At 36.7% G+C, this 243,793-nt stretch overlaps 1 protein-coding gene and 1 long non-coding RNA gene across 2 annotated transcripts; one reads left to right on the top strand and one right to left on the bottom strand.

Annotated features, from left to right (window-relative positions):
- Positions 1-2,683: 2,683 nt before the first annotated feature.
- Positions 2,684-150,207, bottom strand: LOC145687936 (F-box/LRR-repeat protein 5-like). Its single transcript, XM_081761506.1, has 7 exons — positions 150,051-150,207; positions 61,739-61,936; positions 34,682-34,828; positions 23,721-24,288; positions 20,447-20,609; positions 10,510-10,677; positions 2,684-4,610 (listed from the first exon to the last, which is right to left on the bottom strand). The coding sequence occupies exons 1-7, from the start codon at positions 150,147-150,149 to the stop codon at positions 4,094-4,096; spliced, it is 1,860 nt and encodes a 619-aa protein (XP_081617632.1). The 5' UTR covers positions 150,150-150,207; the 3' UTR covers positions 2,684-4,093.
- A 36,325-nt stretch (positions 150,208-186,532) lies between these two features.
- On the top strand, positions 186,533-240,556 carry LOC145687935 (uncharacterized). Its single transcript, XR_014131813.1, has 2 exons — positions 186,533-187,088; positions 233,341-240,556. It is a non-coding gene; the product is annotated as an uncharacterized LOC145687935 (long non-coding RNA).
- The last annotated feature ends 3,237 nt before the right edge of the window (positions 240,557-243,793 follow it).

Genomic DNA, 243,793 nt, shown 5'->3' with positions numbered 1-243,793 from the left:
TCATAGGTACACATACTTACGATTTCACCACAAGTATAGGAAGTCCATGACCCCAGCTCGAGTCATGAAAGAAAACTACTTCGCCTTCCAAAGTCGCGACGAAGTACTTACTATTATAGGAGAACATCATATTAGAGCAGGGACCACTCCTGATTGATCTACTTGTGTTGGAATCCATCAATCATCTATTCTCTACATCAATGGTCTGAGGTATGTACCTGTTTCATATTTGTCAATGTTTAGTCATGAGTCAGTGCTTGGGAAGTTTCGACAAACACGAATAAACGTAAAATTACATACATTAAAAACATTACCCCAAAATCCTATTCTTTCATTTCAACAGAAAAAGAATATACCTAAATATTGGCGTACGAATTATCGATGTCTAGATTTTTAAGAAAACTGGTTATTGCTATGATTACTATACTTATCGCGTACTTACCGTTCTATGTAAATCATAGATAACACATAGCATAACCGCAATAATAATAATAATAATAATAAATAGTTCTGAGTAGCATAATGAAGACCCTTCATATGTAGAGAGACGTATTGCACAAAAACAGAAGTTTCTAACTCTCTCAGTCACTGCAAAATACATTATTGCATAGATAGTTAATAGTTACTCAATGATTCAATTCTTGAATTGTATTTTTAGATTGATTAATATTTTTAACTGCATGTGGTTACGTAAAATACTACTTTAAAATCAAAACGAAAGTACACAGTTAATTCTGTTTCTCTACAGCTTTATTGAATTTACGTTTATCACATCAGCAGAAACCATTTTTAAAGATTCACTCTAACAAATGCAGTACAGACAATAACTGAATATCGGAAATTCAAACAATATGAAACGAAACGTAATTAATATCACTGTTAATTACATTAACACATAAATTTGTCTAAGATGTGGACCGAATTGGTGTTTTGTATCATCTGTTTGGAACTACATTTAATTACATTACTTTGATTGTAAAGTCTGTTAAATTATCTTGATGTTATTTGATTAGGATGATCACAAGAACTGGTCCTGATTATTGTTTTTTATAGTGAAATCAAGCTGCAGACGCTCTTGAGTTTTTGTAGATTTTGATTTTCACATAAACCAGATATAAACTAGCTGAAGTAACCAAAACGATATATTCCATTATTCTGAATTATTTAGACACCCTGTATCTTTACCATTCAGAGCAAAAAAATAATAATACACAGCAATTACATTAACATTAATGTATGGAAAACATTTCACAGTATTTGTCTGTAAAGTTAATCTTATTCCTAGCTAGGTTCAAATTTAAGTAAATTAGTACAGTATAAAAGACGAAATCATCTGTAAGTTGATTTAGATGCTGAAACTTTGTACAATCGCCCATTATTTACTACATGTATTTCCAGATATTTTTTTGTTTGTTTGATAAACAAGTGACACTAAAATATAGAAAATATACACTGCAGACTTTGTATATCGCCCGATTTTTTAAAATACATATAACGTTTACAAGACTGAAATTACTCCTTCGGAAACAAAACATAAATGTGACCATATTGTAAACCATGAAGTATACAAAGAACACAACCCAATACGTGTATTATTGTCTGCAAGATAATTTTAAATTTCTTCGAGTTTTTGATGGCTTGTAGGGCACGCGAGAATGTCTAAAGGTTGGAACAGAAGTAACAACGTTACATCGGCAATGTACTTGATTGATAGTTTGATTGGTGTCGTTGCGAACGCTGTAATACGCAATCTTTGCTGAAAGGCCAAAAACATACAGGAATTTAAATCACTGTATAAATGAACTTTGGTTGGGGAAAAATTAAATACAATGCATAATGAAATACCTACAGCAATTTACGCGAAACAGATGGTAGTAAAAAATATAACATTATTTCGGGTAAAACAAACACACAAACAAACAAATAAGGAAGGATTTTCATAGTATCAGCTACTTTTTTTTACAGTCCCAATCCATCAAAATTTAGTTGCCTATTCATTTTACAATCATATAGCTATTAAATTAAATTCTGAGTATTGATCATTCAAAATGGTAGCATAACCTTTCCAGAAATGATTAATGTTTTTTATTATTTTCTACTTTGTTAAAACTAAAATGTTATATTGAACTTCTTGTTTTACGGGAAAAAAAAGTGTAAATAATCTCACACAGAAATAAGGGTAAGATATCTGTGTGAACAGTAACTGTGAGTGTTAGATCTTAACAAAGACAGAATTCTATTGTAACACCTATTCGGCATTAAAGATTTAAAATCTGTAACAAATATTTTGACTTACGTTCTTTTTGCTTATTACTCTCTTATTGCACTTTAAGTAATTATCATCAGCTTCTTTCCCAACGTCTTAGTTACTGTTTTTTTTCTTTCTTTTTTAAAATATTTTTTAAAACTATATTTTAAAATCTTAATTATTAATCGTTAATCATTACAAAGGAAACAACCATTATTGACTAGCAAGTCTTTTCTTGCCTTCTTACATGAAATGGCATTCCATTATATACATACTTTTCTTTTTGATAAATTCCTTATCGCTGAGACTTCAAACTAAATTTCTTAAGTATACCACCGAATTTGCTATTTGGCATTATTTTTGCTTAATGCCTCAAAACTCTTTCTCTTCTAGTTTTCGTGCAAAATGAGAAAAGTTTATTTTATTTTGCGAAGAACAACACATATACTGTACTCACATGGCAAGTACATTTTATAAACAAAACACACGTGTATATTTACATATTTCACTTCTCTGCACATGAAATCTCAAAATTGTAACAAGAGTGATTTTACAAAAAACTTTTCTTTTACACGAAACGCTCGTTATGAAAAATATTAAATTGTTAGTTTACGAAACCACTTAAACATATACAGTCTTTAACAATACTGAGTAAGTATTCATACACTTTTTTTTTTCTTTATACAAAAGCACAAAAAAGAAAGGGAAGTAGTATATTGAAATTATACAAGTAACTACAACAATCCCATTTTCTAATTAAAGCTATTTGAATACTTAAAGCTTGTTTTCACAGAATCTCCAGTTTGACTATCGGTGAATTCTCTTCCCATATTGGTTGTTCATATTACCTAATAAGAACAACCGGAAACAAAACCAAAAGACAAATCATTCTTACTAACACAAAAACCTAATAAAAAATCATTTGATAAATGGAATTCTAATGGCAAATTCTAAAGTACTACAAAACACACAACTAAAGTAGCAATGTAATACTAACCAGATACTACATGAATTCTAACAATATTCAAACTTAGAGATCCCTTAACACATAAAAAGGTACCCACCACACTACGACAACGTCCAATAATCTGTAACAACATAATGAACACCGTTCGACGGTGAATTTTGAGTTTACTCCAGTCCCTCTTCTTAACAATACTTTCATCGATCTGGCACCTCAATCTCAACTACATTTTCCTATAATTGTCCAATTCAACACATTTTCTTGTAAAAAAAATCAACCCTATAAAGCACAGCCATGAAGATCAGCATGGAATGACTTATCGCCTCCTTTTCCACCGTAATCAGCGATGTAAGTATGAATCATTCATTTCGTCAACCAATTGAGTGCACATTCTATTCCCACACGACTTACTTAAATGTTTCACTTTATGATTTTTCTGCAACTTTTTGCAACACACATTTGTTCACACGGAAACACAATTCACTAAGAGTAATGGATAATACCAAAACTGTACACTGGGAACAAATAATTCCTTCGTGTGAACAAATTAGATTAAGGTAATAACAAAACTACTTATAGAATGAAGTGACATTAAATGTTCTATTCATAGATAATAATGAGGCCAATTGTCAAAATAACGGGTAACATGTATACGTACTCCAGTGTGTACGCACATTATGATGAACTGTCCACTTGAAGTACACAATACTGCTTACCCTTAATATACACATTTTTCCAAGCTCTAAGTCCAAACTCGTGCACTCTTGTTACGTATAATCACCGTTATTTTCACCCAAACAGAGGTTTGAACTCTGGCACTCATGTGACCATAAGATGAATGATTCAAAAATCTCTGATCACTACTCGTTACTCACGCAATGTTATATTTGCTCTGAAACACAGCAGGCTGCATGAGCAGAATGCATATTTGCACAGCCATTTGCCTCCTTTTCTAATGGACCATCTTCAATGTGGTTACAGTACCACAATTTTTCTGGATTGATTTTGGGACATTTTTTCACAAAAGCCTTCAAAGCCTCACCTGTCAGGAAAAAGCAACCACTCAGATTGAGCTCTTCCAGGTTGTCGGTTACATTTTTCTTCTCACTTAGTATCTCCAAGCACTTATCAGTGATTAGATAGCAGCCAGAAAAGAGTAATGATTTCACCTTTCCAGCTGCAGTATCATATTTAAACTCATCATGGTTATCTTCATCTACGGCCACCTTCTCATTTGATGCTTGTTCGCCAATGGACGGAACGACGTTTGTATTTACATTCTCCTCATTTTCAGGTGGCCAGCAGTCAGCAAGATAGCGTATAGCATCATCATCCATAAATACACATCCGGTTAAGTCAACATGTTGCAGGTATTTGCACATCCCAGCCTCGGCTAACCTAAAAGCAAATTACAAGATAAAGCCATACAATCATCTGTCCTGTGTACAGTTAGAAGTGTGATTGATGATAAAAACAAATGAACTAACTATATTTGAAGAACAATTTAGAACCATTAGTAATTTTCGGATGTTATACACTAAAAGCTAGAGAGTATGGTGGCAGGAAAGAGAGGGAAAGGGCGAAAAAGACTACAATTAATGGACGAAATCAAAATAGAGAAATCGTACATGAAGAGGTTAGCGGAAGACCTTGGAGCATGGAAACTTCTCAGTTGCAGCAAGGACCTGCTAATAATAATAATAATAATAATAATAATAATAATAATAATAATAATAATAATAATAATAATAATAATAATAATAATAATAATAATAAAAAAAGTTTCAAACAGGTACTTGAAAATCCAAATTATTATAATTATTCAGCCTTCCTTATTTATTTATATTAATATGCAAAGAAAACTTTGATCGGTTCATATCCAACCGATTTGGACACGCTGCTATCATCTGTGTAGTTGCACCAAACCCATGAAACTAGCACCGTTATTAACGTAGTGTCTCGGCTCGCAGATGCCGGAATGTGTTGGTTAGTTACCGGGACGTAAAAATAATTCAAAATGACCAATATTTTTTTCTTTTTTCTTTCGTTGTTCAGTTTGTTTACATAGATAGTTTATCTGACCCATGCGAAGAATGGGTATTTCAGCTAGTCTTCCATAAATGTTTGTATTCTTCAGTGCCAGCAAGAAACTTCCTGTAAGCAGAATCAAGTCTTAATTCGTTACAACTTTGGAAGATTTCTTGAAATTCTGCTGAATTTAGACTCGAGAAAGAGTTGCATTCTTTCCGAGTTTCCAGCAAGCACATCATCTCTAATGTCAGACAGATGAAGTTCGTCTAGAAGAGAGAACCTTTTTCAAGGGATGAATGTTGAATTACTTTAGGATCTAATAAAGACAGATCCTTATCTGGTTTTTACTCTAAAGGACTTCTCTGTTGAAATTTGGTAACCATAGAAGTAAAAGTTAGGATCCAACGACTGTTATTCCCTGGTCTCTATTCCTATTTGTGACAGAAAACGTCAAGCAGCAAATTCAACGTCGACATTTTTGCTCACAATAAGATTTTCTGCTTCTGCACTTAATAGCCCTGTATCTGTATATTTCATCAGTTCTGGTTTCACACATCCAATCATAAGATCTTGTAAAAGTTTCCCTACAGCATCAAAGACGAATGGTGGTCATTGATCTTGAAGTCTGAAACCTACATAGGAAGGTCCGATATTCAATAGCTACCATCTTGCACTCTATAAATGGATCGCTTACTACCTTTTTCAGGGTTTCTATAGGTCTTGTGTTTGGCAGCTTTGATTGTTGTAGAAACTATATTACGTAGTACCAAATTTCCAATCCCCTCCAAAACCAAACGACATTTTCGGACCAGAGAATGCCGCACAACTTCACAGGGAGTTTTGTGGATGATGTGATCCTACTAAACTTTCTTCGACGAGCTGGAGAGTCACCGACTAAGTAGTGCAAGTGACGCATATTCCAGTCCACCGATTCTTCGCAGGATCAAAGATTCAAAATAGCTTTTATGTTAAATATATTTGTCATTTTTAAGTGTTTTCCATTTATTAAAAAAAAAAAAAAAAAAAAAAAAAAAAAAAAAAAAAAAATCTCAAGAAACTTAAAACTTTTCCGCCTTTCAATCGATTTCCCTGACTTTCCAGTTTGTAGGAAGACTGATAAATATATACCAGGTGTATACAAAGTCCGGGGCCAAAAGTCAACTCCGTTGTGAGTGAAGATACGAAAAAATGGAAAGTTATTGGAAATAGTGTGTTTTCAATCTAAAATGGTGGATCTTTTCCAATCTCAACAGCCGTTTGAGCTCTACATTGGTAAGGCATCCTATGTTGAATGATTAAAAAAAACTGCATAGCGCAGGCTGTTTGTTCCTTTGTGCCCTCATCACACCAATAATACAACGTGTGATCAACAAATATGGTGAATAATTTTACTAGAAACAAAGTAATAAGATATTGAATTTGTTCATCTCCTTCAAAGTACTGTCCTTGGTTAGCAATGCACTTATCCCAACGTTAAATCCATTACTGGAAGCATTTCTGGAAGGCTTCTTTTGGAAGGGCGTTCAACTGCTCTGTCGTAGCCCTCTTAATGTCAGGAATGGTGTCAAAACGTTTTCCTATAACCATGGTTTTAATTTTTCGGAAGAGCTGGAAGTCGTATGTTCTATATCTGGAGAGCATAGTGAATACAGGTAGATAAGAATATTCTTTCGGCCAAAAACTCGCGAATCAAAAGCAAAGTGTGGCACGACGCGTTTTCGTGGTGAAGAAGTCATTTACCCCATTTAATCGATGGTTAAAATGTTTCTCACGGTCTCATACGAGATGCGGAAAGCTCTCAAATAGTCATTTGCCTGTTTGAACAAATCATTTGTCCCATTTTTTGCGCGCTTTCATCTGTTTTTGACGTCAAAAGATGTCTCGATCGCTGCTCGTTTTCTACAGACTCCTTGCCGTCTTTGAATCGCTCATACCCCCTGCAAACAGTCTTTAATGCCACTGTTTCATCATCATACACTGATTTTGACATTTTGTGAGCTTCTATGGCATTTTTTGCAGCTTAGAACAAAGCTTAATGTTGGCGCGCGACACTCTTAACACATCCTCACTCTTCTGCCTCTGGAAGCCAACTAACATGTCACAATTCTCATGTTCAAACTCGACACTGACTATACAAAAGGTTCAGGCTACCGGGCTTACTAGTTGAAATGGATACAACACCGATAGATGGCACTGTGCAATTACATTTACCGTACTTTTTGATGACACCTTGTATATAGCAAATGCTTATTTCAGAAAATTTTCACTGGGATACGAGGACAAATACAAATTTTTCAAAAGGCAATATGGTAATGGATACTTAAATTGTATGTATTTCACTATTTGTTGAAATATATTTCTACCCCAAGGACAGGGGGCTTAGGGCACCTCTTGAATAGGTTTTGCATATGACAATGAAGAAATGGGAAAATCCCGAGGAAACTCACATATACGACATTAGTCCACTTGGTAGGAGCTGGGATCGAAGCAGGAACCCAAGCACCAGAGGTGAACACTCTGCCACTGAGCCTACTAGGACTTTCAACATTTGTGCTTGCCGCTTCTTCTCAGATTCGTTAATCCTTTCTGCATTGGCTTATATTAATTGCCCCGACTTTCTACGACAGGTGAATAAACTACAAACTGACTTTGGGAAAAACAATAAATACATGATGATGCCATAAAGGTATAATTCATTCTTCAAGAGAAAAAAAAATCGATACTATATCACTTTACTTTTCATATTGTAGAACAGTTGTTCTCAACCGATGTGTCGCGACATTGGTGTGCCACGCAGTCCCCTAAGGTGTGTCGCGAAATTTTTGAATTTAAAAATCATGAAGAATTTCATAATAATTAGTTAAAATCGAGACAGACCGTACCAGTCAACACCTCCAGCGGCAGCGATAATGCTAAGTGCTATATAGAGTTATTATAAAAACTAATAGGTTCACTATTGTAATAGATATTATTATTAGTATTTATAATAAAAATATCAAAGAAGTATATCGTGATGTCCTGGACGTGCAGTAAAGTGTATCGTCAGTCAAAAAAAGTGAGAACCACTGTTCTAGAACGCTATATTCTCCAAATTTTAAGATTATTTATATATATATATATTCTCCAAATTTTAAGATTGTTTATACATATATATATATATTTGGTCTAGGAATTAATTCGTGCGGTTTTACAAAAGATGGCGTAACTAGCTTATTCTCCCATAGTTTCGTTGATCCAAACATGCGTTGAAAACTACTGTCATTGAGCATCTTGTTTAGTATATGTCAGTTGCTTGAAGCGGAAACAACAACATTTTTTCTTCAACTGAAAATGGCGCATTTTGTGCCTGATAAAGTGTTTTTGCGGGGAGTTATTCTTCATTGCTTTAACATGAAGAAAAGTGCTACCGCAAGTCATCATATTTTAGTGGAAGTGTTTGGTGACCATGCTCTAGCTGAGCGAACGTGTCAGAAGTGGTTTGCACGGTTTAAAGGTGGTGATTTCAGCTTGGAAGACCAAAAGCAATTTGGACAGCCAAAAGAATTTGAAGATGAAGAATTGAGAGCATTGCTTGATCAGGATTCGTGTCAAACGCAGGACGAACTTGCAGAAGCATTTGGAGTTGAGCAAACAACAGTTTCCAAACGTCTCAAAGCCATAGGAATGATTCAAAAGATGTCTTATTGGGTTTCACATGAATTGAAAAGAAAGACGTTGAAAGAAGAAAAACCGTTTGCGAATTGCTGCTTCAAAGACAGAAAAGGAAGGGATTTTTGCATCGAATTGTAACTGGTGATGAGAAGTGGATTCATTACGAGAATCCTAAACGAAAAAAGGCCTGGGTGAAGCAAGGTGAACCAGGTCCTTCACAACCGAAACGAGATATTCATTGTGCAAAGGTTATGCTGTATATATGGTGGGATTTGAAACGTGTGGTGTACTATGAACTTCTGAAACTTGGTGAAACTATTAATGGACACCGCTATCGACAACAATTAATGCGTTTGAAGCAAGCTCTGGCCTGAAAACGACCAGAATTGAATAACAGGCACAATAAACTTATTTATCAAGATGATAACGCTCGACCACATGTCGCAAAACCGGTCAAAACCTATTTGGAAAATGTCGGATGGAAAGTGTTACTCCACCCGCGATATTCACCAGGCACTGCTCCGTCTGACTACTACTTGATCGATTGCATGAATAACGATTTGATTGGACAGCGGTTCACTTCTTCAGAAAATATCGAAAAATGGATCTTTGATTAGATTGCGTCAAAAGATGAGGAATTCTTTCGACACGGAATCCGTGAATTGCCTGAAAGATGGGAGAAAGTAGTGGCTAGCGATGGACAATATTTTTGTTAACGTATTCATTTACTTTGTTTTTGAAATAAAGCTTCAATTTTTATTAAAAACCGCACGAATTAATTCCTAGACCAAATATATTCTCCAAATTTTAGGATTGTTTATATATATATTCTCCAAATTTTAAGATTGTTTATAAATATATATATTCTCCAAATTTTAAGATTGTTTATATATATATTCTCCAAATTTTAAGACTGTTTATATATGTATATATTCTCCAAATTTTAGGATTGTTTATATATATATTCTCCAAATTTTAAGATTGTTTATATATATATTCTCCAAATTTTAAGATTGTTTATAAATATATATATTCTCCAAATTTTAAGATTGTTTATAAATATATATATTCTCCAAATTTTAAGATTGTTTATACATATATATATATATTCTCCAAATTTTAGGATTGTTTATATATATATTCTCCAAATTTTAAGATTGTTTATAAATATATATATTCTCCAAATTTTAAGATTGTTTATATATATATTCTCCAAATTTTAAGACTGTTTATATATGTATATATTCTCCAAATTTTGGGATTGTTTATATATATATTCTCCAAATTTTAAGATTGTTTATATATATATATATATATTCTCGAAATTTTAAGACTGTTTATATATATATTCTCCAAATTTTAAGATTGTTTATATATATATATTCTCCAAATTTTAAGAGGCTAAGATATATATATGTCGTTCAAGGACCTAAAATGGGACGAAATTTTTACTGTGAATAGCTGTTTGAACATTTTTCTTTAACTGAAGCCAGAACTTGTTTCTCATTACTTAACAGAAGACTGAAATGAAATGTATCGAATTGAGTTAACATATACTTTTAATATATCTTAAAAAATAAAAAAATAAATTTTGAATTTACAAGTACTCACTTACCCTTTAAATGCATTCTTATTAATCCTTGTATAACTAACATTCAAGTGCTCGAGATTTGGACACTGCATCAAGATATTCAGTAGAAGATCATTGCTTAAGCATTCACTGCCTCCAGCAACGAATTTACGAACTGAGAAACCGACTTTGGGAAGCAGCCCAGTAGCAATACTTAAAAGAGAGAAAACGAAGTTACTAGTATCAACACATCTTTACCATTTTATTACCTTATATTTACACACAAATTGCATTAAACACTACCAAACAGCTCTGAGCTATACATCAAAGTGCAACATATTACAAACATAATATGTTTATTCAACACCTATATCAAAAATAATGATTCTTGAACACCCCTCATACATCGTATTAGAACCATCACCGGGTTCAGTTGTGTTTACAGAAAAGTGAAAAGCAGTTCCAGCAATCAAATGATTCTCCCACATTTAACACGTTCGCTGCGGCAGTGTAAAACTGAGTTTGGATCTCAGTGCTATACGAGTCACTGTGTCTCGTTGAAGGTTTGTCCGTCGGTGCGTTAATGTTAAAAATCTGTACAAACGAAAATACCCCAAACGAACAGAGGTAATATAATGCATAAAACGGCACAGCACAGAAATGAAATATCGCACGAGCCATCGGTGACTCGTAATGCAGCGAACGTGCTAAGGTTTTAGAAGTATATGTGCCAAACTACAGGGGAATATCAATTATACTGGTCATGTTTTGTGTGCTTATAGGAGAGCCAGTAAGAGATGGTCTCTGACAGCTCGCAGTAACACTGCCACTACTTACATGTCAAGACTTTTTTCGGTGCATCTATAGCGGCAATTTAGTTAACGGTGTAAGACAGAGTGACCGTGGTTGGTAACACTAGTGCCAAAGTAGGGGCTGCATTGTCCCTCCGATTGTGGTAAGAAACTTCAGAGCCCATCTTTTGTTGGCCCTGCTATAGCAGGTAAGAAGTGCATCCGAATTGTGAAAATGGAGAAACATTGGCAGAAACGGCATTATTGGCGGAATCTTGGGAACATTACTGGCAGAAACGTAACCGTTAATGAAGCATGGGTACACCATTTTGAACCTGAAGGAAAATAACAAAGCGTGCAGTGGTGGCACCAAGGATCTCCCCGCAAATTCAAAACCCAACCCTCTGCTGGTAGTTATGGCCACTGTGTTTTGAGATGTCAAAGGGGTTCTCCGCATTGATTATCCTGAACACGGACACCCTATCACGGGACAATATTACGCATAACAAAATCTTACCTTGTACCGCAAACGCTGCTCCTATTTAGGATTTTATTTACACAATATTTCAGTCATCGCTGTGACTATGATCACATGTATATGCAATGTACGTAGAAATTATAACTTTGATTCCCTCCCAAATTACGGGCAGACATCAAGGAAATAAGGAGAGGCATGTTACGCAGACAAGTTCTCTTGCATCAAAATAATGACTCCGCCCACAGAAGTCAGCACACAATGGCAGCAATTGAGGCTGCACGGTTTCAACTACTTGTGTTTATTACTTGGCATATTATATTTTGTGTTTATGGATGGCTAAGTATATCATAATTTAGTTGTGAATTTATAGTAATTTGGACATTTGTGGCTTAATACAAGATAAGTGATTAACTTCTAAACTAAAGAACAGCCAAATATTACTTAAATTATTTGGATTATGTTCTTTTTCTAGTAATAACAAGTAATTCCTTTCTTTTGAATTTTGTTTAACATATTATAATTCTACATATATATGGTCTAATTTGATTTAAGACAATATATGTCTAATTGCACACGCTGCCTAAATTCGCAGCTGCCTTGCATTTTCCCCATTCTAGTGGGTAAGCAGGTATGCAACTCCCTGTATTTACCGTCAATTCACAGTTTTTAAGAAAACACTATTCACATTAATAATTTATACAAAATTCCACAATATATCTAATTTATTTCTCTATGTGGGTGTTCCTCAATTCACTTTTGGCTGTTGTAAACACTAATTCCATTGCCAGATTGAACACTTCTCAAACTCTGTGAATTTTAGGATTAAGGTGCTTGAACGCTTATGTTGGCTTGTGTAGTTTATCAATAAGCTTTCTTCTGAAATGTAGTTCTACACTTTTTGTTGGCATCAGGTATGAAGTTAAGAAATAATTTTCAACTGATAATTCAGTACAAGCAGAGGCAATGTATCCAGATCCAATTTATGAAGTGATATAAATATCCTCAGGAAACATCTGTTGAGACCTTATTTAGGTTCCGTAATAACACTACTAATAATCTTAAACGATAAAGTTGTGTCAACTGGAAACGATGCGCCTAGAATTTCCATTTTACAAGATAGAAGCCTAATTTTAAGATGCAGCATTCAGCACTCGTCTGATCACAGTCTTTTCCGGGTCTTACTTCTTGGAGAAATGCGTCATTCTTTTATTAAATACAACGCAATGTTTTGTACCCCGTAATATCTTCAGAGAAATACTACTAATTATTTGTTCCTAACCTTTGAACGAAGGAAATATCCAAGTTGTTATAAGCACTATATTACGCTGTACCGTATTATGAAAATACATTATGTGTAATTTTTATAACACTTCACGCTATTCACGTGAGCAGAGGACTGTTTGGCTCTTTTATTAGGATTAGGATTTAGATTTCTGGCCTGTCGGCATCTATGGCCATGTTAGCCCGTCGCGTATGAGGGATGACTTCCCTCGGGGAGTACACTATCTGCGGAAAGGGAAGGAAGGAAGCGTTCTGGGACCTATATGTTAGACACCATCCCGGCATTTGCCTGGTGTGAATGAGGAAAACCCAGGAAAACCTCACTGAGGACGGCTGGCCTGAAAAACCTTTGACATTTTTATCGACCAAGTGTCCCCACGGGAATCGAACCCGAGACCGTTGGCTCTTTTATATTCAATTAACATGTAGTTTATGACTTTTTGCTTTGCAATAATCATTTACCATGAGTACACAAAACCCTTGAATTGTGTATTCGTTATGGATGGTTATTGCAAAATAAATGATGCTGCAGCTAAAAATTTAGTTGGTATCTTGTAAAATGGAAATTCAGGCGTATCGTTTTCGTTTCCACAATTTCACTTTTAAGAAGATTAGCAGTCTTACTAAAGAACGAATATACGACCTCAATAGATGTTTTCTGAGAATATTTACACTACTTCATAAGTTGGATATGGACACATTGCCTTCAGTTGGAGTTGAACTATCAGTTGAAAATGATTTCGCAACTTTATATCTGATGCCACAGAAGTCAATGGAGAGTTTTTGTGAACGCGGCATTCAACATGCGGGTTCCATAGGCCATGGAGTTAGTTATACATGATGCCAACAGAAAGTGTGGATTAGCTTTCAAACAAAATCTTACAGACAAACTACACAAGCCAAGATAAGTGTTCAACCACCTTAATCCTAAAATTCACAAAAGTTGCAGTTGCGAAGCGTTAAATCTGCCAGTTGAACTAGTGCTTATAACAGCCAAAAATGAATAACGGAACAACCACATAGAGCAATAAATTAGACATATTGTGGAATTATTAATGTAAATAGGGCCTTCTCAAAAACGCTGAATTGGACGTGAATACAGGGGCAATTATTAAGGGTAATCAAAAATCGAACTTAAGTCATGGAATACTGTGCATTAATTGTTCTTTAAAAACAAAACAAGACCCAATAGGAGGATCTGGTGGCATAGCAGTAGTGGTGATGTTCCCAGAGAAGAAGGAAACACAGTAGAGTCCTTAAAACTCGCCACTCGATAACCCAGAACTCGGTAACTCGGACACACACTGGCAGGGCGAAAAAAACGTGCGCAGATCCGTTCAAGGTCACTGCCAGATATTTTTCTGAGGTCTGTCTTACCAGGTAAATTACTGTACAATGTGTATTCATTAATTTTCGTTTTCATGTATAGTATAGGCTCTATGTTTTCATAAAGTACGTACTTTTCCGTCGTTTAGGGGTATTTGGACAGTTTATTCTATGTTGTATTCTCAAGCAATCAACACATACAAGTACAGTACTGTATTTTCTGTGGAAACACTCGTACTTATTCTTTTAAGCTCCATTCCCGAAAACCCGGCATTTTCACAAACTCGGCCACCTTTTGGTCAACACTGGGCCCAGTTAACGGGATTTTACTATACTCAAAATAGAGGAGGCACAAAGTAAGCCACTTTTCTTATGAATATGTCCTCTATAGCTTATGTAAGTAGATACAGCAGTAGATAGGTGAAGTGATCTGGAATACCCAATGTTATTACTAAAACTAACACATGCTGCATTCTGAAATGGATGCTTCCTGGTGTGAAGTATCTGTTTCAAGAACTGTTGCCCTCTTCCCACTTCGTTTCCCTTCTTTTGTTTGACAAGACAACCAACACTGAAGTTTACAAGTTGGGGACGGATGCATGATCCAGCTTTCTTAGAGGCAAGATACTGTGGTGAGCAACAGCCTATACTGTAGAGGTTGATCTTTGCTTGGTTGGTTGGATGGGAATTCAGTGTTCCTTTCAACACCAAAGTTAAGAAATGGATTTACAATTTAAGGCGGAATCCGAACCACCGTAAGTCTTCAAATTTCAAGGCTCTCCTACTGGGAATCGAATTCGGGATACCGTGTACCAAAGGCACATGCGCTAGCCTCTAGACCAGCGTGGAGTGAAAATATGAAAGAGAAAATTTTAATTTGGCAGACCCATAAAAAGTTTATTACTTGTCAATGAAACACCTCTGTAAAATTTGATAAAATTTCGTGAATAATTTTAGGGTGCTACCAGTCACTGAACTTCTGTCATTTAACCCTTTTAAATTATATCATTCCAAATGGAACGATGGCGTAGTATGTTCATTGCTGGCTTAAAAATGAACCAACAAAGCTTTTTACTTAGGTTTATTTTTGTTTTGGAGCCATTGTAGAACATGTTTCTTACAGTTTTTCGTTTTTCTGCGTCGGGACATGGGGTGATGACGTCATAAGTTAAAAACAAATTGTTGTGCCTATTTTCATTATTTTTCTTGCAGGCTTACTATTGCACTTAGAAGGTCGAAATGTTGCACTCACATTCTCTATACCCATTAGTATTTCTTCGATTTTTCCAGATCTCTGCGTTAACGCAGAGGGGTCCAGAGGGGCAAAAAGGTGAAAAAAGGATTTTTTATTTTAAAAAATAAATAAAGTGCTTGCAAAGGAGCACACATTTCTTAATGATCAGAGATCTTCCAGGAAGATGGTCATTGGTTCCGTAGATAAAACTGAGGCAATGAAGTTAGGAAGAGCAAAAGAAAGGAAAAGAAAAGAGGCTTCAAGGATTGAAAAGTATAAAATATCTACTGATGTTCCAACAGTCAGCACTGATTATGTTGCCGATACTAGTGAACTGTTGTCATCTGAGGATGAGGTTGAGGATGACAGAGAGACATTTGAAACTGACATTTCAACATCAAAAGAAAAAGCTTCAAAAAACCAAATGAGATTACAACTTCCAACACTGGCAAGAGTTTCAGATCAGTATGGGGTATCTGATAGATGTGTTGCCACAATTGCATCTGCAACTTTACAAGATTTTGAAATAGTTTCCAGGGAAGACACATCTCAAGTAATTGACAGAAGTACGGAGAGCACGACAAAAAACACAAGCTACACTTCGAGAAAAGAGAGAGGAACAAGGCACGCTGATAGGACTCTTCCTTCCTATCCCCTTCGCCACTTATTTCAGTACCTTGATGGAGTCACACTGGGACCTCGTGAATTCTCTGGACCGATTGGAAATATGCTGAAAGATTGTGAACATTTGCCTGTTAAAAGTTTCCAGAAAATCACTTGTAATTTACCAGAAATTTCTGCAGATGATCTAAGCACAGATCAAAAATACTTATACGAAATGTGCCATGCCATTTTCTCAGGAAATTGCTCTGCTGATCTCGCCAATCGAAACCCTGGCAAGTTGTCACATTCAAGGTGGCTAACGATGGCTAACAGGGTACTGAGAGTGCATGTGGGAACTGAGAATTTATCATTTAATCTGATTGTTGTGACTGAATACATTGTCAAAGTGTATGCTCCTCTTTGGTTCAAAGTTAAAAACAAGTGGTCCCGTACGGACGGAGCTCAACATGTATTTGAAACCATAGTGCTATCAAGGTTCTTACTTTCACATCTCAGACGTGTTGTGGATCCCGTGATACAACGAAACGCATATTTCGGCCACCCTGAAAACCTCTTGTTAGGGATGTTAAAGGATCAAAGAAAGCACATTAGAGAACTTAGAAGTTCAAGCACTGCTGTCAAAGTACGGCAGTTCACAATTCTAAAGTTGAACTTTAATGTGCAAGACTACACTGAAATTATTGACTGCCACAAGTTGAAGTCACAGAGCCCCCAATTTTGACAAATTTTACAAATGAAGAATTGCAGTCGCTTATCATCAGTCGGGAAATGCCAGTATTCAATTTCCCCAAATTTCCATGCCACACACAGGCCGTAGAAAGATGCGTAAAGTTAGTGAATGAAGCATCTTAGGCTGTAATTGGTTCAGAAGCAAAGGATGACTTCATACGTACGAAGATAAAGTCAAGGCCCATTATGCCAGTCTTTAAAACCAAGAAGGACTACAACGTTGCATAAAGTGTTGACGGGTCTGCGAGTGTAATGGGTTAAAGTCAAACTTGTAATGCAGTGTCTAAGGATTTATCACATCGTTGGGGGGGTCTTGTCTTATGTTTCAGAAAGTTTTAATATATCATTACTTGCGTTTAACTATGTCTTAACTGTATCAATTAACATGCTAGAAGTAATCAAACAGAAGGAAACCACCATTTTATATGAGCCTGCTGTATGCCCGATTATTCGTGTAATATGACAGTAAGAAAACAGCTGGTAGCAACCTAAAGATATGTTCAGAATTTCAAAAAAATTGGAATATATGTTGTACAACATTAAAGGAAAACTTTAGTACCTATGCCATTAAAAATTTCTATTGAAATATTTTTTTCACTACTTTTCACTCCACCCTACTGTGCACCCGTTAACTGCATGCATTCCAGCCCACATTAATAGTAGGTCCCTTATTCCATATGGATGAAAGACATTGGATGAAGACATGAAACCCAAAAAACTAAAACCAACTCAAAATTAAGATTAACTTTTGCATATCGTAATATGCTCTACACATGCCAACGATCCTCGTGCTCAACATAAACAAGTACCACCAGCATACGATAAGTGTCATCATCCGACATGTGACGACATCACCATCCACAAGGTATATCGACGATTCACGAAGACATGGTATAAAAGAAGCCACATCACCTTCGACGGTATCAGTCTCGCCACATAGATCCCTCCTTTCCTTTTCTTGACTGTATCTGCGGCTTGAGACCAACCTTACCCTCGCTTGGCTGTGTCTGGACTCTGAGATCAACGCTACCCTCTCTTAGCTGTGTCTGGGCCCTGAGATAAATCTTACGATCTCTTGCCTGTGTCTGGGTCTTGAAATCAACCTTACTCTCTATTGGCTCTGTCTGGGCCGTGAGATCAACCTTACCTTCTCTTAACTGTGTCTGAGCCCTGAGATCAACCCTACCCTCTCTTGGCTGCATCCGGGCCCTAAAATCAACCCTACCCTCTCTTGGCTGTGTCTGGGCCCTAATATCAACCTTACCTTCTCTTAACTGTGTCTGGGCCCTGAGATCAACCCTACCCTCTCTTGGCTGTATCCGGGCCCTAAAATCAACCCTACCCTCTCTTGGCTGTATCTGGGACCTAAAATCAACCTTACCCTCTCTTGGCTGTGTCTGGGCCCTAAGATCAACCTTACCCTCTTTTAGCTGTGTCTGGGCCCTGAGATTAACCTTACCCTCTCTTGGCTGTGTCTGGGCCGAGATCAACCTTACCCTCTCTTGGCTGTGTCTGGGCCCTGAGATCAACCTTACTCTCTCTTGGATGCGTTCTGGGCCCTCAGAGTAACCTTATCTCTTGGTTGGTCTAGGCCCTGAGGACTCCTACCCCTTTCTTGACTGCGTCTCAGCTCTTGAGATCTCCATACACCGACCTCTTGGCTGCGTTTGGGGCCCCTGAGGTTCTCCCCAAACAGTTCCCTGGTTGCGCTGGGGCAATCCTATTTACTCACCAATAGCTTTTTATCGGAACAAGGGACATTATCAGATCTTCGGACCGCTATTGTAAACATACTGTATCATAGCAAGATTTTGTCATAAAACGGTTTTGGGAAAAAGTCCAAATCTCGCGTATCATTTTGTCTCTACCCAAAAGGATTTTTACAATATTCAATGAATTCATGACAAAACTCGAGATCATCAAGTTGACGCCTTTCGCCAAGATGGCGCTAGAAGTCACACACCCAACGTCTCTATACAACTCATAACCAGCATAATTTAATAGAAGCTATGGCCTCCCAAATCACCTGACACTACGTCTCTTGACTTTTACTGAGAACGCTACTTGAAGGAGAGGTACCAGGAATTGTAAAAAAACTGAATGAACTGTGCAAAACCATCAGGAATGAAGCTAATAATTACTGTTCTTACACTATTGCAAACATCACAGAATACCGTGGGGCAGGTTCAGTTTGTTTAGAGAAGGATGTAATTGTAACAAATACAATGCTGTTGAAATAATTCTTCGGTTGGCAGTATCATTGGTCATTAATAAAATAATCAAAAATTAATTTTAATGATAATGTAGTTTAATACAGTCACATTCAATAATGGATTCCCTCACAGGATTTTTCGAATGGTAACGTTTGTGTATAGTTTCTTGTAAATTAAAGACAAAACTATATAATTTAAGACATACAGTAGTTCGTTAATAAATTATTGACAGGACAACTATTACATGACGTGGGTTTGTTTGGAATTTAACGTGAACATTTATTAGAACCCGGGATAAAACTCGACTCTGTTGAAGCCGACAAAGCTAACCATTTGGCCGTGAGAGAAATACTCGTCAGAAATAACAGGAATTCAATTTTCAAAGCGGCTATACAACAAAAGGCCTATCCGGTTGCAATGATGTGAATAGACTTTGGGGGGGACGGCTAAAATTCCGCTCAAATGTAGAAGATAGTGTGCAGATTCTATATTCTAAAAGCAAATTGTCCTAAAAAAAATGGAACATTGTTTAAAAAAATAAAAATAAAAATAAATAAATAAATAAAGTCAATGGAAGATCAATGAAAAACATGAAGTCGTCCACATATCCCAAAAACTGTAATAAGGAGATGGCTAATTGAAATTAAATCTTTAAGTTTTACGTCCCACGGTTATGCCGGTTAGGCTAAAGCAGACGGTGATGATGAGAGAAATGGTGGAATGAAGAAAGTGTAGGAAACGGGAGAACCCCGAGAAAACCCACGAGCACGGTGTTTGTCCACTTTAAAGTCCACATGGCGCGAGCTGGGATCGAAACAGGGACCCCAAGCACCGATGGTGAACGCTCTACCACTGCGCCCCCTAGAGATGGCTAATTGAAAGCTTATTGCAAAGATACAACGAAGAGCTTAAAAACGATGTATAGCACTTAGGATAAATATGGATAGAACATTGTCAAAAGTCAAGTTGTTTGAGTAAAATCAATAATAATGATCAAGTATATGCATCTTCTACGAATCACCCAGGGCGCCCCATGCGGAGGCTACGTGTTTGAAATATCTCACATCTGGATTTGGAATCCCCAGACTCGATTTAGCACGCAATGTGGCTTTTGACCTGAATACGTGACACTGTCTGGTCCTTATGGCAAACCGGGTAGGCCCTTAATATATAATAAGAGAACTCGATACGAATTAACAAGAGTCGAATAAATGTAGTCTTGGTAACCAAGATAGACGGGCAGACATTTTCAATATACGCGCGTAATTAATTACAAACATTTCAAGAATCTCACACAATCACTCACCCTTCCATCATTCTCATCTCTGCCATTTCAGCCGTATCATCCTCATCTTCATACATGTCATCTCTGAGCCTCCTTGCCAAAAGTTTATTGTTATCACAAGGTTTAGCAGGGGCTGGTCCTTCCAGTAACTCTTCAACTGGAATAATGCTATTGGACAAATATCCTAAAATATAAGGTGAAACATTAAGAACAGTCAGATATGGAGATATTGTCATGACAAACGAAAATATTATAAGAGACAAGTAGACATTAAATGTGTTACTAATCAAGTTCTGCTCTTCTTATTTGTAAAGTTAACACCAAAAGTACCATCTGATCGACATACATTATGACAAAAAGTACGTCCGGAAGAGTTATCACGAAGACAAATGTATTTAGAATTCAGTTGGAGGTGAAGAATCTTTACCCAACATTCCTCCGAACTATTATTTGGCTTTGTTAACGGTCTTACGGTTATTTGTAGGATAAGATCAAGGTGTCAAATAAGTTTTGAAGCAAACAAAATAAACTGTAATTGCAATATCTACGTGTAATTCTTTCCTTTTCTTTCTCCTTTTTATCTTTCCATGGATGATGGAAGTAAAGATAGACTGAATATAAAATACGTGCTAAGTGTCAAAATGAAAATGTTGAGTAAAAAGCCCAGATTTTACTTCAAAACTGGTGAAACATATACCCACGCTCATTCTTCTGGCGATTATTTGAACTACTTCCCCAGTGAATACTAGAGAGCCTGTTGTTCACTGAGCAGTGTTAGGCACATAGGCCACATTTTTACATTAAACCGAACTTTCTTTTTTATTTTGGACGCTTAGCACGGATTTTATTTTCAGTCCACAGATTAACATTTCAACGGGTTTGCACAGTTCATGATCTCTGCATGAAAAGAAAAAGTGTTTTCTGGATATCCGCTGTATGTATAGAAGCCTAGAGGACACGTATCTATAGACGCCAGAACACAGGGTCTCAAAACATATGAGCTCTCGCTTCAATATTTTTTGTATGGGGCCTCACTCCCTCAAATATGGTTTGCATTACTATTGTGCAACAATCGATTTATGAAATGAAATCTTTAAGTTTTTACGTCCTACGTTTATCCCGCTTAGGCTAATAGAGATGGCGTTGATGATAAATGAAGGACATGGTCGAATGAAGAAAGTGGAAGGAAACGGGAGAAACCCGAGAAAACCCACGCACACGGTGTTTTTCCACCACAAAGTTCACTTGGCGCACGCTCTACCACTGAGCCACCGCGTTCCTAACAATGTATTCATATTTTTTTGTTTATTTGTTGAATATTAGCACCGATTTCTAGCACTGAGGCTATACGAGACGCGAACTTAACGTGGAATCCGAACTACTGTAATGCATTTGGATTTTTTTTATGCTCTTTCGCCGTGAATCGAACTCGCAATCACACGCATCAAAAGTGCATGCACTAGCCATTAAATGAACGGGGATGGCTAACAATGTCTTTATATTTATCACTATTACAGAAATCTTGAAATGACGATTCGAACGAAAGAAATGAAAGCCTCCAAAAAAGTGACACAGAAAACGGAACTTCAAAAATTAAAAAAAAAAAAGTTTCAATTAAATATTTGCAAACCCTTTATTGTTTTTTTTTTTTGCAATCTTAGGCAGTGGCCTTAAATTCTGTTTCAAATAGCTCAAAAGCATTACTATCTTAGATTGGGACAAAGACTGACTTTTATAATTTATCACTTAAGTTCTTTAAATACCTAATTTTTCTAAACGCACAATTTTGTATATAGAAATATATTACACTGGGCTTAATCAATGTAACTCTTCCAAATCACTCCATCTTCCAAACTAATATTGTAAATGTGCATAAAATCATGTTATGGAATTCAATGTCGAAAAGCTAAAAGTCGTGAGAACATTCCGTGGAAATACGCCGTTACGAGTCGGAATAGAATAAAAAGAACTTGAAATGGTAGATCATTTCAAATATCTGGGAAGTATTTTGACGAGAGCCTCTTACTCCCCCAAAGAACTAAGGTGAAGAATTTCCATAGCCAAAGAGCCATTGAAAAAGAAAAGATCACTCTTAACTATCAGGCTTAGTATTGGACTAAAGAAGTTGGTCAAGTGCTATATATATGGAGTATTTGATTTTATGGTTCAGAGACTTGTACGCTACGAAAGTTAGAGTTGAGTTGATTTTAGTTTAGCGTCCCTCTCAGCAGCGAGGCTATATGAGACGTGGACCTACTGATTAACGTGGAATCCGAACCACATGAGCTCCCGCCGGGAATCGAACCCGGGACTCCCGCGCCAAAGGCGCGTACGCTAACCGCTTAGCCACGGAGAAGCTCGCTACGAAAGTTAGAGAAGAAATATTTAGAGTGTGTTGGAGGAAGAAACGTTTTCGTTATGGATTGTTTCTAATGTCCATAGAAAATAAAATGTGGTGTTGGAGGAAGATGGAGAAGATAAAATGGACAGAGAAAGTAAAAAACAAAGATGTTTTAAAACGGATAGGAGAGAAGAGGACGCTTTTAGCCAGCATGCTTCGTAGGAAGGCTAACTGAATTGGACATATTTTGCGAAGAAATTGTCTTCTTCATGCTGTCATAGAAGGAAAGATGGAAGGAAAGTGAGGAGTAGGAAGAAGAAGAACACAAGTGATCGATGATTTGAAAAATAGAAGAAAATATTGGGGGTTCAAAGAGGAAGCGAAGATCGAGAAACGTGGAAGAAACATTTTTAGATCCGAATCTAAGAATAAAAATTACAATAAAAAATAAAATAAAATAAAAAAGTACTACTCATTAATCCCAAGATTTGCCAACAAGCAGAATACTTAGTAATAGTAAAACAAATATTATGACTTGTTAAAACAAAACTTTTGTCGTCTGAAGCCATATTTTGATTTCAGTGACACAATTGATCTGGACAAAACCAAAGAAGAACACACGAAAATATCTATAATAAAATACATTATACAGTATACAATGTGCATGAACAGTACAATTGATTTCATGTGCAACTCATGCTAACGCTGTCGTATTTCGTTTCAAAATGTCACTTGCAGCCAAATCCACTTTCGTTATTCCGTTTACAGCGCCATCAATTGATACACTTTGGTACTTTTTTTCTTATGCCATACCGCTTTCCCTTCTTCAAGTATATATATATAATTTTGAATGTGGAACTTTAATTATAATCACCCTGTATATCGATTGCCAATGGTCCTACTGATAAATTAAATAAAACATAAAGTTGTAAAGAAAAAAAAATGATCACCTACCTAAGCCCCACTGAGTCGGCAGAAGAACTCTCCACAGCTGTCCGTCAAAAACAAGGGAGTTCCATCTTTTGCAAACCCTGGAACATGCTATTTTGTCCGTGATGCTTAGGTACGAGAAGATTTCTTGCACTACAGGATCTGGTAAATCGTGAACTCCAACAGCTCCTTCAACATCATTTGTAGCAGCTTCTGTCTCTTGCACATCTTTCGGAACAAGTTCTACAGATTCTGTCTTCTTCTGCTCCAAAATCGACTTGTTACTTTCTGAAATTGTGTCACTAGGACTGTCGCTGGACTCCAAAGGCGGTGGAGTTACCAAACGAAGCTCATACCTTGTGACTCCACCACTCTGATTCTCGAAGATTGCATAATTTGTTACTATATCGCAAAATCTGCGCTTCCTACGCGTGAACATGTCGTCCTGCAGTATGTCGAATTCAAAGTTATCTGTAAATTTGTTTAGGAGAAGTTCTTCCAGAACCAAATCCTTTCCTTCGAAATGCTGAGAGAACACTATCTCTTTGATAAGCTTCAATTCCTCGTAATCGAAATACTTCAGTAATAAAGGCTAGAATGAAAAAAATAAATAAAATAAATAAATAAATAAATAAATAAATAAATAATAATAATAATAATAAAAATAGAGCAGTGCTGAATAAATAAACTTTGAATATGAACATAACAAAAATATGAAATACCTGACATGGGATCAGAACACATCTAGACAAGCTGCTATGCAACACGTTCTTCATAACCACAACCTACTCTGAAGACATCTGAATAATGACTAGACATCGGATTTTTATACAAATACATATTTTGTTTGTTTGTATGCATCTCTGTTAAACTTGATAGGTGTTTCCAACAACAATAATACAGCTCGAATTTGAAGTTTTATAGTGCATATAAATGCATTTTTCAAAGGTTACTGCATATATTAGTGCGTAAGAGCATAGTCAACATATTCTGTAAGATTTTCTTTCAGATCTATGCCTATAGCATGGAATAAATCCAATGTTAAAGTCTGTAATTTCAACACATTTACATGTCCATGCAGCAGAACGGCTTTTTGCATGGGAGGATGGAAGAATGCTTAGTTTATGGAAGACCAGTAATGTTAGCAACCAATCAGCAGAGCACACACACTTACAATTACCAAGGTGTTAAGAGAAATCTGATAATGATAAAGACATTTTAATATTGTGACAACATCAATTCAGAAACAAGAGACAGCGAGGAATGCTGTTCAATGATTCCTAAGTTCTAGTTGAAGAAGTTCAGCTTGAGCTACCCCGTCAGCTTGTGGTAAGTTCGGGTGCCCTGTGGAAAAAAAAATTGATGAATATTATTGCCAGAAGCTTCGACTGCAAAACAATTGATGTCCTGGGGAAAGCTTCAAGGGTTAAATTTCAACTTGCCAGAAAATTTGTACACTACACTTGTTCCTCTCTTTAATATTGTCCAGTAACTTCTATTGATGTTAACAGGACATTTTCTGCCTACAAATGTCACAAACTGACACCAAAAGATGAAGAGAAGCATCTTGTGATATACTGTAAGGCTAATTACGGGAAGGAGTAAATCCTTACAAACAAAAATTTTTCTCTACAATGGAAACGTGTATAAAAATGAGGCTCGTATTATGTCGTGTAAAGTATATGGACTCAAAAAAGACGTGTCTTCATCTCATAATTTGTATATGTGTTAAAAAGTTAGAAGTCTATAAATTGTAACTGTCGGAAATAAATTATGAAGAGAAGTCTTTGAAAGGTAAATTAACTTTCGATGTTATATTTCACCTACAGAACTTTGTCACAACTTCGTTGCATGTTTGAAAATGCTCTCTTTTATTAAATTGCTAGTGCATATTAAGTGTATATTTTAAACTTATTTAACAGCATTGTTCCATTTTATGCATGAATTTGAACTGCATAAAAATCCGATGTCTAATAATGACGTAAAGAGAATGAAGAAGATCCAAGCAACAGAGATGAGATTTCTAAGAAGCATTCTCGGATAGACACGCATAGATCGAAGAAGAAATGAAATCAGTAAGAATATACTCAACCAAGAAAGTGTTCGAGGAAAAGAAATTAAATCTAAGCTCCGTTATTAAGGCCATGTGAAACAAATAACGAAATAGACTAGGTGAACTCATCTAAGTTCTTAGGAATTTGGATTGATAAAAATCTCTCCTGGAATGTGCAAATAACTAAGCTTAGTAATAAATAAATAAATAAATCAAATTTATTTCGCAATTAAAGTACATAAAAATGTTTTAAGAGAGTCTACTTTGAAAACAATCTACTTTGGATTATTCCAATCGCATTTCACATATGGTATTTATATTTTGGGAAATATACACACAAAGCCAAAGTAATTTTTACAACACAGAAACGAATAATAAGAATGATGGCAACTGCTAAACCAAAAGATCACTGCAAACCAATAGAGTGATAGATTGAGATGGAGAGAGAGAGAGAGAGAGAAAAGATGACATTAAATGACAATGTCTGCCAACCTCCTGCTCTCTCTTATTACCTTTGGATCAAAAGATCCAATATATTTCAATAAAAAAAAATCTTGTAGGCCTTATATCTGGAGAACTACATATAGCGTAGCCAAACCCAAACTATCACTTAACTCAGTATGATGTGTTTATTCCGTAAAAAATACGAAAACTCGATTTAGAGGCCGTTCAAAAATTTTGTGGCCACTGATCCTAAAACTAATTATTAGCCAAGATCGCAATCTTTTGATCTATTTTTAGATTTCCTAAAATTCTTGTTTCCAAAACCATAGTTGATAAGACAATAAGATAATGAGACTAACATATATGTGCTGAGATGATGTATTTGGTCAGTAAGTGTCAGATAAGTTGCAACATGGCTAGAGAAGTTGTTGGTTGCCATGTTTAGTCTGTGGTGTTGACAATTGCATCTTTGTTATAGTTGACAGAGGTATACACTTTTTGTAATATCAGAGATTAAGAACAAAACTTGACACTTAAAATTTGTGTGTGTAAGAATAGAGAAGATTACAGATCATTATGAGTAATAATATAGTTGTGTAATAAGGGGACTAAATAATATATCAGATATGTGAAAGTATATTGATTAGCTTTATAGCTTATAGGTAACCTTATTGCACATTAAAGGTAACTGAACTGAGCAAACAAAACTCCTTATAGTATACTTTTTTTTTTTTTAATTTTTCCTACATTTTTTTTACACAATCTTGATCAAATTTGATACGTGTTACAGGTTACAGAAGGGAAATTTCTTATGTCCGATTTAGTCGATCAACCGCGTCTCTGAGTAATGCAAGAAAAAAAAAAGTACACTTATCACTGAAATCCGATTAAAACTACTCGCTGAGCAAAACAATACGTTTTTTTTTTTTTTTTTTTTTTTGTAAAAACTAATCACATTTATCACAAAAAGGGCTAATATATAAGATCCAGTGTAGTGAGTGTGATACGTGCTATATTGGGGAAACGGGAAAGCGATTACAGGAACGAATAAAACAACATAAGGATGACGTTAGGTTGGAGAGAGACAGAAAGGCAGTGTATAAGCACATAAGAGACACGGACATTCAATTAATTGGTGTAAAGTAAGTGCTGGGACAACAGGAGAGAAGGTTAGTGAGAAAATGGAAGGAAGCAAGATTCATTGAACTAAAAGGTGATAGGATCATGTACTGGAATTCAGGACTTAAAATTGATAAACAGTTGAATAAATTGTTAAGGAGCCTTAAAGATTGAATATGTTTAACTGTACAGGTTATTTTTGTAAATTTCAGTATTATTTATTTATTTATTTATTCTATCTAATATAAATAAAATAAAGAGTTTGATTGTGTTTGTCTGTCTGTCTGTTTGTGTGCGGCCTGGGGAAAAGACGAGTTGACCGAGAGTTACGAAATTTTGGTCACGGATACCTTGGTTCAGGCCCCAGACAGCGTGAAACGATTTTGTCAAAATTCGAACCAGAGGATCTCAGGGGGGCATTTACCGGGACATGTAAAAGTAGAAAATGACCGAAATTAGTGTCGAATTCATAGTTTTTGAGGTCGCTGAGATCAATGGTGAAACTCCCATCGCCTTAACTTCCAAATTTACCCTATTCGGCTGCGGGCCGGGGGTCACCAGGGGGAAGGAATACCGAGACATGTAAAAGTAATCCAAAATGACCGAGCCCAAAATGACCGAGCCCAAAATGGCCGATATTAGTATCAAATCCATAGTTTTCGCGGTCGCTGAAATGAATGGTGATACTTCCACAGGCGTTGACTTCCAAATACATCCCTCATGCGAAGAATGAGCATTTTACTATTTATTTAGTATTCATATTTAAGAGTTATTCGTAAGGTTATTTTGTAAATTAGATATGTATGTATATGTTGTCAACAGGGAGGGAAAGAGAATTAGATAATTTTGTTTCTATTTTATATTCTGGTTTTGTGATTGAAGGAGATTGGCTGAAGTAGCTTGTTGTAGCCAATCAGCATTTAGGCATTGTTTCGCTGTCTCTTATATATATATAATCTGTCATTACCTGGGTGTTCATAGTGTCTGATGAATCCAAGTGGATAGTTGGTGAAACTGTTACACCTTAGTTTTTACAATAGCTTTGTTCAAGCGAGTAGTTTTACTCGGATTTAAGTCTACTAAAAACAAAGCTTCTACAATGGAAAAGATTACTTATCATTGAAATGTACTTATTCTTATCTCTTAATGATGCACCTATTAGTTCAACACCTTATTTTCGGCATTCTGTTCGCGTCACCTTGTGACTGAATTATGAAATTCTTGCTTTACCTACTACTGTAAAAGTAAGTTCAAAACTAATTTCGAAACGTACGTACCGCTTTTCCCTAATATTTGGTTTCTAATAAACTGGATGGTATTACCATAGTTAATGCTTAATGCAAAATTTAAGAACATTAAAATTCGTCGTTCTTTCGAACGTACAGCCAATTAGCTCACAAGGTGGAAAATTCACAGAATTTGGCCACCTACGTCGAGGCATAAAGTCATGGCGTATTAGTTCTACTCGTGAACAATTATTTTTGTACACTTAAAATCAGGGTTATCTATGTGCTTAAAGCATGGAGGAGACTAATCCCAGCAATGGACTTATCAGATTTTTTTTTTTTTTTAATTTACATATTGCATTCTCGTTGCGGACAAACTCATTGCAATTTCGCATTTCTAATGACGTTATTATCTAGTTAAACTGACAAAGAACAGGAGATTTACATAACAGGATTACTATACCTTAAACACCTCCCAATTTGTATATATTTCGATCGCCTCCTGTTATCTTTACGAAAGACATTTAGGTAAAAATAAAAGCACAATAGATTATATAAGATAACTAGCAGCGTTCAACCCGCTTCGCTGCGGTCACCCCGGAACGCAATAAACTTTGTTACTTAGATAATTTTTACTTTTTCGCTTTCAAGTGATATGATAAAAACCATAGAAGATTGCAGTAAATGTTAACATTATATCGCCTGTCATTTATGTTAACCCGCCCCGCTTCGCTGCGGTCACCCCGGAAGTTTTCGCTTTCAAGTGATATGATAAAAACCATAGTATACTGCAGTAAATGTTAACATTATATCGCCTGTCATTTATGTTAACCCGCCGAGTTACACGGTCATGCGGGTTGCATATAAATACGTTTATTTTTACCTATGATGAACTAACAAAGGATTTGTACGTTATGGACACTTGAATGGTCAATTATCTCAAGACACTGGTAATTAAAAATTAAAGTGATATGATAAAAACCATCTAGGGTCCAAATCCTAATAACCCCCCAAAAATAAAAGAAATTGGTTCAGCCGTATTAGCGTGATGAGGTAACAAAGGATTTGTGCGTTCTCTTTTATATATATAGATGAAACAGGTAATACAGCATATTTTTATGCTTATTAGTTTTCCAATATGTTGATGCTTCGATATTAGGAGCTGAAATGGAAGGTGCTGTTTCCCAGGATCATCGACGGGTCTGTGGTAAAACGCTCACCTTTAGGTCGAAAGATCTCAAGTCTGATTCCAGGCTATAGGAATTTGTTTGGTCAACATTGTGCCCACATATTTTCTCCTAGGTTTTCCAGTTTCCTTCCACTAGCTCCATTTCATCAACTTTTCCTTTATTGTTTACGCCTAATTATCATTCGCCTCCATTAGGTTACAGAACCCAATCGAAGAAAACGGAACTGAAGATTTTATTAAATTACGTCTGTTCGTTGTCCAGTGTTGCAAGTTACGTACTCAAATATTTCTTTTCTTTCTTGTGACTGATAAACGTATCGAATTAACCCTTCATGAAATACAAAAACTATGATATCGGTGAAACAGCTTTAGGACTCGACGAAATTGTTTGTAAACGAATTGAAAGCTTCATAATCGTAACACTTAAGTTTAGAGCGATAAAGCATATTAGGAACTCAGAAAAGTCACGAAAGGGCATTCTACCTGTCTTACATCACAGCAATTTAGGTGAAACCTACGGATTACACAATGCACAGATGATGAGCGAGGATGATTTTCAACGAACTTAAAAAAGTTCGTTACTGAATTTTCTTTCTGCTTGTCTGTCTGTTACTTGCAAATTTTTCAATTTTGAGCCCTCCATAGAGCATCAAAAACTACTTGAGAAAGTGATGGAATTTTTCGTGTCACTCTTACCATTCGCGAGGTATTGGCCAAAAATTTTCGAATTTTGGAAGATTTAAGGAGCCATATCTCGGGAACCGTAAGTCATAAAGGGAGATCATATTTTGCGAATTTTTCCGAGAAAGAGGAGAAGGTGTGGATAAAAAAGATTCACATTTAGGAAAGATCAGTTATCCTTCCCGCTCCATCTCTCCATTCTTTTTAAATTCGTTCTGGCAATGTTCCTGGAGCATTCTCAACCGGTATTTTAATGTGTTATTTTTCTGGGTAGATTATTTAAGATTCTCTACTTCCTTTGACTGCTTTTGAAGTGTCTTAAATTGAATACTACTGGTTAAGTCCGACTTTCAACATATTTTCTTTTCAAATTATTAACGTTTGTGCTATGAGGCCTCAAAGTTGATTTTCCACATATTACTCAAACCCTATTTACTCACAAACAAAGCCTATTTTAACTTTTCTTCATGTAGTCTTTTAGCTAATTTTCGTAATTAGTATCACCTTCGAAATGCTGTAATCAAATTCTCCAATGTTCTGTATACATTTGTAGTTCCACCAAAATGCAATCGATTTACGCAGTGGTAAACATAGATAGATTTCACTGTAAATTATGTCAGAACTTGGCCGAGTAATTTTATGCACGTGCATTGTGCAATAGATTACCCCAACATCACTTAGGAAATTATTTTAAAAAGAAGTCCGAACAAAAATCTTCTTACTTTGACAGGAGTTTTCTTATGGTTCCTGTCACATTACTAAAAAAAGGTAGTAAATTTCCCAGAAAAAAGACCATAATGTTCAGTGCTCCTATTTCTATTTTTCTCTAATCCTAAATAGCTCGATAGTAACATTTGCGATGCAAAACTAAATCAAGAGCAAGGTCAGCTTGATAATAACGTGGCTTTACCGAAGTACTGATACCAGATGTATGCGTTTCATTAATCGAAATGGCGAGTGTAATCTGTCAGCAATGTCTAAACTTAATCTTCAAGTAGACCATAGGATGCAGTACTGTTATTTGGTTTACTCCCAATCTATTAATGGAATCCAACAGTGCATTCATGTAATGCATGGTTACTTACATCTAACTAACTAACTAACTCTATGGCCTATGGAACGCGGAGGTTCAATGCTGCGTTCACAAAAGCTTTCCATTGACTTCTACCGTTAGCCAACTGGATCCAATTTCTACTTTGTACTCCTACTTCTGCGAGATCTATCTTAATATTGTCTTCCCATCTGCGCCTAGGTCTTCCTAATGGTCGTTTTCCGATTGGTCTTCCAGTTAAAATTTTGAAAGCATTCCTACTTTTTCCATTCTGGATACATGACCTGCTCACCTAAGCCTCCTAGATTTGATGACCCTAACAATGTTTGATAAACGATAAAATTACGCAGTTCTTCGTTATGAAGTTTCCGCCATTCGCCATTCCCGTTCCTCTTGGGTCCGAATATTGGTCTCAGGATTTTGTTCTCAAATACTTTCAGTCTATATTCTTCCCTCAAAGTAAGCGACCATGTTTCACAACCATACAGAACAACAGGCATAATTATCGTTTTATATATTTTAAGTTTCAAATTCCTCGACAGAATTCGGGACGACAAGAGATTTTGAACTGAATAATAACACGAATTCCCTGCTTTTAGTCGACATTTAATTTCTTCGTGAATATGCTTTTCGTCTGTTGATATTGATCCTAGATATTTGAAAGCATCCACTTTATTAAAAGTATTATTCGATATTTTAACGCATCCATAATTTGTCTTATTACGATCCCTAATTTCCATGTATTTAGTTTTCTCTGCATTTACTTCTAAACCCATGTCCCTGCAAGCGTTTAAGAAGACCTCTGCATTTCTTTCTATAGTTCTCCTATCATAAACTAAATACATGGAAGTGCGTCGGGACCGTAATACGGCAAATTGTGGAGGCGTTAAAATATTAAATAATGCTTTTGATAAAGTAGATACTTTCAAATATTTAGGATCAATATTAACAGACGAAAATCATATTCACGAAGAAATTAAATGTGGACTAAAAGCAGGGAATTCGTGTTACTATTCGGTTCAAAATCTCTTGTCGTCGCGAATTCTGTCGAGGAATTTGAAGCTTAAAATATATAAAACGATAATCATGCCTGTTGTTCTGTATGGTTGTGAAACATGGTCGCTTACTCTGAGGGAAGAACATAGACTGAAAGTATTTGAGAACAGGATCCTGAGAAGAATATTCGGACCCAAGAGGAACGAGAATGGGGAATGGCGGAAGCTTCATAACGAGGAACTACATAGTTTATACGGTTTACCCAACATTGTTAGGGTCGTCAAGTCTAGGAGGCTTAGGTGGGCAGGTCATGTAGCTAGAATGGAAGAAAGTAGAAACGCTTTCAAAGTCTTGACTGGTAGACCCATAGGAAAACGACCATTAGGAAGACCTAGGCGCAGATGGGAGGACAATATTAAGATGGATCTCGCAGAGATAGGAATACAAAGTAGAAACTGGATGCAATTAGCTAAGGATAGAAGTCAGTGGAGAGCTTTTGTGAACGCGGCACTGAACCTCCGGGTTCCATAGGCCATAGAGTTAGTTAGTTAGTTTAGTTCTCCTATCATTAACTATTAAATTTACATCATCAGCATACGCCATAATCAGGTGAGCACCATTCAACTCTAGGCCCTGGTTGCTATCTTTGATTTTCCTTATAGCATATTCCAAACTAAAGTTGAATAATAATGGCGACAGCGCATCTCCTTGTTTCAGGCCATTCTCGACGTGGAAGCTCGTGAAAAAGAATTTTCCTAACCAGACTTTACTTTGAGATTTATTTAAACATATCTTAATTAATCTAACCACCTTTTCGGTATTCCAAATTCTGTAAGGATGTTGTACAATGTCTCTCTCCTGAGTCGTTCATTTAACACCAATCCAAATCTCAATGATAATCAAACGGAGAAGTTATTGGGGCCTCTACTCTTACACGACATCATTACATATAATTTCATAAATATCGCCAGCAATGCCATCTGAAACTGTGAAAATTCCTACGTCATGAGCTATCCTGTTTCAAGTTATAAGTTGCTAACGAAACTTAATGTGAATGAATAACAGCTTTGCTTGCCCAGCTCAATTGACTGATAATATACATAATACAGCCTGCGGAAAAATAATGTCATATATCGTCGGCGCTCAGACAGAAGTCACTAAATCCAAAAACATACGAATGGAGTTAGGTACTTCTTCCAGTACGATAACGATATACAAGGTGAAATACACGAAATTCTTACATTGTCAGGCTAGATGTAGCAGGTGAAATTGTGATGCTAAGCGTGGTTATCCTTAGCATAACAATGCCATCTGCTACATCCAGCCTCATAATACGTATCAGAAAGTCGTATATTTCACCTTGTATATCGTCCTTGTACTGGAAGAAGTACCTAACTCCATCCGCATGTTTTTGGAGTTAGTGACTTCTGCTTGAACGCTGACGATATTTTCAAGAAATATATAGAATGAATGAAAAAATCGGTTAAAATATATAGACAAAAAAAATGCGCCTTTCAGAGGTAAAATGCTCCGAAAAGCATACTAACAAAAATAATAAATCTGTTTGAAATTTATGGGACCTAGCTCAAGTCGAGAAATTCCAAACAATTGGTAGAAACTTTAATACTCCTTTAAGCAATCAGAACAATTTATTATTTATAATTTTGAATAAATGAATATATTTTTGGTTTTCAACGCACAAATTTATTGACTTGTACGAAATAGAAGTTCTACCTGAATAATGAGGTTTCAAAGGTAAAGGAGGGCCTACAAAATGAAGTTTTAGAATATAAGATTAGATATTGACAAAGATTTCAAGCAGTTACTAAACTTACTCTTATCAAATTCGTTGTGCAGATCTACACACCAACATTTAGATACAGTTTATGTACTGTACTATTTTGTTTAAAATTTTTGGCACGATTTGAGTTAGCTCCCATAGTTTTCAAACTATAGCGTTTTAAACATTAACTTATTTACAGTTTCGACAGCTTTGGAAAAACGCATGTTTTAAAAAACTCATGATCATTATAAATTTTCTTCTCGTATACGGAATAACAACTTCTGATTTTTTAAATTTTATATTCCATTCTTTATATAGGCACCAAGTACCAGAAATAGTACGATAAAACAGACCGTTAAAAGTCGTAAGATCCAGACTAAATTTTATAAGGCTGGCGAAAACTACAACTGTTACTTAGGCCTACCTGGAACACTGCAACCTACCTGGAATACTTCTTCTTCTTCTCTCATATGAGGTAAGAATGTGTTTGTAAAGTCGCTGATTAGTTGCTGAAGTCTGTTACCGTAATCCACACACTCAGTTACAGACCTGTTAGCTACTGAATACCCGTCTTTCACGAACTCCAAAACCTAGGTTTGATAAAGGATGAAAATAAATAAATTAATAAACATATGCTGATTCAACTACTGTTAATTAGTGATGTGGAACCGTTATACTTAATGTAATTAATTTCGGGGAAATCCAAATGAAATCGTCCAATGATGGTTGCTGACAAAATTTAGTTATTTATTAATTTTTTTTTTATCTGTTTGTACCACATTCGGGGAATCGAAAACGGGTATTCATTTATTTTTTAGCCGCGCAGGTTTTGTTGTAGCGGCCATTTTGTATAGGCGCCTGAGCGTATTTTGAACTTTTCAGAGGATTCCATTAAACGCTATAACTTTTTAGGTTTTAAAGATAATGAGTTCAAACCAAAACCATATAAAAGATAATAGAATGGACAATATTCTATGTTCTGTGCACATTGACGTGCTTTAGAACGTTCACAAAGAAAGCTCTGAACATTGAGGTTGGAAAACTAGAAATGGTCATTTTGGAATGCAATTTTACTCACTTGTTACTGCACGTCTATCGTCTATTTTGTGCAAATTTGGGAGTTTTCACTTGTGTCCTTCCTGAGATATTTGATGGTGAAAATACGATTTTCGAAAATTCACAATGTTTAAAAATTTCCAAAAAAAAAAAAAAAAAAAAAAATCAAGCATATGGTTCTCCAGATCTGAAACTTGTTTGGGACGCTGTCTACTATCTAGTCTCTATATAGACATTTATTTCGTTTCAAACTGAACATTCCAAAATGGCCATTTCTAAGTTTCCAACCTCAATGTTCTGACCTTTCTTTGTCGACGTTCTAAAGTACGTCTCAATGTGCACAGAACATAGAATGTTGTCCATTCAATTATCTTTCATATGGTTTTAATTTGAACTCATTATCTTTAAAACCTAAAAAGTTACAGCGTTTAACGGATCCTGTGAAAAGTTCAAAACACGCACAATCACCTATACAAAATGGCCGCTACACACAAACCTGCGCGGCTAAAGAATAAATGAATACCCGTTTCCAGCTCCTCAAATGTGGTACAAACTTAGGTAAAAAAATTTAAAAAGTAAATAAATTTTGTCAGCAACCTTTGACCTGGAAATTGATTGATTTCATTTGGACTGCCCCTTCCCCAAGTTTCAAAACACTCAAAAAACTCAAGCAATTAGATTAAAAAAAAAAAAAAAAGAAAACTCTGACGGAGAAGAACATGGCAATGAACATATTTGTAAATCAATTTTTTAGAAAAGAAAATATTCAGCACTGCTTCAAAAAAGAAAGAAAAAAAGGAAATTCGGTTAGAATCTCGTGTTCTTAAGATACATGTACATCTCGCTGCACTACTTCAATATCAATATATCTTTAAAAACATAAATGCGAGAACACGTTTATTTATTTGGGAAACTGAGCTTTAGATATGTTGTTCATATTCAAGTATTCTCATTCTATGCAATTAGTATTTAAGTACAAAGTCACATCTTTTAAATTGTATGGGTGTTGAATTAGATCTACCCATTCGCTATAAGTAATTTAGAAATATATTACCAGGTCTTTCCAAAAGCATTCAGAACTTCAGATCTTCCATTTTGATATTTAACATGTCCCATCTTTCCTTCGAGTCCTTCATTGATTAAGTTACAAAATAATGCAAATGGACGATTCCACTAAGCTTTTAGTCTAAATACTGAAAATGTTGAACATAGAAATGAAGATCCTGAGAGATTCGATTAATTTCACTATATTTCTAGGATTTAAGAAAACTGCAAATTTCTGCATAAAAATGACACAATCACTAAATGAATTATGACCTGTTAGAACTAAACCATAATTCAATTATTCAAAGTTTTATTTATTTATTTATTTACTATTTTAAGTATTATAAATAAAATTTCAATGATCATATCCTGCCTTTTGATATATTGATATTTCAGAATTAAGCTCATCATTCACAAGAAACTGGAAAACATTAATACATACAACTTTCAAAAGAGTTCACGTGAAAAAGGGCGGAGCTAACTACCAACCTATGAAGGACTCTAGCGGACCAGGTGGCACATGTTCAACTAACTGATTATGCTTAGTCAGCACATAAACTCCCAACACAATAACATAGTATTTATGGCTTCGAGAACCGGAATTTTACCCACTGGAGCACTTCAATTGCCCCCACAACACTGAGTCAGCAAATGCTGAAGATTTTAACGTTAGCCAATGTCAGCAGCTATATTTCTGTGTTACCACCGACAACCGACAAACAGGACCACACAAACCAAAGATGATTGGGGTTAACAGTTTGGTTTACACAGAAATATAGCTGCTGACATTAGCTAACGTTAAAATCTTCAGCATTACCGTAAATACCTGCTATCATTGGAAGTAACTTAGTACAAACTGAGCAGCTTTCATGTGCTATGGATTTAGCTGAACTCTTTGACTTGATCTTCTAGTTAACAGTTTTTATACCGAAAAAGAGAAGAAAAAAAAAAGATAATAGGGTTATTACTGCAACTTCTAAAACTATGTTATAAAACACAACTTGTAACTCAGGGCACCTATCTGAAAATCCAGAGGAAGCCAAAAGTTATTTTTCAACAAGCAATGAGAAAATCAAATGGTAATCTTAGTCAAACTTGCAACACGTACAAGTCAGAAGGCGTCACTCCAGTGCCTCAGTGCCTGTTTGTATAAGTAGCCATTTTGAAAATGGACATAAGTTAACACTTTCCTGGCGATGGTATTCAATAATTCATCAACATTACACAAAGTGTTCGATTAGACAGACACAACTTACGGGACATTCGAAAAAAAAAAAAAAAAATCTTCCAAGGCTAGTTTCTCTCTCTCTCTCTTTTTGTATGTGTGTGCGTGTTAAATAACTGTCACAACCAAAACTAATATTAATGTATGTTCTACAGCACCAGAACACATGAGGCACTATAAAATAGAGTGCTGAGGTTTCTGTATTATTATTTTCAGCTCAGAAATGTCCTAACCATGTTATGACGTCATCAAATCACCACGAGGCATTTCCAGTTGACAATAATATGTCCAAACCTTATATCACTCTCTCTTATAATATTCTAGTGTTCTAAGACGCTGCACTATCTAAATTTTTGTATTACCTTTTGTTTTTACTGTTATTTTGGGAAATGTAGAATAGTGTGAACATTCGTCACCACATGGCCGTGCAGCGACGCCACTTTCTAACACTAATACTTAAAAACTTAGAATTTAGAACATGTTTTAAGTTTTCTAATGTTCCTGCTGAAACTCCACTACTTTATCTATAATATTTGTTCAAACAAACAATTCTAATTTTGAAAAAATAGTATAATTTACATAAAATTTTACAGACCTAACGCCAAAACGATGCACACAAGACACAAGTTAGAACCTCAATAAACTAAAACGCTCATGCGCAGAAGACTTCCCGAGCCACTCATTGGCTGCCCCTATCTAACGTGATTCAGACAATGGCAATGATGTCATAACGTACGAGAGGAAGAGTCCGCCATCTTGAATTCTTCCGTATAAGAAATACTGTGAGATAAACAAACATATAATATTACAAGAATTCTAGTAAACATATTTACGGATATTGCACGTGATTTCCTTTGTATGTAGCATTGTGATTCATACAGCGAAGAATGCGTTTAACGGCATTGAAGTTAGTAACGTGTAATAAGATCCCTGTTGCTTGATTGTCTTCGAAATGTATGTTTCTTTTCCTTTTTTTTCCTTCTTTTTATCCTTCGAGAAATTACCAAACTTTCTATGGCAAAACCAAACAATCATTCTTTTGTCTGGAATTCTAATCGTTTGATTTTGTAATTTCTGAAGAAAACCTTTAATGACATTTCAACTAAATCTCCAACAAACAGTAAATCAAAAGTCCAGTTACTTTTCTATCAAAAAAAAAGTAGCCTTTCTATTCTTAGGTTTTCTTTCTTTTTGTCCTATTATTATTATTACTGTTATAGAGACTACTACTCACGTAGATATGAATACTGGAGTCTATTTTGGGGAATACAGACATTATTTATTTATTTGTTTATTTACCCCCAACAGAGTACAAGCTCCAGATACAGAAGGCTTGCATAAGATACGTTTGTGAAAGGAGAAAAAGTATTCTTCTTTTCGGGGTTATATCTGAGGAAAGGTTAACTTTTAGCAAATGCATTGTTATTAATTCTTCTGCTAACGTATTCTTGGACTCAAAAGAGACAATATTCTAAATTATCTTACTTGTTTGTTTCATGCACTAGTCAGAACAAAGTTTTGCACACCATGGTACACTTTGAAGAGTGCTCGCTTCAAAATACATGATAAACTACTAGAAAATGTTTAAATGTCTTTATTAAAGTTGGTGTATATTTTATTTTTATTTTTATTATTATTATTATTATTATTATTATTATTATTATTATTATTATTAGTCTAATATATAAAATTGAAACTCATTGTGTGACTTTGTACCTCTTGAACCCCCCGACCAATCTCGATCAAATTTTCAACATAGACAAGGTTCGCACCTGGGGTGGTTTTTATCATTTCACTTTGACGAAGCAACGTAGGGGAGAGGTGCAACTTATCATTTCACTTTCATTCATATATATAAATGAAAGTGACTATCTTTGTGACTTAATAACTCTTCAACAACCCTACCGACGTCGATCAAATTTTCAAGATGAGGTTCGGGTCTGGGATGGTTTTTATTATTTTATTTTGACGGTGAAACTTAGGGGAAAGGGAGGAGGGAAGATATTTAAAAATGATCGAAAATGACCGATATTAGTGTTAAATTTATAGTTTTCGGTGTCGCTAAGACGAACAGTGACACTTTCGATTCTGGTTAAATCCAAATTCAGCCCCACAACTTGGAGGAGGAGGAGATGTATAAAAATGATCGAAAATGACCGATATTAGTACCAAATCCAGAGTTTTCGGGGCCGCTGAGATGAACATTAACACTTCCGATGCCGTTTAAATCCAAACTTAGCCTTCATTGTCCTTTATGTCCAAAATGAAACGTATTCTCCCCGTGCGAAAAACGGGTATTCATCTAGTTCCCTATAATTCTATCTACTATAATGCATAATGCACACTTTGTGAGGTAAAATCACCACATAATACAAGAGATTATTTGGGAAAGTCGTTGGTATTACGTATTTAAGAAGGTGCTTGATAGGACTATAAAATTCCAAAACTATTGCTCTAAGTGCATTTAAGTGAACCTGTCAGAACTCTAACTAATTACAATCCCTTTGGATTAAAACTAATTGTCACAGTGTTAAGTGCCCATTTACTCATCAATGAAGACAATAAAGTAATATATATATATATATATATATATTAATTTTTAGAAATTTAGTTGATATATACAATGACAGTGTCCTATGATAGTTTAAAGAAATATTTCGTAGTAACTACATTTTCTCCATTTCATTTGTTTATGAATTATACATATTTTATTATTACTTGTTTGTTTCCGTTCTTTTGTCATTTCTGAATTTTGTGCTATATAAAATAGTATTTGGTACCCAACAGTTCTGTCGGTCTTTAATAACAAAAAGTGCTTTACCAACAGTAGCAATAACCTGTCTTCAACGCTCGGGCAGATGGATCTCACGATGGTACAACTCAACGGAACGTTAAAATGAAATCTTCGAGTTTTACGTCCCACACTTATGCCGGCTAGACTAAAGGAGACGATGATGTTGAAAAATGAATGAAATAGTGGAATAAAGAAACTGGGAGGAAACGAAAGAACCCCGAGAAAACTCACACACATGGTGTTTGGTGCTTGTCCACCACAAAGCTCACTTGGCGCAAGCTGGGATCGAATTAAGGACCCCATGCACCAGAAGTGAACGCTCTATTACTGAGCCACCGCGGCCTCTCAGTGGAACGTGAATCAAAGAAATGGTTAATGCAAAAACGCTCGTTATTAAGATAATCCTTATACTATCCTACGATCCTTATACTATAATCCAATGTGGTTAAGAAGTGCTAATGCAGCCCTCATATTTCCCGGACAATGCACCGACGTATTCGTTAGGCAGCTATGTGCAAGTACGACGATTCCGAACCTTCGACAATGTGACTCGCATGCTTAACCCTTTATTGGCTTTTTGGAATTGAGTGGAGAGAAAATTGAAAACATGTCTATGGGGTATCTCAAGCAAAATAACACTTCTGCGATTCACGGTTTTCAATTTTTCATGTATACAATATCCCGAGAAGTCCAACAAGCACAAAGCATACTCTTTTGTTGATACAGCAATGGTTTTGGTTGTTTGGGAAGAGACATGTAGCTTGGAAATTTTCCTTGGACGACAAACATTGATATTTGGGTCCCCGTGGAAAATATGAAGTTGGGCCCTCCTTTTAAAAGATGAAATTTGGGCCCCTTAGAATACAAAACCTTAGTAAACATTTTTACTACTACTAGGAGGTCCAGTTGCCGTTTTACTAAAGTAGGGCTCAGAATGAATTTTTGATTTATCTTAGGGAAATATATCTTTTTCATATGATGGGGTATCAGCAGCATTTTAAACTATTTTCAGTTCTTTTGGAAATGGTATAGTGGAGACTATTCCATGTTTTACAAGTAAAATTAAAAGGATAATATTTGACACAACTTAACGCCTTGTGAATGTATAAATTATTTTTGGAGGTCTTACATAATAGACACTTTACTGAAATGGGCTCAGATCACACCTTTGCTTCATTTGTTGTTTTTTCGACCGCGGAAAGAGAAGAAAGTATGGTGATTGTGGAAGAGGAAAGAAAGAAAGAAAAAACGAATTTCAACGGATTTACAAGTTTTATAGCCCATACATACCGAAAAAGTGTTACATAATAATCCTATACTATGGTATGAATTGTTTCTTTGAGAAAAATCGAGAAGGGGTAGTTAACTCTTGGAGGGTGAGTCTTTTTTTTTTTTTTTCGGACGATTATCTCAAAAACGATTCAGGTGATTTTGTTCATATTTCATAAATAAACAATTTCATTAATATTCCTATAATGTTGCGTAAATAGCTTCTATGGGAATATCAACAAGCAGTAGTTTACTCTCTCTTTTTTTTTTGGGGGGGGGACACTTTTTTTACCATTTTGTGAAATACTTCTGCGATTTTGTTACTTTATTTACAAATATTCCATTAATAACACTAACAAATAGCATAAGTCATTTTCTTATGGAAAAATCCACAAGGGGTAGTGAAGTTTTGGGGATGAGTTTTCTTTGGGCGAAATTTTCCGAAAATGCCTTATAATTTTGTTCGTATTGGAGCGAAAGACTTTAATGTCATGGTACGTACCTTTTATTTTTTATTTTTATTTATTTTATCTTTATTTTATTTATTTATTTTTGAAGTAGTAAACCTATTTTATGCTTCATTTATACATTTATGTTCGTATAGTACCATATAGAGTACGAAAGGGCCTATCCGACTGCCACAAGGACCAAACTGTGTCACGTGATCAAGCCAAAAGTCACGTTGCATGCTAAATCGAGTCTGGATATCCCAAATCTAGATGTGAGATATTTCAAGGATGTAAACTCCGCGTGGGGCGCCCTGGCTAATTCGAAGAAGGTGCATATACTTTATCATTATTATTTATTTTACTCAGACAACTTGTTTTTCAGACAATGTTTCATCCATAGTTACCTTACCGTTATTCGTCATTTTTAAGCTCTTCATTATATCTTTGCAATAAGCTTTCAATTAGCCATCTCCTTATTATAGTTTCTGAGATATGTGTACTACTTCATTTTTTTCATTGATTTTCTATTGGCATTAATGTTAATGTTTCGTGATTTTTGACTATGTTTAGGACAATTTGCTTTTGGAATATAGAATCTACATAGTCTCTTCTACATTTGAGCTGAATTTTAGCCATCTCCCCCAAAAGTTTGATTACATCATTGCAACCGGATAGGACCTTTTACCTTGAAGCTCCCCCCTCCTCCTCGAACGGCAAAGAGCTTAAATAGAGAGGCAGGTGTTGCACATTATTCAACTTGGTGCTGCACATATTCCATTCTTAATGTGAAAAATAACACAAATTTTCTTTTCCATTTTTCTGCTAGTCGAAAGTCACTGAGCCCACAACAATACGTGTAACCCTATCGACAGCCAACGATAAAGTAGGCATCCAACACGGTTATCAATGTCAAGAAATGTCAGGGATAAGAGTTCCAAGACAAGAAAAAGAATTTTCACAATTGGACCTATACAACTCAGGAAAGTCTAAAATTCCACGTTTTTTTTTTTTTTTTTTTTTTTTTTTTTAAATCAAGACTCGTATATATCGATATATTATTATTACTTATTTTGCCTGTTGGCAGGTCCTGGGACTACTGAGTTTTTTTTTTTTCCCTAGATTTTGGTTTGGAAATCAATCTTCCACACTCTTTTAACTCCCATATTTCCTTCTACTTTTCAACGCTTCCATTACTTGTGTTCTTCTTCTTACTCCGCGTTTCCCTCCCAGCCCCCGCCAAGTGAGCTTTGTGGTGGACAAACACCGTGTGCGTGGGTTTCCTCGGGGTTTTCCCGTTTCCTCCCACTTTCTTCATTCCACCATTTCATTCATTCTTCATCATCACCGTCTCCTTTAGCCTAACCGGTATAACCGTGGGACGTAAAATTCAAAGATTTCATTTCATTTTTCCACGTTTCGCTTTCATCTTTCCCTCCCTGGCGATATGAAGAATACAATTTCTTCGCAAAATGTGTCCAATGCAATTGGCTATACTACGAAGCATGCTGGCTAATAGCGTCATCTTCTCTTCTACCTGTTTTACGTCATCCTTGTTTGTTACTCTCTCCGTCCATTTTATCTTTTCCCCCTTCCTCCAACATTATATTTCGAAGCTCTTTTCGTTTTTATTCTCTAACTTCCGTAATGTCCAAGTCTCTCAATTATATATTCCCATGGTCCATATATGAAGGGTAAGGGGACAAAACAAGGAATGTCACAAAACTGCATTTTCGAGAAAACGGTGTTTTAATATTGAAAAGAGCGTAAAATGAATAGGGTTAGTTAAATCTCTTGTCCTTTTTTACATGGACATTTCTAGATGTGCGCATGCATGGCATATGCAGTCAAATAGTACCAAGAGTCACCAACAGATAGGACAAAGCACCCGAAAAAGCACATACATGGACATTCCTTGTTTTTTCCCCTTACCCTTCATATAGCACCTGACCAGCCTCTTCCTTAGTCCAATGATATGCCTGCTAGTTAGGAGCGATCTTTTATTGTTAAATGCCTTTTTAGTTTTGGTCACCCTTGATCTGAACTCTTTGGTGCGATAAGCATCTTTCGTCAAAAGACTTCGCAGGTATTGGAAATGATCAAGTTCTTTGTTCTATTCTGATTCGTAAGGGCGTATTTCCACGGGATTGCTATAACACAACAAAAAGAAAAATAATGAAACTGACTCAAGTTAGTATTAAATGAAGGTGGTTACAAAAGTCTGAACTCAATAGTACTAATGTTTCCTCTTGCAGATATTATACACAACCGGTTGGATGACGTGTTTCCTACATTTAGATTGGAGGAAGGAAGTATATGGAATGATGAGATCTCAATCCACACTACCTCGATCACCAGATCTCAATTTTACATAAGGAATTTTGGAATCTGAAGCCTCTACTCTGAAAATTTCCGATATAGACCATCTCCCATCTTAGCAAGGCCTACTCTGAATCTTCACATGTTAAAGTTTTATTTATTTATTTATTTATTTTTTAATTATTGATTGATTTCTGCTTTACGTTACTATGCAACACCGAGGTTTTAACACTCGCCCATCGAAGATACTAGACATAACGCTTCCGACGAAGATAGGATCATTTCTGACTCCTAAATATTTTATTTGTTTTTTAAGGAGAATATAGTATTATTACTTGATTTCAAATTAATTTAAAGCTTGATATTGGTGATGAGCATATTGGTCTTCAGTGGCGGATATAGAAGGTAATAGGTGGGGAGCAGCCAGAACCCAGAATATGATAACTTACTATAAACTTTCAAAAATATAAATAATATTTTCACTTATTTTTTGTTACTCAAACAACTGAGGGACCTAGGCTCCCCGGCTCATCTAGACCCGCCACTGTTGGTCTTGGTCTACTTATCAAAATATGTCAGTTCCTTAGTTTGATGTTTACTCTGACAGGCAGTGTTACCAGTTCGTGAAGGGAAATTTCCCGTCCGTAGACATGAAATTTTGCAATATGATTCAATATTTGCCGCAAATAATTAATGTGCATAAACATACCCAGATATGCATATATATAAGTTGTACCATGCGTTTCCATTGGTGTCTATTTTTGAAGAAAATTATCTCGTATCCTACATATTTGGAAGGAGATATCCCGCATTCCCGCCACTGATATGAATTTCCCGGTTTGTCTTTTTTTTTTTTTTTTTTTTTTTGCCACCTGGCAAGACTGCTGACATGTTGGAGCGTCAGTGATAAATATGGCAACAAATCGGACAGTGTGAGATAGACAAGACAAATAAAATATTCTTCACGTAAACAGCGCAGACTGGGTCATTCAAGACCCATACAAAGAATTGTCTATTTGTGGCTGACAAATAAAGAATGTTAAGGTAATAAAAATGCTACTGCCTGGTACGTATGTTAAAAGAAGTATACCTAGGCAGATGACCGGAAAAAGGAAGAAGAAATAGAAAAAAAGTTAAAATAAAACATTTATGGGTCAAAAATGACTCGATCTCCATTGGGCGAGTGTTAAAGAACGGAACCTACTATTTACGTGGGCTGCGAACCACGCGGAGATTAGAACCTAGTGCAGTTGGCACGTGCGCAGACCATTACGCAATTAGTTTCGCAGATAACGCCATTTCTCACCACATTATGTCGCCTACAGAATGATACATTACAGGACTATAACATAAGTTCCGGACCATGTTACAAAATGAAAAGTACGGTGGAATATTTACGGAAGTATTTTCAGAATGGCGACAGACAAGTGAAGCACGTACAGCATAAAGGCAATGTTCTGCCCGTTATCCTCTTCACTGGTTCCTGACTTTAAATTCTGTATAATTACTACAGAGAGCGAGAGCGAGAGAGAGAGAGAGAGAGCAATATCAGCCAATAAAAGAAGATGAACTTTGAGCTCTGTGCTTAAAAGAAAGTTCGCTGATTACTTCATAAAGAGTTGACGAAAGCAAAACATTAATAATTCTAATTTCAAGAAGCAGGTACTTGAGAAAAAAAAAACAAAAAAAAAAAAAACATCCATGTTTGAATCTGAATGTAAGACGTCTGCTTACGTCTACTACCCACGCAAAGGAGTGGGTGACCTCAACTTCCGCATCACACAGTAGCGCATTAACTTCCCAGCTGTGACTGAATCCATACAAAATAAATATTATGGAATTGATGTCGGAACATCAAATACTACATTTTGAACCGTGCGATACCACAGAGCAAGCTGTTTATACCTAATCTCTTGTCTCGTCTTAGTCTAACCTTCCGCGTTTACATTACGCTAAATATTTTTCAATCATGGCGAAGTTTCAAATCCAGGACGCCGTGTTCATGGGCGCAAACATGGGCAGCCTCAAGCTCCTTTTCGAACTGTTACTTAGGCCGAGCGCTTTACTCTATACTACCTAAGGTACTATTATCGTGACCTGAGTTCAACATGATCCTAAAGAACATACAATACAAACAATAAAATAAACAAGAGTATAGCAACTCAAATTCTGCACGTTTGGTATACAGGGAGTCTACTGGAGTTCACTAGGATATTTCCAGTGTTTTGCTAGGAAAAATTTCAGTATATTATGGTAAACTAAAAAAAAAAAAAAAAAAAAAAAGTGAGTGCCACAACATAACAACTCTATGCTGATATTTAACAGCCTGTAAAATATATTGAAAATAAAAAGAAAGTTTTCTTCAACATTATAACAGGAAGAAATCGCAGAAGCTAGTGGGTTAAAATAAAATAAAATAAAAATAATAAAAAAGTAACTGTTTTCTGAACGTAATTTTTTCCAGAATGCCTGTCGTAATGCGCGCACACTTTTTTTGTTTGTTTGTTTGTTTTTTGTTTCCACTCATTCCTAGCAGCCAACCTTTTGGTCAATTGGTTCACTGTATTACATATGTACTGACTTTTTATTTCATTGGTATTACATTTAGTACAGAAAGCAATGTTAAGTACAGGACCAATTAGTTACAAATATCAAAGAATAAAATGTTTAATATTTATACTTAAAACATTTATATGTGCTGTATTGACACTTCAAAAATATTAAATGAATACAAAGTTAAAACATCCTAATTACACCTTCCAGTTTAACGTCCCACGTTATGTCCTTTAGGCTAAGGGAGACGAATGATTAAGGCAAGTGAACGGTGATGGAAGAATTGGTGAAATGAGAATGTGAAAGGAAAGCCACAGACACAATGTTGTCCACCATAAGCTTACTTGGCGGGGGATCGAACCAGGGACCCCATGCACTTTTCTGGTTACAACTTAACCCTTTTCTTGGCAAGGATACTTGTGTTGCTCAGAAAAAATACTGGATGCGACTTCCGTGCCATTATAAAATAATAGATAATTGCACATTTTAGTTACATGTTTTATTTAGACAAGGCTGTGATGTAATGTATCCCATAGGATACATTGCCAAAATAGGTAGTCAAAGAACGAAAAATGTTCAAAAAAATTATGTATCCCAAAGGATACATTGTCAAGAAAAGGGTTAACTATTTTTCTCAAGCTTCCATTTCTGCTTATGACGCTTCTGTTTTTTTTTTTTTTTTTTTTTTTTTTTTTTTTTTAACCTCAGAACAGCTTTTCGCTTCAGTTCCAGTTGTTTGGTCTCATCAGTTGCAAGTTTTTCAGTGGTTGGCCTGTTAACTCTATCGCCACTTACATCCCGAATGGGGGGTTACGATCTTGAAGGGTCTCAAAGAGAATTTTCACATTTCTCGAGTATTACTGAATAAATTCCAGTACTTCCAGTATCGATACAAATTCCCAGAATTTCCAATATCAATAGACATCCTGGTTTAAGAATACAACTAGAAATACTTTGTAGAATACGTGTGTCTTGTGAATGTTTTCACATGGTTTAGGACCCTTGTTCCGTATCATGCCTTTGACGGTTTTTCTTCATCTCAGACTTTCTAGATTTAGGATTTTAACTATCTACAGTATTACTTTTATTTTCAACAAGTTTCGCTAACATTCCTTCATTACATTTCCGTACCACCCAGCTAGTTTGCATGCTTCTCTACATCCACATTTCTAACGCTTCCAGTCGCTCCCTTCCAATGTTCACGTTTCTGCTCAGCACAGTATATTCGACACGAAATATTTTATGTGTCTTTTCTTTCTTCAATAACCTACAAAATACGCTTTTCTTGTTTGAAAGGTCTTTCTTTCGCCGCTGCTATTCTTGCATTTATTTCCAGTTCATAATTTACATCTTCAGTAACGATGCTACTAGACTCCTCAAACTATTCATGTGTTTCACCTGTTCCTCTCAAACTTCTATATTTGGTACAGTTCCCTTCATTCCAATCGCCATTGTTACCAGTCTTCGTAACATTTATTTTTATCCCATATTCATCAGAGCTTTCCTTAAATTTTTTAAACTTCTATAATTTTCGTTTCAGATTCCGCTCGTAAGTTTCTCAAAGAGATGGTTGGTTACCATCTCCTCATACTGGAATATATAAACATATTAAGGTGATTGTAAAGACTCAACTATCGTCAACAGATGGCAGTATGTTTCTCCTATTTTCCCAATGTACGAGGGTATTCCAAAACCTAAGGTCTTTTCAACGAACTTAAAAAGTTCGTTAGTGAATTATCTATGTCTGTGTGTGTCTGTCTGTCTGTTATTTGCGATTTTTTTTTCAATTTTGAGCCCTCCATTTGATAGAGCATCAAAAATTATCTGAGAAAGTGATGGGATCTTTCGCAGTTCTCTCACCGTCCCCGAGATATTGGACAAAAAAATGGCCGATTTCCGGAGATTTAAAGAGCCATATCTCGGGAACCATACATTATAGAGATATGATATAGATGTTGATCAATACCTAAGAGGATGGTGAACATTTTGGTACCAGATAATAACCGGTTACCACTGTCCAACTGGACACTGGTTTGGCCAGTGGCCACCAGTTAATATCGTACCACTGATACCATCCATCAACTGTAGCCTTCTTCGCCCACTCTCTTTCCTGCCAGGATACCCACTGGTACGTCCCCCATGATACAGTTCCTTCTTAGCCAATGTTCTCTTTCTCTTTTTAGCTACATCTAAAATTGTTCTTTAGCCCCCACAATTACTAACACCCTCTCATTTGTTTTCCACTCGTTCCAGATAATTCTCATCATTCTTCTCCACATACACATTTCGAAAGCTTCCAGTAGTTTTTCATCACTTTAAGTAATGTCCAAGTTTCTGACCAATACAGTACAATAATCTACATGAATAATTTTATATCTTTTAGTAAACTTTTTATTCAAGATCCCACAAAATAGTCTTTTCTTCCTCCTAAAGGCTTCTTTTACCATTCCTGTCCTTGCTTTTATTTCACGTTCACACTTCATATCATCACTAATAATACAACCCAGGTATCGAAAACTAGTCACCTGTTCTAATTTCTCCCTTCCTACATCTACACTTGTCACCGATCCCTTCGTTTCAATCAGAATGGCTTTTGTCTTTCTCATGTTTATATTCATCTCATATTCTTTACAGCCCTACCTCAAGTTTTCTAACGTTTTATTGGTTTTCTTTTAGATTCCACAACAAGTGCCATATCATCTGCAAACCGTACACAACTACTTATTCAACCTCCTACCGAAATGTCGCATTCATTATGTAGGCTCTTTTTCAAAATTTCTTCTAGATAGATGTTAAATAATGTTGGCAAGAGACATCCCTGTCCAACTCTCCTTCCAATTGCACTTTCCACTGTCATTTCCTCCCCTATTCTAACTCTTACTTGTTCGCTCATAAGTACGTTTCTGACGAGTCTTCGATTGTTCCATTGCAGACCAACCTTCCTTAGAACTCCCAGCAATTCCCAGTTTACACTGTCAAGACCCTTTTCTAAGATCAATTAATATAACATACATCTCTTTCCCTTTTTCTATAAACCATTCACTGACTACCCTTAAAAATCCAATTGCATCTCTTGTGCCCTTACCTCTATTAAACCAGAACTGTTCCTCCTCAACTTTTTTTATTTGCTCTTCCATATAACTTTCTGTTTAGTATTCGAAGCAAAATTTTTGCTGCATGCGATATGAGACTAATAGTTCTATAGTTCTCATATCTTTTTCGGTTCGATTTCTTAGCCATCGGTATCATGATCGACTTTAGAAAATATTTTGTCCACACTCCGTTTCATATACAGGGTGGCCCAAAAGGAGGTATACAGTCCCGTACTGATCAATTCATTGCTTTTTTATATGCTTTTTTATTGTTATCCATCAGGTAGACTTAGTTTGTTTATTATTTGTTCTTAATGTGTTTTTACTTACATCTTAAGCTCGGAAGTGCCGAAGCAAATAAACCCATAAGCTAGAATGTTATACTTGATCAATGCAGTGGTGTATACCTACTTTCGGGCCATCCTGTATTTCATTGCAGAGTCGGAACAATTAATTTTTCCCTTGTCTCGCATATTCTTAATGAGTTCAATTGGTATATTTATCTATCCCGGTTGCCTTTCTATTCTTAATCTCGGATATAACTTCTCCAAACTCATTCCGAAGAATACTAAACCCATCATCAGCCTCGCGTACTTCATTTTTTACTTCAACATTTAGGCCACACGGTCTATACCTATTCTCATGTAAGTCCTCAATATATTCTTTCCTAATAAAACTCCAACTGACCGAAGTAATATATATATATATATATATATATATATATATATATATATATATATATATATATATATATATATATATATATATATATGTGTGTGTGTGTGTGTTAATAGTAATATACTCTTAAAATATATATACTGCTTTGGTCAGTTGGAGTTTTATTAGCAATTTGGAATTTTCCGAAGCTACAATGAATAATTTACAAATATTCTTTCCATTTTCCTAAGACTTCACTTCTTTCGCTAACCATCTACTCATTCTTATTCTTTCCTGCCACCCCTCATTCTTTCCTATTCTTTCCTGCTTGTTTCCTCTGCAAATACATGGACTTCGCCTTCTTGTACATTTTATGTTTCCCAACTCTTTCTAATTCTTCTATTTTCTCACGATTCATTTCCTTTGTAAAACTCTTTTTTTGCTCTGTTTCCCTTCGTAACTTCTTGCTTAACTTCCTGTACATCTTTCTGCCCTCTTCTGTATCAACCTGTTTCAACGCCCTTCTTTCCCTCATTTTCTGCAACATCTGTTCTGTAACCCATGGTTTCTTAGACGTTTTGTGTTTGCGATAACCTACTGCTTATTCTGTAGTCTGTTGTATGTAAAGTTTAATATGCTATCACCGTTTGCTATTACCTGCACCTCTCTTTTCCTCGTTTGTCTACTTTTCATCGAATTTTTCCAAGAAAAGATTTCTTACTGCCTTGTTTTTCAACTTTTCATTATTCAACATCTTGTTGCCTACTTTTCTTCTGCCTACATTTTTCAGCTGAATATCCATTTCGGTCAGCACACGGTTATCATCAGAGAAAAAATGGACCCCGAGAATGATCCTCGTGTTATACAAGCTATTCCGATACTTGTCCTGAATCATAACATAGTCTATTTGATATCTTCGGCCATCTACTGAGGATTTCCATGTATACCTTCTTCTCTTGTGTTGAACCAAGTGTTTCCAATTACTGGTGAATTCTATCTACAGAAATTGACCAGTCCTTCTACCCTTTCATTTCTTTCGCTTAAACACCACCACCTTTGTGCCATTCGCCCGCAACTACATTAAAATCTCCTATTAACACTCTCGCTGTCAAACTCGCTTTGCGTGACTGTCACCGTGGGGCCAGGTGATCTTTCTTTTTTTTCTTCTTTTTTTTTTACCTTACCATAATCAGAGTGGTGCAATTTTTAATATATGTTGTTGTTTTGTCTTATTGGCCCTCTATTGGCGTCCCTGTGAAAGTGTCCACCCATGGTCCCAGATTGTAAATTTACATCCTGAGGCCACGTGTACCACCGGTGGACACTACATTTTTTGACATTGTTGTCTTCTCTGTTTAGTATAAAATAAAATTGCTAATCTTTGATCATTATAATTGTATACGTTCTTTACCGCTCAGTCAGACGTTCCCTGTCTAATGCACACCCAAGCAGGTTATAAGGACATGGAGGGATGTTTTCTTGTCATCGCAGGGACATCATCAAATACTGCCTGGCAACACTTATTTACTTTCAGTGATCTCAATCATTCAGTTCAAAATGTCCATAATAGAAGGTGATAAAATAACCGATGTTCTGATGGAATCAGAAAGTAAAAGTTGTAGTGATATTAGTTTTTTTTTTTTTTTTTTTTAATGATTAAGATGCTGATTCAGACCTTGTACTGGAAACTTAGACCATCGCGTGTGTTGGAGTGTAGAAGTCTGTTCAAGGTGCAAGGAAGATCTGCAACGTGACCCCTCGCAATGTTGGTGGTGTTGATTTCCTATAGTTGGTGATCAATTGAGGGGAAAATCTTTTTATGAGTGTTTTAGGTACTTTCTTGGTGATGATGACATATCCCTGAAATTTGGAAACCAAAATGTTTAAAATGTTGGATATTTTGTAGATTCGGCCATTGGGATCCCGATTTTCATTATCACTTACGTCAAACATAGCTACAAGCCGTTCAAATCGGTTCCTGCTCATCTCTTTGGACACTTTGTTCGCATATATGGATTTTCGTGACCAATAATCAGCTACTTTCGGATACTGAACTAAGCCCATCCACATTATAATGGCAAGAAAAGTTTTCATTTCTTGATCATTTGTATCTACCGAGCTCTGTCGTCTTGATTTTGTTTGTTGTGTCCTATTTGCCATAGAGAGCTTTTGATGAGCGTAACAGCTTGTTTTTGTTACTAATAGGAATATTTCACCATCACACTCATAAGGAGATCTTCCCCTCAGCTGATCACTAACTAGGGGATCAACAACAACATTGCGAGGGGTCATATTGCGGATTTTCCTTGCACTTTGAACAGACTTCCACACTCCAACACGCGCGATGGTTTCATTCACATCGTCCGACTCAGAACTAATAGTGTGGTCTGCAGCTGCTTCAGTATCATTTTCGGAAGATGTTTCCGAGGTTTCTGGTACAAAGTCTGGTTCAGCATGTATATCAATAGAACTTCCACTTTCTGATTTTATCAGAATATCGGTTATTTTAACACCTTCTATTGTTGGAATGTTCAACTGATTAGGATCACTGAAAGTAAGTAAAAGTGTTGCCAGGTAGTTTTTGATGATGTCCTTGCGATGACAACGAAAATATCCCTCCATGTCCTTACAACCTGCTTGAGCGTGCATTAGGCAAAGAATGTATGACTAAGCAGTAAAGAACGTATACAATTATAATGAATAAACATTAGCAACCACTTTTGTGCGTAAATCAATTAAACGTGTACCATTACAGCTTTTCAAAAATAAATAAATAAATAAATAATAATAAAATAAATCTAACTTTGTAAAATAAGTCAGTAGTTAAGAGCTTTTTTTAAACATGCAAAATAACATTAAATACTCCAGGAAGCCGTGAACCATTTTTATATGTTACATGTGGAGGTCATTTCTTCTAAAATACATACTCCATTTTACGCTATATGTGCCCGTTGGTAGAGCCCAAGGCCTCAAAGAGTAAAGGTTGCCTGTCCACCGGTGGTTCACGTGGTCCTCTGAAGTGAGTATGGTGTGACTACCGGTGATACACGTGGTCCTTTAAAGTGAGTATGGTGTGACCACCGGTGGTACTCGTGGCAGCGAGTGTGTTAAAATTATGCATGCACCTCTATGCGTCCTGCCTAAACTTTCCTCTATATTCTCATAATTTTCCTTTACTTCTTCAGCTGTGTGAGAAGTGATCAGGGTGTATGTCTATATCACCACTAGATCCCTCTTTTTTACTTTTAAGTCTTATTATAACTCTGTCATCAAGAAATTTTACTTCCAGTATCTTCTCTTTTAAGCGCTTACCAAGTACTATTCTTACACTATTATGACCACCCTTTTCATTACCCTACCCACTTCCATTTTCTATACTCTAAGCTTCTTCACTCCCTATTACCTTCCCATCTAACTTCACAAACTCCCACCAAGTCTAGATTATTTTGTTTCATTTCTTGTTTAAGATTTTTGAATTTTCCTCCCTGTAACATAGTACGTATGTTCCATGTCTCTATCCTAAAGCTTTTGCTCTTGCTTATCTTCCTTCTTTTAGCTATCTTCCCCACATTGTTACTCTCTCGTACAATAGTCCTTTCCAAAACATCCCCCTCCCAGAGATCAGAATGGGGGATACTTCGCCTCCAGAACTATATTTGGACCTGCCAAAGACTATTGTACATATGTTCTCTTTCTGCTGTCAGCAAACTAGGGAAAAACAGAGTGGTGGTTTCCCGTTGCCTTCCACCTTGCAATATTCCAGCCGTTGAAGTCACTCTGACCATGCCTGGGACTAATATCCAACTTACCGTACTAACCGCTATGATTTCCACGACTTAGCTACTGCAGAACTGCTGCCTTCTCCCAGAACACTCTTCGTCTGGCTACTCCATTTAGACCAATTCGGCATGGGTGGCCCTTCTGGTAGTGAACTACCGCCGACATAGCTCTAAATTTCACTGTAGCACGCAATCCTCCCCACCCGACACGTTCGTGCCTTCGTAAAGGTGGTGTTCGTCGGGGAGGTCGTAAAATAAATAAACTTGTATTGCTAACGTAGTAATTATATTCTCACGCCACGTTAGCAATACAGGTTTATATACATTAAATATATATATAGGGTGTAATCAAAGTCCATTACCATAGGTCAACTTTGTTATGAGTGCAGATACGACAAAATGTAAAGATAGTGAAATTGCTGTAAATGATAGCTCTCAAATCTAAAGTGTTGGAATCTTTCTAATCGGACTAGTAGTTTTGACTACATTAGTAGTCGGTCCATCAATAGTTGAAAAAGCAACGTTTCCAGTTATAATGTGAGTTGAGTTGAGTTATTTTTTGTTTAACGTCTCTTTCAGTAGCGAAGCTATATGAGACGGGACCTACTGATTAACGTGGAATCCGAACCACATGAGCTCCCGCCGGGAATCGAACCTGGGTCTCCCACGTCAAAGGCGCGTACACCGACCGCTTAGCCACGAAGGAGCTCTCATAATGTTAGAATAGAAGCGTTAGTTTACACAAACAATTAAACGGTAAGTAAGAATTGCCGTAGGGAAGAAACAAGAATACTAAAAAATCCCGGTTGCAATCTCGGTGGGGTGCAGGGCTAGCGAGGGTAGAAGCAATGGAATTCACAACGAATTGAAAGTTGGTTATGAAAATTGTTTTAAGGTGCGAAATAAGTAACCCAGTTAAACAGTCTGATACTGTTGTTTACAAAGTTTACTGGACAGACTGTACTGTATTCACGTATCTCATGCATGCACGATACACGCTGCAGAACGCAACACTCATGAGCGCTACTGCAATAGGTGTAAACTTGATTTCCTTCTTGTTGGTAGCACACGTGGATACGGTGCCATACATTACCATAAGTGCCCATTGTTTCAGGTATTATTCTCTACACACGTGCCTAATATTCTACTTTTTGTGATCCACGGTTCTGGGTCTGGTTCGATAAACAGCTGACTTTAGATACTCCCACAAGTAAAAGTCAAGTGACCTTAGGTCATGACCTGGGTGGCCATTCCACAGGACCTCTGCGACCAATTTATTAGCCAGGAATCACCTCGTTTTGCCACTCCCTATACTATACGGTCGTAATATGGCGATGCTCCATCGTGCTGGAAATAAAATAAACGCCTCGATACCAAGAGCATGCTACCAGATACGGCTTCAATGTAGTCTCCATATGATGTAGCTATTGATCTGGTGTTAACTTTTCAGGCACGAAAATGGGGCCTAACAAAACATTCCCACATCACGCATTCACTCGAGGATCTAGCTCTATCGTGAGCTTCCACAACTATGTGGGAGTTATTAATAGACCAGTACGGAGCGCTGTGTCTGTTGACTGTATCGTTAAGATGGAAAGGAGCCTCATCGCTGAATAGAATGACAGCCTATAGATTTGAGTACTCTATCTGTATCTTCTAGAACTATAAGAGCTCTGTTCTTCTGTTTGTGTCACCTCCATGCAATTCTTGTATAAAATGTATTTTGTAAGGATTATATTATTCGCGTGACAAAAATTCTGAAGACAGGCAGACATGGCTCACGCCAGCATCTTTTGCAACCTTCAATGTTGATAGTTCCGGAATGCTACCTTTGCAATCACATCAATATTCATGACGTAGGAAGTTGCACTTCATGGTCGTCCACTACGAAACCTGTTCGCCACTCTATCTGTGGCTTTGAATCGTGTCATGAGTATCGAAATGAGTTGGTGGGACAGCATTACCTGGTTTGAATGACACCTGTGATACTCGGCTGCTTCTTCCCGTTGACTCATTCCGGCTTTTACCTGCACTGAATACATTTCACTTCCTGAAAATGTGAAACCGATAGAACAGAACTGCTCTAAATTGTTCGAAAGAGGTAGCATTAGACACGGCACAGACAGACAGCTGCGTTGCACAGGCACACAACTTTGATTAATACGTAATTTCTCACTATTGCACTCTGGTCATAACGATCGAACTCATTAAGGCACGTAATCTTTGTACAGGTTGCGACCTTTCTAACTTTGTTTAGTTGTCTCACTGGTTACCATTTAATCGGATTTACCTAGCCGCTGTTTTCTCTTGAGTTTGAAAGTAAAACACCTACGGTTCACTACTCTGACGGTACATTTCATTACCTATAAGAATGTTAAACGTTTTGAAACAAAATAATCACCAATAGTGAACGTGAAAGTGTCCCTTTGCAAAATTCCATGTCATGAAGGGATGTAGTGCTCTACATGTTCTTCATTTTGGCCATATTGGAGGTGGGTGGTCAATAAGAAGACGCCAAGACCTTCTTTCCTCCCCCAAGGTTTCCCACACGTACACACATTACAGGCTGAAAAGACCCCAGAGCCTTTAGGCGCGGAGACGACGGAAAATTTATCCGGTTATGATAACCCCGCAAATCGAACCAGGGTCCTCGGCGTTGTACCCAGATGCTTTACTGCCCTGATCACCAATGCCAGTGTTGACATTTTTAGTCTTGAACGTGTTGCAATAGTAAAGATATGACAAATTAACATTGTATCGGGTACAAACACAGTTGGTCCCTACAGAAATTGTTAGCAAATGACATTTTTTACTCGACCGGAAGTGACCCCTTGGGATCAGCGGAATAAAGTTTGGCTGATAGGCATACTTTTCGCTGCGGAGGGGAGTGTCGAAAACCGCATGTTTCTATCATCGCTCTCAAGATAGCAGAGGTGTGACAGATAGACAGGGAGATAACAACACATTTTCTAGGGACCGCTAGAGAGGTATTTACGTTTCGAAGATGACAGTTGTGGAAATAAGTACTTTGGATGTCAGTACATTATTTCGTGCATGGTGGCATTCCAATGTAAGATAGTAACACCTGTAGTAAAGAGTACAAGACTTCTAGTGTCAGTATTGGTTCAAATAGTGGTAATAGTACGTAACAAGACGAGGTAATAGTTGCAGTGATACAAAGCAATAACTGCATTCTTTTTAACATCATAGATACTTTTTTTCTGAACCAATTTTCTACATGTAATGAATTTCACTCCCCTCCCCTGCCCCCCATGGTGCTAAAGATTGCAACCGATATTTGTAGCATTCTTATTTCTTCCCTACTGTATAATGCTTGCTTGTTTTCCGTTCAATTATTGGGTGAACTAAGGCTCCTGCTGTAACACCAAGACTGACAACGCTTGGTCCGATTTGAAAAATTCCCATACTTTAGATTGAAAACCTATCATTTGCTCGCTTTACATTTTTTTTCGTATCTGCACTCAATTGGCCTAGGGCAAAGGACTTTTGTTACACCCTGTATATACTGTAAAACGGACACCTTTATTATTAAAGCAGCAGGTAGTGGTGGGAAGAACAGCTATAGGAAAAGAGACACAAGCTGCGCACGTATTCTATTTCAAAATGTTCCTTCCTTCCTAGGACATGTCCAAGGCCCTCAGTCTCGTTGCTGATAAAAGTAAGTTGATCTGAACACAGGTACAAACACAATTCACAATAAGGAGTGTGGCTTGCATCTTTCGTATTTATTTTAGGGATGTACCAATACCACTTTTTCACCGATACCGATAATGAAGAGGCCGATACTGCCGATACCGATACTTTTGAACACGTTTCTTATATATTATCAGGAATTTTCAGAATAATGCAGTGATCAACGTTGTAATAGGGATATTAGATATAAGGCCAAAATTTGACTACAAAGACAAAAATCAGAATTTCATATTAGGTTCCACACAGAAAATATATTTCCTCTAAATTTAATCCAGCTTACAATAAAATGAACTAAAAAGCAGCAAATACTTATTCAGGGTGTTAACGAACTATATTAACAAACTGTAAGAGGTGATTCTTCACATCAAAATAAGAGAAAAAGTTCATATGGACCTATTACGAAAAGTGCATAATTTCAGAGCAAAGGCTGTCCAAAATCGCGAAAAAGCTAAATTTCAACAGGCCCTATTTCGATATCCAGAAACTGTGGATGGTGGTCATTATCAGCGTAAAGGAAGTCACGCATACGAACTCCAAAAATGCATATTACATCAATTTTCGATGGGTGTGTAGGGCATAATTCTCAAATATGCTCTCAATAGTTTTCAGAAATACCCTGATTTCAAGGAGGGTCCAAAGTAGGCAGGAGGTAAGCCTTGACAACAATCGACATCCAATGCTTCAGAGTGAAGTCGAGGGTGTTAGGAACCGGCAGCTGCATTTTTCTTTCTTTCTTTCCTTTTTTTTTTTTTTCTTTCTTCGAATAACGTGTGATGCGATGTATTTCGTCACGGTATATTTCACGTTTTTTTCACTTATAAGCGTGAAAGAAAACATCGCACCATGCGTTTTCCCGAGAACGAGAGATCGTGCTGCTGACGATCCTTGACACTTCCTACATCACGCCAAAGGATTCCGTGTTCACTGCTATCAAGGCTTATCGTTTGTCTTTTTTGGAGCAATCATAAAGTCAGAGCATATCTCAAAATTCGGTTGATGGCATGTCTGGAAATTTCACCCTGCGGGGAATAATCTGTATACCCATTGAACATTAATGAAATATACATTTTTGGATACTATATGCGTGACTTCCTTTACGCTGATAAGGACCACCACTCCACGATTTCTCGGATTCGAAATAGGGCCTCTTGACATTTGGCTTTCTCGCGATTTTGAACAGCTCTAACTCTTAAACTATGCACTTTTCCCCACAGGCCACAGGAACTTTCTGACTTATTTTGATGTGAGGAATCACCTCTTACAGTTTGTCAGTATTGTTCATTAACACTCTGTAAAGTGTAAACTTAATTTTAAGTTAGTGATTGACATTAAGATTGATAATGTACTTTGATAGTTACATTGTATTTATTACTCCCTATTACATACAATGCAAATGGATACTACCGTTACAAATTTTCATTATCTACAAAATTATGCGTACTGAACGAGGTGTTGCTGTGTATACCATAAGAAAAAGGGTTATTTAAGCGAAGTCGAAAAAACGATAAAACTATGTATTAACTTTAGAACTAATTGTTTTTAAGCAGTAAGTAGGAGAAAATGATGAAAAAGTGAGCATCTTGTGGGTTTCTTCCACAGCATTTTTTTCTGAATAGAAACCTTTGTCTCGTTTGGGATTCAAATTACGGGCCAGCTATCCTGTCCATGGGAGCCCGAAGGGGGAGGACAGTATGATGTGCTTATTACGTAAAAAAAATCGAAAACTTGATGTAAGCGCCGTTCAGAAATTTTGTGGCTCCTAATCTAAAAAATCCAATATATTTCATTCAATTAAACATTTTCTTGTACGTCCCATATCTGAAGAACTACATATAGTGCAGCCAAACCCAAACTATCACTTAACTCAGTATGAAGTGCTTATTCCGTACACAATACGAAAACTCGATTTAGGGGCCGTTCAAAAATGTTGTAGCCCCTGATCCAAAAAATAATTATTGGCCAAGATTGCAATCTTTTGATGCATTTTTTTGGACCATTCCTAAAATTGTTGTTAAAATCTACGGTTGCACAAAAGCGCGATCCAAGAAACTTAGACTATGTCTTTTACGTCTATGTTTTTATACTAGTGACTGTTTTGTCTGGTAAAATAAAGATCATTACCCTACAATAAAAACCTCCGTACTAACGAGTTGTCACTTACAAACCTACATACAATTGCAAGTCAGGTATATTAGAATCCTAAATATTATTCTATTCTGTATGTGTTTGAACACTTTATTTGGAAATTCAATTAACTTACCTCCGAGATTTTAATAAGTTTTCTCGGGCTATCAGCCAGGTGAAGGTATTCACATCCAACGTTTAGAATGTAGACATCGCATTCACACTCAGAAATTGTAAGGAAGAGATCGGAAGCGCGAGCATATATATATATAAAGTAACTATTTAGGTGCAGAGCTATCAGTGGGGGCTTGTGACCAGGATAGTGGGGGCTTGTGACAAGAGGAATTCAACCATCTTCGTTCGACGTTACAAGAGAATGGCTACAGTGTTACAGACATCAACATGGCATTAAAAGGGCAGTTACTTCGCAACACAAAGCAAAGATAATCTCTCAACACAAAGTGAAGATCAAAACGTTAAGAGCGAAGATTATCTCTCTATTATAGTATTGCCTTTCATCGGCCGCACCTCCGGGAAAATCAGCAGAATACTTACCACGTATGGTATAAGAGTTATTCATAAGACTCCAGCCAACATCAGATCATTACTCAAACCAATGAAAGATGGCCTTCACCTGCACACTCCTAGTGTATACTGTATACCATATGTGTGTGTGTCTGTGCGTAGATCTCCTACGTGGTTAAGCTGTTAGCGTACGCGCCTTTAGCGTGAGAGACCCGGGTTCGATTCCCGGTGGGAGTTCATGTAGTTCGGATTCCACGTTAATCAGTAGGGCCACGTCTCATATAGCCTCGCTGCTGAACAGGGACGTTAAATTCAAAATCAGCTCACCGTATACCATGTGAATGCGACAGGGCATACATAGAACAGACTGGACGTACAATGGAACAACGATGCAAAGAACACAACAGCTACATAAGACTTCAGCAACACAAAATGTCAGGACTAGCAGAGCATATTCTAGAGCTTGGACACAGAATTGATTTTACAAATATCACCATAGTAGACAAGTCCAGCAATTATTGGGACAGAACAAGAAAGGAAGCCATAATTATCTCACGGGAAAGGAACAGTCTCAATAGAGATAATGGGTTTTAATTCAGCCCTATCTGGTCGGTCCTTTCCAGGAACAACAACAGACATTCAACAAAGCCATTTCTCGTAGCTACAACAACAGCCAATCAGGAGCCAGCATCCCTCAGCCAATCACAAGCCCCCATTCATATCTCTGCACCTAAATAGTCACTATATATACATGCTCACGTCTCCGGTCTCTTCATTACAATCCCTAAAGATGAATACGATGTCTGCATTCGAAACTTCAGATGTCAATATCTTTACCTGGCTGATAGTCCGAGAAGAGTTATAAAAATCACGTCGCCAGGGAAAAATTCAAGTCTTTCTTACCTCCGAGAGTTTACTGTTGGCATGGCAATTACACACTGTGTCATCATTTATATCCAAAGAGTGCATCCTGTTCTGCAACTTCTCCATAATGAAATTATTCTCTATATCTTCGTGGCACTTAAATTCACAAAATGTGTCCGTCAGCAGGCATAATAGTGATTCCATGGCACTATTATTAGAGAAGTCAGTTTTTTGTAGCTGAAAGAAAGATAAACAAATATTAGATTCATAAGAATAACCTATCATAGACAGTAATTATTGAATTCCTTAATTTAAAAAAAAAATACATATATCCTTACTATTTATGACTATACTGGACGCACCTAACTCCTGCTTCTCCCTGCTGTCGATTTTAACCAATGTCTGAAGCAATCACGTTCAGCTATTTTAAACAAACATTTCGTTTGTTGGTCTAAGAAAGTGAATAATCTGAACCCATAAGGGTGGAAGGAATTAAGTGTTCACCTGAAACTGATAATAACTTTTTCAATTATCGTGCATTTCCCCGAAACAAAAGTTTTAATCCTTCAGGTGGAAGAAATGATTTGCTGAGGAAACTAAGCACGACAGTCTCCCTTATACGTAAACTTAGTAAGATTTTAACTACGGAAACATTGAAAACATCTTATTTTGGCTTGATCCAGTCAATTTTATAGTACGGAATCATTTTCTGTGGTAATACCTGCCATGCGACAAAAGTATTTACAATGCAGAAGAAATTGCTACGAATAATGCTATGAGTTCCGTTTCATACACCAAGTAGACCACTGTTTCAGAAACTAAAAATATTATCATTGCCGTGTATATACTTTCTCAAAACATCATCATTCATACATACAAATAAAAGACACTTTCAACTTAATTCGGACCTACAGCAATACAACACTAGAACAATCAATCATATTCATATACAAAATTTCCGTTCAACAAAAACTCAAAATTCGTTACACCACATAGAAATAAAATTATATAATAAATTGCCAAATTGTGTGAAACAAATGCCAAACTTGCAGTTTAAAAGACGTGGTTACATAAATATCTTTTCTATAGTTTAGAGGAATACCTTCAGTCTGATCTCTCTGTATAATATCAATATTAATATTTACTTGAATGTTGAAATATATAAAACAAGATACAATTATTTTTTAATACACTGTTAGTTTAGTATTATTGTTACGTATATATTTTGAATATGTAATATTCATACTATTAATTCTTGTACTGCAATAATGTATGTCTTGACGAAGCTATAAACCCAGAGTTTTTAAGGCGAAAAATGAAATAAATAAATAAATAAATCCAAAGTGATAGCAGATAACTTAAAATAGCTCAACGTTCAACATTATGTGGTTGACTTTAGCTGGCTTCACGGTAAAAATTTTTAGTGTTCACTACTGTCGCTGAATTTACGTTTGAGCTTGAACGTTGCTCCTCCGTTGACAAATCAGCTACGAACGACGTTGCTGATGCTATGATGTAGGAGTCCGATTCGATGGACATTTTGTATGGTCTTAGTGAGACGAAAACCTTAACAAGATACCGCAAAATTCGGCCATTAAAATCACCTTCCGCATCGGAGGTTTGGCAACAGCATATCCCGAGCTTATTGGTTCATGACAAACGCCAACTACCGTAGTACAATAATACATACAGAAGAACAACTTCCTATATGCGCTCTTGAATTCAGTTTGGATCGTTTCCATGGTGTAAAAACCAATCAACGTTTTGGTGGGCTAAATATGATATGGTGGTGCTGTCAACGGTTTTCGTCTCCTTCGCATCTTAGCGTTCGATGCAGTGCAAAAAGATCAGATTACCAATTAACTATACTAAAATAACTATTATAAATTATTTTTAGATATTGCAATCGTTCGGAACCTTTATAAAAGAAACAACGTGTTCATTTTTCTCTTGGAGTACTGTTCCTAGAGCTGAACATTCCTTTTGCGTTTTTTTAAAAAGTATTTATTTTCATAGATTTTTTTTTTTTTTAATAGAGTTCACCTTAAACATTTCTACATTCTGCAAAAGGTACTGATCAAGAATAGTCCGTTACAAAACTGGTAAAGCGTTATTCAAAAAGCGCGTCGGGTTTGGATCGTCTAGCAAATTTTTGTTTCTCGGTTGCCGACATTGTTTTGTATTGTTGCTCTACCCACAAACATTTCGATTGTCGCCTTAGTCTGAATTTCTCACGTTTCTTCAGTCTGTGTCTAGCCATGGAGCAGTTTACTATAGCGCAACGTGTGCTAGTTGTGGAAACTTTTTATCAGAACGGATCGCCTTATTTCGCGTAATGCTTATCAGCAATGGCCCCCGAGGTTATGCGACTTAGCTTCTTGTAACTTTTTTTTCTTTGGGATACTCTTAAATCATTGGTGTATGTCAACAAACTCCGTTCCATCCGTGAATTAAAGGAGGAAATTCGAAGAGTCGTCGTAGAAATCGAAGTGAAAACTTGTCAGGCAGCCATAGCGAATTTCACGAGCAGAGTTACTACATGCCAGTGCAGTAGAGGAGGTCACACGTCCGACGTCATTCACCATACTTGAAATCGGAATATGTGATGAACATATTTATGAATTTTGTTAGTGTGTGTTTTGAAAAAATAAACTTCATAATTTGATGTAACAAAACCGGCCCACTTTTTTAATAACCCTATAATTTTAGAGTTAAAATAAGTGAGTCCAATTCAAAAATGAGTATGTAGGATAAAATTCCACTGTCGAAGAAATTTTTCACAATATAGGAAACCAGTATTTCATATTTGCAAGGTAGTGATACTAGGGTGAAACTAATACAAGGGCTATACTAGTGTTTAAATGAATGAATGCCTATGAAAGGCGACTGTGTAACATACTAATTTCCACCGGTGGAGTATTTCTGCACGCTGTAAGAAACCTCTAGCACAAGTTCATTTGTGTTATTTGCAGTCACCTTTTATGGCTTTGTAGTCACTTTACAAGTATCTCCGTAAGAAGAATTCCTCGTAAATTGAATCTGCACTCATGATTGCAATTCCTACCCTAAGAAACAATTTCTAAAGCACTATGAGTGAATTTCGTGATAAAATAATTTATATATAGTAAGATAGCATGTAGTAATCATTTCCATGGCACATTACTTTGCAAGCATATTATCAGTCTGTAAGCAATTATTTGGACATGCGTCAGAGTGACAACAGTCGAGAACGTCTTAGGGAATCATTTAAAGCAAAAGAATGTAGAAGGGAGATGATTTTTTAACTTGACGGACTATTTTTAATCTGCACCTCGTGAAGTACGCCAACCGAAAAAGCTGTCCCCCAATGCAACTAAAGAACTAAAGAATAATACTTTATAATATAAATAATAATACAGAATTTCACTCTGGAGATGTATTTTGACATTTTCCAAACTCTTATCATATACACATAATTCCTTGTACACTCATCGACAAATCTAAAAAGCATATTTCATATTTGATTTTTATATTAGTATTTTAATAGTAGAAAGAATTTATATTAAACATGTTAATATTTCTTGATCTTTGTTGCAAGCTGCGTATGCAACATGCAACATTATTATTTATGGTATTGTTTAGAAAGCCTTTGTGATGTGGGCAGCTGTAGTGACCGGGAACCGAACTCATCATCGTGTATACAAAAGTATATGTAATAAGACAGGGAAACAGCTATATATTGGATATAACTCAGTAATAAGTCTTCAAGTTAGATAATGAAAACCATTTTCTTGAAATATTGAGGTCATTGACAAATGCATTTTACTATATTTGGCTAATATTAGACACTGTGAGATAAAACTGAGACTTACCTTGGATTGCGAAATACTAAGAAAACTAAAGATAAACTAGCATCCTACCATCAATCAGGTTTTCACCTGAGAACACGTAAAACGAAGGGGCCACGGCGGCTCCCTCGTTCGATTCTAGCTACCGCCAAGTGAGTTTTGTAGTGGACAAATAAGTGGGCTTTCGCCATTGCAATATTATAATTACCCTCAATATCGCCATTTCCCGCAGCTACGGAGCATAATCGTGGATGTTAAACCAGAAAATAAGAAAACGTGCGCTGAAAGCAAGTGCTTCCGTTACGTGGCGGTGAGGATGCATATAAGACAAACTTGTCCTGAGAATTAATTTTTAATGTTTCATAGTAGTCACGTTTCATTTGACTCCATTGCAAAACATCAATAACACCATAACCGCGGACACCAGTTAACTTACAAAGTGAAAAACTAGGACACTCGTAAGCTGAAAAGTGACTTCCCTCTGGTTAACATATATCAATTTCAATGATCAATTGGATTTGAAATAAGTTTAATTTTAAAAGAAATAACAAGTGAACTAAGTTATTACAGCTTTTCATGTGACAAAGCTAACTAGAGGTAGTGTAAGTGCGACTTTGAAACAGTCCACAATATTTAGTTAACAAGTGTTTCCGCAGTAGTATTTCCCAGTGGGAGCTCATGTGGTTCGAATTCCGCGTTAAGAGGCGTAATCACTGAGAAACTAAAATCCTGCTAATTTTACAATAATTATGTGATGTCTTCAAATAGATAAAATATAATCGAAATGTGGAACAAGAGCGCCCTAGACAATTTTATTTAACATGAGATACCGTTATCACGAGTCACCTAGTAGCTTTCAGTTTGCAGCCATTTATAAACGCGAAAATAAGTACCGATTTTCTAAATGGTTGGAAATCAAAAGCAGATACGCGAATCGTGATAACGGTATCTCATGTAAAATAATATTGTCTAGCGAGCTCTTGTTCAACTTTTCTGTATCTTTTATCTATTTGAAGATATCACTTACTTACTGTAAAATTAGCGGTATTTTAATTTAGCCGTGATGGGGCCTCTTAAGTTATAATCTCACGTCTAATATAGCCTCGCTGCTAAAAGGGACGCTAAATTCTAATTCATCCATCTATCACAGTACTTTGTAACCTTCTACGCGATTTACTAAACAATGTTAAAATTTAGCAGGATTAAATAATGCCTTCAGAAACTACATTACACATTAATTAAACAGTTCTGAAATTTAAATAATTAGTTAACCAAGTGTATATTGTTTTCAAAGACGACTAAAATCGTAAAGTGAAAGCCTATTCAAATAATCGATTTTCGTTTCTTTTTCTTTTATTATTAAACACCAAGATAGTACAAAACATTAACCTACAACTTGATTTGAAATCAAAATAACGTTACTCCCACCAGCATTGAAGACGAGAACGCCAACTATTTATATCCATAAAAGAGGATATTACTCTCACTTTAATTCAAAGCATATCCAACATACAACATGAATGGAGACTAACGTTAAGGTGCTTACATATAATGCTACATCCGAAATTTCATGTTCACTTGTTAATGTTACTGCTACTTGCAGTAACAAAATTACTTGCAAACAAGAGTACAGGTTGATAAAACACTGTGACTCACCTTCCCAGCGGCGGATCTTAAGGAAAAGCACAACGGTAAAAATTTACATTTCCTCGCTAGGAGCTGACGAAAGAAAACAAAATAGGTACTAATTCTTGTATACAAAGATTAGTACATATTTTAAGCTTTCTCCTCTTAGCTTGCAGCGAGAAAGTGTTAATTTTTACCGATGTGATTTCCCTAAGGGTCACTTGTGGCTCAATAGGTTGAGAATCGCTGTTCTAGCAAAACAACAACGAATAAATAATATAGCCTCATTTCATGTTTAATTTAAATTTACTGAGAGCTAAAAACAATGGAAGAAGATAAACTAAGATTGGTCTTTATATTCATTACCCACAATTCCCTACTGCATGGATTCCAAAAAAGCTAAAAATGGACAATTTGCATTGCAAAACGAGAAACATTCTTCGAACTGTTGAGTCTTGACTTAATTTCAGCATATCATCACTGCGCCTAGAAAAACTGCTATGAGCTATATATATTGTATATAACTAGGTAATTTGACTTAGCGGAGTTGGCTTTTTTTTTTTAATGGTAATCTAACCGATATCAAGAAATAGGTTTAATAACCCTCCTACTACTCTGTTGTGTTAGTGTAGAAGTAGTGTGGACAATACGAGTGATTTTTGATATTTGCTTGATCCATTCGATACTTATGAAGAAATTAATGAGATGCTGATTACCTTTTACTGGTATATCGTACTACCCTTTCGTATAAGAGTTGTACCGACCTTTTTTTAAAATGAATTTTGAATCATATTTTCCTATAGGATATGTCAGGCTCGCACACAAAAATAATATAATTTTGGGAGGAATAAGTAAGAACTGTGAGTATCTTGAACTATGGACTAATAGTAGATGTTTGAGATGTCTTAAAGTTCGCTGTTTCGAGAATGTTCAAAAAATTCATGTTATAAAATGTTCCGAGACAGCTTCTTCTTCAAGGTTTTTATTTATTTTTTATGATAATTATTTATTCTCTCACTACTCTGTATCATTGTTGTGCCTCGATAAATCACTATGTGACATTTTCGTCGAAAATGAGTTATATAATACAATATGAGCCGAAAATTGTGTTGCATCTTTCCTTATATTCCTATATATGAATTCCTTATAGAAAATGTTTTCGTAATGAGGAAACAAAAATGGCAGTTGTCAATATATATTGGACTGGACTAAGATTTGAGCCCAGGTCTCCAGTTTCCTGTACTAATGCATTAACCACCAGGCTACCCACTCTGTTCACGAAGTCATGTATTTTATCACTTTTAACACTCTTGAAATCCGTGCTCAATCAATCAAACCCCATGGATTGTAATGAAACTTATGTAGTGTTTGGACAACCAGCGTCTATATCACAGAATAAATGACGGTTATATTTGTACATAATGAATGAAGAAAATTACGGATTTTGTATAATGTATATCTAAGTAGTCAAAATAAACCGTATACCGTCAAAATTATCTAAATTTCAATATCCCACATTACTTACGATTGCACAACAAACTGAAAGGAAAATAACAGAATAAAGTTACAAAGACAATATATTGTAAATTTCTGCTTGTGCAGGTGTAGGTAGAGCAAATCACAATCCGGAAACGTTTTCCCCCTACCGATTTTTATTACAAAATCCACTATAGACAGTATATAACAAAATATTACTATAACGCAAATTATCTAATACCGGGCAAACAGAGGTGACCCAAGGTCCGAGCAGCCTAGGGCAAGATCTCCACAGAGCTCTGAAGCAAGCTAGTTGGAGTGGATTTTAGGATCTCCAATGCTTTTATTACAGAATATTACTATAATGTAAATTCTCTAATACTGGGTAAAGAGAGGTGACCCAAGGCCTGATCAGCTTACGGCAAGATCTCCACAGAGCACCGAAGCAAGCTAGGTGGAGTAGATTTTAGGATCTCCAATGCTTTTATTACAGATTATTACTATAATGTAAATTCTCTAATACTGGGTAAAGAGAGATGACCCAAGGCCCGATCAGCTTAGAGCAAGATCTCCACAGAGCTCCGAAGCAAGCTAGGTGGAGTAGATTTTAGGATCTCCAATGCTTTTATTACAGATTATTACTATAATGTAAATTCTCTAATACTGGGTAAAGAAAGGTGACCCAAGGCCGGAGCAGCCTAGGGCAAGATCTCAACAGAGTTCCGAAGCAAGCTAGTTGGAGTCGATTTTAGGGTCTCCAATGCTTTTATTACAGAATATTACTATAATGTAAATTCTCTAATTCTGGGTAAAGAGAGGTGACCCAAGGCCCGAGCAGCTTAGGGCAAGATCTCCACAGACCTCCGAAGCAAGCTAGTTGGAGTCGATTTTAGGATCTGTAATGCTTTTATTACAGATTATTACTATAATGTAAATTCTCTAATACTTGGTAAAGAGAGGTGACCCAAGTCCCGAGCAGCCTAGGGTAAGATCTCCACAGAGCTTCGAAGCAAGCTAGGTGGAGTAGATTTTAGGATCTCCAATGCTTTTATTACAGATTATTACTATAATGTAAATTCTCTAATACTGGGTAAAGAGAGGTGACCCAAGGCCGGAGCAGCCTAGAGCAAGATCTCCACAGAGCTCTGAAGCAAGCTAGTTGGAATGGATTTTAGGATCTCCAAAGTTTTTATTACAGATTATTACTATAATGTAAATTATCTAATACTGGGTAAAGAGAGGTGACCGAAGTCCCGAGCAGCCTAGGGCAAGATCTCCACAGAGCTCTGAAGCAAGCTAGTGGGAATGGATTTTAGGATCTCCAAAGTTTTTATTACAGATTATTACTATAATGTAAATTCTCTAATACTGGGTAAAGAGAGGTGACCCAAGTCCCGAGCAGCCTAGGGTAAGATCTCCACAGACCTCCGAAGCAAGCCAGGTGTGGAGGATTTTAGGATCCCCAATGGTTTTATTACAGATTATTACTATAATGTAAATTCTCTAATACTTGGTAAAGAGAGGTGACCCAAGGTCCGAGCAGCTTAGAGCAAGATCTCCACAGAGCTCTGAAGCAAGCCAGGTGTGGAGGATTTTAGGATCCCCAATGGTTTTATTACAGATTATTACTATAATGTAAATTCTCTAATACTTGGTAAAGGGAGGTGACCCAAGGTCCGAGCAGCTTAGGGCAAGATCTCCACAGAGCTCTGAAGCAAGCCAGGGGTGGAGGATTTTAGGATCCCCAATGGTTTTATTACAGATTATTACTATAATGTAAATTCTCTAATACTAGGTAAAGAGATGTGACCCAAGGCACGATCAGCTTAGGGCAAGATCTACACAGAGCTTCGAAGCAAGCTAGGTGGAGTGGATTTTAGGATCTCCAATGCTTTTATTACAGATTATTACTATAATGTAAATTCTCTAATACTGGGTAAAGAGAGGTGGCCCAAGGCCCGAGCAGCCTAGGGCAAGATCTCCACAGAGCTCTGAAGCAAGCTAGTTGGAATGGATTTTAGGATCTCCAAAGTTTTTATTACAGATTATTACTATAATGTAAATTATCTAATACTGGGTAAAGAGAGGTGACCGAAGTCCCGAGCAGCCTAGGGCAAGATCTCCACAGAGCTCTGAAGCAAGCTAGTTGGAACGCTTTTAGGATCTTCAAAGCTTTTATTACAAAATATTTCTATAATGTAAATTCTCTAATACTGGGTAAAGAGAAATTACCCAAGGCCCGGGAAGCCTAGAGCAGGATCTCCACAGACCTCCGAAGCAAGCTAGTTGGAGTCGATTTTAGGATCTGTAATGCTTTTATTACAGATTATTACTATAATGTAAATTCTCTAATTCTGGGTAAAGAGAGGTGACCCAAGGCTCGAGCAGATTAGGGCAAGATCTCCACAGAGCTCCGAAGCAAGCCAGGTGTGGAGGATTTTAGGATCCCCAATGGTTTTATTACAGATTATTACTATAATGTAAATTCTCTAATACTGGGTAAAGAGAGGTGACCCAAGTCCCGAGCAGCCTAGGGTAAGATCTCCACAGAGCTTCGAAGCAAGCTAGGTGGAGTAGATTTTAGGATCTCCAATGCTTTTATTACAGATTATTACTATAATGTAAATTCTCTAATACTGGGTAAAGAGAGGTGACCCAAGGCCGGAGCAGCCTAGGGCAAGATCTCCACAGAGCTCTGAAGCAAGCTAGTTGGAATGGATTTTAGGATCTCCAAAGTTTTTATTACAGATTATTACTATAATGTAAATTATCTAATACTGGGTAAAGAGAGGTGACCGAAGTCCCGAGCAGCCTAGGGCAAGATCTCCACAGAGCTCTGAAGCAAGCTAGTTGGAATGGATTTTAGGATCTCCAAAGTTTTTATTACAGATTATTACTATAATGTAAATTCTCTAATACTGGGTAAAGAGAGGTGACCCAAGTCCCGAGCAGCCTAGGGTAAGATCTCCACAGACCTCCGAAGCAAGCCAGGTGTGGAGGATTTTAGGATCCCCAATGGTTTTATTACAGATTATTACTATAATGTAAATTCTCTAATACTTGGTAAAGAGAGGTGACCCAAGGTCCGAGCAGCTTAGAGCAAGATCTCCACAGAGCTCTGAAGCAAGCCAGGTGTGGAGGATTTTAGGATCCCCAATGGTTTTATTACAGATTATTACTATAATGTAAATTCTCTAATACTTGGTAAAGAGAGGTGACCCAAGGTCCGAGCAGCTTAGAGCAAGATCTCCACAGAGCTCTGAAGCAAGCCAGGTGTGGAGGATTTTTGAATCCCCAATGGTTTTATTACAGATTATTACTATAATGTAAATTCTCTAATACTTGGTAAAGAGAGGTGACCCAAGGTCCGAGCAGCTTAGAGCAAGATCTCCACAGAGCTCTGAAGCAAGCCAGGTGTGGAGGATTTTAGGATCCCCAATGGTTTTATTACAGATTATTACTATAATGTAAATTATCTAATACTGGGTAAAGAGAGGTGACCGAAGTCCCGAGCAGCCTAGGGCAAGATCTCCACAGAGCTCTGAAGCAAGCTAGTTGGAATGGATTTTAGGATCTCCAAAGTTTTTATTACAGATTATTACTATAATGTAAATTCTCTAATACTGGGTAAAGAGAGGTGACCCAAGTCCCGAGCAGCCTAGGGTAAGATCTCCACAGACCTCCGAAGCAAGCCAGGTGTGGAGGATTTTAGGATCCCCAATGGTTTTATTACAGATTATTACTATAATGTAAATTCTCTAATACTTGGTAAAGAGAGGTGACCCAAGGTCCGAGCAGCTTAGAGCAAGATCTCCACAGAGCTCTGAAGCAAGCCAGGTGTGGAGGATTTTAGGATCCCCAATGGTTTTATTACAGATTATTACTATAATGTAAATTCTCTAATACTAGGTAAAGAGATGTGACCCAAGGCCCGATCAGCTTAGGGCAAGATCTCCACAGAGCTTCGAAGCAAGCTAGGTGGAGTAGATTTTAGGATCTCCAATGCTTTTATTACAGATTATTACTATAATGTAAATTCTCTAATACTGGGTAAAGAGAGGTGACCCAAGGCCGGAGCAGCCTAGGGCAAGATCTCCACAGAGCTCTGAAGCAAGCTAGTTGGAATGGATTTTAGGATCTCCAAAGTTTTTATTACAGATTATTACTATAATGTAAATTCTCTAATACTGGGTAAAGAGAGGTGACCGAAGTCCCGAGCAGCCTAGGGCAAGATCTCCACAGAGCTCTGAAGCAAGCTAGTTGGAATGGATTTTAGGATCTCCAAAGTTTTTATTACAGATTATTACTATAATGTAAATTATCTAATACTGGGTAAAGAGAGGTGACCGAAGTCCCGAGCAGCCTAGGGCAAGATCTCCACAAAGCTCTGTAGCAAACTAGTAGGAATGGATTTTAGGATCTCCAAAGTTTTTATTACAGATTATTACTATAATGTAAATTCTCTAATACTAGGTAAAGAGATGTGACCCAAGGCCCGATCAGCTTAGGGCAAGATCTCTACAGAGCTTCGAAGCAAGCTAGGTGGAGTAGATTTTAGGATCTCCAATGCTTTTATTACAGATTATTACTATAATGTAAATTCTCTAATACTGGGTAAAGAGAGGTGACCCAAGTCCCGAGCAGCCTAGGGTAAGATCTCCACAGAGCTTCGAAGCAAGCTAGGTGGAGTAGATTTTAGGATCTCCAATGCTTTTATTACAGATTATTACTATAATGTAAATTCTCTAATACTTGGTAAAGAGAGGTGACCCAAGGCCGGAGCAGCCTAGGGCAAGATCTCCACAGAGCTCTGAAGCAAGCTAGTTGGAATGGATTTTAGGATCTCCAAAGTTTTTATTACAGATTATTACTATAATGTAAATTCTCTAATACTGGGTAAAGAGAGGTGACCCAAGTCCCGAGCAGCCTAGGGTAAGATCTCCACAGACCTCCGAAGCAAGCCAGGTGTGGAGGATTTTAGGATCCCCAATGGTTTTATTACAGATTATTACTATAATGTAAATTCTCTAATACTTGGTAAAGAGAGGTGACCCAAGGTCCGAGCAGCTTAGAGCAAGATCTCCACAGAGCTCTGAAGCAAGCCAGGTGTGGAGGATTTTAGGATCCCCAATGGTTTTATTACAGATTATTACTATAATGTAAATTCTCTAATACTTGGTAAAGAGAGGTGACCCAAGGTCCGAGCAGCTTAGAGCAAGATCTCCACAGAGATCTGAAGCAAGCCAGGTGTGGAGGATTTTAGGATCCCCAATGGTTTTATTACAGATTATTACTATAATGTAAATTCTCTAATACTTGGTAAAGAGAGGTGACCCAAGGTCCGAGCAGCTTAGAACAAGATCTCCACAGAGCTCTGAAGCAAGCCAGGTGTGGAGGATTTTAGGATCCCCAATGGTTTTATTACAGATTATTACTATAATGTAAATTCTCTAATACTGGGTAAAGAGAGGTGACCCAAGGTCCGAGCAGCTTAGAGCAAGATCTCCACAGAGCTCTGAAGCAAGCCAGGTGTGGAGGATTTTAGGATCCCCAATGGTTTTATTACAGATTATTACTATAATGTAAATTCTCTAATACTAGGTAAAGAGATGTGACCCAAGGACCGATCAGCTTACGGCAAGATCTCCACAGAGCTTCGAAGCAAGCTAGGTGGAGTGGATTTTAGGATCTCCAATGCTTTTATTACAGATTATTACTATAATGTAAATTCTCTAATACTGGGTAAAGAGAGGTGGCCCAAGGCCCGAGCAGCCTAGGACAAGATCTCCACAGAGCTCTGAAGCAAGCTAGTTGGAATGGATTTTAGGATCTCCAAAGTTTTTATTACAGATTATTACTATAATGTAAATTATCTAATACTGGGTAAAGAGAGGTGACCGAAGTCCCGAGCAGCCTAGGGCAAGATCTCCACAGAGCTCTGAAGCAAGCTAGTTGGAACGCTTTTAGGATCTTCAAAGCTTTTATTACAAAATATTTCTATAATGTAAATTCTCTAATACTGGGTAAAGAGAAATTACCCAAGGCCCGGGAAGCCTAGAGCAGGATCTCCACAGACCTCCGAAGCAAGCTAGTTGGAGTCGATTTTAGGATCTGTAATGCTTTTATTACAGATTATTACTATAATGTAAATTCTCTAATTCTGGGTAAAGAGAGGTGACCCAAGGCTCGAGCAGCTTAGGGCAAGATCTCCACAGAGCTCCGAAGCAAGCTAGGTGGAGTGGATTTTAGGATCTCCAATGCTTTTATTACAGATTATTACTATAATGTAAATTCTCTAATACTGGGTAAAGAGAGGTGACCCAAGTCCCGAGCAGCCTAGGGTAAGATCTCCACAGAGCTTCGAAGCAAGCTAGGTGGAGTAGATTTTAGGATCTCCAATGCTTTTATTACAGATTATTACTATAATGTAAATTCTCTAATACTGGGTAAAGAGAGGTGACCCAAGGCCAGAGCAGCCAAGGGCAAGATCTCCACAGAGCTCTGAAGCAAGCTAGTTGGAATGGATTTTAGGATCTCCAAAGTTTTTATTACAGATTATTACTATAATGTAAATTATCTAATACTGGGTAAAGAGAGGTGACCGAAGTCCCGAGCAGCCTAGGGCAAGATCTCCACAGAGCTCTGAAGCAAGCTAGTTGGAATGGATTTTAGGATCTCCAAAGTTTTTATTACAGATTATTACTATAATGTAAATTATCTAATACTGGGTAAAGAGAGGTGACCCAAGTCCCGAGCAGCCTAGGGTAAGATCTCCACAGACCTCCGAAGCAAGCCAGGTGTGGAGGATTTTAGGATCCCCAATGGTTTTATTACAGATTATTACTATAATGTAAATTCTCTAATACTTGGTAAAGAGAGGTGACCCAAGGTCCGAGCAGCTTAGAGCAAGATCTCCACAGAGCTCTCAAGCAAGCCAGGTGTGGAGGGTTTTAGGATCCCCAATGGTTTTATTACAGATTATTACTATAATGTAAATTCTCTAATACTTGGTAAAGAGAGGTGACCCAAGGTCCGAGCAGCTTAGAGCAAGATCTCCACAGAGCTCTGAAGCAAGCCAGGTGTGGAGGATTTTTGAATCCCCAATGGTTTTATTACAGATTATTACTATAATGTAAATTCTCTAATACTTGGTAAAGAGAGGTGACCCAAGGTCCGAGCAGCTTAGAACAAGATCTCCACAGAGCTCTGAAGCAAGCCAGGTGTGGAGGATTTTAGGATCCCCAATGGTTTTATTACAGATTATTACTATAATGTAAATTCTCTAATACTGGGTAAAGAGAGGTGACCCAAGGTCCGAGCAGCTTAGAGCAAGATCTCCACAGAGCTCTGAAGCAAGCCAGGTGTGGAGGATTTTAGGATCCCCAATGGTTTTATTACAGATTATTACTATAATGTAAATTCTCTAATACTAGGTAAAGAGATGTGACCCAAGGCCCGATCAGCTTAGGGCAAGATCTCACAGAGCTTCGAAGCAAGCTAGGTGGAGTGGATTTTAGGATCTCCAATGCTTTTATTACAGATTATTACTATAATGTAAATTCTCTAATACTGGGTAAAGAGAGGTGGCCCAAGGCCCGAGCAGCCTAGGACAAGATCTCCACAGAGCTCTGAAGCAAGCTAGTTGGAATGGATTTTAGGATCTCCAAAGTTTTTATTACAGATTATTACTATAATGTAAATTATCTAATACTGGGTAAAGAGAGGTGACCGAAGTCCCGAGCAGCCTAGGGCAAGATCTCCACTGAGCTCTGAAGCAAGCTAGTTGGAACGCTTTTAGGATCTTCAAAGCTTTTATTACAAAATATTTCTATAATGTAAATTCTCTAATACTGGGTAAAGAGAAATTACCCAAGGCCCGGGAAGCCTAGGGTAAGATCTCCACAGACCTCCGAAGCAAGCTAGTTGGAGTCGATTTTAGGATCTGTAATGCTTTTATTACAGATTATTACTATAATGTAAATTCTCTAATTCTGGGTAAAGAGAGGTGACCCAAGGCTCGAGCAGCTTAGGGCAAGATCTCCACAGAGCTCCGAAGCAAGCTAGGTGGAGTGGATTTTAGGATCTCCAATGCTTTTATTACAGATTATTACTATAATGTAAATTCTCTAATACTGGGTAAAGAGAGGTGACCCAAGTCCCGAGCAGCCTAGGGTAAGATCTCCACAGAGCTTCGAAGCAAGCTAGGTGGAGTAGATTTTAGGATCTCCAATGCTTTTATTACAGATTATTACTATAATGTAAATTCTCTAATACTGGGTAAAGAGAGGTGACCCAAGGCCAGAGCAGCCAAGGGCAAGATCTCCACAGAGCTCTGAAGCAAGCTAGTTGGAATGGATTTTAGGATCTCCAAAGTTTTTATTACAGATTATTACTATAATGTAAATTATCTAATACTGGGTAAAGAGAGGTGACCGAAGTCCCGAGCAGCCTAGGGCAAGATCTCCACAGAGCTCTGAAGCAAGCTAGTTGGAATGGATTTTAGGATCTCCAAAGTTTTTATTACAGATTATTACTATAATGTAAATTATCTAATACTGGGTAAAGAGAGGTGACCCAAGTCCCGAGCAGCCTAGGGTAAGATCTCCACAGACCTCCGAAGCAAGCCAGGTGTGGAGGATTTTAGGATCCCCAATGGTTTTATTACAGATTATTACTATAATGTAAATTCTCTAATACTTGGTAAAGAGAGGTGACCCAAGGTCCGAGCAGCTTAGAGCAAGATCTCCACAGAGCTCTCAAGCAAGCCAGGTGTGGAGGGATTTAGGATCCCCAATGGTTTTATTACAGATTATTACTATAATGTAAATTCTCTAATACTTGGTAAAGAGAGGTGACCCAAGGTCCGAGCAGCTTAGAGCAAGATCTCCACAGAGCTCTGAAGCAAGCCAGGTGTGGAGGATTTTTGAATCCCCAATGGTTTTATTACAGATTATTACTATAATGTAAATTCTCTAATACTTGGTAAAGAGAGGTGACCCAAGGTCCGAGCAGCTTAGAGCAAGATCTCCACAGAGCTCTGAAGCAAGCCAGGTGTGGAGGATTTTAGGATCCCCAATGGTTTTATTACAGATTATTACTATAATGTAAATTATCTAATACTGGGTAAAGAGAGGTGACCGAAGTCCCGAGCAGCCTAGGGCAAGATCTCCACAGAGCTCTGAAGCAAGCTAGTTGGAATGGATTTTAGGATCTCCAAAGTTTTTATTACAGATTATTACTATAATGTAAATTCTCTAATACTGGGTAAAGAGAGGTGACCCAAGTCCCGAGCAGCCTAGGGTAAGATCTCCACAGACCTCCGAAGCAAGCCAGGTGTGGAGGATTTTAGGATCCCCAATGGTTTTATTACAGATTATTACTATAATGTAAATTCTCTAATACTTGGTAAAGAGAGGTGACCCAAGGTCCGAGCAGCTTAGAGCAAGATCTCCACAGAGCTCTGAAGCAAGCCAGGTGTGGAGGATTTTAGGATCCCCAATGGTTTTATTACAGATTATTACTAAAATGTAAATTCTCTAATACTGGGTAAAGAGAGGTGACCCACGGTCCGAGCAGCTTAGAGCAAGATCTCCACAGAGCTCTGAAGCAAGCCAGGTGTGGAGGATTTTAGGATCCCCAATGGTTTTATTACAGATTATTACTATAATGTAAATTCTCTAATACTAGGTAAAGAGATGTGACCCAAGGCCCGATCAGCTTAGGGCAAGATCTCCACAGAGCTTCGAAGCAAGCTAGGTGGAGTAGATTTTAGGATCTCCAATGCTTTTATTACAGATTATTACTATAATGTAAATTCTCTAATACTGGGTAAAGAGAGGTGACCCAAGGCCGGAGCAGCCTAGGGCAAGATCTCCACAGAGCTCTGAAGCAAGCCAGTTGGAATGGATTTTAGGATCTCCAAAGTTTTTATTACAGATTATTACTATAATGTAAATTCTCTAATACTGGGTAAAGAGAGGTGACCGAAGTCCCGAGCAGCCTAGGGCAAGATCTCCACAGAGCTCTGAAGCAAGCTAGTTGGAATGGATTTTAGGATCTCCAAAGTTTTTATTACAGATTATTACTATAATGTAAATTATCTAATACTGGGTAAAGAGAGGTGACCGAAGTCCCGAGCAGCCTAGGGCAAGATCTCCACAAAGCTCTGTAGCAAACTAGTAGGAATGGATTTTAGGATCTCCAAAGTTTTTATTACAGATTATTACTATAATGTAAATTCTCTAATACTAGGTAAAGAGATGTGACCCAAGGCCCGATCAGCTTAGGGCAAGATCTCCACAGAGCTTCGAAGCAAGCTAGGTGGAGTAGATTTTAGGATCTCCAATGCTTTTATTACAGATTATTACTATAATGTAAATTCTCTAATACTGGGTAAAGAGAGGTGACCCAAGTCCCGAGCAGCCTAGGGTAAGATCTCCACAGAGCTTCGAAGCAAGCTAGGTGGAGTAGATTTTAGGATCTCCAATGCTTTTATTACAGATTATTACTATAATGTAAATTCTCTAATACTGGGTAAAGAGAGGTGACCCAAGGCCGGAGCAGCCTAGGGCAAGATCTCCACAGAGCTCTGAAGCAAGCCAGGTGTGGAGGATTTTTGAATCCCCAATGGTTTTATTACAGATTATTACTATAATGTAAATTCTCTAATACTTGGTAAAGAGAGGTGACCCAAGGTCCGAGCAGCTTAGAGCAAGATCTCCACAGAGCTCTGAAGCAAGCCAGCTGTGGAGGATTTTAGGATCCCCAATGGTTTTATTACAGATTATTACTATAATGTAAATTATCTAATACTGGGTAAAGAGAGGTGACCGAAGTCCCGAGCAGCCTAGGGCAAGATCTCCACAGAGCTCTGAAGCAAGCTAGTTGGAATGGATTTTAGGATCTCCAAAGTTTTTATTACAGATTATTACTATAATGTAAATTCTCTAATACTGGGTAAAGAGAGGTGACCCAAGTCTCGAGCAGCCTAGGGTAAGATCTCCACAGACCTCCGAAGCAAGCCAGGTGTGGAGGATTTTAGGATACCCAATGGTTTTATTACAGATTATTACTATAATGTAAATTCTCTAATACTTGGTAAAGAGAGGTGACCCAAGGTCCGAGCAGCTTAGAGCAAGATCTCCACAGAGCTCTGAAGCAAGCCAGGTGTGGAGGATTTTAGGATCCCCAATGTTTTTACTACAGATTATTACTAAAATGTAAATTCTCTAATACTGGGTAAAGAAAGGTGACCCAAGGTCCGAGCAGCTTAGAGCAAGATCTCCACAGAGCTCTGAAGCAAGCCAGGTGTGGAGGATTTTAGGATCCCCAATGGTTTTATTACAGATTATTACTATAATGTAAATTCTCTAATACTGGGTAAGAGATGTGACCCAAGGCCCGATCAGCTTAGGGCAAGATCTCCACAGAGCTTCGAAGCAAGCTAGGTGGAGTAGATTTTAGGATCTCCAATGCTTTTATTACAGATTATTACTATAATGTAAATTCTCTAATACTGGGTAAAGAGAGGTGACCCAAGGCCGGAGCAGCCTAGGGCAAGATCTCCACAGAGCTCTGAAGCAAGCTAGTTGGAATGGATTTTAGGATCTCCAAAGTTTTTATTACAGATTATTACTATAATGTAAATTCTCTAATACTGGGTAAAGAGAGGTGACCGAAGTCCCGAGCAGCCTAGGGCAAGATCTCCACAGAGCTCTGAAGCAAGCTAGTTGGAATGGATTTTAGGATCTCCAAAGTTTTTATTACAGATTATTACTATAATGTAAATTATCTAATACTGGGTAAAGAGAGGTGACCGAAGTCCCGAGCAGCCTAGGGCAAGATCTCCACAAAGCTCTGTAGCAAGCTAGTAGGAATGGATTTTAGGATCTCCAAAGTTTTTATTACAGATTATTACTATAATGTAAATTCTCTAATACTTGGTAAAGAGAGGTGACCCAAGGTCCGAGCAGCTTAGAGCAAGATCTCCACAGAGATCTGAAGCAAGCCAGGTGTGGAGGATTTTAGGATCCCCAATGGTTTTATTACAGATTATTACTATAATGTAAATTCTCTAATACTTGGTAAAGAGAGGTGACCCAAGGTCCGAGCAGCTTAGAGCAAGATCTCCACAGAGATCTGAAGCAAGCCAGGTGTGGAGGATTTTAGGATCCCCAATGGTTTTATTACAGATTATTACTATAATGTAAATTCTCTAATACTTGGTAAAGAGAGGTGACCCAAGGTCCGAGCAGCTTAGAACAAGATCTCCACAGAGCTCTGAAGCAAGCCAGGTGTGGAGGATTTTAGGATCCCCAATGGTTTTATTACAGATTATTACTATAATGTAAATTCTCTAATACTGGGTAAAGAGAGGTGACCCAAGGTCCGAGCAGCTTAGAGCAAGATCTCCACAGAGCTCTGAAGCAAGCCAGGTGTGGAGGATTTTAGGATCCCCAATGGTTTTATTACAGATTATTACTATAATGTAAATTCTCTAATACTAGGTAAAGAGATGTGACCCAAGGCCCGATCAGCTTAGGGCAAGATCTCCACAGAGCTTCGAAGCAAGCTAGGTGGAGTGGATTTTAGGATCTCCAATGCTTTTATTACAGATTATTACTATAATGTAAATTCTCTAATACTGGGTAAAGAGAGGTGGCCCAAGGCCCGAGCAGCCTAGGACAAGATCTCCACAGAGCTCTGAAGCAAGCTAGTTGGAATGGATTTTAGGATCTCCAAAGTTTTTATTACAGATTATTACTATAATGTAAATTATCTAATACTGGGTAAAGAGAGGTGACCGAAGTCCCGAGCAGCCTAGGGCAAGATCTCCACAGAGCTCTGAAGCAAGCTAGTTGGAACGCTTTTAGAATCTTCAAAGCTTTTATTACAAAATATTTCTATAATGTAAATTCTCTAATACTGGGTAAAGAGAAATTACCCAAGGCCCGGGAAGCCTAGAGCAGGATCTCCACAGACCTCCGAAGCAAGCTAGTTGGAGTCGATTTTAGGATCTGTAATGCTTTTATTACAGATTATTACTATAATGTAAATTCTCTAATTCTGGGTAAAGAGAGGTGACCCAAGGCTCGAGCAGCTTAGGGCAAGATCTCCACAGAGCTCCGAAGCAAGCTAGGTGGAGTGGATTTTAGGATCTCCAATGCTTTTATTACAGATTATTACTATAATGTAAATTCTCTAATACTGGGTAAAGAGAGGTGACCCAAGTCCCGAGCAGCCTAGGGTAAGATCTCCACAGAGCTTCGAAGCAAGCTAGGTGGAGTAGATTTTAGGATCTCCAATGCTTTTATTACAGATTATTACTATAATGTAAATTCTCTAATACTGGGTAAAGAGAGGTGACCCAAGGCCGGAGCAGCCTAGGGCAAGATCTCCACAGAGCTCTGAAGCAAGCTAGTTGGAATGGATTTTAGGATCTCCAAAGTTTTTATTACAGATTATTACTATAATGTAAATTATCTAATACTGGGTAAAGAGAGGTGACCGAAGTCCCGAGCAGCCTAGGGCAAGATCTCCACAAAGCTCTGAAGCAAGCTAGTTGGAATGGATTTTAGGATCTCCAAAGTTTTTATTACAGATTATTACTATAATGTAAATTCTCTAATACTGGGTAAAGAGAGGTGACCCAAGTCCCGAGCAGCCTAGGGTAAGATCTCCACAGAGCTTCGAAGCAAGCTAGGTGGAGTAGATTTTAGGATCTCCAATGCTTTTATTACAGATTATTACTATAATGTAAATTCTCTAATACTGGGTAAAGAGAGGTGACCCAAGGCCAGAGCAGCCTAGGGCAAGATCTCCACAGAGCTCTGAAGCAAGCTAGTTGGAATGGATTTTAGGATCTCCAAAGTTTTTATTACAGATTATTACTATAATGTAAATTCTCTAATACTGGGTAAAGAGAGGTGACCCAAGTCCCGAGCAGCCTAGGGTAAGATCTCCACAGACCTCCGAAGCAAGCCAGGTGTGGAGGATTTTAGGATCCCCAATGGTTTTATTACAGATTATTACTATAATGTAAATTCTCTAATACTTGGTAAAGAGAGGTGACCCAAGGTCCGAGCAGCTTAGAGCAAGATCTCCACAGAGCTCTCAAGCAAGCCAGGTGTGGAGGATTTTAGGATCCCCAATGGTTTTATTACAGATTATTACTATAATGTAAATTCTCTAATACTTGGTAAAGAGAGGTGACCCAAGGTCCGAGCAGCTTAGAGCAAGATCTCCACAGAGCTCTGAAGCAAGCCAGGTGTGGAGGATTTTTGAATCCCCAATGGTTTTATTACAGATTATTACTATAATGTAAATTCTCTAATACTTGGTAAAGAGAGGTGACCCAAGGTCCGAGCAGCTTAGAGCAAGATCTCCACAGAGCTCTGAAGCAAGCCAGCTGTGGAGGATTTTAGGATCCCCAATGGTTTTATTACAGATTATTACTATAATGTAAATTATCTAATACTGGGTAAAGAGAGGTGACCGAAGTCCCGAGCAGCCTAGGGCAAGATCTCCACAGAGCTCTGAAGCAAGCTAGTTGGAATGGATTTTAGGATCTCCAAAGTTTTTATTACAGATTATTACTATAATGTAAATTCTCTAATACTGGGTAAAGAGAGGTGACCCAAGTCTCGAGCAGCCTAGGGTAAGATCTCCACAGACCTCCGAAGCAAGCCAGGTGTGGAGGATTTTAGGATACCCAATGGTTTTATTACAGATTATTACTATAATGTAAATTCTCTAATACTTGGTAAAGAGAGGTGACCCAAGGTCCGAGCAGCTTAGAGCAAGATCTCCACAGAGCTCTGAAGCAAGCCAGGTGTGGAGGATTTTAGGATCCCCAATGTTTTTACTACAGATTATTACTAAAATGTAAATTCTCTAATACTGGGTAAAGAAAGGTGACCCAAGGTCCGAGCAGCTTAGAGCAAGATCTCCACAGAGCTCTGAAGCAAGCCAGGTGTGGAGGATTTTAGGATCCCCAATGGTTTTATTACAGATTATTACTATAATGTAAATTCTCTAATACTGGGTAAGAGATGTGACCCAAGGCCCGATCAGCTTAGGGCAAGATCTCCACAGAGCTTCGAAGCAAGCTAGGTGGAGTAGATTTTAGGATCTCCAATGCTTTTATTACAGATTATTACTATAATGTAAATTCTCTAATACTGGGTAAAGAGAGGTGACCCAAGGCCGGAGCAGCCTAGGGCAAGATCTCCACAGAGCTCTGAAGCAAGCTAGTTGGAATGGATTTTAGGATCTCCAAAGTTTTTATTACAGATTATTACTATAATGTAAATTCTCTAATACTGGGTAAAGAGAGGTGACCGAAGTCCCGAGCAGCCTAGGGCAAGATCTCCACAGAGCTCTGAAGCAAGCTAGTTGGAATGGATTTTAGGATCTCCAAAGTTTTTATTACAGATTATTACTATAATGTAAATTATCTAATACTGGGTAAAGAGAGGTGACCGAAGTCCCGAGCAGCCTAGGGCAAGATCTCCACAAAGCTCTGTAGCAAGCTAGTAGGAATGGATTTTAGGATCTCCAAAGTTTTTATTACAGATTATTACTATAATGTAAATTCTCTAATACTAGGTAAAGAGATGTGACCCAAGGCCCGATCAGCTTAGGGCAAGATCTCCACAGAGCTTCGAAGCAAGCTAGGTGGAGTAGATTTTAGGATCTCCAATGCTTTTATTACAGATTATTACTATAATGTAAATTCTCTAATACTGGGTAAAGAGAGGTGACCCAAGTCCCGAGCAGCCTAGGGTAAGATCTCCACAGAGCTTCGAAGCAAGCTAGGTGGAGTAGATTTTAGGATCTCCAATGCTTTTATTACAGATTATTACTATAATGTAAATTCTCTAATACTGGGTAAAGAGAGGTGACCCAAGGCCGGAGCAGCCTAGGGCAAGATCTACACAGAGCTCTGAAGCAAGCTAGTTGGAATGGATTTTAGGATCTCCAAAGTTTTTATTACAGATTATTACTATAATGTAAATTATCTAATACTGGGTAAAGAGAGGTGACCCAAGTCCCGAGCAGCCTAGGGCAAGATCTCCACAAAGCTCTGAAGCAAGCTAGTTGGAATGGATTTTAGGATCTCCAAAGTTTTTATTACAGATTATTACTATAATGTAAATTATCTAATACTGGGTAAAGAGAGGTGACCGAAGTCCCGAGCAGCCTAGGGCAAGATCTCCACAAGGCTCTGAAGCAAGCTAGTTGGAATGGATTTTAGGATCTCCAAAGTTTTTATTACAGATTATTACTATAATGTAAATTCTCTAATACTAGGTAAAGAGATGTGACCCAAGGCCCGATCAGCTTAGGGCAAGATCTCCACAGAGCTTCGAAGCAAGCTAGGTGGAGTAGATTTTAGGATCTCCAATGCTTTTATTACAGATTATTACTATAATGTAAATTCTCTAATACTGGGTAAAGAGAGGTGACCCAAGTCCCGAGCAGCCTAGGGTAAGATCTCCACAGAGCTTCGAAGCAAGCTAGGTGGAGTAGATTTTAGGATCTCCAATGCTTTTATTACAGATTATTACTATAATGTAAATTCTCTAATACTGGGTAAAGAGAGGTGACCCAAGGCCGGAGCAGCCTAGGGCAAGATCTCCACAGAGCTCTGAAGCAAGCTAGTTGGAATGGATTTTAGGATCTCCAAAGTTTTTATTACAGATTATTACTATAATGTAAATTATCTAATACTGGGTAAAGAGAGGTGATCGAAGTCCCGAGCAGCCTAGGGCAAGATCTCCACAGAGCTCTGAAGCAAGCTAGTTGGAATGGATTTTAGGATCTCCAAAGTTTTTATTACAGATTATTACTATAATATAAATTCTCTAATACTGGGTAAAGAGAGGTGACCCAAGTCCCGAGCAGCCTAGGGTAAGATCTCCACAGACCTCCGAAGCAAGCCAGGTGTGGAGGATTTTAGGATCCCCAATGGTTTTATTACAGATTATTACTATAATGTAAATTCTCTAATACTTGGTAAAGAGAGGTGACCCAAGGTCCGAGCAGCTTAGAGCAAGATCTCCACAGAGCTCTGAAGCAAGCCAGGTGTGGAGGATTTTAGGATCCCCAATGGTTTTATTACAGATTATTACTATAATGTAAATTCTCTAATACTTGGTAAAGAGAGGTGACACAAGGTCCGAGCAGCTTAGAGCAAGATCTCCACAGAGCTCTGAAGCAAGCCAGGTGTGGAGGATTTTAGGATCCCCAATGGTTTTATTACAGATTATTACTATAGTGTAAATTCTCTAATACTTGGTAAAGAGAGGTGACCCAAGGTCCGAGCAGCTTAGAGCAAGATCTCCACAGAGCTCTGAAGCAAGCCAGGTGTGGAGGATTTTAGGATCCCCAATGGTTTTATTACAGATTATTACTATAATGTAAATTATCTAATACTGGGTAAAGAGAGGTGACCGAAGTCCCGAGCAGCCTAGGGCAAGATCTCCACAGAGCTCTGAAGCAAGCTAGTTGGAATGGATTTTAGGATCTCCAAAGTTTTTATTACAGATTATTACTATAATGTAAATTCTCTAATACTGGGTAAAGAGAGGTGACCCAAGTCCCGAGCAGCCTAGGGTAAGATCTCCACAGACCTCCGAAGCAAGCCAGGTGTGGAGGATTTTAGGATCCCCAATGGTTTTATTACAGATTATTACTATAATGTAAATTCTCTAATACTTGGTAAAGAGAGGTGACCCAAGGTCCGAGCAGCTTAGAGCAAGATCTCCACAGAGCTCTGAAGCAAGCCAGGTGTGGAGGATTTTAGGATCCCCAATGGTTTTATTACAGATTATTACTATAATGTAAATTCTCTAATACTGGGTAAAGAGAGGTGACCCAAGGTCCGAGCAGCTTAGAGCAAGATCTCCACAGAGCTCTGAAGCAAGCCAGGTGTGGAGGATTTTAGGATCCCCAATGGTTTTATTACAGATTATTACTATAATGTAAATTCTCTAATACTAGGTAAAGAGATGTGACCCAAGGCCCGATCAGCTTAGGGCAAGATCTCCACAGAGCTTCGAAGCAAGCTAGGTGGAGTAGATTTTAGGATCTCCAATGCTTTTATTACAGATTATTACTATAATGTAAATTCTCTAATACTTGGTAAAGAGAGGTGACCCAAGGCCGGAGCAGCCTAGGGCAAGATCTCCACAGAGCTCTGAAGCAAGCTAGTTGGAATGGATTTTAGGATCTCCAAAGTTTTTATTACAGATTATTACTATAATGTAAATTATCTAATACTGGGTAAAGAGAGGTGACCGAAGTCCCGAGCAGCCTAGGGCAAGATCTCCACAGAGCCCTGAAGCAAGCTAGTTGGAGTCGATTTTAGGATCTCCAATGCTTTTATTACAGATTATTACTATAATGTAAATTCTCTAATACTGGGTAAAGAGAGGTGACCCAAGGCCGGAGCAGCCTAGGGCAAGATCTCCACAGAGCTCTGAAGCAAGCTAGTTGGAGTGGATTTTAGGATCTCCAAAGTTTTTATTACAGATTATTACTATAATGTAAATTATCTAATACTGGGTAAAGAGAGGTGACCGAAGTCCCGAGCAGCCTAGGGCAAGATCTCCACAGAGCTCTGAAGCAAGCTAGTTGGAGTCGATTTTAGGATCCCAATGCTCCGTACAAGTAGTGAGGGGGTAAAGAGTCACAAAGCTTAAAGTAAGTTAGGTGACTGAGGTTAGGATGCCCAACAGAGCTCTGAGCAAGCTAAGAGGGAAAATGGGACGCCTAGAGTTCTGAATCAAACTCCTTGGGATAGGGGATATGTATCTCCTAGACCTCCAGAGCAAGCTAAAGGAGGGATAACCAGACTGATGTCTTTCCTTGGAATCCTCTGCGTTATACATGTGCACCAGGTATGGTGGTGGAGTTGTTGTCCCAACGTCATCACATGACCAGTTGTCTCGCTGCTGCCCCTGTCGTCTGCAGGCATAGTAATCCATAGTAAAACGCACATGGTTGATGTTTGCAAATAAATCGATTATAGTGCTATGCATATAATACATTACAATATTTTAAACTATCTTTTACTATATTTTGATGTAGATAATATATATTTCATTTTAAAAATGCGATTGTAGCAACAGGGACGCTTAACCTCAGTGAGCTTGTAAAAAGATATTAAAGTTTGAATAGAGGTGCAGGTACACATACATATTTTACAGCTAGTCCAATCTAATTTCTAATATATTCAAATGAATTTTCCCCCATTTCTAGTATCGTAGTTGAGAAGGTTACAATACGAATCACCGAAAGTCAAACAGCTGCATCATGTAACTCAGAACTTGTGCACTTGAAATAGTCATTTATACAGATTATAAATAATATATGCGTTTACTTAGCTTCCGTTTAGAGAAAGAAACAAAAGAAACTCAAGGAGTTGTTTCTTGGAAAGTTCTCCGCCACCATACTTTTACAGGTTACAGCTAACAATACATTTAATGATAACAAACACTTTTCCTTACTTTAACATTTGAGGTGTGATTTACCTACCACAGATTAAAAGTGAGCATAATATGCATGCAAAATTACCTTAAATTTACGTATCGATAGGTAGAATACATATCACATGAAGCGAACTATGCCCATAAAAGAAATACAATCAGGAAATCAGAACAGACTTTAATAATCAGAATACTAAAACAGTTACTAATAACAAGTTATGGAGCTCTTCATCTAGATATTTAAATTAGCTGCTGAAGCTACGAATTTTCAGCTTTCTCCACTCTGTGTCTCCCTATTTCAATCTGACTATAACTTTCGAGTTCGAAGCTACAACCACGTGAAATTGAGCAAAACGCTTTTCATGTGGATGGTGATTTGAGTTGTTGTTTCCCCTTCCCTGCCGTCGTGTACCTCTCTTTACTTTGTACCAATATCAATGATACAGAAAACATCATCAAACCCAAATGGGGTACCGTTGTTGGCATGAATTCTTGAATAATGATAAGAAACATCATTCCGGGAAGTTGTTTCAGTAAATCTGATACTGCCTATGTAGTAACTTCGTAAGTTATGCTTTCAGGTCTTTTGGTGCTTCCACCCAGAGCGCACTCCTAAAATAAAATAGTTAAAAATAAAACATGGCAAAATTAATAAAATAACAAATTAGTATTAAAATTTAATGAAACATTTTATATGTATTTTTGTTTATTTTACCTTAGGATAACCAAATACTAAAATACCATATTCTATATTCATATGAACTAAGCTTGGTATAGGGTCGCGGTGACTCAGTGATAGAGCGTTCACCTGTGGTGCATGAGGGTCCAGGGTTCGATACCACCTCGCGCCAAGTGAACTTTGTGGTGGACAAACATTGTGTTGGGGTTTTCTCGGGGTTCTCCCACTTTATTCATTCTAACATCACCATCTCCTTTAGCCTAGCCGGCATAATCGTGGGACGTTAAACTTAAAGATTTCATTTCATAATCTTGGTATAAGTCTGTCATATGGTCATTGCCGAAATTTTAATGGCAACTCTTCAGCAGTTCCTTCTTAAAACATCAAAATCAAATTTAACACATCACATTGCATCTATCGTTGAGGTACAGATGGATCTCATTATTACTGACACTGTAAAACCGACATCTTTACATGGAGTTAGTGCTAACATTGGAACTTCTGATCATAATGTAACGTATGTGATATTTAATGCCAATGAAACTTCCATATCTCCACCTGAAACTGTTAGTTACCGGGACTACCGTTCTTTCAATGAGGACAAGTTTTACTGTCATGCCAAACTCATTAACTGGGATCACACTGTATTATTTAAAACAATAGATGACAAAGTTGATTTCATTAATAATTCACTACGAACTATATTTGATAACTACGTTCCTACTAAGGTTAGGATTTACAAGATCTAAAGTGTCTTTCATTTCAAGCAACACGAAGTTATTAATGAAAATCGAACCCGTTCTCATCAATGGAAATTTGCACAGGAACAGAAAAAAACATCTCTAATACTTCCTGATGAACTGAATGACTCAAATTATATAAACAATCATTTTTGTCAATGTATTGAAACTACTCTCGGCAACTTCAGAAAAAGTTGGTTACCAAGTTACTCGATTTACATCTGAAAAACATCCAAATGCAAATGAACTTTCCCCAATTACATCCAGTAACCAAAGTAGACATAACGAAGGCATTATACAATATGAAGTCATGTGGAGCAGGATTTGGTGAAATAGCTATAAAAATGCTCAAGCTCAAGATTATGGCATTATACAATCACATTGTTGTACAGGATCCACTTCTCATCACCAGTTATCAATCCCTTAAAAAAAGGGTCGTTTTCCTCACGTTTAGTGAGAATGTCGCATATGCTTATCCGTGCTGTCAAATGAACTTCTTTGAGTTCATGAGGGATCCAGACATTGAGCTTGCTTATGTATCCCAGTTTCTTCAGATGATCGTGAACAGTTGGGTGATGGATGTTCAATGTTTCTGCAATTTCTCATGTTGTATAAGGATAGTTTGACTCAACTAATGCCTTTATTTGGTCGTCCTCAACATGGTTGGCCATCCTGACCGAGGGGCGTCGTTGAAATCAAAACCATCAGCACAGAATTTCGTGAACCAGCGTTGGGACTGACGTTCGTGTAAAGCATAGTTGCTGCAAAACTTTTCACAAGCTTGTTGCGCATTCCTCCCTTCCCTGAAGTAAAGCAATAAAAAATGCCGGAAATTCAATTTTTGGTCTCCCATTTTTCATGTAATGCCAAATCTGCGAAAACAAACCAAACAAAGAGCATACTAGTGTACATGACGCTCAACCTCTCAGCTAACAATTGCACGCTCAGCTAGCTCTAGTACTTCCACAAATCAGCTCTTGTCATCTTTTACCAAAATACGTCATGGCTTTCCCGACAACCGGATAATCCTATTGTTCAGTCTGGATTTTGTAAACATCATACTACTTTTTGATAGCCCTTAGGTAATAATTTTGATCTTGTTAGACCTAATGAAAACTTTTGACGTAAATCGTAAGCTGTTGTCTAAACTCAGATATAAATCCTATCTGATACTACTGTTAAATGGTTTCAATTTTGCTTATCGTGTAAAGAGTGTGAGCGACCCAAGCTGAGGTGCTATAAGATTGATGACAAATCTCATGCATTGGGTGTCACAAAGTGTGTGTAGGCTTCTTGCTTGTATGTAAAGATAACAACATAATGTTATGAGGAGCTGAATGTAAATAATCTAATAGTATAACAAGGAAGCATAAGAAAGTAATCCTGAAGAAAAAAAGTTATGTTGAAAGACCAGTAGTAGATTCTAGAAGCCGGTATACGTAACGCGATTCATTGGGAAAGACAACAGTTTCAAATTCGTGCTACCGAAAGTTATTTTAGCCTTTAAAGTTCATACTAATAAACATATCTCTGTATAGCTTGAACAGCAGGCGGAATAAGACCTAACAGTTTGTATGGAGAACTAGTTTTTTTAAGCTGCCCTGCACGAGTTGGTCTTTCTCCTTCCACGACATGAGCCGCAACTCTCTCTAGGTTCTTCAACAATCTCTTTTCATTTTTATTTTTTTACATATATCTTCCTCCTTCTCCTCCCCTACGTTGCACAGTCAAAGTTAAATGACAAAAATTATCCCAGGCTCGAGTGTATCTATGTTGAAAATTTGATCGAGATCGGGTGGTTCAAGAGTTATTGGGCCTTATGCAGTGTCGTTTTGACGCGTGATTAGTGCCATACTAAGGAGTTCGACTAACATATGTTTCCTGCAGGTGTCAGACCTTTAGTATGACGCTAATCATGCGTCAAAATGACTCTGCATAAGGCGGGTAAAGTTGGTTTATTTTTAAAGTTCTTTCTTCTCCCCTCTCCTAAGTTTTATCGTAAAAGTGAAATGATAAGAAAAGACTTCCCAGGTTCGAACATCATCTATGTTGAAAATTTGATTGAGATCGATTGGGTGGTTCAAGAGTTATTAACTCACGAACATAGTCACTTTTATTTTTATATTTATTGATTTTAGTGTATCTCCCCCTCCTTCCCCTCCCCTACGTTGCTCCACAAAAGTGAAATGATAAAAAAAAAAAACACCTCAGGCATGAACCTCATCTATGTTGAAAATTTGATCGAGAATGGTCGTTTGGTTCAAGAGTTATTAAGTTTTATTTATTTATTTTTTGTAATTCCCCCTCCTCCTCCGCCCCTAAGTTTTACCGTCAAAGTAAATAGCTAAAATCACTCCCAGGCCAGAACCGTATCTACGTCAAAAAATTGATGGAGATCGGTCGGGCGGTTCAAGAGATTAAGAGTCACAAACATAATCATTTTCAACATTATAATATAGATTGCTCACCTCTTTGTTACTATACAAAATCGTCTACTTCGTTCTTTCTAGAAATCGAAATATAAACAAATGACAATGGTGCAAAGTGTATTCTACAAAACGCGTATGGAGCTTTACGGGTTTCCTTGTGCGATTTTTTTTCCTTTTTTGTTATTTTTAAGTTTAGTTCAATGTCTCATGGTTATGCACCGAGGCTCTTAAGAAAGATTACGATTAGACGGATGGTAATGGTGGCATGACAAAACAGGAGAACCCCGAGAAAACTCATGCATGCGATGTTTTCTACCACAAAGCTCAATTGGTGGGACCTAGTATCGAACCAGGAACTCGTGGCAGAGGTGAACCACGATCGTTACTGAGTTACTAGGCCTACCAGAATGGTTTTAGTTGAGTGATGTGTTATTCATATGTTGTTACTAGATATCTGATCCTAGCAGACGTTTATAGTTCAGCGATATGTGGTCAGCACATGGACCCAAACGCGATTCTTACTGAGGTTTCTAGGTATAACAGACGGCTTTTAGTTGAGTGATGTATGCTCACCACATCGGCCTACACTGAGAAAAAATGTATGTGGCGTACGTAAAATCGTACGTTACATTTGTAAATCTTTTAATTTTTGGACTTAACGTACAGCAAACGTATAACTGAAAACGCATGTTTTATAATACTTTCTGTATAAGTATTCCATCTATACGTACTTTCCGTATGAAATAATATAGGCAGTCAGGATCTCACATACAAATGGACGTATATAACATATAGCTGACGAAGGCAAAATACATATATGTATGTAATATAAGGAATCTTGTTAGATATCAGATATTTTGCAACGGCATGATATAACCTCTAAGGGCAGTGCCTATGTAGCATAAGGATAACGTATACTCCGTACTGATTTCTGTAGTAAGCAAGAGGATTCCGTATATTTGTACAATATGCCGCTGTCCGGAGAACGGATTTTTCTCAGAGTACAACGCGGTTTTTACTGGATTTCTACACTTACGACAATGGTTTTAGCTAAGTGATATGTGTTCACCATATTAATCCCTACGTATTTAAAGTGGGCTTTCAGGGCCTACCAGATTGCTTTCAGTTGAATGATGTATGCTCAGCACATGGATCCCAACTCAAATATAAATAGATTTCTAGATCTATCACATGACCTTCGAAATTTGAGAGGTCACCCATTTTATATTATCACTGTCTCCTCCCTACACACTGAAGTGCTACTCCTCTTTACGTAGTACGGGCTTTGCCCTAACCTACTACCACCAACAACCCAGACTTATGACGTGTTTCCTATATATATATATATATATATATATATATATATATATATATATATATATATATATATATATATATATATATATATATATACGTGTGTGTGTGTCACTAAGAGAAAGAAAGGCAAATAAACTCTTTCACTTTAATGTCCTTTAGCCTAAGCGAGACAGATGATTTAGGTAAGTGAATGATGGTAGAATAATTGGTGGAATGAAAATGTGACTGAAAATGGACACGATGTTGTCCACCACAAACTTATTTACCGGCGATCGAAACAGGGACTCCACGCACCAGTCCCTATGGTCAGTTTACATTGCGATTTCATATTAATCAACCAGTTCAACGCTGTCTAACAGATGACTTCTCTGCCTACGTATCCTATACACTCCTCTTCTTTTTCGAATGAAAGATTTTACCTGTAAATTTTAATAGAAACATTCCCGTATTCTTAATCTGCACCATTGTGTTACTTTCGACGAATCCATAGACTTGTAAAATTTACTGTAGAAATATCTAATCTCATTTCAAAAGAGGAAACTATAGTATATCAAAAATGTTTATGAGGATCTCTGACATTCCTACTAATGTAAAAACACGTAATGCAAAGTGTATGTTTCTAACTAGACATTATGTCATAAGGAAACTATAATGAAATGAAGTGTTGTGAAATCCATGGTATACGCCGTCAAGATCCGGGATTTCCATCATCTCGTGAAGCGGATTGAGGATGCATGTGCTTCTGTGCGTCCAGACATATTACTGGCTGTGTATGAGGAGTGGAAGAGGCGTGTGGCACACACTATTGTTGCACAGGGTAGTAATTTCGAGCATGTGTTGTGACGGTATAAAAAAAGAGATAAAAACAGACCATACTTTATCAACGGTTAGTGATATGACAAAATGGACAGCAGCATTGAATTCCTGATCAAAAAACAATCTTAAAATATGTGCTGCATGCCTATCTTCCAATTGAAGAGGTAATTTGGATAAGTGTATCGACCTATTTCTGGTAAAATGAGATATACATATTTTCTGCAAGTTTGAGCATGCCCGCATGTGTCTAGGTGGTGTTAAGGTAATATCTCTGCTCCGTAGCGAACGCCTATCTCCAAAAATATTGTGTGAATACGTTGATTAATTGGATAATGGCGTTTGGTTTTCTTCACTCCTAAAAAATTGAAGAATTGCTAGTTACGCCCTTATCCAAATAAACAACTCAATTTAAAACAATAAAGTGATATTCAAAATGGCGGACTTCAAGACGGCGGTCGTGGTGGCCATGTGTAGTTTTTTGATTTCCCCACTCATCTATAGCCAATGTAGACCTCTAGCCTAACAGAACGGGACTGTCGTCTGACTCACGGCCTACCATGTATTTTGAACTTCCTACTACGCTGTCATCAGATCGACTGGTTAGTTCCGTGTTCATCCGTTTGAGGCGCTGCTATTCGCTGAGTGCCAGTTTTTCGCAGTTTGCGGTTGGTAGAGAAAACATCACCGACGAGGAGTGCAGTCGTCGACCCAGCACGGCAACAACAAGCAGTTTCACTGACAGCCCAGATCTTGCTCCAAGCGATTTTCACCTGTTCCCGCACTTGAACGAGCCCCCAGGAGGCCGTCGCGTCGTTTTAGACAGGGAGGTGAAATACTCCGTGACAATGTGGCTGAACACGCAAGGACATGATTTTTTTTTCACCAGGAGGGAATCTTGAAACTCTTCCCACGATGTGACAAGTGCCTCAACACACATGGATACTATGTCGAAAAATAATCTAATGTATGTACTATCAGTTGGCTGTATTGGTTGCATAAAATAATATGTACACTCATGTCCAAAATGATTGTCGCATATCTATAACTGTCTTCTTGTAAGAATATAATTTGATAAGGATTTTGCAGGGCACTTTTAATACTGATACTATGTGTATAATCGGGAAATGTTTATTTGTGGTAAATTTTATAGGAAAATAATTATAAATACGAAAATTAGAGTGAGTAAAACAAAATGTTGCTAAATGGACAAGAAAGTTTTATTTTCGTTTTATTGTTCTTATTTACTGCTCTTTTGACATGAAATTTACTACATACATGTGTTTGAGAATTATACACATACTAACATTATAAGAAATACCGGGTGAATTCGTTATCAAATCATATTCCTACACCGACATATTTATAGACATGCGACAATAATTTTGGACATGAGTGTACATGTCTCCCTGCAGGTTCTGTGGCCTTACTTTTTGGTGAATCCTCGTATTATAGAAATGTACCTGGTTTCTATTAAGTAGTTTTCAATTCGGTAAATGAGTAGTTGCCAATATAGTTGAGTGTATTAGCCTCCGTTTTTGCCCCCTTTTCACCTCACTTTTAGCACCTTTCTCTTTCCTTTTTCCACTATAAAAACCACTCCTAGAAATCCTAACCCTGCTTATCACATGATATATATTTATTAAAAACAAAAATGTGGGAATGGTGTTCTTGGAGAACCACGTCTTCTTTGTAGTACGCTTGTGTGTCAAAGTTCTAATTACGTTTTCGAAAAGAAAGAAAGAAAGGAGTAAGTACAGACTGTTTGGAAAGTCCCTATACACTTGGTTCGTAACGTAGTCAAAGCCAGTTGAGTTCGAAAGTGACAACAACTACTTCAAGATGTTCGGAAAGTCACAACAATATTGAACGTCACCTGACCAGCTGGACTGTAGAAAGAAACACCGCGCAAGGCGGTAACAAAGCAGTGTTGCATACCTTCGCATTGAATATTAATCTTTGTGGCTTTGAATGTCACGAATCAGATGTACCGAGACTTTCGGAATACCCTGTATAAGAAAGAAAAAAAACATATTTAACTATAAAGCAACAGAGAGTGATGAAGTGCTTGTCCATTTTTTTCTTTCTTATGTTATCATGTTTAGAAGGGCTTAGAACAAGAAATACGTGCACACATAAAGTTACGTACACTAAATTTTACAATACAAAATACCAATGAAATTAGCTCTGTATTCTTGACCGACTTGAACCCTTTGCAATAGGGATCATTGATACGTCTGAAAAAAGAAACACACACACACACGGAAAATTTTCACGAAATTATTGTTGAATTGAATTGATTTTGAGTTTAACGTCCCGTTCAGCAGCGAGGCTATGTGAGACGTGGACCTACTGATTAACGTGGAATCCGAACCACATGAGCTCCCGCCGGGAATCGAACCCGGGTCTCCCACGCCAAAGGCGCGTACGCTAACCGCTTAGCCACGGAGGAGCTCACACGAAATTATTGTGATACAGATGGAGCGAGAAATATATGCCGTGTCGGTTGGACTAATGATAATAATGTAATGGAACAATGAGGTATGAGATATGAACTACACTAATAGGATTTCTTATAGCATTTTTATCCTGTAAGAAGATTCCGTTGTTACTGAAAAACAAAAGAAAAAAAATAGTCTCTCTCCGCTAATCTGATCTTCTGATCTCCCCCCAATTTATTTGCAAAGTTGGAAAGTTGTTCTTGAAAAGAACATAATAGGATGTAATACAAAGCCTTGCTGACAACGAGAAGCCACGTATGCCACTGAAAAATGAGGAGGCAACGGCAGAAACTCTTGTGACCAGGGAATTAGTATCCATTAGCCTGGATTATTTTGTTCAAAATAACATTGATGAACTCAAAGAACAAAAAGCAAAGTATCCCTCAATCTTCTCTCGTGGACAACGAGGGAGTCATTTGATCATTCTCAATTCCTTGTTATAGAGGTCTTCGGTTTTCCTCCCGTCTCCAATGGATTTTTCTATTGTATTACCTTACAAAAAAATAAAAAATAAAAAAAAATAAATAAAAAAATGAAGTAGTGAATCTACGATCCATGCATTTAAACTATCACAAAAGGAAAAACACAAGAATTTGTGCAATTTTCTATTGTGTTTGAATGTGTAGGAGTGGCGTAACTACGGGAGGGGGGGGGGCAAATATTTATTTTCACTATAAGGCAAGAAAAGGAGCTTTACCAAACTAAAGATTATACAAAATTATCTCAGAAACTTAACAGGACAACAACGACGGCATAAGTTAGCTTCAAAGCAATCTTTTGAGGACACTGTAGAAACTTTTGCATTTAAAAGAGCCCGCAAAGTTAAATTTTAGTTCCAGCTTTTTGTGCTTTCATGTAACTTACATCGATTTAAGAGATTTGCAAAATGTCCAAGTATAATACTCGAGACAACAGCTTGACTGTCATAATTAAATACGGTATTCTATTCTAAAGCAACAGACTGCTGATTCATTCTATACATATGCACATCCCGATATAATTCCATAAATATTGCGATTTGCGGTTATTATGATATTTTGTATAAGACTGTATAAGACTGTAAGAATATGTCAAGCAGGTTACTCTCAGGTTATTTGGCAACTGATTAGTTTGGTGTTGTACTAAAAATTAAATTATGTACTGCAATTTTGAAATCAAGCTTTACCATTTGAAGAAAAAACGAAAGAGGAGAATTACTGTGTGATGTCAATATCTGGTGTAGTCGGCTAGCGTTTTGGTTTCGTTGGTCAGAAAAGGGGGGCGGGGGCGCTAAAGCGAGTTCTTGCCCCGGGCGACTACTATAGTCCAGGATCCACAGTACATGCCCGTAAAAATTTGTAGGTGCACGGAGTTTTATTGTTGCGTCGTGTTCTTCGACCTATCGTTTTCTATTTTTTCTTGGGTAGACATCTCAATTATGGTCGCTTACCTCCACAGACGCCATTTTCCAATATGGCCGCCAAATAAGCAATCACCATACATAAGTAAGGAACTAAGTCATCTAGGAAAGTGATCTTGGTGTCGAATCATAGGTTTTCGGGGTCAGAGAATTCAAATATTACCTTACATTTGCGATATATTGAAGCCTTATATATAATATAGCCAGGGGCGTACGCAGGAATTTATTTCGGAGAAGGTCCAAAGCTCAAGTCATTTCAACTTAAGAGACTTTACAATAGGAGCTCTTGACAAGTTCGACTTTGAGGATATTCACTGCTCTCAGGTACATTTGAGAGCCATCGTACTGCCCTGGTTCTTTTTCAACATAAAACACCAGAAGAGATCCACAGAAAAAAAAAAAAAAGATTTCACAAACTGGACTGATGAATAGAACTTGTAAACTTTTGTGTGAGCTACCGTGTCGAAAAAAAAATCGAAGGAAGAGTACAACCAACCCTGCTCTTCCGAATAACTTTAAAGTAGCTGAGGATGTTGTCATTAATTCATCTGATGAGGCATTCACACGTGCTCTAAAAACTGAGTTTGTTATTTCTCTTACTCGATGTGGTGCGTTTTCAGGCGACGCTCAGCTCATATCACCAACGTGGAGAAATATACACTTTTTAATTTCATCCAAAGTTGTACCAATTGAACAAGTTGGGTTTCTGCCAGTTATTCCTTCCCCAGTTACCGATTACGCTACTGTGTGTACTGCCCTTAAAATCTTTGAATCTGTGAGACAACTATTGAGACATTCCAACCTTCCGGTCTTCTGCGACGAAGGAGTGTTCTGTACAGTTGTGGACATAGTTCTAAATAACCCAGAGGAATTTTATGACATAATGCCAATGCTTAGAATGTTTTATTCCACAAAAATGGCTCTACGGTGTGGTGGGAAGTACCTCCTTGGTAGCGGTTTCGATGATGCTCTGGTTGAAACAGAGATCTTCAGAGTGAATTCAGTTAAGAGTGTACTAAATGGAAAATATTATGTTTGGGCGTTTCAAGGAATGTTAATTGTCTCTGAAGTACTCGAGAAAATGATTTGTCATGCTCTCTGGAGTGGTAACGAAAAGAAAGCATACAACAATTTGCCTAAAGAAGTAAATCAGTTTCAACTGGCCTCTCAAAATAGAGAAGAAAAATGTAAATTCCTCCATACTCAATTTTAGTTTCAAGTCAACAACTAAGAGACTGCTATTTAGGATTTGTGAATGAATGTAACGATAAATCAGAACTTTGCAGTTACCTCAACAATTTCCTTAACATTGAAGGACTCATCAAAATCTTTGTCATTAATCCCTATATTTCAGCAATTCAATTACCTGAATTATTTACGTTATGAATCATGATACTTGGAATTAATGAAGCGCCTTGGAATAGATTGTCCTTACTTGCATGAAAAGTTCTTGAATGGTCAGTTTGCAGTTTCTGGAAAGCCGGCACCATTACACGCAGTGGGCCCAGATATGAAACAATTCAACGAGCTCTAAAAAGTACGAGAGGAATCATAGGACAAACGCGTAAAACTCAGTACGTCACTGAATGGCAACTGACTTATCACGAAGTTCTCGCCATACAGAAACAGTTCATCATGAATTAACAGGGAAGCAAAACCAATCGTTTGCTTCAGTTCATAATTGCAGAAGGTAATCCATTCAAATTTGATGGTTCTTTTATTTTACACAACATTGTGATAAAGCAAATTGTTTCTGAGGATGTGAGGGCAAAAATTTTAGGTGTATTAAGAGATACAGGGAGTAACAATGAGAAATTTAGGAAAGAGCGCTTCTTTACCAAAGAAAGGAAACTGACGGACAGAATTGAAAAAAGTCTATGTCCCCACCTTCGAAACTCTTACCACAAACAACGTAACTGTGACACCTGGCATAATCAACTCAAGGGATTTTGCACAGATTTAGAAGAAAATCACATTGTAAATGAAAGAGGTTTGACAATGCAAGAAATACTCTCTCATGATCTCGTAAATTCAAGTTAGTTATTTGAAGGTGATGCATCTTCGAGACCAACATAGTATGAGCAAGTATTGCATTTGGAGAAAAAATCTGACAAGACATTTCATCCAAAATTTCAAACACGGACTACTGTAGTTGCTGATTCCATGTCGCAGATAAGAATGTTGAAAATGTCAGTATTTAATAACTTTGGAGAAGCAATAAACGCTGTTATTGAATGAACCACTAAAGTATGCCCAGCCAAAAAAAATACACTTTATTTTTGACAGTTATTGTGACAATTCACTCAAAGAAAGTAAGAGAGTACGTCAATCAGGCACTACCGGATCTATTCATCTCGCTTGCCTTCAGTATCAGACTCATATACCAATCCAAACTCAAATTCTGGAAAGCCGTTCAAAATAAAATAATGCTGCAAGCATTAAAAAAAAAAAATTGAAAAACCTTCAACAGACTTAATTCTTGTTACAAGCGGAATGGTAATAAATGACAGTGTCATTCCTGCTACCGTACGCATAAAAGGAAACGTAACTAATATAGAAATGCTCACATCAAAGATTGAAGAAGCCGACCAAAGAATTGTACCTCACGCATACTGGGCACTTGAACGCGGCGCGCAGTGAGTTGTCCAATGATACTGATGTGGCTATTTTGTTACTAAGATATTTTGCAACTTGAGTGGTAAAGGGCTGAAGCAATTGTAGGTAACGTTTGGGGAGAGAGAAAAGAATCGTTTCATTCCTATTGACCACTTATATGATACACTTAGAGACAAAATGAGTAGCTTCGTCCTCAAGGCTCACATACTCACTGGCAAGGCATTGTAAGTAAAGTGGGTACAAACAATGCAACACTGAATGCACAACAAACAAATTATCTTCTTCATTTTGCTGAAACAAGCCGTCTCTCAGCTGGAGACATGAGGGGAATGCAGAAACATATTTTACGAAAGTGTGGGCGAAATCGACTAAAGTAGAAACTTTTTGATGGTTTATGCTATGAACTTTATCGACTGAGCCCTAAACTCATCAGAGCTGCAGTTCACTTCATCTACTATTCAAGGTCCCATTAAACGCACGTACTTGGTCATCAGAGAATCTCTGTTGTCATTACAAAAGGAACATATTACTGAAAGACCTGTGAAATTTGGATGGGAGGAAGTAGAGGGTTTCCTGAGACCGAAAAAGTGTTTCCGATCTTTACCAGATGCTGTATTGCGAGTGTGTTCTTGCAAAACAAACAATTGTAAACAATATATATGTAAGAAATTTCAACTGTTGTGTACAATGTACTGTCTTTGTTACAAGCGCTGTGAAAATTCTCAGCTGTAAGTCACATGCATTTTGTTTCAGACTTATAAATTTGGACGCATATTAGGTAATCTTTAATCTTTATTTGCAAAAATAAACTACTTTTGGTGGTTTAAATAATAAGGTTGCTCAAATGTGAGATATAAGATATGTGCGGAAAAGACTTAAATTGTAAAAGGGTAACGAAGTGCTCTTTATGAAACCACTTTATGTGTTGATTGATATTTTATATTTTGACACAAAAAATAGCATATATTAAACATGACAAAATAATATGAGAGACTGTAAATATTGTGGTTGCTAAAATGTTGTGTATAATGTTGTTTATATGTGGGAAATATTGTAAGAATACTCAGTTGTTTAGTCACATCAGCATCTTTTATAATGGCTCAATTTGTTTATGTTAATGATATTTTGGACCATTAACAAATATTAATTCATAATGGTACTAATAGCACAATATTTGATTTACTGCTTTTATATATATTGTAAACGTAAAGCCATTTTGTATATTAACTTTGTTTCCGAAATAAAGCCTTTTCAAAGAGAGAAATTTTTAATTTCTTATAATTTTGTTCAAATCTATTCGAAATAGTCAAATCATGATGATAGTATTAGACACTAAGGTGCATTCGATGTCTCTTATCCCGTACGTCTCATTTGCGTAATTATTATTTCAGAAGCCTTCAATGTTTGGTTGTTTTTAATGTTTGTGATATTGTAGCGTTGCTAGTTTACAACACTGAACAATAAGTGTGGTATTGTTTGTTTTCTTTGTAAATGTATATTTGAAATTTGTAATAACCTGACGTAGTGACTTTTAAAAACATACAACTTTGTGATGGATTGCCAACACTGTTAATATGTTGGTATTGAAGAGTACACCAAACTGTGTGTCTCTTTGTGGTGAACAAATATAATTGGAAACTTCTTTTGATTCGGTTTGTGGTTTTCGAGATATTCCCGTGGATGAATTAAAATGGTCCACCCTGTATATACGTAGTGTATGCCTTGTCTGTAATATATAAAATTCTTCAATATATAGCAATTTTATGGTAATATTTCACTTCCTTGACCTCGAAAACCTATGATTCGACACCAAAATCACTTTCCTAGGTGACTTAGTTCCTTAGTTATGCATGTTGGTTGCTTATTTGGCGGCCATATTGGAAAATGGCGTCTGTGGAGATAAGCGACCACAATTGAGATGTCTACCCACGAAAAAGTAGACAACGATAGGTCGAAGAACACGATGCAACAATAAAACTCCGTGCACCCACAAATTTTTACGGGCATGTACTGTGGATCGAGGACTACTAGCCTAGTTCCGTCGATGTGCGTACGTCAACAGGGACGGTTATCACTTCTGAATATTTATTATGTAAGAGCCCCTACAGACCCAAGGTACACAGCTTAGAAAAAAAATCAAGAGGCTTTGGTAAACCATGCAATCTCTCTCTCTTTTCTTGGCTCTCTCCGCTGACTAGTTGCTAAGGCGCGCGCTTTTGGTGCATCGGGCCCAGGATTTGATTCCTTGTGGAAGAGCATAGAAGGAATTACCGTGATTGATGAAACCAGGGGTAAAAGTGAGGGGGAACGCGGGAGGATGCCGTTACCCCACTTCCAAAAACTATCTAAGGCATTCCCCCGCTTACTAAAAAATTACAATGGGCAAAGATAGGCATGCCATCCGTCCCCCTACTTTTTCAGATTCACATTTATCACTGGATGAAACCTTAAACGATAAGTCCACATTCCATATAGCCTCTACGGTTAAAAGGACGTTAAATTTCAACAAACAACAACAATCGATCTCTTTCTCTTTCCTGAAAGTTTGAGGCATTGAGGCTAGCGAGCACAAAACCTGTCTTTCGAGGGTTCGAATCTCACTCAGACCACCAGTGTTATGTATTGTCTATTCACCATCCATTTCATATAGATTTGTATGGAATAATTTCATAGCTTAGTTTTCTTTAAATTCCCTTGCTAGTTCTTTACGCTCCATCAGCTTACAAACAGTTAAACAGCAGTACACGAAGCTCTATATAGTTTCAAGATATTACTTTCCAATTGAAAGCTACAAATCTAGATATATAAAAATGAAAATGACTAGGTTTGTGACTCTTAATCTCTTGAACTACGAGTCTAATCTTGATCAAATTTTCAACATAGATGAGGTTCGGGTCTGGGATGTTCTTTTTTAATCATTTCACTCTGACGATGCAACTTAGGGGAAGGAGAAATATATAAAATGATTGAAATGACCTATATTAATGCCGAATCCATAGCTTTTGGAGTCGCTGAGATGAACAGTGATACTTCTGGTGCTGTTTGAATCCAAATTCTGCCTCGCAACTTGGAGGAGGCGTATATATATATAAAATCGAAAATGACCGACCGAACATATTACTATTACAAAACTCTATATAGTTTTGAGTATGTAACGTTTTGAGTATGCCTTGTTAACGAATTGTTGCAGCCGTCAAGATGGCTTTTAGCTGGGTCACAGCTTACAAAAAAGAAATTATTATTATTTAGTTTTAATCGTCCCACGTTATGCTCCGAGGCTAAGGCAGACGGTGATAACGAGATGAATGTTAATGATGATGGAATGCACAAAATGGGAGAAAAAACCAAACACGCACATGGTGTTTGTCTACCATAAAGCCCACTTGGCGGAAGCTGGGATCGAACTAAAGACCCCACGAACCACCGTTTATCGCTCTATCACTAAACCGCTATAACTTCAGTTCTATACTAGTTTTATTGGTTCGTCACCGAAAGGCGCAAGTTTCGTTTTCAGATGTCTTGAAAGGAACTTTACTTGTTTATCAACGATCTTTATTGAGTTCTCTATGTCTGTGTGTTATTTGCGATTTTTTGTCAATTTTGAGCCCTCCATTTGATAGAGCATCAAAAATTATCTGAGAAAGTGATGGAATTTTTCACGTCATTCTTACCGTTCCCGAGATATTGGCCAAAAATGACCGATTTGCAGAGATTTAAGGAGCCATATCTGGGGAAACGTACGTCATAGAGAGATGATATTGGTGTTAATCAATATCTAAGAGCATGGTAAACACTTTGGTACCAAATAGTAACCGATGGCCTCTGGTTTGGCCAGTAGTCACCAATTAATATCGGGATCAAGATGTTTACCATCCTCTTAGGTATTGATTAACACCAATATCATCTCTCTATGACTTACCGTTCTTGTGATATTGGTCAAAAAATGGCCGATTTCCAGATATTTAAGGAGCCATATCTCGGGAACCATAAGTTATAGAGAGATGATATTGGTGTTGATCAATATCTAAGCGGATGATGGACATTTTAGTACCAAATAGTAAACGGTGGCCACTGATCAACTTGCTACTGGCCACCGTTCTCCAGATATGGGCCAAAAAAGTTCGAATTTCGGGAGATTTCAGGAGCCATATCTCGGGAATTGTAAGTCATAGAGAGATGATATTTTGCTATTTTTGTGAGAAAGAGAAGAAGAGGCGGATAAAAAGATTAACTTTTACATGTAGGAACAATCACAGTTTCCTTCCCGGTCCATCTCTCCATTCGTTTTAAGTTTGTCCTGACAATGCTCTTGGAGCATTCTCAACTGGTTTTACTTTTGAGTTTTATATCTCGCGATTATGTTCTTTAGGCTAAAGAACGACATACGATAAAGTTAGTGCTTTTAAATATATACAGTACCGTATTATATAAGAGAGTGGAAGTGGGTGACTAATCATCGCCCAGACCAAACTACTATAGGTAGAAACGTGAAATTTGAAAATAATACTGTTGTCAGGAATGACTTTTGGAAATATTGTATCTCACGAATCCCTGGTGTTAGAAAGGTGAAACTTTGCAAATGAAATATTCAGTAGAAATAAGGTAAAACATGTTTCAGCGTCTTAGAAAATTCCGGTCTAAAAAGGGGAGAGGAGTCACATTTACAAAATACTTAAATTTCCCTTTGTTTAATCTGAATGTGAAGATTCGCTAAGTTGGAGATCTGAAACAGTGACGGATCCAGAAGGGGTCGTACGTTCCCCCTGAAGCAAAGATATCTCTTTTTTGGGGGTCAAAAGAACCAATATACTTCAGACAAAAATTTTCTTGTACGCCTTATATCTAGAGAACTACATATGGTGTAGCCAAACCCAAACTATCACTTAACTCAACATGGTGTGCTTATTCCATATATATATATATATATATATATATATATATATATATATATATATATATATATATATATATAAACACGAAAACTTGGTGGCCGTTCAAAAATTTGGTGGCCTCTGACCCAAAAAACTCTAATATATTTCAATCAAATTTTTTCTTGTACGGCTTATATCTGGAGAAGTACATACAGTGTAGCCAAACCCAAATTATTACTTAACTCAGTATGATGTGCTTATTCTGCAAAAAAAAAAAAAAAAAAAGGAAAACTCGATTTAGAGGCTGTTCAAAAATTTTGTGAACACTGATCCAGAAACTAATTGTTGGCCAAGATCGCAATCTTTTGATGCATTTTTTTTAGATCATCCCTAAAATTATGTTACTTCAACGACACGACACAACAGCTTTTTTCAGTCTATTGTTAGTACAAACTAGCTAATATCTCAAGTGTTACAACGCGCAGTTTTTTTTTTTTTTTTTTTTTTTGCCGCTTTCAAATTTACCATCCTTTTGTGCAAGAATGAAGAAATACCGATAAACCTTCCGATGCCGAAGGTCTAACCCAATGGTTCTTAACCGATGTGTCGTGACATACTGGTGTGCCACGCAGTCCCCTAAGGTGTGTCGCGAAATTTTAGAATTTAAAAATCACAAACAATTTAATAATAATTAGTTAAAATCGAGACAGACTGTAGCAGTCAATACCTCCAGCGGTAGCAATAATTCTCAATGCTATATAGAGTCATTATAAAAGCTAATGGGTTTCAATAATATAATAATAATAATAATAATAATAATAATAATAATAATAATAATAATAATAATTATTATTATTATTATTATTATTATTATTATTATTATTATTATTATTATTATTATTATTATTTATAATAAAAATATCAACCAAGTGTGTAGCGATGTTCTCGATGTTCAGTAAAGTGTGCCGTCAGTCATAAAAGGTTGACAACCACTGGTCTAACGTACTGGAAAAAAATATAAGATCTATCAGAGACAGTTTTTGCGATGATAGGCCCCTTTATTCCTTGCACTAAAATGAACATAAACCTTTCGCTCCAATTGTATTATACTAATCGTCAAATTAATCATTGTAGCCCAACAGGAAGTGCCCAATAACTTCGGGCTGTAGAAGGCGTGCCATATAAATAACATGGGAAAGATTTTTCAATTGCCCATAAAACCTCACAAAAGTTGGATTTCTTTTTATTTACTTAACTAACGCTAACAAAAACGTACAAGCATACCGAATTTCAAGTTTTTGTTCCATTTTCAAGTGCCTAAAATATAAGATTATATGTCCAAAAAAAAGGTCCATTTAAACAACATAGAGAATTTGTTCATTCTCCTTTAGAGACACTAAAAATTTAAAATGTTCACTTTTGGCAATTTTCCTGTGAGTTAAAGTACCGAAGGTATAACGTCGTTGGCTTCCCGCGAAAAGTTGTGGTGACGTTCATGGGGAGTGGCCAGCTGGGTTACTCGTGGCTCGCTGAGCGCAGTAGTCAGTCAGTGGTGATTGGCTACCCTCTTACCACACCCCCAGTGACGAGCGGGAAGTCAACGACGTTATACCTTTTGGACTATAGTCCCAGACAGCTACAATCATGTCAAATTTCAACTTTCCACGTCAACTGGAAGTACCCCTTTATTTTATGTCAGTCAGTTCATATAATTTTATATACAGTAGGATGAGATTAGGACAGAATAACGTTCACAGATGCATCAAAGTCATATATAACTTATCTCAAACTCTTATTATAATATAGGTTTGATCTAGTGGTCAAATACATAACCGTTTCCGATCTTCGATGCCTGATATTGATCTCAGTTACAAGAACACGATACTATTTTTAGGTCTCTTTCGAGTCGCTATAACCAAGTTCAACTGTACATTTACAATATTTTAAACGAATCTTGTAAGCGCAATATTTACACCTATGGAATAAATTATATGAAGCAACGTATAACAGAAGATTGCTATTTTGAACTTAAATATTGTCAACAAGATGTTAATTAACTCTTTAACGTCTCGAGAAGCACAATTACATTTTGTCTTTCTCTTCTCTTCCCGTCTCTCTGATTAATCACACACTCTACGAGGGATGTGTTGTTTGAACAAGTTACGAGCCTGGCTTATGTTACACATTCTCTGTGTTAGGTTTTGCACCACGCCCGGGCCTCACGCTTGCCTAAATCAACATCAGCAAACAGCGAACTCTTTCGACGGGACTTTTTTTTTAAACCATGAATACCTCTAATAAAGAAAAACCGCAAACAGAGAAGATACAGTGATACAGAAGCGTGATCCATTAATATTGACAGTTCGTGGTACTTATTCATATAAATGATGAGCACACAAGGAAGACACATCTAAATTATCTTCAAATGCTCTCAGCTTGCATAGGTCAGTGTTTCAATTTCATTGAATACATTATTCTTTTATTGCATCAAATTTCAAACCTCCATCATGTCCGATTACAAACCTCTACTTAGATAAATGAGTAATATTGTAAACAAAATTGCGCAATATATTTTTTTCTTTATGAAACTATTGCGGAATAAAGCCACTTAACAAGAAAGGTACTACCGTCGAAATCTTTCATTAGAGCCAAACCATAACTTCAAACATGCTCCGTCTATAGAGCACATGGAAATTGCATAGGTAATGAAACCGGTCATTCCGTGATCGAGAATCGAATGGCTACTGAGACACGCTGACACAGACGATTAACCAATCAAGATGTCCGAAACAATTCCTAGGTACCACGAAATGATTCTATGTCATTACTCGTTTAAATCAACTTACTTTGTCACTGTGCACTGTAAACACTAACTTACTTGCAAAGTTTGCTGCCTTTCAATGTACTAGTTCAAACATGTGTTACGGCTTAAATCAGCATATTTTAAATATACAGTTCTCAATACTATCAAAGCGAGCCAAGATTTTGTCGCATGGAAAAATATTATTATTATTATTATTATTTTAAGCTGACAAGTAGAAAATGCATGATAACTAAGATAACATAACATTCCTAATATATTTCACACGACTAAGAAAATGTTCAAAACTATTGCAACTGTATTTTGTAATACTTTCATTTATAGGGCTGTATGTTTTTCAACCTTTTCATATATATAAAAAAAAACAGTTGTTTTGAAGATTATTTCGAATGATTAACGAACAGTCCACATATATTTACTTGTCACGAAAGAAAAACGTTTAACCCCTTGATGTTATGTGACCAACATTGTAACAGGTAAAGTTGGGTAGTATATACTCCAGGGGAAATACGTTAGCAGGGAACGCACCAGGAAGGAGTAAGGAGAAATATAAATAGAACAATGAAACGTTCCACATAACATCCATCAGAGTTATTTATGGCCTACTCAGTACGACTATCGACTTCTCCACGTTCGATTTTATTCCAAAGTCATATGGAATCTTCTGTGAGTTGTTTTATATAACATACGAAGAAAAGAAAATCCCATAACGTAACATACAGGACGTTTTTAGTTTGGTCACCCAGCTTCTAGAAATTTTTACTAAGGCATAGAAAGCAAACATTGTCTTTGTCTCCTTTTCTTTATCTTTACGCGATATGTAGTTTCAGTACAAACTGAATATTTGTTGTGAAATTACGGATTTGTGTTCTGGAAATGCCTAATACTACATAGCTACTACTTCATAGAAAATTACAACCTTGCACAATTATGACTTATATTAATATTAATTTCTTTAAAAAGACAAAGCAAGTGTGTCACGATGACATTGCGTTCACTAAAACGTGTCGTTGGTCAAAAAAGGTTGGGAATCACTGCTATAATCTATACTTCAAAATTATTTTCCTGGTTGTAGAATTTCCAAGAGGAACTTCATTTCTGACAAAATAAATAATAAAACAGTTAAATTAGTATTACTCCACTGTTAAACAGACTTTTCCACACCCAAGAAATAAGCAAACGTATTCTCATGTTTACTCTGTAGTATCCTTAATAGTCAATCTTTAATGCAATATTTGAAGTTCACAATGGAAACACGAAAGTGGAAGATACAGGTACACTCCTCCATTTGAATCACGCCAAAGGGCAATACGGCTTTATTTATTTATTTATTTATTTTGCCTGTTTTGACTTACATAAGTTCTACAATTGGCATATGTATATAAATGCAAATTGTAACTACAACTTATTACACCATTTGTAGTACAAAATTATAAACAAACACATCATTACATCATATTCATACCTCGTTATCATTTGCAAATTCCTGCACTGAATAATATGCTTTAGAAAGTAACAGAGTACGAATTTTTTTTTGGGTATTAAAATTTGCCTTTTTATAATGTGATGGTAACATATTATAAAGTCTCGTATAATTTAAATAAACATTTTCTTTTATTTTTCTTTCTTTCTTTCTTTTTTTCTTTTCTTTCTTTCTTTTTTTTTGTATTTGGAGTAATTTTGTTGTACTATACTTCCTTGACTCGGTATTGACAGGAGCTGATGTAAAATAATGATGTGCATGATTTTCTGTGGTGAACACATCAGAGAGGGATGTAACATAATAAACGAGATATAGCAAAATTTGAATTTTGGTCCGATTAAATACACTCTTGTTGAAATCAATTGTGTTATCTGGTAAGTGGAATTACACTTAATTCAACAGGAAGAGTACAAAAAATCGTATTGGAATTTACAGTTGATTAATTAATTGTACTGCCAATACTGAGAGGAAATGAGACAAGATTTATTGCTTAAAATGGAGTGTTGATCATTAGTCAGGTTTCATCCAATACTTGATACACCCATTGAGAACTGAATCAGTGAACACACATATACGAAGCATGAGCATTAACAACTTAGGTATGAAAGGGTAAGCGACCTACAGTAATTCTCTAGTCAACAATGAAATAGAAAAAAATAAATAAGAAATACAAACAACATGGTATAAGATGATACTGCTTACACATTTTTAATTTCCACAATTTATTTCGAGACTATCAAGATGAAACGGAAACTTGGCTCTCAAAATCGAGATCAAGAGAAACATCATCGTTCGAAACGAGACTGAGAACGAGGTGGCGATTTTCAACTCGAGACGAGACCGAGATCGAGACAGCTAATTTGTCAATCGAAACGAGACCGATACTATATGAAGTCTCGTCTCGATACCATTCCTACTCAACTGTTATTTGTTTCTAATTTTTTGGTAGCGCTAAAATCTGAATGTGTTTTTGCGTGACGTATCTTGAAGTGTACTGACTCCCAAAATAGGGGTAACTCAGTATATTGATCTCCATACTTTTTTCTCACTGATTTTTTCTCCGTCTTAACTGACTGCACATTTCAGCCTTACATGTGTCTGTATTAGGAATGATTACTCATCAACTATCTCATTTTATTTGCCTACCTTTTCAAGAGCTCCCACGTGGCTATGTGGATATCGTATGCATCTTTGGCGTGGGAGACCTGGGTTCGATTCCTAGCGGGAACTAATGTTCGGATTCCACGTTCAGTTGTAGATCCATGTCTTATATAGACTCGCTGCTGAAATGAAAGCCAAAATCAAACCCAAAACATGAGTGACATTTTCCTGGGGTTTCCTCATTCACACCAGGCAAATGACGGGATGTTTCCCAACATATAGGTCCCAGACCGCTTCCTTTTTTCCCAATCCTTTCTATCTTTCCTTTCCTTGGGTAGTGTGGTCGCTGAATGACGTCATCCTTCATACGTGACGGGATAACAGGGCCAGATGCCAAAAGCCCAGAACTCTAATTCCTAATCCTAATTATTCAGTAAAATTGCGAAGGTTTTTTTTTTTAAAAAAGAGAGAAACTTTGCAGCAAACAAATTGAATCAATAATGAAAGAATAATATGTGCATTTTTGTCCATCACTTGATGTGTGTATTCTAAACAATCAATCGTGAGGCGCGGTGGTTCAGTGGTAAAGCGCTGGCCTCTTGCGCGTGATCCATAGTTCGATTTCCGGCCAAGTAAGCTTGTAATAGACAATATCGTGTCCGTGGTGTTTTCTCTAAGCACTCCGTATCCTCCCACATTCTCATTCCACCGATTACTCCATCATTCGCTTGTTTTAATCATCCATTCCCCTTAGCTTAAAAGGTATAACGTGGGATGTTAAACTTAAAGATTTCATTTCATAAAAAAAAAATCAATCATAAGGATAATATATATTGTATTTATGTAAATATACTATCGACCAAACTCATCACTTCTTGACCAAGGTCGGGATAGTCGTAAACGTTCACGAGTTTAGTATGCATATTATATATAATGGTGTGCAGATCTTTGATTCCCGAGCTGTTGGCCATCAAATTTTAGTTTGGACTAGTGAAAGGACATTTTGTGTGTATGCTACCAACTATTCTAACCCGATCTTGACCAACCTTAGCATGGGGATAGATCTTAACAAGCTTAATATCTATTTAAAAAAAAGACGGTATGTACACTCATGTCCAAAATGACTGTCGCATATCTATAACTGTCTTCTTGTAAGAATATAATTTGATAATGATTTTCAGGGTACTTTTAATACTGATACTATTTGTATAATCGAGAAATGTATATTTGTGGTAAATTTCATAAAAAAAAAGAATTATAAATACGAAAATTAGAATGAGTAAAACAAAATGTTGATAAATGTACAAGAAAGTTTTATTTTCGTTTTATTGTTCTAATTTACTGCTCTTTTGACATGAAATTTGGCACATACATGTATTTGCCGATTATATACATACTAACATTATAAGAAATACCGGACGAATTCGTTATCAAATTATATTCCTACAACAACATATTTATAGACATGAAACAATAATTTTGGACATGAGTGTACATAAATGATTGTTGAGTTACTGACCATCAAATTTGGATTTGAACTTCGTGAAATAAAGAAATTTCACTAAACCACTACCGATTAAACCCACTCGATCTTGGCCAAACTTGGCATGGTAGTACGAGTTGACAATCTTTGTACAGGGGGCCACGGCGGCTCACCGGTAGAGCACTTACCTCTGGTACGTGAGGTCCCTAGTTCGATCGTCATCTAAGTTAGTTTGTGGTGGACAACATCATGCCCGTGCGTATTCTTCGGGTACTGCAGTTTCCTTCGACTTTCTCATTCCACAAAGTTTTCCAACATCATTCGTTTGCTTTAATCATTATCTCCCTTATCCTAAAGAGCGTACACGTGGGACGTTAAACTGAAATTTTTCATTTCATTTCAAGCTTTGTACACATTGCAGGACATTATGAAATATAGTGTGCAACATTTGTATCCTCAAGTTACTTGCTATTACAGTTGGATTCGGACTCCATGAAATCAAGGAATTTTACTACAGCGCGATACGATGAAACTCATCCAATCTTGACCAAATTGGTATGATACTGGATCATGTCGAGGCTAGTACCTGTGTGAGAGTAGTATGAAATATTATGGTGTGTAGTTCCCGAGTTATTGTCCATCAAATTGGGCATTTAGCCTCATAAACCTGTTGAACAAAGTAAATACAAAGCGCACTTATCTTCTATCTAATCTAATATAAATAAAATAAAGAGTTTGTTAGTGTGTTTGTCTGTCTCTGTGCGGCCTGGGGACCAGACGAGTGGACCGAGAGTTACCAAATTTTGGTCAAGGGTTCCTTGGTCTAGGACCCAGATCAAGAGAAAGCCCTTTTTCAAATTTCAAACCAGGGGTCTCAGGGGGCGTTTACTGGAACCGGCTTGGGAACCAGACAAATTGACCGAAAGTTACCAAATTTTAGTTACGAATACCTTCGTCCAGGCTCCAGACCAAAGTTAAAAGTTTTTGTCAAAATTCGAACCAGGAGGTCTCAGGAGACGTTTACCGGGACATGTAAAAGTAGTAGAAAATGACCGATATTAGTGTCGAATTCATTGTTTTCGCGGTCTCTGAAATCAATGGTGAAACTCCGATCGCATTAACTTCCAAATTCACGCTATTCGGCTTCGGGCCGGGGGTCACCGGGGGGGGGGGGAGATACCGAGACATATAAAAGTAATTGAAAATGACCGATATTAGTGTCAAATCCATAGTTTTCGCGGTCGCTGAAATCAATGGTAACAGTTCCATTAGCGATGACTTGCAAATTTAGTTACAATTGTATTCAGGCCGGGAGTCAGCGGGGGGAATACCGAGACATGGAAAAAATAGCCCAAAATGACCGATATTAGTATCAAATCCATAGTTTTCGCGGTCGTTGAGATCAATGGTGATACTTCCGCAGGCGTTGACTTCCAAATACAGCTCCCGTGCGAAGCATGGGTATATTCAACTAGTAATTAATAAAATGTTGCTTAAAATTAATGCAGCACGAGATTCTGTTCCACTACGGAGACACTTACTAATTTGAATTTGGTTTACTCATTATTTAAACAACTTAATTTTACTCTTCAGAAACTCGCTGCCAATTATGAAACTCTCAACAACGAAAGAAACACAATATATTTAAAAAAAATGCACAGATTATTCCCTGACTATTGATTCAATTTATTTTGGGGCAAAAGCTGATTATGTAACTCTTGAATTTGGTTGAAATGTTGCAAAATTTGCTGCTCCCTACACACACACACACAAAAAAAAAGAAAAAGAAAAAGAAAGAAAGAAAAACACTGGAAAGAATTAGAAACGTCTACAATCTATTGCTGATTAGCGTTTGTTTAAACTCAAAAGACACACAATATGACGAAATGTCGTAAAGGCTACTTTTTTTTTTTTTTTTTTTTTTTTTGTAAGGCTACGGATTTAAGCCGCAACTTAACTGTTCACAGTTGAAATTTGGATTTTAGAAAAGAAAAAAAATACGGCTTATTTTCGAGCATTTACGGTAAAGGTTTTCAGTTACAAAAAAGGACAATCCAATATAGAGGAGTATCTAAGCTAAGGGTATTACTATTCTGATATTAACGAAGTTACCAAAATGTAGATAATAGTGCAAAGAATCCTGAACAGGTACCAAAATTCTACCAACAGAAGTAAAACTGCATAAGAAAATTCTTTAAAGAAAGAAAACTAGCAATCCTAACTTGCTCTAGTTCCCCAGCGCAGCCCTAGCGAACAAAATGAAACGCAACATGCGAAAATTCAACAAGCAAGCGCAGCTCTGAGCAATGTAGGGATTATATTCAACACGCGTGCGCCTTTCTAGTAGGCGTGTCCTAAAGAGACGCCGCCTAGATTTGGGACGTCGCAACGAAAATTGAATCCAACTCAGAAGACTCCACACGACAATCAATATGCATGTCCTTTCTCAACTTATCCTTTCAGTTGAGGGATTCCTTTCTTACAAGAACACAATTCTTCTGCATCGGTGATCAAAAGTAATTGCAACAGGAGAAAAAAAATAGGCCACACTAACTTAGAACAGAAAAAAAACCTTTGTATATTGAATATGCAACAAACACTTCCTTAAAATGTCGACATCAGACGCCTATCGATGAATGAAAGAGGAAATTATAGATCTGAATGAATGACATTTTAGTAATAGCTTAAATATTGTCAGTGATTGATATGTTTACTTCACTCTAAGTTGTGCTAAGTGACTGTAACATCTCAGTAACGATGATGATATTGTGAATATCGATTGTTAGTGCTCGAGTGTGTCATGAGAAATCACTAAGTACGCTCTTACCAAATCGGAGAATACAAAATTTAAATTATATAAGGTAAAGAGTAAAAGTTCCTACACCCTCCGGGTAGGTAAAGAAGGCCCAAGGGCTGTATGTGTAGGTAAAGGCGCCTTCGGTGCTAGCGGTCTCGGGTTCAATTCCCGGTGGGGGCACTCGGTCGAAAAAGTGTAAAACGCTTTTTCAGGCCAGCCACCCTGAATGAGGTTTTCCTCATTCATACCAGGCAAATGCCAGGGTGGTACCTAACTTATAGGTCCCAGGCCTCTTCTTTTCTTCCCCAATCCTTGGTTCCTTCCCTTTTCCCGGATAGTGTGCTCGCCGAGGGACGTCATCCCTCAAACGTGACGGGCTAAATGGCCTTAGATGCCGAAAGCGCAGAAATCTGAATCCTAAATCCTAGGTAAAGGCTCCACACTCATGTCTCCTTTACTTCCCCAGATACATTAAACAGGCTGGGCACTTTCGCCAAAATATTAAGGCAAAACTTCGCTAAATGAGGTGAAATCACTCCAATTTGTGGTTAAAAGTAGGGATGGGCAAAACCGGCTTTTATAAAAACCGGAAACCGATTTCTACAAAAACAGAAACCCGAAAAACCGACATTTCGGTTTTCTCCAAAAACGGTTCGGTTTTTACACCGAAACCGGTTTCGGTTTTCTTCCAAACCGGTTTTAGTTTTCTTTAAAACCGGTTTTAGTTTTCTTTAAAACCGGTTCGGTTTTCATCGAAACTGGTTTACAAAATGCATATAAATTAACTCCACAAAGATTAAAAAGGATATAACACTCACTTTAACTCACACTTCTAAAGCTACTTCTTACTATCTGTAATGCTGTTTTACTTGTGCTTTATAATGGAAGTTCTGCAAACTAGAGACTGAAGGTTGAAATGGAGGTGTTCCGAGTAGAAAGGGCGAACTCAACAAAAACTTGTCATGAGAAAAACGCATTTTAAACTTTCTTCGTAAGGGCAAAATGAACAAAACTTTCCCCTATTAGGTGTATGATAAACCTTATGTGCATAATAAAATAAGACCTGATGCTAAGTTTATCTTTACTATCCAGAATGCATCGATTGTTATTCGATAGAAAGAAAAAGACTACCAGAGAACAAAGCGGGATTTGTGGGGCCGGGTATAGTTAAATAATTCGTTGTTGCTTGCGCTGATTAAAAGAATGAAGAAAGAAAGAAAAATATATCAAAACTACTTCGATGCAACAATGCTTCATTACAGAAGGACAAATTGTTCACAATAGAAAAGTCGCTAAATTCGTAAGCCACTCGCTAAATCGTCATTTAAAAATACCCCCCAAAAAGTCGCCGTTTGGAAAAAATATTTTTGTCGCTATTTTCGAAGTTGAATCCCTTAGATTTAGCGACCTTAACCCAAATTGGCAACACTGAGGTTGGGTGAAATTCAGAGTAGAGCTGTGCAATATCCAGATATGGATATGAAAAATCGAAATCGACAAAACATCGAAAATGAAAAACCAAGTTCATCTTTTAAGAAGTCTAGATATGAAATAACAATAGAGGAAGAATAAGAAAGAGACGTTAACATGTTTCCGTTTTCTTCTGTGCATAGAAAGAAAAATACAGATGAAAATTAAATGAAATCTTTAAGTTTACGTCCCACGATTATGCCGGGTAGGCTAAAGGAAACGATGATGATGAGAGATGAGTGAAATGGTGGAATGAAGGAAGTGGGAGGAAACGAAAGAGCTCCGAGAAAACCCTCGACCACGGTGTTTGTCCATCACAAAGTCCACACGGCGCGAGCAGGGATCGAACCAGGGACCGGATGTGAACGCTCTACCACTGAGTCACCGCGTCCCCCTAACTTAAACTTTAGTCCAGACAACTTGAATGGCATTGCCTCGAAGTAAGTCCGACTTATCGGGAAGAATGGTTGCACAGACAGAGTAAGAAATATTGACGAATCATTTTCCTGTCATACAGAGGTCATAAAACTTGTAAATGCGTTTATACACCGAACTAGATTCTTTTCATGACCACAATGCATTCTTCTCTCCTATCGTCGCTCAAAAGTAAAAACGATCCAGGCAGCTAGCAAATGTGCTGTCAAATTTTAGCATCATTCAGAAACTGAACTGTCTGATCAAGCATAAGGGGGACACGGTGTCTCGGTGGTAGCACGCTTACCTCTAGTGCGTGGGTCCCTGGTTGGATTCCCTGCCAAGTAAGATTCTGGTGGACACCATCGTGTCCGTGGGCTTTCTCGAGATACTCCCGTTTCCTCCCACCTTCTCATTCAATCAATTCTTCCACCATCATTCACGTACTTTATCATCGTCTCCCTTAGCCTAAAGAGTATAATGTGGGACGTTAAACTCAAAGATTTCATTTTTTAATCTTGTATACGTCAACATCGAAGTATCTGGAATGTCCCTTTTTTTGCACAGAGATAATAGTTTTATGGAAAATATGTGAACCCTCTTTCTCCCTTAGGAAACGCACTTCAATGAAACCATAATGATAAAACCCCATAAAATACTATTTTTGGCATAAAGTTTAAACTCCTTAACCACCTTATGATAGGCCCTTTAATCGAAGTACAGGGTAACAACCCAACTTGAGTAAGGTACGCCTACTATGTTCCAAAACTCATTTCAACTAATCAAGCTTTTTTCCCCCGTAATATGATTAAAAAAAAAAACACTTTCATTGTGGCGAAAAGGTATTGAAAATGCTCTCCTTTCTCCGCCCTAAAAATGGGAATTTTGAAAAAGGTTGGAAGACGTCTCCGGATATTTTTAATGAGTTTATATACCGAATGTCATCATGCTAATTTGAGAGGCTCGCGAGATACTTCAGCTTAATATAAACTTTAAACCTCGCTATAACCCCCTTAGGATACACATTTTAATCAAAACACATGATTAAAAAAAAACAGTTCGAGGAAGGTGATAAGTTATGTTCCAAAGTTCATTACATCGGTTCAGCCGGTTTCGCGTAATGCGATCCTACACAAGATCACGCCAAGATCTAGAGCGAAGCTCCTCTTTACTCGACTTAGGCGTTCGTTTATCCGGATACTCGTCCGAGATGCCTCAAATTTGACATGTCGATTCGAGAGCGTGCACTGTGTGTCGCATGTCCTGATCGGACATATCATTGAGGAATAATCGCCGAAAAAACGGATGTCCATAGACAAAAAAACATTTGGCGCGCGAATTTTCAGTCAACAATGGGAGAACATGAAATCATAACATAGGCCGTTTCCCACCACATTATCTGGTCTCCGAGAGAGCTGGTCTACAACACTACATTATCAACATTGAACAGGAAACCCAAACGGTTGCATCAATCTTCTCAAATCAACCTGCAGAGCTCAGAATTGTAATTGTGCGTCACCACAGGGGCGGAACCAGGACCGACTTCTGGGGGGGCGGTGGCTCCAAACTTTGGGATGGGTTTTATTTATATATATAAAATAAGAAAGTTTCTTCTTCTGGGGGGAGGCGATCGTCCCGATCGACCCCCTGGATCCGCTCCTGCGTCACCAAGGAGTGGCGCACTCCTTTCACTTCTCGTTTAGATGTATGGAAGTACTAAACGTCTTAACTTGGCTAAAGAGAAATAATCTGTTCTACAATGATACAGCTACTGATACGACATTGCTGAGCCATTTACCTGAAGACGAAAACATCTCCTATATAACGTCATACATCATAGAAGGGAGTATCATGAGATCGCGTCAGAGATTGAAGAAACTGCAGTTCCGATAGCCCCCAAACGAAGCCAAGATTATGAGATACGAAATGCCCTTGAATGACCGATGGCGAATGCAGAACCTGTGAACGATATAGATATCGAAATACAGAAAAAAGAAAGAAATAAAAACTATTGCCAACAGAAATTTCTCTAGTATTTCGGCAACATATTGTTTAGCTAAAAGCGTATAACTTATGCACACTCTAATATAAATAAAATAAAGAGTTTGTGTGTTTGTTTGTCTGTTTGTATGCGGCCTGGGGACCAGACAAGTTGGGCGAGAGTTCCCAAATTTTGGTTACGTATACCTAGGTTCAGGTCCCAGACCAAGGCGAAGCGTATTTTCTAAATTCGAACCAAGGGGGTTTCAGGGGGGTGTTTACCGGAACATGTAAAAGTAGTAGAAAATGACCGATATTAGTATCGAATTCATAGTTTTCGCGGTCGCTGAAATCGATGGTGAAACTCCGATCGCGATTACTTCCAAATTTACCCTCTTCGGCTGCGGGTCGGGGGTCACAGGGAGGAAATCCGGAGACATGCAAAAGTTAACCAAAAATAATCGATATTAGTGTCAAATCTATAGTTTTCGCTGTCGCTGAGATCAATGGTGATACTTTCATTAGCGATGACTTGCAAATTCAGCTACCATTGTATGCGGGCCGGAGGATACCGAGACATGTAAAAATAGCCCAAAAATGAACGATATTAGTGTCAAATTCATAGTTTTCACTGTCGCTAAAATGAATGGTGATTATTCCCACAGGCATTGACTTCCAAATATAGCCCTCATGCGAAGAATGGGTATATGCATCTAGTCTATAAAATAAAAAAGTGACTACGTTTGTGATTTAATAACTCTTGAAACACCCTCCCGACTTCGATCAAATTTTCAACATAGATGAGGTTCGGGCCTAGGATGTTTTTTATCGTTTCACTTTGACGCTGCAACTTAGGGAAGAGGGAGATGGATATATATATATATATATATATATATATATATATATATATATATATATATATATATATATATATGTATAAACGATCAGAAACGACAGATATCAGAGAGTGATTCAGGAATAGTAAAAAGTGACTGATTAACGAAACATATTACTAATTTTTATTATTTTAACCCAGCGAATCGGGTATTTGACGCTGGTATCAAATAAATCGAAATACATATTTAAAAAATGGAAATCAAAATTATTGAATACCAAATATCTAAATATCACACTATTGAATAGAAATTTTTCTAGCATCTCGGCAACATATTGTTTAACCAAGGGCGCGTATAACTTTTGTACAACCAGATAAAAAAAATGGAATGAAATTCCTACTTATATATTGTTCCACGGTTATGCTTTGTAAGTTAAAGTAGGCGGATAGCTAATCAAAGTGAATGGATATGAAATTAACTTATGGAATGAGAATACGGGAGGAGATGGGAGAATCCCCCCCCAAAAAACTATTGACACGTTTCCACCACTAACTCACATGGTCAGGGATCGAAACAGGCACCCATCCCATCAGAGGTGAATGCTCTACTACCTAGTCATCGTGACCTCATAATCAGGTAAGTGACAACATAACTATGTATTTCTATTAATAGAGAAAAAAGATTAAACAACTACCGCAAGAATAAAAATGAAAGATCTGAATTTTACGTTTTAAAAATAATAATAATAAAAAATTACGAGCATTATACTCATTGTGTTTGATGTACGCAAAATTGTTTGCTAAAAAGCATAACAAGTATGTAATATCCAACCTATTCTCAACATGATTCGTTACAATCTTGCCCAGGAACAACCTCTACAACCAGAACTAAACCAAAAAATTAGATTACATGAATAACTTTTTCATCAAAATGAAGTCATCCTGGTATTCAGATGTAATTGGCAATATGGCGAAAACTCACAAAAGGGGTTGCAGGTAGGACACACAAGTTAATACCATTCGCTTAGAAACGGGCATTGGCCCGAAGACCTCCAGCGATAATTACTTGTACACAAAGATATCACTTCCAGTTGAATGATTCTATTAATCACGATGACGGTACCGACCAGGGGGCGGGTGAAGCTTAAAGCTTAACAACAAAGACTCTTTCAAAGCTTATTCGCCATCCGAACATCATTTAGAGAAGAAAAAAAAGTAATGGCAACACCGTTGTTGTTACCTGGTCTGTCAAACAGCACCCATGACGAAGGGAGATCAATTCCCTTATCTTCTTCCCCCAAAACAAAACTGATGGCTGGCCCCCTTCTACGCCAAAGAGTGTGCTTTAATAGCTTCCCTCTTTTCATCTCATGCAAGGTCAATAATTCTGACTCATAATAGTCGTTCGTTCGAGAGTCAGGTACGAACAGCAGGTGGGAGAACTCCTACCAAAGAGTGCGGAAATAACATGTCGCTCTTTCAACCACCCTAGTTTACACGTGTTCCCAATGTCATTTCTTCTACCATTAATTAAGAAAACTTTCTACTGTGAAACCTTAAAAAAAAAAGAAAGAAAACTATTGTCATTCTTTTCTTAAAACATCATCAAACATCGTATTAAACTAATGATTTTGTAAATTTTCAAATTTTGTAAAATTACTGACAAGTTTTCCTATTTCGTCGTTTACTGATTTTTTTTTTTTCAGCAAATCTTTGCTAGAAGCACAAAACAAACTGCATTTACAACCCAGCTAATCAAACGAGGTTCCTCGTAGCTATAGGGAAGCGTATGCGTCTTCGGTGTGGGAGACCCCGCTTCGATTCCCGGCGGGAGCTCCTGTGGTTCGGATCCCAACGTTAAGCTGTGGGTCCATGTTTCATATAGCCTCAGTGTTGAAAGGGGCGCTACATTCCAATCCAACCAACAGTTAATCAGTCATCTCACCCTTCCTTTCGTATAGGTCTACCACATACGAACGTTTAATACTAGGGTTGAACCATGTAACTTTGCTGGCCCACAACTCGGAAACCAATGACTTGTGTAAGACCATAATCTCTCATATGGTTACTAAGTTTGTCAACGTCTCCTACAATGCTAATTTTGGTTGCGACCGGATAAAATTCATCGATTGTGTACGATAAGCAAGCACTGTCTTTGCGATTTCTTTATATATCTACTAGGGTCAATTATCCGCTTCGGTGGGTTAAAATAAGAAGAAACAAGTAATATGTTCCGTTAGTCAGTCACTTTTTAGTATTACTAAAGCGCTCTCTGATATCGGTCATTTTCGATCATTTATATATATATATATATATATATATATATATATATATATATATATATATATATATATATATATATATATATATATATATATCCCTGTTTTCCCCAAGTTGCGGGAATGAATTTGAATTTAAACGGCATCGGACGTGTCACTGTTCATCGCAGTGACACCGAAAACTATGGATTCGGCACTAATATCGGTCATTTTCGACAATTTTTAAATATCTCCCTTTCTCCTAAGTTGCACTGTCAAAGTGAAATGATAAAAAAAAGAAAAAAGAAAAAACATCCCAGGCCTGAACCTCATCTACGTTGAAATTTTGATTGAGATCGGTCGCGTAGTTCAAGAGTTATTAAGTTATATATATATATATCCTCCTCCCCTATGTTGTACCGTCAAAGTGAAATGGTAAAAACCATTCCAAAGTCCTGACTAACTGATTGATCAACGCCCTGGCCAAACCGCTTAAGGTAGAAACTTAAAACTTGGAGAAGGGATACGATTTGTGATGTAAGATCCCACTAAGGAAGAATTTTTGGAAATTCTACAGGGAAGGGGAAGAAAGAGTGGTGGCGATTATTATCTTAAAATGTCCATATCTCGGAATCTATGAATGATAAAGACATGAAATTTGGTATATGGTCTTCTCATTTAAAATAACAAGACAGGTATTTCAGTTATTTGACCTGGAATGAGCACGTGGTGAAAGTTGTACATATGTGAAATTTTAGCACAAGGTGAAGAAATACCTATACAGTATTTTGTGTGAACCAAATTTGGTTTTGGGTATTTGAACGTAAGGGCCAAAATAAAACTTATTATATGTAGTAAAATTTTCAGTAGTAATGAATCTGCAAGGGATTAATACATTCTTCAAATGGCTATTTCAGGTTAATGAACCACGGAAATCACCCAGAAGAGCCTTGGAAGGTGATCGCGTAATCAGTGACCATTTAAAATATGACAGTATGGTTGCACATGAATTCTTAGCAGTGTTCTTGGCAAAAAAAAAAAAAAAAAAAAAAAAAACGGAGCTACAATTCCTTAAACATGTCATATATTTCAGAGATGGCTCTGGGGCTCAATATAAAAATAGTAAAACTTTCAAGAACATTTGTATGCACAAATCAGATTTTGGTCTTATATGTGAGTGGCATTTCTTTGCCACTTCACATGGTAAAAATATTTGCGATGGCATAGGTGGAACGACAAAGCGATTAGTTACTCGTGCGAGTTTACAGAGTGCAACTGCGAACTAAATATTAAATGCATAGCAATTTCATAAAGGGACTGTGGACAATATCACATCCATTAGATATTGTTTTTCTATCAAATGAAGATTTCGGCAGCATCACACGACTCAAGAAAATAGGTTTATCCCTATGAAAACAATACCTGGAACAAAAAATAATCATGCTTTCATTCCTATAGTGAAATAAGTTTAAAATTAGGACTAATTTCCTCTACATCAATGGAAAAGCTACATAGAGTTTGGGTAGATACAAAAGCATAAACAGAAGACATCAGAAGTAAAAGTCTTGGATCGAGGAAAATTTGTAGCCTACGTCTATCATTGCAAATTGTGGATTGGGGTGGTGCTGAAATATTCTGAAGGATATCACGACTACAACACAAAGTTCTTACATCCTGCAGGGCCCGATTCTACTTTTCACTGATCTCGAACCGACGATATCGTATGGATACCAGCTGGTCATATTCTTACTGATGCAATAGATCACATTTCTATCACGGCTAGTGGAAGATCACATAGTGTGTCACATGAGACTGTTAATAAAATTAACGAGTTATTCAAAAATGTCAGTAAACATTGATACATTGCACAATACTTATTTTAGTAGATAAGGTAACTGTTATTTTTTGCTATAATTGCAGGCAGGGACACCCAAAGAAAATTTTCTAGGGTGGACCATTCCATAGTTGATATATTGCGTTTGGTATTTAATATATGTGGTTTGAAAATGAAATTGTTGAGTTTTACGCCCCACGGTTATGCCGGTGAGGATAAAGAAGACGGTGATGATGAGAGATGAATGAAAATGGTGGAATGAAGAAAGTGGGAGGAAACGGGAGAACCCCGAGAAAACTTACGCACACGGTGTTTGTCCACCACAAAGTTCATATGTGGTTTGCTATATTACATATACATTTTCGTGAGCTAGGGGGGCCCTGACCCCTTCGGGTGCCCATGATTGTAGGCTACTGTGTGGAATAATTGTAATAAAAGTTATACAGTATCAAATAGCCTATATCATTATTTCAGAAGTTCGTTAAGAGGCAAAAGACACATTCAGATTTTTGGTGCCTTACGGTCAAATACCCAAAACCATATTTGGTTCACACAAAATATAGGTATTTTTTTATCTTGTGCTAAAATTTCACACATGTTCAACTTTCACCACATGCTCATTCCTATGCCTGAACTTGGGACCTAAATGCTGCTATAACTCTACACCTATACAATGTTCATAAGTTTTGATTATAGATTTAAAATCTACAGACAAAATTACATGCGGATGAAAATTTTTAGCTCCATAGGACTTATGGTTATTGAAATAAACAACAATATGCAAAAACAGCTGTGTTTCAGTCGTGACCTTGAAGCTACTTGCGTAATTATTAGTTACCTACGAGGGCTGGAAAAGTTTTATTTTGGGAAATAACTATTCTCAAATATGTATTTCAATGTACAAAAAATATCAAAATCTGAGACCGTGAAATTTTAAAATGCTTATACTTTGGTCGATTTGAGATAGAATGACCGAGAAGGAATTACAATTATTATAATATGTTCATATCTCGAAATCTCTTAAGGCTCGAGACATGAAATCCAGTAATTGTACTTCTCATTTACAATAGTTAGAAAAAGGTAGGATTACAACCAAGGGCGCCGAGCCTGCCCCCCCCCCAAAGTTCACGTGGCCCCCTATTGTATTTATGAATATACAATATTTGACATAATTTGAATGCAATTTGTCTTAAAATCCTCATATATATACGTTCTACATCTAAATGCCCCCCCCCCCAAATTTACAGAGAAATCGGCGCCCTTGGTTACAACTGTCATAATTGGATGGTTTTATCTGGAAATTCGTTAAGGTCAGAGAATGCAGTATGGTATTTAGATTTTTCGTTTAAAATAATTAAATATGTGTTTCAGCGTTTTCTAATATTTTCCCTACAAGGAAAGAGAAAGCGGCCAGAAGAAAGAGTTGGGTTTTCATTTGTTAGCTGCAATCCAGAGTTACCTGCAATCCTCCCCTCATCAATCCAGAGTTTAGTGTACGTTTAGATATGGCTAGTGCATAACTGCAAATTGTTTATCGTAAACTGCAATAAGTGTCCCTATAATTAAAACATTGTTTAGCAGCTTGCACAAGAATAACAACTACAGTAAGTAGTCCTAAAGTGTCACAAGCAATAATTAATCCAATGTATTATCTTTTAGAAAAGGTAAAAATTAGATTTATAGCAATGCATAATGTAGAAGATCAATTAAAACACAAAGCATCTGGTTATAAAGGAACCCTCAAGGGAGGAAGGCGAGAGTCCTTGCGTGACTTCAGTATTACTTTCCAACGGCGCCACTCAAGCTTTCAAGTGGTTATTAGTTTAAAAGAGAAATATTACCGCACGGTGATTATAATTCAGCACGACACTCTGGTATCAGCAACAACTGCTACTGAGAGAGTATATAAGTAGATCGAGTTCGCGATTTGTAATGTTAGGGAGGTCTAGGGTTTGAATCTTGAGCTCGGAATCCTGACTGGGTTTCTCCAGATTCTCCCTTAATACTACTAATTACCCTAATGCTACCCTTAATCCATTAATGCTTCCCTTAATGCAGGTGAATGCCAGGAGGTATCCTAACTACGAGGGGCATACTGAAAGTCGTGAGCAATATTTTTTCACAACCATAATCTTTATTTGTAAGTGAAACCAAATATTTAATCTCAATCTACAGATCTTTCTTTCACTTTTCCACATAGTCTCCGGTTTTATGCACACATTTTCCCCATTGTTCTGCAAGTTTGAAAATACCCTTCCGATAGAATTTCGTTCCAAATGCCTTAGACACAGACGCACCGCTTGCCTAATATCCTTCATTGTCTCGTAGCGATGGCTTCGCATCAGTTCCTTCACAAAATCGAAATGATGGTAGTCGGAGGGTGCCATGTCGGGGATGTAGAGAGAATGTGGAAGTATTTCCTACCCATATCTCCTGATCTGCTCTACAGTGGCACGTGCAGTATGCGAACACGCATTATCCTGTTGAAGGATGACATTTCCAGGACGTTTATCACGCAAAACACGACGGAGCTTCAAAAATGTCTGGATGTAGCGGGCAGAATTTATGGTTTGTCCAGGCTCAAGAAAGTCAACTAGAATACAATCCTGTGCATCCCAGAAGACGCTCACCATACCGATTGTATTGTCTTCGCTTTCTTCTTCGGTAGCGAATTTAAGTGGTGCCATTCCATACTCTGTCGTTTGGTTTCAGGTTCATAATGATGGAACCATATTTCATCTCCAATCATAATACCCGTCAAGAAGTCATCACCTTCATCTCGAAATTTCTGAAGAAGGGTTTGGGCAATGATTAGTCTCCGACGTTTATGGTTCTCGGTCAATAAACGTGGGAACCAACAGACACAAACCTTCCGATAACCTAAGCTGCGAATCATTTCTTGCACCGCACTATGTCCAACACCAAGTTTTGCAGCAATTTCATTCACAATGATACGCCTATCTCCCCTAATCAGCTCATCAACCCTAAGTTTGTTGCGTTCCGTAGAGGCAGTTCAAAGACGCCCACTACGAGGTTCATCTTTGATACTCGCGTTTCCATCCTAAAAGTGTTTTACCTATCTTCTCTGGCACCCATGCACACATCTACATAGGCACGCTGCAGTCTGCGGTGAATTTCAGAAGCAGATTGGTCCTTTTAACAAGGAATTCAATCACAGCACGCTGTCGAAACGAAACATCACTGCTCGTCATTTTGGAAATCCCGCCTGTGGTCACGTGCTAGCAACAAATAGCGTTACTGTCTGGAAGGAAAGAAAAAGAAGGGTCTGTAGATTGAGATTATATACTTGGTTTCATTTACAACTAAAGATTACGGTTGTGACAACATTTTGCTCGCGACTTTCAGTATGCTTCTCGTATATATAAAGCTACATGAACTCATTCACTGACATAAAATAAAGGGATAGGACCCCCAGCTGCCTTTAATATTGGCCCTGGTCGGCTTTCTTCGTTTCCCTTTCTGTTATGTTCCATATATATATATATATATATATATATATATATATATATATATATATATATATATATATATATATATAAAACCTGAAATATGAACTAAATCGCCTGAACCGTTTTAGAGAACTCCTAAAAAATTCTTCACTAGCGAACTAGTTCTTCAGTTCTTTTTTCACTACAAATGATATGCCATGTTGTAGAGTTATTATAAAACATAGATTTCGGAAACATGAAGTCGTTAGAACAGATTCGAGAAAATGACACGTTCTTTTTTTTCAAACTCCTAGAAAATTATATTTATTTTCGGGGTGTGGATAACAGGATAATAGGATAAAAGATAACAGGATAATATCATACAAACTCAGTGCTGGTTTCTAAGAGAACTCACGTCGGTAAAAATTCAGTTTTCTCGCTACAAGAAGAGGAAAGAACGCTTATCGACTGCACTAATATTTGTATATAGGACTTTTTTCCTTAGCTCGCAGCAATTAAATGTAATGTTTACCAATAAGACTTCCCCCTAAAGCCGTCACTGAACAAACTTTAACATTTGGTATATCGACATATTGAACGGTGTGGCCTCTAGGTCAATGTACATGTGTTTGTACAAACACACGAGTGGGGAACAAAAATAACATTTTCGGCATGTACGCTATGAGCCACATTATTTACTCACTTCCGGTGTCGGCGAATGTGGTGTGCTCCTAAGGTTACATTTTCGATTCCAAATAATGCAACTGTTAGGTCGAGAAAGCATAGGCTGATGCAAGTTTCATGTTCATTTTTAAATAGTTTAGTCTGGAGTCCCACTGTCAAATAGTATCACGGGTAATACGCCGTCCAGAAGCACCGAGAAGATCTATACCAGTCCAGAGCACGAATATTTGCCTCATGGACGCCTATTTTGGGGAAAACCGGTTCCCCCTGAAGTTTACTTGAGCCGACATATTTGTGTAAATATCTCATTGATGTCCTGTTAGATATGCAACAAACTTGAATGCCTCCTAAACCCCCGAAGTTGAACAAAAATCTGAGCCACTGACTGCCAATTACATCTTGCAGTGAGATAGAAAGCGGGTGGTCATCACCCTAGAAACCAGTGGCACTATTCAGCCAGTTCGCTAGAACCGGTTGTTAAAACATTTTGAGTTCGCAGAACCACTTGCTATACCCAGAAATAACAGTAAATTTTACCCAGTGATAGCCAGGAACAGTAAATTTTAGTTTAACTATCTAGAAATTCTTACAGCTACAGGATTAAACATATGATCTCTCAAAATAAGATATAAGCGTTTATTTCTTAATTTCAAATGCTTGGACATCAAATATGAGAACTGAGATCACATGAGTGTAGTGAAGAGGGTTATTTATAACTGAAACGCATACATACCATTATCAACAATTATCGATCCATCGCTGGATTAAGGTCTTTCTAATACGTTTTGATAAACATCTTTTGCATAATTCGTTTCCAAGGTATTCACAGTGCTACCTAAATTTCCTCACACCTTGTATTAGGATGCTATGTAGGTTTCTACTTATCACTTGTGGTATTCAGTAAAAAATTTTCCTTTTTGTCTACTTTGTATGATTTGTTTCCTAAGAGTTAGATTTATCCATCTACTATCTATCTCTTCCTCTCTCACACTCGATATATATAGGATGTCTCAAAAGTCCTCTAACATAGGGTAACTCTGTTATTATCAGAGTTACAACAAAATGTAAGAGGCAAAACCATCTCCAAATATGATGTTTTCAATCTAAAGTGATTTTTTTTTTAATTGGACGAGCTGTTTGGGCTGTACACTCTTTATGTTCCTAATGTTAAATGAAAATGCAACGTTGCCATTTACCTGGACTTACAACATAAGTGAATGAAGTTACTCTTCAAAATGGGGGCTGGCCATCAACGTGTTAGCGTAAAACAAACAAACAAACACACACACACTCACAGTACATACATATATCCAAAACCTGTTGTTTAAAAAACTAGAATAACACCACTGCCTAGAACGGCCTCTTGCGTCATGTCCGTTAACAGAAGGGCCATGTTGAAAATGCTATAACCTTGAAACGATATTTTTTACACACCTTGAATTCCCTAGGCCCCTCCGCATGAGACATGAAATTTCAATCTTCCAATGTTTCGACAGCGGTCAGCGTCACCAAAGTTATATCTACGATTTATTTTCGTATGGAAGGTGTATCACAGTCTATCAGCACTACATTTCTTTACGGATCAGATCAGATACGGAGCCGTGCATTGAGTGGCAACGGTGAGCGACACTTCTAGCGCTCTGTAGGGCACTCGGAAGTAACAGTAGTAATTGCTGTGTTCGTACCCGTCTGACATGCGTATGCTACTCTAATTTAATGGGTTTCATAGCACGGTCACACAAAATTAGTTCAATTTTCTGTAACAGTATATACATCAAATTCAGACTCATTGTAGAGGTTTAGAGTATTCGTATAAAGCAATGACCTTAGTACTCCAAAGTGATTTAAATTGTGAAGAGGTAGTGACATATTGTTTTAGCGTAGGAAGTATAAAATTGAAAAGAAACAAGCTTTTCAGTTAATCTACCACTTGTAATATTCTTGATAAACACAACACAATGGGTGATTGTGTAATATATAATCCTTGTAATGAGACATGTCTGGCATTTTGATTTTTCACATCAAGCTTTCATTTCTTCGTCTCTTCTTGTAGCATTAGTACTCTCGTTAGCCAGAGGTCCATTTTTTTTTGTTCTGGTCACAGGATTTTTGGTTACGACCCAGCATTGTGAAACAACTGGAGAGCTACTTGAATTAAGATGTAGCGAGCTCTGGTATACAAGCAACAGCCCAATAATAAATAATGCTTCCATATTTATAATTCCTGATCAATTAGAATACCTCAATGCTTTTGTGCTAGGGCGTGGCCAAAAGTCTGGACCGGGCTGAATGTTTGAGAAACTGTAAATGCAGTTGATCCGAAGTCAATTGATCAATGTTGGTGGGAGGGGGAAACATAATTACGAGGGGGGTTAAGGTTGTCGTCTGCCATCTTGGTGGCGTCCATATTTGAATGAACTTGTTTATTTTAAATGTTCGTTCGAATGAAGATGTTGTTTAATATGCCACACGACCATGTTGCTATTTAAAATAAACAATTGATTCCAATATGGCGGCCACCAAGATGGCGGACGACAACCTTAACCACGTCATAATGTTTTCCCCTCCCACCAACATTGATCCCAATTGACTTCGGATAGGCTGCATTTACAGTTTCTCAAATATTTGGCCCGGTCCAGACTTTTGGCCACACACTGTATTACAGAAGTGTACTTAGCCTATTAACGAACGGTTTTCTTCTTTCTTTTCAGATTGAGTGATAGCAACTGTGGACGTGGGACTAAAACTCATTGAATTCCTGACGAAAGAGAATTTCCCGTATAAGGAAATCCACATTCGACTAAGGAAGGTGTAAAGTTATTTCCAGGAGGAAATTGAAGATAAGCCAAGGAGTGATCACCGACCAATGTCAGTCACTAGTGAAGGCCATCAACTTGCTTTTGAGTCGACTTAAGTAAGCAGAAGGAACTCTTGTCATAGGCATATGCGCCGTTGGTACGGAAGATCTGGCTTCGATTTCCGGCTAGAACTTATATAATTCGAATCCTATGTTACACTGTAGGTCAACGCCCCATATAGGCTGAGTCCTGAAAAAGAGACGCTAAACTTCCAAACTAACCAATACACTGTGTCATTTGACTTGCGAAAACAATAATTTCTAAGTTGAGGTACATCAAAATTTGTGGAAAGTATGTTACAAATTTGTTAACAGTTGAATATTAGGAGTACTTCCCGCTGGTCTAGTGGCTAGCGCGTGTGTCTTTGGTGCACATGTCTCGGACTGAATGCCCCATGGAAGAGCACAAATATTCCATTTTAGAATCATTCACTTTCATTAATTACCCATCTCCTATAACTTAAAGGGCATAACCATGGGATATTAAACTAAAAATTTCATTTTATTCGAATATAGGGGGCGAGTAGACGAATGACAAGAGCTTCTACATCCATCTGAAGCTGAATGATAAACATTCTTCAAATATGTGGTCATTTGAGAAGATATATGTACGAAGGTTGTTATATAAATTCTAAGCCTAACTAAGAAATATCAGAACTAGACACGTAATACTTTTAGGCCGTATTTATTGAATTTTCCTATGATGCCATACCAAACTTGGTATTAATATCAACTTTTATTCTGTTGTTACAGGTCCAGGAAAAACAGAAAAAGAGTGAGCAAGTATGACCAAATAGAGAAATTGAAGGCGAGAGCTGTTATTGAATATCTCCACAAGAAAAGTTTAAAGCCACTAGAGATCCATGCCGACTTGGTTGCTACTTTAGGTGATTGTGCCACTTTACATACTACAGTGAAGAAATTGGCAGTCGAATTTAAGAGGGCGAGAACCTCCATTGAAGATGACACTCGATTAGGAAGGCCCGTAGAAATACTAACTCAGGAGAACATTGACAAAATGCATGAAATCATCATGAATGACCATCAGGCAGTTTGCTGAGGGAGTGACCCTATCTACTGCAAGCGTTGACCGAATTATCATCCAGTATCTGGGAATGAGCAAAGTTTCCGCGAGATGGATGCCAAAACTTTTGACACTTTATCAAAATCTCACCAGACTCAACATTTCAAGGACGATCTTCATCTCTTCCAGATAACTCCAGATGCCCTTCGCACTCGATTGATAACAGTGAGTCCACCATTATCAACCAAAGTCCAAACAAAGTTTCAAGCAGTGGAAACACTCTCATACCCCCCTCCGAAGAAGGCCAAGTCAGTGTCTTCAGCTGGAAAAGTGATGGCTACAGATTTCTGGGATTCGGAAGGAATGATGATGATGGATTGTCTTCCAAAGGGGCGAACAGTGACTGGGAAGTACTACGCAGGTCTTCTACGAAGCTACGTTACAATATTCGGCAGAATCGTCGTGGGAAACTGACAGCCAGTGGCGTCTCCTAACGTGGATATTCGGGCGTTGGCAAGAAAGGAAAAATATATTTGCCCTCCCAACCATAGGCGAGGGGGACCCCTCTCCCCAGGAGCAAAGATGGGCCGATCCACATTTATTTTACTGATCGAAAATAATGTGATAAATTTACATCAATTTACGCATAACTATTTTAGTGGCATTTGCATTCGACATGCGAGTATTTAATAGGGACTATACTTTGCCCACCCATCGATTTCTTGAATATAATCTGTGCCTGGAATATCTCGCAATTTTCGGAAGTAAGGAACCATGACCGTCTCTCCATAATACGCCAACCTATAGATAACGATTTTCTTCTAACAATTTAGTCTGCAAATTATAAAGATGAATCAAAGAGGATGTTATTACGTAAGGAATAATTTAATTATAATAATTATATAAGTAAATTTTCAAGTTTTTATTTCAATTCCAAGTACCTAAAACATGAGGTTATAGGTAAAAAAAAACAAACAAAAAAAAAAAACGGTTCATTTAAATAACATGGGGAATTTCTTCATCCTTCCTTTAGAGCCCTAAAAATTAAAAATATTCACTCTTGGCAATTCTCCTGTGAGTTAGTCCTGGAAACCTATAATCATGCCGAATTTCAACTTTCCACGTCAACCGAAAGTACCCCTTTAATTTATGTCAGTTCATGTAGTGTTATATATATTTAGGATATAACCTCAAAATATGAAACTGATAATCAAAAACAAGCAATTATTTACTTACAATTACTTGAATTCCAGCTCGGCTCGTCTTTCTTTGCATAGAAACCTCTGGATTACTGTTTTAGAAACAGTAATAGGGGACCCGAAACCGTAAGTCTTGAGGATTAAAACTAGGGAAAATTAGGAAAGAAAAAGGCAGAATGGAAAACCGTTTTGTAGCTTAACGTCCAGGCTTTTTTTTTTAATTATTGACCCTGAGAACGCAACTTTATTGGATCGAGAGAAAAATTATTATATTTCTCTTCACCGTATTCCTTACATGTATTTTAGCAAGAAGTTGATTGCACCCTTAACTTATAAATTGAACATGTTTAACAATAGAAAAGTGCATAGATCATCCCCTCCCCCCCAAAAAAGAATTCCGTATTGCTATAAAATATCTGTACATCCACTGATAAATCTACAGACTTGGCAACGCTTGAGAGAAGCAGAAAACTCAAGACGTTGATTTCCGAAACAACGCCTTGGATCACAGAAGCAGGAGGTGAGAAACACGAAGCGCATGCACAATATGAGCCTTCTAAAGCAGTGAAAACTCAGTCAAAGCGTTGACAACGACTTACTCGCCGAGGTGCCTCCTCAAAATATGACGGGGATCGCATAGTAATTCTCAGTTCTTCTACACTTCAACAGTTGGTTCTGCCTCGTTTAAAATAAATAAATTAAAAAAAAAATCCATGGTTCTGACGATCAGTTTAATTAAATTAAAATACTTTTTTCTTCACTTTTCGTTGGGCGTTAACACACGACTTGCACACCCAGAGAAGACGCTACTGCTGACAGCAGGTGTGCTTCTCCATCAAGTCAATGCCTCTAGCCACAAGTCACTTACAGCAATTCACAACTGAGGTTACGGACTGCTCCCTAATCCACCTTATTCGCTTGATTTTGCATCTTTTGACTTTTATCTATTTCCATAGTTCAAACAGAAGATGGAAGCTGCTCATTTTAACAATGAGGTTCAATGCAAAGAATGGCTTCATAGTGGTAAAAATACCATATTAACACAGACGTTGACTACAATAAATGCTTTAGGACGCATAGGCCGTCATTCTTTTCGTATAGCCATTTTTGAAAAAGCCAGCAAAACCTACGTTACTGTACTGTTATTACTAATGCAGTATTAGTTGCTAGTTTCTTGCATTCTCTGAAATGTGCCCCTTCCTTTCCTTTTCCTCAAAATCCTGCAGAAATCAACATTTTCAGATAGTCTTCATACATTCTCAGTTTGTCGTCTAAATCTCCGACATTATAATTTGAAGACCCATTTTACAACAAGGGGAAACATATCGACAAAACATACAATAGTACTTTTTAACTATTAAAAAAAATAGCTGAAATTTTAGTATTATTATTTGAAGATATAGTTTTCAGATATGAAAAATGGCTGCGAGATTGATGAGCATTCCTAAAGACTAGAGACTAATAAAATACTACAGAAAGACATTCGTTCTGTACAGATTCATCACGACAATGCAAGAACACACATCACTCTTTACAACTCAAACGTATGTTCAAAGGGGAAGGTCTCTAGTGTATTATCTGGTTTAGATTTCTCACTTGTCTGTGTTGGAGGCATAAAAGTCAGCCTATGTGGTTTCATATTCCACAACTTCGAAAAGTTAAGTTAGTTGAAGTCATTGGTACAAGACCAACTTTCACAATTTTTCCGACTTAAATTTCCGCTTTGAAACTTGGGTGAACATGCTAAATATTAATGATGTCTTTGTTGAGCAGTAATCAGATTTCAGGTTTACAATTCACATAAGTTTTCCTTTGATATGTTTACTTGTATTATTAAAGTTGTGGTAATAAAGTAAGGCTCATACTCTTTATTGTTTCATTTCTCAGTGTAGGACGCTAGAAATAATGATAAGTACTAAACATACATCAACCAACTAACAGCAATCCCCCTTGCCATAGTCTGCCGCGAACTGCAACGCTAGGAGAATATTACTCCTGAGCAAATTTGATAAATAATGAACAGTATTTCAGAAGTCTGTTTACCAAAGGTAACTCGCTTTACTGTTTTATCAATACAAGGTGGCGAATAATTATGTATGTAATGTTTGACTGACTGTAGTATTTGTAGTTCTGGACAAGTTTCGATATTGCAATACTGTGTAGCTTGAAAATAGGGATAACGGTTTCTGGATGGAGCACAGCCACTCTATGCCATACAAAGGCGAGAGTGGCTGAACGAAACATTCCCGAGCCGCTGGATCGGTCGATGTGAGTCTGTGGAATGGCCAGGTCGATCTCCCGATTTAAACCTCCTGACTTTTCCTTATGTGGTGTCTTAAAGGAAGTGTATCAACATCACATACGCAATTTGGCTGTGTGATACGGGAAGCTATCACACAGAGTTCTACAGGATAACAGTACGGTTCTGTCAACCTGCTTGTAACAACGTTTCTCTTCATCTTCACGCATATATCAAGTTGGATGGTGCATTGGTGGAACATGTCATCGAGAACAGAGATTAAAATTCTTGTAAGAAAGGTATGAGAGTTGTGTATTTATGTTCAAGTTATGTTGCTAGCTTCTTTAGCGCAGTTTTGAAACATCCTATACATAATTACGGTCCAGCCTATACATTGAGCGTTCACACGCTGAGATGTAAGTTCGTTAATTTAGTACTTGCGAAGACAAAGTGTTTCCAACCTGCTATTGGTATACCGTTGTATCTGTCATTTGGTATATCAAAGTATTTTCATATAGTCTTTTTGGCGCACGGCACGAGTGACTCTACAGAACCTAAGACGCGCGTAACATACATGAACTTACAATTAGTATTGTGGATCAGATACAACGGTTTTCTTCCTGTGAAGCACGTTGAACGTTGGTGTAAGAAAATACAGTGTTCGCCACGAAATTGGAGTACTCACGGCTGCCGAATACTTTTGCTAACACGCAACGTCGAGTTCAAATAGGTCTACAGGACATTGGCGGCTATTTTCCAACTTATATAGCCACAAATCAACTCGTAAATCAATGTGGGTCAATGCATATTTTTATATCTATTTTTCTAAGTTATGATGAAAATCAATAGAGTTGATAGCGAGCTGTAAAGTCGGAGCGGTCTATCATCCTCAAGCGGCTTCAAAGGAAGTGGCACACCATTGAAATAACCCATATACTTCTTTGTTACAAGAGAAAACTATTTCAACAAGTCATTCTACTGTAGTCTGCTGGAAATGAAAGCGATATTGCATTTTTTGACACTCTTGTACAGAAAGCGATGTACAAACACAGTCAACACGTTGTTTGATCCTCATAGCTCAATTTTAATATGTTAGATTACTTTAAGAGGACTGCTTTAGTGTTTTCATGTCAGTCATGACATTATTATTATTATTGATGATACATATGAGCAAAATGTACCCATTTTTAATACAAATTTAGCAATGGGAACAATGAGTCCCGTCGACATCACATTCGTGTTATTTATGGCTTGTTTGGAGTGTTAGTTATGAGTATGCTTAGGGTAAATTTTGTGCATGAGTATAAATTAAGCAAGTTGGGGACTATTTGAACGTCGCAAGCGCAGTATATCGTAATATCCTGTATGGTTGTGTTTGCGGACACCCAACATGTGCTTCTATTTACACACACCAGCCCTATATATCTTACAATGGATTACCACAGTTACAGACGACGGGGAGAACAGCAACACCATTAATCACATGATGACGAGGAAACAGCAGCGCAAGCGCCTATATAACGGAGAGGATTACAAGGAAAGTCACCAGTCTGCGATTGGTCACCCCTCCTTTAGCTTGTTCTGGAGCTTTCTAGGAGACACCTATCCGAAAGCCTCTAGATTGCTTCGGAACTCTAGGCCTTCCTTCTTCCCGCTTAGCTTCCTTCGGTGCCCTGTGATTCTTAACCACCTCACTGCTTGCTTCAAAGCATTGAGGATTCCTAATCCACTCCACCCAGCTTGCTTCGGACCTCTAGACTTCCCCTCATCCCTCTTAACTTGCACGAAGCTCTGTTGGACATCCTACCTTCAGTCACCTAGCTTGCTTCGGAGCTCTGTGACTCTTAACCTTCTCACTGCTTGCACGGAGCATTGGGGATCCTAAAATCCTTCACACCTGGCTTGCTTCGGAGCTCTAGGCTTCCCCTCATCCCTCTTAGCTTGCACGAAGCTCTGTTGGACATCCTACCTTCAGTCACCTAGCTTCCTTCGGTGCCCTGTGATTCTTAACCTTCTCACTGCTTGTATGGAGCATTGGAGATCGTAAAATCGACTTCAACTAGCTTGCTTCGGAGCTCTGAGGAGATCCTGCCCTAGGCTGCTCGGGTCTTGGATCACCTTTTTGTACCTTTATTAGAGAATTTATATTATTTACCGAGCGAAGTAGCTCAAGTGGTAGAGCGTTGGCTTCGCATTCGGGAGGTCGCGGGTTCGAATCCCGTTGCCGACCATCCTGACTGAGGTTTTCCAGGGTTTCCCTCAGTCCTACCAGGCAAATGCCGGGATAGTACCTACTAAACAGGCCCTGGCCGATACCTTCCTAAATCCTTTCCATTGTTATTGTTGTATATCCAGTGTAAAATGGCCTCTGAGCTGTATCTGGTGATTGTTAAATAAATAAATAAATAAAATACTGTTCATAGAGAATTTTATAATAAAGAAACGGTAGTGGGGAACGATTCCGGACTGTAATTAGCTCTACAAACACTTGCACAAGCAGAACTCTACAATATAATTGAACATTTTAGCTAATATGAGCCTTTAACATTTTTCTGAAGAAAGAAAAAATAGTGATTTTCTAATATTGGAAGTGGATAATTACTTTCATAATTGCAGTTTAATGTTCCTCTTCAGAACAGAGGCTACATAGCATGCAGTAATACATCCGAGTCACATGTATAGTACACCCCACCAAGGATTAAACCTAGGTATTCAGCACCGAAGGTGAAACCGCCTACAAACTAAAAAAGTTTTTTTAAAAAAAAGTTGTGAGGGATATCAGAAAAAAAAGATGAAATACTGAAGCGCATACGCCTAACTAATCGATAAGTCATTATTCATTAAACACCACGTTCCAAAATACCTAATTTGTATTCCAACACACCTGAATATTCTCTCACAAGAACTGAATTATTTGTTGCAAAGGGATGAGTCATCTGTATGAAAACTGCAATATTAAACTGAGAAAGGATGTTCGTGACGAACAAACTTTCTTGACGTGAAAGAAAGCACATCTATAATAAATGTGTATCATTTATACAAAAGACTGTAAAACGGTACCACGAGTTCTAGTCACGTAAGGATATCCTTTTAGGCAACAGTAAAACTAGAGAAGTACTTGGAAACACCATAAATGTGTATTTGTTCCTTCTTAAATAAATACATACATAAATTGTACAGGGTATATCTATTGCAGGAATTTATGAACAGCACATTATCTTAATGCAAATGTTGATCCACATGTTCAACATCATTGTTACGAGGCGTGTCCGTAAAATAAGGTCTCTATTTGTTTATCACATAGAAAACAAGTCTATTGGCAACGAATGTTACGTCGATGGAAATGCTGGACTTTCAGCTATTTTTCGACGTAATCACCATTGCGATCGATGCATTTTTGCATGCGCTATGGTATTTTTCGTATACTCTTGTCATAGAACTCTCCCGCCATGTTGGGCAGGTAGCCACTCGACCTCGTTTTTCAACTCGTTGTCGGTCTGGAAATGCGTTCCACCCAGGTGTGCCTTCAACTCAGGAAACAGATGAAAATTAGCAGGTGCTAAGTCTCTAGGGCAGCGTTTCCCAACCGGTGTGCCGCGGCACACTGGTGTGCCGTGAATTGACCGCTGGTGTGCCGCGAGGAAATCAAAACAAAATTATTAATTTTATAGAAGTGAAATTGCAAGACATAGGGAAAAATGTATATTTGTATTTCACATTACTAGGAATCTCTACTATGAATCTACAATTTTAAGTTTCATACCGTTTTACTTTTTGTACATTTCTAATGTTGAAAAATATTTGTTATCATTGTTATGACCATTATTGCTTCTTTATTGTTGCAGACTATTTCGTAACTTGAAAATTTAAAATATCATTCAATCCTTTCGACAAATTACCTACATTTGTGTTTTAAAAGTAAAAGAGATTAGTTCCTTCGTTATTTAGTGATCTTCATTCTTAGTAAAAGGTAGGATACAGTTTTCCAAAAAGAAATCGTACTTTTAATCACCTGAGTCCAACGTTTCATTGCAGTTGTTTTAGGTTTTTAAATTAGAATGAAAAATAAGCATAGGGATTTAGCACAGGGAAAACCCAGTGATCAAGCTTTCTTCTCTGTGCAAAGGAAAAGAAAAAGTACCACTGTGTTTTATATTTACAAGTAATAATATAATAATAATACAAATAATAATAAGTGTGCCGCGAGAATCCATGTTAGACCCGTAGTGTGCCGCAAGTTGAAAAAGGTTGGGAAACGCTGCTCTAGGGGGATGGGGAGGACGTCTAATCTGAATTGGGCAACGAGATTGGCTGTTGCACGGGCAGTATGGGACGGACATTGTCGTGATGAAAACATTCCTTCGTCAGCATTCCCCTCCTTCGATTTTGAATGGCATGACGCAGTTTCTTTCTTTCTTTTTTTTTTTAAGTCTCGCAGTAGCGATCATCGTTTATTTTTGTGCTGGTAGGCATAAATTCGCATAACAATACACCTTTTCTATCCCAGAACATACTGGCCATCACTTTGCCGGCAGACGCTGTTTGTTTAAATTTTCGCGGCTTCGGTGAATTCGAGTGCCACCACTAACGCGACTTCTCCTTAATTTATGGTGTCGTGTAGTGCACCCAGGTTTCGTCACCCGTGAGAGTTGGCTCGAAAAATTCCTCGTCGTGTTCTGCATAACGCTCCAGAAATCTGCGGGCTGTTTCAACACGGTACCGTTTACGGTTTGCGGTGAATATTTTTGGGACATACCTCGCACACACTTTATGATAATGCAAATATTCGATCAAAATCATGTGAATCGTACTATTACTGACTTCAGGGATTCGTTCGCATAGCTTGCTCCACTTTTGCAATTGTTTCGGCCGTAACCGAAGGCCGCCAGAACGCTGTTCATCAGGGGTGTCTGTACGGTCCTCCTGAAATCTCTCACCCACTTTCGCACGTTTTTGACGTCCATACACTTCGCATAACTGACGATGAATCTCAATCGGGGAATCTCAAATAAGGAATCACTGCATGCAACTTGCAGCTGGCGGGAGAAGCGAGAGGGAGCTCCATCGCGAATGGCTGCCCACTCCAAACTGAGCGTCGCAGCGGGCTCTGGTTGGTGGTGGTGTTAAAAGGGAGCGCCAAGCTACACACCAGTGTTACCAGATTTTGCGTCAAAGCTTTCCTCAGGGCTTCAGCGCTTTAGACACCTTATTTTACAGACACGTCTCGTAATACACTTCTTCAAATGTTCCACAATATGTGTTTAAAGTTTCTTCAACACATGACGGTCCACAGAAGCAATTACACTTTTTCGGAACTTTATTTAATTATTATTATTAATTTATCTATACATTTTCTGGGCATTACTGCCATCTATGGTCTTAAGTCTGTCAAGTATGAGGAATGACGTCCACACTATCCTGGAGAGGAAGGAAGAAAGGAATGGCGAATGAAGGAAGTGGTCTGAGATCTGTATCCCGGCATTTGCCTGGTCGAATCAAGAAAACAAAGGAAAACCTCACTTAGGACTGCTGGCCTGAAAAAGCTGTTACACCTTTTCGACCAAGCGTCCCCACAAGTTACTTAATTCTAAGAATAAGGCCAGAAATAAGGTGCACCACTCTTTCTAAGTGAGTCATCGTACTCAAGTATTTTTAACATCTAACTGATAGATGGATAATCATTGGTTTGAGAATAACAATAATAATACGGAGTTCTTGAAGCCACAAAATATAGAAAACGTTTTTTTGAAAGCATAATTCAATTTTCAAGGAACTGGAAACAAGCCACTTTAAATTGTCGACCTATTTGGAGGTTTCCAAGGTACTAAAACGAACAAAGTAAAGATCCATGCAAGTTTAAACTGAAGATCGATCTTATTCATTACTAGCCGAAATGGCCGTCCTTCGCACGGGGAGAATAGGTTTATGGGGAATATTTGAATCCCCTTTCGCCTTAAAATATTTTATTTCGATAAAAATGTAATAATAAAAGTACAGAAAATACTCTACTTTTGGTGTAAATATTAAAACACCCTATCTCCACAGAATACGTCTCTAATTAAATTGATATGATTAAAATACACAGCTTGAAGTGGGTACTATCTATCTTCCAGTATTTATTTCACACGAGACAGATGTTTTTCCGACCTAGAAAACTATGGATTCAAGACAAATCTCAGTCATTTTCGACAGTTTGTGTTTCACCTCCCCCACTCCACCCTCCGTAGATGGGGCTGGACTTGAATTTAAATAGCATCTGGAGTGTCATTCTTTTCCTAAGCGACCTCGAAAACTATGGATTCGACACTAATATCGGTCGTTTCTTATCATTTTTATGTATGTCTCTCCTACTTTCTCTAGGAGTGCTAACTCTACACATTAACTTAGCGATGCTAAAAACAAATGATGCAGCACTAATATCAGTAGTTTTCTATATTTTTACATGTCATTATCCCCCTCCCCCCGCGGCATCAATGAGAGCTTAAACCGGACTTAAATGGCACCGGAGTGTCAGTGTTTCTCTGAGCGATCCCGAAAACTATGGATTCGATCAATATATATTATATACACCCTAACCCTAAGAGTACTAGGAGGTTTTACTCAAACTAGGAGCTGACCTTGGAACTAAAGGGCACAAAAACTGTCAGTAATCAATTTAGGGATCCCGAAAACTATGAAATCGACACTAATATCGTTTTTTAAAATTATTTTTACTTGTCACTGTTCCGCCTCAGGAGTACTAAGGGAGGCTGAATTTGGACTTAAGCGGCATCACAAGTGTCACTGTTAATCTTAGTGATCCCGAAAACCATGGGTTTGACACTAATATTGGATGTTTTCGATCATTTTTATATGCCACCTCTTTTACTACCCCTAGGGTGTGCTAGGTGGGTCTTATCCCAACAGTACTCTTTTGCAGACTGTAAATAATATATGTACCAAGCTTGGATAAAAACGCTCGAGACGTTTCAGAGTTATGCTGGAGCATACACACACATTCACATACATTAATATATATATATATATATATATATATATATATATATATATATGCAAATTAATGTAGGTGAATGTATGTGTGCGCTCCAACATAAATCTTAAACGTAAATGCTACGTTTAAATGTTTGTGGTGAAGAAAAGTTTATATGTTTATCTCCAATCTTTCGATAATGAGATCTCGAAAACCACAAGTACTAGAAACGTGCTGTTTTCGCCGGTCGATTCCAAATTTTCTGTACACTGTCCAGTTCTACTTGAATATTAAAAAAAAAATGTGGCCGTTATTCCTTTATTATATTTTTAGGGGTACGCTGGAAGTCTTGAAAATTTAAAAACACAACATCGTATCCTGTGAGTTATACATTCCAACACAACACACTCTCATATAGGTGTTGTATATCTCTCAGGCGTTTGTTCCATGGCCGAATGATGATGAAAAACTAAGAACAACCATTTCCCCACGCTAAGATGAATCTTTACTGTTTCGAGTGCTTTGCTCAATGAACCCGTATATCACTGACGTTATACTTAATTGTGTATGTAATGTACTACATGCAAGAAGAAAGAAAACACTGATGATATATGAATTAGAAACTCCAACCGAAAGTAGCTCAAATCTTGAAACGATGTGAGATATTGAAAAAATAGCTGAAAAAAATCTCCCCTTTTTGTGGCACCCCTTGCCGATTTTTATCAAGACGTCTTTCCTTGTGTCTGTAAAGGGATATGTACAGATGTCGTGAGGAATGACAAGGAGATTCATGCTCATATGTGAATGATGCGCTGTGTAGAGAGCACAGGCTCATCTAGTTATTGATAATAGTTTAAACAAGTGTGTCGCGATGTACTGGAGATACACTGAAGTGTGTTGTCAGTAAGAAATGGTTGGAAACCAGTGATATAAGTTAGTAGAGTCTGTATAATCTTCACCTTTAAAATTGTATAGGCTATTATTTCAATAATTTATGCTTGTTTGAGATTCTCAAGTATATGATACACAATTTAATTGATTTTTTCTCTTTTTTTTTCGATCAAAAGATCCAATAGATATATTTCAGGCAAAAATTTCCTTGTAGGCTTTATATCTGGAGAACTACACATAGTGCAGCCAAACCAAACTATCATTTATCTCAGTATGATGTGCCTATTTCGTCTCGATTAACGAGGAGCCGTTCAAAAATTTTGTGGACCCTGATCGAAAAACTAATTACTGGTCAAGATCGCAATCTTTTGATGCATATTTTTGGATCTTTCCTATTTTTTTTTAATTATGTTTAATATAAGAAGACCACAATGGCACACCTCGAAGACTAGTGTCAGAAACGCTGCTATAGGCAGTAGCGTAACTAAGGATGCACACCCCTCGCTCTTCTCACGTTCATGAAGGCACGAAAAATTTATACAGCAACAGAAAACTTTTTACTCAGGGTTCTCCCGTTTCCTAACACTTTCTTCATTCCACCATTTCATTCATTTGTCATCATCAGCTTATTCTTAAGAATAGCCGTCATAACGGAGGGACGTAAAACTGAAAGATTTCATTTCATTTATTATCCTCCATGAAACATTAGCCAGAGGTTTTAAGTTCATGAGACTAATCGACTACCAAATTATGCTATGCGTATGTGTTAGATGTCTTAAATGTGTAGAACGCCTATGTCCGTCTGTTGACAGGTGGCAAAAACGGTAAGGGATACCTGTATCAGAAAGTGATTTTTGAAATCGATGCGGCATCCCAAGAGTAGATTCCATCTGCTCCACCATCCCTATATACAAACCGGAAGTGGTGGAAATTAATCGTTTTCGGTTTCAAGGTTGATCGCCATAGAACAAAAACGGTAATAGATGGCGACAAGCGATTTTCTGCAACCCATTGAGCGTCTCAAGAGAACATACCATCACCACCCACAACACTCTATCAAAACCGGAAGTGGTTGAATTGATACTAGTTCTTCCAATTTTAATACTTATTTTCATGGAGGAGAAACGGTAAGAGTTATCTGGAAGTTGTTTTCTGGCACAGATTCAGTGTCTCATGATTGAGTTTGGCCTCGGCTTTTATCTACCTGTTCAAACCAGAATGGTGAAAAACTACGACCTCCGGTTACAACAATGACCGTATAAATGATAAAATGAAAATGGATACCAACAAGCATTTTTCGGATATTGATTCAGTACCGCGAAAATCCGTTTCACCTCTAATTTTATTCTTCTATTACAACCGGAAGTGATAGACATCAATAGCACTTCCGGTTTCGATATTAATATTCACAGAGCCAAAACATTGCATTGGATACGAGTTTACGTCCCGATCAGCAGCGAGGCTACATGAGACGTGAACCTACAGCTTAAATAAAATCTTTCAGTTTAACGTCCCACGATTATGCCCGTTATACTAAGGGAGACGGATGATTAAGGCAAGTGAATGATGCTATAAAAATCTGTGGAATGAGAAAGTGGGAGTATGCGGAACCACCTCGAGAAAACCCACGGACGCGATGTTGTCCACCCCAAACTACTCAGCCGGGGATCGAACCACCTAGCCCACGCACCAGAGGTAATCGCTTACGATTGATCCACCCCGCCCCCCTAATAATAAAAAGAAGTGGAACTATTGGTGGAATGAGAACATCATGCGGAAACGGTAGAATCTACATTCACGAAAGAGTAAAAACGTGAAAAATTGATGTTCACCATAAGACTACATTATCTAAGGCAGAGTTTCCCATACCTTCTTGTCTAACTTAGTCACTTTCAGTGCGCGCATTTTCAAACTCGAAAGTTGCTGAGAGTAAAACACCTACGATAAAAAATCCCAACAGCCACTCTCATCTCACTTAATTATCAGGGCCTGTTCTTAATAACCTCGGTGCTGAATAAAGTCACAAAGCAAAGATCTGAATCATATGACCTGGAATTAAACCCTCGACCCTTCGTACCAGAAGTGAGGGCAACACCATTCAGCCGTCGGGGACCCCGTTTACATACAATAGGATGAACCTAAAGTCGATGAAATGGACGGTGGATTATATTTAGTGGTGTTCATATTTTCATTTATATTTCCATTAGCATTATGTTTTCATAACAGTATTGGTGTCGAAACCAAAAAACATCGCTTGAGAGTCCCACGAAAAGGATCAGACTGTAGTAGATGCTGCGCAAGCTCACATAAGGACTATGTGAAATATATGTAAACACGTACAAATTATGTCACCTTTGGGTACTGTTCTTTCTTTTTCCTTGCCAAATTGAGCCTCCTTACCGCTCAATTATAAGCATGTAATTACATTTTACTTTTATAACTGTACAGTTTTGGAGGTGGGGTGAAATTTGATACACTAGCCGAATGGCAGTGTCAATAAGTGGGAAATTGAACCTTAATGAAACAAATAGTACCGGAAGTATACATTATAAATTGACGGAATAATCGATTTTATATCACACCCATTCTTCTATAGGTGTGAATTCAATGGTATACAGGGTGAAAATGTACGACCGAACCGAGAATTGAACGCAGGTCTCCCACTTACCGTGGCAATGCGTTAACCACTACGGTATCCAGCCCGCTCCCAGAACAGCAATAAAGTCTCTCAATCTTGAAGTTGGTGTTCTTTTACTCAGACCACATGGTTTGTACAACTACCTCCTGTTGAGCTTGAACAATTCAGTGTTCAGATTCAGAACAACTCTGACGGTTGTACTACCATTATATTAACGAATGGAGAAAACAACCGATTTCTCTTTAGGTGGGAATTCAGTGCCACAAAAAGAGTGAAAATAACGCACAACTGCACCGAAACTCGAACGCGAGACCTTGCGTGTACCGTGCCAATGCGTTAGGTCCTACGCTACCCAGTCCGTTTCCTGAACAGCCATACATTCTATCACTCTTGAAGTCGGAGACCATGCTCGAATCTCGGTCCACTCGTGCGTATTTTCACTTTTTATATTGCGTATAACAGAACTTGTACCGTACCCAAATGTTGAGTAAAATTGTTTTGGTACTAATGGTAAGTAAAACAAATAACCAGAGAAGCTAACAAAACCAAACAGATAAATCTGCAGAAAAGTGAATTTTTGTTGACATTTTGCTGATGGTCCCATGAATCGGAACGCTATCAAGAGCCGAAACAAACTACTTTCGTATTGTAGTCTTCTCCAAATTAATTTGAGGAGGATAGATGATTCCAGACCTTATTTCAAATTTTACCTACCTTTTCTTTTTCTTCTGTACGAAGTAATCCAGATTATATGGTTTGGTATATCTTCTTTCGTAAAGTTAAATTTCGTTCAAACAAATTTTCAAAAAGCACGATATTCTCGATAATATGCTTATCATTTGCTGTTCTCTTGTGTTGAAGAATATCAGGTTGCATTAGACATGAAGATCTGAAGACGGAACATCCAATGAATCTAATTAAAAGTATCGAACTAAAATATATACATACCTTGCCTGAACAACCTGAGAATTGTCTGCGAGTGTAACGGCACAATTATCAACATATGCATTATTTTGCAAGGATGCATCTTTTCGAAAGGATCATTGCATGAAATGTAATTTTCTGTCACATGGACGACAATCTACGGAAATTGTGCTTAAACAAGTTCAGTACTTGTCTTCTGAATATGATACTTATTCTATTCACGCATGTTTACGTTTGGAACTTCAAACCAGCTAAAGTTCACAGTATTTCTTCTCTTTACTTCTTACTCGTGTAATTAAACTTTGCAGAATTGATGGGGCCGCGGTGGCTCAGTGGTAGAGTGTTCACCTCTGGTGCTTGGGGTCCCGGGTTCGATCCCAGCCCCTGCCAAGTGAACTTTGTGGTGGACAAACGCCGCGTGCGTGGATTTCCTCGGGGTTCTCCCGTTTCCTCCCACTTTCTTCATTCCACCATTTCATCCATTTCTCATCATCACCGTCTCCTTTAGCCTAGCCGGCATACTCGTGAAACGTAATTTTTTTTTTTTTTAAGAATTAATTTCAAATCTCTAATTACGAATAATAAGCGCAATGATAGTAATAATCAGTCACAGGATCAAGTCACTTATAATGAGAAACTGAACCGAAAAAATAAATCGTGTCATCCTCAAATACTATAACCTTTGATTATACTAAATAATTTTAGTGAGCTGACACAACGAAAAGTCGCCTACAGGTTAAGTATAAAGACACCAATAGAAATAATTATTTTACTACAAATTACCAGTTAAGTACATATCTTACAATTGCTTGCCCCTATTAGGTACTGCTGAAGGGCAGCAACCACATGTATAGTTCCACTATGAATATAGTGTTTCTTACAAAAATTGTCATCTAATACTTTAGTAACTCGTATACCACTAGCGACTTTCTATTTGTACTAGGCATAGATTAAGCTTGAGTAAATCCCCACAAACATGTCACGGTAAATCGTCTCAGATTCACGCATACCAATAAAAGATTACTTCCTACTAGAACGAGTTTGGTAGTATTAGGGTACGACCTTTGGAAATTAACAACAAAAATACATATTTACAGGCATGTATCCTGACATGCTTCCCTGAAATTCTTACGTATCAAATGGGTGTAATCTTATATTTAAACTTTGAAATATTTATATTTAAATATTTACCAGTACTTTAAAAAAATGCAGGGATAACTAATGAAACAACGTTCATTTTTAAATACCCACTTCAACGAAGGCTGTCTATTGTCACGTGAGATATCACGTCAAAAAATAGTTCAGCTCAGTTGGGTTGCACATCTAATCCTTCTAAAGAGAGTAATTCAACTATGCATCTCCAAGGAACTTGTTCAGAAGTGACCTTCGTGCTATCCTAAGTAAGGTAAACATAGATGATTTCATTATTTATGTAGCTCCTTCATCAGGAAATGCACTTCCTACCACCTTACAAAGTACGTTTTATGGGAGGAATTACATTCCTGCGTGCGCTCAGTGCATATTCACTTAACCGTTACGAGTATAAAATACAGCATCCGAACATATCCTATTAAAAACTAGGATGCAAAAAGCACAAAGTAACCAGTAATAGGTTTCCACTAAAAAGTTCAAATGTCATTTCAAGTAGTCAGTAACAGTGATAGTGCACGTAAAAGAGAATAAACTTACAGAAAAGTAAAGCTCAATTGACTATTTTCTATGGAATCCATACTAACAAAAAAGTGTTGGAAGCTGTCTGTTGTTGGTACTATTTTAAGTGGAAGCATTCTGACGTCAGACAAGGATGTAATCAGGAAATTAATTACAAGTATTCAAAGACGGTAGTTGGATGTGACATTTCGATTTATATATATATATATATATATATATATATATATATATATATATATATATATATATATATATATATATATTTTTTAAAGAAAGGTCATTACGTTTTCTGTAGCGGCACGGACTATTGAAACTCAGCAAGAAGTGTGGCAAATGGAGAAGGACATTAAAAATAAAGAAATGGAGAAACATTAGGTTTAAAATGTGAACATCGTGTTGATGGAGTAAAATATCATTGGCAGAGGTCGGCAAGGAAAGGCACTTCTTTCGAGGCTACGAAGTTCTCGATAGAGAAGATGTTATTTATAGTGTATTGGTGTAAAATTAAGAAAAAAAATAAACCTAGTGCTTTTAGCAATATTCTTGTTTACGCGCATACCCACCATCGTTGACGCGCCTACGGACGCACTTCGCTGCAGACTTCGTTAGATAGCACTCATGCTGTTTAGAGGCCAAAATAGCACAGGTTGTTTTGTGCTTCTTACACTGTAGTTTTTATGGCATATTTCCGGACGTCAGTATTTAAACGCAAAGCGGTAAAGTCCCCTTCAAATATTCATCGAGGAATTCTAAAGAAACACCTTTTAATGGAATAGCAATGAATTTCCTCATCAATGACAAGAACTTAACGTTTTTCAGCCTAGACTTACTTTGCCACAAAGGCAAAAAAATCCTACATAGATCTATACGTTTTAAAAACCTATTGTCATATATTAGAAATTAAAAATTTACCCAACACTGGAATATGAGTGACACTTGAGTTCATTAAGGCTTCCTTATGAAGTAATGAGAGGTTAAAATAGCACACGTTTTGCTTTACTTATTCCTACATTATTAGGGACTTTACAGGTACGATCCCCATATATTTTGATTACCTATCCATCATTGCTTTTATATTAAAAAAAAAATATCCGAAAATTTAAGAATTTGCGTTTAACCGAACTAGCACCGTAATCTCCCCTTCTTTATCTGTACATTATTTATGAGATAATCTAATTTTGTTTTTTAATGAACTTTTTACATTATGCTATAATATATTTTAATTGTCACTGCAAAGGTAATTAAATCTGCAAAGGTACATGTAATACAAGGAAAACAATGTCTTACGTAACAGCGTTCTCTGTAATAACATACGCCTCCATACAATTATATAAGCAAGCTGCATTAATAATTGTTAAAGAAAGTACATAATTCAAGTTACAGAATAGCAGCACTGTACTTTGTTGCAATTCCGTAAATTGTCCTTGTAACTGACGAAATTCGGTCATCTGATTTGATATAAAAATACTGGTATACCGAATTGGCACCTCACAATATTGGTGTTTTTTGTTTATATTTAACATAAAAAGCACAGAAACAATTTACCTGATCCAAATAAGACATAACTAACTGCTTCATCCGTAAATGTGGAATTGTGAAGACATCCACTTCTGCTGGTATAGCACACGCCGCCATGATGCTCATTTGTTCATCTGTTTGTTTTCTTTACTTTGTATATCCTTTGTACCGGAACTAGTCCCACCTTCATGAAACCAAACATTAAGAACTCGAACGCAAGCAGGTACCTTCTGTAACAGTTGGCGTCAACGAAAAGCAAAATTTGCTATTTAGTTTGCGATAAAAGACATGGCGAGGTAGTCATAGTTGTTTTTTTTCTTTGCACGTTTCGTGTTGCGCTACCTTACTATCCGCAGAGTATAATAAACTAACCCGGAATGACGCCCGAGACCTCCGATTTGAGAATCGCCAAAAGGGACAATGCAAATGCGTTCAATCTGCATATTTCAAGAGTAGTTTTTTTTATTATTGTTTATTTTTGAATTAATAATCTGCCGCACTTTTTTTTTTTTTTTTTTTTTAGATAAACCAGTTAGAGTTCTTGGGCCTCATTCTATAACGCTGATGCATATAATAAAAATAAGAACAGCAATATCGACCATCGCAAACTAAAACAAATTTTGCTTGCATGAGACCCTTTTACGTCCTATTTTGCAAGTATTTAGGTGGTAATTATCAAGTGGTTTCCGTCGATCCAACGAAAATTTTTGCTTAGATAAGCAGTTACATTTTCATTTTTTTTTTTTTTTTTTTTTTACGTTTCCTTGCGCATCTCAAATTTTGGGAAGTCTTAAACGGAATTGCCCTATCTGGTACATTCAATAATGGTTTGCGTTAATCACCAACATTATAGGTATTTTGCCATTAGTGTCAGATCATTCGCCGCGACTGAGGAGCTTCCGTATTTCACGGTCTCCAGCTAACCTCTGCGTCTTCACGTATGTTTTACTATATCCAGCAGTGGCAGCTTTCTTAACCCATTCTCTCTCTTTCCTGTCACCATACCCTCTAGCACTTCTCTCATATATAGTTTCTTCTTAGTCAATGTTCCAACCAGTTTCTCTTTCTTTTTTCAACAATATCCAAAATTGTTCTTTTCTTCCTCCGCCATTCCTAACACCCTCTCATTCGTTTTTCGCTGGACCCAGCTAATTCTTTTCATTCTTCTCCACACCCACATTTTGGGAGCTTCCAGTCGTTTTTCAATATTTTTTCGTAATGTCCATGTTTCTACCCCATAGCACAACAGTCCACACGACACATTTTATCAACTCTTTATTCAAAATAGATGTCTCTATTTCCTAAATGCTCCATTCCTATTCTTGCTTTTGTTTCGCGTTCGAGTTTCAGATCATCACTGATAATACTACCCAAGTATCAAAAATTTGGCGCGGGAGACCCGGGTTCGATTCCCGGCGGGAGCTCACGTGGTTCGGATTTCACGTTAATTAGTAGGTCCACGTCTCATATAGCCTCGCTGCTGAACGGGACGTTAAACTCAAAATCAATCAATCAATCAACCAAGTATCAAAAACTAGCAGCCTGTAATATTTTCTCCTCTTCTACTTCTATATTTGACACTGACCGCTTCGTTTCAATCACTGTGAGTTTTGACTATCTAACATCTATTTTCGTCCCGTATTTTTCACAGATGTTCCTCAAATTTTCTAACATGTTATTGATTTTGTTTTTAGATTCCACAACAAGCGCCATATAATTTGTAAACCGTAACACCTAATCATTTTACCTTCTACCAAAATGCCGTCTTCATTGTGTAAGCTCTTTTTCAATCTGTCCTCTAGATAGATATTAAATAACCTTTGCGGGAGACAACATCCCTGTCGGACTCTCCTTCCAGTTGTACTCTTCTCTACCATTTTCTCCCCTATTCTAGCACTTACTGATTGCTTCAAATATAAGTTTCTTATGAATCTTTACTCTTTTCATTCTAACTCAACCTTTCTTACAACTCCCAACAACAATTCCGAATTCACGCGGTCAAAAGCCTTTTTCTAGATCAATAAATACCACATATGCCTCTCTTCGTTTTTCTACAAACTTTTCACCTAACGTCTTTAATAATCGAATTGTGCCGAATTGCATCCCTTGTGTCCTCACCTCTTCTGAACTCGAACTCTTTCTCCTCCACTTTTTCATATATTCTTCTATATAACCTTCTATTTAGTATTCGAAGGAAAAATTTTGTTACATACGATATGAGACTAATAGTTCTATAACCCTAATATCTCCCTGGGTTCGATTTCTTAACCATTTGTATCATTATCATCTTCAGGAAGTCTTTTGGCCACTCTCCTGGTTCATACAGTTCATTGCAGGGTCGGAACAATTCTCTATTTCCCTTGTCTCCCATATTCTTAATGAATTCAATTGGTATATTTTCTATCCGGGTTGCCTTTTCATTCCTAATCTCGAATATGACTTTTTCAAACTAATCCCGAAGAATACTACACCCATCATCAGCCTTGCGTACTTCACTTTCTACTTCAACATCTAGGTCACACGGTCTGTCCCTACTCGCATATAAGTCCTCAACATATTCTTCCAATTCCATTTTTATGACTTCACCTTCTCATTCTTATTTTCTACTTCCATCATGATTCCCCCTTATTTTCTCCGAAGTTCATATATATATCTCATTCCAACTTTGCGTTAACATAATGCAAACTTTGCTATTTAGTTTGCGATAATCGTCAAAGCAGTTATAATAGAGCCTTCCTATTTCAAATGTGCCCCCTCTGGCGGTGCTGTCGATGTGTTTTCCCGTACTTCCATCCAAAGAGGAGGGACAAGTTGCTGTGCCCGAGATCTTTCAATTGTTGGATGCAGAATTATTTCACGGGTTTTGCTGTGCACTATCTTGTTACCCATTCTAAGTAGCCTACAACCTTCACTCGTCAAGACCAAATGAATGTGTGACAAATTGACAATACAGGTGGGGTTATTGACTTCTTTTCCCTAAGCAAAGGGAGAATTTCCTCCGTCAGAAGTTGGCTGGCGGGGGTGATGCCTAAGTATGTTTCGCATATTTTAGGGAATCAGTCCCCTGCTGGGATTGAACGCTGAATATCGTACTAAAAGAGTATCGCCTGCACTTGGATTAAGGGCCATTCCACGCGAAAGTGAGCCTGAACCCAAATTTTCGAAAACTGTCAAAAACAATGAATTTTTACATATATATGAAGTAAATAGAACGAAATTTACTTTTTTACAAAGAAAAACTTATTTATACTTAGAATTCACGTAAAATTTTAAGTCTAAGTTGTGAATTTGTAACATGTCAGCTGCGAGGAAATTTTTTATTCTTGTAATCGGCAACATTTTACGATATATTGTGCCTGTTTGGCTGAAGTAACTTCGAGCTATTCAAGATGCTTCTTTTTGCTACAAGCTGCAGTTGAAAAAGTGTTTATAAGATAAAAATTGTTTATAATATCATTAAAGATATAAACGTCAACTTGAGTGTCCTGCCCGTGACAGAAAACTACCAAAAGTTATTGTACTGAATTACTAAATTTGAGAATGTGGTTCGTACTTAGTAGAAGTAACAATTTGCACGTGTACTTCACACTTACCAAATTTTAGACCAATGCTAATAATGTATTTCGATTTATTTAAATTTGAAAACTTGTCCTGCCCGTGACAGTGGGCATGCCACTGGTGGGATAGTTTGTGTACATTGGTTATTCATGATAGAAAATGATTCCATGTGCACTAAAATAAACTGTTCTAAGCATGAACACTATTTACTTAAATAGAGGAATATCTATTACTGTCATTATGATGTTTTAACTTAAAATAAGTGTCATATAAATATTATCATTAGCGTCACCTTTTTGTTCGTTTCAAGGGAGCAGTGGATGGGATTGGAGTACGTACAAAAAGGCCAGTATGGAACTTTGTGAAACAAAAGAAAATAATTTTAGAATGTGCTGCTGATTTCGTAGTAGCTTTAAGCTCTTCGTTTCAAAATATATTTGTTTTACTACTAAAAAATAAATTTATCAACAGAAATTGAAAAAAAAAAAGAAAAAGACGCTTTGAATAAAAGACGGGAAAATGCTCTTGTCAATTGAATATCTCCAATCAAAACAGTTTTTTCCCTGTAATTTGAAAGCGAAAATTTGGTGGTTCGTCTAACTTTTAAATCAGAGCTTCATCCGTGTAAAATCTTTAAATTTCTAACAGACTTTTATTCAGATTCTGAAAATGATGATTCCGAAAGATATGAAGCTATCCTGAGGGACGACTTAGGTGTGCATGTTAACAAGGCTTGTGTTAGACCAGCTGTTGAACATATAACACAAGGAATATGTTTGTTGATGGAATTTTTCTCTAGTTTACAGAGAAAGGAAACATAGACATGCAACTATCGCACAAAGCCCAGTGGAAGAAGACGAAGAAGTCAAGGAAATTCGTATGAAGACCGTAAGCGATTGCAGTAAAAATTTTCAAGACTGTTGAAGATGTGTCTTACGTGCATTTCGATCAAATAATACATGTGATACCAGCAGTGCCGTGTCGTGGGGGAAGAGGCGAGCGGGGTGACGGCCCCGGGCGTCAAAGTAAGGGGGCGCAAATTTCAGGAGGAAAAAATAAAAGATATATATAAAATGGAAGGAAAAAAGTATTAAAAAGTGCTCAAAATCAAGGAAAAGCAGGGTTTATTTTTGAAAATTTTCTTACGCGTCGCGCCAACCATGGTGACGCGTTGCGACTGGTCTGTCGACCTCACTCATATTTACGGGGCGCCGTCGCGACGCGTCGTATACTCTCGCCCCGGGCGCTGATTTCCCACGGTACGGGCACTGGATACCAGCACCTATTTTATATACTGTTAGACAGTGTTTTGTACGAATTTCCGTACAAGGTGGGTGTGAATGGGCAAATAAAGCCATTTCCTAAAGTGTAGGTGGTGAGAAATAAGTGTACGACATATTATTATTTTTATGTGATAAAAGCGAGCCTCAAGTAAAGTAAATAGAATTATTTGTGTACAACGCTATAACAGAACAGCAGAAATTGACTTATTTTCGATTTTATTTCATTTTTGAAATCATTCTTATTGAGATTTTATGTATTGATTCACACGGTGTCCTGCCCGTGACAACGATGTGTCCTGCCCGTGACACAGTAAAGTTTAGTTTATTTATCAATATAAATATTTGGCAAATTTCTCTTATGTGAAGTTTGTTTAAAAATTTCATTATTTATACATTTCCGTTTAAATAAAAACATTTTGAGCTAAGAATTCACAGAGTTTTGTAACATTCACTTGGTGTGTCGAAAGTCACTTCTCTTTTTTGTCCCCGCCCGTGACAGACGTTTAGGGATTAATATTTTCTACTCTAAGCAGAAAAAAATACTGAAAACATCAGCTACATATACTCCAAAGTCTGTACTGCTCATATATCATACAATTAGTAGAATTTATGTTGTACTTTTAGAAATATACAATTTTGAAGCATCAAAAATGTAGTGTAAATGTCCTGCCCGTGACGATGGAATGGCCCTTAAGTAGTGTCCATTATGGAAGTAGATGTAAATATCTTTACGATGTTATATCAATATATGACTGAGAGGAGCTGTGAAATGATGTAACAAATAATAAGCTTAGGATATGACTGGTGTGATATTTATCGAATGCATTGAGGCTCATTATTTGTTTTATTTTTAAATAGCGCTTACTATTTGTTTAAAGTGCTCGGTAAAGAAAAAAATCTGTTTAGACCTAACTTACATCTAGCACAGGTTAGAGTTATTTTAAGTTTGAAATACAGAGCTATTGTAAATTATCTTCCCTATCTCAAAGTTTAACAACTTACATTTATTTATTCAAAATTACATCCATCTTACGTTAAATCAAAGAAAAGCTTTAAAAGTTTATTTTATATATATATATATTTATCAAAAGATCCAACGTATTTCAGGGAAAAATTTTCTTCTAGGGTTTATATCTCGAGAACTACATATAGTGTACCCAAACCAAAACTAAAAATTTACTCAGTATGATGCGCTTATTCGTAGAAAATACGGAAACTCGATTTAGGGGCCGTTCAAAAATTTTGTGGTCCCTAATCCAAAAACTAATTATTGGCCAAGTTCGCAATCTTTTGATCCATTTTTTGGATCATTCCTAAAATTCTTGTTAACACATACATGTTATGTCCCACGTCAAATATATTTAATATGAGTGTCCCTTATAATTCGATACACATCAATCCGATAGTCCAATTCTTGCCACGCCCCTTCCAACATCTCAGAGTCAATAGATGCAACAGGAGCATGGTGACTTAGTGGTAGAGTGTTTACATATGGTATGTGGGGTCTCTAGTTCGATCCCAGGCCAGATATCTTTGTGGTGGACAACATCATGCCCGTGGGTTTCCTTGGAGTTACCCGCGCTTCCTTTCATATTCTCATTCCATCATCATTCACGTGTCTTAATAATCCATCTTCCTTAGTCTAAAGGATATAGCCTAATCGTGGGACGTTAAACTAAAAAAATACTACTTTAATAGATGCAACTGCTTGAATGTGCACTCGAAGTCCAGGTAGATTGTAAAGTACGGATGGCTGATATACTTGGTTTATAACGTAACCCTCCAAAAAGTCGCATGGGTTGATATTTGGCAACCTGGGGGTGCAGGAATCAGAACCTGATCTTCATGATTAGCTCATCCTATTCACTGAATGATAACCTTCTGTTGAGTACCCTCCTGGCAACATGGTACCAATGTGGGATGCCCCGTTCTTGTGGAAAATAAAACTTTCCATGTAATCCTTCAACTGCAGAAAAAGCTATGTCTGCAGCATGTGAAGGTAGAAAAGCCCGTTTACAGTGTCCTCCTAGAAAAACACAGGGACATATACTTTGTTTTTTACGGGTGACTGCACAAAACATGTACGCCTTGGGAGAATCATGGATAAGTTCTTCATAGCCATGGGAAGTTTTCAAACCTGAGATCCTCACATTTTTTTGTTCACTTGCTTCGAAAGGTGTAAGGTAGCGTCGTAACTGACTCAATGAAATCATTTCTTTCCATAAGGTTTTGCATCGCAGCGTAAAATTCCAGTCTCTTATCTTTGTAAGTTTAGACGCCTGCAACACTTTCATGGGAGATTTTTTAAACTTTTCAGAATATTCCATACTATTGTCTGCTTCAAGCTCAATTCTTTGCTTGTACGAACCGTTGATTTTTGTGTGCTTCTGTTGGCGAAAGTTACACGCACATGTTCAAATGTTTTCTCATGAACTCCTAGCCGGCGTGTTGATTTCCTCTTGCAGATACATCTACCTTTTTTTTAAAAAAAAATGCCTAATACCACTACCGAATTGAGTGTCTGCTTGGTGAATCTAACCAGAACTTTGTCCTGAAATTTCGTTGAACACTATAGAGTGTTTTACATGAAATTTGAGAACATAAAATGCTCTCCCGTCTTTATTTCCTGCCATCTTGATTTTCTGACGCGTAGCGGCGAAATGAGTAACTAAACATAAGCTTTGCCAGACAAACCTTTTCAGTTCTTTTTACATTGAACATAAGGTACATGATTTGTGAGCAAACGTGGGTTACTAAACTTTGAAATCGCGAAGATCATTTACAATAGCCCTATACACGTATGTGCATTATACAGGGTGTTTAAAAACAACACCTACAACGTTTGGGAGGTGATTCCTGACACCAAGATAAGGCAAAAAGTATAGACCATCCTAAGTGCACAAATGCTTCGTTTTGGAGTTGTAGACTTCCGAAAACACGAAGAAATGAACTTTTAAGGTCTATAGCTCCAAAACTATGAGACCTACCGTAGTTGGGTCAAGACTTTGCTCAGGAACTAATATATGCGCTATCCAAAAAAAAAAAAAAAATACATGATTCAAAATCCTAAGGAGTTCACATAATAATTTTTGTAGAGCGAGTTTGGCTATGGGCATATAATTTGAAGTACTCAAAGACTATAAAAATTGTTGCGTAATCATCGCAGGATTCTGAAACTTGGATATTTGAATAGGGACATACTAGTTCCTAGGGATGCGCACGAGTCGAGACATGTCTCGAATCTCGACTCAAATTCCAATCGAGATTGAGTCGAGACACACTTTCTAAAATTCGAGACGAGTCTAGACAAACATATTTCTCGACTCGAATTTTCGAGTCGGGACACGAATCCAGTCGAGACTGTTCGTAAAAATCTCTACTCAACACTAATGTCTCGAAAATCTTTCTATAATTTTTAATATTAGTTTGAAAAAAAAAAACTATCCACTCAGAAACAGCCTGGAAACCAATTCCAGCATTTATTACTTTAGAAATGTACAGAACGCATAAACTTTCTCAGTGAACACTCACTCGCCGTTAACACAAACTGGGGAATGTAAATCAGGTGAAAGAACAACAGTCTCCTGCATGAGCTGACAGTTAAGACAAGAATAAATATTATTGAATATCATTGCTATAGCAAGCAGCAAGAGCAATGAGTACTTACGGACTTTTTGTCAAGTTTACAGTTTGACTTTCCTCGCCTTCTGCTGATAGCGGCATTCTTCATTAGTGCTGCTGTGGGTGTGATAAGACAGTATTACAACTAGAGGAGAGAAACGAGCTTTGAGAATCTTGACTGGACCAGCCATTCATCCTACTTAATTTTACGTCACAACAACGAATTTCCAGTTGAATTTGTGAACAAAACACCTCCTAATATATAAACACCACTATCTTTCCTTAATACTTTGACCCTCTTCTGCTCGAAACCAAAACGCGCTTTGTTGTATGCTATGGTATACTAAAGGATAGTGTTGCCATATTTTTTTGATCCAAAATACGGACAAGCCTTAAAATAACGACCCAACATAGAAAAGGTGTGGAACGAAAGTTAACAAATTTGTAACAAGAAAGTACATCAGACTCGATTCGCAAAGATTAATGACCTCTGATACGTGTCAGTCGAGAGTAAAGGAAACGTTAGTATGTGAGACAACAATGAAGATAAAACACACTGCATTCAGGTTACCAGTAATATACAGGCGCAAAATATTTTAACATAATACACCAACACATACAACAGAAAAACCATAGATGGCAAATTACCTACTTTTCTCGCCCTAACCCCACACTCGATATGAAGTTTCAAGCCTGTTAGTCACTGGATGCTGTGCACGCTGTGGTTTACTCCCTACTGTACATTTGTTCCTTTTGCATTCTTCTTGTTGTTGTACATTTGTTCGTTTCTCTGTACGGATACATAATTTCTCACTTTTACAGCCTCATATCTCCCTTATTTGGCAACACTGATAACCCACCTTTTGCGTATTTTCTTTCACGTTTTATGCTATTTGTTTTAATGCCATAAAATGATATATGTTCTATTTGAAAAACTATAAGTTTGTGTTGGGATGGCAACACTGCTTGTGTGATAGTACTGCCGTGTTCTGGGTCGCGTGTCTCCCTCCTGTCGGCATCTGGTTACCTGGTTACATTTTTTATTTTCGGCATTTTTCGGCCGTTTTTGCGGTATGGTATAACTTGCCACAGGCTCATCCTTTCACTGCTTGGTATATGCATTATACGTAGCTGGTAAACAACGTATTTCCGCACCAAGTGACTATCACCACGACGATTACCGACCAACAATTATTCAGGGTACCAGTTTTTATAAATATCTAGCTGTCACGGTTTGAGTACACGAAATCTATAATACAATCATACCAAATTTCGTCAAGATGGCGTAAGTATGTCATCGATAGTAGTTACATACAATAACCTTTTACTGATTGAAACCTCAAATTAGATGCCCAATAATTCATAAACCAAAAGTTTGCACACCAAAATATTTCATATATGTACTAAGCTTGTAAAATTAGATAGTCATTCCAATTTTGGTCAAGGGGGTATGCTGGCTTAGTGGTAGAGCACTTACCTCTGGTGCGTGGGGTCCCTGGTTCGATTCTCGGCCACGTAAGTTTGTAGTGGAAAACTTTGTGTCTGTGAGTTTTCTCCCTTGCTCTGCTCCCTTGTTAGTGGGCTGGGAGCATAACTGAAATTATCGATGTGGTTCGCATTGTTTGAAAGGTTTGAAGATCCCTATGTTATATATCAAGCCGATATACTGTTATTTACACAGGTTACAAATCAAATTATTGTTTGTTTATATATCTTTGCTCTGAAAGAATTAGAAAAGATGGATGATCAAATCGTTTCTGCTTTGTTTAAAGGATAAGAGTGGTATCTGAGATAGGAACGAAAACTACTTGCGTAATTTTTCATAGCAAACCGGCACAAGTGTAGCCTAACTTAATAAATTTCATGGAAGGAGCATTTGAAGACTTTTTTAAAACGCATAATCAGAGTACATGGAAGTTGTACGAGTATTGTCAACAGGGCCGGCCGTAGACAATTTTCCGCCCCGTGCAATGGCATCATTGACCATCCCCCCTTCTCCGGAAAGAACAAATCTTAAAAGCCACGATTTTAAATATGCTATCCCATTATGAAGACCTGCAGAGGAAGGACGGTAATCCTTTTTATAGAATTCAATATCGAGATTCAATCTCAATATATCAGCTTGCAATTCCAGTGCAACTAGCTCTTTTATCTTTATTTCTTGATTTTCCTTCTACATTTGTTAAATTTTTTTTTTAAAAAAAACTTGTTTCCAACTTCAATGATAAGGAACTTGTTTGTGACAAAGACAAAACTAGCTTTCATATCAGAACTGTGATAACTTAACAAAATGGAACAGGTGTTTGCTACTGGTCAAGAATCGAGTTCTTGTATTTGACAACAATCAAGCAATTCATGGTGGGATTTGTTTGACCACTTGCTTGACCACTGTCCATGTGACCTTAAACTAATGCGACCTAAACATGATTTATGAATGGAGTATTCAAATACAAGGTCAGCTTAGTAAATTTAACTTAACATCATCATGAAATATGTTTCCTACAAGAAATATTTGTTTTAAATAATATAATTATGACAGATTTTTGCCTCCCTTCAAAACTTACCGCCCCGTGTATGATCTGTCAGGAAAGTAAATGTACACCTATTTTTCGAGTCTGGCATTCCTGCGCTCCATCCGTGGAGAGTATGAGAATTAAATCAATCAAATGTTTACTGAGGGGCAAAAAGAAAAGCTTAATCTGAATAAGACATTGCAGAGGGGCACAAGCTGTGAATACGAATAGTGCATTGTGTAAATAAAGGACGACACCGAAAGAGAAAGCCAGAAACAGCTGTTAAACTTACAAAAAAAGAGTAAAAATTGTCGAAGTGGGAACATAAAACACAAATACAACAAATACGCCGACAACTAAACGATCTCCATGACATGATCTTGGTGTAGTGGTTAAGGTGCTGGCTTACAGATGCAAAGGACGCAAGTTCGAATCCTCGGCAAGGACATTTTTAAAAATTTTTGTTAATAATACATACAACTCATGAGAGATGGTAAAAGAGGTCGTATTTAGTTTTTCGTAGCAATTATTATTGGTAATGTTTAGTACTGATAATACTTTTTGTCTTTGCGTATTGCTTTTGTTCTTGTCTTCATTTCGAAAGAGAAGAATATCCGAACAAATGCCACCAAAATTCCTCATATTTTGAATGTAAACGCCATTTGCAATTAGTAAAGAATAAAAATTGAACGTTCCGAAGTAGCTCCAAAAAGTAAAAGGAAAAACATGGAAGTGGACCATACTCATGGTTATTAAAAATACAATTTCTACATGCCTTACACCTCCCGACCACGTTTCTACGTTAGCAAGTAAGAGGTTTGTGTTTAGGTTAGGCTGGTCAATACGTTTTGCAAAGGGGCCCGGTTTAGCTCTGACGCACCACAGGTGCGAGAAGGGAGAAAAACACTTTTTCTCTCTCCCTCTGTGTGTCTATTTATCTATCTATTTGTATATATATAACGCTATTTGTGAATGCCATAACCACCCTAATTTTCAGCGGATTGAGACGAAACTTGGCACAAACATTAATTGTTGAAATATCTTGATGAGTTCGTTAACCAGAATAATCAGATGAAAATGTTCAAAATGGTGGCCCTTCAAACTCTTAAAAAGTTCCAAGGGAACCAAATTTCGCCCATAAATAGGTATTCAGAAAGTTTGAATAAATTTTCCTCTTTTACTGAAATATTTGTGTGCAGAAACTTATTGAAATATTGGACCCGATTAATCGCCTAAAGAAGGTTCACGCCCTTTCGCTACGGTTAGTTTTTTTTTTTTTTTTTGCAGGAGGGGGTTATTTTCCTATTGGAACAAGATGATTGTTACTGATGATATGAAATTACACATTGAAAGTGAAGTAACTTGTGTAACGTGTTATTTGAAAGAATAATATAATAAATGTGCATTCCTCTAACACAGAGAACTCATGTATTTCGAGTTCGGGAGCCTGAATGGCGAGGAGTGTTATTTGATTTGCTTTTTAGTAACACATTGCATTGCAAATAAAGGTAGGCAACATTAGTGGTAAGAAAAACCACAATAATAATAATAATAATAATAATAATAATAATAATAATAATAATAATAATAATAATAATAATAATAATAATAATAATAGGTGTTGTTTGTGGCAAGGCAATATCTTCCTCAGTTCTTCTTCAAACGTAATGATTGTAACGCCATATCTCCCTTACAAACAAAAAATTAGCAATTTATATCGAGAGAACGGGAAACTGTAGAGCGATGGGACCAACGTTGGACAGTATGCACTCATAGTACTCAGAAAAGTAAGCGATTTCAATGCAAAATGAACGAAGAGTCATTGTCATGGGTACTCATGGGGCCACGGCAGAGCCCTCTTTAGGCAAAATGTCGATAGCTTATATCGAGAAAACAGGAGGTGATACTGGGATGGGACCAACGTTGGACACCGTGGACCCATAAGGCGCATCGAAAAAATTAGGGAGGCGGGCGCCAGCCAGCCTTACTTATTTCCACATAATAATATAAAATTATATTGTCGAAATACACACACGAGTTAGCTACTAATATTTCATATTATTATTATTATTATTATTATTATTATTATTATTATTATTATTATTATTATTATTATTATTATTATTATTATTATTATCTACAGCGTCTTTTCATTACGTGAGCATGTTTGACATGAAACCAAAGAGAAAATCCATCCTGTAGCGTAAAGAAGCAATATTTTCTCTCAAATGGATAAAAAATCAAGCCGAGATTGAGTCGAACTCGCATGGACGGCGCGAAAAGCCAGTGCTTTGTCCACTATTTTTTTAACTGACTCACCGAACGCGTTTCAGTAACTTACTTATTGCTAATTTTACTTGCTTCACTCGTTTAACTTGCTTTTTCTAATAACTTATAACGACAGGGACAGGAACACAGAAACATCGAGAACAGTTAAAAATGATAGATGCTCTCCCGCCGAGAATCGAACCCGAGACTCCATACACCCAATGCTCACGTGCTAGCCTCTAGACCAGCGGCGATGGCAACGCTCACTTCCTGTGTCGTTAGGGATTACGACCACTGTATTGCCAGCTATCACTTCTGTGGGTTGTATACTATGATCACATGTTTCTTCTTTGCTGGAAGAGTAAAACCTACATTATATGTAATACATGAGGTATTTAGACCTACATGCTCTTCATATAATGTAATAAAAGGGTCATGGTGTCGGATTTTAATACATGACGTATTGCAGTATACAACATGCTTTGCATTACTTGTTTGTTTGTAGACAGCTACTAGCTTAGTGTTCTGAAAGGTTGTGTATGAACTAGGGATAGCCCGTTCCGGAATTATTAGTTTTCGGACTCCCGAAAGTAAAGCCGGACAAATTCCGGAATTCGGAAAATTCCAATTTTGTAATAATTTCGGAATTCGGAAAAATCCGGAATTTAGAAATTTCTGATTTCGTTAACATTCCGGAATTCGGAAAATCCGGATTTTTCGAAAGTCGGAGTTTTTCTCAATTCCGGAATTTTCTAAATTCCGGATTCTTTCCGAGTTCCGAAATTCTTCTGAATTCCGGAGTATAACTGAATTCCATAATTTTGCGAAATCCGATAAGTGAAAGTTCCGCTTCCGAAAAATGAATTTATTTTGGTTAATATGAATCGTGGCGGAAATAAGTCTTTGACCAGGTAATGGCGACTGCTTTGAAAGAAATGGGGAGTATGAGAATTCAATCTGTCATATTTGTAGTTTCGTGTGGAGAAAGAACGAACTTGTGAACCAGTGGTTTAAGAAAAACTCAAGTTATTAATATAAACTTTGCCGACTTCATAAAAGAAATACGAAAGACATTTTGAATCGAAAAATATAACATACAAGTTTGCAAGCAGAGACAAAGAAACCTAACGTAACCAGACTAAAGACGGATCGTTTACCGCGTAGCGATCGCGGTTCAGTGGTCAAGGTGCTTCTGCGAATGCACGTTGCAATTTTTTTTTCTTACTTTAGAATTTTTGATGGCGATTGATCAGCGATAACATACGTTTTATTATATTCAGATATTTGAATACTCGGATGTTTCAATACTTGAACTATCAAATCTTCAGGAATAATAATAGTAATAATAATTATTATTATTATCTCGTAGAAGATTAAAAGCTAGAAGCTAAATTATCGCTCAGGTCATACCATTACAAGGAGAAACGTGACATTTGGAAAGAATATTTCGGTTTGGTTTAATGTTGCTCACGAGAAGAGGAGTTTCTCATCTCGTTTCTAAAACAAATAAAATAACATGAGAATTAACATTTTACATTCGAGACGGGTCAGGGCTAAATCAAAATTTTCGTCTCTCTTTGGAGATGAGAATCGAGACGAGACGAAAAGTATCGTAAACATTTCCCGTCTTGTCTCGATTCTCGAAATAGTGTATGTCCATTCTTTAAGTAACAATTGCTCTATAGACTGAATGTCATAGGCTATTTCGTTACATTGTATTTCAGAGCTCATTGAATTATGCTCTGTGTAGGTATTTTTGTAGCAAAGCTTTTATATTTACCTCTGCATATTCTAAAAATTAGTTTATTATATGCCTTACTGTCGCGTGATATTCAGTTATATTTATTACAGTTATTTTCCTCAAAACATACTTTCTACATGAAACTTCAATAAAAGGTTCTAGTTTAAAATGTTGGTAGTTGCAGAGGTGTGTCTTGAAGGTACGGAACCCTTTCCCCGAAATCTCTACTTTAAAGTAAGTTTTGCCAAATTTCAGGGCAAGTTTAAAACTATTATTATTATTATTATTATTATTATTATTATTATTATTATTATTATTATTATTATTATTATTATTATTATTATTATTATTATTATTATATCAACTCCATGTATAATCTTTAAAATATATACGGTTTGTATCTGAATAGTAAAAGCTAATTGACTGCCGATCTCGGTCGTCTGGAAGTCTTCAGGAGGCAAGGACATCGGTCACGTTCTGGGTTTGAGTTCCGAAGGGGCAAGTATTCGGGCTCGAGCAAAAAATTGTTAAAAGTTATAGGCTTCATCCAAACATATTCAAAACAGTTGGGACCGGGTTTGAGCTTCTCAACGGCTCGAGCGGCTCGGCTTACAGCTCATTCAATATCGAACCGAATCGAGAAGTGAGCCGAGCCAACAGCTCACCACACCGAGCCGATTTGAGCCATCGGCTTAGTTAAGTTGAGTCGAAACGTGCTGATGAACTAGTTTCAACTTAGCTGGCTCGAACCAGTTCACATGAGCCGAGTAGGTGACCCATCCCAACCGAGAAAGCTCGAGCCATCGGCTCAATTGAGCTGAGTCGATGGCTTGTTCCAACTAAGCCGGCTCGGGTCATCGGCTCATCCCAACCGAGCCGACTCGAGCTGTTCGCTCAGTTGATACGAGCCGAGCCGGTTGATATCACTACCCGAGTTGGTCTTCTGCTTGGGCTCAAGAATTCGACCGTGCAGATCTCAGCCTTGATTTTAAGAACTACAGTATATACTTATATTGGTGATTACGACATTTGAGGCTGTCTCGTAATAATAATAATAATAATAATAATAATAATAATAATAATAATAATAATAATAATAATAATAATAATAATAATAATAATAATAATAAACTCTTGTCTTCTCGTTATCTAGACGAGACGAGATACACTAAAATTGCCCCACGAGATGCACTAAAATTACGAGATGAGACGCACCTCTGTCGTGAGCAACACTAAAAGTATTCCACATTACTGCTTACATTTCTCATTGCTTTTGCTTTCCAGTCTGATCAGGCCAGTATTTCAAAACGAGTTAAAACGAGCTGAACGAGCGAGAGAGCCATTATCAAACTCAACTCAACTCGAAACTAGACCTCGAATGCAGCGACTTGGCTCGGAACTCAATTCAAGAAAATTACCTTTGACTCGACTCAAATTGTACTCGAGTTGAATTGAATTTTGGCTCGACTTGTGCTCATCCCTATTCGTGTTTGTATTTTATGTTTCCACTTCAACAATGTCTACTCTTTTTTCTCCTTTTACCTGCTGTTTCTGGATTTCTCTTTCGGTGTCGTCCTTTATTTACACCGTGCACTATTCTTATTCCCAGTTTGTGACCCGCTTCAATGTCTTATTCAGTTTAGGCTTTTCTTCTTACATTGACTTCACATGTGATTGATTTAATTCTCACTTTCCGCGCACGACCGATGAAAATGTTTTATTATTATTATTATTATTATTATTATTATTATTATTATTATTATTATTATTATTATTATTATTATTATTATTATTATTATTATTATTATTATTATTATACTATTGAACTTGCACGGCGAAATTACTGTATAATACTATATCATTTCTGTAATTTTACTCCATTGTATGTTATTTAGTTTATTAATGGGCACTAAATTGTCTCTAGATCAACGAATAAATTAACTACGGCATGCACTTTGGTGGAAATATCATTGCAATAAGATTATTGGTTCGTTCCAAACATGTTCATGTAATGATATTTCCACCAAAGTGCATGCCGTAGTTAATTTATTCGTTGATCTGGAGACAATTTAGTGCCCATTAATAAATTAAATAACATACAATGGAATAAAATTACTGAAATGATATCGTATTATACAGTAATTTCGCCGTGCAAGTTCAATAGTATAATAATAATAATAATAATAATAATAATAATAATAATAATAATAATAATAATAATAATAATAATAATAATAATAATAATAATAATAATAATAATAATAAAACATTTTCATCGGTCGTGCGCGGAAAGTGAGAATTAAATCAATCACATGTCAAGTCAATGTAAGGAGAAAAGCCTAAACTGAATAAGACATTGAAGCGGGTCAGAAGCTGGGAATAAGAATAGTGCATGGTGTTAATAAAGGACGACACCGACAGAGAAATCCAGAAACAATAGGTAAACGAAGAAAAAAAGAGTAGAAATTGTTGAAGTGGAAACAAAATACAAATACGAATAGGGATGAGCAGGAGTCGAGCCAAAATTCGACTCGACTCGAGTTCAATCCGAGTCGAGTCAAAGGTATTTTTCTTGTAGTACTTAAAATTATACTGTAGTTCTTAAAATTAAGGCTGAGACCTGCACGGTCGAATTCTTGAGCCCAAGCAGAAGACCAACTCGGGTAGTGATATCAACCGGCTCGGCTCGTATCAACTGAGCGAAGTTGTTGTATTACTATACATCTGCTTCCGCCCCTGTCAAATCTGGTCGATCTCGTTGACGCGACATATTTGCTTTTTTATACCCCTTTCTTCGTTTACTGAACAAAACAGTAACTATTCTGAAATATACTACTGCGCATGCCTCGTAGATAAATATTTCTGATGCCAATAGTTTCCGTTTTGTCCAAGGAATGTTCTTTTTCTTATTCCCAGCATGACCCTTTTATTACATTATATGAAGAGCATGTAGGTCTAAATACCTCATGTATTACATATAATGTAGGTTTTACTCTTCCAGCAGAGAAGAAACATGTGATCATAGTATACAACCCACAGAAGTGATAGCTGGCAAGACAGTGGTCGTAATCCCTAACGACACAGGGAGAGAGTGGTGCCCTTCCCGCTGGTCTAGTCGCTAGCACGTGCGCCTTTGGTGTATGGAGTTCCGGGTTCGATTCCCGGCGGGAGAGCATCTATCATTTTTAACTGTTCTCGATATTTCTGTGTTCGTGTCTCTGTCGTTATAAGTTATTAGAAAAAGCAAGTTAAACAAGTGAAGCAAGTAAAATTAGCAATAAGTAAGTTACTGAAACACGTTCAGTGAGTCAGTGAAAAAAAAAGTGGACAAAGCACTGGCTTTTCGCGCCGTCCATGCGAGTTCGAATTAATCTCGGCTTGATTTTTTATCCATTTGAGAGAAAATATTGCTTCTTTACGCTACAGGTAGTCCACTCTTTTCGTATTTTTCGCTGTCGTTCACAGTTAAAGTAACTGACTATTATTCTTTCTACGAATGATGGATCTTCTCTTTGGCTTCATGTCAAACACGCACACGTAATGAAAAGACGCTGTCGATAATAATAATAATAATAATATGAAATATTAGTAGCTAACTCGTGTGTGTATTTCGACAACATAATTTTATATTATTATGTGGAAATTAGTAAGGCTGGCTGGCGCCCCCGCCCCTATTTTTTTCGATGCGCTTTATGGGTCCACGGTGTCCAAAGTTGGTCCCATCCCAGTATCACCTCTCGATATAAGTTATTGACACTTTGCCCAAAGAGGGCTCTGCCGTGGCCCCATGAGTACCCATGACAATGACTCTTCGTTCCTTTTGCATTGAAATCGCTTACTTTTCTGAGTACTATGAGTGCATACTGTCCAACGTTGCTCCCATCGCTCTACACTTTCTCGTTCTCTCGATATAAATTGCTAATATTTTGTTTGTAAGGGAGATATGGCGTTACAATCATTACGTTTGAAGAAGAATTGATTAAGATATTACCTTGCCACAAACAACACCTATTATTATTATTATTATTATTATTATTATTATTATTATTATTATTAGACTATTATTATTATTATTATTATTATTATTATTATTATTATTATTATTATTATTATTATTATTATTATTATTTTACTTACCACTAATGTTGCTTACCTTTATTTGCAATGCAATGTGTTACTAAAAAGCAAATCAAATAACACTCCTCGCCATTCAGGCTCCCGAACTTGAAATACATGATTTACAGTTCTCTGTGTTAGAGGAATGCACATTTATCATATTATTCTTTCAAATAACACGTTACACAAGTTACTTCACTTTCAATGTGTAATTTCATATCATCAGTAACAATCATCTTGTTCCGATAGGAAAATAACCCCCTCCTGCAAAAAAAAAAAAAAAAAAAAACCCTGACCGTAGCGAAAGGGCGTGAACCTTCTTTAGGCGATTAATCGGGTCCAATATTTCAATAAGTTTCTGCACACAAATATTTCAGTAAAAGAGGAAAATTTATTCAAACTTTCTGAATACCTATTTATGGGCGAAATTTGGTTCCCTTGGAACTTTTTAAGAGTTTGAAGGGCCACCATTTTGAACATTTTCATCTGATTATTCTGGTTAACGAACTCATCAAGATATTTCAACAATTAATGTTTGTGCCAAGTTTCGTCTCAATCCGCTGAAAATTAGGGTGGTTATGGCATTCACAAATAGCGTTATATATATACAAATAGATAGATAAATAGACACACAGAGGGAGAGAGAAAAAGTGTTTTTCTCCCTTCTCGCACCTGTGGTGCGTCAGAGCTAAACCGGGCCCCTTTGCAAAACGTATTGACAAACCTAACCTAAACACAAACCTCTTACTTGCTAACGTAGAAACGTGGTCGGGAGGTGTAAGGCATGTAGAAATTGTATTTTTAATAACCATGAGTATGGTCCACTTCCATGTTTTTCCTTTTACTTTTTGCAGCTACATCGGAACGTTCAATTTTTATTCTTCACTAATTGCAAATGGCGTTTACATTCAAAATATGAGGAATTTTGGTGGCATTTGTTCGGATATTCTTCTCTTTGGAAATGAAGAAAAGAATAAAAGCAATACGCAAAGACAAAAAGTATTATCAGTACTAAACATTACCAATAATAATTGCTACGAAAAACTAAATACGACCTCTTTTACCATCTCTCATGAGTTGTATGTATTATTAACAAAAATTTTTAAAAATGTCCTTGCCGAGTATTCGAACTTGCGTCCTTTGCATTTGTAAGCCAGCACCTTAACCACTACACCATGATCATGGCATGGTGATCGTTTAGTTGTCGGCGTATTTGTTGTATTTGTGTTTTATGTTCCCACTTCGACAATTTTTACTCTTTTTTTGTAAGTTTAACAGCTGTTTCTGGCTTTCTCTTTCGGTGTCGTCCTTTATTTACACAATGCACTATTCGTATTCACAGCTTGTGCCCCTCTGCAATGTCTTATTCAGATTAAGCTTTTCTTTTTGCCCCTCAGTAAACTTTTGATTGATTTAATTCTCATACTCTCCACGGATGGAGCGCAGGAATGCCAGACTCGAAAAATAGGTGTACATTTACTTTCCTGACAGATCATACATTCACGTGTTGCACATATGGTAGGCTAGAGTAGGCCCTGATTGTCAATCTATTCTTTAATCGAGAATAGAATGTCTAGTGAAAAACGCTGAAACAGACGATTAGCCAATGAAGGTGTAAAATAAAATTTTCAGCTACCCCTAAAATTGTTGCTATGCCATTACACATATAACTTTCATTTACTCTACACATAATTGTTCACAACTGCTCCCTAGCGGACTTTTAGAGAGTTATTACTTTGGGCAGATCCAAATATACAAGTTAGCCTCATTTGGAGTTTACGAAAGAAAGAGAGAAACAAATCAACATTTGTGGGCTTGTGACTATTTTCTTTCAAGCAATCAAATTTATGTTTCGTAAAGTTAAACGTTGTTTTATATCATTAATAGAGAATCAGTGTCTCTGAATATTCGGAACTATTAATAATTCAAGATAAGGGCTACTCCAGATGATCGATCACTTCATACTGCTCACAACAACATTATTTATTATACTTCATGTAATTAATTGTTAACTTTAATCTTGCTTCAGAGATTTCAATTAATTATTATTATCATCAATATTCTGCCTTCATTGGAATTTCACTTTTGTCGAAATTGAGAAGCTTTCATTCACCCCAGTTTTCACCTACTTTTTGGTTTGTTGTAGCAACCATATATATTTTTTTCGGACATCAATTGTATTACTTTCTGCGCTTCCTCTTTTTCCTTCCACATCCTCTCTACTGCATTCTCAGGATGCAATTCTCACACGGCGTTTTGATTAGTTTCTTTTTTCGTACTTCATTTGTTTTTTTTTTCTTTTTAAAAAATAAATATCAAAAGGACAGTATATATCGTATAAGATCGATAATTTATCCGATCTTGATCAAAATTGAAAATGATATGTTCTAGTTGAGTTGATTTTGAGTTTAACGTCCTGAAAGGCTATATGAGCAGCAAGGCTATATGAGACGGGACCTACTGATTAACGTGGAATCCGAACAACATGAGCTCCCACCGGGAATCGAACCCGGGACTCCCACGCCAAAGGCGCGCACGTTAACCGCTTAGCCACGAAGGAGCTCATGATATGTTCCAGTTTAACGTCCTACGATTATGATTTCTAGGCTAAAGGAGACCGATGATTAAATGAAGTGAATGATGATGGAATAATTGGTGGAATTATAATGTGGAAGGAGATGGAAATACCCGAGAAAACTCACAGACACGATGTTGTCCACCACAAACTCATGTGGTCGATTATCGAACCAGAGACCTCACGCACCAGAGGTAAGCGTTCTACAACTAAGCCAGTATATCCCCTTGACCAAGATTGGGATGGCTATGTAATTTTACAAGCTTAGTACCTATACGATATATTTTGATTTGCAGACATTTGGTTTATGAATTATTGGACATCTAATTTGGGATTCCATTTAGTGAAAGGTTATTATATGTGACATACGAGGGCTATCCAGAAAGTAGATTACGTTTTGGAATAAAAAATCAACAAAGTATAGGAAACAAATTTTATTATATACAGATGAAAGCCACACACAAATACTACTTTTCGACATAGTCACCATTCAAATTAAGGCATTTATCGTAGCGATGTACGAGCTTGGAAATTCCTTCGTCGAAAAATTCGGCCGCCTGCGACTTCAACCACTTCGTTACCTCTTCTTGCAGCTGTTCGTCGTCATCAAAACGCTGCATAGCCAGCCACTTCTTCATTGCTGGGAATAGGTGGAAGTCGCTCGGTGCCAGGTCGGGACTGTACGGCGGATGAGGAAACAACTCCCACTGAAAAGATTCAAGAACTTCACGCGTGACATTTGCCGTGTGGGGCCGGGCGTTGTCGTGAATCAACAATATCTTAGAGCTCAACATTCCTCTGCGCTTGTTTTGAATTGCTCTTCTGAGGTTTTGCAGAGTTTGGCAATACCTTTGAGCGTTTATTGTAGTGCCTCTTTCCAGGAAGTCCACCAAAATCACACCTTTTCTGTCCCAAAAAACAGTCGCCATCATCTTCCTTGCCGACATTGTTTGCATGCATTTCTTGGGTTTTTGGGGAGAACCTGTGTGCCCCCACTGCATTGATTGCAATTTCGTTTCACAGTTCACGTGTTTCACCCATGTTTCGTCACCAGTAACGATGCGATCGAGTAAAGAGTCACCATCCTTATTGTAGGCGTCCAAAAAGTGCAACGCTGCAGCCATTCGCTGATTTTTGTGGTCCTCTGTCAAGATTTTTGGAATCCATCTTGCACAAAACTTGTGGTAACCAAGCTTTTCGCTGATGATTTCGTGCAACAAACTTCGCGAAATTTGTGGAAAACTCAAAGAAAGTTCCGTTATTGTGAACTTTCGATTTTCACGGACTTTAACATCGACTTTTTCGACAAGTTCGGCAGTCACTTTGCTGGGTCTCCCACTTCGATCTTCGTCGTGAAAATTGGTTCGGCCATTTTTAAATCTTATGACCCACTGTCGCACTCCACCTTCAGTGATAATGCTGTCCCCATACACTTCACACAGCTGCCGATAGATTTCTATCGGTTTACAGTTTTTTGCTGTCAGAAACCTTATTACTGCACGCACCTCGCAGCTCGCGGGATTTTCAATTAACGCAGACATTTCAAACCGTCACAGTATCTTAACGGAGCACAGCACGAACCTCTCACTAGCACGGCTAGATGCCGACTGAGCTGCGCAACGCTCTGACCCCAAGATGGCCGCGCTAGCCCCGCCCCTAGCGGACACAGACGAAAACGTAATCTACTTTCTGGATAGCCCTCGTACTATCGGTGACATACTTACGCCATCTTGACGAAATTTGGTATGATTGTAGACCTCGAGAAGCTTAGTGCACGTACTTAAAATATTACGATATAGAAATTGTTGATTCTGGAGTTATTGATCATCAAATTTGAACTTTGTGAAGTGATCGGTAAAACCCCTCTGATCTTGACCAAATTTGGTATGGTAGTAAAATTTGACAAGCTTTTAAACATTCGAGCACAGTGTAAAAATACTATGGTGTACAGATCTTTAGTTTCCTACTTATTGGCCATCGAATTAGAGTTTAAATTAATAAATGAACTCAAGAAAATTTTCTGAAACGTGATTGATAAAACTCATTCGATTTTAACCAAAATTGGAATGATGATAGAACATGACAAGCTTAGTACACGTGAAGTATTATTTTGTACAGGCCTTTGGTTCCGGAGTAACTGGTCATAAAATTTTGGATTCGACTTAGTAAAACGTAATTTTATGTTGTATCCTATCGACGATTCCAATTCTTATCTTGACCAAACTTGGCATGATAGTGGACCTTGTACGACTTAGTACGTTTTTTAAAATATTATGGTGGTAACGTTGTTTTGCCACTGTACCTGTTATGAATATCCACAGTGCATCACATGAGGTGAGGTTTGGTGTTCAAGGTAGCATGGCAAGTGCCACTGGCAGCACAGGTGACCACGAACAATCCAGCGTCCAGAATTGAGGTCATTACGATATTCACGTGCTGTAAGGGCATAATTGGCAGGTGCACTCTCTTGTTGAAACCAACATGTGTCCTTAATTCATGTTCCATCAAGAGGAGAATGAACCAGTTCTGCAACATATCCAGGTTTCGATGCTGGTCCACAACACTATCAAAGAAGAATGACCTAAACAAGTGTCTGCTGTCCATGGCTACCATTATTATCACATGCTGGGGATTATTTTAAAACTCTTCGTAAAAGTACCAATTATCTTTTAAAAAATACACACTCTGTGATTAAGAATTCCAGTAGATCACACACTAATCTGAAAAAATCATTATGTTGCGCTTTAGTATTGTGTGGAACACTTCAAGGAAAGTTGCACATGCCTCCTTCCTCTAAAACCGTATCATTATGAGGTAATTCTTGAATGAGATATGCATGCATCTGTGCTTCATATGTTCCTGCATTATCGTCCGGGGTATACCCAATCCCGTAGCTCGTTTCTGCTTGGACTTTATTGGCGATTAGTCCACGGATTCCTGGACGAGACTACAAGTTTCTCCTCTGGTGTAAAGTCTGCCACTTGTAATCTTACTCTTTACACCACTTGTGGAGAAGGATTTGTTTCGAAAAAAGATCCCACTGAAACAGCGTGGCAAAGTCACTACAAACTTCTGCCAGTCTTTCCGATTTGACTTCTCTCAGGTGTCCAATAACTCACAATAATGCTTTGTTCAATTGTGTAGGTGGATCTGACAGCTTCTTTTTACCTCATGGGACTTGAAGTGTAAACAAAGGATATGCTATTGTATATACAAAACAGGCGTTGTTTGGTAGTGTAGGAGGACATATCAGTCATTGTTTACTTCATAGGATCTGAAATGCAAACAAAAAATAGACGTTATTATCATGTGCTTAGGAGCAATGAGACTTTCTGGCTCTACCTGTATTATGCATGGAAAATAGCCTGGTGCTACTATTCAAATGCGGCTTGTTTAATTAGTGGCATGTTTGACAGTTGGCGCCTTTGATCAGTGACCTGTCTGACCAACCTTGCACTTTCTGCATGATATGCTGTGTTTATCATGTGACGGCTATAACGGAAAGCGTATCTAGCTTGTATGTTCGACTTTTCCTATAAATGTGCCTACATTGGCCAGTGAAGTATGACCAGTTTCGTGTGTGACGAGCGGCTTTTATGACAGTTTGTGGTATCTGGTGTGTTTGCCACGTGTAGTCCATGACCTGCTCCCGAAATTTCAAAAATGCTCTGGAATTCCGGACCTCCATTTCAACAGTAAAAGTTACCCTTGCATGACATTTCCTAAAGTCAAAATCTAGTTGAATCTGAGAATTTAGGATTTAGATTTCTGGACTTTCGGCATCTATGGCCATGTTAGCCTGTCACATATGAGGGATGACGTCCCTCGGAAATCACACTATCTCGGGAAAGGAAAGAAGGAAAGGATTGGGGAAGGAAGGAAGCGGTATGGGACCTATAAGTTAGGGACCACTCCGGCATTTGCCTGGTGGGAATGAGGAAAACCTCATTCAGGGTGACTGGCCTGAAAAAGCTTTTTAAAACTTTTTCGACCGAGTGGCCCCACCGAGAACCTAGCTAAATCACTTTCTCGATCCTCAAAACAGTAGAGTCATTCTAGTTACTGACATTCATTAAGACATAAATAAATAAATGATAGTAAAAACTTTGACTTCCTCATACCTTGGTTAACTTTCTTTACCTTACTGACTAGCTCTCCCAATTTAATCGTGATGGTTCATAATTTGTAATTAATTTAAATTGCTATCAAGACAGTGGTATAAATGTCATTAAAGTTGATTCAGTAATTTTGAATCAAATGGATTTTTTAAAGTACAAATTTATATACGTACAGCACTCTTTACGGCTTTAGATGTTAGTATAAATTGAATTACTGAATGCTGGATGTGTTGGATGTTGATACAAAGTCACTGATTACCAAATATTCATTCTTATCAAATGTTTGGCTTATTTAACCAAATATTTTGATAGGTCTAATTACATATCTTAACATTTTTTTTAAGGTATAATATTTGATAGTTTAAAAGAAGAAAGATAACGAATAAGGCAAGAATTTAGAAGGTGATAAACTTCTAGGTGATGAGAATATACGAATGTACACTTCAATGTCTAGTAAACGTAGGAGTCTTTTCATTAGCTGTCATGTTTCCTTCCCCCTTATATTTCCGCTTGAATTATGAATGTCAGTTTTTGTAGTGTTTTCGAAATGCAATCGATTTGGACATGCAGTTAGGCCAGGTGGCAGGATACCCACTTTCACGCTTCGATAATGACAACGTCTATCCGCAATCAATGGAAACGTTGCTGTAGCAACAGATAACAACAAAAAGCATAACAGTCGATTTCCAGACACAAAAAAAGAATAACCTAAGAACAGAAACTTTGAGGGTGGGAAAATAAAGAGATTTCGAATTGAGGTCTATTATTTATTTACAAACCACACACACAGCTGTGCAACCATTTCACACTGGAAACAATTAACGATGAGACACAGGAAGGAGTAGGTAATGCTAATACTAAAAGATGCGGTACCATTTCAACTTTGGTTTAGTGGTAGTCAGTGGCGTATTTAGGGAGGCTATCAGGCTCAGTGCCCCCTCTATCGAAACAAATTTGTTAATTTTTTGAATTCCATGTAAAACAATAATCGTTCTTACCATTTCTAAGATTTTCATTGACTTTCCGTTTTCTTATGCTAATTGTTCAGAAATAATACTGTATTTGTCAAATTTCATTACATGTAAGAACTATGTTCTTTTTTTCTTTCTTTCGTCCACTCTACTCTTCTGTTTTTTTTTCTTAGTTGTTACTTTCTTTCGTTTCTTCTATCGTATTTTCGACCGTTATTACTTGTAATTCAAGTAGGCCGCCGTCAGCAACACCAAAACTAAGAGGAGCTAATAAGCGAAACGGGTATTGTGCATGAATTTGCACGGATATCAGCATAATAGGACCTTAGTTATTGTAGCAAAGGAATATTTCTTTTTATGTTTAGTTATAAAGAAAGGTAAATGTTTGAATTAAAAAAAAAATCAAGAGGGAGGAATAAGTAGCCCAGGAAATTATTTAGGCAAAGGGGATGCTTCCATTTTCTTCTATGAATAGAATAAAAGGTTACATTCACTGCTAAATTTTTGTTTGTATCATATCACATAAGATTCACCAGTCTGCAATTCTTGCCAATAAAACTGCAATTAGTATATTTCAGCTTCAACATGTCTCAACCTTCTCTTCAGGTAAAAACGTACACAGATAAAACTGAATATTTTTTTTATTTTTTTTTTCTAAATGAAATCAGTTAAGTTGAATGAAATTACAAATTTTCAACGTGTGTTTGCAGGAGCGTCATTTCAGATTTGCCTGAGGGGGAGAGGGGGTCAGATCCTCCAGCGACATAGAAGTATCACGTTTTTTCCTAGTATATTAGTAGACAATCGATTAAAATACGTATATTTAATTCTTAAACTCAGGCGGGCAATTGCCCCCCTCTGCTTCCCCGTGTTGCGCATAGCCGCCCAAAACAAAATCCTAAATACGCCACTGGTAGTAGTGAAAGTAGAGACTGGGAAAACCTATAGCTGTATGGCCGATTTCGTGACTTAAAAATAGGAACTTAAAGAGAAAATAAAATGAGATTTGTAGTTTTACGTCCCACGATTATGCAAAGAGGCTAAGGAAGATAGTGCTAATGATAAGGAATGAAATGGAGGAATGAAGAATTGAAAAAAAAAAAAAAAAAACGGGAGACCCCCAGAAAATCTACACCTACTTTATTTGTCCACCACGAAGTCCATTTTGCGAGTACGGAGTTTTCGAACCACGAATCCCACGCACCAGAGGTGAGCGCTCTATTACTAAGCCACGCTGCTCAGTAGAAACAGAGAGCGTAGTACAATTATTTAACACATCTTTAAAATTTAACATTTCTTTTCAAAATTGAGGTTATTTGAGACGCTGGCGAATAGTTTGACCAGAGAATGTTCACTGGGAATCGAACCCAAACCACCCGCACCACAGGCGAGAACTCTAGCCACGAGAAAAAAGAAGAGAAAAACTCAGAGAAAGTCATACTTGAACAAATATACAGGATGTTTCAAAACAACACCGACAACGTTTGAGAGGTGATTCCTGACATCAAGATAAGACAAAAAGTATAGACCAACCTGGGTGCACAAATGCTTCCTTTCGGAGTTATAGGCTGACGAAAACATAAAAGAAAACGAATTTTAAAGATCTATGGCTCCAAAACTATAAGATCTACCGTTGTCAGGTCAAGACTTTACTTCGGAACTAACACGTGCGCTTTCCAGAAATTTATGTTTCAAAATCCAAAAGTACTCACGCGACAATTTTTATAAAGGAAGTTTGGCTACGGGCATATAATTTGAAGTACTCACCAGCTACCTCTATAAAAATTATTGCGGAAATACTGCAGGATTCTGAAAACTGGGTATTTATATAGGGAACATACTAGTTCCTATGTGAAGTCTTGACCCGACCACGGTAGGTTCCATAGTTTTGGAGCTATGGATCCTTGAACTTCATTTTTTCATCTTTTCTGCAGCCTATAACTCCGAAAGGAAGCATTTGTGCACCCAGGTTGGTCTATACTTTTTGTCTCATCTTGGTGTCAGGAATCACCTCCCAAACGTTGTCGATGTTGTTTTGGAACACCCTGTATAGGATATAATTTTTCTTTATTTTTTCTGAGACTACAGAAAGAGTTTCTCAAAGTTTTTCAATGTATTTAGCAAAAAAAAAAAAAAAAAAAAAAAAACCGTAAAAATCCTGAATTGCATGCCTTTCTCTCTAATTAGGCTCCTCGGAAAAATATAATGGTAACCTCCACATCCGATGAAACAGTTATTATGTGCAATGGGCTGTGTCGAACCACAGAAGAGTATGTAGGTAGTTATTTTTCGGAAATATACCAGCAGATGGTAGAAGAAGCGTGTTTGGTATACAATGACTCAGCAAACTATCCGGACACATGGAAATTTCATACATTTGTGTTGATGCTATGAAAGATATAAATGAAATTGGTGATTTGAAGAGTAGGATATAAAGAATTACACGTTAGAAATCTAAAAAGCGCAAAATCTTTCCTTTTAGCACAATAATGAAATATTGTTTTAACATTAAACATGAAGAAAAAACATGACACCACAAAACTATTCGGACAGCGGTCGGTGTCAACAGAGTGATAAGCCTACTACTTCGCAATACAGAAAGAGTGCGAACACAGTTACTGATAGGTCTACTGTCGAAAACAACGTTCAGAACTTAATTGATGTGTGTGTGTGTGTCGAGGACAGCAACTCCAGCATGCTCAATAAGACATTTGGTCAGCGCCAGCTGATTGTCTACCGCGATGCAAAGGACAAAACCCGCCGTCAAATTGTGGAAATATTACGATGAAAGATAAATACGGTGTACAAATATAGTCAAACGTTTCAGCAAGGAGGACAGGCACAAACTGCGTTCTTGAGGAGGACGCCGAAAGAAGTTTTCCCCTAGAGAAGAACAGTTCATACTGAGGAAAGTGAAGAGGAATCCTCATTTAAGTGCTCCGAAAATTACTGCAGAGCTGGGGAAGCAAGCCAGCGTAAAAACTGTTTGCACAGTACTGACAAGGGCGGCTTTTTATGACTGCGTCACGAATAGAAATCAGTATATACTGTATGTAAGGTGAACAAAAGGAAGAGAGAAGTATTCGCTAGAAAAGATCGAAAAATGCTGGGATCCGCTCATTTTTACCGATGATTTGAAGTTCAGTGACTGTGGATCCCATGGATGAATTATGGTGTGGGGAAACCCTAATGAAGAGCTTCTGGAGAGAAGTATGCAAGCCACTGTGAAGCAGAAAGGTCGGCATCTTATGGTGTGGGGCTGTATGTCCGCCAGTGGTGTAGGTGAGTTGCTATTTATTGATCAACCAATGAACAAAAACGCTTCTCTTAGCATCCTGAAACACAATTAAAAAACAAAATAGTTCAGAAAAACTTCGCGTAGAGAACACGTTTATCTTCTACCAAGATAATGATCCAAACCACACATCTCATGTCATGAACTTTGGCTGTTATACCACTACCCAGAAGTGCTTCATCCACCTCCCCAATCAGTAGACATGAACGTCATAAAAAAATTTGTGGGATAAATTAGAGAAAAGGGTACAAAAGACGTCCATAAGGTATCAGGAACATCTCAGAGAAAGATTACAGAAAAAGTGGAAGACTATCTCTCCTGATTACATTAGCAAAGTCGTTCAAAGTATGCCTATTAAGCTACAAAAAGATCTTCAAAAGAAAAGGAGAACCACAAGATAGTGACTTTTTGATTTTCTTGTTTCATTATTATTAACATTATTTTCTTCCCAAAGTGCCCGAATAGTTTTGTTGTGTTGTAGTTTCCTTTCTTTACGTTTCGGGTTCATAAAATATTTTCTTTGTTTAGTTACAATAAAAAGTTTTGTGATTGCATAATCTCCGACATGTATTTGTTTATACTACGAGTTTTATACTGCTCGTACTTACTTAGTAGCAGTAATTAAACTTATTTCCTAAATACACTCAGGGTAATTTCACTTAATTTCCATGTGTCCGATTAATTTTGCGAGTCACTGTGTGTCATTGCATTGAATTGTCTGGGACCGGTCAATCTTCTTTTCCAGGTTACTCGAAAGTTAAAAAATGTGCCATACCATTATATTCGACCAAGCCGCTCAATTTTGTACACCATTTCTTCCTGTAAAGCAATTAGTGCTTGTGCTATTATATTAAAATTCGTCAAGAATAAGGGGTTAAGTCCACCCTGTGTTGCATATCTGTTCATAGATAAACAAGAATTTTAGGAATGATCCAAAAAAATGCATAAAAATTGTGAACTTGGGCAATAATTAGTTTTAGGATCAGGGGCTACAAAATTTTTGAACGGCCCCTAAATCGAGTTTTCGTATTTTGCACGGAATAAGCACCTCATACCAAGGATGTTATAAAATGGAGGATCTGTCCATACGTATCTTCATCATATGAACTCAATGAAGCCAAAAAACAAGAGTGCATCGTCTGAGCCGGCACGTCTGATTGGCTACTCTCGTTTCCGCCATGATTGTTGGCTCGGAACATTGCGATCTTAGTGGCTCGGAGTAGGCAGAGTAGGTGTGGCGAAACTGTGACGTATGGCTTCACGATTTTGTTGTATGGGCAGATCCTCTATTTTATAACATCCTTGCCTCATACTGACAAGTAAACCTTACGTTTGGGTGAATCGAGTTGCTGACTGAGACACATATGAGAAAGTAGTACTAAATGTGGTCAGTATTTCAGTGAAGCTGTAGGTGCGAAGCTCCAGGGGTTTAGGAGATACAGCTACAAGAACATCACATGGAAGTACAGAATAGTCTTCATACAGTTGGAGGTAAAAGCTCTGTAAGACCTCTTGTAACGACAAAAGGTGAATAACAAATATATGGGTATATATTAGGACTAGGGAGAAGTCATATAGTAAGGGTATACTTCACAGCGGCTATCTTGAAATCCGCCATTTTGAATTAAGGTTAAGTTTTTAAAATAGGAATAGGGTCATGTGATACATGATTTAAGGCACAAATTTAATCAGAAGAACAATGGTGACATTAATTTTGATTTACGCGCAATTGCTAAAAAGTTACAGGGAAATTAAATATTGTTGCAGCATATGTATCAGTCCTTATTTGCTATTAATAAGGTGTCAATGTTATGCGTTTTGTTTAAAACTTTTGTCTGATTCAAATGGTGGATTTGAACATGGCCGCCATCAATGCAACTTTTACCATAGACCTAATATTTATCCACCTGCTTTTTATTTAATTATTATCATTAACACAAAATTTACAAGGTGGGGTAAAGGACTAATACATATGCTGCAACAATATTTAATTTCCCTGTAACTTTTTACCAATTGCGCGTAAATCAAAATTAATGTCACCGTTGTTCTTCTGATTAAATTTGTGCCTTAAATCATGTATCACATGACTCTATTCCTATTTTAAAAACTTAACCTTAATTCAAAATGGCGGATTTCAAGATGGCCGCCGTCAAGTGTACCCTTACTATATGACTTCTCCCTAGTCTTAATATGTATCAATATATTTGCTATTCACCTTTTGTCGCTACAAGAGGTCTTATAGAGCTTTTACCTCCAACCGTATGAAGACTATTCTGTACTTCCATGTGATGTTCTTGTAGCTGTATCTCCTAAACCCCTGGAGCTTCGCACCTACAACTTCACTGAAATACTAACCACATTTAGTACTACTTTCTCATATGGGTCTCAGTCAGCAACTCGATTCACCCAAACGTAAGGTTTACTTGTGAGTTAAGTGATAGGTTGAGTTTGGCTACACTGTATGTAGTTTTTTTTTTTTTTTTTTTTGGAGGGAGAGTTGGTGTTGCCAACTTTTGAAAATAGAAATACCCTACACCCTCCTGGAGTACGTATACTCTTAACATTGACGTCATCGCTCGTCAAAATATGAACAACCTGAAAGTGGCTACTTCACATAAAATTGAGCGATTAGGAGTTCGCAATTAATAACTTTTTAGCTACTTTCAAGCATTTATTAAACTTACTTATTCCAGTGTTGGTTGCGTCGGTACATGTATTTTTTTTTAAGTCTACCATCAATAATAATACATCGTATTTAAAACAAAATAATTGTGGCATGCACAAAATATACTTGAAAAATTCTTAACCAGCTTCGCTATGACTGGTAATGTCTCATAATACCTATATATTTTTACGGGACCTGAATGCATCATTTAATTGTAAGATGTACTTTTGTTGACTTGTACTTGACTAGACTTTTGTTGACCTTTAGCAGTTTTGATAAGTTCAGTAAATCTTCCTACCTTCAACTCTTCAGCTAATTTCACGCACGACAGGTCGATATCAAAGCTCTGCTTAAAGCATGTTCATCGACAAACGATTCCTTTCGTCACTCCAAAATGATCTGAATAGATCAGAGAATAGTACTAGTAAGAGGAAACATTATCGGATATTTAACATCCGGTTTTGAGATCGTACCGGACAAGGAAGTCAAAACCCGAACTGTCCGGTAAATTACCGGACGGTTGGCAGCTCGAGGGAGAGCCTGGACTTTGGTGGATTTCACGCTCGTGGGTGTGCTCCTAATGTGTCTGTGCATGTGTTCAACCGTCCCGGAGTAAAAAAAAAATCTCAAGAAATACTTAACTGATTACCTTCAATTTTAACTAGGATATAAAGGGTCAGAATTCAGGAATTGAGTTTGTTAATGAAAGTAGCATTGAAACCGTAAGCGGTAGAAATCAAAACATTTTCAGTTTTAACGTTGGTCGGTATAAAACAAAAACGGTAACTGATAGCGAGAAGTGTTTTCCTGCAATTGTTTAGGCGTCCCAAGAACATATTTCTCTTACATGTCTCCATCCTTAACTACGTATATTAAACTGAAGGGTGGATCACAAAAGTAATGCCTCCTGTGCCATTAAAAATGTATTAACGAACATGGTATTACATATGATAGCCTAAACTATCCTCTATACTGTTCAACATAATTTTCATGATTTTGAGTACATTTGTGCCATCTTCCAACCCAGGCTTCAGAGCTATTTTGGAAAAAAAATCAGTGGTTAGCTTGTTGACCCGTGATTTTAAAGCTGTTTTAACTTCATTTTTTTGAAGTCACTTATCATAAACTGTGTGATACCCCAAGTTAGCAATTGTTTCTTGGTCAGAGCCATACGAGATGTTCAATGCATCAGCAACATTCTGAACTGTAATTCACTTGCCTCCTTTAATCAATTCATCTCCACGTTCTCGATTTAGATCTGTGATTGATGTTGGCTAGCCGCTTCTCGGTTTATCTGTGATTTCTCTTTCTCCGTTTCTAAACATCCACACCCAACGGCGCACATTTTTGATGTCCATTACATTGTGTCCATAAATATTATGGGTTTCCTTAGATGGACAACTTGCTTTTGTCTAAAATTCAATGGTGACTCTTTCTTTTAGTTTCAGATTCATAGATCTAATTAGTCAATATGAAAAAGAAAAGACTACATTGGTAGAGGAAGAGCACCTCTATAACATCATGTATAGATAGTTCAGTAGCTGTAATAGAAACAAAATTATAGTAACGGAGATGTTACTTTTTGGTTTACCCTCGTATAAGTTTCCGGGTTCAATATTGTTCTACGTGGAGCAAAAACAATAAGAGATAGCCAGGGACGTACGCAGGGGGTGGGTCCTAGGGGTCCGGACCCCCAAATCCAGACTTTTTTGTAAATTTAGTCTAATTTTAGGAGCAATTTTACAATTTTAAATATAATTTAGCCTGAAATTGTGTTTGGACCCTCCGAAAAGCTTTGAACCCCTCCCGAAATAAATTTCTGCGTACGTCCCTGGAGATAGCAACAAGCATTTCTTTAAAAATTGATTTAGCGTTCTAAGAATAGGTACCATATTCTCTCTTAACCGTCTATTCAGACCGGAAACGGCAAAAAATCAACCACTTCCGGTTTCAGTTATTAACTATATCGTATTGTAAAAACGATCGTAGATAACGAACATGAAAAATAAAATGAAATCTTTCAGTTTGACGTCCCACGGTTATGCCCTTTAGGCTAAGGGAAACGGGCGATTAACGCAAGTGAATGATGATGGAAGAATTGGTGGAATTAGAATGCGATAGGAAAGGGAGTATCCCGAGAAAACCCACAAACACGATGTTGTCATAGGCAAAGAGTAGCGGTGTTCTACAATCAACTAAGGGTTCCCAGAATATAAGTTCCATCTTCATTCTAATCTCCCTACTAAAAGAAGTGGTAAAAGCGTACTGGAACTTCCGTTTTCAATATTAATTAAGGAAATATTAGACATACAAGCCAAACTTTTCCACGTGGTGTACACTGACACTGCTACTTGTTCTAAATAAATAAATAAATTACAAGGACAGTGCAGGCTTATATCTTAGGTTATCTATAGAATTAATTTTATTTTGACCAAATTAGGTGTGAAAACAATATATTCCCAAAGTGAAAAGTATGTCTATATACATTTCTTGTTGCCGAGTTATTGACGATCAAAGTAAATGTTTTAACTTACTAACATTTTTGCATCAAACAAACCTTTTGAACGCTAATTTGAGGCTAAGCGTTAAATAAAAACAATGTATATTTTTCATACTATAATCAATCAATGATTGGGAAATTCAATGTTTAAAACAATAAATTCTATTGGAGATACAAAATGAATGCGATTATGTGTGTAGCCCTATATATACACAAGTGAAATTCATGTGTGTGTTAATCATGGGCGGAGTTATGGGGGGCATAGGGGGGCATTGCCCTCCCAACTTTTTTTTTTAAAAAATAAAAATGCCACCTATAAGATGACCACCTACCAAGACCTAGGAGACCGACCAAAAGGTCGCCCCCTCCCACTGCTCTCCCAGCAGACAATTCCTAGCTCCGCCTATGGTGTTAATTAAACAAATAAAACAAGTTAAGCCCAACATTTACGCCGAAAGAAAAACTATTCCTGCAAAATCAAGATTCTCAATTCTGTCGTTTTTGTGGGCTTCATTGATTTTTATGCAAGCGCAAAATATGCTCAATAACCTTGAACGATACCTAGTGTTTATTTGTCTCAATCTATTAATAGTAAAACTTCTAGGGATATTTATAAGTCGAGAAAATAATTAGATACAGGAAAATAAAACTCCTTTGACATAGGCTTGAATTCAATCCAGTGAAACCTATGTAAAACGGATGTTGCATCAGAAGGAAAGCCGTATAAAACGACATTTGTACAAGGAGGAAGTGTTTCTAAAATTGGGCTTGTATATTGCGAAAACTTGCTTAAATGTGCATAAACTTACTCGCTGTAATCAATCTTGTAAATTTATATGAATTAATTTCAAGTGGAATAATCTCTAAACGCAGAGCAAATACTCGTGTTGCTTGGTACTCTATCTTAAGTAAGAATCGCTGCATCCAAACACGTAACGGATTCTGTTGTCTTATGATTCTTGCCTCATGTAAACTGCAAACAATGCAGGAAGCATATGCGACGATTGTTAGAAGTGTTGTCACCGCTCGTTTGAGGAGTAGGGCAGAGAGATCTCTTCCTGTTTGTTGAGAGAAAGGAAGAGCAAGCGGCAGGTGAATTTTCCCACAAGAGACGATACAACATGCGGGAACAGGGGAAAAGGGGGAAGAAGAACGACCACTGCAACTATGCCCCGTCCAAAATGGCTTTCTGAAGTCTCCACCTGTATCAATAGTGGGAGGGGTGAAAGACAGGTGTATAAAGATCTTAGTCAACCAATCAGAACGGCGTTGCTGGGGTAACGAATTCTAAACGAACGGAATTCGGTTGCGCTACCTGCACCGGGCTGCTATTACCTGATCCGTCTTCAGAATATGAAGTCGGCCATGTAGCACTGACTCTTCTCCACTACTTCAACGTGTGTGAGTGTGATAGTGTGGGTGCTTCTAGGTGTGTGGATGTGAGCGCAAGTGAAAACCATTCAAAAGGAAAACTATTGTACGCTTGAATCCTTGTTTGTCAGTTCGTATTTGTATGTATGTGTACATGTGTGTGTATGTATGTGTCAGAGAGAAAGAGAAGAGGCATGTGTATGTTTATTAAGATAGAAATTTTCATATATTCGCATGCGTGTGTACGTTAGAAAGTGAAATTAACATATGGAATCCACGCACGTGTATTATATTTATAAGTATTATTTGAGCGGAACGAGCCAAGTTCCGACGAAACAAGACTGCTCGCTTGTGATTCGTTTTCTTTGGACATTGGCACCAGATAATGCTACGCTGCAACAATGAAGTAACAGCACTCCTGAAAACATATGGTAGAAATCACATATGAAGTAACATATTTGCACCAACAGGTAATTTTCTAACGAGTTTTTTTTTCTGGTTTCGACTTGTAATATTTTAAGCATTAAATGTATGACAATAGTTAACAATTAGGAACTAATTTTGATTTAGAAGTATAAAAAAGATACTGTAGTACCAAAATAAGCACAAGTCTTGGCGTTAAAGTCTCTGAATATGATTTATTATGATACTTGGATTCATGTTAACTTGGATTATTAGAAGCTTCACACAATCACTTTGGGTGTCACATTAGGGAAGTTCGGTAAACAGAAAAAAAGTGAATTACTATTATTGACCCAATTAACAAAGAATTCGAGAGATTAAGAGAGTACATTTAATGAAATTTTAGGTTGTTCTCTATTTACGTGTCATTCAAAATGCGCAATAAAATATTAAAATGAGTGAGGAAACATTTTAGCATTCCCAAACTGCAACAATAAGAAGCAGTTACCATTATCGGACAGTTCTTCTTAGCTGAACAGTCTGTAAAGTTAATTGTGACGTCACACAATTTACTGACGTGCTTGACAAAAAGAATTGATGACAACTCATTGAAAGCACTGCATTTTTGGAAAGACAATATCTTGTAAGTATTTTACAAGAAAGTTACATGATATAATTTTATTTTACTTACTTTAAAGAAATTTAAAAATATGATCCTAATTAATTGTAAAATTAAAAAAAGTGTTAAATTACTATTAAATTGAATAATAATAATAATAATAATAATAATAATAATAATAATAATAATAATAATAATAATAATAATAATAATAGTGAAGATACTGTCAGAAATTAGAAATACTTTTAAAAATATATTTTGTCGTTTCTATAGTAAAGTTTCTATCAGCTATTTAGAGTAAACGTTTATTATTATTATTATTATTAAACGTACATATTTGTTTTTTTAAATCAATTTAAACTATAAAAAAGAAGTAAAGTGAAGACCTTTATAAAATACTCGATAGTTGATTTGTTCTGTTAAAGCTGTGCAATTTGAGATATTTTCTTACTCAACTGTGTGGAGGATTTTCTATTTGTTTTATTAGATTTTATGTTGCTTCGTAAACATAACATGCGCCTCTATGTTCTTTAGTAATTCCTAATTAATGTTATGAAGAATGTACAGAGCCAGCTGTTCCACAGGGAGCCTTTCCAAAGTTCTATGACAAACTTGCTATATAAACACTAAATACCCTATGCTTACATTATGCCTAGGTATAGTCTTCCGCAAAGAGATTGTAAACGATACTTACATATATGTAATTCGTGTCCCTTATAATCAAATTCACTGACCCAAATCCCGGGGGTGAATGAAGAGGACATGTCTCCTCCAATCTTGGAACTGGGGGGGGGGACTGTCCCCCCAATAATCTGATTTAAAATGTGTTTTTGTGGGGAGAAATGTGATGATTTGTGTCCGATTGCCACAAAGAAAAGTGAGATGAAATTGATATCCCCCAGAATAAGCCTCAAGTCTGCCCGCCTCGCAATGTTGAAGACAACTCTGCTCTCCTGATCATCTACAGCATTGTTTTTCAACTTCATAAATATTTTGAACATTGCTTTAAAAAATTGGGAACGGTCTAACCCCCCTCCCTCCAATGTTGAAGACAGAGTTGCGCCGCTGATCAAATTCAATTTTCATTTTGCGTATTAATGTATGAGGGAAAAGATTGTATACCAATAAACTCTTTCCCCTCATCTATTCTGTCTATCAATACAAAATTTGGTCCCCTATAGTATTTTTCAAGATACATTTGGATTGTGTGCTTTTACCCAGGGCTACTCCAGAGGGGTCCAAAGTTGATGGGTGGGAATTTTCCCGACATTCTTCCAATTTTCCCCGTTCAAGTACGTTATGGACTCTAATACATACTACCTCTGGAAAGCTTGTTCCGTGTTGAAGAGAATGAACTATAAACCATGATTTTCCGACGAACACTGTTGATACAATAGCTATTTCACCCGATTTTCTTTATACTAATAGGGTTAATGGGCCCCTGGGACTTATCCATTGTCCATGACACCTAATTTTCTGTGCATGAACATATCTTTGTTATGTTTATCGAATGGCCTAGGTTTGATTCGGATGTCCGGATGATAGGTTCATATCCATTCCTTGTGAGTACGCAGCACGCAGTCACTGCAACGATTATTATATGTGTGTAGTCTTACATTCGGTCCCCAGAAGGTAGATAAAATATTCGATAGTGACCTAGGATTGTGAGTCAATTGAACATTAACTTGAACTAACATGAAGTAAATTCAAGTTTAGAAATCATTGCTATAATAGGATTAGGAGTCGTTGTACTGACCACATATTACTCAACTAAAATTTGTCTGGGCTGTAACACTAGTAACATTAGGATTAGTTCATATGCCATATGATAAAATATACAATCTTACCGGCTATGCTTATTTTTTCTAATAAATAATTACACAAATAAGTAAATAAATTGCTTTGCATAACTGAGTGATTATCATCTGAAATTTCGTAAAATGTTAATTTATAATTTGGTTTTATCTCTTACAAGTATTTCGTATGATTGCAATAAGATTGTGAAAACAGAGAAAGCATACCTATTCGGATTCACTGAACAATCTATGTGATTGTAACAACTGATAAAAACTTTTAACAAAACTTAACCTCTTTTTCTACTTAAGAAGATTTAGAGAGTGTTACACTATCGAAAGGTATCTTTTGTCAACTTCTATGTTCTCATTCCCAAAAGATGTTCTATTTTCTTTAAAGATAGTTATATACATTTTCGTGAACTTTCAAGAAACTCGTGTTGACTACTTCAATCGTTATTTTCTTTCACATCGCTTAGATGGTATCCAACTACTATTGGTCATGGCCATATTTAAAGCAAATTGTAAAGTTATTTCAATTTTTGTATCAAATTGAAGTAACATTTTCAAAAACATTTATGCGAAAACAAACTTAATCTGATTCTGACAAATTTGGCTCAAGTACGAGAAAGTATATGTGCTCAAAAATGAAAAATTTATCTTCAATTTTCATATGTTTGGAAGATTTTTTTATATATATTTTAATACAGTTTTATTCAACTGTATACAACTTGTCTTAATTTTTGTGAGTTTGAGTTATCGTGTTTTATTTTCTTTGGAACATCGAAGCTATCAAGGATGAAACCTACTATTATCGTGGGGTTTGAACCATGAGTTGGGTTTTAATCCGGCGCGGTTGGTGGGTGTACAGACCATCACGCAAGATCAATCCATTCAGTATACGTCGTCCCACCATCACACAATATTATACCGATTTTTAATATTAAACTAGAAGTGCCCTTATTTTTCACTCACTATGCAATCTGGATTGCAGTAAAGTCGCTTGGGTTGTCTAATTTAAGGGGCTACCGAGAAACTAAATCTTTAACCTTCTTCAACCCTCATTGCATGACTTCTATATTAAACCAGTCGAGAATGCTCTAAGAGTATTGCCAGAACGAACTTAAAAGAAATTATTTTTTTTATTCTTAACTTCAACAGCCTTTGCATCGGCAGGCGTCAACAGGCTTATAATAAACGTTGCTTTGCTCAGCAATTTGTATTTTCGTGCAAGGCTTTACATCAATTGTCCTATGCACTTAATTATTATACTCATTAAACAATTCCTTGTAATACATCTATCCATTTATAATTTCCTTGAGTACTAAATTTTTTCCACACGTTTTCTTTAAGAATTCTGTTAAAACGTTCTACGATATGTTGTTTTACAAAGATACATGCTCAAAATAGAGGGCTCAAACTTGAAAAATTTACAAAATATAATCTCTCTATGACTTCCGGCTTCCGAAATATGCCTCCTTAAATCTCCCGAAATGTGAACTTCTTTGGCCAATATCTGCGGAACGGTGGCCAGTTGGCCAGTAGCCATCGGTTACTATTTGGCGCCAAAATATTTACCATCCTCTTAAATATTGATCAAAACCAATATGATCTCTACATGACATACGGTTCCCCAGATATGGCTCCTTAAATTTCCCGAAATGCGAACTTCTCTGGCCAATATCTGGGGAACGGTGGCCAGTTGGCCAGTGGTCACCGGTTGCTATTTGGTACCAAAATATTCACCATCCTCTTAGCTATTGATCAAAACCAATATGATCTCTCTGTGACTTAGGTTCCCGAGATATAGCCCCTTAAATTTCCCGAAATCGGACTTTTTTTGCCTGATATCTCGGGAATGGTAAGAGTGACGCGAAAAACTCCACCACTTCTTTGAGATAATTTTTGATGCTGTATCGAAGAGAGGGCTCAAAATTGAAAAAAAAATGTAAATAACACACACACACCTACACACAAAGAAAGAAAGAGAGAGAGAGAAGAAAGAGAGAATCCAATAACGAACTTTGTAAGTTCGTTCACTAGCAGAAGTGCACTTATTTTGCAATGACTATGCAATCTGTATTACAACAAAGTCTTTTGGGTTGTCTAGTTTAAGGGGCTGTCGAGATATTAAATCTTTAACCCTCTCCAACCGTTACTACCTGGAGGATACGTATTTTAAACATTCTAAATAGCTTACGGTACATTTCTTTAAATTGTATACAGAAATTATATTTTTCTTTTCTCCTATTATTTTCCAAAGACAGTTTTCCGGTAGTAAAATTTTGATACTAAAAAAAAAAAAAAAATACCGCAGTTGGTATATGGATATTTATGTTAAGCTAGCAGAAGCACTCTTATTTTGCACTGACTATGCAATCGGGAATACCTTAAAGTCGTTTGGATTCTCTAATTTAAGTGACTACCAAGAAACTAAATCTTTAACTCTGTCCAATCCTTACTCCTTAGAGGGTATGTATTTTAATCATTCTAAACAGCTTACGGTGCCTTCCGTATAGTTATCTAGAAGTATACCAAGCCAACGATGTTGATTTATATAACACAAACCGACAAAGAGACAAACATTCACGTTCATAAATAAGATTATCTCAAAAAATAGAATTCGAAAGAAAACACAAATAAATGTAAAACAATGACAGTACAACTGTGCTCATTTTTAATATATGTATACAGGGTGTTTAAAACAACACTGACAACGTTTGGGAGGCGATTGCCTACATCAAGATAAGACAAAAACTATAGACCAACCTGAGTGTAAAAATGCTTCCTTTTGGCACTATGACGAGCTGAAAAATTTGTCGGAAAAATGCAACAACAGTCAGTGCTCAAGAACAAAATGTCGGATTGGAGTCGGGTAAAAGGGAATGTTAATTATTTTTATTCGTAGATTCTGCAATTGGACGTGGTGCAGGGGCGACGCAAAGATATCTCCCAAAGAAACTGGAGAATTCCTAGGAATGTTACTTACGCTTATGCAATTTTCGAGATCTGAAGACAATCATAAATTTAGTACGTGCTCGCGTTCGATTCTTACGCAAATAGACTTTATCCCTAACACAAGATATCGCTACTAGTTAGCTTTAATAGTCTTTATGACGTGGAGAAACAAATACTTTTGATCATTTGTTGCAAACTTTTTTTTTAAAGTATAAAATATTTTTAAAATGGAGTCCTGTCTCAAAAGTACAATAAAAACTGGCATATTGTAATATCGTTGGTAATGTGCTAATAAAAATAAGATTGTGGCGACGCTTATAACCTTTATTAATGAAGCTTTTGACCTCTATAGAGGTTATCTTGTTCTTTCATCTAATGATTCTACCAGATATCGTAATATCTATACATTGCTGCGAGTGGCGCCGATTTCTGTATAATTTTGAAGCACTCGTTCAGGTAGACCTATGTGTTTCCTTGTTGCATATCCAAACAAAGATATCTAGAACCATATCCAGGAGTCCCAAGCAATCTTTGATGGGGCACAAGGCCCCTTGGTTCTCCAGAATTAACGCCTTTGATCGCTGGCTATAAACAATACATAATCTCCTAAGGCCCGCCTGTTTTTAGTAAATATATGTATATTTTTTTAAATATTCCCTAGTAGCGAGGAAGCTTTTGGTCAGTTGGCGCGTGCTTGGCTTTTGACTTTCTACGCTTGCACTTTCAACGTGTATTTTCATATAACCTGCCTTTTGTTGCACTTACAAGCGATGCTTTAAACCCTTCGCAGAGCGTCATAGCATCACTGACTGACTCTTCACTGGTTATTGACTTGCCCTTAATATAAAACGGCAAGCTTGAATGGAACACTGAATGCAAGGTTGCCCCTATGTAACTACTTTACTGGAATCCAGTTTGCGGCATGTTTGCACGATTTCCAATCAAGCTGGATGCAAGCTTGGCTGGCTTTCAATTCAAACTTACAGTAAGCGGTTTGCAAGTTGTATCTACTACTAGGGTTAAATCAATAGATGACGCTAAGTACATTTACGGACCACGGAAATAAATATACACATTTAAAAAAAAAGAAAAGTGCAATTTTGAGTAAGTGCGACACTTGGAAAATTTTCACGTACTTTAGATTTAAAGAAAAAAAAACAAATAATAACACATTTTTAATTGCAGTAGTACCCTTCGAAAGTTTCGAGAATTAAAAAAAAAATCTTCGAATACATATTCAAGTCATAAATAGTGTAACGTAATTTTCCGTCTATTTAATGTGAGGCATTGTGTTAAAGAATTACAAGAAGTGCAAACTCTTTTTTTTTTCCTATTTTATATGTCGTGAGCAATCCCACTATGTCATCTGGTTAATTGAATGACAAAACTCTTCTGTTGATTTAGCTCTCGTATTACTTAATGCAAGAGGGGCTATGGAAATGGATGTCGAACTAACAACAGGGAGTCTTTTCGTACATTCTTTAACTTGTGTTACTTTCCACAAAGATAAATTGCTTTTCTCTTTGTCTTACACACGTAACGAAAATACATTAGTAATTAAAGATAAAATATTAAGAAATCTCTTGTGTATAGCCTATACATTAAGACAAAAATATATTTATTATAATTTCGATTTGTATATTGAGTTCTATGTTGCTTGCTTGCATGTTTCTTCTCTTTTTGTTTTAATATATGTTTTTATACTTTATAGAAAACGGTTAGTTTTTAGAGATGAAGTACGAAAGTGCCTCTTGTTCGTTAAAACAACGTATTATTTCAATTCATGATATCTGCTTATTGTTTTGTAATCTATATAAATACAAATTTAAGTGACTATGTTTGTGACTCAATAATTATTAAACCATCCGACCGATATCAATCAAATTTTCATCATAGATGGGGTTTGGGCCCTTGAATGGATTTTATCATTTCACTTTGACGGTGCAACTTAGGAGAGGGGAAAATATACTATATAAAAATGATTGAAAATGACCGATATTAGTGTTGAACCGATAGTTTTTGTGGTCGCTGAGATGAACACTGACATTTCCGATGCCGTTTAAATCCAAATCCTGCCCGGCGACTTGGGAGGGGGAGAGATAGATATACAGGGTGGCCCATTTTAATCTTTCCAGGGAAATATCTCTGAAACGATTGAACGTAAATCAACCAAACAAAAACTCAAATAAGAAATGTCATGGGGCATATCAAATGGTGTTGTCGTGGTGTCCTCCAGGGCCCAACTTTAAAATCTTAAATTGAAACATGGATAGAATGGTACCTCGTTCGATAGATCTTCAAACACTAAACAGCGTTGTGTCGAAATATTTTTCATATTGGTCACCGTTATCAAAATGGCTGCCAAGACAGATGCCTGTATCAGATAAAACGTCCAGTACCACTAATATGAAAACAGTTGAAGATAAATGAACAGAACAGAAAGTGAAACAGGAAAATGGCATGAGACACGTCAATTGATTTGTCGTGGTTACCCCCAGGGCCGCCTTGCACGAGGGCCCAGGCCCCAACTTCGAAATTTTCCTGTTTCACTTTTTGTTCTGTTCATTTATCTCCAACCGTTTTCGTATTAGTAGTACTGGATGGTTTATCTGATGCAGGCTCCATGTCTTGGCGGCCATTTTGAATACGATGACCGATATGAAAAATCTTTTGCTACAACATTGTTTAGTATTTGAAGATCTATCGAACGAAGTGTCACTGGACGCATCTTTTCACTTAAAATTTTAATATTGGGCCCCGGGCCCCCATGAAAGGCGGCCCTGGGGGCACAACAATAACGTCATTCGATGTGCCCCATGCCATTTCTTATTTGAGTTTTTGTTTGATTCATTTATGTTAATCGTTTCCGAGATATTTCCGTGGAAAGATTAAAATGGACCACCCTGTATATAAAAATGATCCAAAATGAGCCATATTATTGTCGAATTCATAGTTTTCGGGGTAGCTGAGATGAACAGTGACACTTCCAATGCCATTTAAATCCAAATTCATCCCCGCAACTTGGGGAGAAGGAGGGGAAAAGATATATAAAAATGATGGAAAATGATCGATATCAGAGAACGAATCAGTAATAGTAAAACGTGACTGACTAACGGAACATATTACTAATTTTTCTTATTTTAATCAAGCGAAGTGGGTAATTGGCACTAGTTAATTCTTAAAATTGAACAATTGGTACTCAGTGTGACTCATTTCCGTCACGGATACGATATATATATATATATATATATATATATATATATATATATATATATATATATATATATATATATATATATATATATATATATCTTGTTACTGTGTTTAGACATTTGTAATACTTTCTGTACCTTTTCATACGTATATTCAAAACTATTTTCTACGGACATAGTATGACAGAAATCAATTGACACTTAAAAGACATGATCAAATTTTCAAGAAATTCTCAAAATAAAATTTGACGATAAGTTTATCCTATCAATTACTATTATGCAATCTACATACCTATTTATTACCTTAGTTGCAGTTGATAATATCATAGACTTTTACACTTATGTAAAACATAGGTCAATATCCTTTCAAATTCGTGACACTCCATTTTAAAATCGCTAATAAGTCCTTCATCTATCTTCCTGCGCCTGTGGGTAAATGCTTCCTTCTCATTTAAAGTTTAGAACTTGCATTTAAAACAGCGGTCGGAGCTCCTTCGTGGCTAAGCGGTTAACGTACGCGCCTTTGATATGGGAGACCAAGGTTCGATTCCCGGCGGGAGTTCATGTGGTTCGGATTCCGTGTTAATCAGTAGGTCCTGTATCATATAGCCTTGCTGCTGAAAGGGACATTAAACTCAAAATCAGCTCACCTCACCTCAAGACGATCGTCATCGTCACCATATACCCTACAAGTTGCGTGCACACCCCTCTACTACAATCTAATATTAACATATTTTATATTTTGCCCTCAGGTTACAAAATAAAAGGTTGTCATAAGACTTTTAACTCATCCTGCATTTCTTATTGATGATATTTTGAGCTCCTACTCTGCTTATGTCTAGGTATTAAATTTGTTACGGACCTCCTATGAGCTATGTATTATACATCAACTATTGATCTCTAATGAAATAATTCAACTTATGAGATGTTAATTTTGGCTAATTAATACATTAACAAAACATATCTTTCTTTGTTTGTATATTTACAATGCTAAACACCATGGGCCTTATGCAGAGTCGTTCTGACGCGTTATTAGTGCCATACTAAAGGGTTCCACTAACATATGTTTCCTACAGTAGTCAACCCTTTAGTATGACGCTAATCATACGTCAAAATGACTCTGCATAAAGCCACATTTATCATTCCCTCAGGTTCGGCACAAGAGGTCCCTGGTTCGACCTCTGGTTACACGGAGAAAAATGCATAATCCAGTCGGCATGTAAACGCTGTTTTTACCAGGTTACGCGCGTCACCACATTAAGTAATGTTGTTTCATCAGTAGTACGATCTACACCACCGTCCAGCGAAAATTTTGTATTGTCGGACCACCATTTCAAATCTAGAATTAACGCCATGCCCATTCCGACGGTGGTAACTTAGGTATATAATGTTGTTAGTACCTTCCTACGAGTGTCTCCTCTTGGTTCTTTCTAAATCTGTGAATGCCTACCTTACGAGAGTAATAGTTTTTAACACGAAATCAATCATGTGAATACAATTATCCAATCACAGCGAGTCTAGTTCGACGTCGAACTCCAGACTTGGCATGGTGTTCCCACCTGCTGTACTTTTATACATGAAATTACATTACTTAAGAAGCGCACCCGCGTAAATACGATGTATCCACACGAAAATCCTAGTCCTTTTTTTCTCAGTGTATGTGAGTTTATGGTGAACTATATCATGTCCGTAAGTTTTTCGGGGTTCTCTCATTTTCTCCCACATTATAATTCTACAAAATTATTTTATAATAAATCAATTACATTAATAGACCGTTCATTTTAGACTAAAGGAAACAATTGAGGAACGTTATCGGACATTTTCAACCAGACTATGTTAGACGTCACAACATCTCTTCCCGCTCAGAATATATACCCATAGAAGAAGTTAGAACCAATGGGAAGAGAAGGCAGTTCGACTCATGAGTGTGAAGAAGTGTTGGCATTGTACGAGTAGTTTTGAACTCAGGAGCAATGTACTTGTAAGACCATCGATGACTTGCCACCACTAACTCGACAACGTTATCTGTCTGCCTCGGTGCTCCTACTTCAGTAATCCTACTCACAACTTCTACTCCGACTCCATTCTCAAAAGCATACACGTGAACACCACATATGTTCAAGCAGAGGCACACCCACGGAGGAGTCCCAGTCCACCGGGTCCAAACTCCCTCCAGAAAAACTTCGTATCTCAATATACACGAAAATTTGATCTTACACTTCATCTGTACTCTTTTCCTTATATAAAAAAGAAACAATCTAGTTCTATCATTTTTTTTCTGAAAGTATAGGTGGAACTATTTTACAATTACTTATTGTCTTTTCAGGTACAGAATAACACCCGTTCAATACTACATACGTAGACTGGGCTCTTTCCAACAAAAAATTCTGGGTGCGTGCCTAACGAGTCGAATTGCCTTCTCTTTACACCCCCTCATATTGGTCTAATAGCTAGCGTATATGCTTCTCATTCATAGGGTCCCGAGCTCATTTCCCAACGAGGGAACATTAAACCCATTATAGCGGTTCGGATTTTATTTTATAAGCTGAAGATCCATGTCTCATATTATAGGGTCGGTGCTGACAAAGAAAGTTAAATTTTAATAAAGAAACAACCAAACATGTCTTTACAATTCTCAATAATATCACACCAAGATGAGTCAAGTAACTTCCTCATTTCCGGTGATAACAAAAGAACAAGGTTCCAAAACTCGCATTTTTGGTTCGAAACAAATTCGACAGCTAAGTCCCTAACGAGACGCTTAGTTTCGTGCAGTACATTTCCTTATCTTCCTTATCATTAAGTTATTTTATTTTTTAAGTTTCTTGTTATATAATTTAGGGAAACATTACATTTATCTCATTCATTAAAATGTTAATAGATCAGGAATTAGGAATTATACAGGGTGGTGCTGAGCCGACTGACACATTTCAAAATTGAATATTGCGCAGGCCCCATAGCTTGGAATGGGTTGCTGCTGGGGAATGGAAAGTGGATAGGAAATCATTTTATATGAACACTGCAACAGTTACAATGAACCTTTAGTGTAATATCAGGTAACAATGAAATATTTGAACAATCGTCGTACTTTAATGACTGACTTCGTTTTTAATAAGTACGAATACAGAAAACACATTGTTCAACACTCCAGCGACGTCTATGGTAACTGTTGTGGTATTCTTATAAAATGGCATCCAATTCTCTTCCAATCTTCCACCCGTAACCCATTCCAAGCTATCACGCATGCACATTGTTCAACTTTGGAATGTATTAGTCGGCTCCGCGCCACCCTGTACGAATTGAAGTGACTCGATGTTCTGTGCTCCAATGGTCCATTTCTACTGACCATATAAATTGGCGTTCTTCCTTCTTTCGGTTCCCACCCCATCAACCAATATAAGTTATTTCGTCTGCGCAATATTCAAGTTTGCAATGTGTCAGTCGGCTTCGTTCCACCGTGTATTTCTGGGCTTCCGGCATCTATGGGCATTTTAGTCCGCCACGTATGAAAGACTATGTCTCCCGGCGATCACATTACCCGGGAAAGTGGGGAAGGGAGAAGATAGAAAATTGCCGAGGACTTTTTTTTATAACATGCATCATTCCAGCATTTACCTAATGTGGATAGGAAAACCCAGGAAGAACTTCACTCAAGATTACTGGCCTGAAAAGGCTTTTACACCTTTCCGTTCAAGTTCTCACCGGAAATCAAACCCGGGACCGCTCGCACCAAAGGAGAGAGCGTTAGCGACTACACTACGCAGCGCCAAAATGTTAATAAATGAACGTGAAACGTAAGCACTGAAACTTCAATTTCTTTTGAATCCATCTGAAATAAACAATGTCGGAAGGACTGGTGGAAATAAATCAGGCTTGACCCATCCATTGTTGTGCCCTTTTGTGCCCAAACAACTAACACATTTGTCCCAGTTTTTTTTTTTTTTTTTTTTTTTTTTGGTGAGATCTTTTCTTCGAATAATAAAAAACTGAATAGTGGTTCAGTTCAAATCCCATTTTAGCCTAGCTGCTGAGAAATAAGGGTGCCAACAAAGGAATGCCGGAAAGTACGGAATTGATATTTTAGGGAGAACGAAAAAATTGATTGATTGCGATGACTACGTTATTTGTCCCCACCACTAAAAGATCTATGGCCGAAATATTCTGCACATAAAAGCTCTATCACTAAAAACCAACATGAAAAAAAAATGATTTCTAGAAAAGTATAAATCAAATAAACAGAAATAGACGTGATCTTGTTTGTGATTCCATCACGACGAGACGGCTAAGCCATTTGAAATGATTTTTTAAAATGTAGTTCCTACCCATATGGAACTAAGTTTCTGTTGTGTAGATTTCAATAAAATGAGGGTTCTAACCGTAAGAGAGGTTCAAAATTTAGGCCACAAATAGTGTATTTTAGAAGCCTCTCAAGTTAAAGAGATTAAACTCGGTGTATAAACCTCCAAATAGAATAAGCAGAAACGTTTCCCTGCGTTAAAAAAAAGTCAGCTCAAAGCGAAGGAGGGACTAATTTAAAAATATTTTAATTTTGCACTTTATATTCATAAAATGGTGAAACGAACCCTTTTACGATCTATGGTATATTTTTATACCATACTGGTATACCATGGTAATTTGCGTTATAATTCTCCTATTACACCTTTTCCTTCCGGAGTTTTTGTTTTTCTGCCACAGAAGCACTGTAAAATATGTTTCATTAGGTTTTAGATGTTACCCGTACGACGGATAGGGGCTATGACGTCATCCATTTGGCCTTGAAAAGAAAGAAAGAGAGCCTGTAACAAGAGCTAGCTAAAAGGTTTCTAGACTGCAACAACACAAATATCGGTATTACACGTGACTACCAGACACAGCACTGAACTTTTGAACATAGATCTTAGGTTAATATATTGATTGAAGTGCGTTTTCTAAATGAAAAAGAATGTTTTTTTTTAAGCAAAGAATAATGACTACAGCATTTGAAGTGATTTTTTTTATAATAGTTAGCAACTTGTATTGAGGCGAGTTATTACACTGCATTTCGATTCAAACACGCATGCTAAAGGGAAAAATATTTCAATATATCTTTCAAATATTTTCCATAAATTTATTGTTCCCATGCAAAGAACAGGTATTTCAACTCGTGGAAAAAAAGCTCGAAGAACTTTAGAGTTTGAAAAATAAGGAAAACTTATAACAGAGATCGTAAGATATAAAGTTAAAAGAGTAAATCTATACATAAAAATGGATGTGTGCTTGTGTGTATATGCGTGTCTATATGTATGTTCCAGTATAACTCTGGAACACTTGAAGCAATTTCAACCATACCTGGTACACATATGACACAATCTGAAATAAAATACAGTGAGGGTAATACGATCATAGAACTTATAAGGGTGGGGATAATGTGTAAAAATAATTGGAAACGACCGACCGATGTCTTACAAGTTCAACCCCCATCGGCATGGGATGAGAAAATACATAGTTTTACGGGTTGCTTAGCTGATTGGTGACAATCCCCATTACACTGAAGACTAATTTTAGTCGAATGAAATGAATATATAATAATTCTATAAAACCTAGAAAATTAATTTGATTTTACATTATAGATAGATTTCATTCCTTTTCGTCTCTAAGAGAAGATTGGGATAAATAAGTATCCGGGCAACGGCGAGAAGGAGTTCAAATTTTTTGCAAATAAAAATTATATAAACGTAGATAACTGCATAAATAATTCCACTTACCGTGCGAGGAACGGGCATTTAAGCTGGATAGAAATAATACATACATACATATATATAACAAGAAAAATTACTGATTGTAATTAATGATAGAACAGAACAAGTAAAGCCTGGAAATGGGAAACTCAGGTAGGGTTAATAATTTCAAGTGCACAAATAAAAGCGAGAGTGCGGTCACTAAAATCTGCGGTTCCCCCGAAACCCGACTTACGTTGTTGTTCAGCCCTAAGTGTTCTCAGACGTCTGAGTATTCCGGGCATTTTACAAGTGCCTTATTTGAAGCTATATTAAAACGACATTGAAGTTACAGTATATTTACTGAATTTAGTGAAGTTAGTATCTCAATTAATAATAACTGAAGATAATTACTCTTATTTTTCTATCCAAACATTAAAACAATGAAAATATTTCAAAATGATAGGTTACTCTGAGTTATAGCTATATTAGCGTGAATTATCCGCTTCGCTGGATTAAAATAAGAAATATTAGTTATACTATATGTTCTGTTAGTCAATCACGTTTTTTTTACTATTACTGAAGTGCTCTCTGCTATTGGTAATTTTCCATCATTTATATATATATATATATATATATATATATATATATATATATATATATATATATATATATATATATATATATACCCTCCCTAAGTTGTGGGGCTAAATTTGGAATTAAACGGCATCAGAAGTGTCACTGTTCATCCCAGCGACCCTGAAAACTATGGATTCGACGCTAATATCGGTCATTTTCGAACATCGATCTCTGCCCTCTCTTTCTCCTAAGGTACACTGTCAAAGTGAAATGACAAAAAACATCCTAGGCTCAAACCCCATCTATGTTGGAAATTTGATCTAGATTGGTCGGCTGGTTCAAAAGTTATTAAGTGACAAATATAGTCACTTTCATTTATATCTATCTAACCATATATATATATATATATATATATATATATATATATATATATATATATATATATATATATATATACAGGATGAGTCAAAATAAGTGTTACAAGGCAATATCTCGCGAACTATACCTCAAATAAGGAAAATGTTAAGAGTCAATGTACAATATAGAGGGGCCTAAAAGATGAGTCAAACACGATGTTCCCCCCGCCCCCAATTTTGGGGGGTGTACGTTAAAATTTCGAATGGGAACATAGGTCGAGTGATACCTCGTTCTAAAGAGCTTGAAAAATTCAACAATTTTTGTAGGAAACAATTTTTGATATGGGGCACAGTTTTCAAGATGGACCCCAAAAATTATCCTGTATCAGATAAAATTTCCACTCGACTTATATTCCCATTTCAAATTTTCAAATTGGCCCCGGGACCACATAATAGGGGACCCAGGGGACAACGCGACAACACCATTCCACGTTCCCTATGGCATATTCCTTTTTCATTTTTTGTTTCATATTTTTGTACTCAGCCGTTTGTGATTTATGAGTACTGGAAATTTTATCTGATACAGGACATTTTTGGGGTCCATCTTGAAAAGGGTGCCTCATGTCAAAATTGTTTCCTACAAGTTGTTCAATTTATCAAGCTCTTTAGAACGAGGTATCACTCGACCTATGTTCCCATTTGAAAATTTCACGTACACCCCTCCCCCAAAATTGGGGACGGGGGGAACCTCGTGTTTGACTCATCTTTTAGGCCCCTCTGTATTGTACACTGACTTTTAACATTTTTCTTATTTGATGTATAGTTCGCGAGATATTGCCTTGTAACACTTATTTTGACTCACCCTATATATATATGATGAGATGAAGACACAGTTACTACATCAAAAGAATCATAAACATAAACCTAAGAGTCATTCCCAACTGAATGTCATTGACGTCACAGTTTGCATCTCGCCCTCACAATTTTAGGGGGAGGAGCTGGCAGGCAATCTGACTTAGATCTAGCAATTTCACTACCCAATAGAACGCAAGGGCGTGTCCCGCTAGTCAATCCCCATTCATGCAATTTTGTCAGTGTCGTCTCTCCCGGTATAAGAAAACATCTCCCAAGGATAAATTGTTATCGGATTGCTGCTAAGTTTCGTTTTTTTGTTATTGTTGTTTTTGTTGTTGTTTTATATTGCTATTATTATTGTTATCATTTAATTCGAATAATTGTTATTGTTCGTACTATAGTGCTTTAAGTATCCTACTCTTTTTATTACGTCGTTCGCTATATCTTGTAAGTTTGGGAACATCGTTGGTGCACCTTTGTTGTTTCACGCTTTCTTAAATGTGTGTTCGGAAGGCAGCTTCACGAATCGTGCCGAATTGTTCCGATGCATCACACGTGAGGCAAAGCAGTTCTATTGATTGGTGTAGAGTCAAGCTTCACGAATCCCCGTGGTCACTATAGTCGATAGTTTTGCAGGCACATTATTCGTGGATTCATGACGGTGCAAACACTGGCAACATTTGCTCTCTTATGTCATACCCTCCTCTCCTCACCTCATTATGTTTCTCTCTGTTTTTCTCAGATTGTAAAATCGCACTCGTACGTTATAAATTTGTCAGATGGAAATATATGTGGAGTAGTGAGTGGTCCTGGGTTCGATTCCCGGTGGGGGTCACTCGGTCGAAAAAGTGTAAAAGCTTTTTCAGGCCAGTCATCCTGAGTGAGGTTTTCCTGTGTTTTCCTCATTCACACCAGGCAAATTCTGGGATGATACCTAAAGCCACATTGCCATATTAAATGAATCTTCTAGCTGTCATAAAAAAAAATTTCAACCCGATCTTTCTATTTGCTCTTTACATTTTACAACTTCTTGAAGGCAAGAAAGGTTTCTCCACACATGCAGCATTGCACTCTAGTGGACAAACACTGAACCTCCTCATTAAAAACGTGTATTTTGGCGCACTTCCCCTCCCTGTCCAAAAGAATCCGTTGTTTTGGAAGCGGCGAAACTGTTTTTTTTTTATGTTAGCGGGAGGGCGATAGCAGGTAGCAAGCAAGACGTCCCAGAAAGTTGCGCATCGTTCAACTCCTTGCAAGATGGGAAAAATGTTTTATGACCCTTTCTAGACTATGTGTACACGGTGAAATATGGTAGGGTTTCAAGATTTTTTTATGACAGCTACAAGTTCTAACGTAACAATGTGGCTTAAGATACAGGTCCCAGAGTGCTTCCTTCCCTCCCCAATTCTGTCTTCCTTCCCTTTCCTCGGATAGTGTGATCGCCTAGGGACGTCATTCCTCATACATAAAGGGCTAAAATGGTCATATATGCTAAAATCCCAGAAATCTAATTCCTAATCCTATTTCTATATATGGAGTAAGTTGTTCAGTTTAAAATATTTTGTCGTCGATAAATCTGTCGAGGAAGTGAAGCTTAAAATATATAAAACGGTAATCATGCTTGTTGTCCTCTCTGGTTGCGAAACATGGTCACTTACTTTAAGGAAAGAACTTAGACTGAAAGTATTCGAGGACATGATCCTGAGACGAATATTCGGACCCAAGAGGAACGGGAATGGGGAAATGGCGGAAACTTCATAACGAGGAACTACATAATTTATATGTTTTACCAAATATCTTTATGGTCATCTAGTCTAAAGCCTCAGATAGGCAGGTCATGTAGCCTGAATGGAGAAAGTAGGAACATTTTCAGATTTAACTGTAAATTCAATCGAAAAACGACTATTAAGTAGACCTAGAAGCAGAAGATGGATCTCGCAGAAATAGGAATACAAAGTAGAAACTTGATCCAGTTCACTAAGGACAGATGTCAATAGAGAGCTTTTGTGAACGCGGCATTAATCTTTAGGGTTCTATAGGCCATAGATTTAGTTAATTAGTTTAAGTTGTTATACTATACTTAGCTGAACTCGAGAACTATGTGTAACACACACACAAACACACCTTTAGAATAAACTGCAATAGAAACAGATATATTTAATTGCATGTGAGACCAACACATGAGTTGGATGGATAAGAATGTAGACCAATTCCGTTGGACTCACTTCTCATATACTGTCAGATAAAACGGCAACAGGATTATTAACAAATTACTTTGGACCTATTGCCAGTAACTAACTTTACGCGTAAAGTTTTAATAACATTATAGGGCACATGTGACAGTCGAAACACAAGCTTTGACTAAAAATTACTCATATTCTTGTAATAATGTTTGATGATTGTAAATCACCGTTAGAGATGTACAGTACATGTTGATTTTTTGTAAACTTTCTGTTTTATTTTGCTAATGTTAATGGAAGTAAATTATGAAGAACAAATTGCTGGAAAAAATGTGAGGGAAAACGTAATAACCTCGAAAAAACGCACGGACGCAATGTTGTTCAGTTCAAACTAACACTGCTTGGGATCGAACCAGTGACCATTCACACTAGAGATAAGTGCTCATCTAATGTTCGTGTTGCGTTCATTATTTTTTTGTAAAATTCATAAAACGTTAAGAGTCTTCATCCCGGCGAAATTAAAATACCGCTAATTTTACAGTAATTATGTGATATCTTCAAATAGATAAAAGATAATCAAAATGTGGAACAAGAGCGCCCTAGACAATATTATTTTACATGAGAAACCGTTATCACGACTCACTTACCTGCTTTCGATTTCGAGCCATTTTGAAACTCGGCATTTATTTTCGCGTTTCTAAACAGCTGAAAACGGAAAGCCGCTAGATGAATTGTGATAACGATACCTCACGCAAAATAATATTGTCTTGGGCGCTCTTGTTCCGTATTTGAATTATCTTTTATGTATTTGAAGATATCACATAATTACTGTAAAATTAGCGGTATTTTAATTCCGCCGGGATGAAGACTCTTAACATGGGGGAAGGGCACAGTAGCTCGATGAACGTGCAATTACCAATGGTGATTGGGGTCTTTGGTTCGATCCCCGGCCAAGTAAGTTTGTGGTGGACAACATCGTGTCTGTGGGTTTTCTCGGGGTTCTCCAATTTCCTTTTATGTTCTCATTTCATCAATTCTTCTATCATCATTCACTTGCCTTTAAATCGCCTCCCTTAGCCTAACGGGCATAATTATGGGACGTTAAACTGAAAGATTTCATTTTATTTCTAATAAATGCGCCTAAAGTACACTACTAGTACTTTTGAAACTTTCTCTTGATCAGGATGTCAATGGTGTCGAAGCGCACCATTGCTTCATTCTCCTTGGACAGCAGACCTCATTACTAGTCCAGTAACTAGAGTGCATGCCTTTGGTTCACAAGGCCCAGGTTTGATTTCCGGTGAACACACTACAGTGGTACAGACCCCACCTTAAATACTTGGTCTCGTCCTATATACCCTTGCTGCTGACAGAAGAAGGAAACGGAAATCAATCAACCTTACAATGCTATTGTAATTACTTTAATGATCTGGAAAACTGTATTTATCCTAATACAGGCTGCATGTTGATCCCTATCCTTGCCCAACATAAATTTTCAGTGGATAGCCTTTGATACTCTGAGTGACTACTAGGGCATTTAGCCCTAAATTGGTTGGCAACACTGACTTCACTCTGATCAACATCCAACACGTCCACAAATCAAGCCCAAACCTTGATGTACGGATGGATTTTCGGATCACTTCTACTGGCTTTTGGAATAAACCTATTATAAAATGGGTAACAGAAAATATTGTTTGTTTCCTTTACAACGCCAAGGCTAAATGAAACGTGGACCTACAGTTACAGGTAGAATTTAAACCACCGTAACGCGTTCAATTATTTTTAGTGCGTTCTCATCGGGAATCGGATCTCGGTCCTCGTGCACTAGAGGCCCATACACTAACTCCTAGACCAGCTGGGAGAGCTACCAACAGCTCTGACTGTATTAGCTGGATACAGGACCCAGAAAGAAGGATTTGTTTCTGTGGTGATGAACTTTTGTATTAATATACCTAAGCTAGTTAGTTAGATTTAATTACAATGTAATTGCTAGAAACTTCTGACTGTGAACAACTGTACAATTGAAGAAGAAATGAACTAGATATCGAGTAGTTCACCCTTAAAATGTTTTATTACGTGAACGTGGAATTTTCCCCTATTTTCTAAAAATAATTTCCATTAAAAAAAACAACAAAGAAAACATCATAATCAAAATAGACTAAGAAAATGCATCAGTGGCTGCAGGAAACCTGTTGGTGAGTGTGATTGACAACGTTTGATCAAGGTATGATTTCCTTCCTTGTTGAATTACGCAACTTCCGCATTTTGCAGAAGCCGACCAGCAGAGTGCCGAATCGATCTCACACGACGGAGCGTCCGCGCGAATTGCTCCGAACAAAATGGCTGCTTCCTCACTGCCAAATACTTCACCACTTCTACAGCAAATGAATTTTCTTTACACATAAATGTTAATATCAACGAAAATTAAAGCTGATAATTTGCTTGATGTTTATATCGAGTCGAATCAATTTATTTGGTAAAGAAATATAACAAAAATACGAATTACGTATAGGAATAATACAGCTAAATTTTCTTGCTGAATTTTAACAGTACTTCCATATAATCTTGTAAATGAATTATTTAAACTTATTTTCAAATTGTTTAAGGTATTTGTGTTTATAGAAAATGAGGAAATCAACATTATTAATAATAGATCCACCATTTTTTTCTCAGTAGCAATATATATATATATATATATATATATATATATATATATATATATATATATATATATATATATATATATATATATATATATTCGACACTGTGTTGTGTATATTTACTTTGCTTGCCTACATATAATATTTTTCGTTTTTGTCAATTGTACTATGACAAAGGCATTTGGATATATTGATTACAAGCAGAAAATACGCCGTGATGTCAAATGTATAAATACATGCATAACAGAAGTATGTTCCTAAAAGAATATGGGTCACACCGTTAAAAAAAGACAAATAATCTGATAGTGTATTTTTCTACATATAAATAACTAACAATTTCTGTTTGTTGACGAATAAGCATTATAGGTATTACTATTATTAGCTTTTACTTAATGCCCTTTGTACAGTCAGCAACAAAAGTTCTTTCCGTTTGATGAAATTAGTTAAGAGTCCCTATCACTGCGAAATTAAAATACCGCTAATTTTACAGTAATTATGTTATATCATCAAATAGATAAAAGATAATCAAAAAGTGGATCAAGACCTCCCTAGACGATATTATTTTGCATGGTGTACCGTTATCACGAGACACCTAGTAGCTTTCCGTTTGCAGTTATTTAGAAACGCGAAAATAAATGCCGATTTTCTAAATGGCGGGAAATCGAAAGCAGATAAATGAGTCGTGATAACGGGATCTCACGCAGAATAACATTGTCTAGGGAGGTCTTGTTCCACTTTTCGATTATCTTTTATCTATTTGAAGATATTGTATTATTACTGTAAAATTATGGGTACTTAAATTTCGCAGTGATGAGGCCTCTTAAGAAAATAACTTCAGAATGGAAGGGCAATTTGAGTAGGCCTACAGTTTTCAGTAAATTAAAAAGAATGAAATTTTCTGTACTTTCCAGCCATACCGCCATTGAACGTTGCAGCTGTACTACCATTATTCCCAAAGTAAATTCTACCAAATGGACAGAACTTTTGTCGTTGACTGTACAAGTATTAAAAGCCATCCTAAATCAGTGGTTCTTAACCTAATTCCTATCGCGACCTCCATTTTATCACATCCTCTTGGCAGCGACTTCCTTGTAATTTTTGGTTTGTAATAAGCTTGTGTGGGATTTTAAATATACTTATTGCGAAGATCTCATCTACTTTTATAATAGTAGAATCCATTTCTTGTATATAGTAGATACAGTAACGTCTAGAATAGCGTATGGATTAAGACCACATTTGGTCAGTTCATTCATATTACAAATATCGAATCTGATCCGTCATTCTGTTTCAAAATGGAGGCCGTTTGAAAATTTTAAAACTTCATAACTCCCTTAATTTTGGGTCATAGCCTATTATAAAAGAAATAATAAAGTTACTTCTAATTTTGGTTTTAAAAATCTTGGGCAGTCGTTAAAAAAGTTATTGAGTATTTTAAGTGACTTGATAATGTGCGTCACGAAGATTGAACCGGTCATTGCTGCATTAGTGAAATCACATCATGCTCAGGTACTGCATTAGATTTCAATTTTAATTGTATTTCAATATGAACATTTTGTTGCAAAAAAAAAAAAAAAGAATTCTTTAAGTTTTAAGTCCCATGCTTATGCCGGCTAAGCTAAAGGAGACAGTGATGATGAGAAATGAATGAAATAGTGCAATGAAGAAAGTGGGAGGAAACGGGAGAACCCAGAGGAAACCCACGCACATGGTGTTTGTTCACCACAAAGTGCACGTTTTGTTGCATTTGTATTTTTCTGGTATTTCAATATGCAGTTCTCATTAATTTCATATCGTACCTCTTTCATTTAAATTGATTTTTAAACAACTCTGCACCTGTTGAAAATGTTTAGTAAACCTATTTTTGCTGTTCTTAACAGTATGTATAAAAATAAAAATGTGCATATCAGAACAAAATTCAAAATAATATTTTAAAATATTTTCCGGTATTAGGTTCTAATTATATTTATCTCTTCTGCTTATTTTCGCGACTCCTATGGAACACCCTCGCAACCACTCTAGGAGTCGTGACCCTCAGGTTGAGAAACCGTGTCTTAAATCAAGATAATCCCAATTTTAGAATACAATCGAAAGCAATGCCTTAAGAAGGTTGCTTGAATTTTACATATTTCTATTATTTTCTTAATATCGAAAAATGAAAAATAAAAAAAAATATTATTAAAAATGTTTAGCCAATGTTTTAGTAACTTTCGTTCTATCATTGAGCAATTCGCTCCCAAGCTGTAAGACGTAGCAAACCCTGAAAATAAAAAAATAAAAAAATGAATGGGACACATTCAGAGATGGTTTTACATCTGATTACTATCATACTAAACGTTTTCATTAACGCGCAACTATATTTTACTATTTCCGTAAAAGTAAAATTTTGATTACGTTATCCACAAGTAATATCGAAAGAAGCAAGCCACAAGTTCCCCCCCCTCAGGATTGTACAAACGCATTAGGAGAGAAGGTAGCACTGAATACAGAACAATATTATCATCCTATATTTGGACACCCCTGGGGAAAGGTCGTGGTTTTTCACCTTTCGATATTGGTAATGGATGATATCGCAAACGTGTTTTCGAATAGGAAAATTATAATCACGCTTTAGTCAAACCTTTAGTACGACGCTAATCACACGTCAAATCGCCTCTGAACATGTCATAATGTGTTTTAAACTACCAAAATATACTATACAGAAGTATGGTAGAAGTTGCTCTTTAAGGGAAACCACATTGGTCAAAATTTAAATGTTATTATTCGTTACTACAAACTAACGGAACACAGCTTCAGAAAACTGTATACAAGAATTTGTACATTACTTAGACGTTCTTTCTCCAGCTTGTAGCTAAGAAATAAAATTTAAATTTGTAGAGATCCGAATTCCCTCGAGAGCCGCCATTGAGGATAAAGAGTCCTGTAGAACGGCTCTGTCTCTCTACTGCTGGTCTAGTGGCTAGTGTGTGCCCTTGGTCCGTGGGATCCTATGTTCGATTCCCGATGGTTGAGCCTTGAAAAATTTGAATGCACTACGGTGGTTGGGATTGCACCTTAAACTGTAGGTCGATGTCTCATACAGCCTCGGTGCTAAAAGGGACACTAAACTAAATTCAATCAAGGAATATATCGCAAGGTATCAGAGAAAAAAACGGTAGCAGATATTGTTTTCTGACATGGAAATCTTCTTAAAGTAGGTTCCATTTCTCCACCCATATACATCTATTGGAACTGAGAGTGCTTACTCTATCATTCGCAGTGTCCGTAATGGATCCCCATAAGTTTTGAACTCTACCATAGCGATATCAAACTCACTTTCTAAATTTCCTAATTTTTAACTTTAACTTATTTTTTTTATCACAGTATTCCTCCTCCTAGCTCCTGTGAGCGATCTTTACCAAATGTGTTTCCACGACGAGATTTCCTCTTATTTTAAGGTATTGTTGAGGAATAGTGGTCTCAAAACCCTACAACATACTTCACTTACGAAATACCCTTATTGTTTCTGTTGTTAGACCTATCAGTTAGTTCAATTCTCTTCCACAAGATAACACTACTTGTTGGAAGCTGTTTGTGCCATCTTGCAACTAAATTATGAAGTTGGTGCTCTATGTTTTTGAATTGTTGATAGAGTGCAGCATCAACTTGGGAACTATTAGATACTGTTTATGCATTAATATTTGATTTTACTGAAGAGTGTATTACTGGGTGTTTCAAGCAGAATTTGAGAATATTAAGAAACGTCACTTCATACAATGCACCGTCAATAGCTCAGGAAATTAAAAAAAAAGAAAAAAAGAAACACGTTTGTGTGTCAACAACCGAGCACAAAACCAAAGTCAAATAATTCTAATCATAATTTGTACACCGATACCAAGAATCGCCCATGTCCTTGAGGAATGGGGGAGAGTGATACATGCAGTCCTTTTAACATTAGGGAATTGCAATTTGCTGGCAACCTCCACCAGCTCGATATTACATTTTAAATGCTACTGTTACCTATATATCTTATTATTTTATTTATGCGGAACATGAAATGAAATGAGAAAATAGATGTAAAGACCCGAGAAAAATGAATAAATACATTACATTTAATGAAACCAGTTGAGAATGCTGCAAGAACATTGCCAGAACGAATTTTTTTTAAAAAAAAAACGTAGAGATGAAGCGAGAAGAATAACTGTGATTGTTCCTACATGTAAATCTTTTTATCCCCACCTTCTCTTTTTCGCCAAAAATCGTAAAATATAATCTCTCTATGACGTACGGTTCCCGAGATATGGCTCCTTAAATCTCCTGAAATTCGAACATTTTTGGCCAATATCTGGGGAACGGTGACCAGTGGCCACCGGTTACTATTGGGTACCAAAATGTTTACCATCCTCTTAGTATTGATCAACACTAATATGATCTCTCTATGACATATACCCGATATATAGCTCCTTAAATCTCCCGAAATCGGAACTATTTTTGGCCAATATCTCGGGAACAATAGGTTATAGAGAAATTATATTGGTGTTAATCAATACCTAAGAGGATGGTAAACATGTTGGTACCGATATTAACTGGTAGCCACTTGCCAAACCAGTGGTCAGTTAGACAGTGGTCACCGGTTACTGTTTGGTACCAAAATGTGCACCATCCTCTTAGCTGTTGATCAACACCAATATCATCTCTCTATACGGTTCCCGAGATAAGGGTCCTTACATCTCCCGAAATCGGCGATTTTTGGCCAATATCTAGGGAGTGGTAAGAGTGATGCGAAAAATTCCATCACTTTCTCAGATAGTTTTAGATGCTATATCGAATGGAGCGCTCAAAATTGTAAAATCGCAAATAACAGACGCACACACACAGACATAGCGAATTCGGTAACAAAGTTTTTAAATTTGTTGAAACCAATGTTCTGTGTACGCACTATAGCGCATTGTGCTAAGCAAAGAAAAACATTTTTTGAAAAATATATATTGCTTATATCTGTTGTTTTGATGTTCAAGCACTTCAGGATGTTAGAATGCTGTACCCTTAAAAGATCAGCACTTTTATTTATTTATTTATTTTTTTAAATCTCGTTTTCACGACTTACTGTGTGTGACACTTGAAATTCTGCTTGTAAAGCATAAACGGATATTTAAAAAAATCGTAAGTACCAGTTGAAGCTATCGCCTGTTGACAATTACGTGTGATAAGAAGACTATTGACGTTATTTATAGCTTACTAATCCTAAACTGTTCTACCGTTGTTTTCAAAAGATATTAAAAGGGAGAAGAAAACCTTGACTTATGCAATAAACATTGCTATTATTAAGAGCACAATGGCAAACAATATTAAAAAAAAAAAAAAAAACATTTTTAGTTGAATTCCACTTACGCGAAACAGACTTATTTCACCTACTTCTGACATATGAGTATGTGTTTAAATGTGTTTTCGCAACAAAAAGCTCCAGAGCAAAGGAAAATGAAATGAAATCTGTGAGTTTTACGTCCCACGGTTATGCCGGTTAGACTAAAGGAGGCGGTGATGATGAGTAATGAATGAAATGGTGGACTGAAGAAAGTGGGAGGAAACGGGAGAACCCCGAGAAAACCCACGCACACGGTGTTTTGTCCACCACAAAGTTCACTTGGCGGGGGCTGGGATCGAACCCGGGACCCTCCAGAGCAAAGAAGTTGCTGAAGATCAAATATATGTAAAATAAAAAAAAGAAAGAAATGAAATCAAGATATGAGTTTAACGTCCTACGATTATGTTCATTAGTTTGAGGAGACGATGATTAAAGCAAGTGAATAATGAGGGAAGAATTTGTGGAATGAGGAAGTAGAAGGAAACGGGAGTATACTAAGAAAACCCAGGGACACGATGTTGTCCACTATTAGCTTACTTATTCGGGAATCGAACGGGGGACCCCACGCACCAGAGGTACGCTCTCTATTGCTGAGTCACCGTGGCTCCCCTCAAAAAGTAACTTTAGATAATCCCAATCATAGGGCATATCGTTCAAATCTATCTCGATCTTTTTTAAAAGATATGAAGCAAAGATTTATGTAAATAAAGGCTTGTGTCCTACTGTCTTTATGTACTTGAGAAACCTCTTGTGAATATTAATCATATTTTCAAATTGTTGACAGCTGTTTGGAAAATTTTCTTATTAAATAAACATAAACTGGTTAAAATGAAATGAAATGAAATGTTTCAGTTTAACCTGCCACGACTATGTCTGTTAGGATAAGGGAGACGATGATCAAAGCAATTGAACGTTGATGGAAGAAATGGTGGAATGAGAAAGTGGGAGGAAACGGGAATACCCCGAAACACCCCACGGACACTTTGCTGCCCACCACAAACGCATTTGGCTGGGGATCGAACCAAGAACCCCACCCACCAGAGGTAAATGCTCTACCACTGAGCCACCATGCCCCCTCCAAACATACACTGGTTTGCAAAAGTTACGGACAAGATGGATAAATGACATAAAATACTGCGCAGTCGATGGGATTGAATGAAAGCCGACAGCATGTTGTCAGAGGTCTCTGGCACATGCACAGGGTCCCAAGGGTTGACATCAGTGTGACTGTAGCCCCGAATAGGTCTGGTTTCTCAACACAAAGCAGTTGAGTGAAAGAGACGAGACAGTGCGTATCACTCAGAATGCTGTTAAGATACATTGTTGTGATGTTACTCATAACAATATGGTCTGGAGACAATATTTCCGTAACTTCACACTGGAACGCATCGTCGGGAAACTGGAAGGACAAAGTCTGACGAGTGTCACCCAGGGGTTAGGTATTGCCCACTGCACTGTTTCACGTGCATAAGAATCATTCCGAACTGTAGGCAATGCTGTGCGAAGTAGAAATAGTGGTTGACCACGCTCAACTATAGCAGGGTACGATTGCTAAATTGTGAAATTTTCAAGAAGGGACCGACACAATCCGTAATCTGACCTCCTTTGTGGATAAGCGGTTAGTGTACGAGCCTTTGGCGTGGGAGACTCGGTTTCAATTTCCGGCGGGAGCTCATGTGGTTCGGATTCCACGTTAACCAATAGGTCCAGTCTCATATAACTTCTCTGCTGAAAGGGACGTTAAACTCCAAATCAACTCAACTCAACAACGATCTGTAATCAAATAAAAATTTAAAGAAATAAAATAAAAAAGGAATTTTTAAAATCTCAATTTCCTTAAAAAATAAAACAAATCAAACAAAAAAGGTAAAAACAAATAATACAAACCGTAATAAAAAAAATCTGTTGTTAAGAAAATTACTTCTTAAAAATCTATTTATGCATGACTAAAAAAACAAACGCATGGGCAACGCTTTCATATACAATGAATTTATAAAATTTTCAATATTCGTATTATAATGCTAATTTTTTATATTATTGGTATACAGGGGTGCCCATCCCCCCCAAAGCTAATGGCGCACTCCCCCCCAAAACTAATAATCTCTTCCGTCCTCAAAACTCAAGTCCTCTAAAAACAATTGCCCAGTGTAGCAGTAGTATTTATAGTACTAGTAATTGTTATTTTTGTTGTTTTTATTTCCTGTAGTAGTAGTAGTAGGGGCAGTAGTAATTATAAAAATTGCATTACTTTTATTAGTAGTCTTGGTAATGTATAATACTAAATATGTTCTATAAGGATATTGAAGGGTATAAAAACTTCTACACACTGTGTATGGCACAGGTATTCTTTTTTTTTTACAATTAGTAGTATTATTTTTTTCTTTACAAAATATTGATATGATTCCCTTGTACATGAAAAGTAAGACGCAAGTTACAAGTTATTGAGTTTGATACCAAAAGAAAATGTTATCCTCGAAATTAGCCTACAAAAAGAAGTGATATCCAACAAAAAACATTCCTGTAAAAGAGCCAAGTACGAGTGGCCTTAAAAAGAATTGAAATCACAAAAATAGGCGCCAAGTTCTGGTGGACAACAGTTACAAACACTCACTGACTCACTTCAAATTTAGATTTGAAACTTGGCTGTTGTCTGTATGGTTACCACTAGCTCACAATTATGTCAAACTACTTTATAATTTTCAACAGACAACATAGGCAAGTTTCAAATCTAAATTTGAAAGCGATTGCTTGACTGTCTGTAACTGTTGTCAACCAGAACTTGGCGCCATCCTTTCATATAGCAACTTGCGCGGTACTTCATTCAGAGTTTCTAAGCAGGGGGTAGGGGGATTCATTCTCGAGATTAAAAAAAAAAAAGATCGCATCGTGTTCCAATGTTATTCTGACGACAGCAAAATTACTTATTCGACATTAGAGTAAAATTCTTCCCCAATTTTTTTATTCTCCCCAATTTTTTTCTCGATGGCACAACTTGCGCCATTCATCCCTCCTGTGGGCGCCCCTTCTCTCTTAAAACGAAGCAACCTTTCCTTTCATACGGCTACTTGCGCGGTACTTCATTAATCGAGTATCAAAGCAGGGGGTACGGTGGTTCACCCCGGAAAATTTTTGAAAATTAGCTTCTCAAAATCGTGTTTTAATGCTATTCCGACAGTAAAATTGCTAGTTCGAAAGTAGAGTAAAATCCCCCCCAAATTTTTTCTCAATGGCGCAGCTTGCGCCATACATCCCCCCTGTGGGCGGCCCTGTTGGTATATAGTATGTGTGTACACTATATTATAATATATTGTAACTCTATATAGTATTACATAGTAGGGGCCGCGGTGGCTCAGTGGAGAGCGTTCACCTTTGGTGCTTGGGGTCTCGGGTTCGATCCCAACCCCCGCCAAGTGAACTTTGTGGTGGACAAACACCGTGTGCGTGGGTTTTCTCGGGGTTCTCTCGTTTCCTCCCACTTTCTTCATTCCACCATTTCATTCATTACTCATCATCACCGTCTCCTTTAGCCTAACTGGCATAACCGCGGAACGTAAAACTCAGATTTCATTTCATTTCATATTACATAGTATGAATTAACATTCTGTACGATATTCCATATTTCTTATTTGCATATAATTTACAATATACGAAACACTAGCAGAATACCCGTTCTTCGCACGGGGAGAATACGTTTCATTTTGGACAAAAAAGGCTGAATTTGGATTTAAACGGCATCGGAAGTGTTACTGTTCATCTCAGCGATCCCGAAAACTATGGATACGACAATAATATCGGTCATTTTCTATCATATATATATATATATATATATATATATATCCCTTCGTTAAGTTCTACCGTCAAAGTAAAATAATAAAATACTTTCCAGACCTAAATCTCAACTACATTGAACATGTGATCGAGATCGGTCGGGTGGTTCAACATAGTGGCTTTCATTTTTTATATATATTAAATTTTCATATGTTGCTATATAACGTATTATCATATTATTGACCTTATTTCAATTTTGGTATACAATATAATTTATAGATACGTATCTTAATATACTGCATAATGCTATAATATAACATCATTTTTATTATTGATATAAACTGAGTTATACTTACATATAATAGTACATTAAAATTGAACATTTTGTAAATTAATTGTATATGAGACCGATCCCCATGCTTTGCTTTTTGCTCATGCATAAATTATATTTTTAAAAGTAATTATTTTGACAAGGGAATTATCTTTTACTTTTTATTAAGATTTGTACTATTTTTATTTTTACTCTTGTTAGTAAGTTTTATTTTTAAGGGAAACCATGTTTATAAAAATGCCTATTTTATATTATTTTATTATCTACTTTTTAGTCATAATTAAAAACATTTTCCATCGTTGTAGAATTTTCTTTGTTTTCTTTACTATGCCAACACTCGGTGTGGTTTCACATTATGGCATACCTTAAGAAAATATTTAAAAATTACACAAACAACTTTTTCTTTTCTTGTGTGTGGTAAAATTAAAAAAGAGTGGGACTGAGACTAGAAAAGCATTACACAGAGAAAAATACGTTCTCCGGACAGCGGTATATTGTACAAATATACAGTATCCTCTTGCTTACTATAGAAATCAGTGCGGAGCATACGTTATCCGTATGCTACATAGGCACTGCCCTTAGATGTTACATCATGCCGTTGCACGATGTCTGATATCTAACAGTTTTCCGTATATCATATACACACACTTATGTTACCTTCGTCAGCTATATGTTATATACATCCATTTGTATGTGAGATCCTGACCGCCTACATTGTTTCATACAGAAAGTATGTATAGATTGAATACTTATACAGAAAGTATTATAAAACATGCGTTTTCAGTTATACGTCTGCTGTACGTTAAGTCCAAAAACTACAGGGATTACGCATGTAACCTATCTTTTTAAGTACGCCACCTACAATTTTTTTTCTCAGTGTAGAAGCTTTGCTGTAAGCCACTATAATGAATTGCGCCCAATGCTTTTATAGTCTTCGACCTATTTATTTTGCCACAAGAGAATCTCCGGTTTGAGGATTTCCAATAATAATAATAATAATAATAATAATAATATTAATAATATTAATAATAATAATAATAATAATAATAATAATATAAATAAATACATAAAAATAAAAATAAAATAAAAAGCATTAATTTAATTATTTTAAAATTGAAACACTGTCCGCCTTCGTACGGTCCAATTAAAATTATTCTTAAGTAAAAAAAAAAAAAACAAAAAACATTGATATATGAAAATAAGACGGAATATTGTTGCCGCTCGTCTTCTGTAGTTGTGCAAAATTTAATCTTCGAAGGGTCGGAAAATGAGCTAAATTAACATTGTAGGCCTTGAGGACATCCCCCAACCAATGTAAGTTATATAAAAGCATGTAAAAATTAGTAATGTCACCCCTTCCCGCCACGAACCCAACCCTTTCTAACCTTCATGATATTGAGGACTGAACTTGACCTTGGGAATATTACTATCCATCTCAGCGACCCCGAAAAGTATGGAATTTACACTAATATCGGTCTTTTCCCATTTTTTTTTTTTGACATGTTACCCGTTTACACCTCAACCCCCAAACAAATTCTGATGATAAATAAATTTGCAGTTAAACGATATCAGAAGTGTTACTATTTATCTCAACGACTCCGAAAACTATGGATTCCATAATATTATCCGTCGTATGGATCCATAATATTATCTTTACATGACATTCCCTTCCACAACTGGCCTTGGGGTGTTAGAGTGTCACTGTTCATCCTAGACATCCCGAAAACTATGGATTCGACACAAACATTGGTAGTTTTGAATTATTTTTACATGTTCCTCTTTCCACGTCAACTTTGGATGCTAAAGATATTTTATCTCCATAGTATTTGTTACGAGATTGTGATATGTGTACAAAGTTTGAGAAATTGCTCAAGGCGTTCCAGAGTTATGCTGAAACATACACACATACATACATACGTTTTATATATATATAGATCTAATATGTCTTCTCTTAAAACAAAAGTTTCCAAAAACAATAGGGCATGTGTCCGTTTATTTTTATATACCCCATCAGAATTCTGCCGCCTACAGTCCGACAATTTGTCCATGCCGACCAGATGCCGCGGTCGGATTGCCGGCGCCATACGCCGGCGTCTTTCAGCGCGATTTTTGACCGCGATGAATAGTTGCCTTACCGAGCAGTCGGAAAACAACCATAAAGGCGAAGTAAATGCGTCGGCGCCGCCGTCGAAAAGAGGCCGGCATAAGGAGTCGGCAGAGGGTCGGAAACAAGCCTTTCCGACTGTTTTGCTGACTCTAACGGTCGGCAACAGTCGGCAAAGAGTCGGTAAAGGACATTTTATTTTACGATTTTCAACCACTTGGCGCCTCGGCAAAAGGTCGGCAACTTTGAACTTAAGTAGATCGTCGTGCCGCCGCGGATGGGATCCGGCTGCCTCCGGCGGCCCGCCACCGTCGACGGCGGCAATCCCTCTTTCCGACCGCGACTTCCTGATGGGGTACCGAGTTTCTTGTTCCTCGCTTGAGAGCTTCGTGAGATATTAAATGTTTTTGCGTTATTTGATTTGATTTGTTTTCAGTTTAGCGTCCCTTTCAGCACCAGGGATGTATAAGACGTGGACCTACATGAGCTCCCGCTGGAAACCGAACCCAGGTCTCCCGCGTCAAAGCTGCATACGCTAATCGTTTAGCCACAAGGGAGCCCTAATTTTTCCGATAATTATGACCCCCGCTTCCTCCTTAGAATACGCATATTAATCGAAATAACATGATAAAAAAAACTATCCCGAAGTAAATAATAACTATATGCAAGACAACTTCAATCAATTCAGCCATTTTCGTGTGATTTGATTACAATCAAGGTCACTTTCTTGTTTGTATAGTAATATAGAGTATGATCATATCCGTACAGTTCAACTAAAATTTACTTTTAGCTAAAAATATACTGAAATATACGAACAGAACAAGGGAATATTTATTGTTGCTCGACTTATGTTGTCGTGTAACATTTCATCATTATATGACGTTGGAAGATGAGTTAAACAAAGGTTCAAAGATTTGATTTCTCGGTTGAAACATTGCAGGTTACATCTTTCAGTTTAACGTCCCACGATTATTTCTTTAAGGCTAAGGTAGACGGAAGATTAACCCATTAGTGCATAAACTTTCCTAGAGGTAATATTTGCGTAGAATTTGTTATTTTGGGATATGTTTAGAGCACTTTAATGGATTTAACCTGAAAATTTCGATTGTAGTAGGCAGCAAGCGCCTTGAAAAATCACATACACGGGAAATACTTGACTAATAGGCCTATATTTCACCAATGTTTTTTTTTTTTATAATAAATAATATTTTAATCTTCACACAACAGTAACACTTGGTTACTTTGGTTATCGGTTTTAGTTATTGACAACGAATTCATATTTCTTTAGCAGTCAGGTACTTGAAACATTATTGATATTTCAATAACAATTACCGCCTTTGAAGAATTTGCCCTGTAAAACCAAAGTGCAAGTTTTTCCGAGAACAATAGCACACTCTCACGACTGTTAAAGGACATAAGTTCTGGATGTGAGGTTATAATAAATTAAAACATAATTAACACAACATCCGATTTTTCGGAACATATACACTAATGGGTTAAGGCAAATGAATGATGATGGAAGAATTTGGTGGGATGAGAATGTGGAAAGAAACAGGAGCATCCCCAGAAAACACACAGACACGAAGTTGTCTACCACAAACTTACTTGGCGGAAGATCGAACCCAGGTACTCCACCACGCACCAGAGGTAAGCGCTCTACCACTAAGCCACCGTGCCCTCTCATTGTAAGTTAAGAAAAGCATGTAAAAAAATTATTACCCACGTTCTGTAATAATCTACAATAGATTTTTTGTTTCTTTGTTTTTTGTTTTTTATTTTAACTACAGCGGACTCTTTTCAATTCGAATTCCAGGGGAAACGAAAAAAACTTCGAATTATCCAAAATTCGAATTATCCAACAACATTCATCTTCACATATATAACAACAAAAACAAACCAAAGTACTGTGCATCAAAAACATATTCATATAGTGTAGATTTTACCTTTAAAGCAGCTTATTATTTGCGTGATCGAATACCGCAAACTAACAAACGACATTACTCCACGTAATTCAAACTACGTGTACAATGGAAAATATATTTACGTACAACACTACAACATACATTGAATAGCCCAAACAATTAAACACCAGTAACAATTTGAATATTCTGTTCTCACTTTTGAGAAGTCGTAAACCTCATTTGCTTAAATTTGATTGTTTTTGTACGGTCAATAAATCTTGAATTTCATGTATTGCGTGGAATACGATATTAATAACATTTGGTTGACTTTATCAATAATTCATCTTAAATTTTCAATCAATTCTGAAACAAGATGAGATTGGCACACGTTCTCTATCTTTACTTCTTCCCCAACTCACCTTCATCTTTATCATTATATAGATTTTCTATTTGTCTTTTCTATTACTCTTCCCTATGGCTCCATCTGGATAACTGAAAAAACGTTAAAACTGTATTTCTCTGTTTACATCTGTCCAACATTAAAAAATTTCAACTGTACGAGTATTTACTTTGAATTATCCAAAACATAGGTTCAAAAGTTCGATTTATCCACAATTTTTTACTATTGTTTTCAATGCAGTTTTCAAGGGGAATGTACTTCTGTTCGAATTATCCAATATTTCGAATTATCCAAGTTCGAATTAACGAGACTCCACTGTATATTTTTCTAAAATCTAAATCTCTAGATTTACAGTTGAGTTGATTTTGAGTTTAACGTCCCTTTCAGCAGTGACGCTATACGAGACGGGACCTACTGATTAACGTGATTCCGCCCGCCGGGAATCGAACCCGGGTCTCTTACGCCAAAGGAGGGTGCGCTTACCGCTTAGTCATTGAGGAGCCCTCTCGATTTACATTTTGGTGTATCTTTTAACAAAATAAACCAATAAATCTTTTTTCGCTGCTATAGTAGGTAGCGCGCAGGCATGAATGTGGTTCAGATTTCCCTTTAAGCTATAAGTCTTCTATATAACCTTGCTGGGGAAATTACTTTTTTATATAGGATTGTAATATATTCTGCTATACTTTCGCTATCAGACTCTGCTATTCTCTTGTTAAAGTAAACGGTAATTAATTGTATTATAGAAATCTCTCTACGACAGAGACAAATATGGTACTTTGAAACTTCGTTAAATATTTCGTTTCATTTTGTCTATTTTAATTTAGTTTCTATAATTTAGATTATTTCCTTCTTTTAATTAAAGCAAAATACTGGCATATAACTAATTATTCGGAATGTTTAAGTTAGAGTTTGCTGCCCGCAATTTGTATTTTATTACTAATTTTGCTCCTCCGGCAAATGTAAGCATTGCTGGTGTAGAAGAACGCCATTTTCTTGTGATGCTGTCTGTTCTGCTATGACGCTGATGAATGTTGCGGCAGTATTGAACGAAATTCCGTCTGTGAACGCATGGTAGCTGGGAAACAACCGTTGACCTTTTCACGCGGAGAACTACTTTAATTTCGCAGATGGCAGTGAAAAAAAAGTAATATATAAAGTGTTTTTCGGACTATCAAAAGCTTTTATATATCAGAAAATATTTATTTGTCAATTTTAATACAAGAAGAAAAATAACTGCGTACCATTACATTATTATTTTCAACTCTGATTTGGTTCCTTTTTTTATATATAGAGCTCATATAGAAAATAACTTCAAATTTATAAGATACGCATGCATTTTTAAAATATATATGAATTTTGCCTTAATTCTGACACCTAACTTGCTTAGTTGTAACCAGTTACACTCTGTCATGTGCATAGTTTTATAATTAAAGATTTTTCTATCATTAGAGGTTGGTATTGTTTTGTTATTATACCAGAAACACTACGCCACTAATTATCACATTAATTTAAATTAATAAATTTAAGCTAATGTGGCTAATTAATTAATTACAGTAGTTTAATATAAACTAATTTAAACTAACTTTAATTTTACTTCCGCATACGCAAGTAGGATTAGTATTCAGTGCTATGAAAAAGAAGAACCAGTGTTGGTGGCCACGGTGGCTCAGTGGTGGATCTATTTTCTTCAAACCGGAAGTCGTTGCTTCGATCCCAGGAGATGTGAGTTTGTGGTAGACAAAATCGCATACGTTGGTTTCCTTGGAGTTCTTCCATTTCTTAACACATTCTAATCTCATTTCTTTAACATCATTCACTTGCATTAATCATCCGTCTCCTCCTCCATTATAATTTTATCAATTCTTCAATATCATTCACTTTCGTTAATTATCTATCTTTTCGTAGATTCTATTTCCACCAAATCTTCAATATCATTCACGTTCGTTAATTATCTATCTCCTCCTAGATTCTATTTCCACCAATTCTTTAATATCATTCACTTTTGTTAATTATCTGTCTCTTCCTAGATTCTATTTCCACCAATTCTTCAATATCATTCACGTTCGTTAATTATCTATCTCCTCCTAGATTCTATTTCCACCAATTCTTCAATATCATTCGCTTTTGTTAATTATCTATCTCCTCCTAAATTTTATTTCCACCAATTCTTCAATATCATTCACGTTCGTTTATTATCTATCTCCTCCTAGATTCTATTTCCACCAATTCTTTAATATCATCCACTTTTGTTAATTATCTGTCTCCTCCTAGATTCTATTTCCACCGATTCTTCAATATCATTCACTTTAGTTAATTATCTATCTCCTTCTAGATTCTATTTCTACCAATTCTTCAATATCATTCACTTTCTTTAATTATCTATCTCCTCGTAGATTCTATTTCCACCAATTCTTCAATATCATTCACTTTCGTTAATTATCTATCTCCTCCTAAATTTTATTTCCACCAATTCTTCAATATCATTCACGTTCGTTTATTATCTATCTCCTCCTAGATTCTATTTCCACCAATTCTTTAATATCATTCACTTTTGTTAATTATCTATCTCCTCCTAGATTCTATTTCCACCGATTCTTCAATATCATTCACTTTCGTTAATTATCTATCTGTTCGTAGATTCTATTTCCACCAAATCTTCAATATCATTCACGTTCGTTAATTATCTATCTCCTCCTAGATTCTATTTCCACCAATTCTTCAATATCATTCGCTTTTGTTAATTATCTATCTCCTCCTAAATTTTATTTCCACCAATTCTTCAATATCATTCACGTTCGTTTATTATCTATCTCCTCCTAGATTCTATTTCCACCAATTCTTTAATATCATTCACTTTTGTTAATTATCTGTCTCCTCCTAGATTCTATTTCCACCGATTCTTCAATATCATTCACTTTAGTTAATTATCTATCTCCTTCTAGATTCTATTTCTACCAATTCTTCAATATCATTCACTTTCGTTAATTATCTATCTCCTCGTAGATTCGATTTCCACCAATTCTTCAATATCATTCACTTTCGTTAATTATCTATCTCCTCCTAAATTTTATTTCCACCAATTCTTCAATATCATTCACGTTCGTTTATTATCTATCTCCTCCTAGATTCTATTTCCACCAATTCTTCAATATCATTCGCTTTTGTTAATTATCTATCTCCTCCTAAATTTTATTTCCACCAATTCTTCAATATCATTCACGTTCGTTTATTATCTATCTCCTCCTAGATTCTATTTCCACCAATTCTTTAATATCATTCACTTTTGTTAATTATCTATCTCCTCCTAGATTCTATTTCCACCGATTCTTCAATATCATTCACTTTCGTTAATTATCTATCTTTTCGTAGATTCTATTTCCACCAAATCTTCAATATCATTCACGTTCGTTAATTATCTATCTCCTCCTAGATTCTATTTCCACCAATTCTTCAATATCATTCGCTTTTGTTAATTATCTATCTCCTCCTAAATTTTATTTCCACCAATTCTTCAATATCATTCACGTTCGTTTATTATCTATCTCCTCCTAGATTCTATTTCCACCAATTCTTTAATATCATTCACTTTTGTTAATTATCTGTCTCTTCCTAGATTCTATTTCCACCGATTCTTCAATATCATTCACTTTAGTTAATTATCTATCTCCTTCTAGATTCTATTTCTACCAATTCTTCAATATCATTCACTTTCGTTAATTATCTATCTCCTCGTAGATTCTATATCCACCAGTTCTTCAATATCATTCACTTTCGTTAATTATCTATCTCCTCTTAGATTCTATTTCCACTAATTCTTCAATATAATTCACTTTCGTTAATTATCTATCTCCTCGTAGATTCTATTTCCAAAAATTCTTCAGTATCATTCACTTTCGTTAATTATCTATCTATTCCTAGATTCTATTTCCACCAATTCTTCAATATCATTCACTTTCGTTAATTATCTATCTCCTCGTAGATTCTATTTCCACCAGTTCTTCAATATCATTCACTTTCGTTAATTATCTATCTCCTCCTAGATTCTATTTCCACCGATTCTTCAATATCATTCACTTTCGTTAATTATCTATATTTTCCTCGATTCTATTTCCACCAATTCTTCAATATCATTCACTTTCGTTAATTATCTATCTCCTCTTAGATTCTATTTCCACCAATTCTTCAATATCATTCACTTTCGTTAATGATCTATCTCCTCCTAGATTTTATTTCCACCAATTCTTCAATATCATTCACTTTCGTTAATTATCTATCTCCTCCTAGATTTTATTTCCACCAATTCTTCAATATCATTAACTTACATTAATCATCGTCTCCTCTTTATTTTAACATTTTAATTCCACTGGTTCTTCAATATCGTTCACTTCCATTATTTATCTGTGTCCTTTAGCTTACAGGGCATAATGGTGACACACAAAACTAGAAATTTTATTTCATTTTAAGAAACATTATTAAGAAGAAAAGAAGCACATCCTATCTCTCATATTCAAGCATGCATAGTGCATCCATGATGTTCAGTATGGTTAGTTTCATTAAAATTGCTTCAGCATTTAATAATTGGATTTGAACTGTGTTCACTACCCTTTGGCTTTATCTTTCACAAGACCATATGATTGGTTGCATTGCAGTTTAGCGTGTCAGCGCCGTGATTATACAAGACATGGACCTGTAATTTGATATGCAATACGAACCACATGAGCTTTGAATGGAAAAAAGATTCTGTGAGTAATTCGTCTGATAATACACTGAGAAAAATTCGTTATCCGGACGGCGGTACATTGTACAAATACGGTCTATACGGAATCCTTATGTTTACTACGGAAATTTGTAAGGAGCATACATTATCCATATGCTACATACGTACTGCCCTTTTCCCGCGTAGATGTGACGTCATGCCGCTGCAGGATGGCTGATATCTAACAGTCTTCTGTATATTACATACGGTACTTACACGTATGTTACACACGTCAGAAATATGATACATATGTCTAAAGATATACCACATTGACTTGACACCTAGTCTTCCGTTCCAGGCGCTGCTATCGGCTGAAGGAATTCCATTCCCTTTCGCTAAGATTCTCTCGCTTAGCAACAACGGGACCCTTATTGGCTCAACGCGTGGGTGTGTCGAGGTGTGAGCTTTAGTTCGCATTTTTGCCACGGCTCAAGACATTTTGGCAGCACAATACCTGTATGTGAGATCTCGGCCGCCTATATACAATTTTTTTTCTTTCGTGCGGAAAGTACGTTTATTCGGAACACTTATACGTAAAGTACGTATAAAACATACGTTTGCTGCAGGGTTTTACATAGGGTTGTAAGTTAACCCTACAGGATTTACGCATGTAAGTTACATTTTCACGTACGCCACATACGTTTTTTCTCAGTGTAATAGGGAAATCGAGATCCGACAACTGGGAATTCGATAAATCTCTAGTATATTGTAATTCTCACAGGATTACTATTATAAGATTTGCTCCAACAACGCTGACCTGGTGGCATGTAGTTTGTCACATGTGCAGATCGCCACATGTCGATTTTCTTGTTGGTTGCCACAATATTTTCTTTGCAGATTTGTCAGATTATCGTCATCGTGAAGATTGACACATAGTTGACGCAATACGTAAGGGTTTTCAGGCATTCCAATTGTTAATTCCTTGTAACTGACAAACGTTCTCGCTTTGAGGCCGTCTCATATAGCCTCGTTGGCGAAAAGCAACATAAACTTCTAAACAAACAAATAAAAAGCAAGCATCCCTAACCTCACAATTCTTTCCTAAATTGTCATAACTGTATTTTTTTCGTAATGTAGTTTTTAATAATACTTCATGCTACTTAATATTCTATTCTTACATTATGTTATGCGATTAAAGAACCAGGATTTATATAGTAAAAAAAAAAAAAAAATCAGTTTTAGTTCCGTATATCGCAAGAATAGAAAAAGTTATAAAGTGCCAATTAATTGTACACATGTTAACTTTTGAACCTTCAAGCTGATCTGATGTAGGCCTACTTCTAATCGTATTACGTTTCTAATATCCTGCAGGAGTCTATCTAAAGTAACAATTAAAAAAGAACATTGATAGAACAGTTACAAGATTAACTCCCTTATGGCATGCCTAGATTTACTGTTGGCTACACATTCAAACACACAAAAACTGTACATGATATCGCTGGCGTCTCTGGTATGTAAATTTTCTCTTTTTTTTGGTGGGGGGGACATCAAAGAAAGTGACTTAAATGGTATACCTAGCCCAGCCTGTTTATTATCTTCGATTCCATTTGTTACCTTTGTGCTTACCTTCACGGACCCCGTGAGACATATCAAGAATTCCGTTTCACAGCCTGAAAATTATATTCCAAATAAATATAATAATTATTATTTATGTTATTCTGTCGTTTGTAAATAAAATAAAATAAGAATAGAATATTGAATATTTTGTACTTCAAAATATTGGGGGGAACGCGTCCCTTTCGCCCCCCCCCACCAGAAACGCCGGTGTGTGATATCCGTTTTGAAACGCATTTGCTTGCTACAAAATACATAATTGATTACCTCCACGCTTGAACTGAACTCAAGGGCCTCCCGTGGGTGGAGCAAGTATGGCGCCATATGGCGAAAGGTTAGCGCAGGGTGCGAATTATCGGGAGGGATGAGGAGGATTTTCCCCCTCAATCACATTTTGTTCCCCCCAAAGAAATCAACTGAAGTATTCCCACCGGGGATGCTCGCTTCTCCCCCCCCAAACCGTCAAACCGTGCTAGTATAACGTCAAATTTCACTGATTTTTGTCATTTCTTGTAAGTTAATCTGCTAGTTGTATTTCGGAATGAACTATGTAAACTATTCAGTTTTGGTCTTTCTAATTTTCTCCTTTTTTACCGTTGTTTAGTTGAACTATATTATTCTGACTACAATTGTTACTTGCAACCGTATAAATCCTTTCAGTTGGTGTTGTTCGTGAATTTGAATGTACTAATTGCGCATAGTGAAGTCAACAGAGATAAACAAATTGCTTCATTTACCATACTTGGCGAAGGCGGAAACAGGGGATGACATTTGGGGGGGGCTATCTTGGCGCCAAGATAGCCCCCCGTCCCAAATGTCATCCCCTGTTTCTCGAAAACTATGAGGATACAAACGAAACTTTTTCGGTACAAACGGTACAAACGATTTGCTTTCGAATGGTGTATTTCAATTTTTTGTGCTGTGATACGGGAGGGGGCTATCTTGGCGTCAAGATAGCCCCCCCCCCAGTTGACCTCTCAAGTAACCCTATAAGGAAAATGGTACAAACGAAAATATTTTCGGTACAAACGGTACAAACGTAGTACAAACAAATGACCTAGTCATTGTTTCAATTTTCTAAAGTGGGGGGCTATCTTGCCAGACGTTGAATATGGAGGGCTATCATATTGAACTGATGTGGTTTCGTTGAGTTACGGTGTACTCTTTGAATGTTAAGAACACTTTATTTGAATTCAAGTTCTTCTTCCCAGAAATGATTAGGGACTTCTCGGGCACCTTGTATGTTATGCACATTTCACGTATTCAACAGGCCAGAGTAAAACATTTGATTTTGGGGCTTGACACTTAAATATTAAAAACTGTATTAAATGTTGGCACTTAAATATTTTAATTTAATTATTTGAAAATAGGAAAAGATCCATAACCATAGTTAAATTTAAGCATTAATATTTGTGTGTTTGTCCATTAATATATTGTGGTGATTTAATTTGAAGTTAAAGTGTATTGTTTCCAATTAGTTATTTTAAAATGGATGGTGACGATAGTGAATATGCGTTGTTCTTTATTATTACGACAAGAGCCATAAGCTTCTCCAAATTCATGCATTAATATTTGTGTAGCTGAATATTGATTGGTGGATACACTAAAACAATGTTAAATAATCAGAACTTTTAATTAATGGCGAATTTATCGTATAGCGTAAAGAAGAACGAAGGCTAAGGTGCAACAACTTGTTTACACACGAACACTCTAACATAATGTTTAAACAAGATTTTTTTCACTATAAGATATAGGGATGCACATGTTCTTTAGTTAATGACAGATATGTACTTGACATATTAGATAATATTATCACAACTTCGTCCACATCGTCAAGTTGATAAGGAAAGTAACTACTATAATTGCTGAAGATAGATTTTGATTTATCAATGACCACCAAGCAATGTATTGAATTCATTATTGGATCAAAAGATCCAATATATTTCAGGCATTTTTTTTGTTTCTTGTAGATAATAAGATCATTAGAAATTGAGATTATGAGTACCTACTTAAGATATAACTTATCATCCTATTCTCAATTATGACTCAATAATTTAATCAGATAAAGTTGTGTACAGAAGCAATGGTTATATTTTTGCTTAACCCCTTCCCATCAGTTAAGGTTACCCCTTTGACACCTGTTCACAGAAGCAGAACGAAACCAGTTTTTATCTCGGAGTGAGTCACCGGCGTCAGGCTTACCAGATCTGAGTGTAGACTACTTCCGCTTTCAACTCCCTTAAACCTCGTGATTGCTTCTGGTTATCCACGCTATAATTACACGCTCATTTGTTACAATTCTGATTGTTCAGTCTTGCTTGATGAACGAGGAAATGCTTCTGGAAGTATACTTATATCTACACTAGCTGAAATACTCGTTCTTCGAACGAGAAGAATATATTTATACAAAATGTTTGAAAGGTATGTATTTGAGTCTCATTTACCTCCTCAGGATGCGTGTTTTAACCGAAATAAAATTACGAAAACCTAGACTGACCTAATTGTTACTATATAAATGTTCATAAATTCATTTCAAACGATGTAGCTGTTATTCTTACTGAAAATCCCTTCATGTTTTGGGAAACGCATTTCAAAGTTTAATTTTCGAGAACGCAAGGACATGTGTCAACTTACTTTTAATAAAGACTTTATATACCAACTTTCACCTTCCTAAACTAAGTGATTCGTAAAATACTCTATTTTAAGGGGCTTATATAGTTTCAGTTTTGTTACACAGTTCAACTATGCTAAAAACTGGGTTTAGAAAAAGCTGAATGATCAACTCAGCCAGAGCTGGCCCTAGGGACTAGCGGTGGGTACAAAAACCGGTTTTTCGGTTTTCGGTTTTTAGAAAAACCGATTTCGGTTTTCTCCAAAACCGGTTCGGTTTTTCACCGAAACCGGTTATCGGTTTTCTTCAAAACCGTTTCGGTTTTTTACCTGGTCCGGTTTCGGTTTTCTTCAAAACCGATTCCGGTTTTTTTTTCAAAATTTGTTCAATTTCTGACCAGAATGGTGTTTCGTTGTTCTCCGGAAATCGAATCCATTTCCACAGAAATAGTTTTGTGTGTTTTCGAAAGGTTTTCACCGAAACCGGTTTTGGAGAAAACCGAAATGTCGGTGTTTCGGGTTTCGGTTTTTATAAAAACCGGTTTTCGGTTTTTATAAAAACCGGTTTTGCCCATCCCTAGCAGGGACCTGCTCGCACCGTGCCTTACTAACAACACACATTCGATGAAGAAAGTATTTACTTTTTGTTAAGGATCAGATATCTACGTATCAAGTTTAGATTTGAACCAGTTGAGAACGCTCCAAGAGCATTGCCAGAACGAACTTTAAAGAATTATTTTTTATTAACTTCTACAGGCTTTATACGAATTGTTCTATGTAGATATGGCTCCTTAAATCTCCCGAAATTTGAATTTTTTGGCCAATATCTAAGGAACGGTGGCCAGTTGGCCAGTGGCCATCGGTTACTATTTGATTTCAAAAATGTTTACCATCCTTTTAGGTATTGATCAATACCAAAATCATCTCTCTGTGACTTACGGTCCCAGAGATATGACTCCTTAAATCTTTCGAAATCGAAAATTTTTGGCCAATATCTCGGGAACGGTAAGAGTGCCGCGAAAAATTCCATCACTTTCTCAGATAGTTTTTGATGCTTTATTGAATGGACGAGTCAAAATTCAAAAATTGGCAAATAACACACACACACAAACATAGAGAATTCAGTAACGAACTTTTTAAGTTCGTTAAAATGTGACTTCTAAGTGTAGAATAATTTACCAAATCGATATTGATGTACGGCTAAGGTTCGTCTCCTTGGAATCGGAGTTTAGGGCTTGAATTGTACTCGCGGACTGTCCTTAATCAAAACAAGAACATATTGGGTATATTTAATATTATTAGCCTCGACAGACTTTATTGTTAATGTTTCTGGTTTAAATGACATTTCGACTAGATCTAGGGCGCTATTGCAAAACAGTAAATAAATAAACACAATGGAATAATAATATTCCACTTGTCCGGAGTAATGAGTTCTAGGATTTTTGCAAATCCGGATAATTGAGAAGATAAGAAAAAATCATTGTGAGATAAACAAAAAAATCACTAAAATAGCTTTTATTTAATACGAAGGAAGGCCTAATTCATGTTGAAAACAAGAATTTTAGAAATGATAAAAATATGGATCAAAAGATTGCGATCTTCACTAATAATTAGTTCTTGGATCAGGGGCCACAAAATTTTTGAAAGGCCTCTAAATCGTGTTTTCGTATTTCTTTTACGGAATAAGCACATCTTACTGAGTTAAGTGGTAGTTTGGGTTTGGCTACACTATATGTAATTCTCGAGATATAAGGCGTACAAGAAAATTTTGATTGAAATATATTTTGGATCAGGGCCCACAAAATTTTTGAACGCCTCCTAAATCGAGTTTTCGTATTTTTTATGAGTTAAGTGAGAGTTTGGGTTTGGCTACACTATATGTAGTTCTCCAGATATAAGGCCTACAAAATAGACTTTGCCGCAAATATATTGGATCTTTTCATCCAATAAGATCGCTTTTTTAAAATAGAAAATTCCAATCTATCTTCTATATAAATAAAAATGAATGTGACATTTCTTTTGGCTTAATAACTCTTAAACTACTGGGCCGATCTCGATCATATTTTCAACATAGATGAGGTTTGGGCCTGGAATGATTTTTATCATTTTGCTTTGAGGGTGAAACTTAGGGAAGGGGAGGGATATATATACATGATCAGAAATGACCGATATTAGTGGCGAACCCATAGTTTTCGTAGTCGCTGAGATAAACAGTGACAATTTTGATGCCATTTAAATTCAAATTCAGCCTCGCAACTTTGGGGAAGGGGAGGGAAATGTATATATAAATGATCGAAAATGACTGATATCAGAGAGCGCTTGAAAATGGTAAAAAAGTGGCTGACTCACAGAACTTTTTTCTAATTTTTCTTATTTTAACCGAGCGAAGCTAGTAATTGACGCTAGTTAAACTTCAATTTCGATTAAAATAGGAATTTTACGGGAATTATATTTTTAACGAGCGAATACATACAGCTCGCATTTCAATATGTCTACATCTGTAGGCGCTTGAGAAATTAAGAAGTGCAATATTGTTACATTAAATAACAGTATATTTAAGTTATTAAAGTTGCAAAATTACATTTTGTTGCTAATTATTATATAAAATAATCTGTCATATTTCTTTTACTGATTTTCCTTCCAGGAGAAGACATAAGAACACCTACTGGACAAGTACCTGAAATTATTGATTTAAAAAAAATGCACACTTGGAAACTTGGAAGGATACTGGAGATACAATTCCAACTGGCAGCTTTCTTCGGCCAGAATCGTGTTCGAATGCTATGTTCCAATTTTTGTTGGGAATTGAACTTTGAAGTTCCACTTGGTCCCAGGAGATAAATTTAAGCAATGTCTCACGGATGAAAAATGTTTTATACAATTACAAAAAAACAGCATTTTTTTGTGTGTTTGTGTGTTTTAATGAATTTTGTTATATTTCATTTCTCAACTGGTTTCGAGGTCCAATAAGAAATTTATAAATCGTAAATAATGCGATTATAGTTACAATAAATGTATATTCAATTTTTACATGTTTTTATATGCAGTAGAACAAGTTATAAATTGCATATATACAATATGTTGTGTGATTCTAATGTTTCTTCTTGTGTCCAATGTTCGATTATTGTGTGTATAGAATGTGAAGAGAGTTCGATTTGCCTATTTGCTTATTAACAGAACAATTTATCCCCGAATTTGTATGGAGTTCCTAACTAAATGATAATATAATACAAACATTATAACATATACTTGATACAAAATATTTGTTCTTTAAATATTTTTGAATTACGTTGTGATATATGTTTATGTTGAAACGAAACTACGCAAATCGAACGCTGGACATGATAGCAGAATATTAGATTTCGGGTAGTATTGTACTTAATTTAATTGTTGTGTACTCAATCCTGTAGCACCCTTCTGAAAAGATAGGATAATTTATTATATCATTGTTTGTAACTAAATTAATATTGTGGTGTTTGTAATATTTACTTTAAAATGATCGTTTAATGTATAAAACAACTGAAGTCGAGTGAAGTATGTTTTAAAACAAAACGAAAACCGTTAAGAGACAACAAAACAAAAGAAAGAAAAAAAGCTCTACATGCACCAACAAGTTCTATATTAATTGTCGAGAGTTTAGATTATCGACGTTGTTCTTTCATGAGCTCTAATTCGCCCCCAGTGACTGCGTCTCTTGTTTATATTGATGGGAGGAAATGAATATTAGAGTGGGCATTGTCATGCAACGCCGTGTGCGCAGACGTCGCTCAGGTGGTTTGGCATGGGGGAGGAGATGGTTTGGTCTTCGATCTCAATTTGCTTTCTGTCCCCTCTATGGCTGTGGTCCCGACAGAGGTTATTACAGATCCATTGTCCTGCTGTTGCATATCGATTACACCCCATGAAAGTTGCTAGGTAACACAGACGAGAAAGCAAAGCCAAGCCATCACCTGCCTTCCCCTCTCTACTTGCCTTCATTGTTACCGTACCTGTACGTTTTATATATATTACATGGTGAACGAAAGAAAGAAAAAAAAATGAAAAAAAGCAGAAACTGCGTGAACGAAAGTAACAAGGATTTCTGGTTGATAACGAAAGGTTTCGCCCACGTAACATCTATTGTTCCGGGAAACCTTTGAAGAACAAATTATGAATTTTCTTTCATATATTAATATTTTTTTTAAACGACAACAACAACAACAAAAATACTCCAAAAATGTAAAAATGAAGATGAATGAAGATAGCAAAACACAATAAAACTGATCGACTTTTGCCACAGACGTGAGATCAAAGGAAGAAATTGGTCAAATAACAAAAGATAACCAACCTAATAAATTTTATTAAATCACAAATCGAATGATTGACCTCCAAAGTGATTTGTGATTTTTAGCATTATTTCTCGATTATTTTTTTAATGTGATATTGCAAAATAAAACCGTTAAAAGTTTATAAAATTTATAAATATAAACACATTTCACAATTTTAAATCCTAATATCAAATAACTAGGACTGATACAACTAGGACTGATATTAATATGTTAAAACGGAGTGAATTGAGAATTCATGAAAGAATAACGGAAATAAAAATTTATATTTTAAAATGGATAAGTTATTTACAAAAAAAAAAATAAATAAATAAGAATCGAATGTTAGAAATGAATAAAATAGAGAAGAACAGCAGGTGATTACAAGGGAGTAATTCCCTCCCCTAGACCAGATTGAAAGAAGTCCTACAAGTAAACGAAGAAGCAAAAACATAATGATAAGGATATTTCCAACTCCACCGATCAAAATCACCTCGTTATTAACAAAAGTTGAGTAACGCAGTCCACGAAAGAATTTGGAGAAAGCTGACCTCAAAAACTTTCTGTGGGGTTAATTTTGATTACACATGGACCTTTCGATTTACTTTGTTTTAATCCAGTTCCAAAATATTTGTTTTGATATTTAGTAATCATAATTTAATATGTTTCTTTATAAAAACATCCATAAGTAATTGATTCAAAGAGTGAATTTTCCGTGCATCAAAAAATGTGCAAGCACGCACCTGTTTGTTTATGGTAAACCAAGTTTTTGCCATGATTTTACAAAATAATTTTGCATCTTGGTGTGAAATCATATCATGATTCAATTAATTATGTACTTATCACCTAGATATAAGATATTGTTAAGTAAATATCGGGAAACTATCCACATGTTGACAACAAAGTTTATTGCTAAACATGCCTTGTAACATTTGGATGGTTTCTGGACGGATTGCGTCTTCCGAAAGGTGTTTTACATACCGAATTTGATAACATCCGTCCATTTCTTTTCCCCCTTATCTATGTCAATCCTATGCCGTTCTTGGGCGAAATATTTTCACACTTCTGTAAGAAAAAATGATTGTTCACAACTTTAATATAGATCTGTTTGATATACTGTATACACAACCTTGACTATGATAATTAAATATACATTATGATTTGTTTAAATTAAGAACATCAATAATAAGTAAGGCCCTTATTACGTTTGAAAACTCTTATTAATATACTTTTATCATTCTTTTTTCCTAGTAATCAAGCGTTGGATGGAGCGAACGTTGCAAATTCGTTATGGAAAGAGGTTGTTGTTGATTTAAATTAAATTCATGTATTTCCCAAATTGTAGTATTGAAAGAACTTGGGTCTCTCCCCTAATATCATAAAGAAAGCTTTTCGAAAACAACAAAATATTCCTACAATATAAACTAAAAGCGAAACTTCTAAAAAAATATTTATTAAACAATCTGTATTATCTATGATATTACTCTCTCTTTCTTATTAAAAATGTTGATCATCCATTACACTAAATATATCAATATATTCCAGCAGTTTGAGTTGATGAATCAGCACTAATTTTAATGAGTTTTTTTTTTTTTTTTTTTTGCATTAGATGCATAGCAGAATCTTGTTGAATTTGGCTAAATGTTTCAAGCAGTAACTACTAGTTAATAAATTCATTGCTTTATCACAATCAAAATTGGCGAGTGGCTGTGTAAAGTGCCTTAGGTCAGAAATTAGTTTTTTATAGAAATTTGATTTGAAAGTTTAAGCATAAATCCAAAATCCGGTTTTTGGAAAATGATTAGCTGTTATAGCTCTTCATGTTAATAGAACTGTTTTCTGGATTTATGTCTGAAACCCAAAACCGGAATTTTGGATTTATATATGAACTTTCAAATGCGACTTGTGTAAAACACGAACTTTTGACTTAACACAATTTACACACCCACCCAATTATCATCATTAACCTGTTTAATTAAAGATTTGTGTTCTGAGTATTGTCCACTACAAATACAAGATTATGTGAACTATTTAATTCAAATGTTTTCCTGCATTCCTTAGTAAACTCTACTGAAAAGTAGTGATTGTTTAATGAATTTGGTAGTCAGTGTTACTTCTAAATTACAAAACTAAAGTACTAGTCATTATTTTTATTATTATTATAGAACATCAGGAAATTGAAACATGGCTTATGGCTACTGTAAAAGTTAAATGATACGCATTTTTACGTTACATTCATTATAAAAATATATATAACAAATATTCTGTTTTTCAATATTGCCTGAATGAAGGCTCACTCATGTAAAAAAAAATCAAACTCTCGAAATAAGTTCTTAAGTGGCTATACAATATTGCCAGACACCTGTTTGTATAAAACATCCTATACAAATAATAAAATAGTCCATTAAAATTATAAATAATCGTTCCGTTTACCATACAATTATTATGCCATTGCTTTGTGAGAGCATACATCCATATCGATTTGTTTTTGCATCAAACAAGTTTTATTTAAAAAGAACTATATTCGAAATGTATCTCGGTTATTTAAAACCTGCTATTCAACAAATTTCAAATTTAACTATTGGTATGTCAGTTTTGAAAAAGAGAAAAGTAGTTTTACTATTTGTTTCAATGTTGTAGAATTAAACTGTATTTTCCGAGATATCAAGTTGATCTTGAAAAAAAAATCTATAATTCTCAACAAGACACGATTGCAAGAAATATATTTATCTGTGTGACAAATTTTACGAACAAATAGTTAATGTTCATTATTTTATTTCGAAGTACATATTAACAATAACCTAATACTAACTAGCGCCTGAAACAAATAATGTCATGCTAAAAGTAAGCATATTGCCACAAAGAAAGTGCATCGTCAATTGTAATAATAATAATAACATTACCATTGTGAACAGTGTCTTAGTGGAATATAAACATATCTGTAAATACGACTCCAAGTTCAATACTATGAAACAAATTGCATTTGTGGCAAAAACTAATTTTCATAGCAATAGATTACTTTATCAAACGGTGTGGCACAAAAATCAATGAAACATTGAAAAGGATATAAATCAGACTCCTAACATTGGCCGTTTTCACAGAAATTTTCCACTGATTTTCCTCAAGTGTATGAAACAAATACTGTAGATTATTGATACAGGGCCATGATAACATCTTTCCTCATCCTTTGCGCGATGAACAGTTAACAAAATTATTGGAGTTACAGTACATATAGATTTCGGATGTTAGTATATTTTATTTTTAATAAATGAAGTAGAAATTCTTTTTGAAATACATTTTGTATTGCAAATCCATGCCAGATAAATTCCACTAATTTATAATGGAAGAAGTATACACTCATATATGCTTTCTTGATTCTTTTTATTAGTTTGGATCAATTGAGTTACATTTTTCTTACAGGATACTAATTACACAGTACGTTATACTTAATTAGTTTGGCATGAGGCGTGCCACAAGAGACAAAATTGTAATGCAATAATAATGTTCTTCAAAATTCTGGGTAAAAACACAGTATAACATAGTAACAATTGAATAAAACTTAATGTTAATATTTCAAATCAATTTAGTCTGAAGATAAGAATTTGTAAATAAAGTGTGTGACATGTAAACACGCTAGCCTAGCCAATTATCTTACTGTTTCTAGCTTAAAGAAGATTTTAAAAAAAAATCTTAGTATGCAACTTATGTTCAAATAGTACACTAAGGAAATGCATTATAGCATTCTAGACTTTTTCACTATATCTGTGCATAACTAATGAAAATACCCTTTATCAGTAAACTCCGTCCAATTTGTAAAGTTAGTAGTTAATTAATAATTATTATATATTGCGTATGAATGTGAAGCAAAGAGGTGAATTTTCTGTCAAGTGGGTGTTATGTCACATAATTTCTTTTACTCTTCTATTCCGACACGCACATGGATTTGAACTATTACACATGCGACAGCATAAAGCATCATACGAATTGATGCGATCTACAACTTAAGCACTGCGCAGGGGAGGGGGATATGCAATTGTTTCACCTGTAATTTTCGTACACCACACTGAGGATAATGAAATTATATGAACATTTAAATATTCTAGACACTTGACACGGTTTACACGTTTTCATTATCTGTACACAAAGAATGGACACTGTATCGAAATAAGGTATCAGGCACTGCAAGCACAGGTAGAAGATAATTTTACAATGGAACACGTTGGAAGTACATTATCAGCTAATTATATCATTTAAGTAGATTGTAATATGTAAAATATATATAAAATGTAGAGTGTAGAGGATTAATAAAAATAAATTTGCTGATTATTACAACGTTATATTACAAATATGACACACTAATAAAAATAATAAAATTGAAAAAATCGTATGAATAGTCATGTTTACAAAATCTGAACCTGTATTTTCTTTTAAAAGTTCTCTAATTTCAGTATAAATAGTTTAACACTAAGACTTGCAAGAAATACTTTCGAGAAACTAAGATTACTTGCCTCTGTTTGTTTCAACCTTAGCTACGGGTTAAATGCATAGAGAAATATGGGTGTTCAAATTCTTTGAACATGACTGTACCATAAGGAGCACAAAATTTATAAATTTTCGAAAAGCAAAGTTTGTGAACATTAAACAGAAGAGAAATCCTTCACTCAATGTATTAGAGTTCGTTTCTTCTAGCACTACTCACTGAGAGAACACAATGCATGTGCAACTGAATATGCACTAACAGAAATATTTATAATTCTACATATGTGAAACAAAGCACATTAGAAATAAATTATATAAACATGAATTAATAATAAGAAAGTTAGTAAATATAGGAAATTAATAAAATGTGGATAAATTGATTAAGAAAAGAAAAAAACAAGCTCAAACTTTATATGTTTTTACATTTCAAAATATTTCTAATAGAACTATAAAATATGAGAAAGACTGGACAAAAACGTTTTGAAAATAAATGTGCAACATTGAAATATAAATGAAAATATTTATAGCAGAGTTTGTTATATTAATATATTAAACTATTCTTCTGGTAGATGTATTATCGCTAGACTTTGGTTTCATTGTCGGGTATATAATTTCAGTATTTTTTTTTACCTCAATTGGTATAATATAAACTATTCGTGTAATATTAGAATCCCAATAATTGATATTTGAAGTAAATATAGAGCGGCTCAAGAAGCTTTCTTCAATGTTGTAAAGGGAAATTTTTAAATACAAATATTAGAACAATATAAATGTGAATATTATAAATTAGATTTGAGATTTTATTGTAAGTAATTGTACAAATATTACATAATATCTGTAAAAACATGATGTATTACGCATTATGGTGAGTCTAGCTATGCATACTTACAAGTATTTTAACGTTTTAACGTACATAGAACTATTGGAAACGTTAATTTGTATTATGTAAAATTACATAATATATATTGGAAAATTTAATGTAAACATATAAATTCAAGTTTGTGTGTTTTTGGTGTAATGTAATCCTGGTATTGAACATGTAAAATAACTCTGAAAATAAAATAGCTTCGTATGCAAGCCCAACTTTGCTTCATAGAAAACTATAGTTTTAATGAGAAATTCAAACTTTTAAAATTTGCAAAAATTTCTGAACAATCATTATTTGAGTCCTTTTGTGATATATCGTATTACAAGATGATGCTTGGATTAATATTTGAGTAAAAGTGACTCTTTTTTTTTAAGAATTTAATTTTAACTATAACACCTATTGTAACTAAATATAGAACGGAAGAAACAAAACAGTTTATTTTTGACATATAACATGTAAACACGAGACAATTTATTGTTAGGTCACGTCACACTTCGAAGACTGACTTTTATATCATTTCAAGTTAAATTTTGTTTTGTTAATTTCCCTACAGTAGTGTTAAATTGTCATTAGAGCATTTTAAACTGGCTACTTCCACAATGATTATTCTTTTAAATGTATAATTATAGAAGATGAAGGAGATCTTTTAACTTAAAAGAGTAGTGGAAAAGAAAGTCATAACAATTACATTTTGTGCCGAAGACAATATCTCAAGGAAATACAGAACGGCAAGGTTATAATTGGTGAAAGGGTGGCCCTTCAGCATAGAATGGTAAGCCTAGACTGATTTGCAAACAGTACGCTGCATAATGCAGAATTGCAGATTAGGTAGTGCAGTGTTAATGGAAAGAAATTAAGGGGATCGTTCAAAGAAAGTGTTATGCAAGATGGGAAGAAGATGGGTAAAAATGGTAGAGTATAAACAGTGGGATAATGCAAATGACCCCTAGAGAAGACTTAGGGTATAAGTTCAGTATGGAGTCCCCTTGCAGGAAAAGAGACGTGGCGGTTGGACGAGAAAGTGCAAGAAGCTATTAAAGGGAAGAGAAAAGCAAAGAAGTGAAATCCTTCTGAGACGAAAGAGCATAAATATAGCTTCAGAGCGGCTAATAAGAAAGCAAAGAAGGCAATGACTAAAGCGAAAGTGCAAGCCTGGAATGAACTGTGTGACAAAATTGAAACACCAAGTGGAGTCAAGAAATTGTACAGGTTTAGCAAAATCTAGAGACAAGGAAATAAAAGATATTACTCATATTAGGGTAATAACATTTCATCAGAAGTTAGTGCTTACCGATGAAAACAGGACCAAAGGGAGATGGTCCGCTCATTTCGAAAAAAAAAGAAAACTTTTAAATTAAGAAAACCCTAGGAAAGTTTTCAGAGATGGATTTCAACATCTTGGAGCAACATCAAGAATAAACCGGGAGGAAATAGAGAAAGCGTTAAAGAAAGTGAAGACGGGAGAGACGGTTGGTCCAGATTGTATACTAGTAAAAGCATAGAAGATGGAGTCAGAAGGTATAAATATTGTATTGGACCTGATGCAGAAAATCTATGAACAGGAAACAACGCAAAGAATATGGAGGGATAGTGATATTGTACCTATTTTTAAGTAGGGAGAGGACAGTAGACACTACAAAGGAATAAAAATGTGATCGCATATGATGAAGATTTGGGAGAAAATAGTAGAATGGCGATTACGGGAGAAAACATCAATACAATAACAAAAAAAAATGAAATCATTACAGGAAAGAGTACAGTCTGCAGCAAAAAACCTGCAACATGAGCATGTAAGTTTATTGTGAAACTACGCCTCACAGCCGAGCAGATCAACATAACGTCTAAGTGGCACGAATCACGCCAGGAGAAACCTCTGTGTCCTCCCTTGCACAATTATTTTGGAGCAAAAGATTTCGTCGTTTCACAGTAAACTTACATGCTCATGTTGCAGGTTTTTTGCTGCAGACTGTACAAAGAACGCAATTCTCATACTGAAACAAACTATGGAAAAACATCGAAAAGAACAAAAATATTGTATATGGTATATATTGATTTGGAAAAGATCTACGACAGAATACCACGTCAGGAATAATGAAGATAACTGACAAGTAAAGGTCCATATGAATATCGTACAAAACTGACGCAAACATACGTCGTCTGACTGATCATAAAAAGAAATGAATATCACCAAAAATTTAACCTGCTATGGACTATAGGGAGCAGAGGCAGGGAAGAGAAAACTTTGAAGGTCGCCGAAATGAAAGGCAGTAACGATAGTGAAACTAAATATATTGCAAAGAGTGAAAGTAAGCAAACCAAAATTAACCTACAATAATAAGAAAGACAACCAGGACTATGAATGACTACAAACAGGGATGTCATCTTGAACGTAATATTGCCAACTCAGCAGGAAGTTGATATGACAGAAACAGCACAACAAAATATGAATTCGAACACCGGAAAATGCACAACTAACACAAAACACAATAGAAAAGACTGATTACACAAAAGTCAGGAAAAAGATGAATGATATTAGTGCACGAATATTGCACGCAAGGGAAGACAAATAGAGGAAAAGAGTCTGGAACAACACTTACCTGTTGTAGTTTAACTCCAGTTCACATGAAAGTCATTAATGAAAGCGTACTGAACGCAAACATTTCTCACAGTGAGCACATCGGATAAAATGAAGCTGGCCATACGTACCCCTGTAAGTTCTGTTTCAAAACAATATTCTGAAGGTGTTTGATATGAGCAGGAATGTTTACTGGAATAACCACATATGAAGAATGCAAAATGGATATTAATTTTGAATCACCTCGCGGAAAACTGATAATGAACAAAAGACTGAAGGCGGAGAAGGTCTCGCGTTGCTAGACTAATAATACTACATAAGTATTGAAAGCTAGTCATCTGTTCTATTGTATCCAATCCTACTTTTATATTTGACACCGACCGCTTCGTTCCCATCGCCATAGTGTTTGCCTTTCTAACGTTTATTTTCATCCCATATTCTTCATAGCCGTTCCTCAAATTTTCCAACATCTTATTAAATTTGTTTCCAGATTCTGCAAGAAGTGCGAAACAGTATATACCTAATTATTCTACCTCCTACCAAAATGTCGTCTTCATTATGTAGGGTCTTTTCACTATACAGTATTATAAATAACTTTGGCGAGAGAAACATCCCTGTAGATCTCCGCTTCCAATTGGACTTTCCTATGTTATTTCTTCCCCTATTCTTACACTTACTTGATGGTTCATATGTAACTTTCTCATGAGTCTTCGATCTTTCCATTCTAACCCCTACTTCTCAAGAGCTTCCATGAACAAATTTTCTAGATCAAAAAATAAACAGACATCTCTTTCTCTTTTTCATAAATCTTTTACTGATGACTTCTAATAATCCAACTGCGTCTTTTGTGGCCTTACCTCTTCTAAACCTG

Source organism: Thermobia domestica, chromosome 6 (assembly GCF_964235325.1).
Source record: "Thermobia domestica chromosome 6, izTheDome1.hap1.1, whole genome shotgun sequence".
In the NCBI taxonomy this organism is placed as follows: domain Eukaryota; kingdom Metazoa; phylum Arthropoda; class Insecta; order Zygentoma; family Lepismatidae; genus Thermobia; species Thermobia domestica.
The sequence above is the reverse complement of the archived record's forward strand: the minus strand, read 5'-3'. Positions and strand labels throughout refer to the sequence as shown.

Bases quoted from the DNA above. Each gene is read 5' to 3' on its own strand.
- LOC145687936 (XM_081761506.1), bottom strand. From the start codon at position 150,149: ATGAGCATCATGGCGGCGTGTGCTATACCAGCAGAAGTGGATGTCTTC. The intron at 34,829-61,738 runs GTAAGAAAGACT...TATCAAACCTAG, and splicing joins CCAACAGTAAACTCTCGGAG to GTTTTGGAGTTCGTGAAAGA. The intron at 10,678-20,446 runs GTGAGTGATTGT...CTCTCTTTTAAG, and splicing joins GAGATGAGAATGATGGAAGG to TATTGCTACTGGGCTGCTTC.